Source organism: Nelumbo nucifera, chromosome 1 (genome assembly GCF_055504915.1).
Source record: "Nelumbo nucifera cultivar China Antique chromosome 1, China Antique-T2T, whole genome shotgun sequence".
Taxonomy (NCBI): Eukaryota; Viridiplantae; Streptophyta; class Magnoliopsida; order Proteales; family Nelumbonaceae; genus Nelumbo; species Nelumbo nucifera.
The window spans coordinates 156,181,117-156,469,474 of record NC_142649.1 but is presented as its reverse complement, the minus strand read 5'-3'; the positions used below and the strand labels follow the sequence as shown (position 1 = coordinate 156,469,474).

Genomic DNA, 288,358 nt, shown 5'->3' with positions numbered 1-288,358 from the left:
CACCTGACCGGTTCCCGATTTTTCTAGTACAACTGTCAGATCTAGTCCAGTTTTGAAAACCATGCTAATAAGTCACCCACCTTTTATCCTACACCCATAGTTTTGCTTTAAATATCTCCATACAACTCCATTTACTCATACTTACTAAAAGGTTGTGATGCATTCTATGATCCAACCTACTTGTTTCTCTATAAAACTAGTAAGTATGCATGTGGTCATTTTTTATGATGATGATATATTGTCCCAATTATTATTGGTTTGAAACCAGTTCTATCCGGTCCTGAACCAACTTAGACCGGATTTGAGGTATATATATATATAAATAATATACTATAATATATAATATTAAATAACATAGTATAATATTTTCAGCAAGTTTATTATAATTGAGTCCATTGGGTAAGACTTGATTATCCCGAGAACCAATCGGTTTGGTTCTGGGTCTAAAATTATAACCCTAAACCCTATTGGGTCTTGTTTGTTTCTAGGTCCTTAGCACTTCTTGTTAGGTCAGTTATGATTCTATCTAGACTAGACTTAGATTTGACTCGTTGATAGCCATAATAAAAGTTATTCTTATTTGTCATACTTATTTTTGTTTAATATGATGAATATATGATATTAGGTATGCACCCAAATGTTTTCTACATTTTATTTTTTATTTTTTTATACTTTTATGTGTTTTCATCTTTTTTATTTTTTATTATTATTTAACTATGACATCAAGGGCTTATCACATTTTGACCAAAAAAGGTTAAATTGTTGGCTTGATGCCAAACATGAAAACAATTCCATTTTTTTGTTGGTTTTAATTTGTATTCTATTTTTGCATCATTTACTTGAACACCCCTCATAATTTTACATATTTACTAAAACGTACCCTCTAGTTTGTGTTTTACTAAAACACTCCTATAGTTTGCAATTACTTTACTTATTCAACCCTTCATTAGGAACCTTTTGTATTTCTATTTGGGAATGGCCACTTGACCTCTTAAAGCGAGTGTAAATGTGGAAGGGAATGGATCCAATGTTTTTTTTCCAAAAATGCCCCTAAAATTTCTCATATCACATGTAGCTTATCCCTTTTCCAAACAAAGTTATAATGTGGGGAAAGGGTTTATTTGTTTTCTAAAAGGTTGATAAGAGAACTATTAGGACTATTCTTGGAATAAAAACCTTGGACCAATTACCCTTCTAAGTTCTTGATGAAGGGTCAATTAATTACAACATATACAAACTATAGGGGTGTTCTAGTAGTACACAAAATAGAGGGTAGGTTTTAGTAAATATGTGCAACTATAGAGGGCGTCTAAGTAAATAACCCTTATTTTTATCATCAATAAAAAACAATTATTCTTTACCATACTTATTTTTTCTTTAATATGATTAATTAATATAGAATTCAATGAAAGAATGAGAATTAATAGCTTAAATATAAGACTAATGAGAGATTTTGAATAAGGAGAAAAGTAGTAGTTCAAATTATATTTAGGGCGGGGCCAAATTAAAAAACAGAGGTATTCTAATTAAGAGTAAGTTCAATAAAGGTTAAAGAGAATTAATACATTAAATATAAGACTTAATTGGAGGGTTCTAAATTAGAAGAAAAGTGATTATTCAAATTACGTTTATGTTTTTACAATTAAAGAGAGAGTAAATAGAAAAAATTGGAGTATTTTTTTAACCAAAAAGTTGAATACTCTTAGGCTCTCATTCACATTTTTAATAATAATATAGATACAAACAAATTTCGTAAGGGATGTGATGAGAGAGGGTTTGGCCCTCCAATGACACAGTGACACGTGGCATCTCAGAACAAATAGGTGACACCTGTAACCACTTTGGCAACAACTCGCCTTAGCCAAGTTGATGGTGTCCCACCAAAGGCGTGGCTTGACATTGACGCGACCTAGTGGCCTGGCCCTGGTGTGTCCTGGCCCAGGCGCGACCTAGCAGCCTGGCATAGGCACCGACCTGGCGACCTGCGATACGTGCTCCCGACAAATTCGACATGCATATCCTAACACTCCCACGATCTTTGAAAGTTGCCCACGCGCCGAACGATCTGGAGGGTGGTCAACGTGCATGGCGGTTACCTCCAGGAATCTCGGACCAGTTAGACACGACTTCTCGGAGATCTCAGGGCGGTACGTGAGCAAGGCCTTATATAAAGAAACCAACCCCAATGACAGCAAGCGAGCAAGCAAGCAAGTAAGCAAGTTCTAGCTCTCAGACTTTGTGATTTTTAGCTCGCAGTCTACTATGAGAGTATTGACTTAAGCATCGGAGTGACCTCGCCGGGTTAGCCACCCCGAGTCCTCTGACATTTGGTTCTTTGCAAGTCTCTAAAGAGCAATGAAGCTCATCAATTTAGCTCGCCACCTGGTCAGTCCAACACCTCACAGGCAGCTTGGCAACTCACAGGCAACCCTACAACTGGTCAGCCCGGCACCTCACAGGCAGCTCGGCACCTCACGGGCAGCTTGGCACCTCACAGGCAACTCGACACCTAGGCAGCTCCACTTCGGCATCTGAGTCATCGGCCACTTGGAAGCAAACCAAATGATGAGGTACTTATCCAAAAAATCGATACTAAACCCAAAATTGATTCTTCAATTGGCGCCGTTTATGGGAAACGCTACAAAAAGCTAAGTTCTCATCCTCCGAAAGGATAAGTCTCTTCTTCCAGAAAGCTAAATTCTACTAATAGCTCTCACTTTCTAGTTTCCATTTTTTATGAACTCGAAGATTATGCAGGAAGTTGATGGCCAACAGACTAAGCAGCTCTACCAACTTTATTTCAACAGATAAAGCCTCATCAGTCCTCTTCGCGAGGTACCCTCTACAAAGATGAGCTCTTCGCGGCTTCCGCGAGAGTAGGCGGCCAACAGACTGCATGTACGCCTTTGCCGGTCGAGCCTTCCAAGGCTCCCGAGTGAGTTGGTGACCTAAAGTCTATAGTGCTGCCCCCGTAGGTCGAGCTCCTAGTAGCTTCTTGTAGGAGTGGGTAACCGATGTCACTAATGAGGCTGATGCAGCGTGGCCTGGCCCAGGCGCGAATTGAAGAACTGATAAAAGACCTTGGCACTACGATAAGTCCTAGTCGCCTCCTCGGCATGGGCATACAAGTCCGAGTCGCCTCTCCGGCATGGGCAAAATCAAAGATCAAGGAGAGTGGACTACGAGTCGCTCCCACAGCCTAAGGGCTAAAATACCACATAAGACTCAGTTGCCTCTTCGGCATGGGCAAGATCAAGGAGAGTGGACTACGAGTCGGTCCTAGAGCCTAAGGGCCAAAATAGCAAACTAGCGAAAACCTCCTCACATATAAGACCCAATCGCATCTTTGGCATGGGCAAAATCAAGGAGCGGACTACGAGTTGCTCTAGAGCCTAAGGAATTGAATTGACGCTTATGAGCTCATCGAATTATTCATTTCGGGCCAAAAGGAGAAATCTACTCCCTTCGCCGAGTTACTTTTGGCTCGGGAGTGGGGGGGGGGCAAATGATGAGGGTGGATTTGGCCTCCAATGACACCGTGACACATGGCATCTCGGAACAACTAGGTGACACCTAAAACCACTTTGGCAACAACTTGCCTTAGCCAAGTTGATGGTGTTCCACCACAGGTGTGGCCTGGCATTGGCGCGACCTGGCGGCCTGGCCCAGGTGCGACCTGCCAGCCTGGCACAGGCATTGACCTGGCGACCTGCGAGATGCGCTCGCCGACAAATTCAACATGCATATCCTAACACTCTCACGATCTTTGGAAGTTGGCCCACGCGTCGAACGATCTGGAGGGTGGTCAACATGCATGGCGGTTTCCTTCAGGAATCTCAGATCTGTTAGACACGACATCCCGGAGATCTCGGGGGCGGTACGTGAACAAGGCCTATATAAAGGCACCAACCCCAATGACAGCAAGTAAGCAAGCAAGCAAGTAAGCAAGTTCTAGCTCTCAGACATTTGTGATTTTTAGCTCGCAGTCTACTATGAGAGTACTGACTTAAGAATCGGAGCGACCTCGTCGGGTTAGCCACCTCGGGTCCTCTGACATTTGGTTCCTTGCAGGTCCTTAAAAAGCAATGAAACTCGTCAATTCAGCTTGCCACCTGATCAGCCCAGTACCTCACAGGTAGCTCGGCACCTCACAGGCAGCCCTACGTCTGGTCAGCTTGACGCTTCACAGGCAGGTCGACACCTCACGGGCAGCTCGAAACCTCATAGTCAGCTCAGCACCTAGGTAACTACACTTTGACCACTAAATCATTGGTCACTTGAAAGGATAGCAAATAACGATTTAGTTAGCCAAAAAAATCGATACTTAACCAAAAATTGATTCTTCACGATGGTTCAATAAAATATCACTCAAAATTCAATATTGTAAGAAGATTCTTTTCATTAGTATCAAGATATTAATTCCTATTTTCCCTTCTATTGAAACTTTTCATGTGCTATAAAATATGACATGCTGCAAACTCTGACAATTATTCTAGCTATGATCTCGTACCAGAGACACTCATTAGATCAGGTTTGTCTTCTAAATCCTACAAACGAAACCCTCCCATTTTCCAATCATGGCGCTCTGCAATTCAAGCAATTCCCACTTCCATTATTCAAACAGATTTCATTCACCACTTATTTCTCCATTTCCTTGTCTATCGCTTGTCCATTCGCAAGTCGTAACCGACTCCATTTGTTTATCGTAGGAGCCAATGTCAACTTTGTAACTAATTCCCACCCTTAACTCTCGCGTCTCGCCTATTCCTCCTTTAAATTCCCCAACACCATTGTGGATGCTTGTGTGGCCTTCCCTCGTCGTCCTCCCACCGGACGGCGAGTGGGCTTCACCGGCACCACCAACACCACTTCCACTTCCACCTCCACCTCCACCTCCACCTCCACCACTTCCATCGACACATCTAGCTCAGCAACCACCAGAAACAGAAACCATAACCCCCGTCCCGTCCCGATATGTCTGAGACCGATCTGGTCCCTTTCCAACTCCTCGAGATCAATGTCATCTCTGCCCAAGACCTGGCCCCTGTAACCCGTTCCATGCACACCTACGCGGTTGCTTGGGTCGACCCTGAACGAAAGCTCTCAACCTGCGTCGACACCCACGGCCACGTCGACCCCACATGGAACGACAAGTTCGTCTTCCGCGTTGATGACGAGTTCCTCCACTCCGACACCTCCGCCGTTATGATCAAGATCTTTGCTCTCCGTCCCTTCCGCGACGTCCATGTCGGAACTGTCCGTGTCCTCGTCGGCAATCTTTTCCCTCTGTCATCCCTCCGATCCCACCAGCGCTCCGGGATGCGCTTCGTCGCTCTCCAGGTCCGTCGTCCTTCGGGTCGTCCACAGGGCATCCTTAACATCGGCGCTGCCCTGCTCGACAAATCCATGAGAAGCATGCCGCTCTACTCGCAACCCAACTCCTCCGCCCTTGGATACCGTCATCTGATGGGTGAAGACATACGTTCTCCATATCGCCACTACCTCTCACGGCAGAAGTTCCAGCACAGCCTCTCCAGTATCAGTAGAGAGAAAATCATCAAACCCATCAACGACGACATGTCCGAAAAGGCCGTCTCTGTCGTCAAGGTCCCCGATCTCGTGATCGCAATCCCACCTAAGGTAAGAGTATCAGACGAGTCGGTCTATTCGGAATCCGATGTGTGTCCAACACCCTCGGTTAGGGAAGCTTCTATAGCAGCAGCTGATTATTTTCCGGCGCCGGAGACGGAAAACTATGCACCAGAACATTGGAACGACGATGATAGCAGCGTGGAAGGGTTGAGTTCGAAGCTTGAGAGGTGGCGTGCGGAGCTTCCGCCCACATTTCATCGGGGCGGGTACGGGTCATTGAAACCACGAAGCAGCAGACATGCGAGGAGGCATAGTGATGGTGATGTCGGAGAAGAAGAAGAAGAATTGAGTGGGTTCGGGTCCTTCGAACCGCCAAGCAGCAATAGCAAACATGCGAGGAGGCATACTGATGGTGGAGAAGTATTGGGTGGGTTCGGGTTCGGGTCGTTCGAATCGCCAAGCAAAAATAGCGAAGATTCGAGGAGGCATTCTGATGGTGGAGGAGGATTGCTCTCGTGCTTCGGCGGAACATATGGGTGTCAGTGCTCTATCTTTTGTGGGGCCAGCCGTCTCAAGAAGAAGATGAACAGGGAGAAGGTTCCTCTGAGCAGCCCGTCTCATTGTAACGTGAGCCGGTAGTGTGTTATAGCTTCAGCTGAATTAGTAGAGGAAATGGAGCCATGGTTTGCGGTTTGCGGAGGGTAGGAGACTAGAAGAGAAGCGAGAAGAATTTGCTACACCTGTTGGCTGTTGCCTGTTGGTGTAGCCTTGTGCTGAAACCGTGAAATGGATCCAATGACGAAGTTCCACGTATCGAATTCGTATGTATAGTTGAGGTGGTGCAAATGTTCAATACAATACGATACATCAAAAGCCGTGATTTCACGGTTTTAATCCATGGCTACGCCAAGGGGCGTAGGGGATTTCAATTCTGTAAGTGGATTTGGGACAGGTTTGGTTAATATGCGCGGTCGGGTGGTTGCTCTGAGTGTGGATTAGAAATCTCACCTTTTTTTTTTTATTTCTTTTATTCTTTTCTTTATCTGTTTTTCATTTTGGGTGTAAGAGAAAAGAAAAAAGAAATAAAAAGAGAAAGGAGTGATTAATATTGAATAAACAAAACAGCAGTGTAGATTAATACTATTTTTAACTAATTGACCCAAATAATGTGGTTGGGATGGTGATCATGGGCCCGGCCGGGTTCCAAGCCTATGTTTATAACTTGGGTCCAACCCCGGCCTTGAAATGATCACCCTTCGGCAGGGGTTAGGGGTGTATTCCGGTTGAAAATTTGAATAGATCCGGTTAGAAAAGCTGGGCTTGACAGAATATAAAATTAAATTTTCAACTCGGGTACACTGTTAGTAGGAGCAAATTGGGCTTGTTCGGGTTGAGAATTTGTTAAAATTTGAATGGACCTGACCTAAAAGCCCAAATCCGATGCAATGTAAAATTTTCAAATCCTGTATGTCTTTGTGGAGAATGTTCTTAAAATGCGTTTGACTGTAATACCAGAAAAAATTGTGACCAATCAATCAGAGAGGGCAAGGGAGGATTGTTCAAAGCCCTTCTTGTATTATGTCTTTCCGGCCGGCAGCAGCATATTGGTTTGCTCTTTTAAAACCACTTCTATTAAAAAAAGGTCCGACCATGATATGGGGAAAACTTATTACCAATCAAGTGGAACATAAAAATGGTAACCAATAAGATTCAAACCGGATTGGATGGTTGAACCAGTGGTTCATGACCTTTTAAGTGGTAAAATTAAAACTGGTGACTCTATGAGCATTCCTGCAAGCTCATTTGGTATTTGCTGCCCTCACTCTTTCTAGCTATATATCAATCACGACTCACGAGTGAATGTGCTAATATTCTGTGTATATATGAGGCCTATTTGTCAGTGTATGAACTCAGGCATCTTCACTTGATTGATTACAGGAAGTGATACGCAGCCATGTGAGCATGTTACTACAATTGACAACGTTTGATGTATACCTTTGATTACACTTTTCTAGGCAGAGATTCTAAATTTCAAGAATCTTTTCTCTCCCTCCTTTTGTTTTAGTTTTGTCTTTTATCTTTTTCCCTTCTTTTGCATGTTGTTGGAGACTTTTGTCCCATATTGTTTGGGAAAAGAATTGGCTTAGAGTATATTATTACGAGTTTAGGATTGTTCTTCTTATGGGTAACGACTCATAGGAGGAGAGTAATATATATCTCTACATGGATGTGAGAGAGGTTGGGGGTGCTTTTCATACACTTGTGCACCAGGGCAGGCTAGGTCGGGACAAGGTGCGTGTGTGCGTGTGTATGTGTGCTACATCGAAACATGTTTAAATTGTTTTGACTTTGTTTCTGTCTTCTTCTACTTATTCATTCTGTGTTTGTGTCTCTTTGAACAAGTGCCTTGTTGCACTGTTCTAGAGAGACACTTCTCTTTGAAAGGACACATTTGTGTCCACTAGGGTCACTGAGAACACTATAAATAGAGTGGTGGTTGACCCAATGTTACACACCAACTAATTTGAAGTTCTCTGTTTGTATTCTTTCCTGAATATTCTCTTTTGTGGTTCGCGGAGGTCTGGTAAGTGAGTGCACGTTTAATAGTGGCCTGTGGGTTGTTTTATCTTGACGATCGATTTGCAATCACCCGGCTACACCGTAGGGTAAATGCGGTTTTAAGGAGAGTGACCAAGTGGCACGACTCAACCCTCCATTTCTCTGCAATTCTCAGTCCCATCTTCACAGTTATGCAACACTACCAAAGTTGGTTTGGAAATTGTTCACTGATAAATTCCGTTTGCCCTATTTATTATTATTTTCCAACATAATTTTATGGGAAAATTCTCGATTAGTGCCTGTACTTTGTGCCTAGTGTCACTTTGGTCCCCAAACTTTAAAATACGACAACTCAGTACCTAAACATTCAAAACGTGACAATCCAGTACTTGCCATTAATTAACTGTTAACCTGCTGTTAATTGACATTTGAAGAAGACACAAATGCCCTTCAAGTGTCATTTAATTTCTTTGTCAACCATCTAAACATTGACAAAAAAAATAAAAGTTCCAAATCCTTGCTTCTTCCATTCAAGAAAGTTGGGGTTACGTTTGAGTGGGCATTTTGGTGACCCCAACTTTCTTGAATAGAACAAGTAAGGATTTGAGACTATTAATTTTTTTGGTCAATATTTGCATAATTGATAAAGAAAATTAGATGACACTCAAACGACATTTGTGTTTTTTTAAAATGTTACTTAACGACAAATACTGGATTGTCATACTTTGAAAATTTGGGTACTGAATTGTCGCATTTTAAAGTTTGGAGACCAAAATGGCACTAGACCCAAAGTACAAGTACTAATCGGGAATTTCCCCTAATTTTATTTGCATAGGAGTTAAAATGAGTTTAATGTAAATTCTGATTTATCTTTGATTTAAATTTTATTTATTTATTTGCAAAGTAAATGAATCAAAATAAAACACAAAGCAAAGTAATGTTTAAAATTAAAACAATAAAGAATCAATAACATTGCATTTCAAATATATTTGTTCCACATTAAATCAAAATTTCAACATAAAATGTATTTATTTTTCATTGATTCATATTTATGTGTACTTGCCATTAAAAATTTTAACAACGTTAAAGATTCATCTCTAACGTGTCACTTTATCACTGGTTGAAATCAATTCTGCAGTGAAGATTAGAGGCAAGGTCTAGCCTCTGAGCCAAGCCCAAGGACAATGGGCTTTATTAGGGCTACAAAATTGTGCCGGTACTGGGCCAAATAATCATGTAGACGTTCCTGTAACTGTAAGTTTAACCTGCTGGAGTTACATTGCATGATTGAACCATTGTCCGAGCCTGGTCTATTTGGATTAAGCCCGGTTTATGTATAAAGATGCACAAAATATGTCTACATGTTTACATATACAACACTTACAGAAGACTGGATTGGGGTCTAAACATTCAAACCGGGTGGTTAATTGGGAAACAATTTAGTTTTTTGTCTGGTCCGATCCGGCGACATTTGTTAAACTAATCAATTGAATTTTTTGGTATTAGGTCATTTTCTTTAGTAAATTCAGTTTTTGGATCATCCTGTTAGGCCTAGTTGTGTTTTGGGTCAGATATGCCCAACAAAGCTGAGCCTTAGAGAGAGAGAGAATTGGGCCCAGAACTGTTTCTCAATTATTTAGTCACACTTTTGTCCATAGTTGATGAAAAACGTCAGGGTGTGGGCGTGGGCCTCCGAAAAGTTAAAAGTTTATGGTCCGCTCCAAAACCATCCCTTACGACAAGGCCTTCTTTGTTTGCAAGGACACGAATGACATTGACATGGATAGGCAATTGTACAGTGAAGGGTCGTCCACGGCACCAAATTTAATTGGTTGGTGACAAATAGGTGAATCTGCCTTAAAAAAGGTAAATTATAAAGACCCCCCGTATTAAAATGAAAAATTTGCCGTTATAATATTTTTTATCCCTATACTACCCTTGTAAGACAACTTTAACCTCTTTTCGTCTTTTATACGTTTTCTCACCTTATTTTCTCCCTTGCAATCATCATCATGTCACAAGAACCCATCTTTCCTCCCGGCGGCCACCAACACCGGACTGAACACCCCGCCGAACACCAGCGCCTGCCTAACCATCGACAATGCCGAGTTCCTCATACTCGTCGGGAGCAACTCCAGTGTGTATATCAGCAACGCGCTGAACATCGTGCACACGCTAAATAAGCTCACCAGCTCCACCGCCACTTGCAATTCCTGCCGTGACTCACCCACCACCACGCACATTATACTGCAAATCCCACTTATAGTCGTGAACACCAGCAGCCAACTTCTCCTGTTCACTTTTCTGATAAGAAAGAACGTCAGCAATGACGATGGCAGCTCTGATAATGCGTTGAAGGTGAACGCTCAAGTAGAGACTGAAGGCCAGGTTTCTGACCCCCAAAGGCATCCCGTAGTACACCATCCGATGCCAAAACCGACGGTCATCGCTGCCATTAACCGTCGAAAGGCCCATTTTTTCTCGACCAATGCCTTGATAGCAGAGTAGAGATTACCGGCGAACGTCTCCGGTACAATGGATATGCCGGAGAAGCTCACGCTTAACCTGAAGCTACTTTGATTCCTCGTGGTTATGGTTCTTAATGTCTTGATTGCTTCGTCTTTGCGTTCTTTCACCAGGAGCCATCTCGGTGATTCGCGCACTGCGAAGTGGATGATTATACAGTAAAGATGGCTGGCACGGACATCCACAGATAGAGGGTCCGCCATGAAGACTCTCGGTTGATGTAAGCCATGGCCGGTAACGACAAGAAAATAAATATGAATAACAAGAATCCGATGATACCCACCTTGCCTCGCCACCTGATGAAGGGGAATTTGGCCCGACCTCGCAATTACCCGACACGTGGCAAAAACAAGCAGCTCGGGACAGTAGAGCGCCCGAAGCAAACACCGAAGGCAAAGTCCAAGCTCGCTACTGAGCCCGAACTCCAGACCGCCCTACTAGGAGCCCGAGCTCCCCGCCAAGGGCCCGAGCTCCCCACCAAAAGTCCGAGCTCCCTACTGGGAGTCCGAGCTCCCTATTAAGAGCCCGAGCTCCCCACCAAGAGCCCGAGCTCCCTACCAAGAGCCCGAGCTCCCTATTAGGAACTCGAGCTCCCTACTGAGAACCCGAGCTCCCTGCAAGGAGCACAAACTATATTGGGCCCCAAGCCTCGCAAAGCTGTGACCCGAGCTGGCCCATGGCAGCTCGGGACACTCCCCAAACCGAACTCAAGACATCTCGCTCACTCCAACACTTCGCTTCCGAAACACCAGGCTGATCAAACGTACCTGACGCCAAGGACGTCCGTATCCTTGGGCGACGCACTTGACTGATTTGGGATCCGACGCCTGACAGTCGCACTTCAAACGGCCTCCTGCTACCGCCACCTGCCACCGTCGTTACTAACCCCAGAGACGGCTCCGACAAAGGAACAGTGGCGGTTCTGACCGGCCAGAGGAAATGACATCCGAACTGGCAGGAGTTCAGAAGTAGTCATGCCCGATCTGACAGAAGCCTGGAAGTGAGTGCGCGAGGTGGTTATAAAAGGCTCCTACCCCCCAGAAACGAGGTATGCTAACTTTTGCGCTATCTGGTCTATCTTGCCTTTGAGAAACTCTAACTTGAGCTTCGGAGCCCTTACGCCGGGTTCTCCCCGGAGCTTCTCTTCTCCCTCCGTTTCAGGTCCCTAACCACCTGATTCAGAGGCAAGATCGTTGACCGCTAAGATCGGCCGGATCGTGCACCATCAATTGGCGCCGTCTGTGGGAATACGCTTCAAAAGGCCTCCCTCCAAAACTCTCATACCCCTTTCTTCTTCTTTGAAAAACTCAATACTCATGGCCTCATCCAGCAACGCCGGACGCGGCACAGAGACAAACACCACCGGGGAACAGCCCCAAGTTCCCGTGGTGTGTGTTGGGTAGTTCACCATCCCCCTCTCGGTGGATGGAATCCCCAATCTGAATACGCCACAAGCAGTGGCGCCTGTAAACCTACCTGCCACAAGCATCCCCTTCCCTCTCCCCATCGAGACTACCTTCACTGAACCAACCGCCGTCCCCCTGGCAGCTAGCCAAAATCGGCTGGACGACCTAATGCAGTGCATGCGGGCAATGCAAGCCCAGATGCAGCAATTCCAGCAACACCAGCTTCACCAGCACCAAGTGTTGCACAACCTCTCCCAGTACCACTATCAACAGCAGTTCCCCCAATTGACACCGAACCAACCACTACTTCCACCTCGCCACCCTGCTCCGAAGCCGGTCAAGGCCTCTCCGCAGGATGGGCACCTCCACCAAGGAAAGGCCTCTAGGCCCCAGAATCCCCCAAACAGCCAGGCCTCGTCCCCAGGCCAGAGAGAAAGAAAAGTCATCCCCGCCTCGCAGCTCGCAGGCGGATCGGGAACCTCGCCCGCGAGATCGGCACCTCGGGGCTCCAAACCGGAGTCCCCACTGGTGAACCGATTCGGCGTACTGGCAGCAACGGACGACCAGCACTCTGGGCCCATCGAGCTCGGCAACACGGAGGCCAGCAGCGCCAGTACAAGGCCCACTCAGCAGCGAAGGCGCCGTCGAGGTCGACGAACGGCCACCCGCGTCCTGTCAGAGCTCAGAGGCAAAGACGAGACGAGCTCGGACGAGGTAGGAGTTGCCCCGATTCTCTCAGTTCCTTCCCCCCTTGCATCAGAACTCCTGGCAGTCCCCTTGCCCAGAGATTTCAAGCTCCCGCCTCTAGACAAGTATGACGGGTCCTTCGACCCCAACGACTACGTGGACGCTTTCCAGTCCCAAATGCACCTCGCCAGAGCCAGCGAATCATGCATGTGCGTGGCTTTCACCACCACCCTTAAGGGGGTAGCCCGCACTTGGTACAGGAACCTGGCCCCCGGCTCGATAAAGTGTTGGGCTCAGTTCGTGCAGGTCTTCACTACACACTTTGTCACCAGCAAACGGTGCCCCAGAGCAGAAGAAAGCATCTTTGGGGTAGTCCAAAGGGAAGGAGAACCCATACGGGGCTACATCAAACGATTCAATGAGGCATGCTTACAGATACCGCGGTTAGACCCCGCGGTGCAGCTCGCCGCAGCAAAAAGAGGGGTGACGCACAAGGAATTCAAATGGCACATGGTAGCTAACCAGCCTGCGACTGTGGCCGAGTTCCTCAAGCTCGCGGACAAGTTCATGAGGACTGAGGAGGAAATCAACCAAAGAACCGATGGCGGAAACGAGAAAAGAAAGAGGGACGGCGAGCCCTCTAACTCAGCCGACCGAAAAAACCCGGCCCGGGACCCAAAACCAAACCAGTCGTTTCGAGCTCCCCTGCCAGTTCGGACGAATTACACGCCACTGAACACGAGGCGGACCGAGATCCTAATGATGATCAAGGACGCCCCATACGTGAAATGGCCACCTCGCCTAAAGGGAAATCCGAACGAAAGAAACAAGAATTTGTATTGTAGTTTCCATAGGGACCATGGTCACAGTACCGAGCAGTGCAATAACCTCCGAGACGAGATGAGGGGCTCATCCGTCGTGGATACTTAAGAAACTTTGTACAGCACAACAACAATAGCAATAAAGCGGATCGGCCAGGCGAGCACGAAAAGGACGCCCCCGAAACCAGCGGCAGGCCTGCCGAACCGATGCAGTGACAGCCTTCGGCAGAAAGGCCAATTCGGTGAACCATCCATGTAATTGTGAGAGGTTCGGTGGTAGCGGGGTTTACATCAGTGGCAGCCCGGACTTCAGTTCGCGAAGCGGTCCTCGAGGAGCGGAACCCTCCGAAAAGGCCAAAGACCGAGGAGCCAATCCTCTTCACAGAAGACGACGCGCGAGGAGTTCGCTACCCTCACGATGACGCACTTGTCATTAAACTAAGGATCAGCGACTTCGAGGTTAGGTGCGTACTTGTAGATTTAGGCAGCTCGGCAGACATCCTCTTCAAATCGGCGTTTGATCGGCTACAGCTGCCGAGGAGCGAACTAAAGCCCGCAAGCACTCCCCTGGTGGGCTTCAGCGGAGAGGAAGTCAGGCCCCTTGGAAAAATAACGGTGCCTGTGGAAGTCGGTACGTGGCCTTGTGCGGTCAGACTCAACCACGACTTCCTGGTGGTCGTGACACCCTCCCCATACAATGCCATAATAGGGCGGCCAATCACGCATATTCTGCGGGCGGTGGTCTCCACCTACCATTTGGCCATGAAGTTCCCTACAGACTTCGGTGTGGGGGTAGCGCGGGGTGACCAGCTCGAGTCCCGCAAGTGCTACGTTGCCGCCCTAAAGGGAAAGACCTAGGCGGCCGGCGACCTCGATCTGGAGCGGCCCGCGGAACAAGGCGAAGAACGAGCCTCTCCCACAGAAGAAACAGTCGCGATCCCAACCTCGCCTACGGACCCAGCTCGCGCACTCCAGATCGGTGCTTCCGTCAAAGAACCCCTACGGACCGAACTGACCCGTTAGACAGAAGAAACGGAACTTAGCCCCAGAGCGATGGAAGGCGGTCGACGAGGAAGTCGAGAAGCTCCTCGCGGCAGACTTCATAAGGGAAGTCCTTTACCTGAGCTGGGTGGCCAACCCTGTGCTGGTGAAAAAGGCAAACGGCAAGTGGCGCATGTGCGTCGACTACACCGACCTGAACCGAGCTTGCCCGAAAGACTGCTTCCCCCTCCCTAGGATCGACCGCCTAGTGGACGCGACCTCGGGACATGAATTGCTAAGCTTCCTGGATGCCTACTCAGGCTACAACCAAATCCGGATGGACCAATCCGACGAGGAAAAAACCAGCTTCATAACCGAGTTCGCTCTATACTGTTACAAGGTCATGCCCTTCGGGTTAAAAAATGCAGGGGCGACCTTCCAAAGACTTGTAAATAGGCTGTTTTGGCCCCTGATCGGCATAAAGATAGAGTGCTATGTAGACGACATGGTCGTCAAAACACGGTTTTCACGAGAAATAATAAAAGACCTGGACTCTGTCTTCCAAATCCTGTGTCAGTTTAGCATGAAGTTGAACCCCAACAAATGTGTCTTTGGCGTCACCTCGGGCAAATTCGTAGGCTACGTTGTCAATCGGCGCGGCATCGAGGCCAACCCGGACAAGATAAAAGCCATCCTAGATATGAGACCGCCTCGGAAAGTAAAAGAAGTTCAAAGGCTAAACGGTCGCATAGCCGCTCTAAGCCGCTTCATGTCCAAGTCGGCAGATCGCTGCCTACCCTTCTTCAAAGCAATCAAAGGCAAAGGGTTCGAATGGACCCAAGACTGCCAGCTCACGTTTGACGAGCTGAAAGGTTACCTCGCCAGTGTGTCAACCTTAGCTCGGCCCGAGGAAGGCGAAATCTTAGAACTGTACCTCTCGGCAAGCGACGAGGTGGTCAGTTCGGTACTAGTAAAGGAGACAGATCGGGTCCAGCGACCCATATATTATGTTAGTAAAATCTTGCAGGGAGCAGAGACAAGGTACCTGCAGATAGAAAAGCTAGCGTACGCACTAGTGATAGCAGCACGAAAACTCCGCCCGTACTTCCAGGCTCACACCGTCGTCATCCTGACCGACAAACCTCTGAGACAAGTACTACTCAAACCCGAGGTTTCCGGCCGACTGACGAAGTGGGCCATCGAACTCAGCGAGTACGATCTCCAGTACAAGCCAAGGACTGCCATTAAGGCCCAAGCCTTGGCAGATTTTATCGCCGAGTGCACATTTAGCCCCGAAGCCCGTGAACCGGTCGAGCCCGAGATCCCCAGTTCGGGCGAACTCGGAGCTCCCAAACCAAACGAGTCCGAACCCCGTGAAGTAGCAGCCAGTGTGGCATCCCTCCTGGTTAGACCAAGCACGAACTGGGAGGAGGAGCCCTGGATCCTTCACGTAGATGGCTCCTCGAACCAACAAGGTAGCGGGGTTGGAATAGTGCTACGTGGCCCGAGCGGAACAAAACTGGAATACGCACTACGCTTTGAGTTCGCGGCATCTAACAACGAGGCAGAGTTCGAGGCGCTGATAGCCGGGCTAAACCTGGCACACAAGGTTGGGGCAAAGCACATGGTTATCTGTAGTGATTCCCAGCTCGTAGTCAACCAAGTTACAGGCGAATACGAAGCGCGTGAACTCACAATGATTGCATATTTGGCAAAAGTAAAGGAAGCTCTGCTCAACTTCCAGTCACACTTCATCAAGCAAATCCCGAGGTCAGAGAACGCTGAGGCCGATGCCCTGTCCCGACTAGCAAGCACGAGCCACAACGCTAGGAGAACCATGTATGTAGAGGAATTACCTCGGCCCAGCATTCTCGGTGGGGCAGAAGAGGTCGCTCCCGTCATGAAGCAGAGCCGAGCTGGATTGACCCACTCTCGAGCTTCATGCTAGACGGAACCCTCCCCACGGACCGCAACACAGCCAAGAGGGTGCAGTGCCAGGCAGCCAAATACGTCATGATAGACGAACGGTTGTACCGACGATCCTACACGCTCCCCTACCTGCGATGCTTGCGCCCGGCCGAAGCCGAGTTGGTACTCCGCGACACCCATGAAGGCTTGTGCGGCGGACACCTGGGGGGCAGAGCCCTCGCCCAAAAAGCACTTCGACAAGGATACTACTGGCCAACGATGAAGACAGAGGCAATCGAGCTCGTCAGAAAATGCGACAAGTGCCAGAAGCACGCCAACATCCACCATCAGCCCGCTGCCGACCTCAAATACCTCACCAGCCCATGGCCCTTCGCCCAATGGTGTATCGACCTCCTGGGGCCATTCCCACCAGCGATAGGCGGGAGAAAATTCCTAGTGGTGGCAGTAGATTACTTCACAAAGTGGATAGAAGCTGAACCCCTGGCAATAGTTACAGCCCGAAACATACAAAACTTCTTTTGGAAGAACATTGTATGTCGCTTCGGGCTACCTTGGGTACTGATCTCCGACAACGGCAAACAGTTCGAAGATATCAAGTTCCAAGAATGGTGCCGAAGTATGGGAATTAGTCAGAACTTCACATCGGTCGCACACCCGCAGGAAAATGGCCAAACAGAAGTAATGAACAGAGCCATCATCCGCGGACTGAAAGCGCGATTGGACCGAGCCAAAGGTTTGTGGGCAGACGAACTACCAAGTGTTCTATGGGCACACCGAACCACGGAAAAAACCGCCACAGGTGAGACCCCCTTTAACCTCACATACGGCACCGAGGCAGTGATCCCGGCGGAAATCGAAGTGCCTACGTTGCGACTAGAAGCGTACGATGAACAGACAAACGAGGGCGAGTTACGCACCAACCTCGACCTACTGGACGAAGTGAGAGACCTCGCGCACATCCGAACTGCGGCCTACCAACAAAAGGTAGCTCGGTATTATAACGCACGAGTAAAGAAGAGGAACTTCCGCGTCGGCGACCTGGTTCTCCGTAAGGTCATGGTGCCCGAACCCGGCGTAGGGAAATTTGGACCAAACTGGGAGGGACCCTATAGAGTAAAGAAAGCACTCGGTGGGGGAGCATACGAGCTCGGAACCCTAGAAGGAAAACAAGTACCCCGAGCATGGAACGCTGTCAACTTAAGAAGGTACTGCCTATAGATCACCAAGGCAAGTACCCCGAAGCCTAGGTAGAAAACGAACTGGACCGAAATGGTCAGGTTGGCAAAAAACGCAGCTCGAAGACAACCAGACAAAAAGCCATTTCATGTCATAAAACGAACTGAAGGACTGAAATGGTCAGTTCGGCAAAAAACGTAGCTCGAAGACAGAACAACCAGCACTTGAACAAAAAGCCATTTCATTTCAGAATAGATGTGTACATTCAAAAAAAAAAAGCCATTTCTATTTCAGATAGAAGTGCACATTTCATTTTACAAGCCAGGGGCTACTTCATCGTTATCAGAAGCCACTTCGACAACACCCGAAGGACCTGCCTCCCCCTCGGAGTCCGGTTCGGCATCCGCGGCATTAGCCATTTCTTGAGTAATGCGCGAAGTGGATATGGCGCTAGTGTCGAGCTCGGGGTACGTATTCCGGATCATCCACCGGCTTAGCTTGAAACCCCTCCTGTAGGAGTCTACCATTAGATCATCGAAATCCGGCGATGCAATGTAATCACTGCCAGCTTTCTTCTTCGCGTCTTCGATGCCTTGAGAGAAGATCTGAGTCCTCTCCCTGATATCCTCCTGAAGATACTCGACCTGGTGCTGCAGGTCCAGCTTCAACTCCGCCATATTCTTCACCACCACTCCCATGGCCTCAGCATCTCTCTGAGACCTCGCCTGCCTAGACCGCGCAAGGCGAGCAGCAGCCTCGGCAGCACGAGCAGCCTCCTCGGCAGTTCGAGCAGCCTCCTCGGCAGCTCGCGCCTGCCTCGAGTATCTCTCCACCTGGTTCGCTAAGGCGTGAATAGAAGAGTTCACCTATCAAAGGAAAATGGGATCAAAGGAACGAATAGAAGAATGAAAGCCGAAGAACTCTAAAGGGGAGCACTTACCACCATAGCATGAGTAACGGCACGGCAGGCCACTTGGTCCAGAGGGAACTCGGTTCACGCCGCAACTTCCTCGGGAACATCGCCTCCTTACTCCGTTGAAGAGCATGAACAGGCGACAGCACGCTCCTGAAGCCCCCCGTGGCCTCCAAGCCCGACGGCCCAGCTCGCGTATGGGCAGACTCGGAGTAAGCAGGAGCCCCAGTGTGCGTGGTTTCGGCATAAGGAGCCCCCGCCGGCTCCTGCGTAGGCGGAACCATCTCGGGCTCCTCCGCCGGATAGTCCGGCACCTCGGGCTCCGCACCCTGGGACGGTTCGGTGCGAGCTCGCTTAGCCACCCGTTTTCTCCTCTTCATGCCTTGGAACAAGTGCCCACCACGGGTCCCTCGAGAGTCCATCGTACCTGTGAAAAGGAGTTCGGCATCAGTAAGACATGTAAAAGAAGAGCAAGACAGGATCGCTAGGGAAAGAACCTACCCGAACTCAGGCCCGCAGCAATAAGCTTGGCCTCCGTCAGATACCGTTGACACTCTAGCCCGAGCCACGCCCATTGCCTGAGGCCCTTCGCCGTCTCCTTATCAAGTGTGACGCCGGAGTCGGGAGCGGCCATCCCCCAGCCGGTCTGAAACGGCCACCCCAGCGCACTTCGCACCTCGAAATAGTCCCGCTTCCACGCCGGGACCTTATTAGGGAGTCCGTGTAAGAGCTTGAAGCCTGGGCGAGGGGACAGGTAGTATGCCCGCCTACGCCCAGGAATGGGACCCGCTTGCTTTTTCAGCATTAAAATGGAGGAGAAAATCTCTAGGTCCAAAGGGAAGTTCTCGTCACAAAATAAAGAGATTGTCCCCACTAAGTTCCTAATGGAGTTCGGGTGAAGCTGGCCGACCGTCACGCCGAAGTGGTTTAGAACCTCGACGAGAAGAGGGTGAAAGGGCAGCCGCAGCCCCGCGGCGAGCTGTTCCCGGAAAATCACGATCTCATCAGGACCGTGTTCCCAAGGGAAGCTACCCGTAGGGATGAAGTAAGCGTGCTCCCCGGGCAAGTCGTAATAGTCTATGAGGGATTGAAGTCCCTCAGGCGTCATAGTCGAAGGACCGAACTGATCTATAACCCGGCCACGACGGGAGGTGGACGCCGACCTACCCGAAGCACCTCGGCCCGTAGGTTCAACCCATTCCTCAGGACCTACATCGGGCTCACTTGAACTACCAGGGGACGCAAATCGATTGGTAGAACCTACATCAGACCCGCTTGAACAGCCTGAACCCTCCGAACTAGACATCAGAGAATGGAGCGGGATTTCGAAAGCACTCACCCGGGAAGAAGACCGTGAAAGCTCGAACAGGCAAGGAACCTGGGACGCGAGCTGAAGAGCTTGAACGTGAACTGGAACTTAGGCGCGAGCTCAAGAGGTACAACAGTAGCACGGACGCGCCCCCCCCCCCCCCCCCCCCCCCCCCCCCCCCCGCGTGCTATTTATATCCACTACGGTCGGAAAGCGACGGCCCAGATCGAAGCCAATCCAACAGCCCACAGCCACGCTAAACCGCACGTCTTCCAAAGCCAATCAGCGCACGTCTCTCCGAAACCGACGAGGCGTCGTGCACGTCTTGTTAGAGGACAGGTGTCAGCACGCGTCTTCCCGAAACTGACGGGGTGTCGGCGCACGTCTCCTCGCAATAAAAGCGTCTGCAGCGCAACTCTCGAACGACTGCCGTCACGTCTCCCAAACGCGCGCCCTTTTTGAAAATCAAATTAGAGCAAGCGCACTCAACACGGACCAAAACCCTCCTGCTACCTTACAAACTCCCCGCGCCAAGACAGGACCCTTGTCGCAGGGAGTAGGGGCAATTGATGAAGGGGAATTTGGCCCGACCTCGCAATTACCCGACACGTGGCAAAAACAAGCAGCTCGGTACAGTAGAGCGCCCGAAGCAAACACCGAAGGCAAAGTCCAAGCTCGCTACTGAGCCCGAACTCCAGACCGCCCTACTAGGAGCCTGAGCTCCCCACCAAGGGCCCGAGCTCCCCGCCAAGAGCCCGAGCTCCCCACCAAAAGTCCGAGCTCCCTACTGGGAGTCCGAGCTCCCTATTAAGAGCCCGAGCTCCCCACCAAGAGCCCGAGCTCCCTACCAAGAGCCCGAGCTCCCTATTAGGAACTCGAGCTCCCTACTGAGAACCCGAGCTCCCTACAAGGAGCACAAACTATATTGGGCCCCAAGCCTCGCAAAGCTGTGACCCGAGCTGGCCCGTGGCAGCTCGGGACACTCCCCAAACCGAACTCAAGACATCTCGCTTACTCCAACACTTCGCTTCCGAAACACCAGGTTGATCAAATGTACCTGACGCCAAGGACGTCCGTATCCTTGGGCGACGCACTTGACTGATTTGGGATCCGACGCCTGACAGTCGCACTTCAAACGGCCTCCTGCTACCGCCACCTGCCACCGTCGTTACTAACCCCAGAGACGGCTCCGACAAAGGAACAGTGGCGGTTCTGACCGGCCAGAGGAAATGACATCCGAACTGGCAGGAGTTCAGAAGTAGTCATGCCCGATCTGACAGAAGCCTGGAAGTGAGTGCGCGAGGTGGTTATAAAAATCTCCTACCCCCCAGAAACGAGGTATGCTAACTTTTGCGCTATCTGGTCTATCTTGCCTTTGAGAAACTCTAACTTGAGCTTCGGAGCCCTTACGCCGGGTTCTCCCCGGAGCTTCTCTTCTCCCTCCGTTTCAGGTCCCTGACCACCCGATTCAGAGGCAAGATCATTGACCGCTAAGATCGGCCGGATCGTGCACCATCACCACCGTTTTCCGATGATTTCCGTCGAGAGGACGAGCGCACAAGTTCCGATCGTAGCGCGACCGAACCCGCTAACGAATCTCAAGGCGACGTAGACCCCAAATATTGGGAGAAAAGGCCATTTAAGTAGAAGTTACAGACATCATTAGAAATGAGAGGACGAGCATTGTCTTGCGACCGAGAAACGAGTGCACCAGCGAGGCAGCCCACGAAGAATGACGACGCCGGTAACCCGGCGATGATGGGGCTGGCGCAGGTGAGGTTCCATTCCGACTGGACGGATGTCCGTGACGGCTTATCCCAGGCCCATGCATCCTTGGGAAGTAAACAGAGGTTGGCGGAAGAGTTGCAGGAGGGGTCGTCTTGGCGAGAGCACTGCCAGGTGAGCTCGGCGTCGGTGAAGACGCTGATGAAGGTCTGCTAGGTGATGGCTTGTAGGAACTGAGCCCACCCGAAACTTCCTGTACACCGTTCGATGGTGTCGTCTAGAGAGGGAACATGCTTTTCGAGTCGTGGGTGTTCGTTCATATGTAGGTGTTCGTCTGAGGTGGCCAGATTACTGGGTCCCACATCATATGTAGGTGTTCATTCATGGTGGGACCAAGACAAGGAGCAAGATGTGTCCAAGTCCAATCCATACTCCGATAATCCACGTCCGAGTTGGAGTTGTACACTGCATTCATTCAAAGATTCCCACTTTTGAACTCAAAAGTTCTTGGAGATAGAGATGAAAAAGATGGTCCCGCATGAAGCAAAGCCGTCTGATAATGGGTGGGTGTCTATTTCCGCTAAATTGAAAATGTTAATTCGACTTCTGAAGTGTATTTTCGTCAAATAACATTTTCTATTTATCGAGTTCACGGAGAAGGGGAGCTTTGTCATGGTTATAGTACAGGGGTCTTTGTCACAGACCATATAGTACAGGGGGTCTTTGTAAGTTACCCAAAACAAAAAAAAGTAAAACCCATTCAGACTCTGAAATGGGTGGAAATGTAATAGTCTCTGTACGTGAAGATGTTGTATGCAGTAGTACTGCAAATGGTATCTCTTTGTCCTAATCCAAATTCAAATACAATCTGATTAGGTCAATCTGAATTTGATTTATTTATAATTCCATCAAACATGGGTAAAGATTAACTTCAGATTTGGATCAGAACATATCCGATTTGATGTTGCTGTTTTTGAGTGAAAACATTAAATTTTCATGTGAAACATCCACAACACCCTAATCTGAAAGCTTGACAACAAAATCTTTAATCCTGAGCATGTTTTCAGTCTTTTTCGGTGCTTCCAATTTTTGAAAATAAAGGTATTTGGAAGATGCATCTTAATGAGATGTTAATTACTCAAAATGTACAAATGGGATAATTCTTGGTGGATGCAGCATCTGTACTAATAGTAGAATAATGGCTGTATTTTCAAAATTAGGGGCCTAGAAACCTCTTTTCTGTACACGTGTATCTTGTCTCTACTGGGTCATGGATCATCATTAAATGGGTCATCACATGGGCTTGCCGACCCGATTGTATTAGTTTTGTGCAGCACTACTGGGGCCCGCCCTTGCACCTTGAGTATTTGTACACAAAAAGGGAAAAGGGAAAAGGGAAGAAACAAGACAATATTTTGTTCTTTGGCACTTAAATAGTTTACTTTCGATAGTTTGTGTTTTAGCTTCATAATGTGGATACTTTTGGCGTCCACTAGTGTCAGTCTAGTGATTTGAAAATTGAATTGAACCCTTTGGACAAGATTCAAATTATGATAAAAGATGAATGCAAAAATACTTTAAACAAATTTATTGGGAAACCAAACCAATGCAAGATTGCCATAGGGCATTTGAAGTTACAATTCAAGTAGTTCAACCCAAGTTTTTCGAACCGCTGTTGATCCGGACAGTAGGACAGTTTGACTTGGGAATCGTTTCCATTTTATCCTAAATCCAGTCTTTGGCCAAAAATTGTTGAAAAAGTCAATAATTCGTTGATCTGGGTGGTCGAATTGTCGACCCGTTGACCCATTCAATAGTGTTGACTCATTTTTTATTTTTTTAATTTATTTGTCAGAATGGACCATCTATTTGAACCGGATGGTCGGATCATCAACTGAAAACCGGTGGCCAAAATAATTTCGTTTCCGGGTCATTTTTTAAAACATTGGTCCAATCTCCTGGTATGCTTGTTTCTTGAATCTTATACATCAGAGTTTGATGCTTAATAGATTTTTGCAATACACACCTAGGTTGTTTTTGGTATCATTGCCATTTCAGGCTGAAACGATAGTAGTGTGGGTGGTAAAAAGTTTCAATGGTTAGAGAAGAAACCTGTTTGGTTAACAGCAGTGCTGACTAAGAGTTTATAGTAGATGTGTGTTTGGTATGTCCTGTTTTAGGTTGAAGTGTTTAAAGTAAACATTTTAGTTCTATGTAACACTAATCACACATCCAATTACTGTTATGCCAATCTAATTGACAAGAATTTTCTAAATCAGATTTTATTTTTCTCCAATGTAACACTAATCACGTTGAAGTGTTGTATGATACGTGATGCACCGTATCAATTCATCACCACGCTACATCGGATGACAGGTAAGTGCCATATCAGGTAAAGCATTGTGAGACGCAATGGCTGTTGGATACCAAACATACCCCTAGTCATAGTCATTGTAATGCTTAATATATACCCCTAGATATTTGCAAATATACAGCTAGCCATTGTAGCATGTGTTTCGCCCGGGGCACATCACCCTCATCTTCCCTCGGCGGTTAGGGTTCCAAACTCAACAATAAAGAATTTCAAATCTAGTAACTCAACTTAATTACAGAAGTACCCCTATTGGCAGTGAATAACAATGCCACGTCCATCATGTTTGGAAGAATCTAAAACTTCACATGATAACATGGATGACGTGGCTACGTTTTCCCACCAGTCAAATGGTCCTACATTTGCCTAATTGAATTAAATATCTCTGCATTTCTAATAGTTTTTCCGTCTTCTTTCTTTTCTTTTTTTTTTTCCTTCTTACATTGTCCACTTTCTTCTTTTATAAAGCTAAACATCAATCTCTAAATCACAAAAGTACGAAATGTAAATAAAGCATTTTGATGCATGAGTGGGCGTCATGTCTTATCCTTTTGTGTTCTAAGGCCTCATCAACCCTTAAAGGTTACAACTAGTGGCCCAATATCCTAAAAGATGGATTGCATTGTTCTTATTTTCCTTTCAAATCTCTGCTCTACATGAAAACACACCTCTTATCTTATCTTTTTTTGATAAAAGTAAACTTAAATAATTAAAACTAAGAGAAGGAAATAACACACCTCTTATCTTTTCTGTCCACTATTAATATCATTGTTTGTACAACAAAAGAAAACCAATGTTGTTATTAGCAAGGGACTATGCATTTTTGTATTCCCATCAACAGGGAAAAAAAATAAAAGAAAAAGAGCATTTTTTTATTATAAGAAAAAATTGAACATGTTGTACTCTAAAAATGAATAAATAAATTAAATGCAACTCTTATAAAAATAGTATTTATATTTTGGCAAGACAAAAGTTAGGGCTAGGGGATGCATCACCCATAACTTGCCATCTGTTAGAATATAATAGAATAATCAGACCCAACTATTCAAATATTAAATTAAATTAGTATCTAATGGGGTTGAAAATTTTGAATAATATTAAGCATATATTCTATGTAAATTCTTTTACACATTTCAAATGATGCACAAATCAGATGGTTGAAAGACATAAACCCATTTTTTTGGTAGAACATAACTTATTTTATATATATAAAGCGAAAGGGGTGCTCTCACCTTTCGCCAAATGGCAGTATTTCCCTTTAATATATATATATATAAGATTCTTCATTGAAAATTTTCAAATTACAAAAAATGAATATATAGAATCTTATTTATCTTATCTGCTACATGGTTTTCGGATCAACGGTTTGATCATCCGGTTCGAATAGACGGCTCGTTTTTACAACAAAAATTACAAGTAAAAAATTGAGTGTGCAAGGCCCATTAAGCAGTATCATACGTGTTATGTCATTCAAGCGTGTGACTTATATGACCCGAAAACAGAACCGTTTTGGCCAATGGTTTTTGGGCCGACGGTTCGACCATCCGATTTGAACGGATGGCCTGTTCTAACAAAAAAATAAAAAAATGGCCAAAAACCATTGAACAAATCAATGATAGCTCTACTGTCTAGTTTGAGCGGACGGCCTGTTCTGACAACAAAAATTATGGAACCGCTCTAGCTACCGGTTTTCGGGTTCACAGTTCGACTGTCTAGTTCAAACGGACAGCCCATTCTGACAACAAAAATTATAGGCAAAAAAATTGAGTGTGTGAGGTCCATTAAGCAGTATCATACGTGTTATGTCATTTGAGCGTGTGACTCATATGACAAAAAAACGGAACCATTTTGGCCACCAATTTTTGGATCGACGGTTTGATCATCTGGTTCGAACGGACAGTCCATTCTGACAACAAAATAAAAAAAAAATTACCAAAAACCATTGAACGGGTCAACGGGTCGATGGCTCAATTGCTTGGGTCAATGGGTCGTTAACTGATTCAATGGTTTTTGGCCAGGGACCGGGATTGGGGTAAAACAGAACTGGTTGCCTGGACAGTTCACAATTAAAAAAATAAAAAAACGATGGTTTGACCGTCCGGTTTGAACGGACAACCCGTTCTGACAACAAAAATTACAAGCAAAAAATTGAGTGTGTGAAGTTCATTAAGCAGTATCATTCGTGTTATGTCATTCGAGCATGTGACTCATACGATCTGGAAACGAAACCGTTCTGGCCACCAGTTTTTGGGTCGACGGTTCGACCATTTGGTTCGAACAAATGAACCATTCTGGTAACAAAAATTATAAAATGGCCAAAAACCATTGGATGGATCAACAATTCGACCACCCGGGTCAATGGATCGTTGACCGATTCAATGGTTTTTGGCCAGGGATTGGGATTGGGGTAAAACGGAACCAGTTGCCTGGACGGTTCACGGACCGAAACGTTCGTCCATCCGAGTCAACGATGGTTCAAAAACCATGGTTTTTTATGCTTTTGGATTTTCACTATTTAAAGGCTTATTCTACTATGGACTTTATTCGAGCGTGTGCAGTATATTCCTTTTTTTTTTCATTTTCTGCTTATTTTTTGTTTTTTTTTTGTGTTTGGTTTTCTTCTTCAATATCCTCCAAAACGGTCTAAGGTTTACCACCATTTTATTTATTCCCTTTTGTTTTTTCTTTGGGTTTTCTTGTGCAATGTTTTTATTTTTTATTTTTTATTTTCTTACAAGATGATCTGTTTTGTCTCTTTCTTTGATTGCATGTATGTTTAGCTTCGTTCCAAAGTGGAACTTTGGACTCAATTTTTTGATTTTTTTTGTGGTTTTTACAGTTTGGTGAACTTACCACCATTTTTTTTGTGTTTAAGGTCACTTTGGATTTATCTTTCAAGGTTTTGGAATCCATTGCAATGTTCACCCTTTCCATGACTATGACTACAAAATTATTTTGTCTAATTATTGACATCTAGAAAAAATGACCTGGAAATGGAACCGTTTTGGCCACCGGTTTCCAAGTTGACGGTTTGACCATCCAGTTCGAACGGATTAAAAATAAAAAATGGCAAAAAACTATTGAACTGGTTGATGGGTCAATGATTCAACCGCCCAAGTCAACGAGTCATTGGGCGATTCAATGATTTTTGCTAGGGACCGAGTTTGGGGTAAAACGGAACCGGTTGCCTAGACGGTTCCCGGGCTGAATGGTCCTACTGTCTGGGTCAACTGGGAGTTTTCGATGTGAAGCAAAGGACAATTATGAAGTAGAACTCAGAACTATCACTGTATGATCGTATTCTTTTATATTAGATACTTTGCTGAAGCAATATTTAAAAAACGAGCACATGATGATCTCTTTTAAATTTTTATATAAGTTTCAAGACTTGAATACTTATAATTGCAAGTTTCTTATTAAAAAACCATTGTCTTTTTTAATATAACAAATAGCAATATTATAATTCCATTTCACCCCGTGCGAAGCAACGGCCCCTCCGTTAATTTTTTCTTGTTCTAAATGTCGTGTTTTTTCTTCTGTCATTGTTTAATGTCTCATTTTTTGTATTGGTTTGGAGTAATGTCCATCCAATGGGGTTGAAAAAAGAATCTAAACCCCAAATCTTTCTCTCTCTCTCTCGTCTAAATTCTGGAAAATATTTGGTTCTTACCCACTTTGGAGGACAAGCGCCCAACTAACTGCATTTTATTAATTTTTGGGTTAAGGGCTAGGGGATTAGATATGAAAATCAAAGAGATGGCCAGATGAAAGAATCTGTCCATGATAGTTGATGCGGCACGATCCGGGCACTCCTAGCTGGCTGCTGACTGGCTCCTTGTTGGCAACAGACGGCACTTGAGAAGATGAAAAGGAAGGATTCCCGGGGATTTTACCCGGTGGGAATACTCCGGTGTTTAAGTTAGAACGCTAGAAAGAAGGGAAAGAAGAGTCGGTAGCTAAGAGTGTAGGTCGCGCTTTATCACTATACTCGAGAGATTAGAGGTCTCAAGAAGAAGTTTCTCCTCTGCCCTGAGGGCTTTTATAGGGGCGTTCTTGTTAGATCGGGCATAACCGCCACTGGGCCCCTACCATAACTGTTACCTGCCAGGGCTGCGCAGGTGGCCGTTGTGACGTACTCCTTGCCCGGGTGAGTGACACGTCTCCAAAGTGACAGGCACGCCTCCGCCTGCTGAGAGACGTGGGTGCAGACTGTCGAAAGGACAGGGACTGCGCCGTCAGTAAGGGATGTGGCACAGTCTGATCGGTACGGTCTGTCAGATAGAAGCTTCCTGAGGAATGCTCGTGCGGCCCATTCGGGAGCTACTTTGCAGCGAGCTCGGAATACTTCAAGAGTACCCTTAGTAGAATTGGTCCTCGGGATGACTTGTCTGCTTGGGAGCTCGGGTGAGCTGGTTTTCTTAGCTCGCAAGTTAAAGTTGCCTCGGAATATCCCTTTAGAGGTAGCTCGGGGATCCCGGAGCTCGCATTGTGGCGAGCTCCTCCTTTTGTGTGCTACGATGTAGCGAGCTACCTTATGGGGCCGTTACTTGGTTGTACTGGGCCACAATGCTGAGCTGTCGCTTACGCTGAGTCAGTGTCCATGTGTCGCTGTTTCGTAGGTCAGGCCAAACGTCCTCCATCAATAGTATTTGGACTCTTATTGAACTCAACCTGTTGAAATTAATCCTTACACTCCACTCTCAGAATGTAGTATTTGGGCCCATACTGGACCGAAAGGTCTAAATTGAATGCTGATTCATAATACGTTTTTAGAATATTTAATGTAATTTGCATTTTGGCAAATGCTACCCTGAAGTTTAAGTTTACTTCTGGATCCAGAGGCTGAGGTTTGGCTTTATCTCTTTCCAATGGAGGTTAACAAATCCTTCACAGTTTTGAAAAATGGACCGGAGATTGAACCGATTTGACCACCGGTTTCTGAGTCAAATGGTTTGGCCATCTAAAGTCTGGTCGAACGAGTTTGGAGTATAAAACTGGACCCGAACTCATGATCGGTTCTTGCGTTAAATCAGTCAGACCATTCAATTTGGTCTGGTTTTCAAAACCATGCTTTCATCAGTGGCGGAGCCAAGTATATTGGTGGAGGGTCCTTGACTTACTTAATTGAGACTGGGTAAAAAATGTAATAAAGTGAGTCTTTGCCACTTTTCCCGTGGTAAGTCTTGAAGCATTTAGGGTTATTTTGGAAAAAAAGAAAAATTTAGGATGAAATTTTTATTATTTTTTAATTTAGAGAATACTGAATTACCACTTTTTATTTATGCTTGAATCATAATTAAACCCATTTATCTAATAGAATGGATCCATTTCGATGCAACGCCTTGAAAGGATATAAAATACTTTTTTAAAGGGAAAGGGAGGGAAAGTTATATAAAATTTGTAAAGGTTTTTCTATCTTTTTCTTCTTTTTCCTTGAAACCAAACACATACTTGAGGAATGTTTAATCATTAAAAAGAGTTTAAATACAAGGAAGAGATAATTTTGTTGAAGAAAAAAAAAGTCATAGCTCATAATTTGTAGAAAGAAAGAATTTTAAGAATTGAAAACAAGTCAAGGAGAGAGGTCAACCTCATGAGTGGATTCCTGAATTAATCAATTAATTTCTTATAAGAGATCTCCTACACTCAAAGTAAACATGATTGGCTGAATACAAGTGTATGCTTAGTAAAAAAAGTCGGAGAAAATATGGTTTTGTCCAATGCAGAATTTTGATTTACACTGCAAAGTTATAAACATTCAAAAGGACCATAACCCAGATTCTATACATCAACGTCGTAAATTGGCATCAATTCTAAGTTGGCATCTACTCCAATAGTATTTTGAGCTTATAAATTAATTCTGACAGAGATCAAACTAAAGCACCCAAATAATTAACAAATCGATTGCTTAATATCACCTTGTGATTAAAAACAATGCTTTATAAACCAATATGGAACCAGAATCCTTTGGACATTTGTTTCTAGAACAGCTGTTCGATTATCCGGTCTGAATGGATCAGTCTGTGACATTAAAAAAAAAAAATTGGCCCAAAAACCATTGTTTGAGTTGAACGGTTGATGATTTAACCATCTGGGTCAATAAATTGTTGAACAATTCAATTGTTTTTAAAAAAAATAATGATTTAGGGCTGAAATGGATTTGATACCCGGGCCAAACGGTCCGACTATCAGGATCAATGACGATTTATAAACCTTGATTAAAAATTTGGTCGCAACAGTTTTTTTTTTTTGTGAAATTCATCTTTAACATCATAGGATGCTTCTCATTATCTGAATTGATCAATTGATATCCAGCCACCAGTTCATATGGGCTTTTGCATTTTGAGTGCACGTTTGGGAGGGCTTTTGGATTTGTGAGGTGGGCTCCATCTGAAAGTATATAAGCAGTTTAGTGTTTGGTGAAAAATTCGGAAAGCCCAAATTTGCTTTCATTCAGCCAAACAAACAGCTGTCTACTAAAACCTTTTTGATTTTTCAGTAGCAGCAGCTTCGTCCCTCCAAAACGGACCCTAAGATGAGAAAAATTATCCAACCACCCAGCCATGTCAGACTTCACCTTCAATCCCCCTTTACATGATCACCCAGGTAGTTGGATGCTCATTGAACCCATTAAATTAAAAATGGGTCCACGTGGGTCCAAGAACTTTGAATGTGTTTTAGCTCTATTTGCTTTTCTTGTGGCAGGCAACTACTCTTTAAATGGGAAAGTTCACGGGTTCCCCATGTAAAAGACGCCATATTTCTTTATTTATTGCTTGTTCGGTCCTCCCAAACACTTCCTAAGATATGAATTAATTATCCACACACCCGCGTTTTGTCCTGTTATGTCACCATGACTTGACCTTCTAGCTCCAATCCCCCTCCCAGATTCTTCCACATTGTCACTCAGGTTATTGTTGGAAGCTCATTTAACCATTAAAAGCTATTCGTTAGCCATTTGAGTTTGATTTGTAAAAGTTCAATTTGACTCGATCTAAGTAAAGCTTTGAGCTGAATTTGATCCGGGTGATATTGGCTGCTTCATCAGCGAATGATACGTGGTGCGCCTCAAGGGCATTGTTGCTGTTGCTGCCAAATATGGAGCCGAGGACAATAAGGTGATTTTTCTAGTATTCGAGGCTGATAGGTCCGATTTATAAATAGGAGAAGAGTACATGTCAAAGGCCGCAGGTGTTATTTCAGAGGTGAAGACTCTGATAATCAAGTTAGCTGGATGGTTAAAGAGGGTCAGACTAGGCAAGAGATAAAAGCTCAGAATTTAATCCTTAATAGCCGAATATAATCATTAGGATTCTTACCATGAGATGAGTGCCCCTTTTATAGCCAACCTTGCCTTGGGAGTTATTGGAAGTAGTTGGTGATGTCTGGCTAAGATTTGATCTTAACTGACGTTATGTGGTGTAATCTGAGGCTCGCCAAATATCCCTACATCACTTTTCATCTTGGCCTAATATAAAGGTATCATCGTTATTTCCCGCTAACATTACTGCGACTAGACCTATTTATGGACTGGGTAGCCTGATGGCTCGGTTCGCACCCATTAAGGCTACGTTTGTTTAAAGTGTAAATGAGTACTAGGGTAACACCCGATTGATAATTGGTAGAGGTGTTAATATACCTCATCAATCGGTGTAAAAGTCCATTCTTATTGGAGAATACATCCAAAATTAGCGAAAATTTTAGATCAATAAAATCGATGTAAATCTACCTTCCTCTGTCCAATGGTTACCTTGCGCCTCTTCTGTCCAACACTGCATGTCTTCATTCAAACCAAGAAGAGAGAACCCGTGCGACGGCAGCATCCCCAACCGGCGAGTTCGGCTTCCAAAGCCCAACTCCACTAATACTACTAGTCTGCCATCCATCCACGCCGGTGCTTGCACCACCGAACGGGGACTGACAGAAATGGGTTCCCACCTCTACCAATTTCGATTCCAAAGCCCAGCTCCACTAATAGTACCAGTTTGCCATCCATCCACACCGGTGCTTGGCACCACTGATCGGGGACTGACAGAAATGGGTTCCCACCTCTACTAGTTCCAGTTCCAAAGCCCAACTCCACTAATACTACCAATCTGCCATCCATCCACACCAGTACTTGGCACCGCCGATCGGGAATTGACAGAAATGGGTTCCCACCTCTACTAGTTCCGCCTTTCTTTACTCGTTTTTCTCTCTCTTGCCCTTTTCGTTCACTCCGGGCTGAATCTCGACCCTTTAGATTTCGATGCTCTCTTTCTTGTCCACAAAGACTTGGGTGGTTTCAACAGTCAACGCTACTTACTAGAGAACCCGTGTTATTCACCTCTGGTATTGATGGAGGGTGATTTGATCCGACCTCCTAAGAAGGCGACACATGGATGTGACTCAGCATAAGCAACAACTTAGCATGACAGCCTGGCTACGACTGAGTAATGAGCTTGTTAAGGTCCTCACAGGACAGTTCGCTACATTACAGCTCACCGCGGAATGAGCTCGCTATAGCGCGAGCTCATGGACCCCGGTGTGTGGAAAGGGAATACTCCAAGACAAGTCTATCCCAGCTCGAGAGCTGAAGAGAACCAGCTCGCTCCAATACTTAGGCAAGAAGACTGCCCCAAAGGCAACCTCAGGCGGAATCACCTCAGGACACATCCAGGAGCTCGCTGCAAGGCAGCTCGCTATGGGATAACTTGCTACAAAGCAACTCGCCGTTAAGCGACGTGGCGTTCTCAGGAAGCTTCTTATCTGACGAGACCATACTCGTCAGACTGCATCACGTCTCCAGACTGACGGCGTAGTCCCTGCCAGCCCAACAGACTGCACCTAGGTCTCTCGACAGGTGGTGGCGTGTCTGTCCTTTCCGGGTCGTGTCTCTCATCCGATTGGGCAGTATTCTGCAATAGTTACCTGCGCAGCCTTGACAAATAACGGTTGCGATAGAGGGCCAGTGGCTGTTACGTCCGATTTGACAAGAACATCTGCATTTAAAGGCTCCAGGGTCGAAAGGGCGAAAGTACCTTGAATTAATCTCGAATCTTACTGATCTAGCGCTATCTGCACTCTTAGCTCTCTTTGCACCCCTTACAGCTCTCCTAAGTATTCTAACTTAAGCATCGAAGTATTCCCACCGGGCAAGCTCCTCGGGAATCCTCCACCTTCCTCTTCTCAGGTACCATCCGTCGCCAGCTAGGAGCCAAGCATCCGCCAGCTAGGAGTGCCCGGATTGTGCTGCATCATTTGGTGCCTTCTGTTGGAATGCTTCAAAAAGCCTTCCTCTAATCTCCAAAACTCCCTTTCAAAAACTTAGCATTCATGGCTTCCTCTATTAATACCGGATGTGGTGCCGACCATAACACTTTTGGGGAACAACCTCAGCTCCCCACTATCTGCATTGGACAGTTCACCGTCCCCCTCTCCGTGGACGGAGTTCCCAACTTGAATGTGCCTCACACAGTGGCACCTATGAACGCTCTACTCCCTTCCACGGTTGGAGCAACCTTTACTGAACCTTCTGTTGTTCCCCCAGTGAGCATCCAAAACCAGCTTGAAGACCTGGTGCAGTGCATGCGAACCATGCAAGCTCAAATGCAATAGTTCCAGCAGTTTCAACTCCACCAGTAGCAAATGCTACATCAAGTTTCTCAGTACTAGTACCAACAACAGTTCCCTTCACTGCCTCAGGCCCAACAGCCGCTTCCCTCTCAGCATCCGGCCTCGAAGCAAGCCAAGCCCTCCTGCCGGAGCGAACGTCCTCGCCGGGGAGAGGCTTCTCAAACCTAGAATCCTTCCAAAAGCCAAGCCTCGTCCCATGGTAGGAAGGAGAGACCAGTCACCCCTGCCTCACAGCCTGCAAGCAGGTCGGGGGCCTCTCAGCCGGTTAGGCCTGCATCGCCTCAGCACTCTCAGTTCGAGCTCCCGCTCGCAGAAAACCAGTTCGAGGTCCTAGCCGCAGATTACAGGCAGGGCCCTTCGGTTCATAGCTGTAATCAGCAGTCTGAGCCCATCGAGCTCGGTAATACTGAAGCCAACAGCACCAACGCCGAGCTAACGAAGCAACAACAGAGGCGCTGACGAGCTCGCCGAACTACTACCCGCGTCCTACACGAGCTCAAGGGTAAGGAGGAGGTAAGCTCAGATGAAGTAAAAGCTACTCCTCTCCTTTCAGTCCCTTCCCCTCTGTCATCAGAACTTCTTGCGGTCCCTATGCCAAAGGACTTCAAGCTTCCTCCCCTGGATAAGTACGACAGATCCTTTGATCCGAACAACCATGTGGACGCCTTCCAATCCCAGATGCACCTGACAAGGGCCAGCGAATCTTGTATGTGAGTGGCTTTCTCCACCACCTTCAAAGGGGTAGCCTGCACATGGTACCAAAACCTTGCGCCCAGATCGATAAGAAGCTGGGCGCAGTTCGTGCAAGTCTTCACCTCCCACTTTGTCACCAGCAAGAGGTGCCTAAGAACTCAAGAAAGCCTCCTTGGCGTAGTCCAGAAGGAAGGGGAGTCCATTCGGAGTTATATCAAGCGGTTCAATGACGCTTGTTTGCAAATACCCGATCTGGACCCCGCAGTTCGTCTCACCGCGGCCAAGCGAGGCATTACTCATAAAGAATTCAAGTGGCATGTGGTAGTTAATCAGCCCAAAATTGTGACTGATTTTCTCAAGCTCGCAGATCAATTTATAGGGACAGAGGAGGAAATCAACCAGAAGAATGCAAGAGCACCCGAGAAGAGAAAAAGGGAAGGCGAATCCTTGGTTCAAGGGGACATTAAGAAGAAAAAAGACCCAGCTCGAGGGGCAAGGCCGAATCAGCCTTTCCGAGCTCCAGTAGCCGAAAGAACGGACTAAACGCCCTTGAACGCGAAGCAGGCCGAGATCCTTATGGCAATCAAGGACGCCCCGTATGTGAAGTGGCCACCTCGACTGAAGGTCGATCCTAGTGTAAGGAATAAAAATTTGTATTGTAGTTTCCATAAAGACCACGATCATAGCACCGAAAATTGTAAAAACCTCCGCAACGAGATAGAGGAGCTCATCCGTTGCGGATACTTGAAAAATTTTGTACAAAATAATAATAATAGTAAAGCAGGTCGACAGGGGGAGCGGAATAGAGATGCTCCCGAATCCAGAAGGCAAGCAGAGCAACCGCAGAGGCAACCCCAGAAGAGAGACCGGTTCGGGGGACCATCCATGTAATCGTTGGAGGTTCGATTGTCGCAGGTTGTACCACAACTGCAGCTTGGACATCAGCTCGCGAGGCCACTAGGGAAGAACAGAACCCACCAAAGCGGCCAAGGACGGAAGATCTGATCTTCTTCACAGAGGACGACACGGTCATCATAAAGATAAAGATTAATGACTTTGAAGTCATGCGTATCCTCGTCGACTCCGGCAGTTTGGTAGATATCCTCTTCAAAGCAGCATTCAACCAACTCCAACTCCAAGAAAGCGACCTGAAGCCCACGAACACTCCCCTGGTAGGCTTCAGCGGAGAGGAAGTCAGGCCCCTGGGAAGGATTATAGTACTTGTGGAAGTCGGCATCGAGCCTAGCATTGTGAGGCTCAACCACGACTTCTTAGTGGTCGCAACCCCCTCCCATACAATGCCATAGTAGGTCGGCCGATTACCCATGCCCTACGTGCAGTGGTCTCCACTTACTACTTGGCAATGAAGTTCCCAACGGACTTTGGAATCGAGATAGCGTGAGGTGACCAGCTTGAGTCTCGCAAGTGCTACGTCGCTGCCCTCAAAGGGAAAGCCAAGGTGGCCGACGACCTCGAGCTGGAGCGACCTACGGAGCAGTGCAAGGAGTGAGCTGCACCCACAGAAGAGACTGTCTCCATCCCGGCATCGACATAGGACCTAGCTCAGACACTTCAGATCGACGCTTCTATTGAGGAGCCCCTGCGATCTCAACTGGTACGCTTCTTACTTGAATATTTAGATGTTTTTGCATGGTCCGCGGCAGAGATGCCCGACATAGATCCCAACATCATAACTCACAAGCTTAATACTGATCCTGTAGTTAGGCCCATTAGATAAAAGAAACGCAACTTAACCCCAGAGCGATGAAGGGAAGTTGACGAGGAGGTCTGGAAGCTCCTCGCAACCGACTTTATCTGGGAAGTCCACTACCCGAGCTAGGTGGCTAACCCCGTTCTGGTAAAAAAGGCTAACGGTAAATGGCGCATGTGCGTCGACTACATCGACCTGAATCGAGCTTGCCCAAAGGACTGCTTCCCACTCCCCAGGATCGACCATCTGGTGGACGCGACCTCAGGGCACGAGTTGTTGAGCTTCCTTGACGCCTATTCGGGCTACAACCAGATCAGGGTGGACCCAACTGATGAAGAAAAGACTGCCTTCATAACTGAGCTCGACCTGTACTGTTACAAGGTCATGCCCTTTGGGTTGAAAAATGCTGGGGCAACCTTTCAGAGACTTATGAATAAATTGTTTGAGCCATTGATTGGCAGAAAAATAGAATGCTATGTAGATGATATGGTCGTCAAGACCCAATTTTCGCATGATTTAATACAAGACTTGCATTCAGTTTTCAAAATTTTGCGTAAACTTAACTTGAATTTGTACCCCAATAAGTGTATCTTCGGTGTCACCTCGGGTAAATTCCTGGGGTACATTGTTAACTGGCGCGACATTGAGGCCAACCCGGATAAAATAAAGGCCATTATAGACATGAGACCACCCCAGAACTGAAGGAGGTTCAGAGGCTGAATGGCCGAATAACTGCTTTGAGCCGCTTCATGTCCAAGTCGGCACACCGCTGCTTGCCTTTCTTTAAGGCAATTAAGAGCAAAGGTTTTGAATGGATCGAAGAGTGCCAGCTCGCGTTCGATGAGCTCAAAAAGAACCTCGCTAGTATACCGGTCTTAACCTGGCCCAAGGAGGGCGATGTTTTAGAGCTGTACCTTTCGACAAGTAACGAGGTGGTCAGCTCGATACTGATAAAAGAGGTAGATCGGGTTCAACGACCTATCTACTATGTTAGTTAAGTATTGCAGGGAACAGAGACGAGATATCCAGAGATAGAAAAGTTGGCATATGCACTAGTTATCGCAGCCCGGAAGCTCCGTCCGTACTTCCAAGCTTATACTGTCATCATCCTCACCAACAAACCTCTGAGGCAAGTTTTGCTCAAGCCCGAGGTCTCCGATAGACTGACGAAGTGGGCCGTTGAGCTCAACGAGTACAACCTCCAATACAAGCCGCGAACTGCTATCAAGGCACAAGCCTTAGCAGATTTCATCACGGAATGCTCTTTTAGCTCCGAAGTTCCCAGGCCGGTCGAGCACGAGGCCCCCAGCTCGGGCGAGACCGAAGTTCCTAGGCCGGTTGAGCTCGAGCATCGTGAGGTAGCAACCAGTGCGGCATCCTTCCTAGTTAGGCCAAGCGCGAACTGGGATGAGGAGCCCTGGATCCTTCACGTAGATGGCTCGTCAAACCAGCAGGGCAGCGGAGCCGAAATCGGTTTGTACGGCCCAAACAACACAAAACTAGAATACGCACTACGCTTCGAGTTCGCGACATCCAACAACGAAGCGGAGTATGAGACGTTAATAGCCGGGCTAGCTGTAGCCAAGGAAGTGAAAGTCAAGCATATCGTCATCTGTAGTGATTCCCAGCTCATGGTCAATCAAGTCACAGGCGAATACGAAGCTCGCAAACCAGCCATGATCGCTTACTTAGCCAAAGTAAGAGAGGCCCTGCTGAACTTCTAGCCACACTTCATCAAGCAAATCTCGAGAATGGAGAACGCTGAGGCCGACGCCCGGTCCCGATTAGCTAGCACCTGTGATAATACCATGAGAACCATGTACATAGAGAACCTGCCTCGTCCTTGCATTCTCGGGGGTAGGGGGGGAGAGGAGGTCGCTCTTGTCGTTCAAGCAGAGTCGAGCTGGATTGATCCGCTTGCGAGCTTCCTGCTAAATGGAACCCTCCCTGTAGACCGCAATGCCGCCAGAAGGGTAGAGCATCAAACGGACAAATATGTCATAATAGACGAACGGATGTACCGAAGATCTTGCACGCTCCCCTACTTGTGCTACTTCCGACCTTACGAAGCCGAGCTCGTGCTTCGCGACACTCATGAGGGCCTGTGCGGTGGACACTTGGGGGGTAGGGCCCTCGCCCAAAAAGCGCTATGACAGGGGTATTATTGGCCAACAATGAAAGCAGATGCGATCGAGCTTGTCAGAAAGTGTGACAAGTGCCAGGAGCACACCAATATCCACCATCAACCTGCCGCCGATCTGAAGTATCTCACCAGTCCGTGGCCTTTTGCACAATGGGGGATCGATATACTCAGACCGTTTCCACCAGCAACAGGCCAGAGGAGGTTCTTAGTGGTAGCAGTTGATTATTTCACTAAGTAGGTAGAAGCCAAACCTCTCGTAACAATCACAGCTCGGAACGTACAAAACTTCTTTTGGAAAAGTATAGTGTGCCTTTTCGGGTTACCTCGGGTATTGATCTTTGGCAACGGTAAGCAGTTCGAGGACATTAAATTCCAAAACTGGTGCCAAGACATGGGAATCCGACAGAACTTTACCTCAGTCACACACCCTCAAGCAAACGGCCAAGCGGAAGTCACGAACAGAGCTATCCTCTGCGGACTGAAGGTACGCCTGGACCAAGCTAAAGGACTATGGGCAGACGAGCTACCCAATGTTCTATGGGCTTATCGGACCACAATGAAGACCGCTACAGGCGAGACTCCCTTCAACCTCACCTATGGTACTGAAGTAATCATCCCAGTCGAGATTGAGGTTCGCTCGCTATGACTAGAAGCGTATGATGACAAGGCAAATGAAGACGAGCTACGCACCAACCTTGACCTGCTTGACAAAGTACGGGACCTCACATATATTAGGACCGCGGCCTACCAGCAGAGAGTAGCTCGATACTATAATGCCAGTGTCAAGAAGCGGAACCTCCGTGTTGGCGACCTGGTCCTTCGTAAAGTTATGGTGCCTGAGCCCAATGTTGGTAAGCTCGGGCCAAATTGGGAGGGACCGAGTAAAGCGGGTGCTCGGGGAAGGAACATTCGAGCTTGAAACCCCAAAAGGGAAGCAAGTACCTCGGGCATGGAATATTGTCAACTTAAGGCAATATTACCTATAAACTACTGAGTAGGCCACGAGTGACTCCCAGAGCCTAAGGGCCAAAATTCCGAGCTAACGTAGACCTCGGCGCGATAAGACCCAATCGCCCCTATGGCATGGGCGAACTATTGAGTAGACCACGAGTCACTCCTAGAGCCTAAGGGCCAAAATGCTGAGCTAACGTAGCCCTCGGCACGATAAGACTCAGTCGCCTCCATGGCATGGAAAACTCCAAGAGTGGACTATAAGTCACTCCCTCAGCCTAAGGGCTAAAACGCTGAGCTAACTAAGACCTCAGCACTGTGAAAGACCTAATCGTTTTGTCGGCAAAGGCTAAGTATTAATACCGAAGGCGTAGGCAACTAGGGCATGAGCCCTATGCCAACTTAACCCAAGTACGTACAACTTGGGCTTACTATGATAACCACCTCGGGGTATACCATAAGACTACCCCAAGTATGGAGGAATAGCTTGGGGTAACAACTTCCGAAAGATCCTACTTCGTACATGTAGCTCTAACAACTCGAGTGATAAAATCGCTTCGGCAGGAAGTAAAGAGCATACAATACTTAGCAGAAAAAGACAAAATATTTCATTACTAACTTTTATAAACAAAAAAAAAAACCGGGCCTAACAGCCAGGGAGAAGTTCAGCAGAACACAAATAAAAAACAGGGCCTAACAGCTCGAGAAAGTTCATCAAGAGAAGAAATATTTAAAACTGGTTCCAAACATTCAAGAACAACCAAAATTCACTAAAAAGAAAGAAAAAGAAGAGCAACAACCGGCCTCAAGGATCCACCACCTCCATGTCCTCGTCATCCTCTGGAGAGTCAGGCTCCTCCTCCTCCGCCAAGTCCGCTGTCCTTAGATCCAGACCCTTCATCGTTATGCCCTCAATGTTGAGCCCGAAGAACTTCTTCCGGACCAGCCAGCGGCAGAGTTTAAATCTAGAACGGTAGGAGCTCGATCCGTACTCCACCTAGAGGTCGTGGTACTCCTGGGAGTCCTTGAAGTCCCACACCGCCTTAGCTCTCTCAGCCTCCACCATGGTGTTGAAGTTTCGAGTCCGATTCTGAAGTGTGGACTCCAAGTTCCAGACCTGCTGGCGAAGAAGCATCCTCTCCACTACCACCCTCGATGACTCCTCCCGGTAGCGAGTGCTCCCCTCAAATAGCAGGGTGATTTGTGCCTCTTGGTCCCGGACGAGCAGTTCCTGGGCCTTGCTCCCCTTTCGAGCCTGAAAGACTTCAACTTAGGCCCGGTCGAGCTTGCCCTGGAGCTTCTGCACGGTCGACCTCTAAGCAAGAGCGTCGCTGGAGTGAATGTTGGTCTGGAGGGCCATGGCGTGGATGGCGGAATTCACTTGCCAACAAAAGGTCGAGGTCAAAAAAGAAAAAAGAAGGAGAAGAAGGAAAAAAAAAGCAGCCACTTACCACCATGCATTGAGCGGAGGCTAGCATGACGAGTTGCTTGGGGTCCATCCCTCCCCAGCTGGCGACCTCGTCGTGGGAGACCGCCTTTCGGCTCCTTTGCGAAGCCATGGTGAAGTCGGTGACACTTTCCCACCCTCCGGTAGGGAACCGTGGGAAAGCGAAGGGGTGGAACTGCTCAGGTGGACGGAGCTGACCTTGCGCCGGGACCTCGTGCTCTTCTGCGCCACCTTCTGTGCCTACTCCCTCGAACGGGACCGGTGGGACCTTAGGCGGTGGTGGAATGAAGGCTGGATCAGCAGCCTCAAACTCAGCGCTCCTGGAAGTGGAAGTTCGGTCAGGGCACGACCTCTTTGCCCTGTGCTTCTGGTTGCTGGACAGAAGGCGTCGTGCGTCTACACTAGACATGTCGACTGCCAAAAATCACAAGGCATTAGTCCAAGCAAAAAAAAAAAAAAATTACAAGGCATTGCACGACCTAAAAGGCAACCTACCGGGGCTCAGGCCGACCTGCGCGAGCTTGTCCTTGGTCAAGTAGTCCGACCAATGGAAGCCAACCACTGCCCAGGATTGCAGCGTTTCCCAAACTTTGAGATCCAAGTCAACACCCGAATCCTGGATGGCGGCCCTCCAGTGGGTTGGGAAGGGCCACCCTTCGGGGTTGCGAACTACAAAATAGTCCCGCGTCTAGGCCGGGATCCTATTCGGCAGCTCGTGCAGGAGCTTGAAGCCAGGACGGGGAGAAAAATAATAGGAACGCCTTTCTAGAGGCGCTCCGGGAGAAGCATTCTTGATGGAAAGGATGGTGGAGAAGATGTCGAGGTCAAGAGGAAGACAATATTCATAAAAAAAATAAATTGTCCCAACTACATTTCTGATTGAGTTGGGGTGAAGCTGGTCTATAGTAACGTTAAGATGGTTTAATACCTCCACTATCAAAGGGTGCAGAGGAAGATGGAGGCCAGCGATGAGCTGCTCTTGGAAGATCACGATCTCATCGTGACCGTGTTCCCAAGGATAGTCATCAGATGAGAGACTATAGATGAGGTTTCTGGGGAGGTTAAATTGGAGGACCAAGGTCTTGAGTCTCTCCATCGACATGGAGGAAGGACCAAAGCTGTCCGGCTCCCTACCCCGGGAAGGAGAAGCCATTTGGTCGGAGGCCTCTCGAGCCTCCGGAGCTTGCCCCCAAGGTCTCCCTGAGCTCGCAGGGGCATCATCTCGTTTACCGCCCTGGGGAATGACGTTGCACGGATATCCAGACATGCTGACAAAGTGATAAGACTCACCAGGGAAAAAGTTGAACCGAAAAGACAGTGTGAACAGGAGAAGAGCTCGAGCAACTAGGTGAAGGCGCGACCTTAGAATCCGAAGGCAAGGCAAGTTGATGTGAAGGAAATGAGGCATGGGGCCCTCCTATTTATAACCATTGTGCCCACAAAACCGACGGCTCAGATTAAGGCAAATCTGACGGTTCGTAGTCAAGCTGATCGCACGTCTTCTGAAACCGAAATGTGACTGGCTAAACGTCTTCCATGATTAAGGTAATGCTGGCTACACGCCTTTCAGAGGTGAGAGCCATTTTGGCGTGCTTTTTGGCATTCGAAAAGTCTAGAAATCGTCTGACATCCATGTGTGTATTTAATGCGATTAGTCAATCAAGTTTGAATTTCAAGTCAATTCCACCCGTCACACTCCATGAACTCCTCGCGCCAAAGTAGAAACCTTAGCCCGAGGAGTGGGGGGCAATTGATGGAGGGTGATTTGACCCGACCTCTTAAGAAGGTGACATGTGGACGTGACTCAGCATAAGCAACAACTCAGTATGACAGCCTGGCTACGACTGAGTAGCGAGCTCGTTAAGGTCCTCGTAGGACAACTCGCTACATTACAGCTCGCCACAGTGCGAGCTCATGGACCCTAGTGTGTGGAAAGGGAATACTCCAAGACAAGTCTATTCCAGCTCGCGAGTTGAAGAGAACCAGCTCGCTCCAATACTTAGGCAAGAAGATTGCCCCAAAGGCAACCTCAAGCGGAATCACCTCAGGACACATCCAGGAGCTCGCTACAAGGCAGCTCGTTATGGGATAGCTCACTTCAAAGCAACTCGCCGTTAAGCGACGCGGCGTTCTCAAGAAGCTTCTTATCTGACGAGACTGTACCCGTCAGACTGCATCACGTCTCATGACTGACGGCGCAGTCCCTGCCAACCCAGCAGATTGCTCCCACGTCTCTCGACAGGTGGTGGCGTGTCTGTCTTTTTCGGGTCGTGTCTCTCATCTGATTGGACAGTACTCTGCAACAGTTACTTGTGCAGCCCTTGCAAATAACGGCTGCGACAGAGGGCTAGTGGTGGTTAGGCCCGATTTGACAAGAACATCTGCATTTAAAGGCCCCAAGGTCGAAGGGGCGAAGGTACCTTGAATTAATCTCGAATCTTACTGATCTAGTGCTATATGCACTCTTAGCTCTCTTTGCACCCCTTACAAATCTCCCAAGTATTTTAATTTAAGCATCGGAGTATTCCCACCGGGCGAGCTCCCCGGGAATCCTCCACCTTCCTCTTCTCAGGTACCGTTCGTTGCAGCTAGAAGCCAAGCATCCGCAAGCTAAGAGTTCCCGGATTGTGCTGCATCTCGCCGGTGCTCCGCATCACAAGAATTGTCTTGGAATCGCAGCAGCTCGATGGATTCTTTTCTCGTGCAATCAGTCGTCTCACGGAACTCAGAGAGCTCTCTCTCCTAACAATCACCTCGATGAGAAAATTCCTTGACAAATCATTGACTGCCGGAAATTGCAAATCCTAAAGCAGCGATCCCTTGATCGTTGACAAAATTCTTCTCCTCTTGCAAATCGTCTAACGGAACTCAGAGAGCTCTCTCTCCTAACAATCACCTCGATGAGAAAATTCCTTGACAAATCATTGACTGCCGGAAATTGCAAATCCTAAAGCAGCGATCCCTTGATCGTTGACAAAATTCTTCTCCTCTTGCAAATCGTCTAACGGAACTCAGAGAGCTCTCTCTCCTGCAATCGTTGACAAAATTCTTCTCCTCGCTTGTAAGCGATCCCTTGATCTATCTTCAAATAGCTTTTTGGGGTGATCTGTCCAACGGTGATACTCTGTTGAGACCTAGTTTTTATGCGGAAAGTAGCAGTGTAAATTTTCCACCGATCACTAATCGGTTTAATGTAAAATTTGAATTTACACCTGAAACAAAATGCAACGTAATTTAAATGGGCTCATGTGAGTCCAAAAAGTTTGAATATGTTTTAGCTTCAATTGCTTGTGGCAGGCAAATACTGTTTTCGGGGGGTTCATGGGTTCTCTGTTCAGAAGACAGAAGACGCCATGATTTCATTTGAAACTTGAAAAATGAAAACCTCAAGCTTCCACGCTAGGGTTTTAGGAATCAGGTAGTTTGACTTTTCAGGTCTACCGTCTACTGTTTGTTACATTCAAAAGAAGTTTATTGGAACAGAAATACTAGCAGGAGCGGTGGGTGCTGGAATTAAGTTGGTTATTTTCAAATTTCAATGGTCCGTCCCCTTCTTTCTCATTAGTTTCCATCTTTTTGTTATGAGATTGTTAAATTTTCATTTTCATTTCTTCATCAAGCCGGCCATCTCGACTTTATCCTTATTCCATTCTCCCCCCTCAGGCCCTCAGTATCTAGCTGATGATATTTTAAGGGCGTGTTTGGTCCATGGTTGCTTTTGTGTTTCAGGATAAAAAATCCTATTTTATGCTTTGGCTATATCATTTTCATTTAAACCTATATTATAAAGAAAGGGATCAAATCAGCCCCTCCACCCCCACCCACACCCACACATATCCCACAGCACATTTTCACCATGTATATGATATTATTGCAAGATGTTCCCAATAAACAACGAGGATGTACTATGGGACATTGTGAGGGACAATCTTGTGGAGAGAAGGGCTTAAGGATTCGTCCATGATGCCATAAAGACATGTTATTAAAAAAACTTATAACAAATCAAAGCTGGCATTAAAATTCATCTGGTTTTGATTGATTCCTACCATATATCATATATTTTATATTTTTCTTTTTGATAAATATCATCTCATTGATTATCATTTTTATGATATGGATTGATTGATTACAAAGCTATATTTTGATATATAGTTGAAAATATTTTGTACGAGTACCCAAAAAAAGGCTACATCATTTGTGATTGTGCGTTTTTCAATTTTCATATTTATTTGGAATGACCAAATGGACCCTACAAAAATTGCTAGGTGGCAATTCAGAACCGGACCCACCATGAATCAAATTCAACGGTGTCCAAATTGGGGCTTGACCCGGCTCCACCGAATAACCCAAGACATCGCCAACCCCACCAACCTTTATAATGGCGGGCCCCATATTTACCACTTCCCTACATTTCCACTTTAACAAAGCAATCTTGCTTCCGAAAAGTTATCAGGACAAGTCCTCTTGAGCAATCATCATCTCATCAACCACAAGATTGTCGAGAAAAAGAAAAAACTTTCTGTTTTAACGCAATACACAGAAATACGATGTACGATTTGGATTCCATACGATCAAGATGCACATACCCAATGATCAGAACCATTGATTGAAGGAAGACGCAATGAAAATGATCAGGACTTCGCGTGACGCGCTCTCCAGTCGTTTCCATCTGGCTCTCAGTTGTTGCAGTTCTTCCACCAACAAATGGGGAGAATTTAGAAGTGACAAATAATATAAGAGTTTGGAGGAAAATGAGGAAATTAGTAGGAAGGAAGGATAAAAGGCTTGACCTTCAAAAGTAACTAATTTAACCAACCAACCTTGGGATCATTTTCTCCTCTCTTCGCCCAAACACCAATTCAGAGGAAAGTAGAAAGCAATCTTCTCTCTCAATTCTCAGAGCTCTTCAAACCCTTTAAAGAGCTTTGTGGAAGAATCCGACTTATGCTCTTCTTTCTCTCTCATTTAATTGGTTTCAGTCACAGAGGCAGGGCGGGTTGTTTGGGGGGAGGGAGAGAGAGAGAGAGGAAGAGAGGGACCTGTAGTTTCTTCCTCTTTTCTCTTTCAGGGCCTCCAATGGTGACCGTACAATCCCATGGTATTTGGATATATGCTTAGAATAGGAAACGGCTTGCGGACAACGGAGAGAAGACCAAAACCTTGAAAAATCCGGCCAGCTTTGGAGGGTTTGGAATTTTAGATAAAAGATGTTTGTGTGCAAATGTTTTTATTGGACTAGAGTTTCCGATTGCTTTTTGCACGAGCCGGAGCCTTATTCGCTGCCGGCGCCGATCCCGGAATGGCCTGAAGGTATGAATTTGGAGAAAAGTCTCTCTCTCTCTCTTGTGAATTAAGTTGTTACATTTGTCTTTTTTTCTGGGTTGTTTTATTTTTTCTTTCTCCTTTGTTGATGGCTGTGGGGTTTGCTTGAATGTGTCTTGCCTGTGTAATTTGCATCAATTGAAGTTGAGGATTCTTTCTCCTTTCTTTTTTCCTGAAAAGAATTGTTTCTAGACTTTTAGTCCATATGGGTATCTGATTTCATTGTTGGTGTTTCTGTGTTGTTGCATGATAACATGCATTAGAGATGGATCGTGGGTTTTGACCTGACATTGTTGCCCTTAATTAGTTCTTTTTGTTCTTGTCCGTGAGAATGGGGATATCTTATGGGATTATTGGGTATATTTTCAAATCAAAACTGGGTTTAAATTTATTAGCTTATGTTTGTCTACAAAGAAACTCTGGTTCTGTTGCCGACAAACACCCCCCCCCCCCCAACCCAAAACAAGGAAATAATAAGATGATATAAAATAGAGGTTTGTGTGATCGACTTTGATATGGGATCTGAACTCTTCCATCTTTTGCAGTCTGGTATTTTGATTATTGTCAGTTTTTTTATATAGCATGCTGTTCTCTCTCTTTCCGCATTTCTTTAGATAGGTTCGACTGGACAGACTGGGATATGGCGCCATGAGTTAATTAGATAATTTATGTAGGAAATTTGCTTCTTTTCTTTCTTTACTTTTGGGATGTGATAGTGTGGTTCTAGGTAACCATACTGACACACTGAATTCCCTGAACTATATGCCAAATCATTCAGACATGAGTGTACTGGGATGATGGGTTATAACTCAAAATGTTATAGCAATCAGACTAGCTACCAAAGGACTAACAACCAACTTTATATAATCATCGCTGACTTATAGAATGAGAGTTCAATTGCTGACCAGGTTGTTCATCTTGTTTGGTTGTCTTTGATTACTCAAGTAGCATACTTTAAAGGTTATGGTCCACTGACAAAGTTGTCTACCAATGGTGGACTCAATTTTGATAGATAAATGCTGCATTTCCATCTTCCATCTTACATAGAAGAGAAAAATTGCATATATTAGCTCTCTTTTCTGATAATCTTTTAGTGGTTAATCTGTTGCTTATGTCACACCTGAATGGAGCATATTCAGGTTTCCTTTTTATCACTGATGAATTCTTAGAACATGCAATGTTGTATATGCTGTACTTTTAGGCTTATCTGTTAGTATGCTAAGTTTGTATATTTTCTCTATCCTATGCTTCTACTGTGGTCCTTCATAGGGGAGAAATGGTGGAATTGGATTCATTTATCTGAGCCCAAATAGTTAGATAAGGCTTTGTTAGGTGAAACATGCATGCCTCTATCTTTGTTAATACTTTTTTCTTTTTTAATGGTTGAGAACTTTAAACCAATTGGTGCTTTTGCGCATCTGTGCCATTGATGGATGTGAGTCAGATTTGTACCATATAGATTGTTCAAAACTCCTTTTGATGTTTTACTTGGTTCCCTGTGCTTCAATGATGAGTCAGATTTCCTCATGTTATGTTCCCTGTGCTTCAATGATGATTAATATAGGAGCTTTCATAAGTTGATTTTCAGTAGTGTATGTCTTCTTTGTTTCGTTTGGAATATTTAGGTGGATAAAGTACAATTTTTCTAAACAGTCTATCCACATATGTTTCTTCTTTAACTAAATTATGCAAATACATTAGCAATCTGTGCCCTGGTATTAAAACAGTGTTGTTCATTTTATTACGTTCACTTGTATAAGTCATATTCTGTTGTAGTTATTGGGATTCTATTTTAGGAGATCACTCATCTTACAAAATTTCAGGGATATTCATATGACAGTGGGTGTTGTAGAAAATAGCATTACATCTTCAGTTACATTAATTGCATTTATTTCAAATGAGAGTATATAAAAACTTGGTATTCTGTAGAATGGTTTGACAATGAAAATGTTAAGATATTAAATAATTATAGCAATCTTGGGTTACTGGCTTACAAAATTATCCATGCTATTTTGGTTTATTAGAAAAGTAGTGAGAAACAGAAAGTTGTGGGAAAGTCTTTTAGGAATTTTATGATTGTAAAACAAAGTTAGCTTGAAATTCTGAATCATTATTGGTTATCTTTCCAGGCAAAGGTTTTGGTACTGGAAGAATATGTCTAGGAGAAATAGAAGTTCTTAAGGTCACCAAGTTTGTGAGTGTCTGCAGCTGTAATGTTCTGAATAACAGGAAAAAAGGTGTTACATTCTATAAGCCCATAATACCAGATGGATTTTTCAGCCTTGGTGATTACTGCCAATCAAATGACCAACCTTTGCGGGGGTTTGTTCTTGTGGCTAGGGACATGGTTGCTCCTGATACAGAATCTCGTCAAATTAAGTCATTTAGGGAATTGCCAGCTCTTAGAAAACCTATTGACTATAAATTAGTTTGGAGTACAGATGAATGCAGCGAGGAAAATCATTGTGGTCGTGGTTTCTTTTGGTTTCCAGAACCACCAGTGGGTTACAAAGCTATGGGCCATGTGATTACCAGTAAGCCGGAAAAGCCTGCACTTGAAGAAGTGAGATGTGTTCGAGAAGATCTTACTGAGACTTGTGAGAACTCTTGTTTAATCTTTAATGCAGATTCAAATATTTGCAAGTTCCCACTTCAGGTCTGGAACACAAGAGCTTGCAACCGGGGGATGCTGGGAAGAGGTGTTTCTGTTGGGACATTTTTCTGCAGTAGCTGCTCAGGTTCTGACAATGAGCTAGGCATTGCATGCTTGAGGAATTGTGATCCAAATCTACATGCCATGCCAAATATGGAACAGATCCATGCACTCATCGAGCATTATGGGCCCACTGTTTTCTTTCATCCTGATGAGAGTTATTTGCCCTCCTCTGTGCCATGGTTTTTCAAAAATGGAGCTTTGTTGTATCGAAAAGGTGGGCCATTTGGTGAGCCTATTGACTCTAGAGGCTCCAATCTGCCGAGTGGTGGGAGTAATGATGGGGAGTATTGGATAGACTTGCCAAATAATGAACAGAATAGCATCAAGTATGGCAACATAGAGAGTGCAGAACTGTATGTTCATGTGAAACCGGCTCTTGGAGGAACCTTCACTGATATCGTTATGTGGATATTTTGCCCATTCAATGGACCAGCCACAATGAAGTTTGGGGCAGTGAATATTGCACTTGGTAGGATAGGGCAGCATGTGGGTGATTGGGAGCATTTCACACTACGTATAAGTAACTTCACTGGCGATCTCTGGAGCATGTACTTCTCTCAACACAGTGGAGGAGAGTGGGTGGATGCTTGGAACTTGGAATTCATTGAGGGGAACAAGGCGATTGTTTATTCATCAAAAAGCGGTCATGCAAGCTTTCCGCATCCTGGGACCTATCTTCAAGGATCTACAAAGCTGGGGATAGGAGTGAGGAATGATGCTGCGCGAAGCAACTTTTGTGTGGATTCTAGCAAAAAATATCAAATTGTTGCAGCAGAGTATCTTGGAGAAGGAATTGTTACTGAACCGTGTTGGTTGCAGTATATGAGAGAGTGGGGTCCGACTATTGTGTATAATTCAAGAACTGAACTGGAAAAAGTAATCAGTTATCTCCCAGTCTTGATCCGGTTTTCAGTGGAAAACATTTTTGATAAGTTCCCAGTAGAGCTTTATGGGGAGGAAGGACCAACTGGACCCAAGGAGAAGAACAATTGGGTGGGGGATGAAAGAGGATGACTAAAAACCCCATCGTCCAGCCTCACCGGAAGTTCCCTCGTATTGTTCTATACATGTTAGCCAGATTGGAAATTCAACAATAGTCTGTTGTAAGAGTGTACATCATTCATGTTAATGTATTTCAGATGATTGAGTTGAGGCAGAGAAAGAGAGAGAGAGAGAGAGAAATCTGCTTCTTTATGGCCCAAGTTTTCCAAACAAGGAGAAAATTTCTCAAGTCTTGCATGTTTACAAGTGTAGAGAACCCGATGAGTCTTGCATGTTTCAGAGACTACATGAGAAAACTGTCTTGCTGGTTCTGGAAAGAGATGCTTTTGATGGTTTATTGGGAAAACATTTGGCTGCAAATTCTGCTAATGTTTTCCTTGTCCATGCCCACCATATCTCTTGTTCTTAACTGAACTAAGTAGCAATATCAAAGCATCCACAGAGAACCATCGATTTCTTTGCACATCAATCAACAGGACTGGACTGGTAGCTGTTGCCTCTTAGTTTATATTTATTCTTCCACCCCTAACCCAAACGCTTAATTCAAGGTGACGGGATCTGTTCCTTATAAATGGGCGCTTCACAGGCACATCCACCGTGCATTCGAACATCTGCCTTGAATAATAATTTATAAGGATGTGCGTGTGAGGCGCCAGATGTGAGGAGCAGTTTTGACTATTGAAAATCAACTTACAGCCAGAGCCCTACCACATGGCTAGCTGCACCGATTGCCTGGCATTAATCGGTCTTTGGAAGTGATTATTGTTTATGAATAAGTACTTATTAAATAAGCAGTTTCTGAGATCAATTCAACATCCACCAATCCAGTGTTTATGAATAAGTACTTATTCCTAGTCAATATTTTGTTTTAACAATTTTTTTGGGGTGTTCTTTAGTGTGAATTCATTTTCTTATTGTGAGTTCTAAAAACAAATTAAAAATAATCTGATTTGGTAATAAATCATTTTTTAAATAAAAAAATTTAAATCATACAATAATATCTCATACATCTTCCTTGAATCATACAATCTGTATTGCAATATTTGTTTTTGTTTTAAAAACCATCAATTTGATGGTTTAAAAATTTGAATTGTTTTTTAAAGAAAACCAACTTATTTATTGCTTCTCTAAACAAAAATACTGTTCAGGAACATGTTTTTATATTTTTTTTGCTGATGTGGCAATTTAAAAACAAATACTTAATCCATATATATGCCAGGTCTAATCCCTCTCAAGCCATAAAAGAAGAAAAGTGAGAGGTGTAGGTCTATTGCAAATACAGGTGTATATAATAGGCCATGCAACCAATCATGAGTGAATACGATAATGTTCTGTACACGTGGGACCTGGTGTAGAACACTAGTGTTCACTTGTGATTAAGGCTGCATTTGGAAGTGATGCAAATGGAGTGTAAATCCCGGTTCATGGTAAATTTACACTCCAGTTCACTTTTGTATGCCTTTAGTAATATTACATTTATGCATTGACAAATGACAGATCAATGCAAAAGCATGTTTTATTAGAATTCATGTTTGCATCAATTACAGCTAAAAGTCTGTTTAATAAGAAGATAAATTTATTAGTGCAAAAGTAATCCAATTTTTACAATTTATATGAACCATTTTACACTCTACATATTTACTTTCACACTTACGCTACGTTTGGTTTGAAGGAAAAAATAAGGAAAGGAAGGAAAAGATAAGAAAGCCTATACAAGATTCTTACTTTTTCCTTCAAACCAAACATAACCTTAAAGTTCAAAGTATGGCTAAATTGCTGAAAGCTCCCCAGAAGTTTCTAACAGTTGTTGATCCATACCCTACATAATTTTGCCAATGGCAGTCAGCTGATCAGCTCCCCTAAAGTTTTATTATGGCAGCATTTGCAACTACACCTCTTTCTTTTTGTTAGCTTAAAAAGATAACAGAAACGATATCAGTGTTTTCTGTTGTCTTTTTTATGCAGATGTAACAGTTGATTGGCATTGGTAATTAAAAAGCAAGATATGGGTCAGCAATTGTCAGTCAGAAACTCAAGGGAGGCCTCAGCAATTATCCTCAAAGTATATATAGATATATTTTCAAGCCTTAAAATCATTGATACTCTCACCAAGGTTTAGAGTCGGTCACCAATTCAGGCGTGATTCAGTTGGTATGTTAGCTAGTTCACTCCAGTATAAGCGTGGATTCGATTGTCACAACCACTGACTTTGAGGGTATTAATGTAGTGTGTATCACCAAATACCAAATACCAAATACCAATGAGGTGGATTCAGAAATCACAAACCATGAACAAGCCGATTATATTCTAGAAAATGAACTATAATATTTTAGTCCCTCTTAACAAAATTCCACTTAACCCATTCCAAGGAGTAAGCTTCCTGCAATTCTGCAAAATGTCATAAAAAAGAATCATACTTTTGCATGCATGAACCAGTGGGAATGGAGGGTGAAATAGAACTTGAGATCCAGTCATTATTGACCTTAAGGATTCATTTGGTTTGTGGGATGAGAAAGGGAAATATGGAACATTTTGGGGTATTCTTCCCTTCCCGTGTTTGGTTTGTGGGATGTCATAAGACAAGATGGAAAAAAAGGTGGGATTATAAATTCCAATTATTGGGATGTAGAATCTCACCATTTTGGTGTGAAACAAGTGGGAATGGAGGGTGAAACTTATTTAACAATAAAAAACACTTACCTTGTAGTGTTTTTAACAGTAAATAAATATTAGAACCATGACCCATTAAAAATTATTAATAATTTAAAAATATATTTAAAAATAATTAATAAAATATTAATTCATTAAAAATAATTCAATAATTAACTAATGTGTCAGAATAAAATATTAAAATTATTAATTAAGTGATAACTATTAATAAAACAAAATATTAATAATAAGATATAAACTAATAAAATTTAAAATATTATAATAATAATCAATATAAAATTAAAAATTGATAATAAAATATTAAATCATAAAACTATTATTATTTAATTAATAATTAACATCAAAGTTGTCAATAATTAATCAATTAACTAATTGATGATGAATAAAATAATTATTTTATTATTAATAATCTAAATAAAAATAAAATAATTAAGCATTGAAAACATTATTAATAATTAATATTAAAATATTAATTAATTGATAATAATTAACTAATTAATTAATAGTTTGAAATAATTCATAGTAAAATATTAAATAACAAAAATGTATTATTAAATAATTAATAATTAATCAATAATTAACAATAAATAGTTAATAATTAACTAAATAAGTAGTTAATGAATAAATAATAGAAAATTTTAAATAATTAAAAACAATTAATAATGCAATTAAAAATATTATTTAAGTAATAATAAATGTTAATAAAATAATTTTCTAAATAAAAATTAAAATATTAGTTCCTAATGAATATTCAAATGACTAATTCTCAATATAATTAATTATAAAATTAACTAATAAAATATTAATAATTAGTAATTAATTAATTAATTGTAAAATATAAAATCATAAAACTATTACTAATTACCTAATTAATTAATAATTGCTATTAGGGTTGATTTTCCCACTAGTTTCCCTTTTAGAACCAAAGAATGGAACATGGAAAATTTCCACCAATTTCCCTTTTCTCATCCCATCCCATCTCATTGTTTTCCATCCCACCAAAATCTTCCCTCAAACAAAACTCCGCCTAGCAAAATGTAAATCAATTAATACCTTTGTAAGCCTTAAGTGAAGGATAGCAAAAACCTCTGAAAACAAAGTTGATTTGGGAGAGTCAGAAAATAACTGAGCTACCAGAAACCTTCCATTACTATCACTAATCCAAATATCATAACTTGGATATAGAGCTGCACATAAGTCAGATCAAATCCTATTTGAATCCGAATTCGATCAATCCAGTAAGATCGATCTGGATTTGGATACCTCTCTTGGTCCTAACAAATAGGAAAAGTCGATCTATTGATTGTTTAGTTAATGGATCAAATTCGAATATACCCCGATCTAATTTATTATGAAATTAATTTATATTTTATATTCATATATTATATAATTATATTCTATATACTATTTATATAATTATATTATCAAATTCTTTATTACAATTTAAATTGAATAGGAGAATTACTTCCATCCACCCAAATTTTTCAAAACAGATACATGTGAGGGGATGGTTAGTGATCTGCGCGGCTTCCTGAAAGCTGGTTGGTGACATCTATATCTAAGCATGCATTCATCTGATTTTGGATTAACCTGTGATGGAGAGTCAGGTCAAGATTAGAGTTGGTATTTTTAATTAAACAGCTTATTATATATTATTCCTCATGATCCAAATAAACAAGGCGCGACAATTAATTAATTGATCCTATCGGTTGGGTTGATGGATAGATTGTGAGCCTAAGATTTGAACCAATCTAATAAACTGGTCCAACCTAGGAGGGGGAATTAATTAATCACTTTAGGAGCTGTTTGACATCGTTGCCGTTTCCTGGAGAAACGACGCAACATCAGCATTAAATTGAAAAAAAATGGTGCTTCAGAAAACGGGTATTTGTTTGGAACCGCTTTTTATGAAAAAATGGTGCTCTAAGCCATGTCTTGGAAATCAGGAAGCCATAGCTTGGAGCAACGCTAAATTTGGCGTTTCCTGGAGCTATAGCTCATTGCTGTCAACAGGACAGTGATGTGGCACTGGATAATGGGTACCAGTGTTGAAAACGTTTCCCAGAGCAATGGTACCAAACAAAAAAGTTGCTGTTGCTCTAGGAAATATCCTACCTGACAGCAATGACTTCAAACAAAAATAAAAGCACCATTTTCCAAGCCACACATCAGCAGCACCGTTTTCTCAACTGTAGCTGCAACAGCTGCAACTCCAAGCCACACATCGATGCTGCAACTAATTTGAACCTTTCATTCTACAGAGTTCACAATAAATTGTTATCATTGTTTTCTGTGGCCGATGTTTGTAAACTAAAGCTTGGGGTGATCTAGGTTACGTTGTATTATACCATTGCTATTTCTACTTGAAACATTTTGGGGTTAATCAATATAAAAATTAATTGACATACAACTGTTATTTTATACAGTTTACAATTGAAATAGGCATACGAAGTCGCAAATTGTTTAGAGGTACAAGAGTTTTTAGTTTTTTTTTTTTTATGAGAAACCTAGTGTGAACTGAAGCAGTTGGGATGTTTAGGGTGTATTATAATGGCTTCTGATGACGACGTTACCTCGAGTGTTACATCTGGACAAAGGGGACTGAATAATAACATAGACCATACGAATTTCCCAATGACAATGACTGTGAAACATAGGGCAGATGGTACAGTGGAAATATACAAGGTTCAGTTAGTAGCAAAAGGGTTTACATAGGTATATAGAGTTATAGGGACCTTTGCACCCATGGCCAAAATGAAATCTATTAGAGTTCTACTTTCTTTGATTGCTAATTTAGATTGGGAGATTCATCAATTGGACATTAAGAGTGCTTTCTTGAATAGTGGTTTAGAGGAAGAAGTTCACATGATTCAACACCTTGGCTTTTGTGCACAAGGTATTGAAAAAAAAATGGGTAAGTTAGAGAAATCTTTATATGGTTTGAGGCTGTCACCAAGGGTTTAGTTCAAATAGGTTTCATTTTGCTATTAAAAAAATAGGATTTAAGTAGTGCCAGCCATATCACACACTTTTTGTGAAGAGAGGGCAAGAAAAGATCACAATGTTGATAATATATGTTGGTTACATAGTAATTACAGGTGACTAGATTTCAGAAGTCTAGACAATTGAAGGAATTCTTAGTTACTCGGTTTTAAGTAAAGGATTTAGGGCCTTTTGCTATTTCCCTAGAATTGAAGTTGCTCATTCTCAAGAAGGAATCTTCATTTCACAAAGAAAATACATACTAAATCTATTGGAAGACATAAGGAAGTTAGGGCCAAAGCCTATTAACACTCCCATTGACCCGAATCATAACCCAAGTGAGACTAGTAGTGATCATATTAAGGATGTCAACTTGTCAAGTAATACTAGAGACTAGTTGGAAGACTTTTATACTTATCTATGACTAGGCCATGTATTGCTTATGTTGTGGATGTACTTAGTTTATGCATGCTCGTAAAGTTGTTCACTTAGAAGTTAGAGAGAGAGAGAATGTTAGATATCTCAATAAGAAGGGCCACTTAAAGGTTGAAGTATACATTCATGTTGACTGTGTTGGATCAATTCATGATAGGAGGTCTATTAGTGGGTATTGTACCTTTGTAGGAGGTAACTTGGTTATTTGGAGGAATAAAAAACAAAGTGTGGTAGTCAAGTCTAGTGTAGAAGCTGAGTATAGAGCCATGTCTCTTGGTTTTGCAGAGATCTTGTGGATAGAGAATATGTTGGAAGAACTAGGCTTTGGTGTCAATAGGCTTATATCACTTAATTGTGACAGCAAATCCACCATTAAAATTATAGTCATAGGCTTTGTATTGGACCCCATCTAGTCAAAAATCAATTTGGACGGACCAACAAGACATTTGGATTGGACCAATCCGGTCCAAAATATTTATTAGATTGGATTGGACTTGGTCCATCCGTAACAAATTTATATTGGATTGGGTTGGATTAAGCCAATATCTGGTCCATTGATATAAGATAAGAATATGTGTCAATGGATCGGGTTTGAGTTGAAACCATTCTAAAGCAAAATGAATTTGAACAAATTGGACGGTCTAGACATTGATTGGACCTAGTTCATTTATAATGGATTCACATTGGATTGGATTGGACCTAGTTCATTTATAATGAACTCACATTGGATTGGATAAGATTGGACCAAATCCAATCCAATTGACACCCCTACTTGAAAGTGAGGCAATTAGCAAATGGTTTTACAAGGGGCTTCATCACTTGCGGCATAATGACCTTTATGACAAGTTAAGCTTAATAAATATCTAATGTCCGAACTTGAGGTGGAGTATTGAGTATTTATTTTTGTATATGTCGTAAGGCATTAAGTCATTTTACTCTATATTTTTTATGTTGTTTTATTGCATTATTATAAATAAAAATAGAGGTGTTGCTAGCCTAAGTTTTTTAAGGCCCTCATTCTCTTATCTTCTTTCCTCTCTTCTCTGTTTTTCTTTCTTTAGTTAATAATAAATATTCAAATAAAAACAAGCAAACAAACCATAATTACTTTACAAACAATACACTAGAAGGCAAATTAAACACATATTATACTAACAATACATTACATATATTCAAATTTTACAACGAGACTCATAGGGGTGAGCCCCTATTAAAAGTTGAGCCTGACCGCCTATGGGAGTCGGTTTACAAAACACATGATACATAAATGGACCATGTTGGCCCTCCCAAATACATAACTAAATTGGTGTTAAAGGTTGGTATAAGAGGTTGTTTTGGAGGTCATTGAGAGAAATTGATTGATAAGCCCAAGCTTATCAGCCCAGCCCCAACCTGAGCTTAGCGCAACACAACTTGAACTGGGCCGGGTTAGTCGAGCTTGGGCGGGTTGGTCGGGTTTGAAAGAATTTATATATATATATATATATATATATATATATATTGAAAATTTACAAAAATAGATTCATACATAAATATTAAAAATATATTTATTACAAAAATACAATAAATAATTACTAAATATACAATAAATATAAAATTTTAGCATATATAAATATATAATAGATATAGATTCAGATTTTAAAATTATTATTAATAGATATCAATTTTTTTTATTATTAGTACATTAATAACTGCAATTATTATTCTATTTTTTTAATATCTATTAAAAACATTTTTTTTGAAAGTTCTTACCTATTTTTGTTATTTGAAAGCTTCAATACCTCAATTAATTAATCCATATTTTAAATTTCAATAATATTTAAAAAATTAAATTTATTTATATATTTTATTCTTATTATCAAATATTATTAAACCTGTCATAATTATTTTTGTGTTTTTGATAAAATCTTGAAGGTTATTACAGAATTTCTTTATTTAATCTATTTTATTTGTTTTTAAATAATAATTAAAATATGATTTAGTTATTATTTTTTTAATATCTAAAATATTTAAAAATTAGTTATTTACAGTATTATATTCATCTATTTAAATAATATCACTATTTAGTTATTTCAATATTACTTATTTATTGAATTTCATAATCCATAAAATTATAAGTTATACTATTATTACATAATTTTTTTATTAATTTTGTAAAATATAAAATTATTATTAATCTTTTATAGAAATTTCTACTTTTAATAATATTTTTAAATTTATTACAAATTTTTTATTTTAACTATTTAAAATTTCGTTATTTAGGTAGTTCAACTATTTAAAATTTATTGCATAATTTTGCTATTTAATTTTTATTTATTTTAAAGTTATTACATAATATTAAATATTTTTAATAATTTATTATTTATAATATTTAGTTATTTAAAAAATTAAATAATATTTTTTAATTTTTAATTTTTATTTATTTTAATAATATTTAAAATGAATAATTCATAAAATTATAACTTATATTGTTAGTGCACAATTTTGTTATGAATTCCATAAAAGTATAAAATTATTAATAATATGAATATTATTTAATTTATGATAATTTTTTGTGTTTTTAATAAATATTTTAAAGTTATTATATAATTTTATTTTAATATTTAAATAATTCTTAACAATTTTAGTTCAAACTTTCTTTTGATAGATATAGATGAAAAGTGGAGGAGAGGATGAATAGGAATTAATGATAATTTATGAGAGAAACTCTACTAAATTAGAGATAATTTAGAAAATAAATAGGAATTATAGATAATTTAGGAGAAATTGGGGGATAGTGGTGCCACTTGACCAGATTATATTAGATTTTGGTAGAGAGAGATTTTAGGAATAGTTTTAGGAAAGGATATCCAAAGGGATAAACATAGAGGAAATAGGGGTGGGCCCGACAAGATGAGGTGTCATTATGAGAGAATGAGAAGTGAGTGATGAGGTGGCTTCATGAGGGAGCAAGGAAGGCTAAAATTAGAGAGGCTGAGAGTTCTCCAAGGTAATGGAGAAAGCTTAGGCCATGATGTGGCATCATTCTACTTTAGTATATATTACTAGTTGGAACCGTGTGATGCACAAGATTTTTTATCCAAATTGCAAATTAGAGTTAATAGGCTTTTAAAGAACCCTAGATACTTATAAGCACTTTATCACAAAATTTCAACACAGATGACCATTTAACCCTTCATCACACTAAGATTTTAATTTAGGCTATCTCATTGGCCAAGATATTCATTTCTTAAATGCCTTTGATCATACCACTTATGGACCAATCAAACCTCACCAAATGATCCAAGAAATCAATCCTTCTAGAAACCCCATTGTGAGCACTTGATTTTTGCTTAATTTACCATCAAAACCCCAATTTAACCTGAACACGTGATCAAACCATTCAAATCCTTCCAAATTACCTAAAAAACCCCAAACACCGTCATTAGAACTATGACGCCCTAAAATATCTACCCATGAAATTTCAAACCCAAGATTCCCCTCCATTTATTCTTTTATGAAACCAAGATTCCCTTTCAAATCCTTTCGTTTGCTTGAAGCACCCACAACCCAAATCTCCTTGATCTTAACACCTTTGAATCAATTAGACCATACAATTAAATCCTAAACACACCAAAAACATCTACCCATAAATTTTTATCATTAAATTCCCCTATTTCCCCCCATCATCGAACAAATATTCCATTTCAGATGCTCTTGTTGACCCAAATTTCTATGACTTTGGCCCTCCAATATCAATTAGATGCTTCCACAAGATCCTAGACACCCTAAAAACCCTACCTACAAAAATTCAGCCCAAAATACCTTTGTTTTTCCCTCAATTACACTAAGATTCCATTTCAATTATTATTCTATTTTTTAACATTTATTAAAAACATTTTTTTGAAAGTTATTACCTATTTTTGTTATCTGAAAGCTTCAATACCTCAAAACCAATTAATCTATTCTTCATTATTTCAATAATATTTAAAAACATTAAATTATTTATATTTTATTTTGTTATTATCAAATATTATTAAATCTATTATAATTATTTTTGTGTTTTTGATAAACTTTTTAAGGTTATTACATAATTTATTTATTTAATCTATTTTATTTGTTTTTAAATAATAATTAAAATATGATTTAGTTACTAATTTTTTAATATCTAAAATATTTAAAATTAGTTATTTACAATATTATTCATATATTTAAATAATATCACTATTTAGTAATTTCAATATTACTTATTTATTGAATTTCATAATCCAAAAAATTATAATTTATACTATTATTGCATAACTTTGTTATTAAATTTGTAAAATATAAAATTATTATTAACTCAGATATTATAACTCTATTATAACGATTTTCTAATTTTAATAAAATTTTTAATTTTATTACATAATTTCATTATTTTAACTATTTAAAATTTATTACATAATTTTGTTATTTAAAAATTTTCATTATTTAAATTTTATTTAAAGTTATTACATAATATTAAAAATTTTGTTATATAGTATTTTTAATATTTTTATTTATAATATTTAGTTATTAAAATTTTTAAATAACATTTTTTAGTTTTTAATTTTTATTATTTGAATAATATTTAAATATTATAATTCGTAAAATTATAATTTATATTGTTAGCACACAATTTTGTTATGAATTTCATAAAAGTTTAAAATTATTAATAATTTGAATATTATTAAATGTATGATATTTTTTGTTTTAATAAATATTTTAAATTTATTACATAATTTTTTAAATTCAAACTTTTTTGATAAATACAAATGAAAAGTGGGGGAGAGGATAAATAGGAATTAGAGATAATTTAGGAGAAAAACTCTACTAAATTAGAGATAATTTAGGAGATAAATAGGAATTATGGATAATTTAGGAGAATGTGGGGGATAGTGGTGCCACTTGGCTAGATTTGATTAGATTAGATTAGGCTTTGGTAGAGAGATTTTAGAAATAGTTTTAGGAAGGGATATCCAAAGGGATAAAACATAGAGGAAAGAGGGGTGGGCTAGGCATGTCGAGGTGTCAATATGAGAGAGGGAGAAGGGAGTGATGAGGTGGATTCATTTGGGAGCAAGGAAGGCTAAAACGAGAGGGGGAGTTCTCCATTAGGGTAATGGAGAAAGCTCAGGCCATGGTGTGGCGTCATTCTACTTTAGTATATACTAGTAGGGACTTGTGTGATGCATGGGCTTTGTTAAAAGAATTTTCAGGCAATAGTGCTAGGGGTGCAAGTTAGGTGTACCCAATTCAAGCCCAACCCGATTCAATTGAAGCTTTAGCACATGTTGGGTTTGAGTTTTTGAACTTTAAGATGGGCTTGAGCCAAAAAATAAAAAAAAAAACAAGGGCTTAAACTAATCCAATTACATTGGGCCTAAGAATAGGCTGGTTGGGTCCAGCCTATTCTTGAAATAAACAACTCACACACACTCCCTTTCCAAAAAAGATCAGTACACCAAGCACTATACTTAGATTTATTGGATTTGTTGCTAAAATATCGGTATTAAACCCGAAACTCCCAATGGACAGCTAGTGACCCAAGGAAACAAAAGAATTGGTTACATTTTTCATAGATAGGACTAAGAAACTAAACAGAGTTCTTTTTGTATCACTTCGCCCTTTTTCTTTTTCTTTTTCTTTTTGATTGACTTGATTATAATATATATATATATATTTTATGGCAACAAAGTGGGTTTGGGGAGGGTTTTGTAAATTCTAGATTCTACTCGCCTAGCGGGTTAGATTTTGAGAATCCAAACCCTCCCCGCACATAAAAATGCAAAACCTCCCTATATTCAAGGGTAGGGGTGGGTTAGGTTTAAAACTCGCATATAATTTCCAATTATATAAAAGCAATAAATAAGTAAAATAACATAAATAAACAACAAAATTTCCAATTATTTCATTAAGGTGTAAAAAGAACACATAAACTATCAATTATCCTTTACATCTATTTCAAAATATTATTAAATTTAATACTTAGTACATAAAGCTTATATGCTTTCCAATAATATGTAGGTTAAGGGTATCAGGTTTAGCATAATATTGTACCCTACCTATAATGTATGGGTTGTAGAATCCCAAAACATAACTTGCCCCAAAATCCATCCTTCAAGCAAAATAATAATAATAATAATAATAAAAAAAAATAAACTTTTGAGGTGGGTAGGGTAAAATTTGCCATCCCTAAGCCTGAGATGCTTAGTTAAGGTTGAATTGGGCCTAGGTTGGACCAAGCTTGAGCTTAAGGTTTGAGACTTAGGATTGGATTAACCCTTAACCTGACCCAACCCACTCAAGTTGCACCTTGCAGGAGCCCATACAATGCACGGGCATTGTTAAGCGAAAGCTAAACAATAAAAGCACAGAGTAAACAATTGTTTTATATTTTAACATTTTAAATGATTAATAATTAGTAATATTTTATATACACTTTAATAATTTTTTCCAATACAAAAATAAAAATAATTAATTTCAGCTAGGTTGTTCATCAAACCGGTGACACAAACCAACTCCACTCGAGTTGGTTGGTTTCCTAGTATTTCTAGTGGGTTCCAGTTAATTTCCCAACCTAACTAGGTCAGGTCAATTTCAATTTGGCCATATGTAAATCGACAAAAGCCAAATCAACTTGACCATATATTATATTATATATATAATATAATTTTTAATATGGAAAGTGAGAAAATTACCATATTCCTTAGTCTAAAATATTTTATATTTTAAATTTAAAAATTTTAATTTATTTTTAATAAATATTTTGAACCAACTAACCAAACCAAAAATTGACCCAAACCAATATAACCCAAGTTGGATAGTTTTCACCAATGGTTGATTGGTTTTGAGTGACCAACTCCCCCACCCAACTAGGTTAATTTGGTTGGCCAAATAACTTACGACTAAATCGAACCAACCCGTGAACACTCCTAATTTTAGCAAAACTAATAGTTTAATCTATAATAAGTAATAATAGTTTAATCTCCAATAATTATTGAAAATTTTCTATTAAATAACATAACAAAAATATATTTATACTTAATTATTGAAAATATACTTACCACAAAAATAAAATAAATAATTACTATACATACAATAAATATATATTTTAGTATATATAAATATATGATGAATATAGATTAAGATTTTAAAATTATTATTAATAAATATAAATTATCTGAAAGTTATTTTCTAGAATAATTAATTGATATACATTAAATAATGTTTTATTATTAGTACATTAATAATTGCAATTATTATTCTATTTTTTAAAATCTATTACAAACGTTTTTGAAAGTTATTATCTATTTTTGTTATTTGAAAGCTTCAATACCTCTAAATTATTTAATCTATTTTTCATTATTTCAATAATATTTAAAAAAAATTATTTATATTTTATATTCTTATAATCAAATATTGTTAAATCCATTATAATTATTTTTGTGTTTTTGATAAAATATTTAAGGTTAGTACATAATTTATTTATTTATTCTATTTTATTTTTTAAAATAATATTTAAAATATGATTTAGTTATTAATTTTTTAATATTTAAAATATTTAAAATTAATTAGTTATTTACAATATTATCTATTTAAATAAGATCATTATTTATTTATTTCAATATTACTTATTTATTGAATTTCATAATCCATAAAATTATAAGTTATACTATTATTACATAATTTCGTTGTTAATTTCATAAAATATAAAATTATTATTAGTTCAAATATTATAAAATCTATTATAATTATTTTCTACTTTTAATAAAATTTGTAAGTTTATACATAATTTTCTTATTTTAATTATTTAAAATTTAGTTATGTTAAATATTTCATTATTTAAAATAATTAGTTATTTAATTATTTAAATAAAATGTAAAATATTTAAAATTTTCATTATTTAAATTTTATTTATTTTAAAGTTATTACATAATAGTAAATATTTTGTTATATAATATTTAGCTTTTTTTAATATTTTGTTGTTTATAATAATTAGTCATTGAAGATTTTATATAATATTTTTTAATTTTAAACTTTTGTTATTTGAATAATATTTAAATTGAATAATTTGATAAAATTATTGTTAGTACATAATTTCGTTATGAATTTAATAAAAGTATAAAATTATTAATAATATGTATATTATTAAAACTATGATAATTTTTTATTTTTTAGTAAATATTTTAAAGTTATTATATAATTTCATTATAACAATTAATTAATTCTTAAATGTTTTAATTCAAACTTTTTTTTGATGGATATAGACGATAAGTGGGGGAGAAGATAAATAGGAATTAGAGATAATTTAGGAGAGAAATTCTACTAAATTAGAGATAATTTAAGAGATAAAGAGGAATTATATATAATTTAGGAGGAAATGGGGGATAGTGGCACCAGTTGGTTAGATTTGATTAGATTTTGGTAGAGAGATATTTTAGGACGGGATATCCAAAGGGATAAACATAGAGGAAAGATGAGTGGGCCAAGCATGATGAGGTGTCATTATGAGAGAAGGAGAAGGGAGTGATGAGGTGGCTTCATGAGGGAGCAAGGAAGGCTAAAATGAGAGGGGGTGAGAGTTCTCCGTTTGGGTAACGGAGAAAGCTCAGCCCATGATGTGACATCATTCTACTTTAGTATATATATAGATATGGGAAAATTCTCGATCAGTACACTGTATATTGGCTCGAGTGACAATTTGGTCCCCGAACTTTGAAATGCAACAATTCAGTACCCGAACTTACAAAATGTGACAATCTAGTACTTGTCGTTAATCAACCGTTGATAAAAAACTGAACAGTCCCAAATCCTAGCCTCTTCTATTCAAAAAAGTTGGTGATTGTTTAGAAGAATCTAGAATTTGGGACTGTTCATTTTATTGTCAATGTTTGGATGGTTGATAAAGAAAATTAGATGACATTCTTAGGGTACTTTTGACTTTTCAAATGTCACTTAATGGTTGATTAACGAACTGATTAACGACAGATACTGGACTGTCCCATTTTGAAAGTTCGGGTACTGGATTGTCACATTTTGAAAGTTCAAGTACTGAATTATCGCATTTTAATATTTGGGGACCAAATTGTCACTCAAGCCAAAATACAGGGCTGATCAGAAATTTTCCCTATAGATATAGATAGATAGATTCTTTTGGCTTGAAAGATTAGACATGGAATATAATCCAATCCGTAGTTAAATTTTTGAACTTGGGAATTAAGTGCAATCTTTTTTTAGAAAGCCCCTAAAGGAAAATTCATTCATCATGCAACAAAACGAGTTAATGATGGGTCCTGCATGGAACTATTTTATAAAATTGGCACATGTGAGAAAACGTTATAAAATGAATATTTGGTAAATTTCAAATAAGTATAAATTTTAATTTAATTTAATTATAGTGAAGCACAAATAACCTTTATAAATTGAATAATTGGATAACTTCTTCATGGACATGGGGACCTTACGTGTGTCTCAAGGTCCATCCTCCATAAGATAGACATCAATTGGAAAATTTTAATCTTTCTGCTTTTGTCATGCAGAAGTATATATATTAACATTATTTCTATATATCCGAATAATATTATTGGTTTTTCCATTTGATGTATTTGAGAAAGAAGTCATCAACCGACTTCTCCCTCTCTAACCCACACCTTTAATAGGGGTGAGCAAAAAAAACCGAAAAATTGAACTGACTGAAAAAACTGATTGAAATTGAATTGAAAAATTGGTTAATTGAATCGGTCGGTTCGATTTCGGTTAATCAATATAGAAAACCGACGGTTAATTAAACCGACCGATATACATATATTGCTATATATTTTATATATATATTTATGTATATTATATATATTATAAATTAATAAATATGCATTACATATAAATATATATTTATAATATATGGTATATTATTTATTATTTAAAATATAATATTTAATACGTATTTATAATTTTTATAATATACATTGTAAAAATTAAAAAATCCTAAAAAACGACGAACCAAATTGATAGTTAATCGAACTGGTCAACCGATTAACTAATTGATTTCGGTTCGGTTTCAATTATCGGTTATCCAAAAAACCAATAGTAGTAATTCGGTTACAAAAAACAATGCCCCCGTGAGCATTCCTAACCTGTAAGCACTGATTTTAGTTATAGATTTAGGGGGAGGGCCTCGTGGTCTATTTGATCATTTATGATCTAACCCCATCTGGCCCCTGACTATCCCATGATCATTCATAGTCTAACTACAATCCAAGTTCCACTCTAAGATGGTAGACAAAATAATTATAAATGGGCATCTAATTATTTTTTACTCTCTATTATTTTTAAATATATATCTAATTAGTTAAAGTTAATTTTATTATTTGTATTACTAAAAGTTTAAAACTATTTATAGAGTTGTCTTAAATCTAATTGTTATTACATAGAAATTAAATATATGGACTTCAAATTAACAAAAAATAATTTTAAAATTAATAAACTTTTGTTGTCTTCCATTAGTCAAATTATTTTTAATATTTTTTGTTAACCTTTATTATCTTTAACTGAAATTAAAATATATTTTAAATTTACAATTTATTTACTAATAAAACTAATAACTAGTATAAAATTGTATAGTTAATAATAATTATAATGTTTTACATATTAGTTATTATAATGTCAGTAATATTAATTATTCTTATGTTGCTATCTATAATTTTTCTATTATTAGTTTCTTAGATACCATTCTTTTAGTCATCTTATTTTAATAATCAAGTTTCAACTTGAACTTTAGTGTTTTAATACATTTAATTCATTTTTATTTCAATTTATTAATATTAAATTTAACTATAATTTTTTAACTTACATAGTGTAGAACTTTTCTATATTACCTAGGGGTGCAACTTGGGTGGACCTAACCCTAGCTCGACTCATGGTTTTGCATAGGTTGGGCCTAAGCTTTTGGATTGTGGGTTGTGCCTAGGTCAAAAAACTCAGGCTTGACTTGAGTTATGCTTGGGTTAAGGTCTCGGGTAGCCTGGGCCTGATCCAACCCTGTTTGAACATAACCTGGGCCCAACCCAACTCGAACCTGTCCATAGAAATACATACATATGTGTATTATATTTATATAAAACATCTATTTTTCTAATTTTACCTTGGGGTGCAACTTGGGTGGGCCTAACCCGAGCTTGACCCATGGTTTTACATAGGTTGGGCCTAAGTTTTTGGATTGTGGGTTGTGCTTGGGTCAGAAAACTCAGGCTTGACTCAGGTTAGGCTAGGATTGAGGTCTCGAGTAGCCCGGGCCTAACCCAAGCCTCTTTGAACACAACCTAGTCCCAGCCCAACCCAGAATGGCCCAAAAGAAACACATACATATATGCATTATATTTATAGAAAAACATCTATTTTTCCAATTTTATATTCATGCATAGATTTATAAAATATGTATATGTACATTTGTAAATGAAATTTGTACATGATTTCAATCAATTTTATTCTTAAATTAGGCCATAAAACCCAATAAAAACATGAATATATATATATAATAGATTTAATAATATTAATATTATTGATAATTCTATATTTTTTTTAAAAAAATCATCATTAAATTATGTAGTAAAAATATAAACTATAATTTTATGAATTATTCAATTTCAATGATATTGAAATAATAAAAATTTAACATTAAAAATAAAACATTATATAAATATTTCAATAACTAAATATCTTAAATAACAAAATATTAAAAATAGCTAAATAATTATATAAAAATATTTAATATTATGTAATAACATTAACATAAATAAAATTCAAATATTGAAAATTTTTAATTATTTTACATATTAAAATATTTAATAGGAATAAATTTTAATAAGTTTAAATAACGAAATTATGTAATAAATTTAAGAAAGTTCTTAAAAGTATAAAAATAATTATAATAGTTTTCATAATATTCATATTAATAATAATTTAATATTTTACAAAAATATTAACGAATTATGTAATAATAGTACTTATTATAAATTTATGGATTATTAAATTCAATAAATAACTAATATTTAAAAATAAATAAATAACAATGTTATTTAAATAACTAAATAATATTGTAAATAACTAATTCCAATTACATCAACTAATAATTATAGAAAATAACTTTGAAAATAATTAATACTTAATCATAATAATTTTACAATAATAGTGTATATTCATTATATATTTATATGTACTAAAATTAATATTTATTTTCTTTTCAGTAATTATTTATTATATTTTTTGATAAATGTATTTTCAATAATTATTTATAAATATATTTTAATTTTGTTATTTAATAGAAAATTTTCATTTATTATTGGAGATTAAACAACTATTATTTAACTTTTGAAATTTAATTTATTGTATTTTTGTTATAAATTTATTTTTAGTAATTAAATATTTTTTATAATTTATATATTAATATTTATTAGAGATTAAACTATTATTTGATATTACACTATTTATTGACTAATTTAATATATTTTCAGTATTTATTGTATTCTTATTAGATATATATTATATTTTATTATAAATTTATTGTAACTTATAATTTTTCGTGTACAACATAATATCTTATGTATATGCATTATTTATGGATATTTGATCTTAAATTTAGTATTATTAATGTATATATAAAATTTGTATGTATTTCTCTAGTGTATCAAAGCTTTTCTATATTTTTTTGTCCCTATCCACGTGTTTCCAAAACGTATCTATACTTGTATCCATATTCAAGTTGTTTGATATGATACTTGATACTTAATACTGATACTTTATTTCTAGGTTCAATATTAAGTATATAAAAAGATATTCTTCAATGTTCAGTATCAACTAACAACATTCAACAAGAGTCAATATTACATAAAATTCTTCCTTATAAAAAAAACAAAACAAAGATAGTACAAGTCAAAAAATAAATAAACTAAATGATATAAAAGAATGGATAAACAAATAAGTTTGTAATTTCAAAGAACCAAAAATCGAAAAAACCCCAAAAGTTACCCAACAATAGGTCTTTGACTTTTGTTCTTAACTATTAAACCTTAAGGGTAAATGGGTAAACAAATAAACATGAAAGTTGAATGATTGGAATTTGATAAATGGGTCTTATTAGGATCAAGACGGTCGGATACCCAAAAATTCCCATGAAATTTCCATCCCTATCTTTTACCCTTAATTTTTTCTTTTAAAATGCCCCAAAACAAATAGATTCAACTCAAATGTCAATTACATCAGAATCCAACATAGGAACCAAGAAATCACGAGGGAGGGATTGCCCATTATCCCAATTAAATCAACTATCCTTATTTTAATACCATTTTCAGATTACTTGATGTCATGATTGGATAATATCAAATATCAACTTATCCAAGACCAAATCAGCCCCCACAAGATTGCGGTATTCCCAATACATGACGGGAATGTGTTGTGAGACGTTATGGGGAGCAATCTTGTAGGGGCTGATTTGAACTCAACTTATCCCCTATCAGAACTCAGATTGGCACCCAACAGATCTCACTCCATGCCTCACATGTACATCTCCCATACTTTATCAAGGGGAAATGTTTCCAGTACATGCTGGGATGGGCGCCCATGCGAATTCCAACTATTAAATCCATCGAAAGAAATCCACCAATGGGATGAAAATAATGTTAATGTACTTTTCCATTACAAAGTAAAAAGATTAGAATTTATGGAGAAGTATGGATACATCCAATGCAGAAATCGGATTCCCACTACACAGCTATAAATATTTAAAACGTTCAAAAACCATATCCTATGCACCCTATACCCGCCCCTACATTGGCATTAATTTCGAACTAACCCTACCCCAAATTTACTTTGAACCTACAAATTCTGACACTGGAGATATCAATCATTCTCCCTAAAATTCATTATCTATTTTAATTGACGTCATCTTATTGAAGATGGAACCTTGAAACACTCAAGGTTCGGTGTCCATCTCCAACTTACGCGCAATTATTCAATATATAATGAAAATTTTATAAAGGTTGAATTGTGCTCTAGTATAATTAAATCAAATTTTATCGGACATTCATTTTTCAAAAAATTAACAATTATATAGAGTCTACCAATTATTCATTTTGTAATGTCTTTTCATTAATTTATAAAACTTTTTTACACATACAGTTTTCATAAATAATGCCATGTAGGACCCACCATTAATTATTGATTGATTTCTCTTGACTATCGACTACTCAAGTTCCAAGTTTTAAGTAATTACGGATGGAATTGTATTCAAGGTCTAATTTGAAAGAATGGTAGGATTCATCGTATGGACGCCAAAACTGTTGCGGAATGGGTGGGCGAATTTCAAAAATTTCCTACCTTCCTTTCAACTGGGAATCACATTCTCTGATTTTAGAATCAAAATTCAAGGATCCACTTGAACCAAACCAAACCAGATTTGAACCAAAAGGCGAGGGAGGGATTATACCTGATCCAGAGAAGCAATATCTCCCAAAGTTGGTGTTCACACCCAAAAAAGATCCCAAGATCAGCTCCCGTTGAAGATGACACAGTGATGATGGAGCCGGACCAGCAGTGTTCGTCCCACGAACCGGGCTCTTCTGAAGAACTCGATTGAAGACTGAGCACGACACAAACAATCAAGAACCTTTCTTGATCTTCTCTAATTGAGAACTCGAACTAGCAGAAGAGGGTGGCAGTGGCTGCTGAAGAGGAATGCGAGAGAAGAAGATGGTGAACTGCTATTTTCTTCTCTAGGGTTATCTAAGATCCTATCTCAAGAATGCAGAGTTGTCTACTAAAAATTCTAGGGTTCAAATTCAAGTCAAGTCGAATTAGGGTGTTCCTCCTCTTTCTTAATGATAAAGAAAACCTCCTAATCATATCAGGAGTTGCCCTTATTCAAATATGCATTTGGATTAGGACTCTTCTTAATCTTATCTGTAGATTAGATCAGCTTTTGGGCTTAACCTAATCTCAGATCCGCCCCCTTAAGTGACTGATCAAATCAGCCCAGATTGAAACGGGCTTTAGGCCCAATAAGTATTAAGTGCTCAATAGTCTTCCAAACTGCAGCCCAGTTGGGCTTCTTTGTATGGTGAGGGACCCAAGCATTGATCTACACACCAGCCACATGGGTTCGGCCCAGCCTCTGTTACAAGGCCTAGCCGAATTCATTGGAAAGCCCAGTGAACAACACACAATTCATTGGAAAGCCCACATGGGTTCGGCCCAGCCTCGGTTGTGGATTCTGTCGTGGACCCCTGTTTGCTGCTTTTCAGCAAACAACACACAATCCTATTGTGAAAATGTACCCAGATGTAGACTTTCTATCATCTGAATTTGACTGGAAATCGGCATCAGTATACCCCATAATTTGTTGTGAACTACCATCGAATACCAGACAAAAGTCTTTTGTCCTTCGAAGGTATTTGAGTATGTTCTTCACAACAGTCCAATGCTCATGCCCTGGGTTGGCCTGGAACCTACTTACGACACTCACCGCCTGAGCAATGGCAGGGCGAGTGCACAACATGGCATACATGATGCTCTCTACGGCTGAGGCATAGGGAACGTTTTTCATGCCCTCAATCTCCTCAGAAGTCTTGGGAGACATCTTTTTGGAGAGAGTGACTCCGTGCCTGAAAAGAACATTTCCTTTCTTGGAGTTCTCCATGCTGTACCTTTTGACAATTTTGTCAATGTAAGCAGCCTGGGATAATCCAATTATCCGTTTCGACCTATCTCTACCGAGTCGAAGACCTAGTATATAGGAAGCTTCTCCAAGATCTTTCATGGAGAATTGTTGCGAAAGCCATACCTTGATCGAAGTCAACATTCCTACATCATTCCCAATGAGTAGGATATCGTCCGCATACAACACCAAGAATGTGACCTTATCGTCACTAGACTTCCTGTAAACACAGGGCTCATCCGGATTCTGCTCAAAGTCAAACGATTTGACGATAGAATCAAAACGGAAGTTCCAACTCCTAGAAACTAGCTTAAGTCCATATATGGATCTATTAAGTTTACATACCATGTGTTCCTGACCAGTAGCAATGAAGCCTTGCAGCTGCTGCATGTAGATATCTTCACTAAGATCTCCATTCAGGAACACGGTTTTGACATCCATTTGCCAAATCTCGTAGTCATGGTATGCTGCTACAGCTAGCAGGATCCTAATGGATTTAAGCATGGCCACAGGCGAAAAGGTTTCCTCATAGTCGATACCTTCTTTCTGAGTATACCCTTTCGCCACCAAACGAGCTTTGTAGGTCTCAATCTTGCCATCGAGGCCCTCTTCCTCTTATACATCCATTTGCAACTAATTGCTTTTACCTCGGAGGGCGAATCTACTAGAGTCCAGACTCCATTGGCTTCCATCGAGTCCATCTTAGCTCTCATGGCCTCCACCCACTTCTGGGAATCTATGTCCAACATAGCTTACGTGTAAGTCACGGGATCCTCCTCACTAGTCAAGGCTTCCACCAGGTAACTATCCTGGTCATAACCATAATGGACTGGTGTCCTGGATACATGGGTGGATCTTCTAGGTTGGTTACTACCTGGAACTTGCCGGACATCTCCCACTACTCCTAAGCTCTCCTCATCAAGAACTATTTCCTGACGATGGGTGTCCAGAATGTAATCAGTTTCTAAGAACTGGGCATTTTGACTGCATAACACTTTCTGCTCACTTGGGTCATAGAAAAGATAACCCACTGAATCCTTTGGGTAGCCTACAAATAGGCAACGGTTGGTCTTGGATTCCAACTTGTCCGCACTCGTTCTCTTAACGTGCGCATGACAACCCCAAATCTTCAAGTGTCCGACACTTGGTTTCTTTCCAGTCCGTAGTTCGTATGGAGTTTTCGGAACCGATTTGGTTGGAACCCGATTCAGCACGTAAATTGTGGTCTCTAATGCATATCCCCAAAAGGATGTGTGCAATTCCGAGCATGTGAGAAGTGACCGGACCATGTCTAACAATGTCCTATTCCTCCTCTCTGAAACACCGTTAAGCTGGGGTGTTGCAGGAGGAGCTATCTGTGAGATAATCCCATTGGCCTTCAAGTAGTCCCTGAATTCGTTAGAGAGATACTCGTCACCTCGATTTGATCGAAAGGCCCTAATTTATCTTCGTAACTATTTCTCGACCTCTTGTCTGAACTCTTTGAACTTTTCAAAGGATTCAAATTTATGTCTCATTAGGTACACGTAACCATATCATGAGAAATCATCGGTAAAGGTGATGAAATACACGTGTTGGTTGCGGGTCCTAACACTCAGGGGACCACATAGATCACTATGTATAAGGTCAAGCGTGCATGGACATCTTTCAGGCTTACCATTAAATGGCCGCTTTGTCATCTTACCAGTCTTGTGATTCGGTTTTCTACAGTTAGAAAACCCAAAGGACCATCCTTTACCAGTCTTGTGATTCGGTCAATACCGATATGGCCAAGTCGGTAATGCCACAGGCACGTGAGACTAACTCTATCACGAGTCCTTTTCTTGGGAATTTCGATCGATGTAGTTTCGGTTAAGTTAGTTTCTAGAGAAGGATGTAGAACATAGAGACCGTTCTCTAGTTCCCCATATGCGATGAATTTGTTGTTCCTTTTGATAGTAATCACATTACTAAAAGAGACAGTATATCCATCCACACAGTTTAGAAACAGAAATCAAATTTCTTCTTAGATTTTGTACATAAAGATAGTCTTTTAGTACAAGAATCCCTTCTCTAAAACCTAATTCTACGGTTCCTATTGCCGTAGCTGCAACACTTGCAGAAGTCCCCAAGTAAAGTGTCACCTCTCCTTCACTCAACCTTCTGCTTACTTTGAACCCCTGTAGTGAGTTACACGCATGAGTTGAAGCCCTGGGGTCAACACACCAGGACACAGAAGTCACTAATAAATTGGTTTCTATGACACAAGTTTCGAAAGTACCTTTCTTAGATTCCAGGTAGGCAGGACAATTCCTCTTCTAGTGGTCGGCCTACTTACAGAAGTGACAAGCATCGGATGCCTTGTCTTTCTTTTGTTTCTTAGATTTGGTGGCATTCTTCTGGGGCTTTCTCTTTGCCTTTCTCTTCTTGCTAGATTTGCCAATTTCAACAAGCATGGCTATCGGCTCATCCTTCCTTATTAATTCCTCAGCTCTTTGCAACATATTGCTAAGCTCTTGGACGTTGACATTCAGCTTGTTCATATTATAATTCATAATGAACGGGTTGAAGGAAGGAGGCAGAGAGTTGAGAATAGCATCGATCTGTGTGACCAGATCTAGCCTGGAACCAAGGGCCTCCAGCTCGTTTATGTATCCTATCATCCGAAGACAATGGTCATGCACTTGTTGCCCCTTAGTCGTCTGTGCGGTCATGAACTATTTCAGGACCTTCTGTCGAGTAAAACGATTCTGCTCTTCGTACATAGTTTTCAGACTATCCAATATGTTTTTAGCGAGTTCGATCTAATCGAACTGTCTCTGTATCGGATTGTCCAAAGAGGCTATGATATAGTAGCGGGCTAGGGAGTTTTTATCCTCCCATTCTTGGTATTCTCTCCTTCGGGCCTCAGAAGCCCTGTCCCTCGGACGATCCAGAGCAGGATTTTTAGCCACCTTATCTAGTTTTTCTGAAGCCAGGACCAACATAAGGTTTCTGTACCAGTCGGAAAAATTGGGTCTCTTAAGCTTGTTGTCGTCAAGCAACATAGCAAATTGTCTGTTTGCCATTTTCTGGTAAAACAACAAAGTGTTAGTCCACAACCTTAGTTTGATTCATGTTACCTACATAGATATGGCTTTTAATCTATGTTCGATTTCCATTTGTTCATCTCTAAGATTTCCCTCCTATCTCAGTGACGGAGATGATGAAATGTCTCTGGAAATGTGGGAAATTACATTGGGTGCGTGGAGCCAACTGTTTTAGCTGCATAACCCCACCACCTTTCTGTGACGGATCACATCCACTCATCATATGAGTTTCCCTTTGGCTTCTGTCAGACAAGGTTCAGAGCCATTTTCAGGTAAACCTTTCTGTCCAGTGAGTGCTCACCCATCATATTCAGGTTACGCCAAGGTACCGTGAGAGAGTTCCCATTTTCTAGTGAAGCCCCTCCCAGATCGGTCTATGACGCCCCTATCATCTTATGAAACACTCTAACAGACCCAACAACAAATGGATTGCCCAATTTTATGGTGTGTTTCCTCATTACCGAAGGACCCATCATCGTGTAAATGACAGAAGGCCTTTAGAGAGTCCATCATATGGATCTCCCTATCACATGCACTCATATTGCCGGAGGGAACAAATTACGCCCTAGTTCTAATTTAGGTCAAACCAAAGTGGCTCCCATTGACTTTCATAAAGTCATATTTCTGGTGGGCCTAAATCGGCTAGGGTTTCCGCACGTTTCCCTTTTCAAGGTTGTGGGGCCCACCATGCAAGGAGGGGGTCATCCAATGACCTTAGGGGACACCGTGGCAATGATGTGCATTCAGCCATGGTGTGCGCAAGAGCCACTAACGAATCATCATGGGCCAAGTGCTTTTGGCCCATGGTCGCAGCACATCAAACATCCACACATCACATGATATGGAAGAATTGATTCAATCAATCACTAGCTATAAAGCCCATTAACCAGCCCAACAAAAACACAATATTAACAAAAACACAATCATCTAGGTATATGGGCTGAATAGCAGTTAGCAGTTCGACCCATATAGCTTTTCTCACAAAAGTGGGCTTCTGTAGTTTTAACTCTTTAAAACTGGGCTTTATAGGTTGGGCCGAATTAATCCCTGCAATTGAACATCAAATTTGGGCCTGAAAGTGTGAGAAATCTGGACTGAAAATAGTCCCCTTTCGAACCCTAGATTCGGTCCAAACGGATTTGGTCCAATCTGGTCCGAGATAGTCCGAAACTGATTTTCAATTCAAGAATTAATTCAGGAAAGATCTGAAATTAATATTTCTGATTTTAGACAATCATAAATCAGACATGGACTGTTCGCACCACCTACAAAACAGAGGTTAGTCACTAGGGTTGCAGTTTCATAAACTGCAAAACGCAGAATGTGATCCCTCCATGTGCAATTCTCCAGCGCCACCGTCTTCTTCAATCAAGAAAATAAAAAAAAACAGAAATCCTATTTCTATTAATTAATTACATCCTTGATTGAATCCTATACATTCAGTCTAGAAAAATAAAAAAAAAAATTATTTTACAGACCGAATTGAATAGAAACTGCAAAGAAAGAATGCGCAGACAATCTACGCCAAGGCTGCACTTCGATCTCCATGTACGAACAGTCCATTAAATCAAGAAATAAATAAAGACCAATTCTAAATAAATTTTAGATTTAACAAAAATTAATTTCAGATCAATCGTCCTCAACAAGAAACAGTTTCTTGAAGTAAGACAACAATTTGCGCGATACCTGGACAGAACAGCTTCTATCGAATTGCGTAGGTTCAGATATGGTCTTTTAGTTCAAGATTCGAACTTGTGGCTCTGATACCACTGAAAGAATGGTAGGATTCATCGTATGGATGCCAAAACTGTTGCGGAATGGGTGGGCGAATTTCAAAAATTTCCTACATTCCTTTCAATTGGGAATCACATTCCCTGATTTTAGAATCAAAATTCAAGGATCCTACTTGAACCAAACCAAACCAGATTTGAACCAAAAGACGAGGGAGGGATTATACCTAATCCAGAGAAGCAGTATCTCCCAAAGTTGGTGTTCACACCCAAAGAAGATCCTAAGATCAGCTCCCACTGAAGATGACATAGTGATGATGGAGCCGAACCAGCAGTGTTCGTCCCACGAACCAGGCTCTTCTAAAGAACTCGATGGAAGACTGTGAGCACCACACGAACAATCAAGAACCTTTCTTGATCTTCTGTAATTGAGAACTTGAACTGGCAGAAGAGGGTGGTGGTGGCTGCTGAAGAGGAATGCGAGAGAAGAAGATGGTGAACTGCTATTTTCTTCTCTAGGGTTATCTGAGATCCTATCTCAAGAATGCTGAGTTGTCTGCTAAAAATTCTAGGGTTCAAATTCAAGTCAAGATGAATTAGGGTTTTCCTCCTCTTTCTTAATGATTAAGAAAACCTCCTAATCATATCAGGAGTTGCCCTTATTCAAATCTGCATTTGGATTAGGACTCTTCTTAATCTTATCTGTAGATTAGATCAGCTTTTGGGCTTAACCTAATCTCAGATCCGCCCCCTTAAGTGACTGATCAAATCAGCCCAGATCGAAACAGGCTTTAGGCCCAATAAGTATTAAGTGCTCAATAGTCTTCCAAACTGCTGCCCAGTTGGGCTTCTTTGTATGGTGTGGGACCCAAGCATTGATCTACACACCAGCCACATGGGTTCGGCCCAGCCTCTGTTACAAGGCCTAGCCGAATTCATTGGAAAGCCCAGTGAACCCCTTGAGCCCATCACATGGACCCCATGGGCCCAACACTTACACTAAGTGGTCCCTGGGCCAAGCCATCTTATAAAACCCAGGGACTGTGGGCAGATGCAAGATTAACCCATCAAGTATTATCCCAAATGGCCTTACACTTAACCTCTCAGCCCATAATGATCAAGCACTGCCCGACAAGAGAGGACATCTCCCTCGGCTGCAAGGAACAATGCTGCACTCTCTACTCACATGGATCCCGGGAATTAAACCATTTGCAAACGTTTTGAAACCTTATATAAATATATCATATATATAAATTTTGAAAACAAAATTCCAACGATTGAAATCAACTGCCGGCAGTTAGGTTTCCATCAAAGAGAGTGCATCCCCGACATTACCTTTGTCCAACCAAGGGGTTGATCCCATCACTATGATCACCCACTTAGATGAATTCTCAGACTGTCCCAACATACCCAGGTTTTGACCCCCGCTAAGGATCTAACTGATTGGCATATCAAAGACAGTCCAATCCGACACCTAGTGCAGTACTATAATCGGGTCTAGGGGTGAGGTGTAACTTTCCAGTTTTGCCCATCAATCTCCAAGGTCTAGGGCAATACTGGAAATCTGGTCTGGTTCAAGGGTTCAAGTAATCCTACACTGCATGTGCCTTGGGTCTCACCTTGGCGGCTAAGACAAGCCACCCCAACAGTGTCAGCCTTGGCAGGATAAATCTCCCCAGACTTATCCAACCACTGTGAACATTTAAAACCAACACAAGTCTTGATTAAGTGTCCAGTTTTAGGGTCTTACACAGAAGCATACCACACAACATGAATCAAACATGTACATTATTTATTTACATTAAATATCAAAAGTACATCAAAATTGATTGAAGCTAAGGGCATACAAAAACTGTCCAACATAATCTTCAAGTGACAAGATTAAAAAAAATTATTAACGTGCCCCAAGAAGAGTCTATTTGATCCATTAATATATTCCTGAATAGTAAACACCAAGAGCAACTCTGATAAACTATTATATTTTGTTTACTTAGCAATACACATTGGCATGGTAGGACAAAAACCACAGTTAATTAAATGGACTGAAATTCCCATTAATATAGCTTTTTTTTTTTAAATTAAACCCATTAATATGGCTTAATGCTTGCTTAAAAGTCTACCTTCTAAAGTCAAAAACAAAGTGAAAATAATGTTGTTCACGTCACCGCCTTTCTTTCTTTGTTCAATTGTTCTTTTGTTCACGTGTCACCGCCTTTCTTTCTTTGTTCTATTGTTCATGTCACCACCTTTCTTTCTAATTCTAATTTTATTCACCATTCTCTATAAAAAGGACCCTAGGGGCCCTAGAGAAGTGGTTGGTCAATTCACCCTGTTAACAAGGCTAAGGTTTTTTGAGGAATTCAAGGGTTGAACATAAAAAACATAAAATAAAAAATTTTAAAGTTTAAATTGCAGAATTTAAATTTTAAAATCTAAATTTGAATTTAAAATTCAAAAATTTAAATTTCAAATTTCAAAAAAAAAAGAAGAAGAGGAAGGGGGATAAAACAAAATAAGAGAAAATGAATTCAATGGCCGGAGTTTGTGGAATGAGAAATTACTTCCAACCTGAGCCACAAATAGATTGGAACCACGTGTCTCCACAATTGGACAAGATTAATGGTATGGCCCAAAGACTTGACAAAGTCCTTGAACGTCGTCAACAAAGTGGCCCAATGCTGAGCCGGTGAAGATGCGGCAACGGTGACGCTGCAAGACACGTCGCTCCTCGACCAGAAACAATCTGCAAGCGAAGCCAAGCCAACAAGTAGAGCGAGCTAAAGAAAGGGAAGAAGTGAGCTCGGCGGCAACAAAGACTGCGCCTCCCTTACTTTGTTGGTCATCTCCTCTATCTCCCGAGCTCCTAGCAACCTTGATGCCGAAAGACTTCAAGGTACCCCCATTAGATAAGTATGACGGGTCGTTTGACCCCAATGATTACATGGATTCTTTCCAGTCTCAGATGCACCTAGCGGGGGCTGACGAATCCTGCATGTGTGTGGCCTTCTCCACCACGTTCAGGGGGGTAGTCTGAACATGGTATCAGAACCTCGCACTGGGTTCCATCAAAAGTTGGCCTTCTCCACCCGAATGTCTACTGCCACTTCCACCGAGATCATGGATACAATATGGAAAATTGTAGGAATCTCCGTGATGAGATCGAAGAACTTATCCGTTGAGGGTACGTGAAGAATTACATCGTGCGAGAAGAGAATGGGCAGGCATCGCACAGAAAGTGTTAAGGCAATGCTATTATTGGCCCACAGTGAAGGTGGATGCACTTGAGCTCGTCAAGAAGTGCGACAAATGTCAGAGGCATGCCAAGAACTGGTTAGGGGTCCGGTTTTCCTCCAAAACCGCTTTTTCCCTCAAAACTGTTGATTTTGGTCAGTAAACCACTGAACCGGCTGATTAATTGTTTGAACCGTTCAAACCGTTCGAACAGTGTTGACCGTTTTTCAAATTTTTAATTTTTTTTTAAATTTTTTATTTTTTTGTTAGAACGGGCCGGCTGTTCGGGTCGAACAGTCGGACCGTTCGAACTGGTAACCGGACCCCTGACCAGTTCGATCACCGGTTCATTTTTAAAAACCATGATTTTGATTATGTGCATGATAAAATATGGTATTATGCTACGTGTAAATGGTCACCTTCCACAAAATAGTATGGATAGAGACGGGCTACACCCCAAATTATTATCCACAAAAGTTTCTCGTGGATGGACAATTTGTTGGAATGTTTTAGTGTAATGCACCTGTGTTACATTTGTTCAATTACTCTTATTTTATTTAATTTTTTAATAAATTTTAATTTTTAATATTTTATCATTAAAATAATAATTTTTAATGTTAATTCTTATACAAGTCTGATGGTTCTCCTTCTCAACTCTTTTTTCATTTTTTAAATATTACTTTTTAATATTTTTATCAATAAAATAATATTTAAATAATATTTTTTTTATTTTTAATATTTAAAATAATATTTTTTAATTATTTAAAAAATGCAATTGTTACCTCTTTTTTCAATTTATTACCATATACAATGCAAAAATTAGACATTTATGATTGATTATGTAGATCTCCCGTAAAATATATATGAAATACATAGAATAAAAAAGTGTGGTGTGGTGTAGACCATTTCGTACCTACCAATTTCTCATCCACACTATAAAACAACCCCTTTATAATGATACTTAAAAATATTTTCCATTTTTACTTGTATTTATTATTTATGGGAAAATGTAAATAATACACGATTCGGATGTGATTGCCCGACTTGCTTTATGAGGAGCGAATCCCAATTTCTCACTTATGGGTTTGGGAATGAGCTAAGAGCTATCTGCTTGCTTCGCCCCATGATTGACACGTCATACACATGTTAGCAACCTGCTGATCAACTTGGTCATGTGTAATTATCAACAGCTATGATCTATGCGTGGTGTATGAGTCAAATGGATTGACAAAAATACCCTCCGAAGTAGTGCTAATCTTCCAAAATGCAATTGGATAGTGACACGTGACAGCTGTGAAACCCCTTGGAGTTCTCAACCAATGCACCGGCATATTTAGAGCATATATGCCATAAGTTTGAGCTTCAATGATTTCGATTTTGTCATAAATTCAGTAGTTTGGCCTTACATTGACGTCCCGTCAGATGGCATCTTTGAACCATTGCATAATATTCGCGAGTGTGCAAGTGCAACACGTCTTCTTTTGTTTCTTTGCAAGAGCTAGTTTAGAGTGCAATATTTATTGATTAGGACCATTTGCCAACCTCTGACCTTATCCTGACGCTTGGAGCACACCAGTACTCCAATGGCCGAGCAACAAGTAATTCTGTTGCCTCTTTTGTCACTCCCTCTTCTTCTCCTCTTCTCTCTTGTCTTTCTGTTCAGACTCCGGAGATGTTCGATCAAGTTGCCACCGTCTCCTCTGGGGATTCCAATCATCGGCAATTTTCACCAACTTGGTGCACTCCCCCACCGCTCTCTCAAGGCCCTGTCTCAGAAGTATGGGCCACTCATGCTATTGCATTTGGGCAGTGTCCCGGTGCTGGTCGTTTCCTCTGCAGACATATCTATGGAGATCACTAAGACCCAAGATATTAACTTTGCAAATAGGCCTGTTACAACTGCTGCACAGACGCTTCTCTATGGCTGCACCGACGTGGGGTTTTCACCCTATGGTGAGTACTGGAGACAGGTGAGGAAGATATCTGTCCTCCAACTCCTCAGCGCCAACAGAGTGCAGTCATTCAGATTTACAAGGGAAGAAGAGGTTGCTCTTTTGATCAAGAAGATATCCCACTCCTGCCAATTACGTAGCTCAGTTAATCTAAGCGAGCTACTTCCCAATCTATCCCATAACTTGATTTCTAGAGCTGCTTTCAGTAGCAAGTTTGAAGTAGAGGATGATGATAGCAGACGGATTGGGCATTTGACGATGGAGGTTTTTTCACTCCTGGGAGTGTTTAGTTTTCGGGATTTCTTCCCTTACTTAGGATGGATTGATACAGTCACTGGATTGGATGGGAGGCTAAAGAGGACGTCTCAAGAGTTGGATAAGCTCCTGGATCAAGTGATCCAACATCATCTAGTTAGTACTACGCAAAGAAGCAAGGGCGGCCAGAGGGATGGGGAAGACTTTCTGGATATTTTGCTCCAAGCTCAGAAGGATACGACTCTCGATATCCCCATCACTCGAGACAACATCAAAGCTATCATTTTGGTAATTTTCATTTCTGTTTCTGAACCACCAAACAGTAATTAAGCGCACTTCAACCTATAAATGCAGTTTTAAGTTCTAGCTATTTATTGCATTCAAACCAATATAATTTTATTTTTTCACTTCAAAGGATCGATATATAGATTTGTCAAACAATTTCCTCATATTTAATTAGACAAAACTTTTGCAGGACATGTTTATTGGTGGAAGTTATACGACGGCCATTACTGTAGAATGGACCATGGCGGAGCTTGTCAGGCATCCCATAGTAATGAGAAAAGTCCAAGAGGAAGTAAGATCTGTTGTGGGTAAAAAATCCAAGGTTGAAGAAGATGATATTCGGCAAATGGCTTATTTAAAAGCAGTTATCAAAGAAATTCTAAGATTACATCCTCCTGCTCCCTTGTTGGTTCCGAGAGAGTCCATTAGAGCTACCAATGTCAATGATTACCATATCCCAGCTAAAACAAGAGTCTTCATTAATGTTTGGGCAATCCAAAGAGACCCCAAACTGTGGGAGAACCCAGAAGAGTTCATTCCAGAGAGATTTATAAACAACCCAGTTGATTTTCAGGGCCGGGACTTTCACTTCCTTCCTTTCGGTGCGGGGAGACGTGGTTGTCCTGGAATACAGTTTGGTTTGGCATCGACTGAGCTAATTCTTGCCAACCTCTTATATTGGTTTGATTGGGAGTTACCTGGCAATTTAAAATTGGAGGAGCTAGACATTGATGAAGATTTTGGAATCACAGTTCACAAAAAGACTCCTCTTCATCTTGCTCCCCAGTTCCACTTCTCTGAGTAAAATTAATGACAATACCCACGTACGATATATGAATGAATTCCTTTCGATATCCAACTCTTTCCTTTCTATGTAAAAGTTGATGTTCCTCCATTTAATGGTGGAGCCAATACAATGGCACATCCTATGAGTCATAGGATCAATTTAGCTATAATTTGGTATTTCTATATATGTTTTGTGTTTTGTATTTGTTTGATATCTATGCATTCCGTTATATTAATTGTAATATAATTTTTCATGTATAGCATAATATCTTAAGTATTTATGCATTATGTATGGTAATTGATCTTAAATTTAGTATTATTAATGTATTTATAAAATTTATGCGTTTCCCTAGTGTATCCAAACTTTTCTATATCTTTTTGTCCCTATCCATGTGTTTCCAAAGTGTATCTATATCTGTATCCATATCCAAGTTGTTTGGTGGGTGGTAAATCAAGTGGTTGTTGAAGATTTTGGGAAGTTTTGAATGTCTCGAGAGAAGTGTCATGATTGAGATCTAAGATTTTGAGTGTAAAAACCAACGAGAGTGGTCAATTTGGAATCTTTATGTATGAAGGAAAAAAATGAGGATTTTTGAATATTAAATTTGAGCGGTGGATGTCTTGGAATATTTGGGGTCTAACGGGAGTGCATCAAGTTGGTGAAAATTGCCGATGATTGGAATCCCCGGAGGAGACGGTGGCAATTTGATCGAACATCTCCGGAGTCTGAACAGAAAAACAAGAGAAAAAAGGAGAAGAAGAGGGAGTGACAAAAGAGGCAACAGAATTACTTGTTGCTCGGCCATTGGAGTACTGGTGTGCTCCAAGCGTCAGGATAAGGTCAGAGGTTGGCAAATGGTCCTAATCAATAAATATTGCACTCTAAACTAGCTCTTGCAAAGAAACAAAAGAAGACGTGTTGCACTTGCACACTCTCACCGTGACAAAGAAACAAAAGAAGACGTGTTGCACTTGCACACTCACAAAAATTTGTCGTTACACTTCCGTCACAACATTTCAGCCACTAAATCTATATTTATATGTTTTTATTGACGGGGAGATGTGATGATGAGATTTTAGTGTTTTACAAATAGTTGGATTATTGCGCAAAACCGAGAACGAAAGACACTCAAAAATGGGGGTGTAAACGATATTGGAAAATCAGTTTGAATTCAAGATTTGATATATTTCGTTTTGGATTATTCAAATATTATTAACGTACGATCGAATTTGAATAACACTTCTTTACCTATTAACTTTAAATAAATACAAGCAGCCACATTGCCGGCCTTTAATCGGAATTGATAAACCTGGTAGTCAATCAGGTGTTATTTATCAAAATTCATGTATGGGTTTTGATTGGTCAAAACTTTTCTCATATCATACCTTTTCTGCATCATAGATTTTCCCTATGTTTTAATCTATCTATATCTATATCATATTATAAAGCTATTAGTCCCACATCAGCATCCTTTTCCTTCTCCTTTTCCCCCCTACTCTCATCTCTCCTTTCGCATCTATCCCTTCTTAGCTGTCTCATTCTTTCTTTTACCCTATCCAGTCATTTCATTAGGCCACATGGCAAGTCTCTCAACAATCTCTTTTCTTGTCTATTTGTTGATTTTCTTTCCTTTTTTTTAACACATCCCAATTGGATTTACTTCATTTTGTGGAGTGTTAATTTTTTCTGGAAAACATCATCCACTAAACACTTTCTTCTCCCAAAATAAGTTTCTCCTTTATATTATCAACAATTTTTTCCCAAACAAAATTTCTCACTTGCCGTGTTTCACTCTAGCTTAAAGCAGTTTGTTTGTAGTAAAGTTCGAGCCAAGCTCGAACTTCTAAGCTCAAGCTCAAGACTCTAATTTGAATTGCGCTCAACCTAAACAACACCTCGATCACTGAGGGAGACCTCGGCTCAGCACCTCGGTCACTCAGGGAAATCTTGGCTTTTCAGCTTGATAATTGAGGGAGGCCTCAGCTCGGCACCTTGTCAATTAAGGGAAAGCTTAGCTCGACACCTCTTCTACTAGGAAAACCTTAGCTTGACACTTCAGTAGCTGAGGGAGACCTCGGTTTGGCACCTTGGCAATTGAGGGAGACCTTGCCTCGGAACCTCGGTTTGACACCTCAACTGCTTGGGAGACCTACAATCAAAAGTAGCCAAGCTCAAACTTCCAAGCTTTTAAATAAAGTCGAGCTTGAGCTCAAGTCTCTAATTCAAATCGAGCCCGAGCCTCATAGTTTATGAGCGAGCCCCCTGAAATGTGTACATAAGAAGGCCTCAGAATGAGGAAAACGGAATCTAATAGTATTTTTTGCCTTTTTTTCTTAGAAATTACAAGAATGCCACTCTCTACCAACTATCTCTCTTTTGCTTTTTTTGTCTTTTAAATTACAAGAATGCCACTCTCTCCTACCAACTCTCTCTTTCTCTTATAAATTACAAGAATACCATTTGTCTCTCACTCCTTATAAATTACAAGGATGCCACTCTCTCTCTAACTGAGTTCGAACCGAGCCGAACTCAAACATCCGAGCTCAAGGGCAAAAGGCTATTTGTATTGCATTAATAGATGGTAAGCACAAGCACACAGTTCAGTGTCAAGAGGATCTTGTGCTTAACCTTTATACGCAATTGATTCACTCGACTACCTACCTCCCCTCAAAGAGTACGTTAAGCTTTTGGGGGAATGACATAAGAAAACATCAAAAGAGTGGAAAATCATACTAAGTAATTACAATAACGCCATTGGCGGTCCCCCCTTACAAGATACATACATAGCCCACCCATGACACACATGATGACACCATGAATACACGCTGTAGGCACTCTGATGGCATGACGGTAGGTGCTTGATGGCGCGGTGAAGGAGTCACTTGTGACACGTGTGGATTTCACATGTTTGAAGAAACCGTACTTTGAAGAGGTACCCACGATTTCACATGTTTGAGAGTTAAATCGTGGGTACCTCCTCTAGATGAAGGGGGTGACTTTATGTAAGCACAGGTAGTCATGAGTTTCATGTAGCACGTCCGAGATCTTTGGGAGGACGTGTTTCATAGGCCCACCACGCTTGGAGATGGTTTTCGCATAAAGGAATAAAGCTTATCCGGTTGTCTCCGAAGTGGGTAGGGCGGGAGCCAACTCTATTGGTCAAGCAACGTGATCCCAGAGGACTCAAGGACGACAAGTCACATGCAATGGAGGCCAATTGCCACCTGAACCTTAGCCTTAGGGGTGAGCATTTTAAAACCAAAAAACCGAACCAAAATTTTCAGTTTCGGTTTCGATTTTCAAGATTGGAAATTCGGTTAACCAAAAAAACCAAATTGACCGAAATTTATTATATACATAATATAGTATATATTATTAAGGGGGAAGATCTGAGATTAGGTTAAGCCCAAAATATGATCTAATCTGTAGATAAGATTAAGAAGAGTCCTAATCCAAATATAGATTTGGATAAGGGCAACTCCTGATATGATTAGGAGGTTTTCTTAATCATTAAGAAAGAGGAGGAAAACCCTAATTCGATTTGACTTGAATTCGAACTCTAGGAGTTTTAGCAAACAACTCAGCATTCTTGAGATAGGATCTTAGATAACCCTAGAGAAGAAAATAATAGTTCGCCATCTTCTTCTCTAGCATTCTCCTCCAGCAATCGCCACCACCCTCTTCTGCCAATTCGAGTTCTCAGTTAGAGAAGATCAAGAAAGGTTCTTGATTATTTGTGTGGTGCTCACAGTCTTCCATCGAGTTCTTCAGAAGAGCCTGGTTCGTGGGACAAACACTGCTGGTTCGGCTCCATCATCACTGTGTCATCTTCAGTGGAAGCTGATCTTGGGATCTTCTTTGGGTGTGAACACCAACTTTGGGAGATACTGCATCTTTGGATCAGGTATAATCCCTCCCTCGTCTTTTGGTTCAAATCCGGTTTGGTTTGATTCAAGTGGTTCCTTGAATTTTGACTCTAAAATCAGGGAATGCAATTCCCAGTTGAAAGGAAGGTAGGAAATTTTTGAAATTCGTCCACCGATTCCGCAACAGCTTTGACGTCCATACGATGGATCCTACCATTTCTTTCAAATTAGACCTTGAATACAATCCAATCCGCAATTACTTAAAACTTGGAACTTGAATAGTCGAGAGTCGAGAGAAATCAATCAATAATTAATGGTGGTTCCTACATGGCATTATTTTATGAAAACTGTATGTGCTAAAAAGTTTTATAAATTAATGAAAAGACATTATAAAATGAATAATTGGTAGACTCTATATAATTATTAATTTTTTGAAAAAGGAATGTACGATAAAATTTGATTTAATTATACTTGAGCACAATTCAACCTTTATAAAATTTTAATTATATATTGAATAATTGGGTGTAAGTTGGAGATGGACACCGAACCATGAGTGTTTCAAGGTTCCATCTTCAATAAGATGGCGTCAATTAAAATAGATAATAAATTTTAGGGAGAATGATTGATATCTCCAGTGTCAGAATTTGTAGGTTCAAAGTAAATTTGGGGTAGGGTTAGTTCGAAATTGATGCCAATGTAGGGTCGGGTATAGGGTGCATAGGATATGGTTTTTGAACGTTTTAAATATTTATAGCTGTGCAGTGAGAATCCGATTTCTGCATTGGATGTATCCGTACTTCTCCATAAATTCTAATCTTTCTACTTTGTAATGGAAAAGTACATTAACATTATTTTCATCCCATTGGTGGATTTCTTCCGATGGAGGGATTTAATAGTTAGAATTTGCATGGGCGCCCATCCCAGAATGTACTGGAAACATTTCCCCTTGATAAAGTATGGGAGATGTACATGTGAGGCCTGGAGTGAGATCTGTTGGGAGCCAATCTGAGTTCTGATTGGGGATAAGTTGAGTTCAAATCCGCCCCTACAAGATTGCTCCCCATAACGTCTCACAACACATCCCCGTCATGTATTGGGAATACCTCTCAATGATGACATTGTCATTGTGGGGAGCAATCTTGTGGGAGCTGATTTGGTCTTGGATAAGTTGATATTTGATATTATCCAATCATGACATCAAGTAATCTGAAAATGGTATTAAAATAAGGATAGTTGATTTAATTGGGATAATGGGCGATCCCTCCCTCGTGATTTCTTGGTTCCTATGTTGGATTCTGATGTAATTGACATTTGAGTTGAATGAATTTGTTTTTGGGCGTTTTAAAAGAAAAAATTATGGGTAAAAGATAGGGATGGAAATTTCATGGGAATTTTTGGGTATCCGACCGTCTTGATCCTAATAAGACCCATTTATCAAATTCCAATCATTCAACTTTCATGTTTATTTGTTTACCCATTTACCCTTAAGGTTAAATAGTTAAGAACAAAAGTCAAAAACCTATTGATGGGTAACTTTTGGGGTTTTTTCGATTTTTGGTTCTTTGAAATTACAAACTTATTTGTTTATCCATTCTTTTATATCACTTAGTTTATTTATTTTTTGACTTGTACTATCTTTGTTTTGTTTTTTTTATAAGGAAGAAGTTTATGTAATATTGGTTCTTGTTGAATGTTGTTAGTTGATACTGAACTTTGAAGAATATCTTTTTATATACGACCAGCACCGGGACACTGCCCAAATGCAATAGCATGAGTGGCCCAAACTTCTGAGACAGGGCCTTGAGAGAGCGGTGGGGGAGTGCACCAAGTTGGTGAAAATTGCCGATGATTGGAATCCTCGGAGGAGACGGTGGCAACTTGATCGAACATCTCCGGAGTCTGAATAGAAAGACAAGAGAGAAGAGGAGAAGAAGAGGGAGTGACAAAAGAGGCAACAGAATTACTTGTTGCTCGGCCATTGGAGTACTGGTGTGCTCCAAGCGTCAAGGATAAGGTCAGAGGTCGGCAAATGGTCCTAATCAATAAATATTGCTCTCTAAACTAGCTCTTGCAAAGAAACAAAAGAAGACGTGTTGCACTTGCACACTCTCACCGTGACAAATACGGAAGCCGCCCCTACTTAATTATTCAACCATCTCGGGGTGAATAATTATCACTCTTAAGAGAAATATGAATAACTAATTACTTCTCTTCAGTGTCAAATTTATTGCCCATGTGTCAGTGGGTTAATCGTTGAGGCCCCATGCGACACTTGAATGCGACGAATAAGCCTAAGCAATAAAGTTAATATATACAAAAAGGCAACAAAATAGCACACGAATTAGCAGAAGGCTATTTGTATTGCATTAATAGATGGCAAGCACAAGCATACAGTTCAGTGTCAAGAGGATCTTGTGCTTAACCTTTATACGCTACTGATTCACTCGACTACCTACCTCCCCTCAAAGAGTACGTTAAGTTTTGGGGGAATGACATAAGAAAACCTCAAAAGAGTGGAAAATCATACTAAGTAATTACAATAACACCATTGGCGGTCCCCCCTTACAAGATACATACATAGCCCACCCATGACACACATGATGACACCATGAAGACACGCTGTAGGCACTCTGATGGCATGATGGTAGGTGTTTGATGGCGTGGTGAAGGAGTCACTTGTGACACGTGTGGATTTCACATGTTTGAAGAATTCGTACTTTGAGGAGGTACCCACGATTTCACATGTTTGAGAGTTAAATCGTGGGTACCTCCTCTAGTTGAAGGGGGTGACTTTATGTAAACACAGGTTGTCATGAGTTTCATGTAGCACGTCCGAGATCTTTGGGAGGACGTGTTTCATAGGCCCACCACGCTTGGAGATGGTTTCCGCATAAAGGAATAAAGCTTATCCGGTTGTCTCCGAAGTGGGTAGGGCGGGAGCCAACTCTATTGGTCAAGCAACGTGATCCCAGAGGACTCAAGGGCGACAAGTCACATGCAATGGAGGGAGACCTCGAATCGGCATCTCAGTCACTAAGGGAGATCTTGGCTCAGCACCTCGACAATTGAGGAGACCTCAGCTTGGCACCTTGTCAACTAAGGGAGACCTTAGCTCGACACCTCGCCTGCTAGGGAAACCTCTGCTCGACCCTTCAGCAGTTGAGGGAGACAAATGGTATTCTTGTAATTTATAAGAAAAAGAGAGAGAGTTGGTAGGAGAGAGTGGCATTCTTGTAATTTAAAAGACAAAAAAAAGCAAAAGAGAGATAGTTGGTAGAGAGTGGCATTCTTGTAATTTCTAAGAAAAAAAGGCAAAAAATACTATTAGATTCCGTTTTCCTCATTCTGAGGCCTTCTTATGTACACATTTCAGGGGGCTCGCTCATAAACTATGAGGCTCGGGCTTGATTTGAATTAGAGACTTGAGCTCAAGCTCGACTTTATTTAAAAACTTGGAAGTTTGAGCTTGGCTACTTTTGATTGTAGGTCTCCCAAGCAGTTGAGGTGTCGAACCGAGGTTCCGAGCCAAGGTCTCCCTCAATTGCCAAGGTGCCAAACCGAGGTCTCCCTCAGCTACTGAAGTGTCGAGCTAAGGTTTTCCTAGTAGAAGAGGTGTCGAGCTAAGCTTTCCCTTAATTGACAAGGTGCCGAGCTGAGGCCTCCCTCAATTATCAAAATGAAAAGCCAAGATTTCCCTGAGTGACCGAGGTGCTGAGCCGAGGTCTCCCTCAGTGATCGAGGTGTTGTTTAGGTTGAGCGCAATTCAAATTAGAGTCTTGAGCTTGAGCTTAGAAGTTCGAGCTTGGCTCGAACTTTACTACAAACAAACTGCTTTAAGCTAGAGTGAAACACGGCAAGTGAGAAATTTTGTTTGGGAAAAAATTGTTGATAATATAAAGGAGAAACTTATTTTGGGAGAAGAAAGTGTTTAGTGGATGATGTTTTCCAGAAAAAATTAACACTCCACAAAATGAAGTAAATCCAATTGGGATGTGTTAAAAAAAAGGAAAGAAAATCAACAAATAGACAAGAAAAGAGATTGTTGAGAGACTTGCCATGTGGCCTAATGAAATGACTGGATAGGGTAAAAGAAAGAATGAGACAGCTAAGAAGGGATAGATGCGAAAGGAGAGATGAGAGTAGGGGGGAAAAGGAGAAGGAAAAGGATGCTGATGTGGGACTAATAGCTTTATAATATGATATAGATATAGATAGATTAAAACATAGGGAAAATCTATGATGCAGAAAAGGTATGATATGAGAAAAGTTTTGACCAATCAAAACCCATACATGAATTTTGATAAATAACACCTGATTGACTACCAGGTTTATCAATTCCGATTAAAGGCCGGCAATGTGGCTGCTTGTATTTATTTAAAGTTAATAGGTAAAGAAGTGTTATTCAAATTCGATCGTACGTTAATAATATTTGAATAATCCAAAACGAAATATATCAAATCTTGAATTCAAACTGATTTTCCAATATCGTTTACACCCCCATTTTTGAGTGTCTTTCGTTCTCGGTTTTGCGCAATAATCCAACTATTTGTAAAACACTAAAATCTCATCATCACATCTCCCCGTCAATAAAAACATATAAATATAGATTTAGTGGCTGAAATGTTGTGACGGAAGTGTAACGACAAATTTTTGTGAGGACAAAATCCCATCTCGTCTTTCTTATCTCGAGATTTAAGCAGTCCAACAACTTTTTGTACAAGCCTATAATTGGGCAATGGTTTTGATTTGTCATAATTTCATCAATTTGACACCATCTAAAAACAGAGGAGGTGAGTGGTGCATCTTACCAGTATACCGCTCCCCATCGAATTTATGCCCACAACTCTCTACCCGCCAAACAAATCAATGGCGGAGTAGCAAGGAATTCGGTTTCCTCTCTTGTCACTCCCTCTTCTTTTCCTCTTCTCTTTTGTCTGCCTGTTCAGACTCCGGAGGTGTTCGGTCAAGTTGCCACCGTCTCCTCCGGGGATTCCAATCATCGGCAATTTTCACCGACTTGAAGTACTCCCACACCACTCTCTCAAGGCCCTGTCTCAGAAGTATGGGCCACTCATGCTATTGCATTTGGGCAGTGTCCTGGTGCTGGTCGTTTCCTCTGCAGACATGTCTGTGGAGATCTCTAAGACCCAAGATATTAACTTTGCAAATAGGCCTGTTACAACTGCTGCACGGACGCTTCTCTATTGCTGCACCGACGTGGGTTTGCACCCTATGGTGAGTACTGGAGACAGGTGAGGAAGATATCTGTCCTCCAACTCCTCAGCGCCAAGAGAGTGCAGTCATTCACAAGGGAAGAAAAGGTTGCTCTTTTGATCAACAAGATATCTCACTCCTGCCAATTACGTAGCTCAGTTAATCTAAGCGAGTTACTTCCCATCTATCCCATAACTTGATTTCTAGAGCTGCTTTCAGTAGCAAGTTTGAAGCAGAGGATGATGATAGCAGACGGATTGGGCATTTGACGAGGGAGGTAATGTCACTTTTGGGAATGTTTAGTGTTCGGGATTTCTTCCCCTACTTTGGATGGATCGATACAGTCACCGGATTGGATGGGAAGCTAAGTAGGACGTCTCAAGAGTTGGATAAAACTCATGGATCAAGTGATCAGAGATCATGTTAGTACTACTGATGATCAAAGAAGTTAGGACCAGAGGGATGAAGAAGACTTTCTGGATATTTTGCTCCAAGCTCAGAAGATTTCAACGCTCGATATCCCCATCACTCGAGACAACATCAAAGCAATCATGTTGGTAATATTCATTTCTGTTTCTGAACCACCAAATATTAATTAAGCACACTGGTTTCATCTTCTCAGCTTAGGCCTCCTTTAATTTCTCGAATTGTTCTATATATCATTTAGAAATTGATCCATGCGTCGACCTACAAATGCAATTTTGTACTCATTTTTACTTTTAAACAAACCTTTTGGCTTTTGCCCTCCACATAATATATATTTCTTATCTAATTTGCTGATTATATATCATGTTCCCACTACTTATTCACTGGACATGTTTATTGGTGGAAGTGATACAACGGCCATTACTGTGGAATGGAGCATGGCCGAACTCGTCAGGAATCCTAAAGTGATGAGAAAATCCCAAGAAGAAGTTAGACGTGCTGTGGGTAAGAAATCCAAGTTTGAAGAAGATGACATTCCTCAAATGGCTTATTTAAAAGCTGTTATCAAAGAGACTCTAAGATTACATCCTCCTTCTCCCTTTTTGGTTCCAAGAGAGTCCATTAGAGCTACCAATGTCAATGGCTATCATATCTCACCTAAAACCAGAGTTTTCATCAATGTTTGTCCGGGCAATCCAAAGAGACCCCAAACTGTGGGAGAACCCAGAAGAGTTCACTCCAGAGAGATTAATTATGAACAACCCAGTCGATTTTCAGAGCCAGGACTTTCACTTCCTTCCTTTTGGTGCAGGGAGACGGGGTTGTCCTGGAATACCTTTTGGTTTGGCAGCAATTGAGCTAATTCTTGCCAACCTCTTATATTGGTTTGATTGGGAGTTGCCTGCAGGCAACACAAAAATGGAGGACCTGGACGTTGATGAAGATTTTGGAATCACAGTTCACAAAAAGAATCCTCTTCATCTTGTTCCAAAGTTTCATTTCTCTGAATGAAATTAATGACAAGAACCTCGATATGAGTGTTGGGATTTATCTTCCAACTATTCTTTGTTTTCCGTGCAAATGTTAAACTACTTCATCATTCAAACATAAGAAAGCTTTTAGTGCTTCTGCTTGATGGATGTTCGGATGTTCCTCAGTTTAATGGTGGAGCAAACACCATGAGACATCCTGTGCCATAGGATCAACTGAGCTATGATTTGGTATTTTATGTATTGGTAATGAATTACAAAATCCATGTGGGAATTCAACGATTGAAGTACTATATAATTCTGTACTATTTAAAAAGGTAATTCTTCTCTCCATAGTTTGAATAGTTCAAGATAATTAGTTTGTATTTATCTCTAATTCTCTATGCAATTGCATAAACTTCGGCAAATTAAGAAGATTGGCAGCTTTAGGGTTGTTCTACATCACCAGCCACCTCGTTTGCTATGGCAAAAACAGTTAGCTCAATGGCCTTACCCAGCAAATACACAAAGAGACTGTTTTCAAGATTTGAACCCTGATCATCCAGTTATCTTCTTCTAATCCTGTTAGAAATTAAAAGAAAATTGGAGAACTATAAACCGGTCCCTTGGGCCCTGTTTGACAACGTTCCACGGGAATGTTTCGCAGGTTTGGTACAAGAAAAACATAAAAAAAAAGGTATTCTCGCATGAGAACGACATCCAAAGAATGTGTTTTTTGGGAGTGAAAAATCAATGCACCCAAAGAATGTATTCCTAGGGAATGTGTGGTTCCCACAACGTTAACCCCTATTAACGAATACATGCTAACGACTCCCACGTGAGAGAAGGGGTATTTTGGGCATTTCGCACTAAATGATAGAAAAAAGCCCTACCAAACATTTTTGTTCGGCAATGAACTCCTCCAACTTGCTGCTACAAATCTCAGATGAAGGAGAGACTCCCTTGGCTCCAACCGGACAACGAGCGAATGGTAGAAAGAACCGGTGACATTTCCAGTTAGGAACGCGTCAGTAGGTATGTTGTTTCATCACCGTACCTGGTTTTGTATTGTGTGCTCTGTTTTAAACCCGCCTTTTCTCCTGCCAGATTCACCTAAAATCGTTTTTGCTCCCAATTCAAAGATGAATTATAAACCATCTCTAACCGATGCAATCTGAAATTGTTTTTCTTATATTATTTTGTTTGCATTTGTTAATTGTTATGCCGAATGGGTGTGGTTTCTTCTCTAATTCATCAATGGTTATATGTTATGCCCAATGGGTGGAGTTTCTTCTCTAATTCCATCAGTGTGTTTTGTTATATGTTGAATATCATGAAGATTGTCCTTTGTTATGTGTTATGAACCTTTGTTCATGTGTTGGATTGTTATGCCTTTTGTTATGTATTCTATTATCAATTTGATGCAGGATGAATATTTTAAATTTGAAAAAAAAATAAAAATAGATAAAATAATAAAGGAATAGCATATCTATATGAATGAAAACATAGGATTGGGAATTGACAGCTCATATTAAAGAAGCAAGTATGGTATTGGTAACAAATAAAGAAGCCAAAGGTTAAAATTTTTAGTTTGATGGATTAAGTTCTATACAAAAAACAAGTATGCTATTTGTTGATTTTAGAGCTCCCACACTCATCATGACTGAAAGTTGATTACAACTGATGGGGATTTCAGATTTCAATTTTTTTTATTATCAATTGAAAGTTGATTATAATGACTGAAACAAGATGATACAAATCAGATGGAACAAGCTCCCACACCCATCATGACCAAAAGTTGATTTTAGCTGATGGGGATTTCAGTTCTCTTCTTTTTTTTTTGCTGATTATCAACTGAAAGTTGATTATAATTACTAAAACAAGCTGATGGAAATCAAATGGAATAAGCTCTCACACCCATCATGACCGAAACTTGTTCTCAGCTGATGGGGATTTCAGTTCTCTCTCTTTTTTTCTTTTTTGATTATCTGATCATAATGACTGAAATAAGATGATGCCAAAGGTTAGAAGAATACCATTCTACCCCTTCCAAGACTCCAATAACTAGAACCAACATTGGGTGATGGGCAAGGATCAAGTAATGGGTATTTCTTCTTTGTTATGCAGAATATTTAGTGAGATAAGCTGGTATTGGTGGACAAAAGAGTCAAAACTTTATGTTATTAGTTAATTTATTGGATTTTTTGTAACATTTCTATGATAGTTTTTGGCATGTCGTGTTGTAACTTCTCTATTAGAATGTTTTTAGAATTGTGGAGTGATATGTGATGGGTTTACGAACAGATGGCATCAAGTCAAAAGGGGAAAGAGATTGCTACAAGTCAGGCTAATGATGAAAAGGACACGTTATGGTGTAGCAAGATGGAGTGTGAGAGACGAGAGGGTATTCATCGATCACCTTGATGCACGAAGAGTTCAAGAAGAGAAACCAACCAACCACAACCTTCAACAAAGCTGGTTGGAATGTGATTAGGAAGCAATTTCATGAGAAGATTGGTAATGATTATTCAGACATGCAGTTTAAAAACAAATTTAACAGGCTGAGATTGGTGTATAGGGAATTTGAAAAGTTACTTAAGCACATGGGTTTGGATATGTGGGTGGATTTGCAAAACTGATGTTAAGAAATAGTTTGATCATCCAAATGTTATTTCTGTTCCTGTAGAACAAAAATTTGTTTTCGAAAAACAATTTGCCAAACGTATCTGTTACTCCTGAAGAGCAATAAATAAAATACTTGTTCTGGAACAGGAACATGTGGGAACATTGCCAAACAGGGCCCTTTTCCCATTTTCTTCTCCATATCATATTTTACTTCTTTGTTGCTTGGGCAACTTGTTCACATATATGCTCTTTTATCCTTCCTAGTAGATAATCAAGAACAATGACCTTTAAGGATTGAGAGAAGTGGCTTTGGAACCTTTAGTATTGTAAGGTTCAAATATGGGAATGAAACAGATCCGTGATATATAGCAAATCAGTGATGAGGTTAATAATGTAGTCATATTAGTACCAAATATGATTTCACAAATAACATATAAGATCATATCACCTTAGTTATTCTTTATCATGGGAAATATTACTTTGACCCTGTTTTTATCTTCTATTAGAGTTATAGATCTAAACGATCAATCAAAATGCTCATAGAAGCAATGGCATCATGATCTTCACTGGTGGGTGAGAATATCAAAAATCAACTTCTATCTGTGAAAGAGAAATGGGATGGGCGAAGGAGGAGGAAGTATGAGAAGAGAGCAGAAGAAAATAATTATCTACCTATATCCGGGTTATAACTATATATATATATATAAGGAGATTGAAAGGTGGGGAAGCGTCTGAAGTGGCAACAGAGATGGAGCAATTTTGAATAAGAGAACAAATGGTTGTAGGGTTAAACTTACACGGTTCAATGCCTTATTTTGTCAAATTTATTTTATTTTAAGGTTCAACTATTGGGTATTTGGGTATACTGCAATAACTACAGCAAAGTGGCTATAGCAGATCCAAACTCCTAAATTTGGTAATTGCACAATCAAAATAACATTCTGTTACACAACATTTACAGAGTCAAAATAACAAAAAAGATCTTTTAAACTGGTCTAAGTAGTGATGCAATTTCCAATCAAAATGCTCCAGGGATCCTCTGATTCCTTCAACAACTGCTTTGGCATATGAGAAAACCGTGAGGCTTGTCCATCCATTCTGTTTTTCTAAAGAAGGCTTTGCAGAACTGTTTTGCATTCAGCTTCCATTGGACTACAGACAAAATCAATTTTGTTACCCAAAGCACACAGGAAGTTAAAATTTTCATCCAGAACAATTATTCCATAAGTTCCTTGATTATTTGCAAGAGTGCCCCCGTCACAAATAATATGAATTGAACTTTCTTTTATTTGGTGGTGGTTACTTGGATTCTTGACTGTCTAGGGGAAGGTGATCTAAAGGGGGTTCCTGCTCAAGTGCTCAGAGTTAAGAGAAGAATTTTGCCAATTCTTGAACAGCTTGATGGATTTGCCTCAAAAGTTTTGATGGGCTTATTTGTTCTCCCTTGAACAAAAAATTGTTTCTTGAAATCCAGATGAAATACCAAGCTATAGCAAGCCAAGAAATAATTTTCTCAAGAAGGATTTTATCCGGGTATTTTTTTTCTGCCAAAAAGTTCAAAAACAAAACTTCCTAAATTTTGAGGGAAATTAATTGACTAGGGACTAGCAAAGATGATGGCTTTGGCAAGGGGACAGGAGAAAAAAAAAGGTGATTGACCTCTTCAGGTTCACTCTCACAAACAATACAGATACTTTGGTTGGTTATCCCCCTGGCCACCAAGTCTGATCTGCATAGGACAAAGTTCCTGAGAAGCCTCCAGGAGAAGAGTTTGAATTTTGAGGGGATTTTTAGTTTCCAGATATATTTATCCCATTTGACTCCAGCTAAGAGATCAAGCTGCTGATTTTCCCACAAGGAGCCACAGAATTTCTTTGCTGAGAAGATTTCATTCATTGATTTCATCCAAAGAAAGGTATCTGTTTGTTCATTCGATATTGGGGTGATACTGTATCCTTACATTGGTGTAAAAGTCTACAAACACTCCGATCTAATTGTCTGCGACTACCCATGGATCCAAGAACAAGAAAATTTCTATGCTCTTACTGGCCTACCCGAAAAAAAGGAATAAGCATCTGTTGGTCAAAGACCTAATAGATCAGCAAAAGAATTGGGATTGTATTCAGAATATTCTTCCAAGCCATACTACTCTGTTGCAATCACATATATTCGTACTTTTCTAGATAGTAGAAAGTATGCACATGATTTGCACGTGACAATTCTAGATGATGATAATTATAGTAATAATATATCATTGTATTCAGAATACTCTTCCAAGCCATACTACTCTGTTGCAATCACATCTATTCGTACTTTTATAGATACTAGTAAGTATGCACATGGGAATTCTAGATGATAATAATTATAGTAATGATATATCCAAAATTTTCTATAAATGTTTTTTTTTGTTTTTATATTTTTCTTGTTTTTTATTATTAATTAGATGCAAATTGCAAAATTCAAATCTTATTACATAAACACCTCATCCAAATATGTGATAAATCAAATTGAGTTGTGAAGTTTCAAGTATCATTGACATGCCTACCTACTTGGCTAAATTCTTCTTTTTGTAGTGTTTTATCTTTTTTGTTGTATTTTTTTCTTTTTGTCCATTTACCAAAAAATATGTAAAACTTAAACAGAGGGAATGATGAAAAAAGTAGTAATTCAATTTATAATTTAAACCTCACAATTAAATTGAGACTAAACTCAAAAATAAGTATTTTAGTCACTGCTTTAAAAACTAGACCAGACTGAATGGTTGAACCATTTTGGCCCAGGAACCGGTTAAGTCACCGTTTCCATTTTGGCCCTAAACCTCTACTTTACAAAAAGCTATTAAAATGGTTAGAGAACCGTTAACCCAGACAGTTTAACCATTAAAATGTTTGACCCAATTAATGGTTCTCGTGTCGCTTTCAAACTAATTCCAGTTTTTATTTATTTTAAAATGGAATTTAGAAAATAAAATAATTGAAAAAAAAAATTTATATCTCATAATCTTGTTCAATTATTCCTGATGGCCAAAATTAGTTAGGGTTTTTAGTTTTTCTATTTTGATTTTGAGTTTTCTCATTTCTGTGATTCTTTTTAAGTTGTAACAGCAAAAGAAAAAAAATGCAACTCCAATGAAGAAATCAAAACATCCTTGCAGGAGATGAGAGATTAAACACCGATCTTATATTAAAATCTAAGATACACCAAATCACCAATGAAGCAAATGATCTAGGATATGAGAGAGATGTAAGAAGAGGGCAAACGGTGTTGTAGTGGCAGTGCGATGAACATGGAGATAGCCGTCGACGACTTCTTCTTCTCCTTCTCCTCCTTCTCAAAGCAAAATGGTTATGCAACAATGATCAGTGAACATGGTGACAATTAGAGATAGATTAAATAATTGAAGTTACATTTTCAACCTTTACAACTAGAGATGGATTAACTACACAAATATGACCATTATAAAATTCATTAAATCTCGCATTAAAACTATAATAAATGACTTTTACACCCTTTCTCAAACAAAAGAAAAGAGGGTAATTTTAGTTCAAAAAAAAAAAGTTTCATATAAAATTCACACTTTTATATATAGAGGGTAATTTTGGCATTTCCTTGTGCGAATCTTTCTTCAAAATCATGCCAAATATCTTTTGGTCGTATTAGCATACACAATGCTGCTGTGGAGTTGTCAAACTAGGGAGTTAAAGATTCATGAAATCACCATGGAATTGCATGTCCCAAGTTCGTCCAGCTATGGAAAATTTAAGTCATTGCAGCTTACTATTGATAAAGGCAAATTTATACTTCACCCGGAATGCATTCCGCATAGCTCAATACCAGGTGGGATAATTTTCACCTGTCAGGAGACAAGAAATCAACAGAGTCCCCGGATTTTTTGAGGGGTGAAGGTAGTATGGGAACTCAGGATTGAGATTTGAAGCCATGACAGAAAACAAAGATTGTCAAAGAAATGCAAGAAAAAAACAAGCTTGCCGGAGATCAAGAATTCAGGGGGATCAAGATCACCAGAGATGAAAGGACGATTGGAATCAACCAAAAATTTGCAGGAAAAAAATGAAATCGTAGCAGCAACAACCCCGCGGTGATCGGAGCTCTGATACCATGACAAACATAACAGAAATTAAAATGAGAAGAAAACCGTAGTGTATTCGTATGTAAATTGATACATACATATATATATATATACAGATTTAGATTAACCAACTTTGCCAACTTGTATTGCCACGTCAATTTAATTATAACCGACAAATAGTTCGAATATTCTAGAATATAGTGGAAAGGAATATAAGAAAAAAACTTAGGTTCCGTTTGGAAGGAATACAAATACTATATAGAAAATAATACAAAATATAAGGATTTACACTACATATTTGTATTTGTATCCCTTCCAAACAGAGCCAAAAGAAAAACAGAACATGAACAAAAGAGGAGAAACGTGGGAGGACTCTCCGTTTAACACGATTCCACAATTTGGAAAGAATCTCAATTCAAATGTCTTCGACAGTACAGTGAATCCAATAAGAGTTTCTTCGTTCGCTGAAATCAGCCACTACTGCCATTGATGATGAGTCGTGCAAATTAAAACGGACGACAAAAAAGAAGAAAAACATTAAGGTCTTAAAAAGAATAATACACACAATATAAAAATGGGGGCCAATTTTTAGACATTTAGGTGACGCTTGGTGACATTACAATAGAATGTTTCTAGCATTTCTTACTGCAAATCTGCAGAAATGTTGCCGCAGAGCATTACTTTTTTTTATTGGGCATCCTACAAGGCTATTATAATAACTAGAGCCTTCACATTCGTCCAAGGAACTCAAATTCTATTTTACTATTTCTCTGATTTCACAACATTCAAAAATTTATTCCATGGATAAGCTTAACACAACTCCTTGAAATCTTAAGGCATGCTTTGCCCAAAAATGGTGCCTCTGTTTATGGTAATGCTCTCACAGTTTGTTGTCTGTAGTGAAGGAAAAGGGGAAAATGCCCAACCAGAAACAATATTTCACCTTTGCTCTGATTCTTGGGCCTTGCAACTAGTGCATTCCTTGAAAGGAGGAGGTGGAATGTTGTCCAAAACACTAACTCGAAATGTCTGCTGCTTTTCTTCATTTCCAGGAACATGGAGGAGAGCTTCCATAATTAGAATGTCCCAATCTCGGGAACGTAAAATTGAGAACCATGAATCATCTGTAAATGGGAACTTAAGTAGGATTAAACTTCAGCAATAAAATATATTTAAAGTCTTATATTTTTTCCTGTTTATAAGTACCATAAAAGGATCCATGTTTGAAAGGAAAATGCTAGTATGTGGGAACACTGCTCATTCTATATGATAAGAGAATGAACAGTGACCACTGACCACACAACCCTCCTTGTTGGCATGCGTGCCAGGCTCCCGCTTTATTACCGCAGGTTCCCATTAAATGCGAGGCTGAGGTGTTGCTACACCCTATAGAATGAACAGTGCTTCAACACGCTAGTGTAACCCTATTTAAAAAGTCCAGTATTTTTCTCACAAAAGGTACCATAAAATGTTCCCAAACATCACAACTACTGTGTGGTTTTGGAGAGTTCCTGCTTCAATTAATTTAATAAAATGCCACATCAGAACATTCATCAAGAGATGATAGGTCTATACTCTAAGCGCTTCAAAGGAGGTTTATTTGAAAATCTGAATTACAAAAATTTGCCAAATTCAGGTAATTTCTAGATACATATTAATGAGCAATAGATCAGAAGTATTCTCAAACTGAAATAAAATTGGGATTGTATTCAGATTATTTTCAAGATAACCAAAGGGAGTGCTAATTAGAAGTAATGTAAAGGGGTTTACAGATAATTGGAACTCAATGGAATACATGCAGGATGTAAATGATACAAAATGATTAATTCAGGAAAATATTAATTATTTAGTATTTGGTTGTCAGTAAAATATGAAGGGAAGCAAATATTATCCAAATCTAGAGTGAGACCTGGATAAAATGACTTGCATCCTTCCTAAAGTAATTTTACCTAGTGTTGAATGAGATAATGAAATTTACTTTTTATTTGATGGTTGTCTCCAAAAACCAGTATGAAATAGTTAGATATGAGTGGGACTCAATGGAGGTTTTTCTTTCTTAGGACGTTTTTACCTAGAAAAGGAATTATATTTTTTCAACAAGTGTTTGCAAGATTTAAGGCAGGAGATGGATCCTGGATGTTCTATGGGAGGATGAATGGTATTGTGTTTATACTTTATTATCTAAGTTCAAAGACATTACCATAAACCAATGTTTTGAAATAAAAAATAATCGGACTCCAACTTTCTGAATGCCTTTTTGGGTAGAGAATTGGAGGAATGTGTTACTCTTCTCAGCAGGTTAGAATCTGAAGATGTTTCTCCTCCAGATTCAAGGTGGAAGGAATGTAATAATGGCTTTTACCCTGTAAAATCTAATTACAATGCCATAATAATAAATCAAGAGGAATTCTCTAATACTAATGGCACCAGGGGCAATCCTATCATGCAAAGGGTAGAGTTATTTGCATCACTGCTTGCTCCTGATTATTCTTATGGTTGATCATTCAAAAAGTAGAGGTTTCCTGCCTCCAGTATGACTAGTCTTTGTTAAATGTGTGGCTTTGAGAATATGTGGCTCACACACCATTCTTTCCACAGTTTTGAAGAGCCAATGGGAGGAGGAAAGAGTAGAAGAATGAAGGAAAGGCCACTTATAAAGGCTGAACGAGAGATTAAAGAATGGAATATAGAAGACTTTGGTAAATTGGAGAAGATAAAATCCGAGATTTCAATACAAATAGAGGATTTACCAAAAAGAATGCAAATAGAGGAAATAGATAAAGGAGGCCCTAGGAAAATTATCAACTGAAGAGCAGGTATTGAGATGAAAGTTGAAGGACAAGTATGATCAGATAGAAAGAGGAAATTAGCTGGATTTAGAAAAGATAGGCCATTACCCAAAGTTTGTCCCAACTATCTGCGGTCTTGGGAGAGGTGGACTGAATACGGTCCCCTAACCTTTGGCTTCTTTTTTTTATTTTGCACAAAGTGGTTGCTCAGACTTGAACAGTTGGACCTGAATTCCCATGCTTGACAGCCTAAGATTTTACTATTACACCAAGTACTAGTGGCCCCTAGCTGGAGATTAGAAATCCAGATACAAGTAGATCAAAGAAGGGGATGGAAATTCAAAATACTTTCACTCTTAGAAAAATATAAACAAAAAGAAGAATTTTGTATCCAGATTGGTGAAAGATGATTGGGTAATAGAAATTGTGGATGAGATTGAAAGAACTTTTGTGAACCACTTCAGGTTGATTGCTCTACAGAGAGATCCAGGGCACCAAAGCAAGATGGTTTTTCTATGGAATTCTACCAATGGCACATGGAATTCAAAAAGATGAGTTAATGGAGTTCTTCAAAGATTTTTATCATAGAGACAGAATCAATCCTGGGATGAATGACAAATTCATGGCTTAATACCAAAGAAAGCTGATGCATGTCACTACAGAGACTTTAGGTCAATAAGTCTTATAAGGAATCTATATAAAATCATAGCAAAAAATTCTAGCTATCAGATTGAAGTATTCCCTCAATTAGTCTCTCTGAAGCAAGGGGCCTTCATTTAGGGTAGGCAAATTATAGCATAATCCTAAAAGCTAATGAATGTCTTCAAGAACTTTGACATTCAGGCTAAAAAGGATGGTGCAAAAACTAGAGTTGATTATGTAGATTGGTCCTTCTTGGAAATCCCTCATCTCCCTTCCTATTCACCCAGTCACCCTAATAAGAAAAAAGTGTTGAGAAAATCGATCTCTAGAGCAGATAGATTTGGATTAGTTAGGGGCTGGAGGGTGGGTAGGGAGCACAAGATTGGGACTTATTTGCAATTTGTGGATGATTGTATTCTTTTGTGTTAGGATGTGGGGGAACAAGGAGAAGGAATCTTTAATTATTGAATAAGTTCCTTGAAAGGCTTTCAAATCAAAGGTGTATTTTGACAAGAGCTTTATAGTAAGTTTAAACATAGATGGAGTTTTAGAAAGGTTTGCCAATGTGTTAGGATGCACTATTTCTCAGTGTTTACCTTTTCTTCAGGGATGAAATTAAGAGGTTTAAATGGTTAACTGGCAGCATGACTTCGTGGATTCAATGAGTTAGAAGATCAGTTAATGGGATGACTGGTTCCTTAGTCAAGCAGGGGGTTAATAGGGATCATTTGTAATGGGATCAGTTGTAATTTGAGTTTTTCTATTTTTTGGGAGAGATTGCATCTCAGATCTCACTTCTCTCCTTAGGTTGCTTGTAATGCTTGTATATATTGATGTTTTTCTAGTAAAAATGTATAGTTATTTTCAAAGAATAGCGGTCAACTGTACAAACCTCCATTCCGAACAGCTTTCAACTGAAGAACACCAGTTCCTTGTGGTCCAGAAACAGGAAATGTGCAAGATACAGAGTGCCTCCTGTGAGCTACTGCAAGTGATGCATTATACCATGGGCCCTTCACAATAGGCTCGCCAAGAGCATCTATAATTGTCTTGTTCTTACTTGCTTTCTCCATGGCCTTGCTGAAAGAATCCAGGCAATGGGAAATAAATAAGGTTCTTCCAAGAATTGCAATCAATAAAATGTATGTTTCATTACTTTATTACACAACTTAATAGGTTAAAAAATGAATGCTATGAGTTAAGTCTATCTATGTAAATATCTAAATGAAAAAAGAACCACACATTGTGAGTGAACAAAAAAATAAATAGGGAAGGAAGTTCACAGATGGGGTCCATATCCTGAAGAAGAGGTCCTAATCATTCCTGAAGACAATTGGGCAACCCACCTAAAATCTTTTAAGGTGCCAGACTGAAATATAAAAACTAGTATCTGCCCATAATAGCTATATATGGGTTCCATATTGTATTGGATAATTAGATTTGTGTAAATTTCATGTTTAACACCTTGTCCAGCCATGTCCAAATCTGTATCTGAGTAACATACATATCCAAACAATCCTCTTCATAGGATGCCATATCTCATCAAAAGACCCTTCTCTTACTTCCTTCCATAAACCCTAATATAACAAGAGGAAACATGCTTGAAAATATTCAACCTAAAATCACCTTAAAAAGCTCCAGACAGCACATCATTAACCCCAAAAGAAAGCATGACCTCCAAATATCACAACGAACCCAGAGATGGAACCAACGGTTCTTGTCTCTGTTTAATTGTTTATACATGACACACATATATGCCAGTCAAACAATTTTGACTCTTAAGGTGATCCAGTGTGAATAGAGGAAAATAGAGGAAGTGAGCCAAAAATTCTTAGGTGCACTGCAGGCCTTATTAGAGGTTAGTCTTTGGAGAAAAATAGAGGAAAAAGTTATGAGTCTTATTAAATTGTCCCAAAAGGAACACTACACTAGCCTTGTTCAAGTTTCAATTCTCAAAAGGATTATGGAATGTGTGATTTCAGCAATAAGAAAAGGAAAAAAAAAGAAGAGAAAGAGAAGAGGAAGTCAACAGAGCAGAAAAGAAAAATATTGGGGCAATCTACCGTCTCATTGATATGTCATATCACAGATGAAAAATTGGGGAAAGAACTGATAAAAAACATGTTATCTTTATTTAACATCCCCCTATCAGGTATGTTAATCATGACCAACTTGACTAAAAGGCTACCAAACTTTGGATTTCTTTCTTTCTTTTGTTTGTTTGTTTGTTTTGTCGTTGTTGTTGTTGTTTTCTTTTTTTTTTTCTTTTTTTTTTTTTTCTTGTGTGTGTGAATAGATCATCAAACTTAGAATTATAAACTTCTTTTGTGAGAATATCAGTAAATTGAGATTCTAGCTTCACAAGGAATACAACCATCGCTTGATGTCACTTTTTCCTTATAAAGTGTCAGTCTACATCTATTGCTTGGTCATATCATGTTGAACTAGATTATGTTCAATGTCAACTGTTGTCTGGTTATCACAACACAACCATGTAAGTAATTCAACCTGATTCTCAAGTCACCTAGAAGAATTTTTAAACAAGTACCTCAGAAACTCCATGAGACATTACTCTGTATTTAGCCTCACTACTTGATCTAGCCACAATTGTTATTTTCTCCATGGGGATATTAGAATACGACATACAAAGATAAAATACCTTGACATAGAACGATTATCGTCAAGTGAACAAGTCCAGTCTGCATCTATAAAAACGTTATTCTAAAATACCCATTATAGCGCAACATACCTGCTACACCCATGATATATTGCAAGATCATCGAGAGCACTCAAAGCAACACCGCCAGTTATACTAATCAACGCAATCGACACTACTTTTCGACCCACACTCTTGCTCTTTCCTTTCTCCACGGAATTTGAAAAACTGCAAGAAGTGATTATTACAGTTGAAAATCAGTGAGTTCTTCTCTGATCAACTAAGCAAAATGGGTATTAAACATTGTTAGTTACTAAATCCGTTTCTCTTCTTTTTCCTATTAGCAGAATAGGAGTTCAATTATTTTCTCTTTTACAGGACAAAGTTTAAGCTATCTCATATAAAAACACCAATGGAGATTATTCTGGTCAAAAACTAAAAAAATTCACTTCCCTCGTCAACTAAACATATTGGCGCTTTCGGCAACACCAATTAATTGACTTTTGTTCTTTATTCTTCATTACTAAACCTCTTGAGGAAGAAAATCTCGCCTTCAGCAGCCACACAAAAACCAGAATAAATCCCAACAGATATTGTCTATGTGAACATTTCAAAGTTCCCGAAACTGAAATGTTAGCCAGGTTTCGATCGATTTCTTACCTCGAATATTGGGCTGTTGGAGAAGATTTCATAAGCGCAGAAATTAACCTTCTCCTCAACATTTTCCCTCTCTCTCTCTCCCCTGAGTTTCTGAATTCTGACTGACTTGGAAAATTGGCATAAAAGAATCGGAAAATAAACAACTTTTTTCCGTAGTGTTAAATGTTAATGCTAAGGAAACGCATAATTAGTGCGCGTTAACTCGAACCATACATGTTGACGGTTTATCTGGAATATCACGTGGGTATAACTATATTCCAAATCAACTGTGTGAGTGTGAGATGCGTGGGCGAAGAACAACTACCTCATGACCCGAACCGTAGTCCAGACGGCGAGGGTTATTGCAGTTTTTGGAATACGGTTCGGATCGGATGATGTCCAACTCCAATGCATCTCCTTCGATTGGCCATGAACATGATTTGAGTTTTCAGGGTCACTGTTACACACTAACATTTCAAAGAATTGGATTATTTTATTCCTATGTTTTAAACTTTTAATACTTGCCAAGTAAAACTAGGGGTGTCAAGAGTATTTGAAAATTCAATTTTAAATTTGATATTCCACATAATCAAATCAAATTTTGATAATTCAAATATCTAATTATTCTATTTTGGATATCTTATTTATACTAAATAGTTAATCGGATTCGAATTCGGATATGACCTAATTCAATTTAATAAATATCCGAATTCGACCAATTATTTATTCTTATATATAATATATAAAATATTTTATATAATTTATATATAGTAATTAAGTTATATAAATAATTTATATGTTTATATACTTTATATCAATAAAATATTTATTTTATATATTTATTAATCATCGAAAATAATTAATTAATCGAATTTGAATCGAATCAAATCAAATCAAATATTCAAATATTTAATCGGATATCGGATTTTCTAATCATATTCAAATTCAGATATTGTCTGCTCCAATTCAAATTCGATCCGTTTACACCCCTAGCTAAAACGTCATCTATCAACCTTGCGCCAGGGCAACCTCTCTTTCGCCTCCTACTTCATCAAACTGAAAGGATTATGGGATGATTTGGCCATTCTTGCCCTCTTTCAGATTGTAGTGTAGTGTTGCAAAAGGAATAGCCGCAAAATGTGAGAGGGACAAATTTAACCAATTCTTTACGAGACTGAATGAGATGTTCAGCAATATTTGTTCCAACATCTTAGCTATTGAATCACTCCCGACTATCAATCGAGTATTTGAATTTATGCTCTAGCAGTCCAAGAAGAATGATATCAGTCTATATCCTAGAGGTTGTTGCTTTCTCTATTTCACAAATTGGTGATCGATTTACTCGTCCCTGTCCAAAGTGCAAGCACAGGCCATATCGAAGAACATTGTTATGAGTTACATGGCTATATCGAAGGATGAGAGAAAAAGAGGCTAGGACATGGTCCAAAACATAGCTCCTCAACGACTGTCTGTACCACAATGACTAGGTCTTCATTAGAAAATGGATCTTGATCTATTCCTATGACTTTCTTGACTCTTGAACATTACAATAATCTCATGAGATTATTGAATGTTGATACTTCAACTATTTTTGCCTCTAATACAATTGGTAAGACTTCATCCCCCTCTAATAACAACATCTCATCTTCTACTTCAAATCATTGAATACTTGATAATGGGGCATCTGACCACATTGCCTTTACTTTGTCTTTATTCCTACATATTTTCCCCATTATTTTCTACCAGTATAGTTCGTTTGTCAAATGGTTCTACCTTCCCAGCCACTCATAAAGATTCCATCATACTGGATTCAAATCACATTGTACATGGCATACTATACGTCCCTAAATTTAAATTTAACCTCTTGTCCATCAATGAATTCACGCTCCAATTACAATGCACTATATTTTCTTTTGCTTCATGTACACTTTAGGACCTAGCTTCGATGAATCTGATTGGCATAGGAGTGCTGCATAATGGTATCTACTGCCTTCCAGCCATCAAACCTTCAATTGCTCTATCTCTCTGTACTATCGAAGGTTACTCTACTTGGCACAATAGACTAGGGCACGCTTCGTCTCTCCAATTGCCAATCCTTTCTAATGGTAGGTTAGCTTCACCAATATATGTGAAAAGGCCAAACACACATGAATTCCATTTCCTTTGAGCTCCTCTCGAGCTTCAACTCCATTTGACATTTGGGGTGCCTATCATACACCTACACACTTAGGTGCTAGTTTTTTTTTACCATAATTGATGACTACAGTCGTTGTACATGGGTGTTCCTTATGAAAAATAAATTTGATACATACAATTTCCTGATTTTCCTTTTGTAACATGGTGAAAATGCAATTTCACACTGTTATTATAGTTGTGCGTTCTAATAATGGTAATGAACTTCTCTCAAGCCCAATGCAATAATACTTCATGAACAATGGCATTTTCCATCAAACATCATGTATAGACTCCCCTTAGAAAAATGGTGTTGTTGGAAGAAAACACTGCCACTTACTAGAAGTTGCATGTGCCTTGCATTTTCAGGCTCCATCCCTTTTAATATTTTGGGGTGAATGTGTTTCACTACAACCTACATTATCAATTACTTGCCTACAATACCATTACAAGGCAAATCCTCTTATGAGCTGTTATTTGATAAAACCCCATCTTACACCCATTTACGGATCTTTGGATGTTTGTGTTATGCTTAAAAGCGTCCTCTTTCAAAGGACAACACCGAATGTTTACTTCTCCAGATGTTTCCTTTTATGAAACAACATTCCCATTTTCTAACACCATATAACAGTCTTCACTCGTCCCATCTCACAAAATTATGGTCATCCCTTTACCCTAATTTGAGGACCCATTTGTTGAAATTTCACCCTCTACAGTGTCCATTGACATAAACACTACAAGATTCATGGACACCGAAATCCAACCCATTGTTAACAGTCTTCACGATAATCAACCCGCTATTAGTGATGCACCAATAGTGCGTGATTTTGATTTGGGCAGTTCACTCACTGTCCCAATGCAACATCCTCAATGTACTAGACATATTCCATCACACCTTCGTGATCACCATTACACCTTATCCATCTCCCTCTCTAACAACATTGCTACAACCCCCTTACCACTTGAACCCACCAATAACTCCCAAGTTGCACATGACCCCAATTGGTGTAAGGCTAGAGTTGTAAAACGGGTCATGCTGGGTTGGCTAAGCATGGCCCGCTTGTGGCCAGTGTAAAGTGTGAGCCGTTCCATGCCGCTTGCGGGTCGTGCCTCCCTCCCCTAGGATATTTTGGGGGGTCAACGCCACGGCCCGTGGCATAGCACAGGTCGGGCTAGCCCATGGGTCGAGCCTTGGGCCAAGGCAGGACGTGGATTAGGAAAGGTTTATTTAAAAAAATTTAAGAAAAAAGCTTAAAATTCTTATTTTTTATGAATTTTGATATATACAATTGTTTATATATACAATAATTAAATAAAATTGAAAACTATTGTATATTTTATTAATATATTATAATTATATATTATTATATATAATATATAATATGTTATTTATATAAATATATATGGATCGTACCAGGACGCAGAAGCTACCAATAGATTGGTTTCTATAACACAAGATTTGAAATTACCTTTCTTGGATTCCAGGTAGGTAGGACAGTTCCTTTTCCAGTGGCTGGTGTTTTTGCAGAAGTGACAGGCATCCGATGCCTTGTCCTTCCTCTGCTTCTTGGGTTTGGCAGTGAGTGTTTACCCATCATATTCGTGAATGCCAAGGTACTGTGAGAAAGTTCACATTTTCTGGTGAAGCCTCTCCCACATCGATCTATGACGCCCCTATCATCTTATGAAACACTCAGACAAACCCAACAGCAAATGGATACCCCATTTTCTGGTGTGTTTCCTCATTACTGAATGACCCATCCTCATGCTAATGATGGAAGGCCTTTAGAGAGTTCATCATATGAATCTACCTATCACATTCACTCATTTTAGCTGGAGGGAACAGTCAATTACACCCTATCAAAGTGGCTCCCACTGACTTTCATAAAGCCAGATTTCGGTGGGCCTAAATCGGCTAGGGTTCCGCACATAACCTCTCCATGAGGTGTGAGGCCCACCACTGAGGGAGGTCATCCAATGACCAAAAGGGACACCTTGGCAACGATGTTTATTCAGCCATAGTGAGCGCAAGAGCCACTGTCGATTGAGCATGGGCCAAACACTTATGGCCCATGTACGTAGCACATCACATATCCATACATCACATGCAAGGATAAATTGATCCAATCAATTAATTATCTATAAAGCCCATTTAAAGCCCATTTTGAATCCATAATATTAACCAATAATATTATCTAGGTATATAGGTTGAATTAGGGTTGATGGGTTCGGCCCATATAGCTTTATGTGTTAAGTGGGCTTTTAGCAGTGTAAAAGCCCAATTTTAAATAGCTTTATGTGTTAAGTGGGCTTTTAGCAGTTTTAACTATTTAAAATTGGGCTTTTACAAGTTGGGCCGAATTAACTATTTAATTAATTATCAATCCTCAGGCCCATTAGTGGAAAAATTAGGGCTGACTTTCAGCCTTGATTGAACCCTAGATTCGGTCCAAACAATTTGAACCAATCTTGGTTCGAATGGGTCTAGGGTTTGATCTTTAATTAAATCTTTAATTCAAGAAAATAATCTGAAATTAAATACTGATAAAAGAAAAGCAATAATCAGTCTCATAGGGCTGTTCACACACTCCATCCTGCAAAACAGAGGTTAGATCATAGGTTGCAGTTTCATAAACTGCAAATCACAAATTGCAATTCTCTCATCTGCGAAATCTTCTTTTCTGCGAAATCTCCTTCTTTGCGCCGCCATCTTCGATCCAAAAAAAAATAGAAATCCTAATTTCTATTAATAATTACATCAGATCGAATACCTATACATTCAGTCTAAAAATTAAAAAAAATATATTTTACAGACCAAATGTAATAAAATAATCCATGAACTGCAAAATCGCAGGTTCCCTGCACAAATCAAGAATTAGAACTCCTCTTGTACGAACAACCCATAAATCAAGAAAATCATAAAGAACAATTCTAAACAATAATCAGATTTATATAAAATTTAATTTCAGATTATTCGCCCATAATTTTGGGAACAAATTTCCCAAAACCCTTATCTGCGCAAATCGGGTAGAATGCCTTCTGCCCATTTGCGCAGGTTCAGATCTAAAATAAATTGTTTCAAGATTTGAACATGGCTCTAATACCAGTGAAGGGATGAGAGATCCATCATATGGATACCCAAATCTTGTAGAAAAAGGGGGCGAATTTCAAAAATTTTTCTCTCCCTTCAACAGAGAATCACATTCCCTATTTATAAAAACATATTTTCAAGGATCAATCTTGAACCATAAACTAAACCAGATCTGAACCAAAAGGAGTAGGAGAGAAGTATACCTGATACAGAGAAATACTATCTCTCAATGAAGGTGTTCATGCCCAAGGAATGATCCAAAGACTGCTCCCACTGAACATAGCGCAGTGTAGGATGGAGCAGAATCAATAGTGTTCTTCTCCAAGAACTCTGTCCTTCGCAAGAAACAGCAGGATGGCACGTGAGCACAGCTTCCTGTCAATCCTTTCACAAAGAACTGATGTCAAGATCGAATCTTGACTTCTCCCATAACTGGAGATCGAACTTGCAAACTTGGGTGGCAAGAACAGGGAGGCGACAAGAAAGAATTCTGCAGGGTTGCTTAATTTTTCCTTCTGTGATTTCAGCTCTGAAGAGGATGTGAGTATGTTTCTACTAAAGGCTGCTGCCCCCTCCTTCTTTTGTAACCTTAAAGGATCAGCTCCTAATCCAATTAGGAGTTGCTGATCCAAATCATATTTGGATCAGACATCCTTTTAGGTGATAAGGATAAACCCTTATCTTATCTGCAGATTAGATCAACCCTCTCCTAATCTCATTAGGAGGTTTCTAGATCTGAATCATATTCAGATCTGGACTCTCTGAGTGGATGGGGTTAAGACCCTATCCTATCTACTGATCCATCTTAGAATTCACCCATATTTAACTAATTAAATTAGTCCAATTTGAAATGGGCTTTAGGCCCATTAAGCTTATGTGCTCACTTAGCCTTCCTAACTACTGCCCAGTTGGGCTTCCTTGTATGGCATGAGACCCAAACATTGATCTACACATCAGCCACATGGGTTCGGCCTAGCCTTTGTTACAAGGCCTAGCCGAATACACTGCTATGGACAGTGCACCCCCTAAAACCCATCAAATGGGCTCTATGGGCCCAACACTTACCCTAAGTGGTCCTTGGGCCAAACCACCTTGTAACACCCAGGGACTGTGGGCAGATGCAAGATTATCCCATCAGGTATTATCCTCAATGGTCTTACACTTAACCTCTCAGTCCATAATGATCAAACACTGCCCGACAAGAGAGGACCTCTCCCTCGACTGCAAGGAACAGTGTTGCACTCTCTACTTATATGGATCCCGGGAATTAAAACCTTTTGCAAATATTTTAGAAACCATAATATATATATATACTTTTATATCTCATATAAAATATATTTTGCAAAATAAATCTCAACGATTGAAATCGGTTGCCGACAGTCTTGGTTTCCATCAGTGAGAGTGCATCCCCGATCATTACCTTTGTTCGACAAAGGGGCTGATCCTGTTACTATGATCACCCACTCAGATGAATTCTCAGACTGTCCCAACATACCCAAGTTTTGACCCCCGCTAAGGATCTCACTGATTAGTACATCAAAGACAACCCAATCCGACACCTAGTGCAGTATCATAATCGAGTCTAGGGGTCAGGTGTAATTTTCCAGTTTTGCCCATTAATCTCCAAGGTCCAGGGCAATACTGGAAATCTGGTCCAGTTCAAAGATTCAATTAATCCTACACTATATGTGCCTAAGGTCTCACCGTGGCAGCTGAGACTGGCCACCCCAACCGACTTGGTGGCACAACAGTGTCAGCCTTATCAGGATAGGTCTCCTCAGACCGACCCACTGGCTGCGAACATTCTAAACTAACACGAGTCTCATTAAGTGTCCAGTTTAAGGGTATTACATAGAAACATACCAAGGGAACATGAATCAAATATGCACTTTTATTCATTTACAATAAACTCATAAAGTACATCATTCTGATTGAAGCTAAAGGCATACAAAACTGTCCAACAAAATCGTGCCAGGCTACGAACGGCACGCCCTAATTTACACGTCTATGCAAGGCTATGGAAACTGAGATTGTTGCATTGGAGCTCCACCAAACATGGCCCATTGTGGATCTACCTCTTCGAAAGAAACCAATGGGATCAAAATGGGTATATAAATTGAAGCTTCATGCCGATGGAACCATTGAACGCTATAAGGCATGAATAGTGGCTAAAGGTTATACACATATTAAGGGCCATGATTATTACAATACATATGCTTCTGTGGCTTGTAATTCTACAGTGCCTTCTCACCCTTGATGCTATAAAGGGATGGGAACTACATTAGCTGGATGACACTAATGCCTTCTTACATGGTGATTTGTCTGGAGAAGTATATATGATCATTCCTCTAGGCTTTCCTAAACAAGCTAAGAACAAAATTTGTAACCTGTAGAAATCTCTATATGGGCTCAACCAAGTCTGTTGTTGTTGGTTTGAAAAATTTGCTATTGTTCTAAAGAACTATGGTTTTACCCAACCAGTTGTGGATTATTCATTATTTACCTCCAACCTTTCGGATTCATTTGTGGTTGTCCTTGTGTATGTTGATGATCTAGTTATCACTAAGAATGATGTTGTCCGCATTATTGATCTTAAGACCAACCTTCATGGCTAATTTCATCTGAAAGATCTTGGGCTCCTCCTAGAGATGTCAACGATATTTGAAAATCCGATTTCGAATTTGAGATTCAGCATAATCGAATCAAATTCGGATAATTTGAATATCTAATCAGTTGAATTCGGGTATCCTATTTATATCGAATAGCTATTCAGATTCAAATTCGGATATGACCTTATTCGATTTGATAAATATTCGAATTCGACCAATTATTTAATTCTTATATATAATATATAAAATATTTAACTGTCATATATAACTTATATATATAATAATTAAATTATATGAATAATTTATATATTTATATACTTTATATAAATAAAATATTTATTTTATATACTTATTAACTACCTAAAATAATTAATTAATCGAATTCAAATTGAATCAAATATTCGAATATTTAATTAGATTAGAATTTGCATATTAATTTTCAAAATTCATCGGATATCGAATCGAATTTTCTAATTGGGTTCGAATTTGGATATTGCCTAATCCAATTCGAATTCGATCCATTTACACCCCTAGCTCCTTCACTATCTTTTTGGGCTTGAAGTCACATTGTTCCATTATGGAATTTTTGTGTGTCAACATAAGTGTGCCATGGACATCATCACTGAAATAGGTACGACTGATTGCAAGTCTGTCTCTCATCCTACCGAGTAGCAAAAAATAGTTCGTTGAAATGGATTGGCCGCTATTGAATGATCCAGCCCAACATCGACAACTCACTGACTACCTTGTCTACCTCACCACTATCATGCCCGAATTCACTTTTCTAGTTCACATGTTGTCACAATTTATGCATGATCCCCGAAAACACATGCAAGCTGCTCTTCATGTTTTACGTTACATCAAAGCAGCTCCAGCTTAAGGGATTTTCTTTGCTTCATCTAATGATTGCACCCTACAGGTTACTGCGATTCTTTGGACCAATATCTTTTTACATAGAGATCAATTATAAGATATGTCAACATGGTTGGAACCTCTCTCCTATCATGAAAAACAAAGAAACAAGCCACTGTTTTTCGATCTTCCACATAAGACAAGTACCGTGCCATGGCCATGGCTACTACAAGTGAGTTAGTATGGCTCAAGTGCATTCTTCATGACCTTAGTCTTTCCTTGCAGCAACCTATTCAACTCCACTGTGATAGTCAGGCAGCTATCCACATTGCAAGAAATCATGTCTTTCATAAACAGGTGAAGCACATTGACATTGATTGCCATTTTGTTCAGGAACACGTCTTGAAAAAGGACATCCATCTATGCCACCTTTTGCACCAAGTCTCAACCGGCTGATATATTTACTAAAGCCCTAGGGGCTGACCAATTTCATTTTCTTGTACAAAAGTTGGGTGTCACACTATCCCCACCTTGAAGGGGGTATTCTAGAATATTCAACTATTAATCAGTTATAACTAAGTTGACATGGCAATACAAATTGGCCAAGTGGGTTAACCTAAATCTGTTTATATATGTATCAGTTCACATACGAATACACTACCGTTTTCTTCTCATTTTCTTTCAAGCTCTGTTACGTTTGCCGCACTATATGTTTTCTGCTGTCTCTATAAATGTGGCAATTTAGTATTGAATCCAGATTTTGATAGTGGGGGTGAAGGTAAGACTAGGAGACCACCAAGATTTTTTAAGGGGTTCCGGGCCGTAAGTCGGCTGTAACAGACTTACGGCCCTGATTGTATACATCAAAAATTCATATGGAATAAAAATTTAAGATTTTTTTTTCAATTTTTTTGTTCGTAGTTTATTTTAATTTCATCATTATCGTTCTTTTCAAATTTTCTAAAAAATATGCCACTCATGGCCCAATCCAACCTGACACGCCATGGGCCATGCCAGGCTTCCCTTTTAAGGGGTTCCGGGCCAGGCAGACATGGCCCATCCAGGTCCACATAATGGAATGGCACGGCCCATTACAGTGCGACTGGCCCGCACAAGAGCCGATACAGCCCACATTATAACTCTAAAGATGAAGGGTATAGAAAGGGGTAGATGAAAAATGATTTGAGGATCCATATTACAATAGAACTGAAACTCAAACTAGGAGGCCACCAAGATCGGTTTCTGGCTAATATCTTTTTACCTTTAGCGGGTAAGGCAGTTATTCGCCACTGAAAGATGAGGAGTGACCTGTCAAGGTGAAGGGTATAGAAAGGTGTAGATGAGAAATAATTTGAGGACTTTACGATACACAGAGAACTGAAACTCATACTAGTGAGCCTTTTAGTTTGAGATGAAAATGCTTTTCTGAACCAGGAGCTCAAAAACCACCAGAACTCAAAACTGGTAACAACAAACCACCTCTCAACACTGGTAACTCTATTTTGCTTTAATTACCAATCTCCATCTCCTAAGGTCATCATGTTTGCTTCTTTGACCTAGTGTTTATAAAACGGATGCATGCTCATTGCTTGTGCACATCCATACACAAGTGCCCTAATAAATTTTTCAAATTTCAAGACTCCATGCAGTGATGCCAATGATTGGTGTTTCAATGCACTCACTGATTCCGACCATGAGAAAGGCAAGCGCGTCCAGAAAAATGAGGTAGACCAACTCTTTACTCTTCAGGACGATATCGATGACGAAATATGAAAGGGCTTGATTGAAAACAATTTTCTGGTGCAACACATGATGAACATATGAGAAAACCTTATATAATTAATAAAATTGAGAATTCTTTATACAAAATCATATATATTATGTACATCCATATAACACTACTACCCAGCCTGAATTTGTCCGGTGCCAATTGGCCTTTTTTTTTTTTTTTCTTTCTTTCTTTCTGGTTGCCAACATCAAGAAATTTGTACGGAAGAACAGATTTGGATTGTGATTAAAGATATTGGCAGGTGGAAGAACCTACCTTTAACTGCTTTTACCATTTGTAAAATGAGACTATTCAAATCAAATAGCAAAGTTGGAATTTACAATGACAGTACATTACATACAACACATGAACGGGCCGGAGCCGGGGAATACTTCCTCATCTTGCTGATTTACCATCCCTGCTGAGGTTCTCCCAGCTGATCTCCTGTGCGCATTCCCCACACACAGTTGTGCAACCGGCTTTAGTTCCCTGGCTCCTAAGGGTTAGCAAATGTGAAAGGTTGGTGCATTTTCGCTGTAACAAGCGGTTCCTTGAAATACCCCTGGTTTGAAAGTCCGTGCTCTCTGGTGCATGTGAGCAGACGCTGCTAACAGTTGGCTTCTGATCAAATGATGACTCATCCATGGGAACTCTCTGTGAAATGCCCTCTGCTGCAGGCGGGCAGGTACTAGCAACAGTTAGCTTCCGTTCAAATGACGACTCATCCACAGAATGTCTTTGGATTTCCTCCCACTCTAGAGTTCTCCGGAATACTTCCCATGCCATGTCCTGCTCCTCCTTGGATAGCTTTTCATCCTCATTTTCTTGCAGAAGTGTTTCATGTTCATGATAATTTGCAATCCACCTGAATGAAGTATTATGCACTCAACTTAGAGGGAGAGGGTTTGATCTCCATGAGTACAAAAAGAATATGCAATTCCACATAACAATTCGTAAGTGATTTAGGCAGTATTGCATGTAGACAGACGCAGGATTTGGAATCCAATGTGCGCCCAAATGTTAAGACTGGCAGGAACTAAACAAATAGTAGTAAGAACTAGAGAAACTTGAAAGTTCAATATGCACCCTGCACATATTAGCTCCCATGTTGGTACAACACAAGAAAAAAGCATGCAGCCAAGAAAGCGATACTTCAGTAATAATTAGATGACAACAACTCGGAAGTACACCAAAGGAAGATAAATTGATAGTTTGATACATATGCACTACATTGTTCTGATTGAAACATTTTAAATTAAACATCGACTACAATAATAAACATGGAGTTGCTGACAGAATTAACTCGATTTCAAAACAATGACCAATTTATAGCAATAAGCTTAATGAACTAGAACTTTGATCTACAAAGGCCCAAACAAACGAGAACACCCCACCCCACATTGTCACTCATTGAAATCCTAACCTATCCTGTGGTGGCAGGGAATATCTTTACGTGACATACTACAGATTTAAGATATCTTGACACTAAGGGTGCAACTCGGGTTGGCCTGGATTAACATTTTACACTGCTTAGGGTTTGGGGTTTGGACCGGGCTGGCCCAAGTTGCACCCCTACATGACACAGCACAAGAGACTTTAAAACCCCAGAAAGGGGCAGAGTAATAATAGGTTCTTTTTTTCTTTGAAATTCTACTTCATCAATAGATAATCAGGACTACCCCCAGGAATTGGCAAGGGCTGATAATCCCAGAGGATAGCAAGGATTGAATTCAAGGGAGTTTGAAAGAAAAATTAGCTGGAAAGAAGTTTGAAAGCAGATGAAAGGATGACGTTGTTTTTTCCCTGACTAAGATCAGGATCCAGGCCCAACATTTAATTGAACATTGAGGGAAACTTCAGGTTTTAATTGACTTCTAAGATTCTGTAATCAACAACTAAGGAAACAATGCTGCATTTATGGCATCAATCCCAAGAAATATGGGGCTGCTGAATCTTCCATCTCAGTCATGGAGTGTTTAAGATAACTTTCAAGGTTCTCAGATGCGTGTTTTAGTGGGAGGGGGTGGTAAATACAAGCAGAGCATGCTTACCAAAGGCAGGTAAATTGTAGATAACATTGTGGCAGTTGATGTGTGGAAGAATGAAAAACAATTGTCTTGGCAATGGTATTTTGGTAAACTGTCTTGAAAAGATTGATATAATTGTTTTTTAATAGCAGTCAAGTCCATTTCAAGGGCTTCTGTCGATTATCAGAGAGAGGACAGAAAGTGTGAAGTTCCTCCTTAGGTATCATGTGAGAATGATTCCCAGAGAAATAGAAGGTTTGCTAAACCGAAAAACCTAGAAGTTTCAATGTCTTAGGTATCAATGCAAGAATATTATAGTCTTCGCCTGATGTTGACCAATTTACTACCTGTCATGTTTATCTTTGGGTTGTGGGAGTAGCTTGGCCTAGATCACTACAAATAGTCTCTTTAATAAGATAAATTCATGAAGAATAATGTACTTCAAAACTCCTAAATCTGGAGTTCGCATGGAACCAGAGAAGGCAGAATGAATACACAAGTAGGAGAGAAAGAAATCTGAATATTGAGATGGAGTTCAAACAGCAATACACATGGAGATGATTCTTGAAGGCTGAAGCAAAAAAATTTGCTGTTCAAGAAAACCAGAATGCAAGGTAAAATATCGTTGAAGATGAGGGAGGATGAAGAAGCCATGGTAATACTGGTAGAGGCTGATGTAGTTGAATGGCTTCGAGGTTGTCTGGATGGGGCACTAACTGCCAACAGAAATGCAGAGTGGAGAAGCTCGAAGGAAGGGAATAATAGGAGATACACAGCAGAGAGAAGTAATGCCAAAGGCAGGTTTTTGGCTGTATTGGAAGTGTTCGGTGAAAGCAAGAAACAGTTAGTCTGCTTGCCTGAAGAAAAAAAGGTGTAATATGAAAGGAGATTAGAAGCATCATGCAGGAGTTTCTGAAAGTGCAGAAGGAAGAGAAGTCTCCAGAGTCTACAGAAGTAGAAAGCTATACTTCTGAGAAAGAAATGGGGGTCAACTTGGTAGTGAACGGCCTAGGTATTGGGAAGCTAACCTGTGGAATAGACTTGCTGGAGGATGAAGTGGAAGTAAGTGCATTGAACTTCCAGTTAACAGAGGAAACAATCACAGTTACAAAATGGTCCCCTAGCTCAAACTTGAAGGACTTAAAATTGATGGATGGAGTTACAGTCAGAATTGTTGGACTGCCTTTCCACCTAAGAAAGAGGTGTTTGAGTCCATTGCTTCGTTATGTAAGGCCCGACTTGATGATGTTTGCATCTTAGATCTTCGATCAGCAGCCATTAGACTGAGCGGAGTTAAACCTCATGAAATCCCAAGGAAAATTGAAGTCTGCCAACAACTGCTTCTACACAGTTTGGCTTCTATCCTCCATTGAAGCTAGCTTGTGGAGAGAGTCCAGAAGGGAGGAAGAAGAGAAGGTAGAGGAAGATTATCTAGGTGACCATCATCGACTAGCCAATTTCAAATTGGCAGTCTTACACGTTTTTGGAAGGTCCGAAAAAGAAGAATATAAAAACCTCGCAAGCAGGGGAAAATGTTGAACATGCAAGGCAAGAAAAAGGAGGGAGCAAGACCTATGCCCAAGCCCTGACAGATGGAGTAAATGCACAGCCATCTGTTCAAACTTATTTGACCAATGTTGGGCCATCAATTGAACCTTCCAAGCTTTTGAGGTTTGAATTAGGATCACCACATGGAAAGGCCCCTGCGAACCAGCTCTTAGATGGGCCTGCGTTATAAACTGGGCCTAAGAGGGGAAATGCTTTAAACCAAGTTGGGTTGGCCTCTAATGAATCAAATAACTTAAAGGGCCCTCTGAGTGAGCCTAATTCTAAGAAAAATTCAAAGGTGGGGAGATCGGTTTTACAAGATGGGCTGGTTATAAGAGAGGGACCATGTGCGCCTTTAAGTGGCCAGCTACAAAACAGACGGTGGAAAGCTTTGATTGGAGACTGAGATTGGTCTCATACTCCACAACTCCTAAGCGCACCAACGCAAAGTTTGACTGCCAAGAGGGTAGATGAAGAACTCTTCGATTTGGACTGGGTGCAATGCAAAGTAGGAAAATCTGAAGATGGGGTTTCATTTGAAGAGTCCAGTCTAGGCAGCGTAAAGAGCATTTCAAAGCTATCATTGGCAGATGCAGATTTTGGAACACAGCTTCTCTTTGGAGATGTATCACTGACAAAAGCATCACTTTCTTTGGATCATGATAGGAACAAGTTGTCAGTGGGTCGCCCTACGGGTGAGGTCAATCCTTTGACTCAAGGTGAAGGAGAACCGGTTCTGGGTCCAGAGCTAGGCCAGGAAATTTGTAGTCCGAGTTTATCTTCTCCCAATTCCAAAGGCAAAGAAACAGTCTCTCCCTGCTCCCCTTTGAGTGCGTCACAAGACAACTTGGAGGAGAGACCCCATAGCGAAAGCCCTTTCCTTCACAAGTCCTTTGGGTCTAGAAAGATATCGGGTGTTGGAACCTCCGATATGTTGAGTCAACCCACTGTTTTTCATAAAGTTTATTGTACTAATCCCTCCCCTTCCCCTGTTGTTGATTTTGTCCAGCTTACAGGTGACGCCCCATCCATCCCAGATGCTGCCTGCCCCAGTGAGTTTGAAATAACAGAGGTCTTAGGGGAGGTGGGAGGGGTAGAAATTTCAAGGGAGGAAGGAGAAAGGATTTGGACCTTAGTAATGAAAACCTTTCACATTCTAGTAGAGGAGGAATTAGGCAAAGACCTGGAAAAGGAAGAGGAACACTCCAAATCCTGCAACTAGAGGGAAAGGCAAGGAGTGCTCTGAAAAAGATACAACGACTAAAAAAAACAAAAAGGAAGGGCAGAAGAAGAGTCAGAAAAGAGAGAAAGCCACAGGTCAAGAGGAGAGTAAAAAGGTCTTAGGAGAGATACCAAAGAGGAGAAAGAAGCTGAGTGAGGTGGAGAAGCTCAGGTGTGGAGTGGACTATGATAAAGGTGGCACCAGAAGGAAGGGAAGGAAATTGGATTAGGTAGGGGTTGTTTTTAAGGTTTGATTTCATGATGAAGATAATCAGTTGGAATGTAAGAGGTTTGGGGAGTTCAAGGAAAAGAAGAGTGATTAGGGTAGTATATAGAAAAGAGAGACCAGACATTGTGCTAATCCAAGAATCAAAGCTATTCGAAGTAGATAGGAGATGGGTTAGGAGTGCCTGGGCTTCTAGAGGACTAAGCTAGACTTTTGCACAATCTTGGGGGGTCTCAAGGGGAATTCTCTGACAATCTGGAAAAATGAAGAGTTGGATTGCTCCGAGGAATTAATTGGTAGCTTCACGGTTACAACACAAATTAGGAGACAGGATGGGTTGGAATGGGCACTAACAAATGTTTATGGTCCAAATTTGTACAGAGAAAGGGAGGAGCTTTGGCAGGAGCTTGCAGCTATAAGGGGACTATGGGAGGGTTGGTGGATTTTTGGTGGTGATTTTAAGCATGAGGAAGTTCAACCACTTTGTGGACTCCTTTGAGTTAAAGGAGTTGTCAATGCTACAAGCTAATTTCACTTGGTCTAACTTTCAAGAAGAGCCCCTCTGCTGCAAGTTAGATAGATTCCTTCTCTTGTCAGGTCGGGAGGAATTTTGGAGAGGGATGGCTGTAAGAGCTCTACCTAGAACTACGTCAGATCATTGCCCAATTAGACTGTCACAAGAAAGATTGGGAGGTCCATGTCTGTTTAGATTTGAAAATATGTGGCTGCTCCACCCAGAATTTAAAAGGAAAGTAAAAGATTGGTGGGATGAGGACCACATAGCTTTTAGATGGAAAGGTTATAGATTCTATAAGAAGCTACAAAAGCAGAAAGCTAGGATTAAAGATTGGAATAAAGAGGAATTTGGTAAAGAAAAAAATGAGACCATCAATAAAAGGATTCAAGATTTAGACCTAGTGGAAGCTTGTGGAAGTACGAGGGCAGTAGAGAGGGAGGAGAGATGGAGGTTAAAAGTTGAACTAGAGGAATTCCTTAGAAGAGATGAAACAAGCTGGAGACAGAAATCAAGATGCAAATGGCTGGAAGAAGGGGATGGTAATACAAGATTTTTTTTATAACTTGGCAAGTGGAAGGAAAAGGAAGAATGTGATAGAAAGTCTGGATTGGAATGGAGAGGTGCTTACTGGTGAAGAGGATATTGCAAGAGCCCTAGTTGAGCATTTTAAATCCATCTTTCACAGCCCTAGTAGTGTGAGAGAGCCTCTAGTTGATTTTGAATGGCAGATGGGTGACAAAGAATTGATGGAGTCCTTGGAAAGACCTTTTGAGAGTCAAGAGATAAAAGTGGCCCTTTTTCTCTATGGATAGGTCAAAAGTGAAAATCCCCGGGTCCAAATGGCTTTACAACGTCCTTTTATCAAGATTGTTGGGACATTTTAAGGGAGGACTTGATGGAGGTATTCTCAGAATTCTTTGAAAGAGGGAAAAGTAATTCAGGTGCAAATGCGACTTTTTTAGCTTTGATCCCTAAGAAGGTGGGTGCATGCCATGCTAAGGATTTTAGGCCCATAAGCTTGATTGGGAGCATGTATAAGTTAATTTCCAAAGTTCTTGCCTTGAGGATTAAAAAAGTACTCCCATCTTTAAAATCATCGAATCAAGGGGGTTTCGTAGCAGGGAGACAAATCATTGACCAAATCCTTATTGCTAATGAGTGTGTGGATTATAGGAAAAGAAAAGTTGGAAAGGGCTTGATTTGTAAACTTGACCTAGAAAAAGCCTATGACTTGGTAGATTGGGACTTCTTGTTGGATGTTTTGAAAAACAAAGGCTTTGGAGAGAGGTGGTGTAACTGGATTAAAGGTTGTATAACTACTTGCCACTATTCCATACTTGTTAACGGTGTTGCTAGAGATTTCTTTCATGCTAAGAGAGGTCTCAAACAAGGAGACCCTTTGCCCCCCTTCCTTTTGAGTGTGTTGATAACTAGGGCTGACTCAAGAAATTTAATCAAGGGTTGGAGAATTGAGACACACCAAGTGATAGTCACAAACTTACAATTTGCGGATGATATCATCCTTTTTTGTGAAGGGGAACCAGAGGAAATGGAGAATTTGAAGCTCTTAGTGACACACTTCGAGAGGGTTTCTAACTTGAAAGTTGATTGGAATAAGAGCTGTGTAGCGGGATTAAACTAGCAAGAAGGAGAGGAGATACTTGTGGCAACATCTCAAGGTTGTGGGGTAAGTGATTGGCCTATGGTTTATTTGGGTTTACCCTTTAGGGGGAAACCCTATATTAGAGAGTTTTTGGCACCTAGTTTTGGAGGATTCACAAAGAAACTAGTAGGATGGAAGAGAAATTACATCACTCTAATCAAGTTTACTTTGGCCAACCTACCAGTTTATTTCTTGTCCACTTTCAAGCTTCCTGTGAAGATAGCAAGTCAAATTGAAAAGTTGATGAGGGATTTTCTTTGGGAACCGAGTGACTCAAAAAAGGATCACCTAGTGAAGTGGGAAGTTGTCACTAGGAGGCGAGAGGACAGAGGCTAAGGTATTGGTAATATTAGATTAAGGAACCTAGCCTTGTTAGGAAAGTGGTTATGGAGATTTCCCTTAGAGCAGGAGAGTTTGTGGCATAAAGTGGTGGTAAGCATTCATGGTTTGGCAGCAAATGGATGGGATGCTGGCGTCAACCCCAGGGCCTCTCACCACTCCCCTTGGAAAGTAATCGTTGGAGTCCTACCTTCTTTTCAACCTTTCACAAGTTATGATGCTTGCTCAGGTAACAAAGTTCTATTTTGGGAGGACAATTGAGTTGGGAATGCTCCTCTTAAGGATAGGTCCCCAGTTATGTGTTCTCTTTCGTTAAACAAATTGAAGGTCATTTACTTTGTTCGTGTGAATGAGGGTTCTTGGGATCTAGGACTAAGGAGAGGATTGAGAGACTCAAAAGTGGCCTCCACAGATGAGTTGTTCTCTCTTTTGGGTGCAGTTTTCCTAGATCAGTCTTGCCCAGATACTAGAATTTGGTTAGAGTCCTCCTCAGGGTTTTTCTCTTGTTCTTCTTTTCTCAATGCCTTACTTAGTTCTGATGTTGTGTCTACCCCTTTCCCTACAAAACAAGTGTGGGCTACTCCTGTTCCACCAAGGTTAGGGCTTTCTGCTGGGAAGTGGTTTCCAAAAGGTCAATATTTTGGATGTACTTCAAAGAAAAAGGAAAGGCTGGTGACTTTCCCCTCATGTCTATTGCCTTTGCCTGCAGAATGGAGAAAAAGTGGCTCATCTATTTATTTCCTGTCCTTTTACTTCTTGTATTTGGGATTGATTCTCCTCTCTCTTTGGTTGTAGGTGGACTCCGTCGTCTCTGCAAAACCTTTTCGACTCTAGCTTCTTCCAGTTGCCAAAGAAGAGAAGCAGGGTGATGTGGAAAGTAGCAAGAGCAGTTGTATTATGGTCAGTGTGGGAGGAGAGAAATAATAGGACTTTCCAAGGATAGGAAAGAACCAAGGAAAAAGTTATAGAGGGCACCACTACCAGGATAATACATTGGTTGAAAGCTTTGGAGCTTTTTAAAGACTTTTCTTTCACTGACTTCACTAGAGGATGGAACGTCATAACTAGTTTCTCATCTTTCTCCCCATCAGTTCAGGAAAGTTGGACCCCGCCATCTTGTTCTAAAGTGAAACTAAACTTTGATGGAAGCTCTGTTGACAACCCGGGCCCCTCAGGAATAGGGGGTGTTTTCAGAGATGAGGGAGGTAGAGTGCTGGCCCTGTATTCAGGCCCTATAGGGGTGGGAGACTCCCTAAGAGCAGAAGCTTTTGCTTTACTCCAAGGTCTTAGATTGGCAATGCATTGCGGATTGCAACAAATAGAAGCAGAGGGACTCCAAACTGGTAATAGGTTGGCTGCAATCTAGAAGCTTGGGCACGTGGCTTTTCAGTCATCAGATAAGGGAAATCTCAAGCTTAGCTAGGGAGATTGGGGTGAGATTTATTTGGGCAAGAAGATCAGCAAATGGCATGGCTGATGCTTTAGCAAAGCATCAGCCAATAGGCAAGAGTTGTTTTAGGCCTGTTTTTGAGACAGTTTGTATCAAAGGGTTCTCCATCCAGCCCTTGGATGGTGGCAGATGTAATTTTTATCCATTATTAATGAAAGTTACCATTTCCCATCAGAAAAAAAAAACTATGCCTTGAAAAGACATAAAACATGGTGAACCAGAAGTTTACTTTTGCTGTTATTTGAAAACATCTTAGAGATGGTTGATAAATGAATTAGAGGATGGACAAGTTTTTCTTGGTTCTCAGAATGGATAAGCATTCCCGTAGTAGTCTTTTCAGGTGTAAGGTATCCTCTCTCTCCTCTTCTCTAACATTGGTGGTTGACATTTTGAACTCATTCATCCTCAAAGCTGAAGCTGAAGGATTCCTTCATAATTTCGAGGAAGGCAAGGATCCAAATTTCTTAATTTCAGTTCACCAATTACACCCTATTGTTTTCTAGAGACCAGACAAGTGAGGCCATAAAAATAAAATTTGAAAAGAGAAATCAATGAGACAAAGACGTTAATGTGGCACACAACCTATTGGTGGATTTGCAATATCTTGGGGCTTAAATAGGAAGAATGGCCCATCAAATATTTGGGAATGCCTTTGGGAGGGACCCCTAGCATCACTTCCTAGGATCCAATGATTGAAAATGAGATGGACTCACTTTCAGAAAAACCTATTTGTTTTAACCTCCTCTTGTACGTTCTATCAGTGTTGAGCATTCTTTAAGTAATTTCCTTTGGGATGGGGTGGGAAGAGAGGGAGGGGTAGGAACGAGCCGCTTCTCTACTCTTGAAAAATGAGCATGGTTGTTACCATTTGAAAACATTTCTTATTTGCAAAAATCATGGGTTAAAATCTATGGATGGGAGAGCAATCTATAACTGTATCAAATTTTAACCGATGTCTGACAAGTTATTCTCTCTCGCTACTCCACAGTCATTCCACTTTGACATGGGTAAAACAGTGGCAATCATATCAGCTTCCAACTCCAGTGGAAATCATATCGGCTCAAGCCTAAACCTAACCTGAACTTCCCAACCCAACTCAACACAACACTTTGGGTTGGGTTTGGGCTAACCTGGCTCAAGTTGCATCCTACCCTTGAATCACACCATGATGTCTGACCCTACCAAAGGATGGAATACCATTCTTAGGAGATAGCAGTAGATAGTGGATAGATTCTCATCATTATCATCCAGCCTTGTCCCAACTATATGGGGTGGTCTCTCCCACCACCAAACAAAATACAGTTCAATGGCTGTATCATGAGCAATCCAGGTAGCTCAGGTGTTAATGGAGTTCTCAGAAATCACTGAGATGCTATCATGACTATTTTCTAATCCTATTGGTTATGGAAAGTCATGCAGGGCTGGAATGAATGCAGCACTTATTGACTAACGTTAGGGAAAGACAATATAGTGGTAGAAAGGGACTCAAACAAGTGATCAGAAATCAACAGTTTTGGGGGTACATGAATGCATTATTGAAAAGTTTTTTAGGTTATTTACAAAAAAAAAAGGGAAAGAAGGAAAAGTTTCTGAGTTAGGTAGTATCTGCTAGCATGAAACTCTAGGGGTGCTTGGCTCATCTTTCATTTTTCTACAAGTAATAAAATCTGTCATGTTACCAAACAGAAAGAAAAAGGTAACCAAGGTACTAGGCACTTGTGGCAATCAATTCAGCAAGCTAAAAACTTGATCAATCAGATAAACATCCTCTTCAGATGTGTAGCAAGATCAGATAATTACTTAGCTAATTCACTAGCAAGGGGAGGGCCAGCTTGATTGATTTGTATAAGGGACTTAATCCCAGAAAGCAAATTTTTTGTATTTTGGTTTCTTGATTGTATTTTAGACTTGGAGAAGTCTGGCATTTTGAATCTATCTCTTGCTCCTTGAACTAGTCTGATCGCATTCTCATTATTATAAATGAAGTTATCGATCAAAAGAAAATGGATTAACAGTAATAGCAATAAAACATGTAAGAAAAAAGGATAACCAAGTTAGAGGAGCAGGACAAGTGATTGAGTGGGAAAAATAATGTCAGCCTCATAAATCATCCAGAAGTTAATGAATATACCGTGGATAGTGCCTGCTAAGTAAGCTTTCCATCAACTTGTCAGAGGAGCAACTCTCATTGGGCAATTTCTGCTTCAGTATGCTCCCAATTCCAACTTCTTGGTTAGAATGTATACTCTTTTGTTCCTGATCTGGAACTGAATCTGGATTTTCATCATCACCAAAATCAAAGAGGTGCAACACCTCCTCTTTAGACATGGTTCTATGTATTTGTTGTCTATCAACAACCCTTGCAGCAAGACCTTCCTTAGTCACCTGTTTAAAGTAAACTCTACATAAAAATCAACTCAGGCAGAATATCTAATATTAACTTTTACATTTTATGAATGATTAAAGGCTTTAGAGGGGCATTTGCTCCAAAAAATTAAAACCTGGTAGAATAATGAAACACCATGAATGAACCATTTAATTAAATTCTTGGCTTATTACCTGGCGCTTATATATCTTTTCTTCCATTGTTCCATGTGCCATCAACCGGTAAGCATAAACTGGTTTCTTCTGGCCATACCTACAAGCATGGAATAGAAACTAAGGGTAAAATAACATGCAAAAGAAGGAAACTTGTCTCCTATAGAAACCAAATTTTATCTCTTACCTCCAAACTCGGTAAATAGCCTGAAGATCATAAGTTGGATTCCATGAGCCATCAACTATGACCACACGATTAGCGGCATGAAGATTAATGCCCAGGGATCCAGCTCGGGTTGATATCAAAGTGCATTTCACCCTCTTATTCGAGGGCTCATTGAACCTCTCTACCAGCTTTTGCCTTTCAGAGCCTTCGGTACTCCCATCTAGCCTATTTAGCACATTAAGTTAAATAGTGTTACAATAACAAGGAGATTAAGAAATGCTTATTGTTAACTGTCAACAAAATTCCATTCGCATCTATCATTTTCTTTTTCAAAATTTATTTAGTAAAGATTTCATTCAACAAAATGACAGTGAAATAGAAAATTTTAAGATAGGAAAACTGCAAAGGATTTTGCGGAACCTAGGTTGCTGCATAACATATTACATCATCTTATATAATGGTTGACATCAAAGTTGTCAAGGCAACATCCAGACAACAAGGTGCTGTTGGAAGGTCACCTCATCCAAACAACTACATGTTTTTGTATGAGGTGCCACATAATATTTTTATATTTTTCATTTGATGGTATTTATAATATTACAATAGATATTATTATACTACACTACTCTTTTTTTTACAATTCTTATAGTAGTTTCTTTTCTTTCTTATTTATCTTCTCATAAATATGTTGATTTTCTATGTTTTGAAATAAGGTTTGTACTTTCACGAGGATTACAGTCTCTATTAGTTAAAGGTTACTGTTGAATACTATGAAAGCTAGGGACCAACCTAAGATTTATATTTATTTAAAAAAAAGAAAAGCGAACTCCCACCTAGGAAACAAGACACCCCCCCTCTCACCTAGCTTTGCCTCGGTTGCATGAAAACCATTCTTGATACATGTACAATTAGAAACATAATCTAATCAATTACAAACAAAAGCCCAATTATGTGTACCATATAGAAAAATGTGAGCCTAAAATATACTCATAATAGATAAACATAAAATTACACCAGTATAAATTATATAATCAATTATCATGGATAACCAATAAAAAGTCATAATCTAATCAATTACAAACATAAGCCCAATTATGTGTACCATAGAGAAAAATGTGTGAGCCTAAAATATACTCATAATAGATAAACATAAAATTATACCAGTATAAATTATATAACCAATTATCATGGATAACCAATAAAAAGTCATCACAATAAGAGTGACTAAAAGCTCAGTAGAACATAGGAGTAATCTCTTGCAGCTGATCAGGATTTAACACACCCCTAAAAATAAGAAAACGAAAGAAATAAAAAAGCAGCCGGACAGGAAGCATTCTTCATACATGTTTATATGCAAATCACATACAAACAGAACAAAAGAAGAAATAGAGAACAAAGTGAAGAAAATAAGTTGGGGTCATGGTTTAAAATGTCAACATATTTCCATTTCCATGGGTACCAACACAAAATATAACTGGAATTGGCACAATCCCTAGCAAAAACTAATGGTGCTATGTGGAGAAGTGCACAAGGTAGAATTATAACATGATGAGTTGGCAACAGCATTGTGGATATGTGAAATAGCAGTATTATCATGCACCTAATGGAGATGACAACCACTTTGAGCCAAGTTGAAGTTCTTTTTTGGATTTGATGGTAAATCTTAATTTCTTTTTTGTTTATTAAACTATTTGCTTGATCTTTATAATTATTCACATACTGTAACTTTAAACCTTGCTTTAATTCAAGTCCACGGTACAACTTTCACTGTATCATTTTGTCTATTAACCTTAGTTTCTTGGCTCTGTTTGATGATTTGGAACAAGATAATAATCAAAAGGAGTGTCCATATGTTTTCCTATCATTTCATAAAACATCATTATATATTTTTGCATATTTCACAATGTTTCCACAATGTCTACAATTTTTACAATATCCCCATACAACATTTCTGACATATTACCTATATTTGGATGACCAAAATTTCGACTAACATTCATTTCCACAATGTCTACAATTTCTACAATATCCCCATACAACATTTCTGACATATTACCTATATTTGGATGACCAAAATTTCTGACATATTACCAAAATTTCCACATATTACCTATATGTGGGGCTAAACTCCACATTCATTGCTTTAGTTCCCAAGAAAAGTGAGGCAAGCCACCCAAAGGACTATAGGCTGATCAGTCTAGTTAACAGCCTTTATAAGATCATCACGAAGGTGATGTCAATTAGAATCAGAAAGGTGCTACCATCTATCATCTTGAACAATCAAAGAGCTTTTGTGAGGGGGAGACGAATAACAGATCAGATGCTGGTAGCAAATGACAGTTTAGAGGATTACAAGAGATCCAAGAGAAGAGGAGTGGTCTGCAAACTAGATCTGGAAAAGGCTTATGATATGGTTGATTGGTCCTCTCTATTGGAGGTGATGATGAATTTTGGGTTTGGAGATATCTGGTGCAATTGGGTGATGGGATGCATTAAGGATTGTCATTATTCTATCTTGGTGAACGGGGCAGTGGTGAACTATTTCCCAGCTTTGAGGGGGATCAGACAAGGAGACCCTCTATCCCCCTTTTTGTTCACATTGGTAGCTGAAGTGCTGGGGGGTTTGATATCTAAAGCAGACTCCAGGGAGCTTATAAGAGGGTGGAGAGTTGGAAGGGATAATGTACCACTTACACATCTACAATTTGCAGATGATACGATTCTGTTTTGCAAAGGTGGGGATGTCAATTGGATTAAAAATTTGAAACTCTCTATACAGCTCTTTGAACAGATGTCAAATCTTAGGGTGAACTTTGAAAAAAGTTGTATAGTTGGAGTCAATATGGGGGAAGGGGAGATGGGGGAGTTTGCAGATATTTTGTGATGTGCAATGTCTAATTAGTCGTTAAACTACCTGGGCTTACCTTTGGGAGACAATCCTCAGAGAGATGATTTCTGGGCCCTTGTTGTGGAGAGATTTGAAAAGAGGCTGGCCAACTGGAAAAGAAATTATTTGTCCCTTGGAGGGAGAATCACCCTAATTAGGTCTACGTTGGCTAACCTTCCTATATATTTTATGTCAGTTTTTAGGATACCGGTGAAGGTGGCCAATAGATTGGAAAAGCTAATGAGGGATTTCCTGTGGGAGCTGGAGGAGAAGAGGGACCATAGGGTCAAATGGGAGGTGGTTTGTAGAGATAGAAAGGAGGGAGGGTTGGGTATTGGTAATATTAGGACTAGGAACCTGGCACTACTAGGAAAATGGTTATGGAGATTCTCACTGGAGAAAGATAGGTTGTGGGTTAAGGTGGTGGGAAGTATACATGGACTGGCAGATAATGGTTGGGATTCAGGAATTCTAGCAAGGGCTACAAGAGCTTCCCCTTGGAGAGTCATTCAAGCCATCTTGCCTTTATTCTCTCCATGGATCAGGTATGACTTGCAGTCTGGTAACCTTATCAAATTTTGGGAACAAGTTTGGGTTGGGGACTCTCCTCTGAAAGATCAATTTCTAGGCCTTTTTGCTTTGTCCTCCCTCAAGAATGAACTAATTTCTTCCTTTATTGTTCCTTCTAATTCACCCTCTAGGTTTGGTTGGAATCTAAGCTTGAGAAGAGGTGTTAGGGACACAGAGTTTGCCTGTACCATAGCCTTACTTTCTATCCTTGAAGGGGTCTTTATTGAGCCATCTAAAGAAGATAGCAAAATCTAGACACTCACTCCCTCGGGCTCCTATACTTGTGCCTCCTTTTTCAAAGCACTGTTACCCTCTCATCCTACTAGCTATTCTTTCCCTATTAAAGAAGTGTGGTGTCGACCTATACCTCCTAAGGTTGGGAGTTTTTGTTGGGAAGCCTTCCTGGGAAGAGTTAATACAAGGGATCTACTCCAAAGGAAAAGACCCAACAGTTGCTTGTCTCCTCATTGGTGTGTTCTCTATAAGTCTGACGGTGAGTCCGAATATCACTTGCTAATTTCTTGTCGGTTTGTTAAAGCTATTTGGGTATGGTTTACTTCTTTGTTTGGATGCAGGTGGACCCCCCCCTCCCCCCCCCTTTGAATGTTCCAAGCTTGTTTTCTTCCATGCCTAATTGGCCAACTAAAAGGGCTAAAATCATGTGGAGGTGTGGTAGAGCTGCAGTCTGTTGGACAGTGTGGGAGGAGAGGAACTCAACGATCTTCTCAAGTAAAGAGAGTGGTGTGGAAGAAATTATAGAGAGCATTCACATTGGAATGACACAATGGTTGAGAACACTGGAGCTGTTCAAAGTGTTCTCAGTTGATGAGCTGTTAAGGAATTGGAAGGAGATTGCAGATTCAGGCTTATATAGAAAGTTATCAAAAGCTTGCTGGAGCCCTCCACCTATTGAATTCACCAAACTGAATTTTGATGGTAGCAGCATAGGCAACCCAGGGCCTTCTGGAATTGGAAGTGTGATAAGGGATGGAACAGGAAACTTGTTAGCCATGTACTCTCGGCCAATTGGGGTGGGAGACTCATTGAGGGCTGAGATTCTTGGAGCTATTAAAGGGATTCAAAGGGACAAGGAAATGAAGATCAAAACGGTGGTTATAGAAGGTGATTCTGCCATGGTGGTGAAATGGCTAACAGAGGACAGTGCTATGATGTGGAAATACAGCAATGAAAAGAGGAAATATAAATGGTTAACCAGGGACATGGAAATTCAATGTAATTGGATTAATAGAAGTGCAAATGCATTGGTTGACGGTCTAGCTAGGCAAGGGGTAAATAGAGACACATTATTCTGGGCTGTTTTGTAATCACTACAAGATCAGAAAGTTCTTGGGTAACTGGAGTTAAGACTTTTTAGCTCCATCCCATTGTAATCTTGTTTTTATCATTAATAAAATTTCACTGTTACTGATAAAAAAAATTCCACTAACATTGATATTTTAAACCTTGATTGGGATGACTTCGGTAAGGCCCTTACAACCAGATCATCAAACCAGTGTAGTTAAGGTGGGTGGGTAACACCCAAGTAGTTTTGAATAGGATTTGTAGAGAGACTGGGACGAATGGGCCCTAGTACTTGTCTTTTATTAAGCAATGTTTGTTTATGTTTTATTATGTTAATGGGCCTTTTTCTCTATGGGCCTGTTAACTTCTTTTTTGTTTCTTTTAAGTGATTGATGAGCAGACCACCCACTTAAGGACAGAGTTGTAATTAATCTCAGTTAAGATGAAATAAAAGGATTAGAGAAAGAGGAGAGAAGATCATTGAACTCCCTTCTCCAGTTCTCCTTTCTCCTCTTCTTCTGCATCTTCTTCTTCCTTTCTGCTGTAATCATCTTTTTTCTTCCTTTTCTTATTGCTGTAATCAGAATTTAACCATCAGATTTACATCTGGATTAAGAGTCCAAATTTCTAGTTCTGCATACTCTCCTATAAACCGAAAATGAGTTAAGCACAGTCATATCAAGGGGGCATAATCAGTTATATCCCCTACTAAGATGTTAACATCTATACCACTCACCTAGTTGGTCACCTTGGCAATGAGCCTCCTGCAAAGTATCGATAAAGGTAATATGCAAAATTGTGTCTCAGTGAGCCAGCACATCTTTAGGATGGGTACTAACCTTCAAAAGTGGCCACATGTCCTAACTCCTAATATTTAGTGTCTCAGTGAGTTCAAAAACCAATACGTATCGTACAAAACACACTGATACATGAAAGCTAAATTACTGTAGCCGAAGTAGCAGAAAAGAGAAGAAGAAGAAGAGATGCTGGAATGTCGAACTGCTCTGCTCAGTCGACAGTACTATTATTTATATTATGGTGTAGTACAATGATACAGGAAGTTACTAGAATGCCCCTGATTAGTGATGGGACACCCAGACAACTTAAAACATTAAACAGGATTAGGCCCATTAACAAAGGCCCAGTACAGGACAACTTAAACTTAAGTATAGGCTAATAAGAACTCTTATCAGCCGAATACTCATACATACAAAGACTTCAATCCAACACTCCCCCTCAAGCTAAGCATGGATATCAATCATGTTTAGCTTGCCAAGCATGTCCCTAAACTTTGTTGCTGCCAGCCCTTTAGTCAGTACATCCGCAATTTGCATCTTAGATGGAGTATAAGGCACACAGAGTTCACCCGAGACAATTCTTTCTCTAACAAAGTGCCGATCAATCTCAATATGTTTTGTCCTATCATGCTGCACGGGATTGTTGGCAATGTTGATGGCAGCTTTATTGTCACAATACAGCCTGAGAGGACCTCCAGCCTTAATGCCAAGTTCATTAAGAAGAGTTCTGAGCCATAAGAGTTCAGCAACCCCGTGGGCCATAGCTCGATACTCTGCTTCTGCACTTGATCTAGCCACTACATTCTGCTTCTTACTGCGCCATGTGACCAGGTTTCCTCCCACAAATGTATAGTAACCCGAGGTTGACTTCCTGTCTCCAACAGACCCAGCCCAATCTGCATCAGTGTAGGCTTCAATTTCAATTATATTGTTTTTCCTGAAGAGAATTCCCTTCCCTGGGCAAGTCTTCAAGTACTTGAGAATCCTTTGAACTGCTTTCATATGAGGAATCTTTGGAGAGTGCATAAATTGACTGACAACATGCACAGCATAAGCAATATCTGGCCGAGTGAGGGATAAGTATATCAGCTTCCCTACCAATTTTTGGTATCTCTCTTTATCACAGTAGTCCTCCCCTACTGATTCCTGCAGGCCATGGTTCTGTTCCATTGGAGTATCTGCTAGCCTGCACCCCATCATGCTTGTTTCCTCTAGGAGGTCAAGAACATACTTCCGCTGACATATGTAGATTCCCTATCTTGACCTGGCAACTTCAATCCCAAGAAAATATCTCAAATGACCCAAGTCTTTGATCTCAACTTCAATCCCTATCTTGACCTGGCAACTTCATTCCCGGTAATTACCATATCATCCACATAAACAATGAGTGCAGTAAGTTTGCTATCCTGTCTCCTTATGAACAAGGTATGGTCTACACCACTCTGAGTATACCCCACTTTCTTCATGGCCCCACAGAGCCTCTCAAACCATGCACGTGGAGATTGCTTCAACCCATATAATGCTTTCCTCAGTTTGCACACCTTTCTACTAAAGTCATAGCCTGGTGGAGGTTCCATAAATACCTCTTCATGAAGGTCACCATTTAAGAAGGCATTCTTCACATCCAACTGATGAAGTTCCCATGAAAAATTTGCTGCTAGTGACAATAGAACCCGAATTGTGTTGAGCTTTGCTACCGGGGCAAAGGTTTCTTTGTAGTCAATCCCTTCTTTCTGAGTAAACCCCTTTGCCACAAGTCTGGCCTTGTACCTTTCAATGGACCCGTCCTCCCTGTGCTTTACAGTGAACACCCACTTGCACCCAACAGTGGTCTTCCCCTCTGGAAGATCCACTAATTCCCAAGTTCTTGCTTTCATTAGGGCTTTCATCTCTTCATTCATAGCTTCTTTCCACCTTGGATCAGACACAGCCTCTGAGTACCTAGAAGGAACACGCACAGAGGAAAGAGCAGACACAAAGAAGTGATAGGCAGGAGATAAATGTGAGTAAGAAACAAAATCAGCAATGGGGTGCCGGGTGGTGCAAGAGCGGATAGGCTTACAGAGAGCAATAGGAAGATCCAAATCAGAAGTATGAGAGTTGAAATTACCTTGGATTGTAGAGACAGATTGATCCGAGTCCAACTGGTTGCTGTCATGAGGTTGAGGACCCCTTTTTCTTCTGTTGTATGTAAATATCTCTTTTTGTTGCCTACTGGAGCCTTCAAGAACATCTGCAGCATCAGGAGAGGTAACCGGCACAATGGGAGCCTCACTGGGTTGACCCGAAATGTCACAACAAGGAGTAGGAGGAGAGGATGGAAGACCCAAGGCAGATAGGGGAACAAAAAAGGAGGGAGAATGAAAATCCTCTTCCATCCCACTAGTCTCCCCCTGAAGAGGATTCTGAGAAGACTGAAAATAGGGTTGAGACTCAAAGATCACCACATCTCTGGTGACATACTTTCTCTTGGAGACAGGGTCATAATACTTGTAACCCTTTTGTGTAGGAGAGTACCCCAAGAATATTCCCTTTGTAGCCTTAGGATCCAGCTTAGTCTTCTTTGGATCCTTCACATGTATGAAACATATACAGCCAAAGACCCGAGGAGGAAGGGGAAAGTCTGGAAGAGTGGGGCACAAAACAGAGAAAGGGGTTTTCATACCCAACACCTTAGATGGCATCCGGTTTATCAGATATGATGCAGAAAGTACAGCTTGAGACCAATATTGCTTGGGGACTTTGTGTTGGAATAGTAAGGCTCAAGCTGTCTCCAATAGATGTCTATTCTTGCGCTCAGCAACCCCATTCTACCGAGGAGTATAAGCACAGGATGACTGATGTAGTATGCCAGCATCTTCCATGAATAAGCTCAAGGATTTTTCAAAGTATTCAGCAGCATTGTCTGACCTGAATTGCTTAATCTTCTTATTAAACTGTGTTTCAATCATCTTGCAAAATGCCATGGTTATCCGTGGTACTTCATCCCGTCCTTTTAACAGGTAGATCCATGTACAACGAGAGTAGTGGTCAATAAAATTGATAAAGTACCGGAAACCATCAAAGGAAACAATGGGTGAAGGGCCCCAGACATCAAAATGAACCAAATCAAAATGAGCACAAATTTCATTGCTGGAAATTGGATACACAGTTCTACATTGTTTTGACATTTGACATACTTCACAGGTTAGACTCTGACTTGGAATGCCCTTAAACAATTCGGGAAACAACATTTCTAATGAGGAGAAAGACACATGACCTAGCCTAGCATGCCAAAGATGCAGCTTAGCTATTGACTCCACACTTTCCGGATTACTAGTAGCAGATGCTTGTAAGGCTGAGCCGATGTCTGCATCAAGGTAGTAGAGGCCTCCATACTCATGACCGCACCCAATCGTTCTCCTTGTCAATCTGTCCTGGAAGACACAATGAGTAGGAAAAAAGGTTATACTACAGTTCAAATTTTTGGTAAGTTTTGAAACAGACAAGAGATTTGAGGTAAGACTGAGAACATGTAAAACTGATTTAAGAGAGAGGTCCTTGCTTAGGTCAACAATTCCCTTTCCAGAGATAGTGGAGAAAGACCCGTCAACAACTCTCATCTTATCCTGACTAAACAACAAATGATATGAAGAAAATAGGGAAGACATATGTGTCATATGGTCAGTAGCACCGGAATCAATAACCCAAGAAGTAGAGTCAATAGAGCCAGTGGCACTGAAGGTAGAGGCTGTACCTGATCTAGCAAGAGATGTAGAAGCAAAAGAATTATTTCTTAGACGGGCTAATGCCCTGCTAAGCACCTCAACCTCACTAGCAGTGAAGCCCAATGTACCAGTTCTAGAGGAATTAGCAACCTGTCCCATAGGAGAAGAAGACACTGTTGGTGTATTTTGTGAGTTGTCATCATTGTTGCTGGCGACAAAATTCCCACTTGCCGCAGGCCTGTTATCTCTAGAAGAAACATCTCTGGGTATTGAAGACATCTTGACTGCAGCCACTGTGTAGGTGACACTGATTAAGACTAGCCGAAGCAGTTCTGAAGGTTCTGAACCAGTTCTGGAGCAGATCTGATTAGCTGAAATGATCACAGCAGGTTCTGACAATACTCGACACAGTTTCAGACTTGCCGAGACTGTCACAGTTCTGAAACAGTTCAGTTACAACAGCAAGCAAGGAGTTCTGGGCTGGTAACCGACCTGAAGCTAAGGGTTCTCAACTATTGTGCTATGCAGACTCCACTTGAACTTTGAGTACTGCAATTGTAAAGAGAGTGCCCTTCCTTGCGGCCAATACTAGGACTGCTGACATCAGTCCTCAACTAGGGTTCACAGTGCTGAACAATCTGGAGCTGGCAGCTCCCTAGGTAATCTCACAGCAGTGGTGAGGGGTTTCGGACTGATAACCACCCTGAACTTGGAGCTGTTTGCCACATTGCTATGCTGGTAGAAGTGTTCACAGTGCTGGTAGAACACTAGATAGACTTCACTTGGGCTGAACCAAAAACTGCAACAGTTCGGGTACAGTAGCGAGTGAACAGTTCGAGGCTGCAACAGTAGCAAGTGAACAGTGGGCTCTGTAGAAGAAGCTAAGTCTGTGCGAGTCTTGCTGGAGCACCGAAGCTGCAACTGTACAAGTAGCTAAGCCCCTTTCGGCTAGTGCTAGGACTGCTGAAATCAGTCATCAACTAGGTCTGTCCTACACAGACCTCTCTTAGTAGCCAAATAGCTACTATTTGCTGGAAATAACCTAGTAGGACATCTACTTCTGGGTCTTACTTCCCTTGAGTCCTACAACCAACAGAAACCCTAGGTTCGAACTTGCTTTACTCTCTTACACCCCTAGGTCTTCACTACAGCAACTCAGAAAAGGAAGAGAGAAGATGAAAAGACAGCAAGAGAAGAGAGTGTGTGCCGGCTGAAACCAGGAAGAAGCTAATGCTCTGATACCATGAAAGCTAAATTACTGTAGCCGAAGTAGCAGAAAAGAGAAGAAGAAGAAGAAGAGATGCTGGAATGTCGAACTGCTCTGCTCAGTCGACAGTACTATTATTTATATTATGGTGTAGTACAATGATACAGGAAGTTACTAGAATGCCCCTAATTAGTGATGGGACACCCAGACAACTTAAAACATTAAACAGGATTAGGCCCATTAACAAAGGCCCAGTACAGGACAACTTAAACTTAAGTATAGGCTAATAAGAATTCTTATCAGCCGAATACTCATACATACAAAGACTTCAATCCAACAATACATATCAATAAATTGAACCTTGCACCCAACTACATGTCTCAAGAACAGGACTGGATAGTGAGCTGCTGAGATTGGTAGTTCCAAGCTCTACTTATTTTGTCTAGGGCCGAGAAGTTCAGAAATAATCTTAGCACAGTTTCATAAATAACTCTAGCAAAATATATGAAGAGAACAATGTATTCCTTTATTGATCAACTCTAAAATTATTTATCCTACTAACTTTAACACAAATAAAATAATGTTAAAAATAATAAATACAAAGAATAATCATTTGATTATAAGAACTAACCAAATCAATGAATTTTAAAGGGGGAGCATTTGGTTCATATCAGGGAACCAGAAAGGCAAGCAATTCCCATTGTACAAGTTCCTCCAATCATCTCCAGATATTGAAACATTCAATTATACTGTAGAACCATCTTTTGCTTTTAACATATTAAAAGTTGAAAGAAATTCGCATGAAGTCAAGTATATACTCAAGTTATAAGAGAAATTCAGATAGTTAAAAATTCCATCCGATTGCCTTGACTTTTGGTGTAGGAGTCCTAGGTTTTCAAGTTCATTGCTGAACTCTGATCTTCTGAACATGCATCTTATAGCAACTTACTGAGAAACCAGACCAGACAGACACAAAACCAACCATCCACATGTTACTCTTAACAATTGACTAGACAATAAAATACACACCTATACCAGTCTTTTCCTTGTTTCCAGTATTTTCCTTCTCTGCCATTCCGTGGTAATTTTGACAGGTAGCGCTCAATGAGGTCTAGAGTTGTCAAGCTCTGGCTAAAAACCAATGCCTTATCACCTTCTGCAGAACTCATTGATAAAATATCAAGTAGAAGAACCATTTTTCCGCTGTAATCAACCTCTCTGTAGTTCTTCTCATGAAGAAGGTTCTTCCACCAATCCTGGGAAGATAACACAATAGTAAGTATGTTCAGTATAATTAACAAATTACCGACCTATATATTAAAACAAACAATGTAAAAGAGCAGGGTAGTTAACAGCACAATCAACATTTACTTTAAGACCTATTTTAAAATGTCAAATTAATAAATAAACAAGATACATTAAATAGTACTTCACATAAATCACATTATCAATGGAGTAGCAATGAACTAGGAATAGTTAACAGGACTAACTCATCAATATATGCATGGAACCATGCATGATTAATCAAGTAATCACTGCAGATTCAACCATATATGAAGAGTTAATAGCAATAGCACATAAATATCAGCATGGACCTATGCATAACAAGTTATATACCAAAAAAAAACAAGACATAATAAGTTGCTCAAACCTCATGAATAAAACCATTATCACTTTTTCGAGGTGCACAGTCAGTCTTGATCCTCTGCTTCTCTGTTCAAAACATGAAAAAAAAAAAAAAAAAGATTATTACCTCACTGATTATCCAACCACAAAAAAAGAAAAAAAAAGTATATCCTATACGAGCATCATGAATGCATGAAAAGGATGAACACTTCATTCCCAGTAGTTTCATCTGAAAGGGAGTCTTTTCACATTCTTGAACTTTTTGCATAAAGTGCTATTTCTAGTTACAAATTGTAACTTACAATTTTATTATTGACAAAAGGAAAATCCTAATCAAGCCAAAACCATAGAGATTGGAAAATATACAGCAAACATAAAGAAAGCATAGAGATTGAGACAATAAAGGCACAAAGAACAACCCAAGAAAAAAGGACCAATAGAGAAAACCTTTTTCTTTTCAGTTTCTTTTTTGTGGAAAACTATATTTATGAGTTACCATTCATGTCACTATTCACTACCTTTATAAAAAGGACCAAAACTTACCACCCCTATACCTATTGGGGCCTTCAATGCTAAGATGAAATTAATAATCAAAATAGAAAAAATAAATAAAAGAAAGGCACACTTTCTACTTATAAAGAAATCACCTCCCTTCTAAAGTTTCCCCAAATTCATTACAAAGACAGGTCTTCACATCATTTAAATTCTAGGAAAAAAATCAGAATTACATTGGAGAAGGGGGGATACACACCTTTTAAGTTCTTAGGTCGAAAAGCTCAAGACCTTCGATTCAAGTTTGAGATGCTTGTTGGATTTTCAAAAACAGAAGGCCAATCTTTTATTGACACTTCAGTTGCTCCAGAACCTACTGAATTACCTTTGCTCTCATAATATTAATTATAACAACTGACTTTGAATTTATGGTAATGCTACAATAACCTCCTCCTTATGGCTGCAATCAGATCGAATCAAGTCGAATATAGACAGATCCAAATTTGATTCATTTATGTTTGAATTCGAATTGGAACTTATCCATCAGATTCAAATCAAATTCAGGTTGCAATTGGATATTTAATAGTATTAATAAATTAAACTAGAAATGCTAAAAATATTATATATTATTAATAAAAAGAACTAAAAATGACTTGTATAAACTTAACTTATCTAGTAAAAATGAAGCACTTAAACCAACTTTACTGATAGATACAATATCAATTTTAAGTTTATATGAGCAAATATATTTAAATCGAATTGAAACGGGTATTACAGATTGAATAGGGGTAGATGCATATTCAATTCAATTAGAAATGGAAGGTTTTAGCACCATCTTTTTTAATCAAGCACAATTACTTGCATTTGACTAAGCTGAATTTCCATTTCACCTCTTCTCGACCTGCATAGACACCCGTGCAAAAATTGAAGAACTTCTACAAGGACAAGAACTAGATGTGAACTAAATGTGAAATCAAGTCAAGGATAAGAGTCATAAGACTCAATAACATAATTTTAGCACCATCTTTTTGGAAATTCTCCAAATCCATGCTACTACACCTTAAATTTAAATGCATATGTACATCCCAGAACAGCAAGTCCTGGCAAAGATTACGGAAGCTACCCTTCTACACTTCCCTCTCTAAAAGCACATTTCTTCCAACAATTCACTTGCCTAAGTTGACAGCAAATAATATTTCCTTTTTTTTTATTTTTTAAGTGGTAAGTGGTAACTACATTCACTTGTCAAAACAATGACGATTAATTACTATTTCACTCATCATGTTTAAGCATCATAAGTAAAAGTAGTTAGGTATTAAATGATTTAATAGAAGAGTTTATTATGCAACCTGTCGCTGTCCGTACATTAAATTTTCACAGCGGTTCACTTGTCTATACATTCTTTTTTTTTTTTTTTCAAAAGCACTCTAAATGAGCAAATGTATCAGTTTGAAGCTTTTTCTTTGCCCCCAACAAGCCACAATTTACCAAAAGCATATTAATCTTGCCAAGCATCGGCAAAACACGATGTATACCTTTATCAACTAAAGTCTACCATCTAATATATGGGGGCTTAGTATCAGTATAATAATACAGCAGATCATTGCATCTGTATACTGCTTGTTTACATTTCCCATTTTGTGTTTGAAGAAACTACACAAACATATATTTGTGATGTCATTTCTGATGTAAATGGAAATTACCATAAAATGCATGAAGGATAAAGAATAGCATCATTCATACATGTTAACGTTAGTTTGGTTAAATACTAGAACATACATTGAGGACAAAGGTGCATATGAATTAATCAAGGAGTGACAAGAGATGTGGCAAAAATTTTTCTAGCTTCCCCAACAGGGTCAACATCACTTTTCACAATGCAATCAAATGATTGCTGAAGCCTCCCCTAAAGTTTGGTAATTGCAATAACCTCCCCTGAACTTTCTGACATAGCTGAAGTAGACCCCCTTTGTTATATTCCCCTAAAAAGAGGCATGAAAATGTCCAAAATACCCATGCAATTACTTTTGACCAAAATGTTCGTTTTCCAAATTTTCTCTTCATATGAGTCCTACCCCAAACACTTCCAATCTCTTTTTCTGAAATTGATTTATTTTTCAAATTTGCTCTTCATGTCAATCACTCAAAGGTAAAGCTGCAACTGTAAATTCTCTTTTTTTGTTGTTTCTAAAGTTTGTATTGTTTTTTCTTTTTCTGTACAAACCAGCATCAATATTAATTGCATGGGTCTTTTGGACATTTTCATGCCTCTTTTTAGAGGATTCTAAGAGAGGGGGTCTACTAGCAGCTATGTTAGAAAGTTCAGGAGAGGTGATTGCAATTACCAAACTTCAGGGGATGTTTCAGCAACAGTCCAAAACTTGAGGGGAGGTTCCAGAAATTTACCCTTTTTATATTTCAATATATTATACTTCACATAGAGTGTGCATCATAAATGATTGAAGTGGCCAATAATGGAATGACCAACAATCTCACATTAGGTCATAAAAAATAAAAAACTCTACATGAAAGCACTATTATAAACTACAATAGACATCCCCCCCCCAAAAAAAAAGGATCCAGTAACAGTTGAACCTAACCTATCTCATGAAACAGTGCAATAAACTGCACTGGCATAGATTTTCATGCATTCAATAAACAAAAACAAGCTACAAGTAGATACCTCCAACTTGCATTTCACGGTCAATGTTATCATCACTGGAGCTGTCATCAACAAGAAAATTCTCAACAGCATCTTCACGCCTTAAGTAGTCTTTCTGTTCTTTTGTCATCTGTAAAAGCCCAGGATGGTTCCATATCTAACAGTAAAAGTGCATATTTTCATTAGTTATCAAATAGTAAAGAAAGAAGATTAGCCAGGCTGTTAAAACTATTACAGTAAAAACAACTTCAAAATTTTAAAAGGATCTTACCTGAGCCAGTGCCTGATACCCAGTAAAAAAACATCTTGTCCTTATTTTTTCACTAGAAACCTTGTCATTTGTGAACCCATGCACATCTAGAAATCTTTTATATAACTTCCTCTGTAACGGTGACAGCTTCACAGCAATTACAAACACAGTTTTAGGGGGTAAGTCCTTCTTTACCACATTCATGTCCATCCGTTGGACAAATCCTTTTAACTGTTCATAAAGAATATGTGACCTCTGGTTCATAATCTTAACATCATCAGTGGTAGAATTAGTATGTTGACCATTCTCTATTGGATTCTGGAACCTGCACATCGAATTACATGATCAAAAGGAAACAAACCATTCAAGAATCTGTAAAATGTCATCCAACATGAAAAGCAGGGAACTGAAGATAGGAGAATAGGAAAAGGGTCACCAAAGCGCCAACCAAAGTCTTACCGGTTCCTAAACTCAGGGCTGCTACCAAGAAATCCTTCTCTTACAAAATCAACCATCTGCCACATACAAAATAGAGGTGAAAACAATATAAGAAACTTGTATATCAATTCAAAATTTTGGTACAAGTATAGAATGTCCTTACACAATAATATTCCATTAAATTATTTTGTAGAGGTGATCCTGTTAATGCAATCCTCCTCTGGCACTTCACTTGCTTCAACGCTTGGGTAATATCAGCTCTAGTATTCTTGATCATATGGGCCTCATCACAAACAAGTATATCAGGTCCATCCTGTTAAAGTAAATCAAACTTTCAACAAAGTATACTAAACATTATACATGAGAAAAAATGCTTTCAAGGATGAAAATTAAAAAAAAAAAAAAAAAAAGAGAAAGAGAAAGCAAACACATATATGGTAATATCCAAGGAAAAGAGGAAAATTTAATTATCAGCACTTTTTTTATCAGCAAAAGAAATTAATTTTATTAATGGGTGGTAAAAGTAACAACAGATTGGGTATCCATTCACCCGAAAATATATAAAGAAACAATGTCCATATAACTAATTTACAGTAGAGCCCAAAAGAGATTAATTTTATTAATGGGCGGTAAAAGTAACAACAGATTGGGTATCCATTGTAACTAGAAGTGATCCGAGAAATAGCCACTTTTGAATCTCCTTCAACTTCCAGATTTCTAAAATTCGATTGCTTAGCAAGTTTATGCCTTGTAACAGTGCCATTAGTTCAGCCTTTAATGAGTCTCTTTCTCCAATAGGTCCTGAGTACATAGCCAGCATCTTACTAGAAGAGTCTCTAAACAAACCACCAATGCCTGCCATCCCTAGGTTTCCTATAGAGCTCCCATCAAAATTTAACTTTATCTTATCCCTTGCTGGTGGCTTCTATTCATCATCTCTCTTTCCTTTTGTTTCGAAGAGTGTGCCACCTCATTCCAAGCCCTTATTATATCAGTCACTGTAAAACATTGGAAGATGTCAAAGAGTTTTTATCCGATGGACCACATTCCACCAACTCCTCCTTTGACCTGAGCTTCTCATTAAATATTCTTTCATTCCTCTCCTCCTAAATGGTCCACATTACAGCAGCTCTAACTGCCTTCTGCATTGTTCCCTCACTACACCCTAGGGAGTTATCCACCTGCAACCAAAAAGAGAACAAAAAGATTCCCAAATAAACAAGGCAAAGGGACAAGAGAATAGTAATGGCATAAGGATTCACCATATACAAAACAAAGAAAGCACACATGTAGGGAAAGACATCTATTCAGCCTCCTTTTTTGAAGCATGTCACAGGTGTTGACCTTTCCAAAGAAACCTCCCAGAATTGTGCTTGAACTCTGGGTGGCATGGACTTACTCCAAATTTCTTTCATTGGGAACTTTTCTCCCACCTCTAATGGTTGTAAAAGTGAATTAAAAAAAAAAGGCACAAGTAAGAAAACAAGAAAGCACACTAGAGTTTATCCAACATCTGAGTAAGGGTCTCACAATCACTATCTCTCAGCCCCCTTCTGAAACCAAAATTCCAACTCACACCCAGAGAAGGTGACAAATCTCGAAATAGGTTATACTTGTGGTCAAACATTAAATAAAGGCTGCGGAAAAGGGAACTAAGAGGAACATCAACCAACAAAATGTCTTCCCAAAAAAGAATCCTTGACCCACAATCCACATAATATCTGACAAAATTAATAAAGGTTGGGTATACTGTTCGGATTTCTTTCCAATGGAAACCTCTAGAGCCACTTCCCTAGTAAAGACGTATTCCTAAGAATCAGATTCCCTATACCTAGTCCTCCCTTCCACTTTGCTTTAATAGTCTGTTCCCACTTCACTAGATGGCGCCTCTTCTCATCCCCAGGCTCCCACAGAAAATCCCTCATAAGCTTTTCCAGCTGACCTGCTATCCTAGATGGAATTCTAAAGATGGACAAGAAGTAAATTGGGAGATTGGCTAAACTTGTTCAAATCAGAGTTAGCCTCCGACCCATCGAAATGCAGTTCCTCTTCCAAAGGGCCAGCTTTCTAGTGAATCTCTTGACCACCGGTTTCCAAAACACTTACTGATCTCAAATTCCCTCCTAGGGGTAGTCCTAGATACTCCATAGGCCATTGCCTACTCAAACCTTCATCCTCCACATAGATGTCTGCTATACAACTCTTTGCCTGGTTCACTTTCAATTTAGAGATGGATCCAAAGGAGTTAATAAGCTCTTTCAAATTTCCAGGATTTTCATGATTGCCTCCCTCACAGATGAGTAACTAGCACCTCACGACTTCCAATCCTCCACTCTCTAAACAAGTTGTTTTGATCAGCCTTGATAAGCATTCTACTCAACAGAATTAGTCATAACAATGACTAAACAATATGTAAACAACACAAAAGAAAAAGAAAACAGAACCTTCCAAATGGCTGTAAAAGGAACAAACGAGAAGTAATATGGAGTGCTTCTAGATTTAGCTTTATAATCAGTCGTCTTACTTGATTTACTTGATTGTCAATCTACTGAGGCCTAAATCTGATTGTGCTAAAATTTCATGCCTTGGTCAAATTTTGATGCCAGTAGAAAGATTCAAATTTTTAATGCTAAAATTTCATTAAAAAAAAAAGCATTACAATCTAAATGGGTGTCAGGATGGCATGCCAATAGAACTAATCCACTTGAAAAAGATTCAAATTGCTTGAAGTTCAAGGACATCCCAAAAACTATCCATCAGATCTATTCTGTTAACTTGTGCAAATTCTGGAAGACCCAAAACCAGTCAGTTACAAACATTCCAACCAAATCTACTATCACCTCAAGGGTCTTCGACTTATTCTCAAACAGCCTTTTATTCCTTTCATTCCATATTGTCCAGCACACTGCCAAGGGAATGCAGCTCCAGATGATTCTAGCCTTCTTGCTTCCTCTGAATCTTGGCCAAGAAGAGAAGAATCTTCTGAACCTTGGCCAAGAAGAGAAGATTTCTGCCAATGAAGATGGCTGAAAGACCCTAATATCAAATAAGAAAGTGTAGAACTTCCAGATGAAGATGGCCACCTTGCAGGAGATGAACAAGTGACAAACTGTCTCCTCATTTGAATTGCATAAAAAACAATAACTTCAGACAATTAGTAGTTAATATGCTATCTAACGCTACCAGCCAAGCAAATGCTTCTACACAAATCCTGTTCCAACTATAATAGGACCCATTACACAAATCCTGTTCCATCAATCCTATTTGTTCAGTACAGTATCCATTATTCATTTATGAGCACTTCTGGCCCATTCAGCTTGTAACAGAGCACTTCTTCTTACAAGTTCTATAGAAGGTCTTCTCTGCACATGACCAAACCATCTTAGTGCACTTCCCATCATTTTTATCAACTATTGGAGCTACTATTAGGTTCCATCAAATAAGTTCATTTCTGTCTGTTGAAATAGCTTAGTTTATTCTGGTTCTTCTGTTTAGTTTATTTCCCATTTGTTCTGCTTAAATAACTTAGTTTTTTATTTGTTTTATGTGCAGGGGCATAAGAGTTATTTTCTCATCTTTCACCCTATATATAATATATTCTGGCGCCACCAGAACTGATTCACTCTCCAAACACTTTCTCCTCTCTTCTCCCTTATCTCTTCTCTCTCTCCTCTCTTCTTCATCTTACTGTTTCTCCAAACTGAGATCAGAAAAGACAACCTACAACTGTACCATGAAAAAAACCATATGAATCAAGACTGCCGAATGCTGTCAGAATGGTTTTGAGGTTCAAACCTCTTTTCTGTGGATCATGTGATCCTGTACCTGAGAATGAAAAACCTGTAGGTCACGGATGATGACCTGTTTTTACCCTTTTTTTGGTGTGACAACACTGTTTTATTATCTCTCCTGGTAGCTGGTGTGTTTTTAGATGATCTGGAAGAATGATGGACCGTGACTGTTAAACCTGTACAGCACTGAAATCAACCTAAAAAAATTCTTTTTTTTTTGAAGAATTAGTGCTGGTCTGTGTTCAGACTATGTCCAGGCTGGAGTGTGAATGTCGGCTGCATCTCTAGCGTGCTTCTAGGACTGTTTTTTGGTGTCAGGAGGGATCTTAGGGTGTGTGTTGAGGCTGAATAGTGAACTGAACTATGTCCTCTAAGAATTCTGCAACTTCTGGAGTTTCTGGAGGTCAAAACGTAATGAGTGGGGAGCTGGATATGAGTTTCCCCATGGCTGTAATTCCCTTTGATGGACTAAATTGCCTCAAATGGTCTAGGGGAATTGAACTCTACATTACTACTAGGGGAAAAATAGGGTATATTAATGGCAAAGTGAAGGAACCAAAGACTGGAAGTGCTGAACATGACAGGTGGAACCAAAAAAATAGTATAGTGATGTCATGGCTCTTGGTTTCCGTGCTGCCACTAGTAAGGAAGACATTCATGTGGGATGAAACAGCTTGTGAAATATGAGAACAAGCAAAATCTACCTATTTGAAGCAGAGGCACTATGCAAAGATATACCAACTTCAAGCTAAATCCTCCCCTTGCAAGTAGGGGTAGAGAAGTCTCTCAGTGTATTACTCAGATTTGACATCAATCTGGAAAGAACTAAACCATTATCAAAGTGTGAATTGGAAATGTGATGAAGATGCAAAGGCCTACAAGCTACTTGTCTCCCAACAGCAAATATTTGCTTTTCTTTTGGGGCAAAACCCTATGTATGAGTCTATTAGGGTACAAATCTTGGGAAGTAAGGACTTACCTTCAGTCTAGGAGGTTTATGCCTTAGTTTAGTTTGAAGAGAGTAGAAAAAGTGTGATGAATTGTATAGAGGGGGAGCTAGTTGCATTGACAGTCCAGGGAGGTACTAGTGCAAATGGAAAAAGCTATTTTAAGAAGGGTGATGTACAAAAGAGGATGGATGACAAAGACAAACTTTGGTGCACTCATTGTCAGAAATCCAAGCACACTAGAGACGCATGTTGGGACCTCCATGGGAAGCCTAAGTGGGCTCAAGAATTAAGTAAGAAATCAGCATTTGATCAAAGTAAGAAGCCAACTCAGTAGAATCAAAAGAAATTCAGCAAATGTGACATCTAAAGAGACTAGTCATATGGTACCTCAAGAACGATACCCTGGTTCTAATCCCAAGGAAGAGATTATCAACTCTTTTCATGATCATTTGGAATTAGGTGGTAGGGCACTTCGCCAAATGGATTATGGCCCTACTCCTTCTATCTCCTTTGCATCTACATCAAGTAACTCTGCCACTACCTTCCATGTGTAATCTCATACATTTGATTCCCTTGGATAATTGACTCTGGAGCTTCAAATCCCATGACTAGTAAGTCAAAGTTATTTCAGGCATATAACCTCCTCTCTAGGAGAAATAAAGTGAGACTGGTCGATGGGTCAATCAACACCATAGCCAGTCAAGAAACCATCTCCCTTCCTTTCGGTCTTACCCTCTCTAATGTGTTGCATGTTCCAAAATCACCTATCAATTTACTTTCCATTAGCAATATTGCTCACTCTTTGAATTATTCAGTAACCTTCTTTCCTTCTTCTTGTGTATTTCAAGATTTGATCTCGGGGAGGACACTTGGTAGAGGAAGCATGGTGGATAGTCTCTACATGATGGAGAGCAAAGCCAGTCTTGTGGCTACAAAGTCTTTGAGTTCGTCTAGTGAGAGTCACACTTATTTATGGCATAGTTGCCTTGGTCATCTTTCTTTTGAGTCATTAAAGCTTATGTTTCCAAAGTTACTCAAGTCTTTGTCGGTTAATGAGTTACAGTGTCTAACATGTCAATTGAGTAAACATTGTAGAAGTTATTTTCCTTTAAGAAATAAAAGATCTGAATTTCCTTTTCACATTGTCTATTCTGATGCTTGGGGCCCTATTACTCTACCTTCTGAGACTAGGTATATGTATTTCATTACTTTAATTGATGACTACTCTAGATATACTTGGATTTACCCTATGCAATCTAGAGATGAAGTGCCAATGATTGTGAAAGATTTTAAACGCATGATTTTTACTCAATTCCAAACTGATATTCATATTTCCAATCGAACAACGCAAAGGAGTATTTTCATAGTGATCTCACAGAGTTATATGTTTTGTTTGGATCTCTTCATTGGAGCTCTTGTGCTAAGACACCTCAACAAAAGTGTTGATGAGAGAAAAAATCGCCATCTTCTTGAAGTTGCTCGTGATTATTACGACATATGCATGTTCTGAAACACTTCAAGATGGATGTCGTTATATGTACTGCATATAGCATCAACGTATACCATCTCAATTGCTAGAATATTAGGCCCCACATCCCTTGTGCTTTTCTCGGTTACCCTTTATCTCAAATGGGCTACCGATACTATGATCCTGCTTCACACAAGTACTATGTCTCCATGGATGTATCCTTCTTTGAGAGTAAACCTTTTTTTTTCTCGGTTTCTCCTTAGAGGAGAGTAAGGTTGAAGAGAAACACACCCAAGTTCAATTACCTCCTCTTCTTGATCTTCCTCCATTCAATGTCTTCCTTCGTCGCCACAAGAGCCAATAAAGTTCAAGAGCCATGGAACCTGACACTATGTAGCCAACATCATCAGACTCTCCAGAGGTAGATCCTCATCATCTAGGTACACTTGTTCCCATTGATATGCCTAATCATCTTGATATTGATCCTCTGTCATCGATTATCTTGATGTTCCTATTGCTAATAGAAAGGGTGTTAGATCTTGTACTACTAATCATCCTATCTCTCACTTTGTATCGTGTGTTTCTTTCCTCCATTGACTGCATTTCTACTCCTAAGAATGTGGCAGAAGATTTATCCATACTCGAATCGGCATATGCAATGAAAGAAATTAATGCCTTGCACAAAAATGGCACTTGGGAATTAGTGGATCTTCCTGAAGGAAAAAAAAAAAAAACAATGGGATGCATAGTTGTCAAGGCGACGCCTATGCGCTTTTTGGGTCTTGCCTCGCCCAACGCCATATGATGTTTCTATAACAATTGTAATTTTTTCATATTTAATATTTTTTTATACTTTATAATATAAATATAGACATGATGCACCGAATCATTATTTCTATTTCTTTCATATTATAAAAATTTTTTTATTAATTTCTCATCTTTTTAAGGTTTATAATAGATAAAATATTCAAAGATGAGTTCTATCAGACGAGTTCTTTTTATAATAGATTTTCTTGTTTTGGAACAAAAACAGGGGCTCTGCCCCTTCTTTTTTTCTCCTCCTCCTCCTCTCCTCTCCTCCTCTTCTGCTCCCGTTGTTGTAGGAGTAGGGGTTCCACCCCTTCTTTTTCTTTTTTTTGGAACAAAAACAGGGGCTTTGCCCCTTCTACTCCTGTTGTTGCAATGCTGCTAGAACAAAAAATAGGGGTTCCACCCTTCTTTTTCTTTTTTTTTTTTTGGAACAAAAACAGGGGCTCCGCCCCTTCTTCTTTCCTCATCCCCCTCCTCTCTTCTTCTTCTTCTAGAACAAAAAATACGGGTTTGTTTCTTTTTCGGGAAGAAAGATAGGGACTTTACCCTTTTGTATTTCTATTTCAACAACAAAAATTGGGGTTCATCCCATTTTTATTTTATTTATGTTTTAGATATTAAGTGACACCTAGGTGCCCACCTAGGCAACCAGGTGACTAAGCACTCCCCTATCACCTAGGTTCACCTTGGTGCCTTGAAAACTATGGTGGGATGCAAGTGGGCGTTCACAGTGAAGCATAGGGATGATGGTATGGTAAAAAGGTACAAAGTCAAATTGGTGGCAAAAGGATTTACACAAGTGTTAAAGTGTATGGAGTAGACTATGCAGAAACCTTTGCTCTAGTAGCCAAGATGAACACTATTAGAATCCTCCTTTCACTTGCAACTAATCTTGACTGGGAACGTCACCAATTGGACACTAAAAATGCATTATTAAAAGGTAAGCTAGAGGAAGAGGTGTACATGACTCAGCCTCCAGATTTTTGTGCCAAAGATAGTGAGCAAAAAGGTGTACAAGTTGAAAAAAATCATTATATGGGTTGAAACAGTTACCTCAGGCCTTAGTTGTACAATAAATGGGGTTCAAACAATGTTAGTCAAATCATACTCTATATGTGAAGAAAGGCGAAGGGAAAATTGCAACTCTAGTCGTGTATGTTGATGACATAGTGGTCACAGGAGATTGGAACACTGAAATACAAATGTTGAAGAAATTCTTATCCACTCAGTTCAAAGTGAAAGATCTAGGCCCCTTACGTTATTTCTTTGGGATTGAAGTTGCTTGCTCTCAAAAGGGCATCTTTATTTCTCAAAGGAAATAAGTACTAGATCTATTAGAGGACACAGGCAAGTTAGGAGCGAAGCCAATTGATTAACCCGCAGAACCTAATCATCAACTTGGTGATAATCAGCGGGAGGCTATGAAAGGTGTGAAGAAGTTCTAGAGACATGTAAGGAGACAATTATATTGTCTATGACCAAACCTGACATTGCATATGCAGTGGGTGTCCTGAGTCAATTCATGTATAATCCTAAGACTTCCCACTTTGAAGCTACAAAAAGGATCCTTAGAAACCTCAAGAAGTTCCCAAGTGCTGGTTTGTTATTCCAAAAGCATGGGCATTTGAATGTTGAAGTATATACAGATGCTGATTGGGTAGAAACAGCCAATGATAGTCTACTAGTGAGTCTTTGTGGGAGGAAACTTAATTCCCTAGAGAAGTAATAAACAAAGTGTGACGGCTAGGTCCAATGTTGAAGCTGAATACAGAGCTGTCTCATGGAGTTGCTAAACTCATGTGGATAAAGAACCTATTAGAGGTGAGTTGGGCTTTGTAGTTAACAGTCCTATGTCACCCTATTGTGACAATAAAGCTGCTATCAACATTGCCGCCAACCTAGTCCTCCATTATAGGACAAAACATATTGAAGTGGACAAGCATTTTATTAGGGAAAAACTTGCGAGTGGAGAAGTATGCAATGACTATGTTAGTTCAGAAGGGCTTGCAGACATTTTCACCAAGGGTCTTCATCACATGCGGCTCATTGGTTTGTGTGACAAGTTGGGCATGATTGACATCTATATTTCAACTTGAGGGGGAGTGCTGAAATAGCTTAGTTTTTTATTTGTTTAGTTTATTTCATATTTTTTCTGCTTAAATAACTTAGCTTTTTATTTGTTTTATGTACTGTAAGTGTCGAAAGGGCACAAGAGCCATTTTTCATCTTTTAAGTGTTGCCCTATATATAATAATGTATTCTGGCACTGCCAGAACTGATTCACTCTCCAAACACTTTCTCTACTCTTCTCCCTTCTCTCTTCTCTCCTCTCTTCTTATTTCTTCTATTTTTCTCTATTAGTACTGACCATGTCCTTTTTAGTTTTCCCACCCATCCATCTCAACATTCACATTTTTACCAAACTCATTTTTTTAACATGTTGCTACTAGAATATCTTTCTCCCATATAACATAATCCTTCTCACAGTCTCATACAAGGTCAATTTCCATTTCATTAGTAAACAGAAACTCCTGGAACATAATTTTGACAAACCTCCATTGAATGTAAAGCATCTCCTCCAACAATTAGTTTTGGATGTTCCTCATGTTCTTTAAATCCCTCCAGTTTTTTATATTCCACTGACTGAATGTGTGCAATAAAGTTGGTTGTCTTATTATAAGACTTTTACATACCTGATCAGTTCCAATCATTTGGCAGGTTCAGGCCTGGAATGGTTTGGAGCCACCTATGTCAAACACAAACCTGAAACCGATAACACCTACAAACAATACATTTGGTAGTCTGGGTGTGGATATGTATGGATTCAACCCAAACACAACAAGTTGAGGACACTAAGAGGAGAAGCTAGGGTACCAATCATGAGTTCAAGACCAACTCTATTTTTTTCCACTTCTTGTTCATGGTTGTCTTCTTCCATACATACAAAATTTGTAATGCAAAAAATACATTGTTAATTACGAGCCACTTAAAAATAATAATATAGAATATCAGTCTTCTAAGGAAAACTTTGATAATGCAAAACATGCACCTGTAGGGCATAACAAATTTCTCTAGCCACATGCCTGTCCTTCACATGCTTTCCAAGGGACAAGTTTCTAAAAGCAGTGTAGCCAATCAAGAAAACACCACCCTTGGTTCTCCACTTTGTGAGCAAATCCAACCTTCTATCCCTGTAAACCAGAGGACCATGTGATGTGAGCAGCTCTATTTCATACAAAGTAGATAGATATGAAAATAAATTAGAATTACTTGTATATAACACAGAATGCAGTGATAAAATGGTTTAACTCCAATCCTTCCACCAATAATAAATAAAAGAACAAGAGCACAATCCATCCACATTGCGCAGACCCATGAGAGTCTCTTGGATAAAACTATGATGCATCATAAAATGATTCTCTTTATCTATTAGTTCCCACGTCAAAAAGGACCACATCCCACAAAAATCAACACCTTGCTCCAAATGGGAAGGGATCATGAGGAAAGAATACCATAAGCTATAATGCATTGAAAAGTATTCCAACCTTGAAACGTCTTCCAGCATAAAGACACGAAGTGGCTTTAACTCCACAGGTCTCCACTTTACAAATTCTTGTCGCCAATTGTGCAACACATTTACAGGTGTAACAATAAGTGCAGTTTTAAACCCTAAATCAACAGCTCTCATAGCAGTGTACAGAAAAGCTATGACCTGCACATGCAATTTGAGAATCATAATAAACTTAATAAATCAAAACCAAAAAAAATGCAAACCATGAAAAGAAAATGACCATTTGAACTCCAAAATAGAGTAAAAAATACTACTGTAATTTCTTATCCTGAGAGCATTGAATATATACAAAACATTATACAATCACCATGTGTCCACCAATAACAAATGAGTAGAAAGTTTTGTACAGACTATACTAGATAAGTATATAACATGCAGATAAGGTAAAAAAGATAAAATATTTACAGTATCCACTAAAAAAATTAGACATAGGACATAAGATCAGAGAAAAAATATCACTTGATGTTCGTTAAGTGACTTTTCTTATAATAAAATGAAAATATTATAAAAATAAAAAGAGAAAACAAAGGAAGGTGGCCAGCAGTCAGACGAGTGGAAAAGGGATAACTTCACCTCCAAGATTAAACCCACCCCCCTTCAACAATACACCAAAAACAACCAAAGGCCAAAAGAAAAAAAAATACCAAGAAAAACATCTTAACACTGCTAAACTAAACAAGACGAGTCATTTGAAAATATTTTGAGTGTTCAAGTAATTAGTCACCAAATCTTCCTTTCCTTTCATCCCACGGCAAAGTTTTTTAAGCTCTCTAATTGATCTAGGGTTTAAAATGCTACCTTCCTCCCCTAAAAAACAACCAGTATGCACTTCTCTCCCCTGCCAGCTTTGGTTCCTGAGCCTCTCAGCTCCTTCTGTCCAGGGTTGACAGGGAAGGAGCAACAGATTGATGATCAGCACCTGCAACTAAACAACTAAACTAGGACTAGCATATGGGTGGGGATGTTACTTGGATGGAGAGATTGGAGGGTTAAGGGTAGGCTCAGCTGCTGGGCAGTCATACCTGCTAGCTCCTTAGACTGAAAGGCTATTGCCTCCGTTTCAGCTACCTGTGATGAGAACCTCAAGCTGGCATAAAGAGGCTTTCACCACCTGTGAAAAACAGTCAGCTGGGGCCAAACATAAAATTTTGAGGAAAAAGGTGCCTCACTTGAGAAGAAAACCCTAGTTTTGGGTGGTTGAAGAGCAGTTCTTTGCTTGGAATAGCAAATCTAGTTTAGTAAAAGCCCTAATTTGATATTCGTTTGCATCGATTCACTCAGTGGAGCAGACTAAAGGAGAAGCCAAATATCCCACAGATTCCAGGCTTGGACATGGGGGGCCAATGGAGACTCTGTTAGGGGCAACGACCACTATAAAGTTGTATGAACCAATTATTTAGCTTGGTCTAAAATACATGTGTGTAGTAGAGGAAAATGGGGTTACATTACCGTGAGCAAGAAGAAACCGGCAGAGGATGACCCTAGCTATGAAAGGTGGATGTAGAAAAATACATAGTAGTGGGTTGGTTAGTGAACTCTATGCAGCCACATATTAGTCACCACTACCTATGGATGGAAACAAGGAAGTGTGGGATAGTCACGGAGACTTATTCCCAAAAGTTGGATGTTGCTTGGACCTACAAATTGAAGAATGATGCGAATAATTTAAGATAGGGGGAGAAGCCCTTAGCCATCTACTTCTCCATGCTGAAATCTCTTTGGCAAGAAATTGGTTTGATGGAAATTGTTGTTTGGGGGTGTAATAAGAATGCAGAAACACATAGGAAGTTGGTGGAGAGAAATCGGGTCTTTGAGTTCCTCATTGGACTCAACCCGAAATATGATATTGTGAGGCAGAATGTTTTGGCAAAGATTGAGGTTGCATTGTATCAGGCTTATACTATGGTGAGTAGTGAGGAGAGCACAAGACAAGTTCAGTTTGTAGAGCCGCAAGTTGATCATTATGCTAATGTTGGGATGAAACCAAAGGTTAACACTAGGAAGAAAGATGTTGTCTGTGAGTACAACAAGAAAGAAGCCTAAACATATTAAAGACACCTATTGGAAGCTGCACCCAGAGCTCATTCCTGCCAGGCCCAAGAATGGAAACAGTGGAAAAATAATTGAGAATGAAAAAGGTGGAAATGCAAATGTAGACACCAACTCACAAAATGAACAGAGGCAAAGTGATGAGAAGTCAGCGGGAGAGCAACTTGCAGCCGCTAGGGTTGAGTATGAGAAGTATGATCGAATAATCAATCATCTAGAGTCTACTGCTATAGCATTTACTTCATTAAAAGACAGTTCCTCTACCTATTCACACTCAGGTATTCATGCCACTACAAATTATGTTACTATTTCAGGTACTCACAAAATACCTTTGCATAAATGATTCTAATGCCTCTGACCATATGACCAGCGTTAACCTTATAAACTCTTTTCTAGCTAGAACAAGATATCCCTTTTCGATGGCTCTCTTGCTTCTATCATAGGAAATGGAGACATCAAGACCTCACATGCTCTAACCTAATAATTTGTTCTTTCATGTAACTAAACTTAATACTAATTTACTTTCAATTAGCAATTTGACTAAATCCCTAAATTGCAGTATGACCTTTTAGCCTTCATATTGTGTTTTTCAAAACATGAAATCTCAGAAGGTAATTAGGAGTGGCCATGAGGTGAATGGGATATATCTGTTAGACATGGCCGAGTAAAGTCAAGTACAACCTCAGAGAACTATTTTTATTTCACAATACACTAGTCGTATTATGTTATGTCATAGTTGTTTGGATCATTTGTCTTTCTCTTCATTGAGTCAATTGACTCCAACTATTTAAAGGTATAAGCCTATCGAGTCTACATTCTGAGTCTTGTGAGTTCTCAAAGCATTGTAAGAACACTTATCCTTCAAGTAATAAAAGATCGACTATTCCTTTTAATATTGTTTACTCGGATGTGTAGGTGGCCTTACCATTTACCTTGTATGGGTGGTATTGTTTACTCAGTTTGATACCCACGTCAAAATATTTCAATCAGACAATGCTAAGGAATGTTTTGAGAAGGATCTTACCTCCTACCTTGAAAATTTTGGGGTTGTTCATCAGAGTTCTTGTGCTCGTACTCCACAACAAAATAGAGTAGAAAAGAGGAAAAATAGACATATTGCAGAAGTTGCAAGGAGTATTCTTTTTGCTACCCATGTTCCTATCAAATTTTGGGGTGATGCAATTTTAAAAGCCACTTATCTTATTAACCATATGCCTTCCCATGTCTTGGGGTTAAAGTCTCCTTTTGGTGTCCTCTTTCTTGGTGCTGAGGTTTTCTCCATTCTTGTGCATCTCTTTGGTTACACTTGCTATGTCCAAATTCTCAATTCCAAGAGACATAAGCTTGAAACCAAGTGTATCTTCACATTAGTCGCACCCAGTTTGTTTTCATGGATGTCACCTTTGTAAAATTAGTTCCTTTTTATAGTCATCCTTCTAAGGGGGAGAGTCTCTTGAATAGTTTTCTTCAACCCTTCCTTTGTCAGCTCCAGTTGAGTCTTGTGTTGAGCCCTCCATAGTTACTTCCAATCTCGAGGAGGGATCCTCTCCATCAAGGTCTTCCATTCCTGCTCCTCCCCCTCATTCTAATAGACTCTAGTTTTTACCACCCATCCTATCCTTTAGAGGTGGTACCAACAGCAAAGACTAAGGCAGACACATGTTCATCCCACATCTCCATTTGAGTCTCAGGTGTTTCCAATCATCAAAGAGAGGACAGGTTTGACATCACCACCAGCACCTTCGTTTCTAGACCTTAACCTACCCATTGCTCTGAGAAAGGATAAGAGGAAATGTATAACCCCAAAGTCAGCGACTGAAGCCTTAGCCAAACCAGAGTGGAGCCTGTGGAGGGATGTCGTAAGAACTAAAATAGAAGCACTTCATAAGAATAATGCTTGGGATATTGTTGACTTTCTAGCTGGGAAGGAACGTGTTGGGTGCAAGTGGGTTTACACTATCAAGTATCATGTAGATGAGTCAATTGAAAGATATAAGACATGTCTTGTTGCCAAGGGATATATCCAGGTGTATGGGATAGATACATTGAACCCTCTCTAGTTGCTAAAATGACTTTTGTGAGAGTTCTTTTTATCTTTAGCACATAGTTTTCAAGGTGCAAAGGCGAGGCTAGGCAACAAGGGGGCGCTTGGTCGCCTAATCGCCTAGGCAATGGATTTTTTATGTAGAAAATATAGATCCTAGGGTAGTTTCCTAGGTACTATAACCATATTTCCTTACTAATTTTCATACTTTTCATAAAAAAAGTATAGAGTTCATGTTAAAGTATAGAAAATCAGCATATTCATGAGAAGAAAGAGAAGGAAACTAAAATTCAAAAAATATAGGGGCTGAAAAGTAATAGTAGTAGTAGTACTAGTAGTTCTTCCTTATTGGTTCAGGTTTTAAAGTCTTTGAGGGTTCAATACAGCATTTAGCAATGCTTGTATTGATTAAGCCCTAACAAATAAGAAAATAATAAAAATAAATTAGTATATAAACACAAAAAATGAATATTTTAGTTTAATAGTGCTTGTTTTATAATTATGATGTCAAAAAATAAAGAATAAAAAAGTATAATATAATACATAGTACAAAACTGCTTAGCAATTAAGCGAGGCGAGCTTCAAAGGGCGTCGCCTTGACAACTATGCTTTAGCAATGAGTTGTGATTAACCACTTTATCAGTTTGATATTAAGAATGTATTCCTGAATGGTAATCTCATTGAAATAGTATATATGTCCCTTCCCCTTGATATACATGGTGAGAAGATCCAAGGTAAGATCCACATGGTTGGTATGACAGGTTTAGGGTTGCTCTTGTTCAATTCGGCTACACTCAGACTCAATCAGATCATACCCTCTTTGTTAAGAGGAGAAGTAATCTGGTCACATTTCTTATCGTTTATGTGGATGATATTTTTGTTACTGGTAGTGATAGACAAGAAATTAATGATCTCAAAAAGTTCCTCAGTTTTGAATTTGAGATCAAAGGCTTGGGGGAGTTGTGGTGTTTTCTGAGCATTAAGGTTGCTAGGTCCAAAGAAGGTATCTTTATTTCTCAGTTGAAGAATGTGTTGGATTTTCTTACCGAGAATGGGAAACGTGGTGCTAAACCTGCCTCCACCCCTATTGATGTGAATCATAAACCCTTGGTTGATGATGGAGAATTTTTAGCTGACAAGTGAGTGTTTCAGGGACTACCGGGAAACTTCTTTACCTATGTATGACTCGTCCAGACATTTCATATGTTGTGAGTGTAATCAGCCAACTTATACATGCTCCCCAGAGACACAGATATGGTTGTTGCAGAAATGGTACTATGCTATCTTAAGGGAACTCCCAGGAATGGTATATTATTTGCTAAACATGGTCATATGAAAGTAGAAGCATATGTTAATATGTAAACACAGATATGGTTGTTGCAGAAAGGGTACTATGCTATCTTAACGGAACTCCCAGGAATGGTATATTATTTGCTAAACATGGTCATATGAAGGTAGAAGCATATGTTAATATGTAAATACTAATTGAGCAGGTAATCTTGATGAAAGGAGATCCACATCAGGCTATTATGCTATGGTAGCTGGGAATATTGTTTCTTGGAAAAGTAAAAAGCAGTTAGTGGTTGCTAGTTCTTCAGTTAGTATAGGGCTATGGCCCATGGGGTTTCTAAGTTGATGTGGCTTAGATCTCTCCTTGATGAAATGGGTGTCTCATGTGACAAGCCACTGATGTTATATTGTGATAACTAGGCTACTTTTAAGATTGCTCACAACCCAGTTCAACATGATAAAACTAAACACATTGAAGTAAACAGACACTTTATACAGGAAAGAGTGGCTTTAGGAGAGGTGTGCCTTCTTTTCATTGCATCAGAAGAGCAACTAGCAAATTTTTCTACTAAGGGAGTTCCAAAAGCAAAGCTTCAACCTTATGTAAGCAAGCTGGGCATAATTGACATCTATGCTCAGCTTGAGGGAGAGTGTAGTGAGAATGGGCCGAATGGGCCTTAGTTTCTTTATTCCTTTTAAGTTGTGTTTTATGTTTATGTTCCTCGGTTTATGGGCCTTAATTATGGGCCTCATTTGTTTTGTTTTATTAATTCTTTAGTGTTGGCCACCCCATTAAGGGCATCCAAGGAATTGTGCTCGGTTTAGAATTCATAAATATAAAAGATATCATGGTGGGCTAGAGATCGAACTCTTCTCTTCTCACTTCCCTTCTCTTCTCCTTTTACAAACTTCTACTAAAATTTTTTCTTTTGTCTTTTTTTATATTTCTGAATTATTGCAAGTGTGTTTCACAACTAAATGACCAAACAATTGTAAATGAAACTCTTAGCACAAAATTAGAACAATAACCAAGGTACCATGACACCATCACACATTGATGCCCAACCACCAAGTAAATTAAACATATCGATGCCTAGTACCAAATGCTAGTGCATTATACACCACATATCTAAAAAATAGGTTTAATTAAGATGAGTCCACCAAATGTCCATCCACTTGGCTCTTACTATCTTACAGATATGTGGTGTAACCTGCATTTGCAAGTGATGCAAGGAAAAAATAAAAATGGTATCCTCTCTATACATGTAGAGAGAGAGAGAGAGAGAGAGACCTGAAATGTTTTACCAAGGCCCATCATATGAGCTAAGATACAGCCAAGACCTTTATCCCCGGACTTCACCTTTCTAACAGACTGTATGATATTTTCCCACATAAACCGAATCCCTGCAGTCTGCAGTAATTACAAGTGAATTATTAAAAAGGGAACACAAATGAGGGACATTTGACCGGTCAACCCATGTCAAAAATTAAAAAAAAAAAACAACAAAAAATCAGACACTGAAGGAGCAACTCCAAACATTCATTCCTTCATGAAATTGTCAATTTAAAATAATATGCTAATGCAAAGCACAGCCAGTTCTAACAAATTATAAAAAAAGGAATACACTTTGCCAATAGAAAGTAGAAAAATAATATAATATTAAATAAAATAAAAACTTAAGCAAACACCTAAAACTATAAACACCAAAACAATAAAGAATATCTAAAGCAAAATTCTACCATTATTTTGAAACTACTCATTGGTAAGTATATTTGGATCAATTTCATATCTAACCACTTGCAATCACCATTACACTACCAACAGCCAAGGAGGAACAAAGGAGTGATATGTGCTCTTTTCTTCTTCTTCTTCTTCTTTTTTTTTTTTTTGACAAAAAAGATACCTAAGAAAAAATTATAAAGATATACATGAAAAGAAGCATGAAGACATTCAATTGTAAAAAGCATAACGCTATGCATAAATATAGAGAAGCTTTATATATAGAACCAAAACAGAAGTACCAAGTACTAACAGGCTCCAAAATCTAATATCCAAAATACCTTTTAATATAACACAGAGAGAGAGAGCTGCAGATTCAACAAAATCTATTCCTAAAACATTAACGTGATTTTTTTCAGGTCAACAAATCCAATAAAATCTATGGAAAAGTACACTGCACCCCACCGCAGAATTCTGAATTCCACTGCAGACCTCCAACAATTCAAAATGTCAAACACCCACACCCTAAACAATACCCGCCCGTGTATTGGCATCAATTCCGAGCTGGCACCTACCCCAACTGTACGGTGGGGCTAAGAATTGTGGGCTGAATAGTCATTCTCCCTAAAACCTACAAGTAAAGGTAAGCCCATTTCTGAGTTTGCTCTTCCTTCTGCATCTTTTTCTGGGTTTAATTTGAATTTTGGTCTCTTAGAACAAAACTTGGATATTCTAAATTCTAAAATCCAGTCTTATTGCAAATACTGGATTTCTTGATCCTTGTAAGGTTGCTGGTCTTATCTAGATTCCCCACCCTCCGGTTGGCTTCTCAAATGTTTAAACCTTGTCTAACCCCCTTCTCTCTCTCGGATTTCTGTAAAAGGAGGCAATGATTGGAACGTGAGATGTGATTCTTAGATCTTCAGAAGATTCACAAGAAGGTCCAACGCCACTACCATGATGATGTTACTGTTATTGTTTTGTTCTTAAATCATGACCTTATTTCTAGAGGATCAGTACAACGCCCTCCAGTCTCTGTCCAAATTGCTCTGGAACACTGATAACTTGTAAAAAACCTATGTTACTTCTATCCAATATTTTGGTCATTACCCAGCATAGCATGTTTATAATTCATCAAAAACTTATCTCATGAAAATGATTCCTGAGAGTGGCAAGTGACAAAGCAATTGCTGCAAACATTTTTCCCAATTTTTCTCTGGTTTGAAGGCTTATACAGTTCCAAGAGACTGGTAAAATGTGTTCAGTTTATTTGTTAGGAGACAGTTACCGCATCCCTGTAGTTCCCTTAAAATACTTTTTGCCATGGCACGTGAAAGAGCAAGGAGCCATTAATATTCGGTACATTAAAGAGCATCAAAGTGGTGAAAATCGTCTTTTCTGATGGATGAATGAAGCAATTTCAGATGTCCTGGTGGAAGATGCTGAACCTAGAGAGGCTTTTGCTTTGCCATTGGCAGTTAAGGGTGCAACCTGGTTCAATGAGAGATGTATCATTATTTTGGGCAACTGTCTTTGGGTAATTTTGTTTTTCCAGAATCACATAATTTTCTTTAGAGGTATACTTTGAAAGTTTGAAGAACAATGAAGGGTAAATCATGCATTTCAATCTTTCTGTCCATATTTAATGGTGATGTCCTATTGTTAGAAAACTTGAGGGTACTTTTAAGTAATTTTGCAAACAGTGAGGGTACAGTTGGTTCATTTGACAAAACCCAAGGGTACTTTTAAGAATTTAGCCCTTGAAAACATTACAATGAGGGTGGCAAGTTGATGAAGACTATGGATATTTTTTTATAGCAAATAAAAAATTTAAAAAAAAAAAAAAAAAAAACAAGATACAAAGGAAGGTCATAAGCCATCACCCGAGAAAATGAAACAGCCCCCCAGAAAAGCAACTCCCACCTTCCCCACAAATTACAACAAAAATTCGAGGGACATCCACCTCAAACTCAAGGGAACAAAAGCCGCCTAAACCAACAGGAGCACAAATCACACCCAAGAGACCAATCCCAACTGAAAAAAATATACTCCCCGGGCTTCAAACAACGCAATTCGGCAACACCAATCATTTTTTAGATTCTGACTCGTACCACCATCTATCTTCTTTTCAGCAACACCACCACCATAGAGGAATGAAAATGGAGAGAGCTTAAAGCACAACTCGATTTCTGACCCTGTTCCACCTTATCAGGCATGCTAGACCTATCTCCAAAGGGGCACCTCAGCTTCAATATCAGGCTCCAACTCCTTCTCTGAAACCTTCTGCTTTAACTTCTTATTCACCACCCCCTAGTATCTTGTAACTACCCACACCCAGTTATCCTCTTCTCCACCTCCCTTAGCAGCTCCACACCTTACATTGAGCAATCCCCCTTTCCTTGAGACACTAATCCTCTTACCAATACTACCTTTACCTTTATTAACTCGTAGACAACTCCCATTCCTCCTTTCGAACCAATTGTGCTTTTATTTAAAAAGTGGAATCCACTTATAGAACTCTCAACCCTGGGTTCCAAAAACATCAATGATATTATTAAAAATCGAGGTGCAATGGTAGGACCCTAAAAAAAGCCAGAGGTGATGAGGAGATGGACACTACCAAGAAGAGGATTTTTGAAGTTGAACTTTGATGGAAGCAGTCTTGAACTCTTGATAATGCAGGACCATTGGGAACAGGAGGAACATTAAAGAATAAAAATGGACTCATATGTGCAATGTTTTCTGAACCAAGAGATGGAGGAAACTCAATTAGGGTAGAACTCATGACAGAAATTTTTGGGGTGTAAAAGGTAATATAAATAGAGATTTAGAGACTTGTAATTGAAGGAGATTCAAGAATAGTGATAAGCTAGTTGATGGCGGATGGTAGCACATTATGGATTTACAGGAATGAGAATAAATGATTTATGTGGTTTTAAGGAATATGCAGTTAACAATACAATGGGTACAAAGATCAGCTAATAGTTTGGATGATGCTCTTGATGAACAAAGGGTAAGTCAGAAACTAGGAAACAGATATCTTGGGCACAATTGCAAAATGATATGATGAGAGGAGAGACAACATGGGCTATGCTCTCTTGGACTATAAAGATATATATAGAAAAAATCTCATGATGTACATTATTGTTTATTCTTAATAAAACTTTCTGCTATTTATCAAAAAACATCTAAGGAATATAAAGGAAAGTGAAAGTTATGAGGCATAAGAAGTTATGGTTGGATGGTTCAACCATCAATTGGGGCATTATGGGGAATCATGTTATGAGATAAGCTTGTGGTTGAAATTTTACACCAGGATGTATCAGCCTCTCTTGTTCCAATTCTCTATAAAACGTTGCTATCCATTCTCAAGGATACGCACAGGAGTTTGTGAACCAAATGATTGAAACATGAAGAAAACTTTTGGGCAAAATTAATGGCTACGCACAACTTGTGGAACAGGCTTTGCTGCTCAGGAGGGAATATTAACACCACCCTGTTATCTCGAGTGTGAAAAAAAGTGGCTTGTTCAATTAGATATTTTGGAATTTAACATTCCTAGCAACCAGGAGGTTTCTTATATGTCAAAGTTTGCAATATCCTCTATTTATGTCGGTTCAGAGTAAACTCACCCAAACGAATCATTGGAAACCATGTGCACAATATCTTACCATGTCCCAGATTTTGAAGACAGGATGAGTAGACAGGAACCCTGTCCCATTTGAGTTAGAAAAGATGTGATTCGAAGTTACCAGGTTGCGCATGGAGTATTGAATAGTTTTTAAAATTTAAGATCTTGATGACAAGGAAGAAACAGGACTTCTATTTGAGGAATGTTAGTGTAGGGGTATTTCTGTCTTTATACTTATGTTGAGGTTGCTGATCTGTAATATTATATTAGAACTAATGTCCCTCACTTAAATAAGGGCACATGTGTCTTTTCCATTCTGTTAATAATATAAAAAAATGTCTGGCCGAATGGGGGAGTAACTTTTACCCTAATTCGAACCAGACTTTTCTTCTCTCTTTTTCTCCTCTTTTCTCTCTCTCTTTCTTCCCTCTTTCTTCCTCTCTCTTCTTGACTGTTATCAGATTAACAGAACTCAAAGGCAGGCCGAATTCTAACATGGTATCAGAGCTAACTAAGCAACTCGGATCTGCCTAGATTTCTGTTCTTTGCGCACTCAATCTAGGATTTTCCCTTGATTTCTCTAGCATCGATTGGAGATAAGGGGAAGGGCTGAAAAGGAGTGGTAGCCCTCTTCCCTTGGAGGTTTCTATGCCTCCAGTTGTGTCTTGTGTGGTCGGTTGTTGTGGTTTCTAAGAAGCCCTCCCCTAATCGATGAAGAGAAGAGGGCTGATTTGTGTGGTGCAGTAGGTGTCTTGTGTGGACTGATTTTCTTCTCGTGTGGTTTGTCTTTCAAGTGATAAGGTAAGAGATTTTTGTGCATATTTTCTGTTATGAATCAAATAGGAATTATGTTTCAGATTGTATGATGGAATTTCAGACTTTAGTGTGCTAGGGTTTATGCTATTTTTTGTGTGATTCAAAGGAGGAGTGGTGCTCATATAGTGGTGAGATTTCAGGTAGTCGTAGGGTAGGGTTTGTGGTGTAAAGAGTACAGTCTTCAGCAATAACAAGTGCTGAAACCAGTGTGATCAGTGTGCAGTGTGCTGAATTCAGTGATAACAGAATTCAGCAATGGGAGATAACAATGATAACAAATCTAATGTGATGATACCTACTGACTACCTGAACGTTCAAATGACCTCCATTAAACTGAATGGAGAGAATTATGTACCTTGGGCTAAATCTGTAGAAGTTTTTCTGAAGGCAAAGAAGAAGGTGAAATACATAAGGGAGGAGAAACCCTCCACTGATTCTCACGAGTATGAAGACTAGGAACAAGAGGATGCACAGATTATCACATGGCTAGGAATAGTATGGAACCCAAGATTAGTGTAAATTTCATGTTTCTTGACACTACCAAAGATGTGTGGGATCATGCTAAGAAGTTGTATTCTGGTCAAGACAATACCACCAGAGTATATTAGTTGTATCAGGAATACTTTAATCTGCAACAGGGCAATCAGAGTCTTGAGGAGTACTATGCTAGTACCAGAAACATCTGTAATGAGTTGAATGTTTATCACCCCCTCACTTCTGATGTCAAAATTCAGCAACAACAGAGAGAACAGCTTGACGTGACTCGATTTTTTGTGGGGCTGAAGTCTGAGTATGAACCAGTACGGGCTCAGATACTAGGAGGATCAGCTCTCCCTTCTTTAGAAGAGGTGTTTGCTCGACTTCGAGGACTTCTATTGGATCTACTAAGAACTCTAATATCTCAGATAGATCAGCCTTTGAAGTGTCAAGGAGCCGTGGTGTTAGAGGTGGAGCTCGGGGAGCTCAACCTGGCCGTGGTAGTAGCAGTGGTCCGGTATATGGCCAGAGTGGTGGTGGTGGATCCACATATAACCGTGGTAGTGGTCGTACTAGAGGTAGAGATTCAGGAGGAGCCCGTGGTAGAGGACGTGGCTCAAGTTCGAGGAGGTGTACTCATTGTGGTATGGATGGACATACCATTAATTATTGCTATGACTTGCATGGTCCACCCTCAACCTGGGCCAATCATGACATGACTAGTGACACCAGTTCCAGTTCTAGACAGGAGAATCGTTCAGCTGATCAGATGCCTCTTACATCCATAGATGGTTCCGAGAAGGAGATGGTGAGTGTTCCACGTGATGAGTATGAGAGGTTTGTCCAATCCACATCTCAGCAGAACGCGGCTACCTTTGCACACTCAAGTATGGCTTGTTTGGCATCCACACCCAATCCCTGGATTATTGACTCTGGAGCCTCCGATCACATGACTGGAACTCCAGGTGTGTTTTCTTCCATCTCTCATTACTCAACATCACAATCTGTTACCCTTGCTAACGGTTCCACATCTTCCATTTGTGGTGTTGGTAATGTTGACTTGGACCCTATATCCCTATCCTAGTTTTGTATGTCCCTAAATTTCCGTTTAACCTTATGTCTGTTAGTAAGCTGACCAAGTCACTTAATTGTTCCATTACCTTTTACCCTAATATGTGTGTTTTTCAGGATCTCAAGACGGGGATGAAGATTGGTGGAGGGCATGAAGCTGGTGGATTGTATTATCTTGACGGTGGTGGAAGAACATCAACAGCTCTCCAGTTATCTCTCTCTCCTCTCTGGTGGCACTGTCGATTTGGTCATCCTTTGCTGAAAGTTTTGAAATCTTTGGTTCCTTCGTTGAGTCAACTTTCTGTTTTAGATTGTGAATCATGTCAGTTTGGGAAACACCATCATGTTCCCTTTAGTTCTAGAGTTGATAACCATGTGTTGAGTCCTTTTTCTTTGATTCACTCGGATGTTTGGGGCCCTTATAAAGTGATATCATACAATGGATATAGATATTTTGTCATTTTTGTTGATGATTTTTCAAGGATGACATGGCTCTATTTAATGAAAGAAAGAAGTGAATTGTTTACCATCTTCCAGAAATTTTATGCTGAGATTCGCAATCAATTTGGTGTTCACATTAAAATTTTTCGTTCTGATAATGGTCGTGGATATTTATCTTCATCATTTCAAGAATACTGGGACCAACATAGCATTATACATCAGACCTCATGTACTTACACCCCCCACAACAAAACGGAGTGGCTAAGAGAAAGAATCGTCATCTCTTGGAAACAGCCCGATCCATCATGCATCACATGAATGTTCCCAAACCCTTTTGGAGTGATGCGGTGCTTACTTCTTGCTTCTTGATTAATCGGATGCCCACGTCTATCCTTGATGGTCATTCCCCATTTACTACCTTGTCTTCGTTTCCTCTTTCTCCCCGGTTATTTGGGTGTGTCTGCTGCGTCCATAATTTGGGCCCCGGGAACGACAAGTTAGATGCACGATCCCTTAAATGCATCTTCCTTGGCTATTCTCGAACCCAAAAAGGTTATAAGTGTTACCATCCTAGTTCTCAACGTTCCTTTGTGTGTGCTGATGTTACCTTCTTTGAGTCTACGTTTTTCTTGGGGTCTGGTGATGCTTCTTCCTCTTCATCACCTCCCCCTCTTCCACTTCCAGTTGCTGATTTTGTTCCCCTTGTTCCAGCCGTGACCAAGTCCTTGCCTCCGGTGCCACCACCTATTGAACGCCCACCTATCCGTCAAGTGTATACACATCGCCCACGTGTACCGGCTGCTACTCCTCCGGCTCCATCACCGTCGACAGATCCGGCAGTTGTCTCCACACCAACTCCAAACCCAGTATCTGATCTTGATCTTCCCATTGCCTTGCGGAAAGGTAAACGCACTTGCACCCTTCATCCTATTTCTAATCATGTTTCACTCACTCACCTTTCCGCTTCCCATCGCCAGTTTATTTCTTTGTTATCCTCAGTTGTTGTTCCTAAGGATGTCCAAGAAGCCCTTGCCTCTCCAGGGTGGTGTCGTGCAATGGAAGAAGAGCTCCATGCTCTACTTCATAATCATACTTGGGAACTCACCGCTCTTCCTCCTGGAAAGCAGGCTGTCGGTTGTAAGTGGGTTTATACTGTTAAGTATTTGCCTGATGGTAGTGTTGAGCGCCTGAAAGCTCGATTGGTTGCAAAAGGGTACTCCCAAACCTATGGTATTGACTACACAGAGACCTTCTCCCCAGTTGCTAAGATAGGGTCGGTTCGTGTTGTGATCTCACTTGCATCTATGTATGATTGGCCCCTATATCAGCTTGATATCAAGAATGCCTTTTTGCATGGTGATTTGCTCGAGGAGGTTTACATGGAGCAACCACCAGGGTTTGCTGCTCAGGGGGAGGATGGTAAGGTATGTAGACTCAAGAAGGCTATATATGGGCTTAAACAGTCTCCTCGAGCATGGATTGGTAGGTTTAGTGAGGTGGTAAAGAGGTTTGGTATGAAATAGTGCCAAGTTGATCATTTCATCTTCAGTCATGACTCTCCGGTAGGAAAAATACTATTGGTGGTGTATGTAGATTGTTATTACCGGGAATGATAAAATGGGCATTGACAAGTTGAAGACTTTTCTACAGGAACATTTTCAAACAAAGGACCTTGGTAAATTGAAATATTTATTGGGGATAGAAGTAGCAAGGTCTAAGCACGGTATTAATTTGTGTCAGAGGAAATATGTGCTTGATTTGCTGGAGGAAAAAGGTTTGTTAGGTGCTAAACTAGCTGAAACACCTATGGAAACAAATACTAAGTTGAGCAGTGATATGGGTGAAGTGCTTGAAGACCCTGGCAGATACCGAAGACTTGTAGGTAAACTAAACTACCTAACCATTACTCGGCCAGATATTTCATTTGTGGTTAATGTGGTAAGTCAATTCATGCAGAAACCTTTGGTTCCTCATTGGAATGCGGTTCTAAAAATTGTGAGGTATTTAAAAGGGGCTCCTGGTCGTGGTTTGATATACAAAAGTGGTGGAACACTTGAAATAGAAGGGTATACTGATGCTGACTGGGCTGGTTCTATGTCTGATAGACGGTCTACCACAGGTTATTGCACTTTTCTGGGGGGTAATCTGGTGACATGGAAAAGTAAGAAGCAGACAGTCATGGCAAGAAGCAGTGCCGAGGCAAAATATAGAGCTATGGCACATACTGCTTGTGAATTAGTGTGGCTAAGGAACCTTCTACAGGAGATAGGATACAACATTAATACTCCAATGAAGCTTTGTTGTGACAATCAGGCTGCAATTCATATTTCTTCTAATCCGGTCTTTCATGAAAGAACCAAGCACATAGAGGTTGACTGTCACTTTGTGAGAGAGAAGGTGCTGAATGGAGTGATAGACACTGCATACGTTAATACAGGGAACCAGTGGGCAGACTTATTTACAAAAGGGTTGAGTCGGGGAAGAATGGACTACATATGTAACAAGCTGAGATTATAATGATATATACTCACCAGCTTGAGGGGCAGTGTTAGTGTAGGGGTATTTCTGTCTTTATACTTATGTTGAGGTTGTTGATCTGTAATATTATATTAGAACTAGTGTCCCTCACTTAAATAAGGGCACATGTGTCTTTTCCATCCTGTTAATAATATAAAAACATGTCTGGCCGAATGGGGGAGTAACTTTTACCCTAATTCAAATCAGACTTTTCTTCTCCCTTTTTCTCCTCTTTTCTCTCTCTTTCTTCCCTCTTTCTTCCTCTCTCTTCTTGACTGTTATCAGACTAATAGAACTCAAACGCAGGCCGAATTCTAACAAGGAAGCAACCAAGAATCTCGCCAAAGACAAGAATTGTACACTATCCAGAGGATGTCTGTGGACTAATTGTTGAGACAGTGGGTTTTGAGTACAAATGGAGAGAAAGGATTCAAGTTTTGTATAACAATGTGGGCCAGTACTAATTGAAGGAGCTCTAAAGGATTATTTTAAGAATGGCAAGAGTCTTCAGCAGGATGATCCACTATCCCTGCTTTCTCTTCATACTAGTCAACAAGGCCCTAAGTAGACTGACACAAAGAGCCGATGCAGGTGATTAGATAAAAGTCCTCAAAACTCACAATAATTGATCATATGTCCTTTGTCTATTTCACAGATGACACAATCATCATCACAAGCCAATCATCCATACTAATAGTGTATTTCCCTATATTTCAGGCTATATCTCAGAATCTTATTTATCTCTAAGATTGGCATCAATGGCAGCCAAAAGATGGAATGAAATTTCCGGTAGTATGTGCTCACATCAGTAGTCTTATTTTAGTTTGCCTAATAACTCACCAAGAGTTTGAAGACAATTTAAAAGATACTTATTTTGAATATTGTTGATATTAAAATAAATGGATGATTTTGAGATATAATCTTCTTGTTTCATTTTTTGTTGTTCCATTTAATGTTGGGGTGCTACTATTCAAGACACCATTTTGATTTCAACTTATCTAATTAAACAATTAGTTTTTTTGTACTTTATTATCAAAAAAATTGTAGCTAAAGCAAACAGGAGGTGGGGCCAAAGTGGTGATCTGTTAACAAGTTGCATTGCACACTTGCCATGTCAAACTTCCTAATCACGAAACATAGAATGATCTTTCTGAATGTTTCTTGTTAATTGAAACTTGAAAAGTATTAAAAAATCAAGCAAACAGCAGGAGACACTAGATATTTAAAAATACAAATGTGTGTGTGTGTGTATATATATATATATATTAAAAAACCTGATGGGGTTTCAATTTCGATGAGATACTGGGAGGAATCCTCACTGCTTCCTCATCTTTCTCCCTTACAACGTTCACTATATAACCACTTGTTGCATCACCCAGAACTTCAACACTACCACCTTCTGATGCATAGCCATTAACGGTTCCGGTATTCATCATCCATGATTTAGTAGTAAACTGTACTTTTAGTGACTTGAGATGTTCTTGGCGTTCCTACAAAAAGAACCACATAAAACAATAAGAGACCCAAGATAAGTTTGCAATAAAAACTTCATCAGACAAATGTTACCTTTTCAATTGCAATTTTTCTTTTGGTTTCCTCTCCAAGTTCAGTATCTTCAAGAATCCTCCTTATCTTCTTTTTCCTGCGTCTTTTAGTACTGAACCAGAAAGAAAAAAATGAGAGCTCAGTCTGAAATGATGCTTTCAACAATTTTATAACACAAAAATAGAAATTTTGAGGATCAGATATCAAAAACAATTAATTGCTTAAAAAAAGCTTCAGAAAAATGTGCCTATTCACCAAGCTAATACATAATTTTGAAACATATGCTTACATATCCAACATATAAAACTAAATAAAACTAAGAAAGGAAACACTAGCTCTGTAACATCAATAAATAAATCACACATAAAGGCCAGTGCATAGATCCTACCACATGTAAATGCAGACTATGAACCCAGATCTAATCAATAATGCAAAACTACCTTACTGAAACAGTAAAACCAGTATCTGAAATCTCTGAATCACTGTCTGTGCCAGAGCTTGAAACTGTGCGACTTCCATCACCAATGGCTTTTTCATATTCTACAGTCAACCGTTCCAAGGGATCCGGACAACAGCAACAACATTTCCAGCCAGAGACTTGAAGCTCCGGCAAAGATTCTTCACCAAAATTCCTCTTTATGCATGCAGCACAGAACAACATTTTACAAGACTTGCAACTGATTAGATCTTTGCTCTTTCCACACCATCCACAGTAGCACTCAGAGCAATCAGGATCCTGCTGCAGCCAATTATGTTAAAAGGGTATGATATGAATAACAGAATAAGCAAACCAAAAACCAACTTCAATGGGCAAAAAGGCCAATATTTGGTAGAGATGATAAATGACCTAACTTGAATCAAGGATAAAACAAGGGTTTCTAGCAGATAAGGGCAACTTTTTGCCCTTAATATCAATAAAAAGTAATATTTTTTACATAATAATCAAAATGGGATAACTTTTATTAGAAAAATATCAAAAAAGGGCAGTCTCTCGTCTTCCTCCTCTGCCTCTGTATTCACCCACTTCGACGGTGCAGGAGGGAGCAGAGGAGGCATTCCACCTCTGTATCCAGCTCTAAAGAACTGCACATCTCAGCTTCCATTAACGTTGAAATGGAAATATCCATCCATCGAGGCTATACCCCACTCTATCTGCCGCACTTGAAGAAGAAACCCACTCTATCTTGCACACCAGAAGTAGAAACCCAGAATACATCGATGGACGAGAATGTGCTATACGTGATTGATGAGACCAAAGGAATGCTCAGGAGATACAATTCTTAAGGGGATTGCTGGGAGGAGCTCATTCAGTCAGCCCATCTCAAAGGAGTAGTGCAAATTGCAGTCAGCGGGGGTAAGGTTTGTGCTATTCGTTCACATGATGGCGGAATTGCAGTGGTGGATGTCATTGCCAGACCACCGCAATTGTGGGTTGTGGATCCACCATCGGCATTGCAAGCTGTTGCTGTTCATATCTTTCCAAGGATGACAAGGCCGGTACCATGACAGCTGTAACCAGCATCATCGCCGGCGGTGTGGGACGATCCTTTTTCCGGGGAAAGGCCTCTTTTTTCTTTCTTTTTTTACAGTATTTTTTTGGTTGGAAATTGAACCCAGCAGAACTACCGACGTTGGTAGTATCAACATTGGAGGAAGTACCGGCAAACACCGTCTTCCCGATTGGATTCGCTGCAATTCCCGCAGCAACAAGTACCGGCATACCACGTTGTCTGCATCTGAAGCACAGATCTGTAAACTGTAGGCCATCGCCGTGAGGAGGTCCATGAACCTGAAGTTAACGATCGTCTTTTTCTGCATCTGGTACACAATTCCGTGAACCTGAAGTTTACGATTCTGTAAACTGTAGGCCATCATCTTTCTCTTCACAGATACTACCGACGTTGGTAGAATCTTACTTCAGGTCTGTGAACCTGAAGAAGAAACCCACTCTGTTTTTATTTTTTTTGTTGATAGGGTGGTAGGCCATTGCCGGAGGATTTACACAACGGCAGAGGAAGATGATGAACAGTGATACTGCCTTTATTTGATATTTTCCCAAAAAAAATACTCCTTTTTGGTCATTATATAAAAATAGTATTTTTTATTGATATTAAGGGCAAAAAGTTGCCCTTATATGATATTATCTCATAAAACAAACACTAATTACATTATATCGAACTGCACTAATCAAAGTTACTTTAATATGTATGTTACAGAACATCTTTGAAAAATAGGAATTTAATATGTACCAATACAATAAACAAGCATTCAAAAACCATGCTAAGGGCATATTTGTAATAACAATATAATATACAGAACATGGCAATGTACTTATTTCCAGTATGATGACTGTAAAGAAATGACAGGCATAGTTAACACCAAGGTTGATTTCACAAAGACAATTTGATGTTTCTTCATTTTTCAAATAAGGATAACGAAGTTGATAAGTTATGGGGTTTATACATTAAACACCAAAACCATCTACAAGTAAATACAGAGACCAAGACTACAAATCAACAATGATGCTGATTGATCTTAAGAAGCTTATTGTAGTCAATCCTCTATTTCATGAAAAACTGCAGTTTCCTAGTCTCAAAAGCTCAAGACCAAGGATCCTTACTAACCAAAGGAAGTTTAAAGGCCATTTGTCTTGCTTTAACCTTCATATATTGAGGCTGGTTTAATTTTTGAATTGATTTAATTGTATATTTCATGTTGAAAATGACTTCCCTGTATATTTACATTATTGTGAATGTGTACCATAATGCACGATAGCTTTATTATGCTTTTGCATAACCTCTTCAGCTTTGTTACTCATGGAACCATATTGTTTAGTAGTCTACTACTCTATTCAAATTTTCCTAGAATCCCTGATTGTTCATTTTCCGAATTTTCAACCTACATCAGCACCAGTTCAACCCCTTGCCACTTGGATGTCTAGTCCATCTACTGTCACTCATCCTACAAATCCAGGCTGTAGTCTCTCTGGCTCAATCAGGATATTCAAGAACTGCAAATAATTAGGCTGGGAGTGATGCTCCCTTTCAACCAACTCATGAAGATCTATCTGAACTTGTGGGTTGCAGTGAAATAGGGCACAAGGTGTGGTTTAAAGAACACCAACTGGCCAAAGACCCCACCTGTGGCAGGAAGCTTCACATCGACAGCTATGACGCATTTGTCAATGCAAAGTGTTCTGCCACCAAAAGCAAGAGATGATGGAAAGAGAGGTTGTTCCAAGATCTTGATGGGTTTATGTACAGGAGGCTGGAGTGCATATGACATATATAACATCTAAAACTACCATACCAATAGGGTAAGGTACTCTTCAATGTTGTCTGGATACAAGAGGGACAGAGCTGTTAAAATAAACTGAAGGTTAGTGTTTCTTGTATAATTATGTTTTCATCATCACCTTTATAAATTATCAAATAAGGTTTAATGGGGTAATATGGAATAGGAACATATTGAATGCATGATTGAAAGGAGAAGCTGATTTATCCATCTTACTGTATCTTGTAGTGAGTAAAAGTTGTATTATTTTCGGTATTACATAGTAAACATTACAGGGGAATCAGGGGTAGGGCAGAGAAGGGCGTACATGAGACATACTGATCGTACTATGGAGAGCCTGCAGTTCAGTGGGTTTGATCCCACACCCCCTATTCGAAAGGGTGCAAGTGACCCTAGACAACTGGGTCATCAGTGGGTAAAAGTTGTATTTAAGGGTTTTAAGTTTGTGTATATAAAGTTTGTGATCCCTCCAAGAATTTTCTTGAAAACATTACCACCAAGCAGCTGCCCTGCTAATGTGGAAAAGACCTATTCTTAATCATAAATGGTAAGTAGGGAAAATCAAACCATCTTTTTACTGATGTAAGCAACATAGGTGAGTGATTGGCATTGTCCTCCTTTACTAATTCAAAGAAAGCTACCGTTTCCAATCAAAAAAAAACAATGTATAACTTACATTTTTTATGAGCAACTTACCTTCAACATCTGACAAATTAAAAATCAACTTAATGGCAGAAACTGAATATGGATTGATTAATATTAGGTGAAATATTAATTATTGATTAATATAAGATCAAATGACTTGCAACAATTGGAAAAATGATTGATAAAATAACTGGAAACAAGACCAGCTTATCAAACTTTCTTTTGCTAAGTAGGGAAAATCAAACCATCTTTTTACTGATGTAAGCTTCATATGTTATACATTACATTTTTCATAAGCAACTTATCTCCAACCTATTGACAAATTAAAAATCAACTTAACAGCAGAAGCTGAAATTGGATTGATTTATATAAGGTAAAACATTTTACCATTTAACTATTAATTATTTAATCTACAAAAAAGGCAAACAAATAAGTCATTCAATTCAGCCACTTTGCAGTAATCTATAGCCCCTCAAAAAGGAAAAATAGTCAAACTTTTTTTATCATTGATTAATAAGATTCATTAAATCAAAACCAAAAAAATGCAACACAAGAAGAGGCACAAGATGCTACCTCCCCTTTAAGAAAGGGAGATGGAGGATCCCGTCAACCCTTTTGCTGATTACACAAAACAAAGAAAAATAGTCAAGCTTTAATGTTGTTTCCTTTCACTGTGGTAGAGTAGAGAGCTTTGAAGCATCATACAGTTTTTTATCTTGATTTACATCATTTTTCTATCCATAATATTTATGATAAATCACATATCGCAAATATATATATAATATAATATATTATATTATATATAATATATATAATACATATATGTGGATAAATCCTCTTTGAACTTAACAACTATACTTATTTGCTTTAACTATGAAAAAATCACCCATACCTTTCAACCCCTAACAATCTGTTCATGTGAAAGATTCTTGGTTTGTTTACAATTCTTCACTAAAAAAACGGATTAGCAAAGAGGCCTCTCTTCCACTTATATTTTATACTTGCCATTCTTATTCAACTTATTATAAAATTTCTGCTACAAACTACCCATAAATTCATCAGCACAAAGATACCATACTTTTCAGTACATGTTAATCCATCCAAACACGTACATACATAAATATGGTTTTGACTAACACTCTATGTCTGTATATCAATATCATAACATGACAAATCCTGACACCCATAACCATAAATTAAATGAAAAATTAACATTTATTCATTAAAATAACAGTTAAATCCTTCAAATAATTCCCAAAGAAATATAACCTGACCTTTTCATCCATCTTCTCTTCCAATGAACACTTGCAATTTTCACATACAATGACTTTCAAGAGCGGATGGCGGCGCACTTCATCAGGTTTGACAACTTTAGTGCATACAGTGCAATGAAAATTGTCAGATTCTTCCATCACATTTTGACTCTGAAGAGGAAGAGACTTGGAATCAACAATATCAACTTCTTCTGTAGACAGCAACTTGGATTCTGTATCCAAGTTTTGTCCATTACAAACATGAGAAGCAGATATATCATCCACCACACCACCCTCATCATCACTGTCAATAATAACAGTACGAGTCTTTTTGTTCTCATTGTCTGGATCCTCTCCATCACGTGCACGCTTGGATCCTCTGGGTTCAGCTAAATCAGCTGAAGAAGATTCAACAAGCACTGAAGAAGTACCACTCTCCATTGGCCTTTCTTTCTCAAGCTCCATAGAAATTTCAAGTTTGTCGAGTACTTCGAACCCCGAAGGATGAAAAGCTTCACTATTGTTAGCCCGTGAAACTCCTTCACCAACCCCACATGCAACATCACCTGAATCTAAGTGAGAATATCCATTTGAAGGTTTTGAGCTGATAGCATTGCTTTCATGCATCTGATCAACCGAGCAAACCTCTTTCTGAATTACCTCCTGGTTCACATGGGCAGAAAACATCAGGATATCATGCTGAACACTACAAAATGATAAACAAACACATATCTTTCAAACTCTGACATTCTTATTCATACACTCACAAAAACTTTCTTGCAGCAACGCCATATTAAGACCTCTACTAAACTCCATGTTTCAATTGTACAATGGAATATAAATGACCGAAAATACCATAAGCATAGCTATAGATTTACATCATAACAAAAAGAAATTTTAGATGAAAAAAGAAAAAAAATGAACAAAAGTATTAAAAATAACACCTGACCTGTTTACACCTTTTCCTGTGTCTCCTCCTTTTCAAATGAAGTTGAAGTTTTTGTGTAATTATTGCATCATCTTCCTCCTTGACCTGCAAAGAAGAAATAGTATGAAATACAGGATTGATGTTCAGTCCAGGCAGTATCTTATTAACAATGATAGGGAAACTATTAGAAGTTATTAACAGATATAAGTGTCTTCTCTTTATATTATTAATAAAATGGGTGGCAGTCGAGACTAAAACTGATCGATCTCCTCTGTTTTTTCAGCCCACATTTCTTACACCCCTTTCTACCTTCTTACTGTCCACAATAGTTTCAGACCTATTTCTCTCTTATTTTCTATTATCATTGATATGTTTAAGGCTGTTCACAGAAACTAATCATAGAACATAAAGAACTTGATTCCACATTGCAATTTCGTACGGGATCTAGGATGCATCATAAATTTAACCAAATTTCAGTGAAAAGAAAAAAAAAACAAGACAAAATAAATAAAAGTTGTCATGTGTTTGTTCCACCAGCTGTGGAGTGTTGAAATAATTTAGTTATTTGTGTTAGGGTCTGTTTGGCTAGTTAAAGTGTTTTTTTATTTTCTGTTATTTCTGTTATTGTACTCACTTACAGCAAGGGCAAAAGAGTATTTTCCCTTCTTATTTCTGCTGCCCTATATAATATAATAGAAGCTGGCGCCGCCAGCACTGTTCCATTGCTCCAAACCTTTTCTTCTTCCTTTCTTCTTCTTTTCTCTCTTCTTCCCCTCTCTTCTCTACTTCCTCATATTTCAATCGGATTTATTGCCAAGAAGATATCAGAGCAAGGTTGTTGAATCTGGGCGACCAAGTTTTTCTCTTCAAGTTGCTGAATCAAGGCAGAACAGAGGACTGAATCTGGGCTGATCAAATCAGATCTGCAACTGGTACAACCCTAAAGTTTTTTTTCTTCTTTAATTTCTTTCCTTGGTCGTGTACCAAGTGGAGAACAAATGAATCCAAACCACTGAATGTCCGCGGACTTTTGTGAGGGTTATACCTTTTTTTATTTGTTGGACCGTGTGATCCTGTACCTGTGAAAAGGAGATTGTAGGTCATAGATGACCTGTTTTCTTTGCTCGCTAGTCTGATTTCATGCGTATAAGGATCTCTCTTATTGATTAATGCTATGGTGGAACTTACTGGAAAACCAGTAGGCTGGGACTGTTCTTCATGCAGATCTGAAAATCAGTCTCGTCATAGTTCTTCTTTGGAAATTGGTGCTGTTTTTTGTTTGTGGAGCTTTTGTCGATATAAGGAGGGACCCTAAGTTGAGAGTTTAGATCCAAAAACTTTGTGTTTACCATGTCGTCTGAGAATTCTGCTACTTCTGAGATTTCAGGGAGCCACAATGGAGTGAGTGGGAGAATGGATATGAATTTCCCCATGGTTGTTATTCCCTTTGATGGTCTGAACTACCTTGAGTGGTCTGGGGGAATAAAACTCTACATCACTGCTAGGGGGAAAATAGGATACATCAATGGGAGAGTGAAGGGACCAAATAACGGAAGTGCTCAATATGATAGGTGGAACCAAGAGAATAGTATGGTGATGTCATGGCTCTTGGTTTCCATGCTGCCACAGGTAAGGAAGACTTTTATGTGGGCTAAAACTGCTTCTGAGATATGGGAACAAGCAAAGTCCACCTATTCAGAGCAGAGACACTATGCCAAGATATACCAACTGCAAGCTGAATCCTCTACTTGCAAACAGGGGGAGAGGAGTCTCTCGATGTACTATTCTAATTTGACATGGATATGGAAAGAACTTCATCACTACCAGAATGTGAATTGGAAGTCTGATGAAGATGCAAAGGCGTATAAGTCACTTGTATCTCAGCAACGGGTCTTTGCCTTCCTTCTAGGGCTGAATCCTTCATATGAGTCCATCAGAGTGCAGATCTTGGGAAGTAAAGACTTGTCATCAGTTCAGAAGGTGTATGCCTTAGTGCAGTCAGTAGAAATCACTGATTGTAGATTTAGTTGAATTTCTTGTGAAAGGAAAAGGGGAGGAAGATAAAGATTTCAGTAGTAGAGAAGAAAGAGAGGGAGAAAAGAGTAGGAAGTCAACCAGGATTCTTGAATTAACCCTAGCCACCAACCCCTCATTATATTTATACTTAACTTAAAGGATGACATATTACAAGGATGCCCTTAGTAGGGCGGCTACTAATGTAGCTGAACAGTCACAACTTAAAAACATAAACTAATGGGCCTAAAGCCCAACAACTTCCTAACTAAATAGCTTAAAATAAGAATAAAAAACAACTAGACCCAACTCAACACTCCCCCTCAAGTTGGGAGTAAATGTCACACATTCCCAACTTGCGCAGATCATGCTCCAGCTTGTTCTTTGCAACACCTTTTGTGAGAACATCCACGAGATGCAGATCAGAAGCAATGTATGGAAGACAAACTTCTCCAAAAATTACTTTCTCTGATAAAATGTCTATCCACTTCAATGTGCTTAGTTCGGTCATGCTAGACCGGGTTATGGGCAATGTTAATTGTTGCCTGGTTATCACAGTATAACATCATAGGTTCTTCTGCCTGTACACCAATTTCTTCTCATAGGAAACGGATCCAGAGAAGTTCTGAAACTCCATGTGCCATGGCCCTGTATTCAACTTCAGCACTTGATCTTGCCAACACTGTTTGTTTCTTACTCTTCCACGAGACAAGATTACCCCCAACAAGGGTGCACACTCCTGAAGTTGATCTCCTTTCATCAAGGCATCCTACCCAATCTGCATCTGTATAAGCCTCTAGTTTCAACTGTCCATGATCAGTAAACAATATGCCTCTACCAGGGTGTCCCTTCAGATAAGCAAGAATCCTATCAACTGCCTCCCAATGTTGGACTCGTGGAGCATGCATGTATTGACTTACCACACTTACTGCATAGGAAATGCTTGGTCTTGTCATACACAAGTATAGCATCCGACCCACAAGTCTCTGATATCTCCCAATGTCCTTTACTAGTTCACCTTCTGATGCATTGATTCTATGATTCTGATCAATAGGGGTACTGATTGCCTTCGTTACAAACTTCCCTATCTCTTGAAGAAGATCCAAGACATACTTCCTTTGAGAGATAAAAATTCCATGTTTTGATCTTGCAACTCCAATGCCTAGAAAGTATCTCAGTTCTCCAAGATCCTTAATTTCAAATTCTTTATGTAGATTCCTTTTCAAACAATCAATCTCACTTAGGTCATTCCCCGTAACAACAATATCATCCACATAAACAATTAGGACTGACACCAAAGATCCCCTTCGCTTCACAAACAAGGTATGATCGGATTGAGTCTAAGTGTATCCAAAAGCAATCAAGGCCTTTCTGAATCTGTCAAACCATGCTCTAGGAGATTGTTTCAAGCCATAAAGTGACTTCTTAAGCATGCATACCTTTCCCTTTTCAATATCACTGTAAAAGCCAACAAGAAGATTCATATGCACTTCCTCTTGCAGATCCCCATTTAGGAAAGCATTCTTCACATCAAGTTGAAACAAGGGCCAAGAGTATGAGGCAGCAAGAGAAAGAAGTATCCGAACAGAGGTCATCTTTGCAACCGGTGCAAAGGTCTCTAAGTAATCAGCACCATAGGTCTGTGTATACCCTTTTGCAACAAGTCTTGCCTTGTACCTTTCTATACTTCCATATCTGCCTTATATTTTACCGTGTAAACCCATCTACATCCAACTGTCTCCTTGCCTTCTGGTAGATCCACAATGTCCCATGTCTGATTCTTAATCAAAACTGCCATCTCTTCCTGCATAGTTGTCTCCCACTCAGATTTGGAGAGAACCTCACTAACACCCTTGGGTATAGACACTGAGTCATGGAAAGAAAGAAAAATACGGTAGGAAGGAGAAAGTCCACTGTAGGATAAATACTGTGAAATACAATGAGCAGTACACTTTCTCTTCCCTTTTCTAAGAGCAATAGGAAGATCAAGGTTATCTGTAACAGGGTTAGTAGAATCAATGGGAACTGAAACAGTAACGGGACCAAGAGGAATACCTGAATCCATGTTAGTCGAATCTAGAGTCTCCAAGGAATCGACAGGAAGTGATGTGAGTTCTGTTGTAGTGGAATCAACCTCCTTGTGAAGTCTCTGTCGTAAGTAATGCTGCGAAGCAGGATGCAAAGGAGGTGGTAAGGTAGGTGACACAGGATGGTCAAGCACAGGAGTAGACACAGGATGGTCAAGCACAGGAGTAGACACAAGGACTGTAACTGGGAGAGGAATAGACTGTTGACTCACTTCCCCAAAACACTCCCCCTGAGAAGGATTCTTTGAAAAGAAGTATGTGGATTCAAAAAAAGTGATATCCATGGTAACATATCGGGTCCCAGAGATTAGATCATAGCAGCAGTACTCTTTCTAATTTTCTGCATATCCAAGGAAGACACACTTCTTTGCCTTGGGATCAAGCTTTGAGCAGTAAGGACCAAGGACATGTGCAAAGCAGACACACCCAAACACCTTGAGAAGAAATCATCTCCCCCTCGGGAAAAAGGAGACTGAATGGGGTGTTGAATCAAGTATACGAGAGGGGACCCTGTTAATCAAATATACTGCTGTGAGAATTGCATCACCCCAAAACCGAACCGGAACTGTAGATGTGCTCATCATGCTTCTTGCAATCTCAACAATGTGTCTGTTCTTCCTTTCTGTGCCATTCCCTAGCATTGTCTGATCTGAACACCTTTATTCTTGTTCCAAACTATGTTAGAACCATTTAATGAAATTGCATCACCAATGATGGTACTTCATCACGGGATCTCATCAGGTAAATCCAAGAGTATCGTGAGAAATCATCCACAAATAAGAGAAAATATTGATAGCCTCCCATAGAAGGAACATGATAAGGTCCCCACACATCCGAATGTATAACATCAAAAGAAGAAAAACACCTTTTATTACTAGGTTTAAATGAATATCTACAATGCTTTCCAAGTTGACAACCTTCACACTCCAGACTTGACAAACTAACAAACTCAAAAAGTTTTGGAAACAAAAGACTCAAAGAAGAAAAAGGTAAATAGTCCAAACGATTATGCCAAAGCATAATTTGACCCACAGACCCTGATTCACTATTCCTACTGACATGATGACTCTGATGAGGAGGAAGAACATCCAGGAGGTAGATCCCATTCACTTCACGACCACTCCCAATCGTCCTCTTTGAATCCAGATCCTGCAAAATACAATGACCAGGAAAAAAAATTACTGAGCAGTTCAGGTTCTTAATCAAACTACTAACAGATAACAAACTAGTGCTCAATCTAGGAACAAGAAGGACTGAGGGTAGAGAAATAGAATCACTAATCTTGACAGATCCCTTCCCAACAATAGGAACATGGGATCCATCAGCTATGGAGACCCTATCTCAGCCAGAACAGAGCTGGTAAGAAGAAAAAAAAGTAGAGCTATGGGTCATGTGCTCTGAGGCTCCAGAATCTATAACCAAGGAGGTCCCTCCTTACCTGAAGTAGAAACATAATTTGCAGTGACGTGTGAACTACCTGTGTGAGCAAAGGTAGTAGAGTGGACCCACCAGTGCCACTTGTACCTTGTTGTCCGCTTGCTGCTGAAAAGAGAGGGAGAAAAGAGTAGGAAGTCAACCAGGATTCTTGAATTATCCCTAGCTGCCAACCCCTCATTACATTTATACTTAACTTAAAGGATGAGATATTACAAGGATGCCCTTAGTAGGGCAGCTACTAATGTAGTTGAACAGTCACAACTTAAAAACATAAACTAATGGGCTTAAAGCCCAACAACTTCCTAACTAAATAGCTTAAAATAAGAATAAAAAACAACTAGGCCCAACTCAACACAGTCAGAAGAGAGTAGAAGAAGTGTGATGAATTGTGTAAAGGGGGAGTCAGTTGCCCTAACTATCCGCGGAAATTCAGATACAAATGTCGGAGGTGCTTTTAAAAAAGGTGACTCTCAGAAGAGAACAGATGATAAGAGTAAACCTTGGTGCACTCACTGCCAGAAGACAAGACACACTAGAGATACATGTTGGGATCTCCATGGAAAACCTAAATGGGCACAAGATTTGGGTAAGAAGTCAACACCTGATCAGGGCAAGAAACCAAGTCAACAGAATCAGAAAAAGTATAACTCAGCTAATATGGCGTCTCCGGAGACTAGTCAATTGGTAACTCAGGAGAGGCATCCCAGTTCTAACCCTACGGAAGAAATTATCAACTCCTTTCGTGACCATTTGGAATTGTATGGTAGGACTCTCCGCCAAATGGATTTTAGTCCTACTCCCTCTACCTCTTTCGCGTCTACATCAGGTAACGCTGCCACTGCCTTCCATGTGTCATCTCATACCACTGATTCTCCTTGGGTTATTGACTCCGGAGCCTCAAACCACATGACCGGTAAGTCAAATATATTTCAGACATATAACCTTCTCTCTAGGAGAGATAAGGTGAGACTAGCTGATGGTTCTTTCTCTACCATAGCTGGCCAAGGTACCACACCTCTCCCACTCGGCCTTACCCTTTCCAATGTACTACAGTTCCGAAATTACCTATAAATTTGTTGTCCATTAGTAGTATAAATCACTCTTTGAACTGTTCAGTCACTTTTTTTCCGTCTTCATGTGTGTTTCAGGATTTACCCTCGGGAAAGACGATTGGTAGAGGAAGCATGGTGAATGGTCTCTACGTGTTGGAAAATAAAGCTGGTCTTGTGGCTACAAAGTCCATGAGTTTGTCCGGTGAGAGTCAAGCCTATTAATGGCATAGTCGTCTTAGTCATCTTTCTTTTGAGTCATTAAAAGTTATGTTCCCAAAGTTGTTTGAGTCCTTGTCAGTGAGGCAGTTACAGTGTCACACATGTCAATTGAGTAAACATTGTAGAAGTTCTTTACCTTTGAGAAATAAAAGATCTGAATTTCCATTTCATATTGTTTATTCTGATGTTTGGGGCCATGTTACTCTACCCACTGAGGATGGTTATAAGTACTTCATTACCTTGCTTGATGATTACTCTAGATACACTTGGGTTTACCCTATGCGAACTAGAGATGAAGTGCCAAAAATTGTGAAAGACTTTCAACGCATGGTGTTCACTCAGTTCCAAACTGAAATCCATATCTTCTAGTCGGACAATGCGAAGGAATACTTCCATAATGATCTCACGGAGTTTTTTGCTTCAAGTGGGTCACTTCAACGAAGCTCTTGTGCCAGGACACCCCGACAAAACGGTGTTGCTGAACAAAAGAACCGTCACCTTCTCGAAGTAGCTCGGGGCTATTAATTCATATGAATGTGCCAAAACGTTTTTGGATGGATGCAGTTTTGTGTGCTACATACATCATCAACCATATGCCATCTTAGTTACTAGAGTATAAGGCCCCACATCAGCTTTTGTTTCCTACAGCTCCATTGTCCACCATTCTGATGCATGTTTTTAGGTGTCGTTACTTTGTCCATAACTTGTCCCCTACTCGAGGTAGGCTTGATCCTTGGGCTATTCCTTGTGTTTTCTTTGGTTACCCTTTATCTCAAAAGGGGTATCGTTGCTATGATCCTACCTCTTGCAAGTACTATGTCTCCATTGATGTATCCTTCTTTGAGAATCAACCTTTCTTCTCGGTTTCTCCTCAGAGGGAGAGTAGGGTTGAGGAGAAACAGGCGGCTCAAACTCAACTACCTCCTTTACCCGATCCTCCTCCATTTTGTGTCTTTCATCATCGCAATAAAAGCCAGCAGAGTTCAAGAGCCGTGGAACCTAACACTATGCAACCAACATCATCGGAATCGCCAAAGGCAAATCCATCTCATCAGCCAGATAGACTTGCTCCTATTGATATGCCTATTCCTCTCAATGTTGATTCCCTCGTCATCAATGATCTTGATGTTCCTATTGCTAAGAGAAAGGGTATTAGATCTTGTACCACTAATCGTCCTATCTCTAATTTTGTGTCATATGATTACATCTCACCTTCATTTCGTGCATTCCTCTCTTTTGTGGACAATGTCCCTGTTCCTAAGAATGTGGTAGAAGCTTTATCTAAACCTGAATGGACAGATGCAATGCAAGAAGAAATTGATGCATTACACAAAAATGGCACTTGGGAGTTGGTGGATCTTCCTGAAGGGAAGGAACCAGTAGGTTGCAAGTGGGTGTTCACAGTGAAACACAAGGCTGATAGAACTGTTGAAAAGTACAAGGCTAGACTAGTAGCAAGAGGTTTTACACAGATATATGGAGTGGACTATGCAGAGATTTTTGCTCCAGTAGCCAAGATGAATTCTATCAAGATTCTTTTTTCATTAGCAGCAAATCTTGACTGGGAACTTCACCGATTGGACATCAAAAATGCTTTCTTGAATGGTGACTTGGAAGAGGAAGTGTACATGACCCAACCTCTAGGTTTTTGTGCCAAAGGCAGTGAACAAAAGGTGTGCAGGTTAAAAAAATCTTTATATGGATTGAAACAATCACCACGGGCTTGGTTTAGTAAGTTCCACTTAGCAATTCAACAGATGGGGTTCAAACAATGCCAGTCAGATCACACTCTGTGTGAAAAAAGGTGAAGGGAAAATTGCAACTCTAATTGTGTATGTGGAGGACATAATGATCACAGGAGATTGGGAGGCTGAAATACGGAGACTAAAAAAATTCTTAGCCACTCAATTTGAGGTGAAAGATTTAGGCCCCTTACGTTATTTCCTTGGAATTGAAGTTGCCCGCTCTCACAAGGGCATCTTTATTTCCCAACGGAAATATGTACTAGATCTACTAGAAGATACAGGCAAGTTGGGGGTAAAACCAATTGAATCTAATCATCAGCTGGGAAACAATCGAGGAGAGTTTTTGAAAGATGTGAAGAAGTTCCAGAGACTCGTAAGAAGACTCTTGTATTTGTCTATGCCAGGCCTAATGTTGCTTATGCAGTGGGTGTCCTTAATCAGTTCATGCACAATCCTAGGATAACTCACTTTGAAACTGTAGAGAGGATCCTTAGATACCTCAAGAAGTTTCCCGGAGCTAGTTTGTTGTTCCAGAAACATGGACACTTAAAGGTGGAAGTATATACTGATGTTGATTGGGCAGGAGCAGTTGATGACCGAAAGTCTACTGTCGACAAGATATGATTTGCGGCAAATTAAGGAAGATATGATTTGCTGCAAATTTAGAAAGATTTGATTGATTACAGATTTGAATAAATTTAGGAAAGATTATATTTGAATAAAATTAGGAAAGTCATATCCTAGGATTAAGGGAAAGATTTAATCAATCCCTAATTGAGAGAGATTCTAGGAGTTTGTCTCTCCTATCTTTTCTTATTTAAGTTGTATGCTCAACATGTTTTATCAACACATTATCAATACAGAAGTATTTCTTTTCCTCTCCCTCTTCATTTCTTCTTCTCTTCCTCTTTATTTTTCCACATGGTATCAGAACTTTAGGGTGTGACATCTTTGGATGCTACCAGTGGTGTGACATCTTTGGATGCTACCAGTGGTGTGACATCTTTGGAGGGAGGTATTCAGTCAGCGGCCATCTCTCTCTAAGAATTCTCTTCAGATTACCATTCACAAATTGAATGGAAGAATTATCTTGAGTGGTCTCAGTCCGTGCGGTTGGTGATCGACGGCAAAGGGAAACTCGGCTATTTGAATGGCGAAGTAAAACAGCCAGCCACTAGTGATCCAAAGTATAGGCAGTGGCATTCTGAAAATTCTATGGTTACCGTCTGGCTGATCAACTCTATGGAGCCTGTGGTTGGAAAACCATTCATGTTCCGGTCGACTGCTCGTGATGTGTGGGAAGCTATTAGGGAAACCTATTCAGATTTGGACAATCATTCACAATTGTTCGAACTGAATACCCGAATGTGGAAGATGCAGCAAAGTAAGCGTGACATAACTGCTTATTAGAATGAGATGATGGCTGTTTGGCAGGAGCTGGATTTATTTGAAGAAGAATGGGAAAGTCCAAGTGACAGTGCTCGGTACAAAAAGAAGATAGAAAGAGGTCGGGTTTTTGTCTTCTTGACTGGTTTGAATAAAGAACTCGATGAGGTTCGGGGACGTATGTTAGGGCAAAAGCCCTTGCCTACTATAAGAGAAGTTTTTTCAGAAGTGCGTAGAGAAGAAGCACGGCGGCAAGTGATGTTGAAGAATGTTAGTGAAACAAAAACTGAGAATGAAGAGTCTGCTCTTGTGGCCCAAGGGGCAGACGTAGACAGAGATAAACAAGGAGGAAAGCAAAGACCTTGGTGTGATCATTGTAAAAAGCCATGGCATACTGGGGAAACCTGCTGGAAGTTGCACAGGAAACCAGCAGGTTGGAAGAAAAAATCAGACAGTGACAACAAGTCAGGGGGGGATGTCCGTGCACTTCAAGTAAGCAATTCAATTCCAGGGCAGCAATCATCCTCGGAGTCTCTTCCTTTCACAAAAGAACAAATAGAGCACTTATATAAAATGTTTCAATCTCAATCATTAAGAAACTCTAACCCATCCTACTCTCTAGCCCAATCAGGTAATTTTTTCACTGTAGCCATTGCTTGTACCAAATCTAATGGCTCCTGAATATTAGATTCAAGTGCCACTGATCATATGACTGGCACTTCACAATTCTTCTCCTCATATACACCCTGTGCACAGAATCAAAAGGTTAAAATTGCAGATGGTTCCTTTGCTACTGTTGTTGGGAAAGGAACTGTGTCTATTTCTCCTCTAAATCTTAAAGATGTTCTACATGTTCCTAACCTATAATACAATCTCTTATCTGTCAGCAAAGTAACCCTTGATCATAATTGTCGGGTTAATTTTTGGTCTTCTTGTTGTGAATTTCAGGATTTAACCTCGGGGAAGATGATTGGGGGTGCTAAACTGGATGGTGGCCTCTACCTCTTTAATAAAGGATCAACCTTTGGAAAGCAAGACCGACAGACTTGTTTCAACTCTATCTCGGTTTATAGTGGCAGTGAAGTTTTGTTATGGCATGATCAGTTAGGACATCCTAGCTTTCAATATTTAAAGCATCTATTTCCTAAGTTATTCATGAATAAAAATCATTCGTGTTTTAAGTGTGAATCTTGTGAATTAGCAAAACATCATCGTGCTGTCTTTCTGTACCAACCATATAAAAAATCAAAACCATTTACCATGATTCACAGTGATGTTTGGGGTCCTTCTAGAGTAACAACTCTTTCTGGAAAGCATTGGTTCATTACTTTTATTGATGATCATACTAGGGTCACTTGGGTTTTCCTTTTAAAAGAGAAATCAGATGTTGAAACTGTGTTTAAAACTTTCTATAACATGGTTCAAACACAATTTCAGACTCGAATTAAAATTTTTCGAAGTGATAATGGAAAGGAATTTTTTAACAGTGTTAGGGAATTTTTTTGCTGAGAAAGGAATTGTACACCAAAGTTCGTGTAATAATACACCTCAACAAAATGGGGTAGCTGAAAGGAAAAACAAACATCTCCTTGAAGTTGCTAGAGCCCTAAGTTTTCAAACTAAGGTTCCTAAGTATCTTTGGGGAGAAGCCGTTTTAACAGCCACTTATTTGATTAACAGACTGCCTACACGAATTTTGGATTTTAAAACACCCATACAGGTTTTCACTGAATGTTTTCCAAACTCTCGACTAATGACAAACATTCCCTTCAAAATTTTTGGAAGTATGGCCTTTGTTCATAACCATGATCCTAAACGTTCAAAACTTGATCCAAAAGCACATAAATGTATTTTTGTAGGCTATCCCACTAATCAGAGAGGTTACAAATGCTTTGATCCAGTTTTGAAAAGGATGTTTGTGACTATGGATGTCACATTCTTTGAAGGAACCTCCTACTATAGACACTCCCATCTTCAGGGGGAGAGCAACACTAGTGAAGAAGGTCTTTTAGTTGGTTCTAATTTAATGTTTGAATTTGTCCATAATGATGTTCCTCACAACCAATCACCAAAAGAAAGCAAGGCAGAAAATACAAAATCAGTGGAAACAAATGAACTAAATATTGAAAATGAGCAACCTTCGGTGACGCCGTCTCAAAATAAAAAAGCTGAAACAATAGAGATATGTGCGAAACAGTATGAAGGCCTTGTATATTCAAGGGAGCATCTAGCACTGAAAAGGAGAGGCACTATTCTGCAGCATCAACAAGAATCCGATCTGAGGGTGGATCATGAAATTCATGATAATTCTCCAAAAATACCTGAAAATATTCCTCCAGGTAATTCTAATTCTTCCAGTCAGCTTGATCTTCTCATTGCTCTTAGGAAAGGTGTTAGGTCTTGTACAAAACATCCTCTATCAAATTTTGTATCTTACAAAAATATTTCACCTTCATATTGTGCCTTTATTTCACAAGTGTCTAGTGTTTCCATTCCTAACAGTATCCAGGAGGCTCTAAATTTTCCTGAGTAGAAAGAAGCTGTTTTTGAGGAGATGAGCGCTTTGGAAAAGAATGCTACTTGGGAGAAAGTGGATCTGCATGATTGAAAGACAGTTGTTGGTTGTAAATGGGTGTTCACTCTGAGGTACAACTCAGATGGATCCTTGGAGAGAGATATAAGGCTCGCCTAGTAGCTAAAGGCTTTACTCAGACGTATGGAGTGGACTACTCTGAAACCTTTTCTCCAATGGCGACACTAAATTCAATTCGAGTACTCTTATCTGTTCCAGCTAACATTGACTGGCCACTGAATCAGCTGGATGTGAAGAACGCCTATTTGAATGGAGACTTGGAAGAAGAAGTATATATGGAGCCTCCACCTGGTTTCACTGAATTTGGAACTAAGGTATGCAAGCTAAAAAAGTCTCTATATGGACTTAAACAGTCTCCCAGAGTGGTTTGAAAGATTCACAAGGTTCGTTAAAAGTCAAGGACAATCTGATCATATTCTTTTCACAAAAAGATCCACCGAAGACAAGGCATCGGTTCTGATTGTCTATGTTGATGACATAATCTTGACTGGAGATGATATTGAAGAGATGAACAGACTAAAGCAGAGCTTAGCCAAGGAATTCGAGATTAAAGACTTAGGCCAGCTAAGGTACTTTCTTGGAACGGAAGTGGCTAGATCAAAGAAGGGCATTGTGGTTTCGAAACGAAAATATATTCTAGACCTCTTAAAAGAAACTAGAATGAGTGGATGCAAACCTTCAGGCACTCCGATAAAAGTTAAGGCTAAACTCAGAGAAGTTAAAGATGGGGTTCCAGTAGATGCAGGTAGATACCAAAGGCTGGTAGGAATATTGATTTACTTGTCACATACACGTCCTGACATTGCCTTCGTTGTGAGCATGGTGAGTCAATTTATGCACTCCCCGTACGAAGAACATCTTGAAGTTGTGTATCGAATTCTTAAGTATCTAAAAGGCACTCTAGGAAAAGGACTCTTCTTCAAGAAAAATGAGAAGAGAGGGGTTGAAGTGTATACAGATGCGGATTGGGCAGGCTCAATCACTGATAGAAGGTCAACTTTGGGGTACTGCACATTTCTTTGGGGCAATTTAGTTACTTGGAGAAGCAAGAAGCAAAGTGTAGTTGCTAGAAGCAGTGCTGAGGCTGAATTCAGATCAATGACTCAAGGAGTGTGTGAGGTTCTTTGGCTAAAGAGGGTGCTAGCGGATCTTAAGAGACCAGTGAGTTTTCCTATGGAACTGTATTGTGATAACAAGGCAGCTATCAGCATTGCTCATAATCCGGTTCTACATGACAGGACTAAACATGTTGAGATTGACAAACACTTTATAAAGGAGAAACTTGAAGAAGGAATAATTTGCACTCCGTTTATACCAACAACTCAGCAAGTTGCAGATGTTTTAACTAAGGGCTTGTTGAGACTGCCATTTGAACTTCAAGTTAGCAAGTTGGGCATGATAGATATATTTGCACCAACTTGAGGGGGAGTGTTGACAAGATATGATTTGCGTCAAATTAAGAAAGATATGATTTGCTGCAAATTTAGAAAGATTTGATTGATTACAGATTTGAATAAATTTAGGAAAGATTATATTTGAATAAAATTAGGAAAGTCATATCCTAGGATTAAGGGAAAGATTTAATCAATCCCTAATTGAGAGAGATTCTAGGAGTTTGTCTCTCCTATCTTTTCTTATTTAAGTTGTATGCTCAACATGTTTTATCAACACATTATCAATACAGAAGTATTTCTTTTCCTCTCCCTCTTCATTTCTTCTTCTCTTCCTCTTTATTTTTCCACATCTACCAGTGGGTATTGTGCCTTTGTACGAGGAAACCTAGTCACATGGAGAAGTAAAAAACAAAGTGTGGTGGCTAGATCTAGTGCTTAAGCAGAATATAGAGTGATGTCTCATGGGGTTGCTGAAATCATGTGGATAAGAAATCTGTTAGGTGAACTGGGTTTTGCAGTGAGCAATCCTATGTCACTCTACTGTGACAATAAAGCTGCCATCAATATTGCTGCTAATCTAGTCCTGCATGATAGGACGAAACACATTGAAGTGGACAAGCATTTTATTAGAGAGATACTTGTAAATGAAGAAGTGTGTACTCCATATGTCAGCTCAGAAGAACAACTTGCAGATATCTTCACAAAGGTCTTCATCATGTGCGGCACAATGATTTGTATGACAAGTTGGGCATGATTGACATCTATGCTCCAACTTGAGGGGGAGTGTTGAAATAATTTAGTTATTTGTGTTAGGGTCTATTTGGCTAGTTAAAGCGTTTTTTATTTTCTGTTATTTCTGTTATTGTACACTTACAGCAGAGGCACAAGAGTCTTTTCCCTTCTTATTTCTAACGCCCTATATAATATAATAGAATCTGGCGCCGCCAGCACTGTTCCATTGCTCCAAACCTTTTCTTCTTTCTTTCTTCTTCTTTTCTCTCTTCTTCCCTTCTCTTCTCTACTTCCTCATATTTCAATCGGATTTATTGCCAAGATGGAGTAAAGCATATAGAATTTAAAAATACACATGCACATTGGACTCCTACCAAGTCTCACCAAAGCATCAACTATTTGACCAACTAGTCAGATGACAGCCATACCAACTGCACGATACACTATGATACCCATGATGTGGTCAACAAGAAAATTCAATTGACGACTAGATGGTTTCAAGCACCAAGTTGAGACTAGGAAACAGGGTGGACTTTTTATTAAAAAGAAAACTAAATCCTACAGTAATTCCTCCCTAGGTTCAATTGCAACCAACAATCATCTTTCACTAGTAATTATCAATAATCTTCATCAATCAAGTATAAATTTCATATCAAAACATAGAAAATCAACATATTCTTGAGAACAAAATCAAGAAAGCAAACAGAGTAACATGTGTGTTGATTTAACTCTAACAAATAAGAAAATAATAAAAAAGAAACTAGTATATACAGTCACAAAATTAATAATGTAGTGTAATAATATCCGTTGTATTTATTATAACCTCGAAAATAAAAATGATAAAAAAAAATTATAATGCCTTGAACAAAAAACTAGGTGTTAAAGTAACTATGGGCACCTCGTCACCTAAGCACCTGCCTGGACGTCGCTTTGGCAATTATGTCATCTAAGACCAATATATCTCAAGTTTTGTGTTTATATCCAGATAGTTGAACTAGTATTTATATGCATCTATTTTGTTCCACGGAAATGGATGTGGTAAATGTTTGTTGTGGCACACAATCCAATGCCACACTCCACTATTAGAAGAGCCCCTCCCTCTCCCCCCCCCCTCCCACCTATTAAACCAGACTTTTTTTTATCAACACCTATTAACCAAGACTTTCATTCTCACTTCTTGTTTTTCACATCTCACTACTCCATTCAAAGGAAGTCTAGAGAAAAAGGGTAACAACAGCCATTAACGAAAGACCACAGCAACAAAGACATTATAGAGAAGGCGAATGAGATCTTCAAGTTATCATGGGGGTAGAATCTTTTTTTTTCATTTTATATCTGTCAAAAAAAGTGTAAGAACAGATGTATAAAGAAGGCCTACATTCAAAACACATTACAGCAGAATACACACTAAACAAGAAAAAAAGAAAGAGAAAAGAAAGAAGAACAAGCAAAATCCCTACACCTGAGGCCTTGGAATTCGTTGAAAACTAGAAACCAATCCATCAAAAAACAGAAAACATCAAAACATAGGCAGACCAAAGGATTTAAGATACTGTCAAAGATACATCCATTAGGCTCCTTCCCAATAGCACGGTAATGGTAAAAGGAACCAAAGCCAAAACAAAACCAACCCTACTCCAAACGAAAACAAAAGCAACAACCATCCATTTCACTTATCAAAAATCCAAAACCAATAAGTCTTGAATAAAATAAGATAATTGCCAAAGTATGATATGACAAGCAGAGTGCCAACCAGATGGTTGATAAGGTCTCCTGCTGGTTGTAGCGGAGACTTGGGATCGAATCCCGCCTGCAACTGGGTTGGGGGGTTATGGGTTGGGGGATGGGCTACCCCCCATTGTGTAGCCCTTCAAAAGATATAAAAAAAAAATGGTATGATACGACAAAAAAGAAATAAATGACTCACTAAATATTTAGCAGAAACACAGGTTGAATATACATTTTGGATCTACACAGCGCAGTACGTATAGGGTAGACCAACCGCAAGCATCTTATCAAGAAATACCAAATACAAGAAAAACTCGACATGTGGGAGACACATTTTATCAGAATCCGCAGTCTCCACATTTTATCAGAATGTGATTGTAAGCTTCCTACAGACTGCATCAGAAAAATCCCATGTTCTGTTGGACTTGATAGAGAACATCATATAGTTTCTGGAGTCACTCTTTGAACTCCTGACTTAAGAGGGGTCTACAGAACAGGGTTCAAAGTGACCCAATCACCCAGCACTGACAAGAAAATGAATGTGGAATCCTTTAAAGCTATTTCTGCTAAACGCACTCCTACTAAACGCTAATATATAAAGTTGGTATTTGGCAATATACTTTTTCCATATCCACTATTATAAATTAAAGTTCTATTTTATCATCTTTTATAAATTTGGAATCCTTTAAAAAAGATTTCTGCGATAGATACTTTTATATACAATATTCAATATATAGCATTAGCTATTTTATTAATTTCTAACAAAACATACCAAAGTTTCAGTGAAATGTCAAAATGTGTCACAAGGCAAAATCAAATTTCCAGAAAATTAAAAGTGTTTCAGTCAAGAACAATCTCCTAACTTCTCATTCATAAATTTTTTGGTGAAACAACAATATATAGAAAATAAGAATATCATGAAATAAACATATATACGATCTATGGATATCTCATTGACAAACCTTCTTGAAGTTTTTCTTTTGTTCTTCGGAAAGATCAAGTTCACGCTCGTTAGCTATAGCATCTGCATAAAAAGGATCACTACAGTTGCCATCAATGTCATCGATCTCCTCCACCTGAAAAAAAAAAAAAAAAAAAAAGATTTTTCTCAAAAGTGCACTCTAAGTGTCAATAGAACTGTCACCAAACATCAAACAAATTCGGTGACAGAAATTTAGCATAAATATATACATACAAAAGGTGTAATCAGCCGATAAAAAAACAAATGATTACAGAATATTTGAGCACCATTCTTGCATATATAGAAAACTGAAAACCTATTGAGAATTTTTAAAAAAAATGCTTAGAATGTCAAGAAGAACTAAAAGATGATCAAACTAAGTGAACGATCAAAATACAGCAAGAAGAGGTAAAATGAACCCAGAAAACATAAGCAGAATTCATTGAGTAAGGACTTTTGTGTGGCTAGAAGGACATGAATCAAACAGTCTAGACCCTTTGGAGTGAATAATGACTGTTTGAGAATTATGAAGGGAATATTTTTATCTTCGCCAGAAGTTCATAACAAAGGAAAAAGAGGAAAATAACCTAATTGGAGTTTTCTCTTTCTCTTCCTCTTTCCATTCCTTCCTTCTACCCCTTTTAATACTTAAGATACACAATTGCATTATCAACAAAACTCTGAATAAGACAAGAGACTAGAATTGTTATGTACAACAAGTTATCAAAACCCTGAACTTGGGGTAAGTTAGCAAGCAGGCCATCCAGGATTGACTCAAGATAAAGCACATATAAGAATGAAATATCTTTAAACCAGTGTTGCATGGACTTTACTAAATGGACATGGATTCTTGAGGAGCACTTCCATATAACACTTTCCTTCTCTCCTTGATTATTTGACATGAATGAACTGCTAAATGCTAATGTACAAAATGAATGTTTTTTCTCATACATGAATCCTGCTCCAACATTCCTTTCTATTCAGTGCCATATCTTCTCCCTCCAGCTATCATATGCTGCCAAATAAAGTAAATAGTTTTCCACTAGTATAAGAAAGCATCAGTTTTGATGTAAGTTGATTCAAAAATATTCTCAAAGATTTGGTGATACTTGTCAAACTCACTCAGTCCCTGGTGGAAAAGGGAAAAGGAAATGGAAAAGAAAGAGAGAAATTTTCAGATGATCAGCAGATGGTCTCTCTTGTGAAACTCAACGTTATACTAGAAAACTTTCAGTTAGCTAACAACAGGCTTATGGAAACCCCACTGTTACGAAGTATATTCATCTCCTTACAATGGGCAGGCCCCCATACCAGATCCCTGATACAATTTCTCTTGCTAATGAACCAGCTCCTGAATTGGCTGCCTGGTCACCCATCAGAACAACCTGTAAGTCTCTCTCCATGTCAGTAAATCCAAGCATTTATATCCAGTTCTCCAATCCACCTAATAAAACCTGCAAGTCAGCCTCCATAGTCAGCCTTTTTATATCCCAAAGCCTTTGCTAGTCTAAATCACTGAATAAATTGGCCACATAAATGGTCAGAAATTGTCACCAGCGATTTCTCAAAATTTCCCCAACCTTTAATTACATCATCAGCACAAATGGATTTTTTTTTTTTGCTAAATGAGAGAATTTTATTAATTCAAATAACGGAAATACAATCAACCTAGGAAGAGGCACAAGATGTTACCTCCCCCCGAGGACTGAATCATATACACTAAACATGCACAAGCCTGAAACACAAATTACAAAGTAGCCCAAAACAAATCTCCCCTTGACACCCCTTGCTTGGCCAGAGAATCAGCCATTGCATTTGCTGATCTTCTGACCCACTGAAACCTGACAGTCATATTTCTTGTCATCCATTTAACTTTCTTTAACAGATCCCTGTAGCCCCAACAAGCTGTATCTGGGCTATTCAGCCAGCCCACTACTACCTTGGAATCCCCTTCTACTAACAAATTGTTCACTCCAATTTGACTAGCCATCTGTATACCTTGTACCGCTGCTAGTAACTCTGCCCTTACAGAATCACCTTCACCCACTGGTCTTGAAAAAAGAGACAACATATTGCTGCCTTTGTCTCTCAGAATCCCACCAATCCTGGATGGCCCTAGGTTACCTTGGGAGCTGCCATCAAAATTCAATTTTACCACTCCAAGGGTTTCCATTCAACTTGTGATTTGTTCTTGGTGGAGACTCTAGAAGCCACTACTTCCCAGTTTCTCCTTAAGTCATCAAAGGAGAAATCTGTCAACAATTGTGAAGATTTCAACCATGAGATTGTCCTTGTCAATATGCATTCCTTGATTTCAGCAAGACTTCTTTCCTTTTCTTGAAATATTCTAGCATTTCTCTCCTCCCATAAAATCCACAAGGTAGCAGCTCTAATACATTTCCACATTAGCTTCCCTCTTTTTGTCAATCTCCCAAGAGCAGCCAGAGTGAATAGCAGCTTTACTTCAGAGGGCAAGTTCCACCTGCACCCAAATAAGGAAACAACCCAATTCCAAATATTGGCAGCAAAGGAGCATGATATCAGCAAATGGTTACAGTCCTCACCCCTCACTTTACACATAAAGCACCAATTTGAGGACAGACACATAAAAGGTTTCTTCTTTTGCAAGTTTCCACAGTATTGATCTTACCATAATAGGCTTTTAAGGGTTGAGTGCTCACCCAAGTATCTTCTCAGAAAAGAATGGAGTTTCCAAAACAAGCATTGTACCTTACAAAACTGAGGAATTTAGGGAGAATGCCAGAGATAGCCTTCCAAGGTGTTGTGAGCAAAGCCCTTCGAGATACCCCCGCATCCCAACCTTATTCAAAATAGCCATGGATACTTTTCACTACTTCATGCCACAACCTCTCCCTCTCCAGGGGCCACCTCCAAAGCCACTTACCTAAAAGAGTCTCATTCTTACTCACCACATTCCCTAAGCCTAGGCCGCCTTCTTTTTTGCTCCGACTCACCACCACCTACCTAATCAAAAAATCTTTTTTCTCTTCTCCAAGTTCCCATAAGAAGTCCCTCATCAGTTTTTCCAACCTCTGCCTCCCTTTCAGGATTTCTAACGACTGACAATAAGTATAAAGGCAAGTTGGCTAAAGTTGCTTCAATCAAAGTAACTCTACCACCCACGGAAATATAGTTTCTCTTCCAAGCTGCAAATCTTTTTTCGAATTTTTCCACCACCGGGTTCCATAACCTACTTTCCTTTGGATTTGCACCTAATGTTAGTCCTAGATAGGATAGAGGCAAGTGCATTCTAACAAGGCTGCTATAGACACCATCTCCTCTATATTCAAATGAACTCCCACAACACAGCTCTTCTCAAAATTTACCTTCAAATTTGAGGCTCTCAAAGTGAATTATTAAATCCTTTAGATTCCTTACCTCCATCAAATCACAACCTTCACAAAAGTTTATTATGTCGTCTGCAAATTGGAGATGGGTTACTGAAACTCTATCTCTACCTATTCTCCACCCTCTTAGAGATCCGGCTCTAGCCGCTTCTGAGAGGAGTCTACTAAAAGCATCAATGACTAAAGTGAAAAGGAAATGTGACATGGGATCACCTTGCCTCAAACCCCTACTAGCTGGGAAAAAAATCAGTAACTACCCTGTTGACTAGGATGGAATAATGGCAATTGGAAAGGCAACCGTTTATCCATTTGCACCATTTATCCCCAAATTCACACTTCCTTAGCACTAGTGATAAGAATCCCCAATCCACCAAGTCATAGACCTTTTCAAGATCTAGTTTACAAACAAAACCTTGACGCCCCGATCTCCTCATCCCCTCCACATATTCATTTGCTATTAGAATCTGATGTACAATTGGTCTCCCCAGAACAAAAGATCCTTGCGCTTGGCTAATAAAGACAAGGAAGCACCTTTTTTTTCCTCAAAGATAAGACCTTTGCCACAATCTTATAAACACTAGTCACCAAACTGATAGGTCTAAAGTCCTTTGGATGCTTGGCCTCTTTCTTCTTGGGAATTAAGGCTAAAAAGTAGCATTAATTCCCCGATTCATCACTAGATTATTCTCAAATTTCTTGAAGACCTCCATTAAATCTTCTTTGACTACATCCTAACAATATTGAAAGAAAGCCATTGTAAACCCATCTAGCCCGAGTGCTTAGATCTATCCATGGAAAAAACAGCTTTTCTAATTTCTACCTCCTCAAAATTCCTTTCCAGCCAGCTTCTACTCTCTTCTGGAAGACTCTGTGAGGTCACACCTTCCAACTCCACACTAGGGCTTAGGGGTCTCCTCAAAATGGATTTGAAATGGTCAACAAAACAATTGGCTATCCTCTCTTGGGTATCATAGACTATTCCATCCACTTCCAGTTTGGACACTAGGTTTTTCCTTCTCCTTCCATTGACTAGGTCATGAAGAACTTTAGTGTTCCCATATCCTTCATTCATCCACTTACAACTAGACTTCTGCCTCTAAGAAATTTCTTCTCTCAAAATGACTTCGTCTAACTCTCTTTTCCAATTCCATCGCCAACCTCTATCCTAAGGGCTTATGGCCATTCGAATTATGTTCCTCTATTAGGGTCAACATAGAGGATTTCATTTCTTCTATTCTCCCAAAATGCTCCCTATTCCAATCCTTCACATGCGCTCTCAATCTTTTTAGTTTTTTGTGAAATCTTACCCCTTTCCACTTCACCCCCCTTAGGTCTTCTCTCCACCATTCCTCAACCTTCTTCACTAAGTCCGAATGAGTCAACCAAATGTTCTCAAACCTAAAGGGTCGAGGTCCTTGCCTAAAAGGCTCTTGTCCTAGGCCAATGGGGCAATGGTCAGATGCGACTCTAGGTAGAGCCCTTGTTATCAAGTCCGCCCACTTATTTTCCCAGCTTTCATTGAAAATGAACCTATCTAATTTAGAGTAGGTTGGTGTCTCCTGAAAGTTGGACCAAGTATAGAGAGTTTGCAGCAATGGGAATTCCTTTAACTTGCAGTTATTAATAAAATCGTTGAATTTCCGTATGCTAGTTGTAATGACCTATTGGGGGTTATTTGATTCATTCGTAAATCGAATTACATTGAAATCTCCCCCCAAGCACCACAGACCATCCCAATGCCCTTGAATCCCATAAAGTTCTTCCCAAAATTCATTCCTTTCTCTGTAATTGCTTGGTCCATACATATTAGTTAGAGCCCAAGTAAATCAATCCTCTACCATCTTGAATTTTAATGACACTAAAAAAATACCTACTAGCTCCTCCAAAACTTCCAGCATATCCTCTCTCCAAAAGGTAGCTATTCCCCCTGAAGCCCCCCAAGAAGGTGCTGAAACCCAACTTATTCCTCTAGATTTCCAGATGCTTCATGCCCATCTTCTATCAATATCAGCTAATTTGGTCTCTTGTAGCATCACTATATCTGGCCTTTCCCTTCTAAGCAGGTCCTTAATCAGCCTTCTTTTCCTAGCACTCCCCAACCCCCTCACATTCTAACTGATGATTTTCATGGAGATAAGAGATTTGGCATCCCCTTCTGAGACCATGCCTCTACTTAGAGGCTTTCCTTCTCTCCCATCTTCCACTAAATTCCAAATTTTCTTCTATATCTGATATCAACCTTTCCACCTCTGATCTTTTCTTCTTCCTTCGGTTATTAATTGTTCCAAATCTGCTTAAGGCTGCTTTTGTTTTATTTTGCCTTTCCGAAATTCCTTGATTTTCCTCCAAAGATTCCTCTATTTGCCTATACTCCTCAAGGAGAGCACAAATACGTCCCCAAATCCTCTCTAATTCCTCCTACATCTTTCCCATAATTGATTCATCCCCTACCTTTTTTCCCACTTTGAACCCCTATTTTTACTGAACCTTCTTGAAACTCATACTTCCCTACCTCTTCATCTTTTCTCTTATACTCCTCCAAAGACATACAGATCTGATCCCAGATCTTCTCTAACTCCTCTTCCTGTGATTCTCTTCCCCTTACCACTTCCTCTTGTTCTTTGCCCTCCTTATCCCCAATTAAATACTTTCCATCCATGGTTGTTGCATCAAGTTGAGTGGCAAAAGTACTTGTTCCAGGCAGGAAACCCACATTAGTAACATAAAACGAATTGACAATATTACCTGAATGGTTGTGGGAAGAGGTCAATGACTCTTGAAGAGCAACACAAAGGGGCAAGGTCGTGGCTAATCCTTCCAAAAGAGATGATTGTGGGTTCCCATTGTGTTCAACCAATGTTGTTTTAGTCCTTGCATCAGAATTTGCCTTTAAATGTTGTCCCATGGTTGATGACCCTGTGATCGGTGACCAAGGTAAAGTCATGTTCCTCTATTCCTCTATCAATGTTGTGCTGCTCTAGCGAACTGGGAACAAATTTAAGAACCAATGCCCCCTACATCTCCTCCATAATAGTTGCGGTAAACCCCAATTCCTTAGGTAATGGGAGAAATTGAGAGTGCTTCTTCTGGGTTGAGTCTATTAAATCCAAATCATCATTTTCCAAAAAGCTCGGTGTGAAGGCTCTCATCAGCACTGAGAAATTTGGCATTTTACAGTTCCACGCTTCCAATACTTGAAGAGCCTTTAGACTCTGATTCTGAGCTACCTTCTTCCTCTGTCGCACAGACATCAAATGTGTCTGTACTATTCTAATTTACTATCGCCAGAATGAGGGAACACCTTGTCTCCACTGTCAAGGGTGCTTCTTGAACCTCAAATTGGACCACTCCACATCGACTAACTTTGATAGGAACACAGCTCGGCCCACTACCACTGCGCAGCCCAGAAGCATGACACCCATACAACCTTATCCGAATACCTATGTGAGAGGGCCACATCAGCTAGTTAGTTACAACTGAATTAGTCCCCCATGTGATGTAAAGGGCTATAAATAATTGAAATCAGTAAAGTGGATTACCTTTTTGAGCATCAAACCATTCCTCTCTTCTCTTTCTTTCTGTAGGAGGATTGAGCTCCCTCGAAGAAGCTCATGTGGTAGGCAGAAACCTACCACATGATATTAGAGCCTACACTATGCCTCCTCCCAGTTGCAATCGTGTGGCGCAGGTGGTGATGTCGGTATTGCAGTGTTCGGTCGGGACTAGGGGGACTAGTGCAAAGCCAGCCTACGTGAGCGCCAGGACTGCGAAGCGTGGAGTGTTACGATTCATTAGTCCCACATCGGTAGTATGGGATGTCGTTGTGGGGTGTATATGTGTCTAGGTTCCCTCCCTCTAACAGCTAGCTTTAAGGGGTGAGTTCTCCTAAGGCACATAACAGACGGGCTCTACTACTGCAGCTGCAGTGGATGAATATCTCACCAGTCGGGACTTAATCTTGCAAGAGCTCAAGGGCAATTTACAACGAGCTCAGCAGATAATGAAAGCTGCTTACGACCACAAGCATCGTCCTTTGGAATTTCAACCTGAAGACATGGTCTACTTGAAGCTCCAGCCCTATCAACAGACCTCAATAGCCAAGCGAGCATGGGAGAAACTAGCTCCCAAATTTTATGGACCCTTCAAAGTCTTGGACAAAATTGGGTCAGTCGCCTACAAGTTGGAGCTCCCGCCATCATCCAAACTCCACCCCTTTCATGCATCACTACTCAAGAAACAAGTGGGTCCAGGGGACAAGTCTCAGGCAACCCTTCTAGCCTTCACTGATGAGGGAGTCATGGTCATGGAGCCTCGCAAGCTGATAGACTTCCGCTGGGTTCGCAAAGGGAGATACTACACCAAAGAGGCCTTGGTCGTATGGAGCAGCCTACCTGAAGAGGAAGCCACTTGGGAAGAATACTCCCGATTGAAGCAGGAATTTCCCCATGTCAATCTTGAAGACAAGATTGATCTCAAGGAGGGGGGAGTTGATAGGAACACAGCTCGGTCCACTACCACCGCGCAGCCCAGAAGCATGATACCCATACAGCCTTATCCAAATACCTATGTGAGAGGGCCACGTCAGCTAGTTAGTTGCAACTGAATTAGTCCCCCATGTGATGTAAAGGGCTATAAATAATTGAAATGCAGTAAAGTGGATTACCTTTTTTGAGCATCAAGCCATTCCTCCCTTTTCTTTCTTTGTAGGAGGACTAAGCTCCCTCGAAGAAGCTCCTGTGGTAGACAGAAACCTACCAAACTTTCTCTCCTGCAGCCAGTAGATGAGATTTGCTCGAGGAGGACGATGATAGACCATCTTTTTGGTCCATCATCTCCCCATTTCCTTTGGTCGCGTGCCTACTTAAAAGAGACCCATTAATTTTTTATGGGCCAAGGACAGCCCCCCAACCTCATTACCAGTCACGTGTTCACTTAAAACAACATGTGACTGGCCTCGGTTCAATGGACCAGAACAAACCGACTCACAAGACCGGCTTGACACTTGAACCCTTGCCGACTAAACATAGGACCTGCCATCCCTCAGCCCACCCTGTCATGCAGACTTTCCCCAAGTGGTTAAATTATTCTCTTTTTTCATGGTTACCTCAGATGACTTAGCCTCTTTTGTAGTGACTATTCTGCCTTGCAAACCAAGCAACCAGGCCTGTTCTGCCCCTTCTTCCCTCCTTCCATAGCTGGGCTTCAATGGAGGTAGCAAGAAAACGGGGTATACTAAACCCTCTGAAACATCCTCTATCTTCCTTGGAATGTCACTGGGTTTAACACCACCTAACATCACTGCAACTGAATGGAGATCGCAATCAAAAACACCTTCTAATTTTGCATCACAGATTACAGCTATTGACTGTAATACTTCCTCCTTCCAGAGATTGAATAGTAACCCAAGCAATCTAACTATTACATTGCCTTCAATCTCAAAACATTTGGTATTAGAGAGAGGACACCATTTCAAGACTGTAGCACCACCAACCTCTAAGTGAATGTTTAAAGCTTAAACCTCTACTTTGTCTTCACCCAGATCTATCAAAGCTTTACAAAATTCATAAGGAGTAATCACCATCGGCTTTTGCAGGTTTAATTCTCTGAATATCGCCTGAGCGATACCTCTCCGATCCTTTGGTGGACTTGAAGTTTCCACCACAAATTTCTTCCCCCAATCCTCTTTTTCTACTGTTGCTACCAGTTTACAACTTCTTTTTCCTTTTTCTGCAATTATCCATTTCCTATCAATGGGTTCTTCCTCTCTTTTGTTTACCCCCTTTCTTTTCCTTGCTACAGCCTCTACTTGTATTGTTTTCAGCTGCTGAGTAAAGTCACTCAGTACCTCTGCTACTACCTTCCATCCATTACCCCTTCTACTTTCTGGGAAGCAAACCAACTGCTTCTTTCTTCCTCCAAAGAATTCCTGCAGAGTTATGTAGCATCCTTTTGCATTCTTTTTGCATTCCAACTCATAACTCTTTCTTCCATCAAGGTTGAACTTCATAAAGTTCATTTGTTTACCTTTAGAACTTGCTTCTGAAACAAACTTCTACATCCATTTGATCACTTTCCAACAGTATTGTATTTTTCTTTGCCTCCCTAATCTTCAAGCTCTGCTGGCCTCTGATTCATATCTATTCAAATATGAGATCTTTTGTTTCAATCTTCATCACTTTCCTTCATCTTGCAACTTCTACAAACCTATTCTCCATCTCCCATCAGAACAAATGTCTTTGAACTACTCTCTTTCTTAAACCCAAAGCACCACTCCAATTGTTATTTGCTCTATCAATGCTCCCACCATATTCAGCTTCATTTTATAAAGAGATGGGTGCTTCAACTCCATCACCTTCCTTTCTTTCTTCTTAGAGGAGTGTGCCACTTCATTTCGCATCCATATTAAATCAGTCATCAAGAAGCTTTGGAAAAGTTCAAGGAGTATCACCCAACCTTAGATCTTCCCAAAAGAGTACCCTAGAACCACACACCACATCAAATCTGATGAGATTAAGATTGGATATACCTCTTGTATTGCTTTCCAAGGAGAGCACAATTTCAATATAGGAGCTATCTTTGCTTCCCAACCATTGTTCATCAGCCTATAATGCTTTCTATAACCTTCTGCCACAGCCTCTCTCTTTCCGATAGAAGCCTCCAAAGTCACTTTACTAACGAAGAAGTATTTATTTGAACTACATTCCCAAGTCCTAGAACTCCCTTTTCTTTGTTTTGCTGACTTGTTCCCACTTCACTAGGTGGTGCCTTTTTTCCTTCCCAAGCTCCTGGAGAAAATCCCTCATAAATTTCATTAATTTCCCTACTATCCTAGCTGGAATTCTAAAGGTGCACAGGAAGTAGACTGGTAGGTTTGCTAAGGTTACCCTAATTAGGACTATTCCACCTATAGATAAGTAGACAGGTAGCCTTAAATATTCCAATGGCTACTATTTAACCTCACACCCCAAAACCTCAACTAGCACTCTCATATTTTCATCTCTTTTTATTACTCTCATATTTTCATCTTGCAAGTTGACCCCTGCTATACAACTCTTTCCCCAATTGATCTTCAATTTGGAGACCGATTCAAAGGAACTAAAGAAATCTGAGATCTTATATTCTCCTAATTACCTCCCTCACATGATAAAACAATGTCATCTGCAAACTGTAATTGTGTGACTATCAACTCTAGGCTTCCTACCCTCCATCCTCTAAATAGGTTACTTTGGTTAGCCTCCAAGACCATCCTAATTAAAACATCAGAAATTATGGTGAAAAGGGAGATAGGGGATCACCTTGCCTCAACCCTCTTTTCGCTAGAAAGTAATCTCTATCCACACCATTAATCGGTATTGAGTACTGCAATAAGCTTAAGCAACCCTTCATTCACATCCTCCACGCTCCCCCAAACAAATTTTCTCCATGATTTCTAAAAGAAAAGACCAATTCACAAAGGCATAGGCCTTCTCTAAGTCCAATTTGCACACCAAGCCCTTCCCTCTCCTCCTCCCCTTCTCTGCTACACAACCATTTGCCACCAATATATGATCTACAATCAATGTTTTAAAGCACAGAGGTGTGATGTGAGGTGGTCCACTACCTAGAGGCGTGAGGTGTAGTTCAAAATGTAAGAGGCATAAGCATCCCAAACACAAGGAGCCACAAGCCTCCTCAAGGGGGGTGACAAGGAGAGGAGGAAGAAGAGGAAGGAGGATCTCATTTTCCTTTATTTTTAATAAAACCTTTTATAATAATGAGAATGAAGAATCCATAGCACTAGTTGAGAAGGGGGGACCTTGTCGAAGCGGATGCGAGCGAGCATGCCAGAGGCATACTTTTCTTCCCCCTAGCACACCTCATGAAAAAACACATGAGAAATACACCTCAGAGGTGTCAATGCCATTGGCATACACCTCAGGGCATTCTGAGGCTGCCTCGCCTAGAGGCGCGCCTCCAAGCATATGCCTCCCACGCCTTTTAAAACATTGTCTACAATCTGTCTCCCTTCAACAAAGGCACCTTGAAGTTGGCAGCTAAACTTCCCTAAGACTTATTGTGCAAGAATTGTGGTCCCCACACTCTTCATTTAATTTGCTCACCAAATCCCTATTGATTAAGTTATCTTTATGGGAGTATGCCTGATTCTCGAAGCAAGTTTTTCATAATTTTCTCTACTTTGTGGCACTGATACTCTAAAAAGTCAAACAACAAAGAAGGTTGGAGAAAGACCTAATGGTAATGGTTCTCCCCCCAAGGTTTACTTCAGCTCAAGGTTGAAGTACTGATAAATTGAGCAACCTAGAATGCTAGCATATTTTATTACACAGATATGACCCAAATCGACTCCAAAACAGCTTTAACCCCAATTGACCTTCACAAAGAGAGTCTTCTACACAAACCAATAAACCAACCACAAGCCAGCCATATATATGTATGTACTTTTTCAAAAACAAATAAGGTCAAATTTCAATTGTACTTCCAAGGAATCTGGATTAGTCTCAAGAGTGAGTCACTAATATGTTTTAACCTTGCATTCAATTTCTAGAACAAGGAAAACATGCTAAAAAATATAGTACAATTACATAAATAACCTATTAGATACAGTAAGTAAATCCCATGAAGGAGATTAAGAAGGATAACAAATAAAATTTTCCATTTAAGATGTGAAAGATCAACTATGAAACCAGTAAGAAGTAATTTAACAATAAAGACATGATGAGATGACGTAAGATGATATATTTAAGGCCTGTAATTCAACAATGGACATAAAGAACAAGAAAATCATCAAGAAGAGTCAATGGAAGGCTACGAGGGACATGCATTGAAGTAGAGAGAAAGATTCAAGGGCCTGTAATTCAATAATAAACATGGTACCCAATACAAACGAATAATGGAACAGGATTCATGGAGCCAAACACATTTAGTTGGGAAAAAACTATGTTGAGTTGTGTTGAGCAGTGCAAACTGCAAACTTAAAGAAAAGTATAAATAAATCCTGAAGAGAAATTTTCTTCCCAAGAAAAACGCTCCCCAAACTCATATATAGGGATGGCAACGGGGCACCCACTCCCCGTCCCCGCCCCGTAGCTTAAATCCCCGCACCCATCCCCGGCCCCGTTGGGGATGGGGAATCCCTGACATGTACCCGCCCCGCAATCAATGATCTGGGGACGGGTAATCCCCGATATTTCTCCGCCTCGATGACTGTTTCAATGGGTAAGTTGGAGGACGAGCTTGCAGAGATGCTGGCCTAAAAGCCAAAAGAGATCGATGAAATGGAATGGAGCAGAGATGTAAATCAGAGGAAGGGTTTCCATGAAAGGCCGCATGACATTTCAGTTTACAAGAACCTAAAATGCCATTCGTTTGTTCTGTTTTGATTCAATTAGCAGGACAGTCTTTCAGAAACCCTCAACTGTTGGACAATGAGGAGCTTGGACCTGATCTTGATGCAACGGTCAGCAGACGAATGGAGAGCAAGAAAGATCGAAGAAGATTGCAGACCGAGAAAGGTTGAAGACGAATTGGCGATTGCAGACTGAGCTGCACCTTTGTGCTACAGCGGTCGGCAGCCGGAGGCCGGCCATTCTACAGTGGCGACAGTGCCCGGCGGTTGGTGGACAAACGGAGAGCAAGAACGGAAGAAGATTGCAGACTAAGAAATTGAGAAGTCTCTAAGACGAAGACTGAACTGAATATGGTTGCAGATTGAGCCGCAGCTCTGTGCTACGGCGGTCAGCAGCCAGTGGTCAGCGGTTCTATGGTGGCGGTGATGCCCGGTGGTCGGCGGTTGTGCGAAGGATGAAGGTCTCTGCGCTAAGTGAAGGTTGAACAGTGAAACTGAAGAAGACGAAACAGGAATTCAAGAAACACGAATTTAGTCAAATTACTCTTACCCTAATACGTTTAATACATTATATATATGTGTGTGTGTGTGTGTGTGTAGTTGTAAATTAAAACCGGGGTCAGGGCAGGTTCGGGGATTTATAGGCAGAACTCATCCCCGTCCCATTCCCGGTTTGGGGCAAAAAAAATTCCCCGAACCCGACCCGTATGCATTTGTGACCGGGGAAAACTGGCCCCATTCGGGGCGGGGCGGATCGGGGACCCGGTTTTGTGGGTAAAATTGCCATCCCTACTCATATCCTTCCCAAGAAAAATCCTTACACTTCCGTAATCTAACAAATGAATACCTACACTAAAAAACCAAAAACCTAGAATGCAACATATAAGCCCATTTAGAACCCAAAATGCACAACTAGGGAACACCGAATATCTAGCAAAAAACCTACTGTTAGGGACTAAATTCTCTCTCTAAAAAAATACCCCAAAATAAATCATAGTTGATGTAGAAGGGATTTACCCTGTATGACAAAGAAAAAGTTAAAACAAATAGTGAAACTACCAAGAAGATATTTGCATGACTTCCTTGAGTTCAAGACACTATTCCCAACAAAACACAACCAAGCACAAGCTGGTGCTGAATAAGCATACAAAGTATTTCCAGATAACCCAACAAGCAAGAGCCATAAAGGTAGACTGAACAGATCCTATCCAATTATATAGGGTCTGGTTCCACTTCACTTGTCCTGATTATAATTGGGTCAGTTCTGAGTTTTAACATTATGTCATTATAATTGGGTCAGGATCAGTTTTGCTTGTTCCAAACCAAATAAAGACCCAAATTAGCATATTAAAAAGATAACACCAGTCTAATACATTGTTTCTCGTGATATGATTGTAATATTAGCATATTATCATTTCCAAATGTATCAATTTGACAAATTTGCAGGTTATTGTCAAATTACAAGTTAAAAATAAACAGTCAATTATAATCTGGTCTTATCAGGTCAGTCCCAAATAATAATTGGATAGGTTACGATTCTGTAACAAAGGTTGTCTAGGGTTGGATTCAGGACTGGTTCTGCACATTTATTTATCAGGTCAGGAGCCATTCTACCTAGACCCAGACCATAGCAGACCCATTGAGAGCACAAACAAAAAAGGGCATCTTCTTTTTTTAAAGCGAAAATTGATTGAAGGGATACAAAACCTACTTCTCAGAAAAAAAAAAAAAGATGGTAATAAACTGAACAACCAAAATAAAAGATAAAAACCAGTTTCTTATTCCTGCATTCAGCTATATGCACCAAACCATCAACTGCCAAATGGTAGAAGAAAATATGGCAGCTTCCCCTTCTCAAACATTTTTGTCCCAAAAAAGACATGAGAAATAGGAGCTGACTCGGCTCCTATGAAGGAGGTTGTCAGACCTATGTGGTCCCGTCCTGAGGTAGGATCTGTAAAACTGAACTTTGGCGACAGCAGCTAGGTAATCCAGGTCCTTCAGGCATTGAAGGAGTTTTCAGGAATGAAGATGTAATATCATTGCATTTTATTCTGGTCGAATTGAGGTAGATGATTCTTTAAGGGCTGAAACTTTTGCTGCTATGGAAGGAATTCAGAAAGCTAAGGGCATGCAGATATGTAAGTTGGTAATTGGAAGGGGAATCAAAATTAGTTATCAATTGGTTGCATAAGGAAGAGGATGCTGGGTGGTGGAACTACATCCATGAGAAAAGGAGAATCAGGTGGCTGTTACAATATATGGAGGTCTCTTTTCAGTGGGTTAAAAGAGAGACCAATTACTTGCTGACACATTGGCCAAACAAGCGGTGGGAAGGAACCAACTGCTTTCGGCTTTGTTGTAATTTGTATTGATTCTGGGAGAGTTAAGACAGTCTATCCCTCCCTTGCTTGTACACCCTTATACTTTTTCTTATTTTAATGAATTTCAGTTATTGATCAAAAACAAGAATAAACTACTAACTAAACATCTAAAACCCAGATTACCAACCTCATCAACTCCTGGCAACTTGAGCCCCAAATTTGCTGCTTGTTGTGGTGTACTAGCTAAGTAAACAGATGCCCAATGCTTGCTACCAAATGAAGTACCATCAACACGCTGAGATTGAATGATTTTGTTGAACACAGACCAATCAGCTTCTGAATTTTCTCTTACAATTTCTTTATTGTCTTCACTTGCAAGCTTTCTTCCCAGAAATCCACTTGCACCTTCTTCCAAAAGCCTACCATGTTGTCTGGACACAAAAGTACACCAACATAAAGTTATGTTTTAACCAGTGCCGAACCCCAAAAAGACAATGATAAAGGGTGGAATCAAACCTCCTGACAGGCCGATGGGATTGAAGAAATTTTTCTGCATCTAAAATTGAGTTAGTAATGTCAGTTGTTACTTGAGATCCCACCCAGTGAGTCCTTTTCATCCATGCCTCAGTGCTGCAACCATTGGGAGCCTGACTCTCAATCCATTTATAAAGGCTTGGGAGTTCAATACCAGCCCCATCAAGTTGTTCCTGTGAGAAAAGCATGTAAACAAATACAGGAAGTGCACAAAAGATATAACACAAAAGAAGTTGAGACTCACATGGTTGTGAAAACAAGTAGCTAGCTCAGCAACTTAGCATTGCAACTTAGCATTGCAACTAGAAATAGATTTCATTACCAGACAACAGTTTGCCTTAGGATGCATATCTAAGAAATATCACTACTTTTTTCTTTCTATTTCCTCCCCCAGGGGTGGGGAATGAAATCTTAAAAATTAGAATGCTCCTAATATGAATAATTAACTACATATATACCCATTAGTATGCAAACATATCAGTGAAAACAGAACAAGAGTAGACTAGGCAAAAGCATTTCAATGAAAACAAACGTTCATAAGATGGTGATGCAGACAAAGCAAGGAAATAATCCATGGAGAATTAAACCAGTTTTCTGATTCCTATGCAAATTTCAGAAATTTGAGATGATAGTATACCAGCATTCTTTGAGTTTTTTTAAATTTATTTTTTAGTCATAGGTGTCTGAAAAATAGGATTTTATGTTTTCTAGAAATTGACAATTATTCAAAATTAGGAAAATAGATTTGAGATAGGAATTTTTATGTAGGACTAGAATGGATAGTTGTGAAGGGAGACCAAGTTTGGTCATGTTTCAAATATATTTTCACTAAAGGATAAAATACTAGCATTGTGGATAAAATTCAAGATTAATAGAATCTAGAGATCCAAGTCAAATTTTGGGATGATATTTGGAGGGATGACATGTGAAATATGGATGTAATTGGACACGGTTTGACAAAAGAAAAAGAAGAAATGATTGGGTTACCATTTATGAAAATTTTGATTTCAATGAAAATAAAGAGAACCCAACCTAGATCAATTTACAATCCTTTAAAAATGCTAAATGAATACATATTGAAGGAGAGACTATGGCAGTTGAAGGATGCATTGGCTTCTTGAATGAAGAAAAAGGCAATAGAGAGAGAAAGATGAGAGAAAACTCAAAATCACTGTAGGGCATGGGAATCACTCACCACACATAGCATAAGCTGTAAGATCTCAAATAAACTTCATTCAACATCTTTTATGTTTTTTTCACTATACACATATATTAGACACAATAGAGGTGGCCAATCCTACTAGAACTAGGAAAAACAATTACAATTGCCACTAACATAATAAAATTCTATAATTTCTAAACTACTTAACAAATGATTTGGAAATTTTAAATGCAAATAAACTATGAACAGACAATCAAACTAATATCACACCCCCCCCCCAAGGAGATGCAAATTCACCAAAATACCCCTACTCACATAAAATAAAGTACATAATTTTTTTCAAAAAAGAAAAAACCAGTTTTTCTTCCTTCCTCCTGCATCACAAACATACCAACACCAAACTCGACATCTATATTTCTTTCAGTAAGAATTTAGCACAATGGATAGGATGCTGTATAGCTAATTGGAAATCTAGATTGTGGACCTCCCACTACCTTCTTTATATCATTAATAAAAGTTCAATTTCTATTAACAACAACTAAAAAGGAAGTTAAGGTGCATATATTTACTAATTTTACAAATGATAAAAGATACACCAACAACTCTATACATTGTGATACTAGCTCAGTAGCTCTTCCTTCTTGAAACATCGTTCTGACTAGCTCAGATTTAAATCCATCACGACATTATCCAAAGTTATGTCAGGATTTACAAATCTGTAATTCAGTTTTGGACAGGTTGATTGTTTTATATTATCCCCAGGCTGGGTGAGGGCATGGTCTGGGTGATCAGCTCGTAAAGCAGAGATTAGTTAGCCATGCAACTAAAACTACCCATCCAAGTTGCATCCCTTCCACTAATGCAAATTCATCCAGTTATTCAGACTGAATTGATACGCTTAAGGGTTGGTCACTGGCTGAAACCTTTGGAGCTTTTTTCAGATTATTCCATGGCTGACCTTTTGAGAAAGTGGAAAGAAATAGCTACCTCGGCCCAGTGCAAAAGGACCTCTAGACCTTCTTGGTCCCCCCCTCCTTCAGGATTCATAAAACTGAATTTTGATGGTTGTAGCATAAGGAATCCTGGGCCTTCGGGGATTGGGGGAGTTTTCAGGAATGAGGCTGGGATTACTAATGCCATGTTCTCTCCCTATTGGAGAGGGTGACTCTCTTACGGCTGAGAGTTTAGCAGTTCTGGAAGGAATCAAAAGAACAAGAGAATTTAACATTCGGTGCTTGGTCATTGAAGGGGACTCGAAGGTGGTGATTAGGTGGTTGAAGGAAGACAGCAATGGCTTGTGGAGCTACAGAAATGAAAAGAAAAAATTTAAATGGCTAAGGAGGGATATTGAGGTGAAGTACAGTTGGGTGGAGAGAAGTGCTAATTCCATGGATGATGGGTTAGCCAAGCAAGGGATGCTTAAGGACTCTTTGTTTTGGGCTAATTTTTAGCTTTCTTTATTGTTCTCTGTTGTGGGGGAGTTAAGATATTTTACCTCCCCTTTCTTGTACTTAAAGTTTCACAATTTTTATAATCTAATAAAGCATTTTGTTATTGATAAAAAAAAAAAAAAGAAAATACCAATTTACAAGAATACACACACAGATTTTGTATAACTTTTCTTGATTGGTAATTTGTAAAACATTTATCAACAATCAAATACTTTACTCAAAATTGAGGGAAGAAAGAGGCAGACCAACAAGTTGGCACTCTCTGTCTCCAATCCATCCAGAACATTTTCCCACTCTTCCACGAAAATTCTCATTTCAGTCTTAACTGCCATGTCCAACTAAAAAATGAAAAATAAAAAACAAAACTAAGTCAGTGACAATGGATAAGCTCCAAAGGGTTAAAGAAATGGAACTACAAAAATGGGATTAAGCTTACATCATCCCCACTAATGGTCTGTGCCAATTCTGCTCGGACCTCACTCTCCACACGATCAAGTGACTCCTTCTCAAGTGATTCTTGCGCCTCGGCTGCCTAAAAATTAGAATGAGACAAGGAAAAAGACACGGAAAAAATAAAAGGGAAGATTAATCAAATGAAAGAGAATAATACCTTACTCTCAACTTCCAAGAACTCAGCAAGGAGTTCTTCTACTTCTTCATCAGTCAAAGGTGTCTGCACAAAGAAAATTGACACTTACAAATTCAATCCATATGACATATTAATTATAATAAGAGGCTTCACGTTTGAAACTGTTTAACCAAATGGTCCAAGCAAGCTGACAAACTAAACCCAACTAACAAAAGGACCAAACAATTAACAACAAAAGCAGTCGCTGACACATTCCAACCTTGATAAATAATTGCTGCAACTTGCAAGTCCTCATGCAAGTTCAAGCACCCTTTTTTTGTTTGAAAATATGTGGTAGGAACCATAGTTGTCAAGGCAACACCTAGGGCTGTAGTCAGCTTGAACTAGCTACATCCACATCCGATCCGATTATCAAATCTTTAGATCCAAGATTTGATATGTCGGGCTCATATTGGACTCAGATTTAATCTGTATTCACCTTATTATGAATACAAAAAACTAAAAACTAAAAAAGGTTTTAAAAACTAACAACTTTTAACTTGTACATGTATAATAAATGTATATAAACGAAAGACCAGACTGGTGCTCATCCCCAAATTGGTGCATTCTTTGTAAGGCTAATGGTGAGACTTGTTATCATTTACAAATCTCTTCTCCTTTCGTTGCATGTAGTCAGGAAGGGTTTTTCTCTCTCTTTGGTGGCTGGTGAATGGTACCTCCAAATATGGCAAGGTTATTCTATGAAGTGACTTTCACATGGCCAAGAAAAATAGGGAGGGTTGTGTGGAGATGCACAATGGCAGCAATTGTGTGGACAATAAGAGCAAGAGAGAAATTTTCGGGGAGGAAAGAAGTCAGGAGGCAATGTGTGAGTGCATAATGGCTAGGGTGGTGCATTGGGTCAAATCCATGGAGTTTTTTTCTTACTATTCATATGATGACTTGTGGAGAAAGTGGGGAGAGGTGGCTCCATCTTCCACGAGGAAATTAAGAGTCCATAAACAATGGACACCAACTGAGGAGGGATATATTAAATTAATGTTTGATGGAACATTTAATAAAAAGTATTAGGTAAAACAATAAACAACAAATTGAAAAAATCAATTTCGGGTTTTATTTGCAACATTTAATAAGACAATGTGACATGATAAGAGATAAAGTAAACGGAATATCAAATGTAAGTGAAATACTTGCCTCGAGATGAGCTCCATCATCATGTTCAGATGTGGATGGTTCACCATCACCTGAATCATCAACAAATGAATCACTAGAAGTGGTTTCCACATCTTCTACTTCCCCCTGTTGTTCCTCCATTCCAATCACAACTTAAGTCTTATTTATGTAAGTCCCCTACGTTAACATATGCCCAAGAAACAAACGTTTTAGCAAGATGAAAATCCATAAATTATGATGATTGATATCCTCCACCAACAAGACACAAATTGTCAAAAACCAAAGAAATATGAAAGGCAAGCACATTTAAGTTTGGATAAATGCAAAGTTTTTTAACTAAATCTATTTGTACAGTTGCACAAGTATATAACTACTTATTTTCCCTTAATCAAGATACTTTCTACTTAATTTTTTTTTTATCAATCAAGATACTTTCTACTTAATTATTGTTCAAAAGTGTTCCAATAGATTCAAATTTAAGAACTTCGATATCCTCAGCACCAGCTAGCTTTTTTCCTTATATACACAATGGGGGGCAGTCCATCCCCCACACCCATAACCAACCCCCCCCCCCCCCAAAACCCTGGTGGTAACAGGATTAAATCCCAAATCTCCACTACAACCAACCAGATACCATTTTTTTATCAGAAATGATAACTTTCATTAAAGGTAAATTAAAACTGAGATACAGGAGTCACCCTTATTAGAAGAGGTTGATCTAATAAACACCAACCATTACAGAACTGCCCAGTAAAGTCTCTCCCTTACAGTCCCTTGTTTAACTAAAGCATCAGCAAAACCATTTGCTGACCTCCTTACCCACTTGAAACAAACACCCACCTCCCTTGTTATGCTAAGTATTTCCCTCATAAGCTGTCTATATTGCCAAATTCCCAGCTGTCCTGATTGCATCCACCCAATTACCAACTTGGAGTCCCCCTCTATCTCAATCTACTTTAGCCCCAATTGTTTGGCCAGTTTTGCACCTTGATATAGTGCCAAGATTTCTGATCTTAAGGAATCTCCAACTCCAACTGGTCCTGAATATAAACCAATATCTTACCTTCATATCTCTGAAAACACCCCCTATACCAGATGGGCCCGGATCACCCATGGAGCTTCCATCGAAGTTCAGTTTTGCCCTCTGTGGTGTCGGTGGGGACCAAACCTCCTGTGCCACAGCTTTGGAAGAAGTTGTATTTGCCACAGTACTCCAGTTTCTAGAAATGTTTTCAGCTGAGAAATCCTTAAAAAGATCACAAGATTTCAACCAATGGATAACCTTGGATTAGGGTGGATACAGAATGGAGAATAAATTAGTAGCCCAATTCTGAACAGTTCCTATATCCTACTACTGGGTTCAAAAAATGTTGTTCCGAGTCCAGATACTTGTGGAATTGTAAGCACTATTCTGCAATCTCTGGATCATAATATCTGCAAATTTTGGTGCTGAATGCATTTTGATTGTCTTCACCTGCAAATCTCAGCCTAATCCAATTACAATCTTATGGTTTTTAGTAAGGTGGTACTGTTAGATTTTGTTTTATAGACTACAACATTTTTGTCTACTTTGCATATTTAACACCTGTCATGCCCCATTGTCCATAATACCTTAAGATCTGCCTTTTTCTTACTTATCCTCAAAAATATCTGGCTTTGTTTTCACAAAACTCCCTTTCAGTTTATCAATAAAATTTAGAAATATCTTTTTTTTGATAAGTGAATAAAATTTAGAAATATCCACCTTTAAACAATCAGATAAACACTAAGGGATCCTTATAAATAAATAATTGCTTGGGGGATTCAAAAAGAATGCAAATGATGTAGCATGATGTATGAAAATTATGATAGCATGGAGAAAATAATGCCATACATTGTCCTCAGGCCCCTGTTGCTGACTGTAGATAAATAATTACAGGCATTCATATGTATATGGTTACAAAGTCAAGTAAGTTTTTTTATTTCATTGGATGGGCGAAGAAATTCTTTTTAGAAGATAAAAAAATCAAGGAGAAAGAGTACATAAAGGAGATGAGACCATAAAAACTTAAGTGGTCAAGAACCAACCAGATACCATACCAACTGAACAAAAGCTTAGTTAAACATTAAAGCAAAGGAATCTATCAAAAAAATATATTAAAGCAAAGGAAAATAGTATGAATTCCTGGAAATTTTCAAGATTGCTTGTTTACTAGAACCACTCCTACGAAAAAGCTTGCAGGTTAGCTTTCCTATAGTCAGGAATTGCAATTGGGTCGGTGAAGAATGAGCTAAAACCCACCCATTTAACAAATCGACTCATGTGCAACCCATCCTTATAAAGCCTAAATGGAAGACACCTAGACACCTACCCACATCCACTCTTAACCCAACCCAACCTACACCCACCCACTCTAACCAAACCACTAAAGAGAGTGAGAAAATGAAGGACCAGGAGGGTCAAAGACAGTAGAACAGAGTTTGTAGACAAGACCAGGATTTGGGAGTTTGGACCTTGTTATTGCAACCAATGGGCATGATGCAGGATGATAATGGAGAAAGATCCACTATTTGATGCTTAAGAATTGATCCTAGAATAAGTGAACCCAAACCAGCCAAAATAATAGTTGCTTACAGTATTTGCAACCAAAAATATGGCAATAACACTTAAAAACATAACAATCAAAACCAACATCTATAATTTTATTCTTGATATAAGTTCTTACATTTGAAGTTTTTTTTATAAGTAACTTCGATTTTATCAATCAACTACCAAAAGCATTGCAAGCATCCCTTAGAGAGGCACGAGATGATAACTCTCTAACAGAAAATATAAAAATAAAAAACAAAACAAATTACATTTGAGCCCAATACAATATGTTTCCAACTACCCCTTGCTTAGCTAGCGCATTAGCCATCCCATTTGCCATTCTCCTATACAATTATACCCTTAAATTCATGTTTTGTAGTAAGCCATTTAATTTTTTCTTCTTAGAAGAGATTCACACAACCACTTCCCAACTCCTCTAAACATCAACAAAAGAAAATTATGAGAACAATTTCAAAGTCCAAATCTAGACAATCACACTGGCTATCACAATTGAAAAGTTCTCACCTTGGTGCAGCCGGTACTCCGTAACGGAGGAAGACTCACGGAGAAAGCCAATGGCAACAACACTGAACCTCTGATTTTGCAACCCGACAAGGCCTAGTGACCTTAACCTCTACGCACGTAGATGGTGATAAAGAGTTTAGGGCTCTATGGCTCTAAACAAGACCCACCAGAGAAGGAACAAGGCAAGAAAGAAGATGACGATGATGATGATGACGAGTCCTCGGAGACCAAGGAATACCTTAGTATTCAAAAATTCAAACTGCATGTTACAAAGATCGGCCTAGATTATATAGAGTCGAGAAAGGAGATGCTACAATTTTGACACCTAAAGAACATTCTACCAAATTAGCTAAACAAAAAGGGTAATCGACTCTAGAAGATAGGTGTAAGATTGAAATAGAAATTGTTGTTGATGGTGTTTGACATGTAATTTCCCTGTCAGGCAATTGCTCAATGTGATATTCGATGATGGGTAGGCTCTGTTACTGTCACATACCGGTAGTTGTCTACAGATCTATAATAGATGTTAGATAAGAAGTGTAACCGACCTTCGGGAATTGTCTAGGCATCACAAAAGTCTTGGCGAATAAGGTGAGTGTGCTAGATGGGATGTTGTTCATCGCACCAAGGAAACAGACCATGTGCTCGAATGCCATTCTAGTTTCGCAATTTCATAGGATGAGTCCTAACACTGCACTTGGTTTTCGTCGCATCACAACCTTGCTTCCTCGTCACACTGCACCCAAGGTTCAAAATTTCGATACGATACATCCCGTATCGGGCATATCGTATCGTATCAGTGGCTTCACGACACACCTATTTAAAGGGATTTTGGGAACCACTCCTTTTGAATAAAAAATATGGTTAAAATTAAAAATATGTCCAAAAAACAAATTTTGAAAAAAAAAACTAGAAAATATAAACACACATTATTTTAAGAATCGATACGCCCTTGCCAATACACGAGGGTGTATCGATATTTTGAACCTTGACTACACCCGCTCTCATCATTACTTCTCTCCTTTGTCTAAGAATTTTCTTGCATTCCTTTCTTCCCAAGTAAACCAAACCACAACTGCTCTCATGCATCTCTACATAATTCTTCCCCTTTCTTAGGCCAAACAAAGGTAGAAGGATCAAATAGTAGCATGTTAACCTCTGTTGGTACGTTCCCTATACATCCAAACAAAGAGAAAAACCAATTCCAGATATCTACAACAAAAGGACAGGATATTACAAGGTGATAACAACCCGATAGATTTACACAAGACACACCAATTTGGAGACAAACACAAAGAGGATCTTCTTTTCTATAACAAGCCCAAAGTGTTGATCTTCCCATGAGCTACTTCCCAACAAAAGGCTCCCGTCTTGGGTGGGATGGATCTACACCAAATTTTTTAAAAGGAAAAGCAAGAGGAGCCAAAGAGAGACACAAAGACTTGAACAAAGAAGCACACGAGAACAAGCCTTTAGCGTGGGGGCCCAAATACACCTATATGATTTAGAGGGGTCTAGATACACACTATCAAGAATTTGTGAGAGAACATTCATCAAAAAAATGGAATTTGTGAGAGAACCAAACTAAAATTCACATCATCATCCCTAGTGTTTTAAAAGCACAAGGCGCAAAAAAAAAAGCGCAAGGGCCAATTTGAGCCTGAGGCGCAAGTCGAGGCGCACGCCTTTTTAAGAAAGGCACAAATTTAAAAAAAAAAAGGCTAAAAATAAAAAAAAAAGTTGAAATTTTCAAAATAAATGCCAATTTTTTTTAAAAATGCAAACAATATCAAAAAATATTAAACATAATGTTAATAAAAATATAAACTTAAATTTTAAAATAAATGATTTAAAAAACTTATTATCTAAAATTAAAATACATAAACATAACATGTAAATTGTATTCAAATGAAATTTTAAAAATAAAAGCAGACATATAAAGCATTTTCAAGCATGTAAAGCCCACAATCTCTTTTTTTCCTTAATTGCATTACTTCAAGTAGCTAATGTGATGTAAAACATATTGCATTCTTGATTCTATGAGTCGCCTTTGTACCACACCCCTCGAGGCAAGCCAGAACAAGTCTATGGTAGGGCCTTTGTACCCCCTATTTGCTCATGTTGTTCATTCATTCATTGCAATAAAATATCTTCTTATAAGGTAATGAAAGTGGTAAAATCATTATTTTTTATGTGAGAAATAAGAATTTCAGACCCTAACATAGACATGTCTAGGCTTGCCTCGAGGGGCGCGGTCGGGGGTCGGGGGTGGAGCCCCCGGCCCAACCGTTAAACTCAAAAAAAAGCAAAAAGCGCAAAATTCTAAAAAGGCGCACACCTGGGCTGAGGTGCAAGGCGCATCAAGCGTGTGCCTTTTGAAAGGGGTGCACCTAGGACCTGGGCGAGGCGCATACCCCAACGCGCCTCGCCTTTTAAATCACTAATCATCCCTTGGACCTCTTCAGAAGCCAATGTCCCAATTACGACCCATAGAAAGTAAAGGAGCAATGAATTTCAAAACCTCATTCTTGTATAGAGAAACGGAATACAAAGAAAGTAATAGGTCCTTCATAAGAGAGGAACCGACCAAGATATCTTCCCAAAATCTGGCTAAATCCCCAAAGCAAACGTCATACCTAATAAAACTGAGAAACTGGAGAAGAATCATGAATAGATTTCCGCAATGATGTTGAAATAGCCCAATGTGATACACTTGCATCTGAACCAAATTCCACCCTTTCATGTATACTAGACACTACCTCATGCCACGACCTCTCCCTCTCCAATGGCCACCTCCATAACCATTTTCCTAGTAAAGCCACATTCTTCCTATCAACATTAACAACCCCCAACCCGCCTTCTTGAATACTTAGGCAAACTATCTACCACCTTACTAAATGGTCTTTGTTTTCTTCACCTAGCTCTATAAAAAAGGAAAAAAAAAAACATTAGTTTCACAACCTTTTTTACCTTCTTTTGAGGGGATCTTAAAGACTGAAAGATAATAGATTGGCAAAATTTTACAACAGAGATTTTATTAGCATGATCTTGCCTCCTAAAGAGATGTAATTCCTCTTCCAAAATAGGGTTCCATATCCTATTTTCCATGGGGTTTGCTCCTAGGAAGAGACCCAAATAAATCGAAGGCCAACTAGAGATGAAATACTCTAGAATGGTTCTACTACATTTACCTCTCCTTCCTCCATATCAAACCTTTCTCAAAATTAATCTTTAGATTAGAGACAGCTTCAAATTTCCTAACCAACTCCTTCAAACTCCCTACCAAATTCTGCTCTCTTCCTATATATATCAGCAAACTAAAGGTGAGTAACTGATATCCTATTCCTGCCTACTTTCCAACCATTAATCTCCTCCTCCCTATCAGCCTTTGAGATTAACCTACTAAAGACATTTGCTACAAGAGTGAAGTGGAAAGCTGATAAGGTTCCCCTTGCCTCAAACCTCTACAAGCCGAACAAAGCCTTTAACCATCCCATTTACAACAACAAAATAGTGACTTGATTCTAAACTCCCAAAAACCTAATTACACCACCTCTCCCCAAAGCCACAATTTTTCATCACCTTAATCAAAAATGTCCAATCCACCAAATCATAGGCCTTCTCTAAGTCTATCTTGCACACTGTAGTGAGAATGGGTCAAAATGGGCCTTAGTGTTTTTTACTTCTTTTAAGTAGTGTTTATGTTTAAGTTTGTTGGTTATGGGCTTTTTTTTGTTCTCTTTAATTATCTATTTAGTGTTAGCCACCTCATTAAGGGCATCCAAGTAATTGTACTTAATTTTAGAATTAAGTTAGTAAAAGAGATCAAGGGGGCTAGAGAAAAAGGTTCGAACTCTCCTTTCTCTCTTCCCTTCTCTTCTTCCACAACCTACTGTTGAAAACCTCTTTATTCTTTTTTCTCTTCCTTCCTTTCTTTCTTTTCCTATATTTTCTAAATTACTGCAGGTGTATTTCTCAACTTGGTATCAGAGCAGGTTTTCATTTTTCGACTTCTTTCTCTTTTCTTTGCCCATAAATAGTGTGTATGGAGAACTGATCAGTTGATCAATCAACAACTTATGCAGCCCAGTTAGAAGGGTTTTTGGGGAGTTTTTGTGGAGGTTTTAATCCTTAGTTGAAGCCCAAGGAAGGTTCTTGGAGATTTTTCCTGAAAACCGTAGATAACTGAAAAAATCTTGTTACATGTCGTAGAGACATTTTGCACCAGACACTTGGGGATCAGAGGTAAGATTTTTTATTTCCATTAAGGGTGGTTTTGGTTGGACTGAGTTCTAGAACCTCTTGTAGGAGCGGTTGAAGTTCCTCTCTTTCTCCTCATCCTGTCAGGTCCTGTAAAACCCTATTTTTTGGGTGTTAAAGGGTTGTTCTTTGCTAAGAACGGTAATTCTAGCCTACAAAAACCCTAATTTGATTTCGTTTGCATCTGTTTACTCAATGGAGCAAACTAGAGGAGAGAACAAATATTCCACAAATTCCAGGTTTGGACATGGGGGGTCAATGGAGAATCTTTTTGAAGTTGTGGTTACTGTGAACTTAGATGGGACCAATTATTTAGCTTGGTCTCAATCTATTAAGAGACATGTGTAGTAGAGGGAAATGGGGTTACGTTACCAAGAGCAAGAAGAAACTGGAGGAGGATCCTACCTATGAAAGGTGGATGCAAGAAAACTACACAGTAGTAGATTGGTTAGTGAATTCTATGCAACCACACATTAGTCAACATTACCTGTGGGTGGAAACGACAAAGTGTGGGATAGTGTCACGGAGACCTATTCCCAAAAGTTTAATGTTGCACGGGCCTACAAATTAAAGAATGATGTGAATAATCTAAGACAAGGGAGAAGTCCTTTAGTCATCTACTTCTCTATGTTGAAATCTCTTTGGCAACAGATTGATCTGATGGAAACTGTTGTTTGAGGTTATACATAGGATGTAGAAACGTATAAGAAGTTGGTGGAGTGAAATCAAGTCTTTGAGTTCCTTACCGGACTCAACCCTAAGTATGATATTGTGAGGCAAAATGTTTTAGCAAAGGATGAGGTAAATTTGTTTCAGGTGTATGCTATGGTGAGCAATGAGGAGAGTAGAAGACAGGTTTAGTCTGTCAAGTCGCAGGTTGATCACTATGCCAATGTCAAGATGAAACCAAACGTTAACACTAGGATAAAAGATGTTATCTATGAATACTACAAGAAGCCTAAACACACTAAAAACACCTCCTCATAAGGTGAACAAGAACAGGGTAGAGAGAAGTTTGTGGGAGAACAGCTTGCAACCGCCAGGGCTGAGTATGAGGAGTATGTCTGAATAATGAGTCATTTGGAGTCCACTGCTAAAGCTTCAAAGATTGTTCCTTCCTCTACATATGCTCAGGTATTTGTGCCACTACACATCATACTTCTATCTCAGGTACTCATAAAACCCCGTGCATAATTGATTTTGGTGCTTCTTACCATATGACCAATGTTTCACAGTTATTCACCTCTTACCAACTCCTTTCTAGCTGGGATAAGATATCCCTTGTTGATGGTTCTCTTGCCCCTATCATGGGAAAAGGAAACATTAAGACCTCCCATGCCACGACCTCATCTGTTTCTTCATGTACCTAAACTTAATACCAATTTGCTTTTAGTTAGTAATTTAACTAAATCCATGAATTATAATGTGACCTTTTTCCCTTCATATTGTGTTTTTCAAGACATGAAATCTTAGAAGATGATTGGGAGTGGCTATGAGGCGAATGGGATCTATCTATTAGACATGCCAAAGTAAAGCCAAGTAAAACTTAAGAGAACTGCATATGTTTTAGAGTCCACTAGTCGTATTGTGTTATGTCATAGTCGCCTCGGTCATTTGTCCTTGTCTTCATTGAGACATTTGTTTCTAGAATTATTTAAAGGAATCAATCTATCAAGTCTACATTGTGAGTCTTGTGAGTTTTCAAAGCATTGTAAGAACACTTATCCTTCAAAAAAATAAAAGATCGACTATTCCTTTTAATATTGTTCACTCTGATGTGCATGGGCTTTACCATTTACCATGTATGGGTGGCTATAGATATTTCATCCTATTTATTGATGATTTATCACGATATACCTGGATTTACCTTATGTGCTCTCGTGCTGAAGTGCCTAAACTTGTGCAACAGTTACTCAGCCAATACCAGCTTTCAAAAACCCCAAACCAAACAATCTAACCTAAGCCACCACTTTCAAAGGTTCTAGACCACCTTACCCCTCCAAACACCCTTAAACAATATTAAACAGCACTAAATAAGTCTCAATGTCCACTGCACCAAGGTGCAAGAACAGAAGATGTTTTTTGTCTAGAGTTGGGTTGCCTCCACGACAAGAAGTTTGATTGGTAACTTCTGAGTCAATAGCATCATTATAGGATGAAAATTTGGTTTACCCCAACAACAATAAGGATGCCTAGATTATGCAAGCAAACTCCTACACATATATTCCAGACAAAACTCAAATTTGGTGGTTTCAGCTTTGGAAATCCAGGCAGATCAGGTATAGGAGTCTATGGAATCATTATGGCACTCAAATTACAGCACTTTTGTAGTGGAAGGCAATTCAGTGGTGGTTATAGGCTGGTATCATAATGATGCATTAGGAACTTGGCAGCAAGGAACCCTATGAAAGAGGTAAGGAGTCTAATTAGAGAGCTGGGAGCATCTACTTTGTAGAGTCACCGATCAGCAAATGCATTAGCAGACCCTTGGCTAGGCAAGGGGCAAACCACAATCAACTGTTTTTTGGGGGTTACAAATCAGGCAATGTAATTAGAATATGCTGAAAAGAATCAAGGGGTGGGATGAAAAATACCCAATCTTTGTATCATATTATTCTTTTATAATTTTAATAATATTGGAAGTTACCAATCAAGGAAAAAAATGTCATGTCTTAGTGTCTTTACCAAGAAAATTAGCTATTCTTTTAAACTCATCTCACTAACAATACTGTCTATCTACTAAAACTCTTGAGTGTAAGGAAATGAAAGGCCAAGTCCAACTAATTTGTCAGCCTCAACTAATTTTTTTCCAATAGAGAAAAAATGTGGCAACATATACCATATTTCCATGCCTCAATTTCCATTTTAGACATAAGCAAACTATTGATACAATCATACCATGGGATATGTATCATTTTTTGTAGTGTCAATGTCAGGAAATAGTTCCTTCTTTTTTCCTTCTTTAGGGACATAATAAGCCAACTTTAAAATAAGTTAATGAATGTCATTGGTGGTACAACTAACAATACCATTAAACACTACCCAAATTAAGTACAACCCAGATGACCTTCACCTTGACTTCCCAGCATCCACTATTCATTTCTCCTCCGCCTCCCGTTTCTGAACATCATCAAATGTTCAAAACACACACACAACTTATCTCAACCACTTCAACAGGCGAAACCAAAGCAACCAACAATGAAACGACTCAAGACAATTCAATTAGCAGAGCAATAATCATATAAAATAAAGGCTCTACTACGCTCCAAAAAATCAAAACCACAAATCACCAGCATACTCGACCCTGCAATTACAACTTCCGGCCCTACCTAAAGCATGAAGGGAAACATAAACAAAAAAGTCATGTATATAAACTACATCGGATACAGAGATTATTCAACATGAATTGTAATGAAACAAAATTGAAAATAGTTGGAACAGCTCTACAAGTGTTTTAACTCTTAAGTTCGAGCACGGGACTTACCTGTAGATTTCTAGGGTTCGAAATGAAAGCCAATCGACGCGGCAGTCAGATAGAGAGAGAAGTAGGGGGGGAGGGTTTATTGCATTTTCAATATTTTCTGAAAAGGGGACAAAACCATAGAGAGGGAGAAACGTATAACGTGAAGCGGCAGGTACTTATGGAACGTGGGGTCGGATTGATTTTTCTCTAGTATTCGTACAGGGGTACTTCCGGTAATACATCTGGAATAGGGGTATTTCGGATAAAATATTACGTAATTAGGTCTGGCGCAAGGACCTGCCGGCTCGCGAGATGGTAGTTTTGGTTCTGACAACTGACGCCCGACGGGTTCGGGACTCAGGATTTGCGGCGTTTTACTTTTATATTAATTCTTGTACGTATTATATCTTCGATGATTCCCAACACGTGGAAAGAGCTGAGTCGTGAGCGTGGATGGTGATGTAACTCATCCTGTCCGTTCATCTAATTAGATTTTTTTGGGTATATCCAACTTTGTCGATGGCTCCACGTCATCGTTATCCCCCTATATTAATATATTATTCCAGTTTTACGGTGTAGCTTGTCAACGCCTGTTTTACGTATCGCTTACGGGTTTTGCTTTTGTTAATTGTTTGGTGACATACTGACATCTACTATTTCTGCTGGTAAACGGATAGTGTTTTGTGCCACCTGTGCTTTAGGCAATTATTCTTACCATGCCGGAAGGGTATGATACCCGAAGAACTTTGACCAATCAGGCCACCGATGAATTTCAGTCGATTGCCTGATTGGTTGCCACTTCTACGACACCAATGGATCGGTTGGTTATCGGATATTAGATATCATGCCTTTTCCTTATCGTAATAAGTAGCGAGTAGCCCTGCTTCGCAGGGGCGGAAAAATGGTTAAATAAAATAGTAATATAATAAAGAGATGCAAATGGAGCCACCGCGGGAAGTAAAAAAAAAAAAAAAATGTAAATGCTAATGCTTAGTTGGGAAGGAGTACAAAGAGTACAAAATCTTATATTTTATATTATTTATTATGTATTTTATTGTATATATTTGCATTTTTATTCTTTCTAAATTGAGCCTAATGAATAAAATACAACAATAAAATTGAAGTACCTATACATTTGGCATGGCTTCCATTTATTAAATAAGCATTCGTATTTGATTTGTCTTCAAAACTAAGAAAAAATTATTGATAAAAGTTTTTCTAGGATTTGTTAATAACTAAATGTCATTAGGCACCATTAGGCACCACATCAACGGAACAATAAATAAATGATGTTGCATTGGGGGAAGCATTAAAATGAAGCTTTCCCCAATGTTTAGCATGCGCGTAAATGAAGATAGAAATATGTCAATAAATATGTGTACGAAATAAAATGATGGGACAAATGATGATTTGACAATAACATGGCACCATTTAATAAATAAACGGAAGCCATACCAAACATCTTGATAGTTTATAAAAAAGAATGCTACCAATAATAGGCTCAGAAGCATCCCTTAACCTCGCTATCTACTGCTTCGACTCAAAGTTATCAGCTCTCAACCTCCGAACCAACTGCTTCAATTTCTCACATCTCAAATAATAATGCTTGTACTCATCATAGTCTAAATCATCTACATGCACTTGAAAAATAGATCTAATTGTATTAATAACTCCTTTAGAAGGAGCTCGCATTTTGTGCACTCGTGGGTGCACTAACCCATGAATGACTAAACGACACGTCGACTAGGCCAACGTTAATGCACATTTGAGCGTTAACGTGGTCTGGTTCGATTCACACAAACACAGACTAGTTCGTGTGAACACAAACCGGTTTGGAACCCAAGCAAAAAGCCCCATTTTGGATTTCTTCTTATTCTTTCTTCCATTTCTTTCCACTGAACCCTACCCATACAACAAACCCGCATCCAATGGTGATGTATCATTCTTCTCTTCTTCTTCGACTCTCCATTCTTCTTCTTCTCATCTTCTTCTTCGACTCTCCATACTTCTTCTTCAACAAATAGCTCGGGTGGTATGGTCGACTACCATTATTCTTCTTCTCTTCTTCTCCGATGGTAGATCCGATTTGAAGGATGAACAAGTATGATTGTTGCCTTCTCTTCCATGTATCTTTTTCTTATTGGTTGCTCAAATATGCATTAGGTAAAACTGAACCTTAAGTAAACGAAGCAATAGATGACTATACCCAGTGATATTTAGAACTTGGTGATCTATTTGACATGTGATGCATAATTCTGAAGACTTCAGAACTGTTGATTGGAATTAGCTGTATAATTTTGTTGGAATTCATCAGCATTACATCAATATGATGTTTTCAAGTGCTTTATGACCCAATCAACTTTAATTCATGAGGGTTAGCCTTGGGGTTTACATGCCAAAATTACAAGTTTTTATTTTGAATATTGGTTTCAGGAGGAGATAGAAGAAAATAGGAGAAAAGGAAAGAGAAGTGATAAGATGTGTCTCGAACAGAGCAAAAATCAGCCCCTCGACTTAATTGATTCACTTGAACAAAAGAACAAGAGAGGGTATAAAGAACTACCTTCATAGAGTAGTTGACCCATGTACTTAATATCAAATGACACAACTACCTTTTTGTATGTTTGAGAATTTGTAGGACTAGGACTTTTCTATATGTTTATATGTGTATGATTTTCTTTAAATAAAAAAACATATATAGATAAGAAATTTTGTAGTCATATGATTTATTTTTATGTCTCTATTTGGTAAGGAAAATTCTACCAATTTTTGTTTATATCCAAGGATGTTCCTACAACTTTATGCAAATTCCCCATTTTTTTTTCTTCCAGCAAGAATATGCCACACTCAATAGTCCTTTAGATATTCAACAATCCTTAAGCTTATGACATTTTAGAACTGAAGAATCCCCAAGTATTATCGTACATTTAGATTATAATTCTTTTTACACTATTGTGCAAAGGTATGAGTTATCAGTCTATGTGTGATAATCCATCGTACAAGGACTTTAAATATAATCCAATGATTTGTGATTTTGGAAGGAGTTGTATAATTCGAGTATCAAAAACACCTCAAAATCGGCACAAGTTGTTTTACACTTGTCCCGGAAAAGGTTGTAAGTGATATAACACATTTTCATGTTCTATGTATGTTAATAATGACAATTGAAATATTTGATGACTAGTATGTTGTATCTATGTAGGCAAACAAATCAGATAATAAGTGGTGTGATTATTTTGCGTGGGCAATTCCCGAAGGACTTGATGGTGATGATGGCATTTCAAACATATATAATCAAGATCTAGAAAACTGAATTGATGAGCTTGACTAATGGCTAATATGGATGATCTAGAAAACATTGACCTACCATGATGACACAACTTCGTATTGGCAGTTCCTAATAAAACGCATACAACTAAATGAAAGTGTAAAACTAAATCAAATGGCCATGTACGGAAAGCAAGTAAAATGAAACCTATTATACACTATTGCTTATCATGCAAAATAAAAGACGGTGAGAGAGAATGATGCTAAGACAAAGAAAACTAGAAAGAAAAATAAAATCTACGAGAGCAGAAATGCAAAAGAACGACTAATTGATGAATTGCTTATGAAATTAAAAGTTTAATGCAAAATGCAATTAATCAAAAAAGTTATTGCAAAACATGAGGTGATCAAATCCAACAATCCTAACTATTCTACCAATTGTGAGGCTGAAATAAGAAAATCTAAATGCAAGAAGCGGTGCCAACTAAGCAAGTGAGATGAAAAATGACATGATGCTAATAAGAGTAGAAAAAAAATGATGGCATACTTATTTAAGACAACAAAGAAATGCTAACTGCTTGGACAGAAACTAAGAAACATGAAAATAGAAAGCCTACAACATAAAAAGGAAGAAAAAAAGGGAACGTCAAACCTTATGGGTCATGAAGCAGGAGTCACCTTTTGTCAGTCTTTCTATTAGCAACATGACCTTCATAGTTGCCCTTGATATGCTTCTTCACAAGGCATTTGAAATCCTTGTGAAACTCCTTAGATTGGAGATGAATTCTCGGTCATTTGGGAGGTCAAAGACATTGGTTATATAGACCAAGACGTGTGGAAACACTACTGGATGGAATATCATTTATGTTGCATAATTGTTACTTCAAGGATGCTTTCAGCTTCTTCTCTTGGATGTATGCATGACTTGGGGAGCTCTTAGATTGAAGCACTGATATGGAGAGACTCTAGGGATGCTGGAGAGTTAATGGGGAGGCTTTGGGACGTGGATAATGGCTGTGGGAGTTGAGCTCTCTCCCTAAGCTAGCTTGTGTCTAGGTTAGATTGTGTGTCGAGGATGTAAGAAATGTGTGGTATTTATAGATTTTTTTAGAGGGGAATGGAAGGCTAGGGCTGTTCACAGGTTGGGTTGGGTCGGTTTACTGAGATTTTTCCAACCAACCCGACCTAGTTGGGTTACCTGAGATGGAAACCGAAACCGACCTAGTGTTAAGCAAAACCGACTTGGTCGGTTTGAGTCGGGTTGGGTCGGTTTTGGCTCTAAGTTCATCCATGCCCCCCATGGCCACCTAGTTTTCTGGAAATATATTTAAAACTGAAATATGTATTTTAGAAATATATTGGAATATATATTTTCTCGAAATATATATCTGACATATTTCATAATATATATTTTTTAGAGATAGATATTGGAATATATATTTTCAGATATTTCAGTTTTTAGTTAAGTAGGAACTAAGTCGGTTCAGGTCGGGTCGGTTTTGGTTTTTACACAAGAAAATTGAAGTCGACCCGAACCATCGGTTTATGAATTTGTACAACCTGAAACCGACCGGTGCTGATGAAAACCTGGCTGACTCGGATTGGGTCGGTCCGGGTTGGTCGGTTTGGTTGGGTTGGGCCTTCTTATGAACAGCCCTATGGAAGGCTGAGATGGGAGACAAGGGAGATCAATGGTTGATGTTTAAATTCTTTATGGAGGGAGATTGATTAAGAGAATGGGCTATCAAGACAGTTTTGTGAGAGATTCTCTCAATCAATCAAGACAAAGAGTGAAAGATTTCACTAATTTACCTAAATTTGACGTTCCAAGTTTAGAAGATTGGCTTGATTGATTGGAAGCTATAGTTGGAAAAATCTTAGACTTTTAAGATCTTTAGAGGCTGAGGGGAAGTTTTGTCCGTGTAATGCCCAAGGTTCGAAATTATTGTGAAGAGGATTTTAAATGGAGGGCCCAGATCGAGTCTAACTTCGGGTCTCAAGATGGAGGGGCTAACGGTGTCGGAATTGGATGATCTTGGTACCGTTGGACTTGGAATTTTGAGCTATATCCATGTATAGGGTTGGATTTCAAATTTTTTGGAGGATAGTGATGTTGCGTGATCCGAGCACTCCTAGCTGGCGGAAACCTGGTTCCTAGCTGGTGACGGACGGTACCTGAGGTGAAGAGGAAGGTGAAGAATTCCCGGGGAGCTCGCCCGACGGGACACTCTAATGCTTAAGTTAGAACTCTGAGAGAACTGAAGAATACAAACAAAGAGCTAAGAATGCAGATGGCACAAGTTCAGTACCTTGGTTCCTTGAGGGTTGGGGTCTTTTTATATTGGGGATCTCTCAAATCAGACGTAACCGCCTCTGCCACAGCCGTTACTGCCAGAGCCGAGGTGGCGGATGTGGGCAACCATTGCAGGGTACAGTCCTATCAGGCGTGCCACATCTAGCAGAAGTGGGAGGCATGATGCCGCCTGACAAGAGACGTGGGTGCAGCCTCCAGATTCGGCAGTTACTATTGTCAGGCAGATCTTTCCTGCAAGTTGCCGAGCTGCCTTGGTCTGAGCTACCTTACGCCAGGGTGCTGGGGGTACGCCGAGGTGCTTATGCTTGAGGTGAGCCTTAGGTAAGTATGGGCAGGAGTGTTAATGGAGCTGTCCCAAAGTGCTTCCACTTCGGGATACTTACCCGTAGATCGGGGTGTTCCCTTCTTAGGAAGGAAGAGTTCGGGGCCCGCTGGGAGGAGCTCGGGAGTCCTCGCTTGGAGGGAGCTTGGGGCGCTCCTCCCTTAGGGAGAATTCGGGGTAAGCTGGATGCTTCTTCTCGGCGAGTTGCCATGCCCACCGAGTTGTATCGTCAGGCTCCGGCGAGTTCATTACGCTGAGTTATGGCAAGGCTGCCACGCTGAGTTGTCACTTATGCTAGGTTGTACCCATGTGTCCCCGTGCTACGAGGTCGGGCCAAATCACCCTCCATCAGATAGGATTTAGGATCAGAGATGATCTTGATTAGACGATCGAAATCGGTTCTGGCTTCGGGTCTTGAGATGAAAGGGTAAGCGGTGTCGGATTTTGGTGATCTTGGTGTTTCTGGATTTGGATTTTTGGACTCTACGTGCCTATGGTCTCAGATTTTGGATTTGATGTTAAATAAGGATTATGATCAAAATGACTCTGATCGGACGATTGGAATTGGTTTTGGCTTTGAGTCTTAGGATGATGGGGTAAACAGTGTTGGACTCGGGCGATTTTGGTGTCGTCCGATTTGGATTTTTGGGACCTACATACCTATGGTCTTGGATTTTTGTTTTGATGTGAAATGAGTGTTATGATCAAAATGATTCTGATCAGACGATTGGAATTGGTTCCAACTTTGGGTCTTAGGATGATGGGTAAATGGTATCGGACTTGGGTGATCTTAGTGTTGTTGGATTTGGATTTTCAGGCTCTACGTACCTATAGTTTTGGATGTCTGATTTGGAGTGAAAAACGTGCAGGCAGTCTACGCGTTGACGTCACGCGATCTATAGACTCCGCCGACGTCAAAAAACACACTAAACCGATTTCTTCTCGGAGGTCGTGTAGCTGGTTTCCTTGAGAGCCGTCAGATCGTCTTGATCTTGACCGTTGATGCCCGAGTACAGTGCCTATAAATAGCGGGGGTCCTGGTCATTTTTCCCTCGCCATAAGTTCTCAGCATTCGTCTTGAGCTCGCATCTAAGGTCTCCAGCTGGGGTCAATTCTCCCCAGTTCGGTTGTTTTTCCTTGGTGAGTTCCCTTAGCTTTTCTTTCAGTTTCCTTTCCTTCCAGTTTGTTTTCATTTTCTCCACTATGCCTAGTTTCGATAGCCAACTGGATGAGCCTAAGGTGGGTACCTTGGCTCAGGATGACCCCACTGAAGTCCAGTCTCACGAGGAGCGAGAGGCCTCGGGTAATCTGGCATCCACCTCTCACCGAGGTCGGATGCTGGATAGGTTCGGTCCCTCCACTATGACCCTGGAGAGGCTCCAATACCTCATCCAGCAATACAATCTACCTAGGGAGTATACCTACAGTCTTCTTGCGGGTAACTTCCCATGGGAGCACGGTCCTGACGAGATCGTGATCTTCTGGGAGCAGCTTATAGCCGGGCTCCGTCTTCCTTTCCACCCTCTTATCATAGAAGTCCTGAACCACTTCAACATCACAATAGACCAACTTCACCCAAACTCCGTTCGTAACGTGGTCGGGACCATATCCCTTTGCTTTGAGTACGTCCTTCCTTTGAACTAAGATATTTTTTGTTCGATCCTTTTAATAAAGAAGAGTTCTTCAAGCGTTCTCCCCAAGCACAGGCGGGCCTACTACCTGTCCCCTTGCCTGGTTTCAAGTTATTGCACCAGCTTCCTAGCAAAGTCTTGGCCTGGAAGTAGGACTACTTTGTAGTTTGGAACACCGCGGGGTGGCCATTCCCCACTCATTGGAGGGCAGCTATTCAAGACCCCGGCATTATCCTGGACAAGAAGACAAGAGAGACGCTCAAATCATGGGCAGAGCTCGGGTTTAACTACAAGGATTATATTGCCGAGAGCAAACTCAAACAGGCCGGCTTGAGCTTGGGTAGGTCGTCTTACCTAGAGTTAAAATATTTTCCCTTTGTGGTTTGTACCTTTGAGTTACTGACGCCGAGCTTTATTACAGGACCCATGGAAGAAGAGAAGCTCAAGGGGGAGAAGCTCTTCAGCCATATGAAGGGGAGGAAGAAGCGAACTATCAAGATAGCTCGCGTCGAGTCCCCGCAGGCCCCCACTCCCGAGCTCGGGTAGGTCGTCTTACCTAAGCTCCCTGATGTTCCTCCGATCATCAACTTGGAGGAGATCTTACCACCTCGGGAGCCCGAGGCATTGCCAGAGCCTACTCCAAAGGTAGTGCGGAGCCCGAGGTTGCCACCGAGGCTGCTGATGCAGTGGTTGAAGCTTCCGCTGAGCCCATTCGCACAGCCGAGATAGACATTTCCAGCTCGGGGAGTCAAGAGGGAGCCCAAAGCATCTTGATTCCTCAGTGCAGCCTTCGATAGAGCGAGGGGGCTATCTACGCCGAAGATGTCTCCATTTGGGCTGACCTCACTCCTGCTCAGCTCGGAGCCCGGGCTGCCGCCCACACAATGGTGGTAAGTTATAAAGACTTTCTCCCCCTATCTCCCTTCTCTCTCTCTTTCTTTTTTTCACATCTCTTCGGTGCTAACCAGTCCTCTCTGGTCAGGTGAACTCCACCGTGCATGCCTTGACCCTTCAGTCCGAGAGGCACCTGAAGCAGGCTCTAGTAGCTGAAGACTCGGCTCGCGTAGCCCACACCAATCTGAGGGCAGCTCGCGACCAAATCTATTGGCTAGAGAGCGATGCTTCAGCTCAGAAGAATGTCATCGAGGCGCTGATGGCAGAGAAGGAGGAGCTGGCACGCGAGAGGGATGAGCTAAAGAGCATGGTGAACGTCCTCAAGGCAGGCAAGGGGGCTTTAGAGCTGGAGGTGCAAGGCCTCAAGGAAGATAAGGGAGTCCTGGAGCACGAGGTTGAGTTCCTCAAGGCCGACATCGAGGAGAAGACTGAGATCTTCACCCATGCCATAGAGGAGACCAAGGTCAAGGCTGTCATGGACTATGTCAAGTCGGACAGGTTTGACACCGTGTTGGGGGAGGCCTATCGTAAGGTGAGATTGGAAAATAGCAATTCAGACCTTGTAAGTTCATGATCTGAAATTTAAGATATGAGATTTCAGACTAGCAGTTCGACCAACAAACCACAATTAAAATCCCAAACAAGAAACTTCAAGATTGAACCTACTTTACTCGAATGAACTTAAAAAACAGACTATAGAATTGAATTTACATAAAACAAGCTTTGATTATAGCAAGAAAGGAAAATTTGATGGAGAAATTACATAAATCTTAATTGAATTCGATTACCAAATGGTGCAGAAATCAAGTGAGGTTGAAACCCTTGATCTCCAATTGCTTTCTCCCCCTTTGAATTCAGCTTATTCTTCTCTTGAAGTTGCTTGTTCCTCCTCTCTTCTCCTCTCTTGCGCCTATCTCTCTCTCTTTTTCTCTCTTAGAACAAGAGCTCAATGAGAGTTTGAAATCAGATGGTGGACCCTTTTTCCCCCTCTAGAGGCCTCCTTATATAGGCTTTCAAGGAAGCTCTTGCCTCTTCTTCAAGTCTCTAGAATTGAGTGTATTACACCCCTCATGAACCTTCTAGAGTGCTCCCTCCTTCTCTTCAAGAAACTTTAGGAGTTGCCGCCCCTAGCTCCCTTTGGGCTGCTATTTGGGCTGCAACTTAGCTTGCTTTTGAGCACATGTAGGCTGCACTCTAGGCTATTCTTTGGGCTGAAATTGGGCTGGGCCGAAATTTCCTTTTTGGTAGGCTTCTTCCCTTGAGTTTTCCAAAGAGTTAGCTTGCACTACTTGGGCCGAATGAAAACTCCCTTGCTCTCAAGGCTGGGCTGGGCTGAACTTAATAAATTTTGGGCATTCTTTTCTTGCTTTTGCCTTCTTTTTCTCGAGTTGGCTGCCCTTGAAATCTTTATTGCAATTAAGCTGAAAATCGGGCAAAATTTAATTAAACCGGCATAAAATTTCATGCAGAGACCTCATAAAAATATAGATAAATTGTAGGTTCATCAAATACCCCCACACTTAAGCTTTTGCTTGTCCTCAAGCAAAGATATCAGCCATAAACTGAACATCCCCCCCTTCTGTTCTTACTATTTACCTGGTGAACTTTTTAAGATAAAAATGCATTGAGTAGTCGGGGCACTGTTGTAAGTGCTCAACTCTTATTCTTGTAAATTACTATTTAACATATATAAGATCCAAGGAAAGGAGAATATTCATTTCATCAAAGTCCAACCTTCACTCCCAATCAATATATAATTCAGCTCCTTAATTGTCAAAGTTAATAATCAAATTACACTAAGTTTCACATCTGTAACTTTATCTTAATGAGAGTTCAACTTAGTATGCCCACTTGGACCTCAATTGTCACCATCATTACTTATTTCTAGGGGTGAGTGCATTTTATGCTCCATCTCACCTTTTTCTTTTCTTTTTTTTTTTCTGTGTGAGTGCATTTTATGCTCCATCTCACACACTTTTTTTTTTCAGTGTGAGTGCATTTTATGCTCCATCTCACACTGGTCACATGCTTGAGGTAGATAAAAAAAAGACTCGTGTTCTGCGTTGCTAGTTTTACTATTCAACTCAAAATAGCGGAGTCATTTTGGATTGAATCTCATGTATCAGTAGTTCAGATGTGCACTAGCTTCCTTGACCATTAACAATGAAATCAAGTGCTTTAATACACATGAAGGTAGTTAGGACTGGTCATGCTGAAAAACATATTCACCTCCCATTTTCTCATGCATATATCAAACTGGGTTATTCACAAGAATAAAATCTTAACAGGTACATCAGTCTCCCTCAACTCATTGTATTCCTTTTTAAAAATCACCTAATAGCAATGAACTTAGGGGGTTCCAGTTTACTTGGATATGTCATTGCCTACAAATGTGTGTTGGGGTGAATGAGGTGCATGGCTTTAGCCCCCAAATTTTAGTTCTCAGGCTCACTCCCCCACACTTAAGATGAACATTGTCCTCAATGTTCGTAGTGTTAGGGAATCACTCTTTCTAGAGCAAACTGAAGAAAAGAAAAAAAGATGAACAATGCCCGTAAAGAATTGGAAGTTTGAGAAAAAGAACTTTATTTTGCTAACTAAAATTCTATAAGGATAAATGACAAAGAGATGCCTTAACCTATTCATGATCAAGCAAAGAAGATTATTGGTTATCAAGATAAACAGTGGATGGAGGGGGTACAGTACCACCGATTAAATATGGTTTCAAGCGCTGACCAATTACTTTAAATGTGCCCTGAACCGGGTGGGTGATTTCTATAGCCCCATGGGGAAAACCTGTGAAATGGTAAAGGGTCTAGACCACTTGGATCTCAGCTTACCTGGAAACAAGCAGAGATGGGAATTATATAACAATACCTGTTGGCCTACATAAAAGTCCCGTCTCAGCAAGTTCTTATCATGTCAGTTTTTGGTTCTTTCTTTATAAACTTTGGCATTCTCATAGGCAGCAAGTCTGAATTCATCCAATTCATTCAATTGCAACCGCCTTTTAGCCCCTGTGGCCTGAATGTCAAAATTTAAGAATTTAAGAGCCCAATAGGCCTTGTGTTCTAATTCAACTGGTAAATGGCATGCTTTGCCAAAGACCAATTTGTAGGGGGACATGCCAATGGGTGTCTTAAATGTAGTTATGTATGCCCACAATGCATCATCTAATTTGATGGACCAATCTTTTCTGGCAGATGCTACGGTCTTTTCCAGAATTCTTTTGAGTTCTCTGTTAGCCAACTCCACTTGGCCACTAGTTTGAGGGTGATAAGGGGTAGTTAATTTATGTGTAATTCCATATTTCTGCATTAACCTCTCAAATTGGCTATTGCAGAAGTGAGTTCTCCTATCACTAATTATAGCTCGCGGAGTGCCAAATCGGGAGAATAGCTTCTTTAGGAAGTGTACCACCCTCCTTGAGTCATTTGTGGGTAAAGCCATGGCTTTTACCCATTTGGATACATAGTCAACTGCAACGAGGATGTACTTATTACCAAAAGAATTTGGGAAAGGTCCCATGAAATCTATACCCCAAACATCAAAGATTTCATAGATCAAAATATTGGAAAGGGGCATTTCATTCCATCAGGAAAGATTTGGATACATAGTCAACTGCAACGAGGATGTACTTATTACCAAAAGAATTTGGGAAAGGTCCCATGAAATCTATACCCCAAACATCAAAGATTTCATAGATCAAAATATTGGAAAGGGGCATTTCATTCCATCAGGAAATGTTTCCCGATCTTTGGCATTTGTCACATGTGGACACGTACCTATGGGCATCTTTGAAAAGTGTGGGCCAATAAAAACCTGATTGCAAAACCTTGGCTGTAGTGCGACTAGCTCCAAAATGACCTCCTGCTTCTTTATCATGGCAAAAGTGGAGTATCGACTCCATCTCCTCCTCAGGGACACATCTCCTTATGATTTAATTTGCACACAAATTATACAAAAATGGTTCCTCCCACAGATAGTATTTTACATCAGAATGGAATTTCTTTTTCTGTTGATATGAAAGGTTAGGAGGAAGGACTTGTGCAGTAAGTGCTAACTTGGCAGTAAGGTTAGGAGGAAGGACTTGTTAAGTAGATGGCCTGAACTGATTGCCAACTTGGCAGTAAGTGCTAATGTGGCCTCCCCCACACAATTCACAAGTAAGAGGCTGCACATGCATGGCAACTATCTACATTTCATCAATTTTCATACTGAGTGCTCCTATTTGTGCAGATAGTGTTGTATAAGTGTCAACATTATGCAGGCCTTGCTGCTTCCTAGTTTGAGTCCTTTCATAATGCCATTGATAGTTGTTGGCTGCCATTTCCTCAATAAGTGCATGGGCAACCTCAGGAGTTTTATAATTTATGGACCCTCCGGTTGCAGCATCTAATATGGTCTTATTTGAGTCGGTAAGACCATTATAGAAAGTCTGCACTTGCAGCCATATGGGAAGGCCATGATGAGGAACCCTCCTTAGTAGCTCCTTGTAACATTCCCAGGACTCATAGAGAGATTCCCCCTCTTGCTGGAAAAAGGTAGTAATATCATTCATCATTTTTGCAGTTTTAGAGAGGAGGAAATACTTAGAGAGGAATCGGCTAGCCATTTCATCCCACGTGGCTATAGATCCTGTCGGTAATGAGTTCAACCATGCTTTGGCTTTATCCTTCAAAGAAAATGGGAATAACGTTAGCCTAATGGCATCATCACTTACCCCATTGTGTTTGAAGGTGTCACATATTTCTAAAAAGTTAGAAATGTGTGCATTGGGATCTTCGTGGGCCAAACCACATAATTGCACCGTATTTTGAATCATTTGTATGATGGCCGGTTTGATCTCAGTAGAAGATCAAGATTGTAATCAGTCTTGAATCCTAATAGGTTTTAGGTTTACAAAATAGAAGAAAAGTGAGAGAAAGAAGAGAGAATAGAAGAGGAACAGGAGAACACAAGTGGTTGAAGGGAGGAACAGATTCTCACAGATCTGCCGCCGCCACTTTCTTATTATTTATAGGTTATGTTTAGTACACAAGTGGTTGAAGGGAGGAACAGATTCTCACAGATCTGCCGTCGCCACTTTCTCACAGATCTGCCGCCGCCACCCATCGAAGAGATATGATACGACCCCCAAACATCAGTATGCACAATATCAAAAGAGGAATTACTCCTTTTAATACTTAAAGAATAAGAGGTTCTACAATGTTTGGCAAACTCACAACTCTCACACCTCAACTTTGATAACTCAACAGACTCAAATAAACCAGGAAACAGACTTTTCAAAGACTTAAAAGACAAATGACCTAATCGGTTATGCCAAAGCATAGCCGAACTCACAGACTGGGAAACAAAAGACTTCTTATCCACTGACTCTTCCCGGCGAGAACTCTCTCCAAGCAGATAGATCCCGTTCATCTCACGGCCAGTCCCAATCACCTTCCTCGTCTCCAAATCCTGAAAAACACATCGGTCAGGGAAAAAGGTTACTGAACAGTTCATGTGTTTGGTAATACTACTAACTAAAAGCAGGTTAGTATCAAGTTTAGGAACATGCAAGACAGAAGAAGCAGGTCGTGGGTGACCTTGAGTGATTGATGTCTAGGGTTCATGATCTGGAGCACAGACTCATGGAAAACAGCAAGGAGGTGTGCGAGATCAAGGACGACGTCCGAGAATTAAGGCGCTTGATGGAGTTGTACTTTTCCAGCAAGGAAAGGAACCCGGAAGGGGCTGCAACCACAACCGGCCGCCGACCAGACATGGCAGAATCGTCCAGCGAGAAGCAAGTCGTTGCCCTAGTGCAAGTTAGCAACACCCAGAATGTTCAGATTAAGCAGGAATTCGGTGTCATCGAGGATTCCATCGATGAGAGTTTAAAGAAGAATAAGAGCAACTACTCCAAGGTCGTCATCACTGGTGAAGGAGCTTGTATGCGTCATGTTGCGGCTGCAAATGTTGCAAAAGAGTGTTTGTTAGCTGCAAGCAGATCAGATCGTAGGGCTGCACATATCTGGGTGAATCTTGCTAATGCATACTATTTGGCTGGTGATCATAGAAGTGCTGGAAAGTGCCTAGAGAAGGCAGCAAAACTGAAGCCTAATTGCATGTCAACTCGATATGCTGTTGCGCTTCATCGTATCAAGGATGCAGAAAGGTCTCAGGATCCCACTGAACAACTTTCATGGGCTGCGAATGAAATGGCTTCAATACTCAGAGGAGGGTACTCTACAACAATTGAGCTTTGGATAGCATGGGCAGGACATCCGATAGCTTGATGTCCCCCTTGTCCAACAGCCATTGATGTTATTGTGAGGTTTTACAGCAGCTGAAATTATAGCATCTACTTATTCAATCATATACAACAGCTACTTGATGCTAGGACAGGGCTGATATAGAAATTCGGCAATGGGTGCAAGTGTATTCAGATCTGAAATCAGTGGATCTAAAAACATGCACAACTTGAGATCAAATCAGTGTATCAGGTCTAAATCCATACATATCCACTGATTCCAAATCAGGTATGTTCTAGCTTGCTTCCCATATAACTTGCTTCGCAAATACTGCAACCAAATCTGAATTAGGGCTGGAATCAAGAGCTTTAAGCTTCTTATTTGAAGTTCCTATTTGTATATCTTGTATGCATCAATTAATTGCAGAGATCTGAAATCAGGTCTGCAACCTTTGCTACTGATAGCAGCTGAATTCGGATCTGACTTGGATGAACTCTGATCTGACTTCAGATGGTTTCAGATTTGTAATCTGAGTTCACACCACCATCCTAATAGGGTATAGATGTTGTACATGATTTCTACACCTTGGGATCTGAAGTTTATGAGGGTATATGCAAGAATCCTTTACACTTTCAGATCTGTAATTTTGCAATTCAGTAGCTACTAATGCTAAGTTCAGTAGCTAGAACCACAGTTATCAGGGCTGATATGAGAATTCAGCAAGGTGTATTGGTGTATACAGATATGAGATCAGTATATCAGGTCTGAAATCAAGCAATACCACTGATCTTAGGTCTGTACAATGGTTGTTCTAGCTTGCTTATTATCAGTCCTGATGAATCTTCGAATGGGGGTGAGTTACAGATTTGAAATCAGACCTGTACACACACCATTTTCAGATCTGAAGCTCAGATTTGAAAGCAGACATATCATTTTTTCTTTTTTTTTTTTCTTTTAAGAGGGAAGAAAACTAACAGAAAAGAAAGTAAACTAACCAAAATCTTTTTATGTGAGTGCAGATCTGATTGTTGAATTCAAGAAACAACAAATAATGTAATCAGATCTGTACTCTTTTGAGACAATGAAGCTAAAAAAAAGAGAAAGTGATCAGATCTACATAAACTCAACTAAAACTAAAATTAAAGATGGAGCAATCAAGTACTAAGAGAGGAAATCGGCTCCATCAATGAAGCCATTGCATTCAAAACTGAAATTTAAGATGTAGAATTGCAAATCAGCAATGAATGCAAAGCAACAAATCAGATTAACAATGGCCAATGGTTCCTAATATTGCTACAATAAATCCCCGGCAACGGCGCCAAAAACTTGATGTGTGGCTCATTGTGACATTAGCAAGTGCACTAGCTGCTCAAGTAATAGATTAGTGAGTAGAGTATCGTCCCACGAGGACTTATGTAGCAACTACTAGTAATAAATCAGTCTACTATTATCTGATCAGCTGAAATGTAACACTAATGAAAATCTGAAATTCTAACTACAAAGTTATCTCTAACACATTGGACCAAACACCTTGTATGCAAGTGAGGAGACAAGCTAAAGATGCATAGAAAAATAAATTCAGCAACTAGTTTTCTAGGCAATTCGAGTAAAATAGGATTCAGCCTTGGTTTGGTGAAATCCTAAAGCAATGAACAGTCTCTCTCGAGTGCATGTTCAATCTATGCACGAGTGATGGTCCTTATATCTCTATCAAGGATCTAATCACCATGCATGCATTCAAATCTAGCAATTCTAGGGCTTCATTTCAGCTGAATGGATGATCATCAACTCAGCTAAATGAACACCAACCGAATTGTGCAAGTTATCTCTAACCTTGCACTCAATTCGGCTATTGATTGGCAGATCTGAATTCTTAGAGTCTTTCTCAAGCACTCTAGGAATTCCAAGAAAGAGGAACAAATCGGCCATACTGAATTAAAGCTACCTGAATTCTTTCTCAAGTAATTCAGGTATTACAAGTTCATGATCTGAAATCACAGATCTAATTTTAATGAAAAGCGGTTCGAATCTCACTATTTCATGATCTGAATTTACAGATCTGAGATTGGAAAATAGCAATTCAGACTTTGTAAATTCATGATCTGAAATTTCAGATCTGAGATTTCAGACTAGCAGTTCGGCCAACAAACCACAATTAAAATTCCAAACAAGAAACATCAAGATTGAACCTACTTTACTTGAATGAACTTAAAAAACAAATTACAGAATTGAATTTACATAAAACAAGCTTTGATTACAACAAGAAAGGAAAATTTGATGGATAAATTACATAAATCTTAACTGAATTCGATTACCAAATGGTGCAAAAATCAAGTGAGGTGCAAAAACCACGAGCTGAAAATCACTGCAGATGACAATGTGCTTGGCTTTCACTTCGTTTGCTAGATCCAGCCCGGCTAGTAACGCCTCGTACTCTGCCTCGTTGTTGGATGCCGTGAACTTGAAGCGTAGCGCATACTCCAGTTTCACACCGCTTGGCCCGTACAAAATGATCCCAGCTCCGCTGCCCTGTTGGTTTAACGAGCCATCTACGTGAAGGATCTAGGGCTCCTCATCCCAGTTCACGTTCGGTCTAACTAGAAGAGATGCCGCGCTGGTTGCTACTTCACAGTGCTCGAGCTCAATCGGCCTGGGAACCTCGGGCTCGCCTGAGCTGGGGGCCTCGTGTTCGATCGACCTGGGGACTTCGGAGCTAAAGGTGCATTCTGCGACAAAATCTACTAAGGCTTGGGCCTTGATAGCAGTTCGCGGCTTGTACTGAAGCTCGTACTCGTTGAGCTCGATGGCCCACTTCGTTAACCTTCCAGAGACCTTGGGCTTGAGTAGGACTTGCCTTAGAGGTTTATAGGTAAGGACGATGATGGTGTGAGTTTGGAAGTACGGACGGAGCTTCCGAGCTGCAATGACTAGTGCATAGGCTAGCTTTTCTATCTCTGGGTACCTCGTCTCTGCTCTCTGCAACACTTTACTAACATAGTAGACAGGTCATTGGACCCAATCTACTTCTCTTATTAGTACCAATCTGACCACCTCGTCACTTAATGAGAGGTACAACTCTAAAACATCACCCTCTTCGGGTCGGGTTAAGACTGGGATGCTGGCGAGGTACTTTTTGAGCTCGTCGAACGCGAAATGGCAACCTTTAGTCCATTCAAAGCCTTTGCTTTTTATTGCCTTAAATAAAGGCAGGCAACGGTCTGCCAACTTGAACATGTAACGGCTCAGAGCAGCTAAACGGCTGTTCAACTTCTGAACCTCCTTCAATTTCTAGGGTGGTCTCATTTCTATAGCCTTAATTTTGTCTGGGTTAGCCTCAATGCAGCGCCGGTTAACGATGTACCCCAGGAATTTACCCGATGTGACACCGAAGACACACTTATTCGGGTTCAAATTCATGTTAAACTTACGCAGAATTTCAAAAACCGAATGCAAATCTTGTATTAAATCATGTGAAATTTGGGTTTTGACGACCATGTCGTCTACATAAGTTCTATTTTCCTGCCAATCAATGACTCAAATAATTTATTTACAAGTCTCTGAAAGGTTGCCCAACATTTTTCAACCCAAAGGGCATGACCTTGTAAAAGTACAGGCCGAGCTTGGTTATGAAGGTAGTCTTTTCTTCGTCAGTTGGATCCATCCTGATCTAGTTGTAGCCCGAATAGGCGTCTAAGAAGCTCAACAACTGATGCCTTGAGGTCGCGTCCACCAGACGGTCGATCCTGGGGAGTGGGAAGCAGTCCTTTGGGCAAGCTTGGTTCAGGTTGATGTAGTCGACGCACATGCGTCATTTACCGTTAGCCTTTTTTACCAAAATGGGGTTGGCCACCCAGCTCGGGTAATGGAGTTCCCTGATAAAGTCGGCTGTTAGGAGCTTCCCGACCTCCTTGTCGACTGCCCTCCATCGCTCTGGGGCTAAGTTGTGTTTCTTCTGTCTAATGGGCCTAACTACAAGATCAGTATTCAGCTTGTGAGTTATAATGCTAGGGGCTATGCCGTGCATCAAAAACATCTAAATAGAAGCGCCGATCTGAAGTGTCCGAGCTGGGTCCTCTATTGATACCGGGATGGAGACTGTTTCTTCTGTGGGTGGAGCTCGTTCCTCGCATTGCTCCGTAGGTCGCTCCAGCTCGAGGTTGTCAGCCACCTTGGCTTTCCCTTTGAGGGCGGCGACGGAGCACTTGTGGGACTTAAGCTGGTCACCTCGCGCTATCCCGATTCCAAAGTCCGTGGGGAACTTCTTTGCCAAATAGTAAGTGGAGATCACAACACGTAGGGCATGGGTGATCGACCGACCTACTATGGCATTGTACGGGGAGGAGGTTGCGACCACTAAGAAGTCGTGGTTGAGCCTCACTATGCTAGGCCAGGTGCTGACTTCCATAGGTAATGTAATCCTTCCTAGGGGCCTGACTTCCTCTCCGCTGATGCCTACTAGGGGAGTATTTGCGGGCTTCAGGTCGCTTTCTTGGAGCTGGAGCTGGTCGAATGCTGCTTTGAAAAGGATGTCCGCCGAGCTGCCCGAGTCGACGAGGACACGCCTGACTTTAAAGTCATTAATCTTTATCTTTATGACAAGCACACCATCATGGGGGTAGTGGACCCCGCGCGCATCATCCTCTGTGAAGAAGATCGAGTTTTTCATCCTTGGCCGCTTCAGGGGATTCTGTTCATCCCTAGCGGCTTCGCGAGCTGATGCCTGAGCTACTGCCGAAGTGCAGCCCACGACAATTGAAACTCCGACGATCACGTGGATAGTCCCCCGAACGATCTCTCTTTCGGGGGCTGCCTCTGCGGTTGCTCTGCCCGCCTACTGGGTTCAGGAGAATCTCTACTCTGCTCCCCCTGCTGACCTGTTTTATTATTATTATTATTTTATACAAAATTTCTCAAGTATCCGCGACGGATAAGTTTTTACAGTTTTCGGTACTATGATCGTTGTCTTTATGGAAATTACAATACAAATTTTTATTCCTTACATTAGGATCTGTCTTCAACCGAGGTGGCCACTTCACATATGGGGCATCCTTGATGGCCATAAGGATCTCGGCCCACTTCGTGTTCAGTGGCGTATAGTCCGTCCTTTCTGCTGCTGGAGCTCGGAAAGGCTGTCCTAGCCTTGCCCCCCGAGCTTGGTCCTTCTTTTTCTTATTATCGCCCTGAGTTGAGGGCTTTGTCTCCCTTTTTCTTTTCTCAAGGGCATGTTCACCTTTCTGGTTGATCTCCTCCTCAATCCCTATAAACTGATCCATGAGCTTGAGGAACTTGGTCACAGTCTTGGGCTGATTAGCTACCACATGCCACTTGAGTTCTTTATGGGCGATGCCTCGCTTGGCAGTAGTGAGTTGAACTGTGGGGTCCAGATCGGGTATTACAAGCAAGCGTCATTGAATCGCTTGATATAGCTTCGGATGGACTCCCCTTCCTTCTGAACTATGCCAAGGAGACTCTCTTGAGTTATTTGGCATCTCTTGTTGGTGATAAAGTGGGAAACAAAGACTTTCACGAATTGCGCCCAGCTTCTTATCAATCCGGGCGCAAGGTTTCGGTATCATGTGCGGACTACCCCTTTGAAGGTGGTGGAGAAAGCCACACACATATAGGATTCACTGGTCCTTGCCAGGTGCATCTGGGACTGGAAGGCATCCACATGGTCGTTCGGGTCGAGGATCCGTCATACTTATCCAGTGGAGGAAGCTTAAAGTCCTTCGGCATAGGAACAACAAGAAGTTCTGGCAACAGAGGAGAAGGAACTGAAAGAAGTGGAGTAACTTTTACTTCACCCGAGCTTACCTCTTCCTTAGCCCGGAGCTCGGGGCGAGCTCGGCGGTGCCTCCGCTGCTTCCTTGTTGGCTTGGCGTTGGTGATGCTGGCTTCGGTATTACCGAGCTCGATGGGCCTAGGGAGGGGCTCTGACTGTTGTTGGTAGCTGCGAACTGAGGGGCCTTGCCTCAAGTCTGTGGCCAGCACCTCGAACTGGTTTTCAGCGAGTGCGCGCCCGAATTGCGAATGCTGAGACAACGCGGGCCTAACTGGTTGGGAGGCCCCCGACCTGACTGCAGGCTGCGAGGCAGGGATAGCTGGTATCTCTTTCCCGCCGTGAGACGATGCCGAGGTCTCTCCCCGGCGAGAAGGAAGTTCGTTCCGGCAGCGGGGATTAGCTTGTTGCGTGGCCGGATGCCGAAGAGGGAGCGACTGCTGGGCCTGAGGTAGTGGAGGAAACTGCTGTTGATACTGATACTGGGAGACTTGATGCAGCACTTGTTGTTGATAAAGTTGAAATTGCTGGAACTATTGCATTTGAGCTTGCATAGCTCGCATGCATTGCATCGGGTCCTCAAGCTGGCTTTGGCAAGCCACCGAAGGGATGATGGAGGGTTCTATGAAGGTTGTTCCGATCATGGAAGGAAGTGGAATATTCACGAGTGCTAGTGTCTGAGGTACATTCAGACTGGGAATTTCGTCCGCAGAGAGGGGGACGGTGAACTATCCAATGCAGATTGTGGGAAGCTGGGGTTGTTCCTCAGAGGCATTTCGGTTTGCACCTCGTCCGGCATTGCTGGAAGACACCATGGATGGTGAGTTAAGAGAGTTGCAGAGATTAGAGGAAGGCTTTTTGAAGTGTCTCCCACAGACGACGCCAAATGATGCTGCACAATTCGGGTACTCCTAGCTGGCGGAAACCTAGCTCCTAGCTGGTGACGGACGGTACCGGCGGCGAAGAGGAAGGTGAAGAATTCTTGGAGAGCTCGACCGGCGGGAACACTCCGATGCTTAAGTTAGAACTCTGAGAGAACTGAAGAATACAAACAAAGAGCTAAGAATGCAGATGGCACAAGTTCAGTACCTTGGTTCCTCGAGGGTCATGGTCTTTTTACATTGGGGATCTCTCAAATCAGACGTAACCGCCTCTGTAACAGCCATTACGTGTCCTATCTCAAAGTTATGAAATAAACTTATTGGTTACGTGTCCTAACATTCAAGGGACCACATACATTAGTATATATTAGGTCAAACGTGCTTGTAGATCTTTCAGGCTTACCTGTAAATGGATGTTTCGTCATCTTACCTTGGAGGAAAAGTTCATAGGTTGGAAGATCTTATACAGTTCAAAAATCCAAAGGACCATCTTTCACCAACTTTTGATACAATTTATATTAATGTGGCCGTCGGGTAATGCGATAGGCACATGGAATTAACTATTTCACGTGTTCTTTTATTGGGGATTATTTTTAATGCAATTTCGATTAAGTTTATTTCCAAAGAAGGATGGAAAACAAAGAGACCATTATCAAGTTCTCCATATGCGAGGAATATGTTATTCCGTTTAATAGTAATCACATTACTGAACAAAATAGAATAAGTATCCATGTACAATTTTGAAACTGAAATTAAACTTCTTCCAAGTGTAGGTATATAAAGACAGTCTTTAAGTACAATGTTTCATTGTCTAAAAACTAATTCTACAGTTCCTATGGCTGTAGCTGCAATTGTTGTAGAAGTCCCCAAGTAGAGTGTAACTTCTCCGTCACTTAGTCCTTTGCTTGTTTTGAACCCCTGCAATGTGTTACATGCATGAGTAGAAGCCCTGGAGTCAATACACCAGAAAGCTGAAGTGACCAACAAATTGGTCTTTATGACAAAAGATTCGAAATTACATTGTTTCTTGGTTTCCAGGTACTACGGACAATTCCTCTTCTAGTGGCCGGTCTGTTTGCAAAAGTGACAGACATCCGATGTCTTATTTTTCTTTTACCTTTTAGGCTTGCTAACATTTTTCTGAGGCTTTTTCTTTGCCCTCCTCTTTTTCTTACCCGGATTGCCACCTTCAACAACCATGGCTATCGGCTTGTCATTCTTCATCAGTTCTCCAGCCCTCTACAATATATTGCTGAGTTTCTAAAGGCTAACATTTATTTTATTCATGTTATAATTCATGAAAAACCGATTGAAGGAGGGAATGAAGGAGTTTAGGATGACATTAGCTTTGGTGACATAATCAAGCCCTGACCCGAGAGCCTCTAGTTCATTGATGTGGCCCATCATCTTTAGACAATGGTCATAAACCATTTGGCTCTCAATCATTTTAGCGGTCATAAACAACTTTAGGACCTTATGTCGAGTAGAACAATTATGCTCTTTATACATTGTCCTCAGACTTTCTAGGATATCCTTGGACACTTCGATCTGATCGAATTGTCGAGGGAGGCTATGATGTAGCACTGGGAAAGAGAGTTATTCTCTTTCCATTCTTGATATTCCTTGTTATGGGCCTCAGAAGCCCTATCACCCGGATGATCCGGCGCAGGGTTTTTAGGAACCTTGTCCAATTTCTCAAACATTAATACCAGCATAAGGTTATAGAATCAGTCAGCATAGTTTGGACCCTTAAGCTTATTGTCGTCCAACAATTTGGTGAACTGTCTGTTTTTCATTTTTGATAAAGGCAAGGCAGATTATTAGTCCACAATCTAAATTGATTCATGTTAAGTACAAAGAAATATCTTTTAATTTATTTTCCATTTCCATTTATTCATCTTTGGGATTTCCCTCCCATCTCACTGATGGAGACTACGATGTTTGTCTCTATAAATGTGGGAAACCACATACAGTGCATGGAGCCAACTGTTTCAGTTGCATAACCCCACCACCTTAGTTAAACAAGGTTCATTGCTATTTTAGGTTAAACCTTTCTGTCTAGTATGTGCTTACCCAACATATTCATGAACGCGAAATTACCGTGAGAGAGTCTTCCATTTTAGGATAGGCTCCTCCAACATCGGTCTATGACGCCCCTATCATTTTATGAAACAATCCAGTAGACTCATCAACAAATGGATAGCCCAATTTTATGGTGCATCTCCTTGTTATTGATAAGCCCATCTTCACGCTAATGATGAAAGGCCTTTAGAGAGTTTATCATATGAATCTCCCGATGACATGCACTTATATTTTGCTGGAGAGAGTGAATAATTACACCCTAGTTCTTATTTAGGTAAAACCAAAGTGGCTACCACCGACTTTCTTAAAGTCAGATTCAGATGGGCCCTAAACGAGCTATGATTCTATATGGTTCCTTTTGGGGAGGAAGCTAATGTGGGGCCCATCAAGAAGAGAGATTATCCAATGATCTTAAGGACATCATGGCAATGATGTGCATTCAGCCATGATGTGTGAAAGAGCCACTATCAAATTAATATGGGCCAAGTGCTTATGGCCCATGTACGTAGCACATCACACATCATACATCACATGCATGAAACAATCACATAATTGATCCAATCAATTAAATCATCTATAAAACCCTAAATTAATTAGGTTAAATCAGTATTAGCCCATTAAAGCCTATAGCATTATCATATAACATTATCTAGGTATATGGGTTGAACTGCAAAAAGAATTTCGACCCATATAGCATTTATGCTAAATTAAGGTTGATGACGTTTTAACTTAATAAAATTGGGTTTTACAGTGTGGGCCAAATTGCATCTTGCAATGGGCCATCAAACCCCTGACCCATAATCAAATTTTTGGGCAGAAAACAATCCCTATTGAACCACTGATTTGGTCAAATCTGGGTCAAATCGGCCTAGGGTTTGGTGTCTATTGCAAGATGCAATTCAAGGTTACGATATGAAAATTAATTAAAGCTGATAAAAGACAATCAAGAATCAGCAAAACAATAATCAGAGGGTTGTTCATGGGGCTCTAATCTTGCAAGAAAAAGGTTAGTTGCAGTTTGCGGGTTCATTTTCTACAAATCACAGATTGCAGATCTTGTATCTATGAATGGGTCTTCTTTTCCTCCATGCGTACCAACATCACTTCCAATGAAAAAGAATAGAAAAACCTATTTTCTCTATTAATTTACATCAGAATAAATCCTATACATTTTGTCTAAAAAAAAAATATTTACCGACCGAATTGAATAGAATAATATAGCAGTGTGCGCAAATTCTTGGAGCCAATAAAGATTTCGATCTCAACCATACGGACAACCCAAAATTCAAGAAATAAAAGTAGAACAATTCTATAATTATTGTAGATAAATAAAGAATTAATTTTTAGACCATACACCCAAAAATTGTGAACCATTTCCCAGAATTTGTCCCATTTTAATTAACTCACTGAAGCCCAGTTCGAAATGGGCTTTAGGCCCATTTTGTCACATAGCTCACTTTCCCTTTAAATGCTGGTTAGCTTGGCTCTTTTTATATGGCATAGAACCCTAGCATTGATCTACATATCAACCACATGGGTTCATTCCAGCCTTTGTTACAAGGCTTGACTGAATTCACTACAAAACACTGTGAGCCCCTGAGTCCATCAGCATGGGCTCTTAATGGGCCCAACATTTACACTAAATGGTCATTGGGTCTAGCCACCTTATGAAGGCCCAAGGACTGTGGGTAGATGCAAGATTAACCCATCAGGTATAACCCTCAATGGTCTTACACTTAACCTCTCAGCCCTTAATGATCAAACACTGCTTGACAAGAGATGACCTCTCCCTTAGCTGCAAGGTACATTGTTGCACTCTCTACTCACATGGATATCGAGAATTAAAACCTTTTGCAAACATTTTGTGAAACTATAATATATTTTTATATGTATATCTCTATATAAATATATTTTGCAAAATAAATCTCAACACTTTGAAATCAATTACCGGTTGTTTAGGTTTCCATCAGAGAGAGTGCATTCCCTAGTCATTCACTTTGTCCGACAAAGGGGTTGGAACTCTCTCAAGTGTGCATTTGGAGTCACCTCGGTCAAGTTCCTTGGGTTCATTGTTCACTATCGAGGGATTGAAATTGATCAGTCAAAGATTGATGTCATCCAAAATATGCCAGAGCCACATAACCTAAGAGTTGAAGAGTCTTCAAGGATAATTGGCTTACATTCAACGGTTCATTTCCAACCTTGCAGGATGTTGTCAACCATTCAATAGGCTGATGAAAAAGAATGTTCCATTTGAGTGAGATGAAACTTACATAAATGCCTTGAAGAGCATAAAGCAATACCTCCTCAAGCCCCCAATACTTGTCACACCAATTCCTGGGAAACCACTCATCCTATACATTACAACACAAGAGCAATCATTGTGAGTTTTATTGTCACAAGTCAATGAGGAAAGGAAAGAGAATGCACTTTACTATCTCAATTGAACACTAATAGGAGATGAGTTGAACTACTCACTCATAGAGAGGACATGTCTTGCTCTGATCTTTGCAATAAAGAAGTTACGACATTATATGTTGGCACATACTGTCCACCTTATGTCAAGGGCAAACCACCTCAAGTGCATCATGATATGACCTGTACTTTCAAGGAAACTAGCTAAATGGGCTCTCTTCTTGTTAGAATTTGGCATGACCTATGTCCCATAGAAGGCCGTGAAAGGAGAAGCACCAGAAAACTTTCTTGCATATCACCATATTCCAGCAGATTGGGAACTCTCTGAAGACTTTGATGAAGAAGTTTTCTACATAGACATCTTACCAGCATTGGTGATGTTTTTCGATGGAGCAATACACAAAAATGGTGCAAGTTCCGGTATTGTATTTGTCTTGCCACAGAAAGAAGTCCTCACCTACTAATTTGTCTTAACTGAGCTTTGCTCCAACAACATGGCAGAGTACCAAGCTTTAATCATTAGCTTGGAAATGGCCATTGACTTGGAAATCCACCACCTCATAGTATATGGGGATTCGAAATTGGTAATCAACCAATTGAAGACAGAGTATTAGGTGTGCACGGGCAACCTAGTTCCTTACCATTATGCAATTCAGTTACTAAACGAGTTCGAACATGCTACCACTGAACATGTACCCATAAGTGAAAATAAGCAAGTAGATGCCCTTGCTAATCTAGCGGCAGTCTTAGCACTCACGAGTGATAAAGCAACAACAATATCCATTTGTGCAAAATGGGTTCTACCCCCTGAGTCACTTCAAGAATAGATAGAACAAGAAAGTAATGTAGTTTCTATATTTACTATGGAGGTTGAGGATTGGAAATGACCCTTCATTGACTACTTGCAGCCTGGGAAGTTGCCTTAAGATCCCAAGCGTAGAGCTAAGATACGACATTGAGCCCCTTGTTTCCTATACTACAATGACAACCTTTACAGACACTCCTTCAATGATGTGTACATGAGGTGTACCCATGGAGACGAAATGACCCTTCATTGACCCTTCATGAGGTGTACCCATGGTTTCTTTATTTACTATGGAGGTGGAGGATTGGAAATGACCCTTCATTGACTACTTGCAGCCTGGGAAGTTTCCCTAAGATCCCAAGTGTAGAGCTGAAATACGACATTGAGCCCCTTGTTTCCTATACTACAATGACAACCTCTATAGGGACTCCTTCAATGATGTCTAGATGAGGTGTACACATGGAGACGAAATCCAAAGCGCACTCGACCAAGCACACTCTGGAGTTTGTGGTTCTCAGAAATCAGGATGAGCTTCTATTGGCCAACAATAGTACAAGACTCAATTGAATATGTCAAAAGATGTTGGACATGTCAATTTCATGGGGATTTTATTCGCCAACCACCAGAACCTCTACATCCTACAATTGCATCATGGCCATTTGATGCATGGGGACTTGACGTGGTTGATCCTTTACCTAAGTCTTCTCGCCAACATCTCTTCATCCTAGTAGTAACATATTACTTTTCCAAATGGTTGTAACATAATCACGGATAATGGGAAGCCATTCCCAGTTACATTTGTAATACACTTTTGTGACAAGTTTGGCATTAAGCATTGGTTGTCAACCATGTACAGTGCAACAGCCAATGGGCATGCAGAGGCCTTTAGCAAAACCCTTTAAAAATTACTTTAGAAGATTGTTCCCAAGTCCAAGATTGGCATGAACGCTTGGATGAGGCCTTATGGGCTTATCAGACATCTTACCACACTGCTACAAATGCAACACCTTTTGCTTTAGTATATGGTGTAAAAGTTGTATTCCCCCTCTAGAGACAAATGAACTCCCTAAGGATGGCTATACAAGAGGGGAATACAGAAGATGAGAATGCAAAGCTATGACTAGCTGAGCTCGATGTGCAAGATGAGAAGAGGTTATAAGCTCAATAAAGAATAGAGTGCTACCCAGCTCGTTTGGCTTGTGCATTCAACAAGTAGGTTTGCATTCAATCCTTTTAGAAAGGGGATCTTGTCTTTGTTGTTCGATGACCTATCATTCTTTCACACCATTCAGGGAGGAAATTTGACCCTAAACGGGATGGGCCTATTGTAGTGGAAGAAGTCTACACTAATGGTGCTTATCTCCTTGTCACACTAGAGAACCTACATCTACCTTAAGAGGTACTACCCTTAATCTTTTGCATTTTCACGCTCTTGGCCCGCATGAGCCTAAACTATGAACAACAAAACAAAAAAAGAAAGTCTTTTGCATTGTAGTGCTCCTGTTCCAAATGAGCTTAAATTGTGAATGACAAAACAAAAAAAAAAAAGTTTTGCATTGTAACACTCCTGGCGCACATGAGCCTAAACTATGAATGGCAAAACAAGTGTCAAATATGAGAATTTATCTCTTAGAAGAAAAAGAATGAAATATCAAGTCCATTTCTAACATCTTTGACTACAATGTAGAAGTTTCATTTACAAGAAAAATGCCACTTCTTGGAGTTTTACATAATTAAATATACTTTTACAAAGAGTAATGGATACTTTTACAGGTTCTGTTGTCCATTAACATTGACTTGCATCTCTTGCTTGTTGGTTGCCTTCATTTGTTTCAACTCGCCTTGCTGAGCTTTTCCACTACAAGTGCTTCACTATCTTTCTACTGCTTCTTTATAGAGCATTGTCTTTGGAGGTTAAGGAAAAGCATTGCTCCACCTGCTTTTATTATTATTGCTCTATTCCTTGTCATTCCTCTTCAAAGGTACAAGACATTACATCAATGTGGGGTTTCTTGTTGTCAGCAGAAGTCATGTTAATTGTGATTTGAATCCTTTGGTTACTGGAAAAGGATTTGTTCAGTTCATATGCATCATTTTAACAACTAGGGACCTTGGACCATTGAATGTGAGGGCCTGCTAGTGATGAAGCTCCACATGTTATGACTCTTTGGTGAAGAAAGGTGCAGACTAATCCCCAAATCAAAGAGACCTCAGACTCAAATGTCTATGAAGCTCTGAACCTAAGAACCTCAGGCCATAAAAGGTCTGTGAGGGCCTGCAATTGATGAAGTCATACAAGTGTGCCAACTAGTAAAGTTCTGACGCTGTGCAGTGTTGACGTACCAAATATGTACTCCTGCATGAACAAGATTACAACCATGAAATTCCATATCGATACAAAGAGACAAAATGTGGCATTGAACTAATTCGAACATCAATGCCTAAAGTGACGGCAAGTAAATAAAATAAGAAAGGAATTTGACATATGATAAAGGAAGGTAATCGCGCTCAATCGTATGTCAATCAAGATGGTCCAGTCAATGTTTTGCAATTTTATGAACACACAATGAGTTAAATCATGCCAAAGCAAGAAGAGAAAAAGTAAATTACTCCACAAGAAAAAAAGGGGAAAGGAAATTTAGGGCTATTATCTCTAGCTACATTCAGAAGTCTTTATGCAAAAGGGGATATCTTATTGCAATGCCAACTCGGCGGCCACAAGCTTGTGACTCTTAATTGGAGCCTTAAACCATGATTTGCCAATGGAGGAGATTTGAAGAAAAATACAATGTGAGAAAGGTTGGAATGAAGCAACCGGAACTACAAGGCAGTTAACTAGTTGACTAAGAACGAATTGGAACTCGTATATCAAATTCTGGCGAGTTTTTATATGAGGAGATCATAAATTAAAATCTACCAACAGTGGCCAGTGGGGGAAATCCTTCTTATGTCCAAGCCAAGCTACCTCATTTTGTGCACCATGACCAATAAGGCATTGAAACTAGAACAAACTTAACTCATAGCCAACAATTGGTTGATTCCAAGTTCAATTCAAAGGGCAGTGTGGCCAAGTCTTCTTCACAAGCATTGCTAGAAGCCAAATTTTTGAAAAAAAGACCAAGTTCAGCACGTAAGGGATCAAAGGAGATGATTACTATGGTGTAGTTGGTTAAGGAAGATACACAAAAAGAAAATGTGACCATTTCTACTTAAGCCCATCTCTTGGACTTGGAACCATCCTAGGGGTGGCCATGGCAGTCCGCTCAAGTTTTCATACAATTAATTGATTAATAAACTTGGCTTCCAATAAATGGATCAAACTTGAATCCAATGAAGTCAAGGCACCCATAAAAGACAAACATATTAGATTAATTCTCACATATAAATGGGCTTAATTTACATGGTAGCCTCTAAATTAATATGGGTCTCCATGGGACCAAGGCCCTAGTCTACATAAATATGACTTAGTGTCCCAAGGATCCAAGTGTACTAAATTTAATATGGCCCATGTCCTATTTTAATATGGTAGTCCCATAATGGTGCATGTATGGGAGTTAATCCTAACTCAACACTCCACTCACATGGAATTGGTTAGCAAAGTGGGCTGAGGTGGCAAACTTAGTTCTTGGCTATAAATAGCCTTGCCTGGAAAGAAAGAGGGTCATCTTTTTTTTTTTTTCACAAACACACCATAAGAAGCTCTCAAACACCAACACTAAAGATTGCAAGTAAAAAGCTCCTATAAACTCTAGCAATTGCAAGATCAAGAGAGAAGAAAGAAGGGAAAACTTCTTCGTTCTCTACAACACACTTGGATTCAAGATCTCCCCAGAAGATCAAGCCACCACAAAAGGGCCATTCTTAGAGAAACATCCTTCATAGCCAATCAAGCGCGAAGCCTGAAGTGAAGAAATCTACATCAAATATTTAAAATCACCAAAATTAAGGAAATATACATAAACACTTCAAAAAGTACGAGAAACACACCGATGGCCCTCATTTTTACTGAATTCGACCGTTAATCAGAGGTTGCTCACATCATCAAACAAAAATCAAAGAGAGTTCAAATCCTTTGTATTTTTCTTTATTACAAATTTATTTTTGTAATTTGTCTCCATATTTTGTGTTAATCAAAATACACGAAATTTGTGTCAACAAATGAAATGCATGTTCTTTTAGCATGAGCTTCATAGTTTTATTTTTGTTATGTAAAGCATGATGGTTTGTGGAAGTTTCAGCCATATTGGATAGGTATACTTAGGTCTAGAATATTCTAGGCTACTCCCACTAGACCTTGAATGAGAGACCCTAGACCCCAGGCACAACGACGCAATTATCAGAGGCACGCTCTACCACTGAGCTATTAGCTCATCGTGCGGGCCTCCCACCGAGGGCCCACTATGCCAAAAGCGAGAGAAACCCCATCCCTCTCTTTCCTTTTTGCGCCCCCATGTTGCCACACGAGAGGGACATGGGGACGTAAAAAAGGGGAGATGCCTCGGGCTACTGGAGTCTCTATGAAACCAAAATGATCTTTATACCATTTCCGAAGGTTCCATCACCTTCACTTCCTAATCTGATTGGTGGCGACTCCATTTCTATCCCAAATGAGTTGTTTTCCCGATGCTCACACCTGACACTGAGGATGAGACAGGGAAATTCAAGGATTCCCTATCCCTAACGGGGAGTAGGGTGCTTTGTCCGGAACCCGCCTGACACTAGGGACATGGTGGGGATGGGGTGGAGTGTCTTGACTACGGGGTAGGGAAAATTCGAGGATTGCCCATCCTTGATTAGGAGTGGGTACCTTACCCTGAACTTGTCCAACACTGAAGATGAGGTAGGGAAATTTGAGGATTCCCTATCCCTAATGGGGAGTGGGTGCCTTGCCCTGAACCCGCCTAACATTGGGGACGGGGTGGGGATAGGGCAGAGTGTCTTGACAAAAGTTAATCAACGAAAATGTTAAATTTTGTAATTATTATTTTTTATTTAAATTCAAATAAAATTTCATTTAAAACAATGAAAATAATAACAATTATTAAAATTAATACAAATGATTAGTAAAATTAAATTTAATAAAAACATATTCATATTAAATTAACAATAATTTTTTTTTTTGTAAATTAGCATTAAATGAAAAATACAATTATTAAAATTTTAAATATTAACAATAACTTTAAATATTTTTAGTTGATTAACAAAAAATTTGATTATTAATTTATCAATTAATTAATATTAAATAAAATTATTCAATCAAACTTTTAGAATATTCTAATTTAGTCTCTATTGTTAGTAGTTCGTCTATTATCTATATCACATGATGACATGTGCAACTTAAAACTTGTGAAAATGTCAAAGTTATTCTTCAAAATAAGACAATGTTCATCATATTCTTCCTCAAGAATCAAAATTGAACCAAAGCAATGGTGAACAACCCAAATGACATTTGGATTTGGGCATTTGCATAGTTGATAAAGAAATTAGATGACACTCAAACGACATTTATGTCTTTTCAATACCACTTAATGAGGTTTAATGATTTTGGACTAAATTGGAATACTTTGCTAGTTCAAATATTAGATTGGCATGTTTTTGAAATTCAGGCACCAAAGTGAGACTAAACCCAAAGCATAGAGTATTAATTTGTAATTTACCTTTTTTACCTGGTTAAAAAATCAAAATGAAGATTGTATTTGGTCACGGTGCAAAATGGGAATACAAACAAGATGTAAATTCTGATTTACTTTTGCTTTAGATTTGACATTTTTTTTTGTTTGTAAAAAGCAAAATAGGATTAAAAAAAGCATGGTCCCACCTTATATGCAAGATAGTGGAGGTAGGAGGAGGGCTATTTGTTTGGGATTGAGGTAATAAACATGATGACAGAATCCTTCACCTTATATGGGAGAAAATTGAGGTAGGAGGAAGTCAACAATATTTTTTTGAGATGCAAAATTTACACTATTAGTAAGTATAGATGAAACAAAAAGTATAAAATTTTCACCAGGTAGGAGTGCAAATTATAGTTATAAACAAATATATGCAAAACTGAATTAAGAGTTGCATACCAAACGCAGAAGCTTTAAGGGGTGACACAAAAGTATTGAAGCATTCCGTATCACAAAACAATATATTTTTTGGGTTTAAGTAAATAGCAGTTGGATATAGATTATAAGAGTTCCACAGTGAGAGGACACTTGTTAAATGTATACTACTTTCATTGTCCATAAAACCCCATTAAAGCATCTTAAATTTGGCAAATTTTCTCATTCTTGTAACATAAAACCATCATATTTTGGCATATATTGTTTCTCACTTGATTCAGCCCCATTATAATACAATGAACTCTATAAATCTATAGGCTACTCTGTGTTTGCTGTGCAAATTTGAATTGATGGAGAATATAAATTTGGTACCCGGTACAGTTTTACATCCATTTATTTATAATTATGCATTGGACTCCTATCTGCAAATTTTGTACCACCTTCCTCATGCCCTAATTCTCTCTCATTCAGTTGCTTCCTACCTTGCTCTCATGCAAATAATTTCTTTGCTCCTCCTACCTTGTTCTTTTTTATACAAGGCAGGGAGTACATCATTTTATTCACTATTTACATATCGTAAACAAATAAGAGAATGTCAAAAGTTAAGCCATAGGTAGTAATTTTGAATCAAATAATTATTGGCTTAAATTCCTCCAATTTCACTGCTATAAAGCATACTAACTTCCTGCCTCTGTCACTCACTATCCATTTTCTAACTGATATCATGTTTACATTTTCCTACATTTGTATATGTTCAGTACATTTCAGGCATTGATGTAGTGTTCTAAAACAAAAATGAACAAACTTCTCAGTTCAAAGCCAATTAGTGCTTCAGTTACACTTTTTGGTCTTTGAAATTTTACTTTCTAGGGCTTGTTCGTTTAGTCTAAAATCTTAATGCCTCTAAAATTGTAATAATTACTTTTAAAAGTGTATTGGAACTGACAAACTTTTCTTGGTTATGAAGTTTGTGTAGAGGATGCTGTTTTGAAATCTAAATACTGAATTCTGAAAAATGGCAATTAACTATTTTAACCCTAAATACGAAAAATCTTATTTGACTTTTAACAAATTAATTACCAATTCATTAAATGAATTTAAAATAGGGAAATTGTCTAAAACTCACCATGAGTTTTCAGTAGTTCTCTTAAACTCACCACAACTTTTCAAAATGTCTAAAACTCACCATGTCACTAACTTGACGTTAAACAGACTAACGAGTGTTCATATAATACCATTTTAACCTTCACAGAAAAATATAAAATATGTACAAAATAAATTAACATGTGTTAATATATTACCATTTTAATATTTAGACATGAAAAAAAAGGAAAAGTTCAAAAAATATTTTCAAATATAAAATACATAAAAACATAGAAATTGCAAAAAATATAAAAAATTATAGAAATTGAAAACAAAATAAAAAAAATATTTTCAAATTATAGAAATTGAAAAACAAAATAAAAAATAAAAATTGTAGAAAAAACACCAAAAATATAGAAAAATACAGAAATTATAAATAATTAACAAAAAATACAGGAAAATCTATAGATGTAGAAAATAGAAAATGTAAAAAAAAAACATTGGAAATTATAGCAAAACACTAAAAATGCAAAAAACAAGAAAATTGAAAACTGAAAAGACCATTTTTCCTCTAACTCGCCATTCAAGGGTAATTTGGTCATGAGAACTGTTATTTATGCTAACATGGACACCTTTGTTAAGAAGCATTAACGGTGCACTAACAGAAGGTGAGTTTTAGACATTTTGAAAAGTTATGGTAAATTTAAGGGAAATGTTGAAAACTCATGGTGAGTTTTAGACAATTTCCCTTTAAAATAATAATACTAATTAATATTATTAATTAAAATACAAATTATTGATTATTTAATAATTAATATTAAATATCTGTATAATTAATCAAAATAATTAATTATTAATTAATCACATCATCATATTTTTAATTAATGAATTAACTAGTATTAATTAATTAATTATGCAATTAAATAATACATAGATAGTTAATAAAATAATAATAACTTCTAAATACTACTTCATTAATAATATATAATTAAATAATTAATTAGTGTCAACTATCTAGATAATAATTTTTTTAAAGCTACTTCATTATTATTATAGCATACATAAAAAGGAGTAACCTTTTGTGGGTAATTTTGGAAAATAAATTAAAGTGTGCTTTATTGTTAATGTACATGATGTATAATACATTGAGACTAAAGATAAAATGGGAACCGAACGCTCTTAATGCATCTTAAAGGTCTTAAGAGATAAGAGATGAGAGGCATTAAGAAAAAATGAGCATGCCCTTTGTCTAATAGAAGAGGTTTATTTTGGAACACTCATTACTCCACATTTTAATGACTTTTTTATTAACCTTGTATTTTTTCCAATAAGTATTGCCACGGTTAATCCTAGATTATTGTATAATACAATTCATGGTTTTTAAAATTGACCTGGAGACCGAATTGCTCAGGGGTTTGGATACCGGGTTGAACGATTTGACTGTTTGATTGAATGGTCGGCCCATTCTGACAAAAAATAAAAAAATGGTCAAAACTATTCGAATGATTAACCGCCCGGGTCAACGGTTTGCTGATCAAAATCAACGATTTTTGGAGAAAATCTAATTTTAAAGAAAAACGGTCCAATTTTGAAAACCATGATACAATTAACAAAACATGATAGGTTCCCTATTAGTCAGCTGAGCATTTCTAAAACTTGCCTCTATGTGCGTTTATGCATGTTATGATTCTTTCAATGTATTTATATCAATTACTCCATTGTGAGTTCACTAGGGTCTAAATCAGTGTTTCCGGACCATCATTGACCCGGATAGTTGGATATCGTTCAGCCCAAAAACCATTTAAGCAATTAGTTCCATTTTACTTTCAATCTAATCCTTAATAAAAAACTTTTGGTTTGATCAACAACCTATTGACCCGAGCTATCAAACTGTCGATGCATTCAACAATTTTGGCTATTTTTTATTTTAAAATTTTTTCATTTTCAATTGAAAAGGGCTATCCATTTGAACCGGACAATTGTATCATTGGCCAAGAAATTGATGATCAGAATGGTTCTGATTCCAAATCAGTTTTTAAAACCTTGGTCTAAATTACCACAAATAATTGGACCCCACATTTGATGCAAAAGTTTAAATTATTAGGTTGAAGGCCAATCTTGTATATAATTCCTCTACCTCTTTTATTCCTTTTCAATGTGAGACACCATTCATTCACACACATGTGAATCCAAACATAGTCAAGGGTTTGGAGTTTGAACCCAATACAAATACCAGTATTCTGAACAATTTTATAGAGCAGAATAATGGATAGTAAATAGCATTTCAGTGGATTCAAAAATGGATAGTATTATACAGTGCATACATTACAATCTTTTGAACATTGTACATTTTAAATTAGTGTTTTTGAATCGTCATTAACCCAGATAGTCGGATCGTTCGGCCCAGGAATCAGGCAACGGGTTCTGTTTCATCCTGAATCCAGTCCTTGATCAAAAACTGTTGACCAAGGGCAACGACCTGGACAGTTGAACAGTCAGCCCGTTCAATGGTTTTGGCATTTTTATTTTAATTATTTATTTATTTTTACTTAGAACGAATCATCCATTCAAACGGTTGACCCATAAACCGATGGCTAGAATGATTCTAATTCTAAATCGATTTTTAAAACCTTGGTATTAACATTTTCAAAAGCTCATTGGATTGAAAATCTTAAATCCCCTTTTCATAGCATTTATGGTTTTGAAGGAATTTCAAACTGGTATTTTTCGTATTAGGTTTATGATTTCGAGCCTTTTAGTCTATCATGAATAGTCCATTTTTCTATAGACATTTTGATCTTAGTATAGAGTAGTATTTAGGTTTCACTTGTTAAAGCATCATCCACAAATAAGTAAGCCGAAGTTTAAGAACTTGTTGATCTAAGCCTGAAGTCACATAAATCAAGAATACTCCTAATAGCCAATGCTTTAGAGCTTAAGTTAGGTTGCTTGGTTGTTGGGTCACCAAAGTTGGTGATTTGATCAGGGGAAAATCTATGATATGGAAGGCTCAAAGAGAATTAGGATTTGTTCCTCACAAAATGTGCCTCACACCAATCTCACAGTGACATCTCACACTGTATTGGAATATGTCTCCATAAATAATAAAGACAAGTATGAGAGATTTTCCCAAAGTACAGCCAAGACATATTGTAAGGTTGGTGTGAGACTCGTTCAAAGACATGACAGCAAAAGGGCTTTGACCAATCACAATCGGCCGGTAAATTTTGATAAACACCACTGGTTAGTTAATACATGTATGATACCAGTTGAGTAGTCTAAGTTTTTTTGAATATCATGTATTTCTGGTACATAATCAAACCCTTCAGTCAGACATGCTGAAGCCTGAATCAAGAGGTTAATACTTAATATCCAGGGAGGTGGACAGTTTTTGCTGATTAGGTTGCGTGGTAGAGGTGGGCCTAGGCCCGCAAATCTATGGGCCGGTATGTGTGTTATTTTATGTTATATTTTATATTCAATAGTCTCTAAAATTTCTAATTTTTTTTTGACTAAAATACTCTTTTTTTTTGAAATATGATTCTTTTATTGTAAGGGTAGAAAATGCAATTTGAAAATTATTATTCAATGCATCTAATTCCTTTTCATTAAATCCCACATTTAAGGTATTAACTTCCATTCATCCTCATTGAATTATATATTTAAAGTATTTTTATTTATTCTTGTCATTAAATTCCACTAATTAAATTTATACATAATAAATTAATAATTATAATACCATAAAAACTTATACTTTTAAAATCTAAACGGAAAGAATAGTGTTTTCATCTAGATGGTAGTAAGAAATTAAACCATTTTAGGTCAAATGGGCTAACTCATGTTGTCAGAATTGAACAATAAAAATTCAAAAATAAATAAAATGCAAAAATAAAAAATAAAAATTGAAGAAAATTTTGAGAACTTTTTTAACATCATATATTCGACATATTAAACAATAACAAGGGTGTGAAACTTTCTTTTTAACTAAACTACCCCTATTTTTTAATTTAGTCTCTCTTTAATTCTGAGAGCTAATAATGTAATATCATTTACAAATTTTCACCTTATTTAATTCCCCCTCATTAAGTCTTATATTTAAGATATTAAGTCATTCTCTCACTTTAAATCTTATATTTAAGGTATTTTTATTTAATAAATTATAATAATTAGATCTTTAGCAAATACTTTTTGACAATATGGAATCCATGTTTTTTAAAGGGTAAAATGCTAAAACCTCCTCTGAAATTTCTTACCATTGCTGAAACCTCCCCCAAGTTTGTTAGTTTTAAAGGGTAAAATTTTCCCTTTATATGAATCCCCCAGAGGTAAAGCTGGAATTTTAAACTTTCTATTTTTTTTTGTTATTCATGAAATTTGTATTGTTTGTTATGCAAAATCAACCTCAATAGTAATTATATGGGTATTTTGGACATTTGTGTGCCTCTTGTTAGAGGATTCTAAGAAAGGGGGTATACTTGCAACTATATTAGAAAGTTCAAGGGAGGTGATTGCAATTACCAAATTTCAAGAGAGATTTTAGCAACAACCAGAAACTATTGGGGAGGTTTTAGCAATTTATCCATTTTAAAATTAACAAAAACAAAATGAAACCATTCTTCCATCCAAGTTGTGTGTAAGCAAATTCAACCATCTGTGTCAATTGGGTGAACCCATGATGTCAAAGTTAAATAATAAAATTTTTAAAATAGAAACAAATTCACAAAATAAAAAATGTAGAAAATGGGTCATTTCTTTAATATTTTATATTAATCATATTAAAGAAAATTAAATGTCATAAGCAATAATTGTTTTTATTGAAATGGAAACAAAATAAAAAATTTTAAAACCAACCAAAAAATGAAATTGATTTCTTATTTGGTCCGACTAAACAGTTCAACTTTTAGGTCAAATGTGTCAATATTTGTTGTCATAATTAAGTAATAAAAATTAACAAAGATAAAAATTTTAAAAATACATAAGTTTTGCAAAAAAAAAAATATTTGAGTGCATCTCTAATATTGTATATTCATCATATTAAATAAAAATAAGTGCCATAAATAAGGATTTTTTATACACATGGAAATATAAAAAATGTAATTTAAATTTAGTCCCTTCTTAATTGTGATGGAAAAAATGTAATTTGAACTATTATTTTTCACCTCATTCAAAATCCCTAAAGTCATATATGAGGTGATAACACCCATTCTCTCTCATTAAATGATATATTTAAGATATTTTCTCACCAATAAATTCTGTTATTAGATCTATTTTCAATACTTTTAACAATATAAATATCTTTTTCTTTTTCAAAATTGAACCGAAAAATGAAACCATCATATATGAGGTGATAACAACCATTTCTTTTTCTTTGTAAAGATTTCCCTACCTTTCCCTGCATTTTCCTTCAAACTAAACATAGCCTTGGGGTTTTGGAATAAGTGGGAAGTTACATGGCCAGTTTAACAAGACATGTAATTATGCATCACTCTCTATTAATTAATGAACTGGGAATCGGTTTTATTCCACTTCGTCCCATGCTCCAAAATGTTTTAAATTCGGTTTTAAATTTCTCCTTATTTTTTCCTCTCCTATTTTTATAATGCACAATACCGGAAACCGCTTTTTGTGATTTTTTTTCCTATCCTTTGAGAACTAACAGCCCCACTGTGGTATGACATGACTTTCTTTGTTCTTTTTATTTCATGCTTTGAAAACTAATTGAAATTGGTTTAGAAACAATGGTAACTTCATTTTTGTATTCAAACAGGTAAATCCGATTTTTGTTTGGAGCTTCTTCTCATGTTTATGTTTGACTCAGAAAGTTTTAGATTTGAAAATGAAAGGATTTAATTGGTTTTTTTCTCATATTGCCAATTACATGCCAGAAATCGGATTCTAGGAGGTTACCAATGACTACAAAGCCCTTACCGGTCGGTGTCCACATTGCTAGAGGTTAAGGTCTTATTGTCTATCACCAATATTGTCTAGCACTACAAAGCCCTTACTAACTTTGGACATTTAAATCAAAATTAACATTTTCAAATTAACCATGGTGTTATAAGGTATTTTCATGAGTTTCATAGATTGACTATAAAATCAATTAAATGAAATGTTCTATCAAGAAAGGCTCCTTATTTTAATTTCAACATAAATAATTTGTGGCAGTATAGGGCATTTTCATCAATTTCATAGATTGACTGTAAAAACAATTAAATGGAGATATTCTATCAAGCAAAGCTCCTTATTTTAATTTCAGCAGATAATAACTCGTGGCATTATAGAGTTTTTTCTTAAGTTTCATGGATTGACTATAAAAATGATTAAATGGAAATGTTCAATCAAGCAAGGGTCATTATTTTAATTTCAATACACATGCATTTGAAGTTTTCGATTGCAGGGTTTTGGAGGGATTGAGTAAACTTTGTGTTTAGAGAGATCTCTGCATGCATGCTTTATTTTCCATTTATCGTGGTTCCTTTTTTTCAAAGAGATTGATTTCTACGACTTGGGTTGGTTCATTCTTACATGCTTCTCTGTTCAATAATTCAACTAGCCAATACATTCAAAACTGGGATGTGTTTTCTTGCATGATTAAATCCATTCTCTATAACTTGGTTTTGTTAACTACAAACTCCACATAAATTGTCAAAGTAGAACACAAATGCTTAACTTTCACCAGGTTACAAAGTTACTTCGTGAGATTGAAAAATGACCCAGATGTTTATAAAGCTTTTAAAAGCTCATAACAAGTGGATTAAGTGACCAGGTTGAACATGTCAATGATTGAATCGTCCAGGTCAGATGGTTTTTGACTGAAGGTAGGTCTTAATAAAGCTTAACCCGGAATTAAGGCCAGGTGACGATTCGAGCGGTTCAAGTGGTCGGGTCAACAACGAGTTTAAAACACCGGTATCAGTTTGGGTCGGTTTTCAGTTTGGTCAATCAATTTAAAAGATTTAAACTTAAAAAGTTAAATTTAAATTTTAAAAAATCACAATGGTATTATTAAAAAATAAATTAAAATTTTAATTTTATAATATATAATGTTTTAGTCTAAGAAATATGGGAATTTTCCCACTTTTCCAAAGGGTAGGTTTCGATAGAACCTGACCCGGAATCAAGGCCAGGTGGCGATTCGAATAGTTCAACGGGTTAGGTCAACAACGGGTTGAAAACAGTGGTATAGGTTTGGGTCGGTCGGTTCAAAAGATTTAAACTTAAAAATTAGATTTAAATATTATTAAAAATAATATTATAATGATATTATTAAAAAAATAATTTACAAATTTAAACTTACATAAAATGTTTTAGACTAACAAATATGAGAATTTCTCACTTTTTAGTATTACAAATAGATTTTAAATATAAAATGTTAATATATATCTCTAGTTGGGTCGGGTTGATTTTGGTTGGTTTACAAATAACAAAACCAAAACTAACCCAACCTACTTGGGTTGGGAAATTGCTAAACTAAAGCCGATCGAAAGTTGGTTAGTTTGTTCAGTTCATCGATTTGATGAATAACCCAAGCTGAAATTAATTATTGTTATTTTTGTATTTCATAAAAAAATATTAAAAATAGTATATAAAATACAAATAATTATTGAAATTGTTATTAAATAGAAACAATATATAGCAAGACGGTCTATGTTACCTTGCTTCTCCTTGCTCCATTACCCCAATTTGACATCTTAGCATCCTCTGTCTTCATTCATCTCCTTTCCCATTCGGTTTTCTCTCTCTCTCTCTCTCTCCCCCCCCCCCCCCCCCCAATTCACGTCTCTCACTTTCTGTAACAAACTAACTTCTCTCCTTAATTAGCTCAATATATGTTTTATCCTCTCCTTCACTTCTATCTATAATCCCACTCTATTCTCTCCGCTTTCCCATAAAAATAGGATCATAATTTATTCAGATTTTGTTTTCCAAATCAAGAAATGAGAGGGGAATAAGGAGAATTCAATGTTTCCTATATATTCATGGCATCTTCCATTATTGTTAAATAATCCATTAGTTATGAAAATTATTAAAATTTTCTAGAAAACATTCTACCAAAAATTATGAAATAATTGTTTCAAAAATAATCCATCATTTAACAAATATTAAATAATTTAATATTCGACCAAAAATTAATGAACAATCCATTATTTAATAATTTATTATTATTAATAAATGTTCAAAATTTCAACGTTTAGCATAATTTACATTGATCATTATAATTTAATAAATTTTCATTAAATTTTTACAATAATAATTTATTGATAAAAGATATTACTAATTAGCGTAATTAACTAACTTCTATAAAATCAATAATTATAGTTAACAATTATCAAATAATTTAGGGAAACTCTTTAACTAATAATCCAGAATTAATTTTTAAATAATTAATTAAAAAATTAAGAAATTAATCCATGAAAACAATATTCTCCAAAACTATTTAAATAATAATCCATTATTATTATTCAACTAAAAATTTATTAAAAAAAATAGGAAAATTAAATTAAGAAATGAATCTATAAAAATTGTTTCATAATTATTTAAATAGCAATTCATTATTATTATTTCAATACATAATTATTATATAATTTAGGAAAATTATTAAGTGTATCCACACCGATCTAGATCACTTGGTTGACTTCGACCATACTTGGTTTTACATTAATTAACAACAAATGGTTTACTTTTAATTAAAAATAATGTAATTCACCATAATTACATTAGTTTACTATAATTAATTTTAATTTGATTAATAGTAAATAATTTAGGCTTAAAAAAAGTAAATAATTTATGTTAATTTATTGTTATTGTAGATAATTAATTTATACATTGTTACTAATTAATAACAATTTCAATAATTTTTTGGAAACTATCATAAAATATTGTACTTTATTGTTATTTAATTTACTACTAGTTAATTAGTTATAGAAAATTATTAGGATTGTAGGGATGGAAATTTTCCCTATGGGGCCCTACCTTGCCCCGCTCTGAACGGGGCAATTTTTCTCAAATAAACGGGGACGGGGCAGAGATGGGGTGGGGACGAGGAAACTATTTTTTCTCAAAATTAGGGATGGGGTTTGCATATAATTCCCCGAATTCGATGATAAATTAAGCAAAATATCCTATGATCCCATAATTCATTTATAAAATACCCCCAAATTGTCATAATCCAATTCCTAAAATACCCTAAGTTCCCATAATCCTATTTGTAAAATATCCACAAATTAGATTTTTTTAGGTGGTTGCCTCAGGGTGGAAAAAATTTGGGGATTCCCCATCCCTGACAGGAAATGGGTGCCTTGCCTCAAACCCGCCCCACCATTGGGGTCAGGGTGGAATGGAGTAGAATGTCTTGACTTATGGGGGCGAAGGACAAGAAGGGGTGCCCCATCCCGTACATAACACAAGCCCAGCTAGTTTTATACGTAAAAGTCATAGGCCCGGAACCCATGCTAGATTGAGCTTTGGCTTGGGCTATAGCCTTTTATTACACAGGTTCTAACTGCTAAGCCCAGCCTAGCCTGGCCCATGGTCACCCCTATGGTGTGGTTCATTAGATTGGGCAATCATCAAGAATGTATGGCCCAAATTGCTTGGGATATTCTATGGCTACTATTGCAACAATAATAACGCAGAGTTTTTTTTTTTGAAAAAAAAAAGTGAAAATAAGACAATTGAAGGAAAATTATTAGGAATATCACAAAATTCCTGAAGAAATCTTCCTCAGCAAAAAAGAAAAAAAAATCAATTTTTCTATTTCTCTCTTATTTTCTATGAAGCACGTTAGCTCGGAATCAGTAAAGGAAGAGGTAATGCATTGAAGGTAGATTGGTAATTGGGTTGGGTGGGTCGGGTTTGGGTTGGGTCAATACTCTTAGGGTTAATCTTGGGTCGGGTTTCTTTCGGGTTGTGTTGGCAAATGCTAGACCCTAATCTTAACTGTTCGGTTTTAGGATTGACCCACGGGTCAATTCAGGTCATCCCTAAAAATAAAGAAAAATACAGAAAAAATGCCAAAATTATAGAAATTAGCCTTAAAATTCTAAAAATAAAATTAAAAACTTGGAAGTTGGAACATTCAACAATTCAAAAAGTAAACGATAAAGTGTAAATACTAAATAGTAAAGATTAAAGAATGAAAACTTATAATAATACATAAATAGTCTCAATTAGACCTAACAATCGGATTGACAGGTTAACCCATGACTCAACCCAGTTTTTTCCTGATTGGGTCGGGTTAGTCATCCTCACACTCAAGTATCTAAATATGAGACCCTAACTCTGTTTTTTTTTTCGAGTTAAGTTGGGTCGCAATTACAGATTGGGTCAACTTTTTGCCAGGTCTAATTGAAGGAAATTCCTTGCAATTAAAAAAAAAACTAAAGCTAAAAATCTTTTAACATTGAATTAGACGACAATGCCATCACCCATGTGGCCATGCTACAATAAACACGATGCACAAAACACCAAGTGGGTTGTTGGATATATGCATAGCCTTAGAATGTACTAATATTGTATGGACTGAAATTGATGGAGTGTGATTTGGCCCGACCTCATAATAAGGGGACATGTGGACGTGACTCAACATAAGTGACTACTCAGCATAACAAGCTCGCTACAACTTAGCGTAATGAGCTCGCTACAACCTAGCCTGACAGCTCACCGCAAATCGCAGCTTGCTACAAGATAATACACCGTTACCTCGAGCTAAGACTCTCCCAAGTAGAGAGCACCCCGAGCTAAGACTCTCCCAAGTAGGGAACACCCCGAGCTAAGATTCTCCCAAGTATGGAGCACCCCGAACTGAAGACACTTTGGGTTAAGCTCGTCAGCTCCCTAACTAGAATAAGCTCGCTCCTGTCCAAACCTAAGTAGGCTACCTCGGAGACTTGCCTCGGGTCGAAGCACCTCGGCGCATCACCAGCAGCTCGGTGTAAGGTAGCTCGCTGCAGAGCACCTCGGTGTACCGCAGGGGGTTTTCTGCCTGACAACCGTACTTGCCAAACCTGGAGACTGCACCCACGTCTCTCGCTTGGCAGCGTTGTGCCTGCCAACCCTGGAGGTTGTTCCTCGTCTGACAGGACCGTACTCTGTAGCGATCGCCTTTGCCCGCCAGCTCAGCTATGACAAATAACGGCTAGCCACTCCAAGCCGTTATTTGATAGCAGATTGCCGCAACAGAGATTTGGAGGCGGTTGCACCTGACATGTCAAGGAACCAGTATATAAAGACCCTGACCCCCAGAAGAAAGATCCAGTAGAAAGGGAGGAGGACTACCGAGCTCCTCTTGAGACCCAAACTTCCCCTGGTGGGCCCCAAACTAATCCTTCCTGAAAAGGGAACACCCCGGTCTACGGGAAGTACCCCGAATTGGGGACACTTCGAGATAGTCCCATTAACGCTCCTGCCCATATTTGCCTAAGGCTCGACACAAGCAATTGCACCTCGGCTACCCCGGCACCCCGGTGTAGGGTAGCTCAGACCATGGCAGCTCGGTGCAAAGTAGCTCGACAACCTACAGAAAAGATTTGGCTGACAATAGTACCTGCCAAATCCGGAGGCTGTGCCCACGTCTCTTGTCAGGCGGCGTCGTGCCTGCCACTTCTGCCAGATGTGGCACGCTTGATAGGCTGCACCCACGTCTCTTGTCAGGCGGCGTCGTACCCTGCAATGGCTGCCCACATCCGCCATCTTGGCTCTGGCAGTAACGGCTATGACAGAGTCGGTTGCACCTGATTTGAGAGATCTTCAATATAAAAAGACCTCGGACCCTCGAGGAGAAAGGTATTGAAGCTAGCGCAATCAACACTCTTAGTTTTCTCTCTGCATTTCCTCAAGTTTTCTTAGAATTCTAACTTAAGCATCGGAGTGCTCCCGCCGGAGAGCTACCCGGGAATTCTTCGCATTCCTCTTCGAGCCGCCAATCATAGCTAGGAGCCAAGTTCCAGCCAGCTAGGAGTGCTCGGATTGTGTAGCATCATTTGGCGTCGTTTGTGGGAAGCGCTTCAAAAGGCCTTCTTCTAACTTCTGTGTAACTTTCTCCAAAGAACTCATCAGCACCATCAGCACTCATGGCTTCCTCCAGCAATGCCCGATGCCGAAACGCCTCTGAGGAACAACCCCAGCTTTCCACTGTTTGCGTCGAAAAGTTCACCATCCCCCTCTCTGCGGATGGAGTTTCCAGTCTGAATGTGCCTCAGACAGTGGTACCCGTGACTGTTCCACTTCCCCTTACGGTCGGAACAACCTTCACTAAACCCACCATCCCCCCTCCGGTGGCCAACCAAGGTCAGCTTGAGGATCTGATGCAGTGCATGCGAGCCATGCAGGCTCAGATGCAACAGTTCCAATAGCTTCAGCTTTATCAGCAGCAAGTGTTGCACCAGGTTTCCCAATACCAGTATCAGCAACAGTTTCCTTTACTCCCACCTTGTCATCCAGTCGCACAGCAAACCAGGCCCCGTCGCCGGAATGAACTTTCTTCCCGTCGGGGAGAGACCTCGGTATCGTCTCATGGGAGAAAGGAGAGACCACCTACCCCCGCCTTACAGCCTGCAGTCAGGTCGGGGGCATCCTAGCTAGTTAGGCCCGTGTCGCCTTAGCGTTTGCAGTTCGAGCTCCCACTTGCCGAAAATCGATTCAAGGTGCTAGCCGCCGACCTGAGACAAGGTCCCTCCGTTTGTAGCTACCAACAGTAGTCCGAGCCTTTCCCTGGGCCCATTGAGCTCGGTAATACCGAAGCCAGCAGCACCAACACTGAGCCGGCTAAGAGGCAGTGGAGACGTCGCAGAGCCGGCTAGGAGGCAATGGAAACGTCACCGAGCTGCCACCCACGATCTGCCCGAACTCAAAGGCAAGGAAGAGGTAAGCACGGGCGAGGAAAAAGCTACTCCGCTTCTTTCAGTTCCTTCCCCTCTGTCACCAGAACTCCTTGTTGTCCCCATGCCAAGGGACTTCAAGCTCCCCCCACTGGCTGGATCCTTCGATCCGAACGATCACGTGGACGCCTTTCAATCCCAAATGCTCTTGGCAAGAGCCAGTGAATCCTGCACGTGCATGGCCTTCTCCACCACCTTCAAAGGGGTAGCCCGCACCTAGTACCGAAACCTCGCGCCCGATTCGATAAGAAGTTGGGCGCAGTTCGTGCAAGTCTTTACCTCCCACTTTGTCACCATCAAGAGGTGCCCAAGAACTCAAGAGAGCCTCCTTGGCATAGTCCAGAAGGAAGGGGAGTCCATCCGAAGCTACTTCAAGCGATTCAATGACGCTTGCTTACAAATACCCGACCTGGACCCCACAATTCGGCTCACTGTGGCCAAGCGAGGCATCACCCACAAAGAGTTCAAGTGGCACGTGATTATCAATCACTGAAAACTGTGACCGAGTTCCTCAAGCTCATAGATCGGTTCAAAAGGATGGAGGAAGAGATCCACCAGAAGGGCGAGTAGGTCCTTGAGAAAAGAAAGAGGGAACCAGAGCACCCAGCTCAGGGCGACAGCAAGAAGAAGAAGGACCAAGCTCGGGTGGCAAAGCCAAATCAGCCTTTCCGAGCTCCAGCAACAGAAAGGGACTACACACCCCTCAACGCAAAGCGAGCCGAGATCCTCATGGCGATCAAGGACGCCCCGTATGTGAAGTGGCCACCTCGGCTGAAGGCCGACCCTAATGTTAGAAATAAAAATTTGTACTGCAGTTTTCATAAAGATCATGGTCACAGTACCGAGAATTGTAAAAACCTCCGCGACGAGATAGAGGAACCCATCCGTCGCGGATATCTGAGAAATTTTGTACAAAACAATAATAGTAGTAAAGCAGGTCGGCAGGGGGAGCAGAATAGAGATGCTCTCGAGTCCAGCAGGCAGGCAGAACATCTGCAGAGGCAGCCCCCCAAAGAGAGACTAGTCTGGGGGACCATCCATGTAATTGTCGGAGCATCAATTGTCGCGGGCTGCACTTCAGCCGCAGCTCGGTCATCAGCTCGCGAGGCCGCCAGGGAAGAACAGAATCCCCCGAAGCAGCCAAGGGTGGAGGAACCAATCTTCTACACAGAAGACGACACGTGAGGGGTCCACTATCCCCATGATGACGCACTCGTCATAAAGATAAAAATCAACGACTTTGAAGTCAGGCATGTCCTCGTCGACTCGGGTAGCTCGGTGGATATTCTCTTCAAAGCAGCCTTCGACCAACTTCAGCTCCAAGAAAGCGACCTGAAGCCCGCAAGCACTCCACTGGTGGGATTTAGCGGAGAGGAGGTGAGACCTTTGGGAAGAGTTACTGTACCTGTGGAGGTCGGCACCTGGCCTAGCATGGTGAGGCTCAACCATGATTTCCTGGTGGTCGCGACTCCCTCCCCGTATAATGCAATAGTAGGTCAGCCCATCACCCACACCTTACAAGTAGAAGTCTCTACTTACTATCTGGCAATGAAGTTCCCTACAGACTTCAGGGTCGGAGTGACGCGAGGCGATCAACTTGAGCCCCACAAGTGCTATGTAGCCGCCCGCAAAGGAAAAGCCAAGGTAGTAGACGACCTCGAGCTGGAGCAACCCATGGATCAGTGTGTGGAGCGTGCCACACCCACCGAAGAGACCGTCTCCATCCCGGCTTCGATTCAGGACCCGGCTCGGGCACTTCAGGTCGGCGCTTCTATTGAAGAGTCTCTACGATCTCAACTAGGAAGTTTCTTACTTGAGAATTTGGATATTTTTGCATGGTCCGTGGCAGAAATGCCCGGCATAGACCCTAGCAATATAACTCATAAGCTTAATACTGATCCTGTAGTTAGGCCCGTTAGACAAAAGAAACACAACCTAGCCCCAGAGCGATGGAGGGCAGTCGATGAGAAGGTCAGGAAGCTCCTTGCAACCGATTTTATCAGGGAACTCCATTAACCGAGCTGGGTGGCCAACCCCGTTTTGGTGAAAAAGGCTAACAGTAAATGGCGCATGTGCGTTGACTACACCGACCTGAACCGAGCTTGCCTAAAGGACTGCTTCCTGCTTCCCAAGATCGACCATCTGGTGGACGCGACCTCGGGGCATGAGTTGTTGAGCTTTCTGGATGCCTATTCTGGCTACAACCAGATCAGGATGGACCCAGCTGATGAAGAGAAGATTGCCTTCATAACCAAGCTCGGAATGTACTTTTACAAGGTCATGCCCTTTGGGTTGAAGAATGCTGTGGAAACTTTCCAAAGACTTGTAAATAAACTGTTTGAGCCATTAATTAGGAGGAAAATAGAGTGTTATATACACGACATGATCGTCAAAACCCAATTTTCACATGATTTAATACAAGATTTGCATTCGGTTTTTGAAATTCTGCGTAAGTTTAATATGAACTTGAACCCGAATAAGTGTGTCTTCGGTGTCACCTCGGGTAAATTCCTAGGGTACATTGTCAACCAGTGCGGCATTGAGGCTAACCTGAACAAAATTAAGGCTATCCTAGAAATGAAACCACCCCAGAAATTGAAAGAGGTTCAGAAGTTGAACGGCCGTTTAGCCGCTCTGAGCCGTTTCATGTCCAAGTCGGTAGACCGTTGCCTACCTTTCTTTAAGGCAATAAAAAGCAAAGGCTTCGAAAGAACTGAAGAATGTCAGCTCGCGTTCGACGAGCTCAAAAAGTACCTCGCCACCGTTCCTGTCTTAACCCGACCCGAAGAGGGTAATGTTTTAGAGTTGTACCTCTCGACAAGTGACGAGGTGGTCAACTCAGTACTAATAAGAGAAGTAGATCGGGTCCAACGGCCTGTCTACTTTGTTAGTAAAGTATTGCAGGGAGCAGAGACGAGGTACCCGGAGATAGAAAAGCTAGCCTATGTACTAGTCATTGCAGCTCAAAAGCTCCGTTCGTACTTCCAAGCTCACACCATCGTCGTCCTTACCAACAAACCTCTAAGGCAAGTCTTGCTCAAGCTCGAGGTCTCCGAAAGGTTAACGAAGTGGGCCATTGAGCTCAGTGAGTACGAGCTCCAGTACAAACCGCAAATTGCTATCAAGGCCCAAGCCTTGGCAGATTTTGTCGCAGAATGCACCTTCAGCTCTGAAGTCCCCAGGTTGGTCGAACACGAGGCCCCCAGCTCGTGCGAGCCCGAGGTTCCCAGGCCGGTTGAGCTCGGGCACCGTGAAGTAGCAACCGGCACGGCATCTCTTCTGGTCAGACCAAGCACGAACTGGGATGAGGAGCCCTGGATCCTTCACGTAGATGGCTCGTCAAACCAGCAGGGCAGTGGAGCTGGGATCGTTCTGTACGGGCCAAGCAGTGTAAAACTGGAGTATGCACTGCGCTTCAAGTTCGCGGCATCCAACAACGAAGCAGAGTACGAGGCGTTACTAGCCAGGCTGAATCTAGCAAACGAGGTGAAAGCCAAGAACATTGTCGTCTGAAGTGACTCTCAGCTCGTGGTCAACCAGGTTACGAGTGAGTACGAAGCCCGCAAGCCAACCATGATAGCTTAGCTAAAGTAAGAGGGGCTTTGCTCAACTTCCAGTCACACTTCATCCAGCGGATCCCAAGATCAGAGAACGCTGAGGCCGATGCCCTATCCCGGTTAGCCAGCACTAGCGATAACACCATGAAAACCGTGTATATAGAGAACTTACCTCGGCCTAGCATTCTTAGGGAGGGAGGTGGAGGAGGTCGCTCCTGTCGTTCAAGCAGAGCCGAACTGGAATGGTCCGCTCGCGAGCTTCCTACTACACGGAACCCTCTTTGCAGATCGTAATGCCGCTAAAAGGGTAGAGCGTCAGGCAACCAAATACGTCATGATAGACAAGTGGCTATACCGAAGATCCTATACGCTCCCCTATCTGTGCTGCTTGCAACCCTCTGAGGCCGAGCTGGTCCTCCGCGATACTCATGAGGGTCTGTGCAGCGGACACTTGGGGGGCAGGGCCCTCGCCCAGAAAGCACTGCGACAGGGATATTACTAGCCAACAATGAAGGCAGACGCGATCGAGCTCGTCAAAAAATGCGACAAGTGTCAGAAGCACGCCAACGTCCACCACCGGCCTGCCGTATATCTTAAATACCTCACTAGCCCGTGGCCATTCGCACAGTGGGGGATGGACATACTCGGGCCATTCCCACCAGCAACAAGGCAAAGAAGGCTCCTAGTGGTGGTAGTTGACTATTTCCCCAAGTGGGTCGAGGCTGAACCTCTCACAACAATCACAGCCCGAAATGTGTAGAACTTCATTTGGAAGAGCATAGTGTGTCGTTTCGGACTACCTTGGGTACTGATCTCCGACAATGGTAAGCAGTTTGCGGATATCAAATTCCAGAACTGGTGCCAGGACATGGGAATTCAACAGAACTTCACCTCAGTGGCGCACCCTCAAGCAAACGGACAGGCGGAAGTCACGAACAGAGTTATCCTCCGTGGGCTAAGGGCACGCCTGGACCGAGCTATGGGATTATGGGCAGACGAGCTACCCAGCGTATTATGGGCTTATCGTACCACGGTAAAGACCGCTACAGGAGAGACCCCCTTCAACCTCACCTACCGCACCGAAGCAGTCATTCCAGTCGAGATCGAAGTTCCCTCGCTGAGACTAGAAGTATATGATGACAAGGTAAATGAAGATGAGCCACGTACGAACCTCGACTTACTTTGATGAGGTACGGGACCTTGCATACATCAGGACCGCGGTCTACCAGCAGAGAGTAGCTCGGTACTATAACGCCAGGGTAAAGAAGCAGACTCTCCACGTCGGCGACCTGGTTCTCCGTAAGGTTATGGTGCCTGAGCTCGGTGTAGGTAAGCTTGGTCTGAATACGGAAGGACCTTACCGAGTAAAGCGAGTGTTCGGGGAAGGGACATACAAACTCGAAACCCTAGAAGGGAAACAAGTGCCTCGGGCATGGAATATTGTCAACTTAAGGCAATATGATCTATAAACTATTGAGTAGACCACGAGTCACTCTCAGAGCCTAAGGGCCAAAATGCCGAGCTAACGTAGACCTCGGCGTGATAAGACCCAGTTGCCTCTATGGCATGGGCAAACTACTGAGTAGACCACGAGTCACTCCCAGAGCCTAAGGGCCAAAACGCCGAGTTAATGACGACCTCGACACTATAAGACCCAATCGCCTCTTCGGCATGGGCAGACTCTAGGAGAGGTGTGACTAAGTCACTCCCCCAGCCAAAGGGATAAAATGCCGAACTGACTAAGGCCTCGGCACTACATATGACCTAACCGCCCCATCAGCGTAGGCTTAGTATGCCAAGGATGCAAGTAGCTCGGGTGTGGACCCTATGGTACATAGCCCACCTCGGCATATGACATGTTGGACCCGCTAGGGACAACCATCAATCCAAGTAACCTAGGAGTAGACAAGTGGGGCATATGCCTTACTATGTCGCTCCCCTCGGTGTACGTTATAAAAACCACCCCTAAAAAGTACTGGGAGACAGTTCGGGGTGGCGAAGGAAGAAAAATCCAACTTCGGACACTTAATAGTTTGGATAAAGTAGTCACTGGCAAAAATATAAAGTGCGGAATACTTGGAAAAAAAGCGAAATTCATTGAGAGTTTCGTACAACGAGCTCGGTAAAAAAAATAATAAAAAAAGAAGAAGGAAACTAAAACTGAGCTCGCAAGCTCAAGATACAAGGGCTACACTATTTGGGGGACTCATCTTTACTCGGGACCTCCTTAGGAGCTTCTACCAGGTCAGTGGCATCTGCCTCTTCGTTACCACTTTCCTCCTCAGTATCCGGGTCCTCTGTGGCCTAGCAAGCTATCTCGTCCGTGATCCACGAGGTGGTGATGGCGCTCGTATCGAGCTCGGGGTATGTGTGCCTTATCAACCACCTACTCTGTTTGAAGCCCTTACGATAGGCCTCCGTCAGCACGACATCAAACTTGTCCGATCTGACATAGTTTAAAACGGCCTTAACCTTGGTCTCCTCTATGGCTTGGTTGAAGATCTCGGTTTTCTCCTCAATATCGGCCTTGAGGAACTCCACCTCGTGCTTCAGGACCCCTTGATCCTCCTTAAGGCCTTTCACCTCGAGCTCTAGAGCTCCCTTGCCTGCCTGGAGGGTGTTCACCTCGCTCTTCAGCTCATCCCTTTCGCGTGCCAGCTCCACCTTCTCTGCCATCAGCGCCTCGATGACATTCTTCCAAGCTGAAGCATCGCTCTCCAGCTGATAAAGTTGGTCGAGCTGCCCTTAGATCGGCGTGGACTGTGCAAGCCGAGTCCTCGGCAACTAGAGCTTACTTCAGATACCTCTCGAACTGAAGATTCAAGGCGTGCACAGCGGAGTTCACTTGACCAGAGAGGATTGGTTAGCACCGAAGAGATGTACAAAAGAGAAGAGAGAAAAGGGTCTTTATAACTTAGCACCATTGTGTGAGTGGCAGCCCGAGCTCCGAGCTGAGCAGGAGTGAGGTCGGCCCAAAGGGAGACCTCTTCGGTGTAGATAGCCCCCTTGCTCTTTCGAAGGCTGCATTGAGGAATCAGGATGCTCTGTTCCCTCTCTTGACTCCCCGAGCTGGAAATGGCCGTCTCGGCTGTTCGGATGGGCTCGACGGAAGCTTCAGCCGCTGCATCAACGGCCTCAGTGGCGACCTCAGGTTCCGTCGCTACCTGTGGGGCAGGCTCTGCCGATGTCTCAGGCTCCCGAGGTGGTAGGGTCTCCTCCAAGTCGATGATTGGAGGTACGTCAGGGAGCTCGGGCTCAGAGGTAGGAGCCTACGGAAGCTCGGGTTCGGAAGTGGGGGCCTGCGGAGGCTCGATGCGAGCTCTCTTGGCAGCTCGCTTCTTCTTCTTCCCTTTCATCTAGCGGAAAAGTCTCTCCCCCTTAAGCTTCTCTTCTTCCATGGGCCCTGCAACATAACTCCAAAGTTCCAATCATTTAAACAAGGTACAAGTAAGACAACCTACCCGGGCTCAAGCCGGCCTGTATGAGCTTGCTCTCGGTGATATAATCCTTGTGGTTAAACCCGAGCTTAGCCCATGATTGGAGCATCTGCCTTGTCTTCTTGTCCAGGATAACGCCGGGGTCTTGGATGGCTGCCCTCCAATGAGTGGGAAAAGGCCACCTCGCAGTGTTCCGAACTATGAAGTAGTCCTGCTTCCAAGCCGAGACTTTGCTAGGAAGCTTGTGCAGCAACTTGAAACCCGGGCGAGGGGACAGGTAGTAAGCCTGCCTGTGCTCTAGGAGAACGCTTGAAGCGCTCTTCTTTGTTGAGAGGATTGAGCAGAAAATATCAAGGTTCAAAAGAAGGACATACTCGAAGCACAAGGATATGGTCCCGACCATGTTACGAACGGAGTTTGGGTGAAGTTGGTCTATTGTGACGTTGAAGTGGTTCAGGACCTCTACAATAACAGGGTGGAAAGGAAGACGGAGCCCAGCTATAAGCTGCTCCCGGAAGATCACGATCTCGTCAGGACCGTGCTCCCATGGGAAGTTACCCGCAGGAAGACTGTAGGTATACTCCCTAGGCAAATTGTATTGCCGGATGAGGTATCGGAGCCTCTCCAGGGTCATAATGGAGGGACCGAACCTATCCGGCATCCGACCTTGGTGAGAGGTGGATGCCAGATTACCCGAGGCCTTCCACGCCTCATGAGACTAGACTTCGGTGGGGTCACCCTGAGCCGAGGTACCTACCTCGGGCTCATCCAGTTGACTATCAAAACTAGACAAAGTAAAGGAAAGAAACGAACTGGGAGGAAAGGAAACTGAAAGAAAAGCAAAGGAGACTCACCAAGGAAAGCAACCAAACTAGAAATAATTGACCCGAGCTGAAGACCTTAGACGCGAGCTCAAGACAAGTGTTGAGGACTTATGGCGAGGGAAAATGACCAGGACCCCTGCTATTTATGGCCACTGTACTCGGGCATCAACGGTCAAGATCAAGACGATCTGACGGCTCCCAAGAAAATCAGCTACGTGATTCTCGAGGTGAAATCGGTTTAGTGCATTTTTTGACGTTCGCGGAGTTCATAGATCATGTGACATCCGCATGTAGACTGTACGCGACTCGGATTGCCCTTGAGCGAGCCAAGCAGTGAACTGGTCTGACCCATAAGCCGCCTGACCAGGAGGCCAGAGCTCCGAGCCAAATCCACCCAGCACACCGCAGACTCCCCACACTGGGTCAGAACCCCCAGCACGGGGAGTGGGGGGCAATTGATGGAGGGTGATTTGGCCCGACCTCGTAGCATGGGGACACGTGGGTACAACCTGGCATAAGTGACTGGTCAGCATGGCAGCCTGACCATAACTCGGTGTACTGAACTCGCCAGAGCCCAACAATGTAGCTCGGTGGACGTAACAGCTCACCGAGCAGAAAGATCCAGCAGAAAGGGAGGAGGACTACGAGCTCCTCACGAGACCCGAACTCCCCCTGGTAGGCCCCGAACTCTTCCTTCCTGAAAAGGGAACACCCCGGTCTACGGGAAGTACCCTGAAGTGGGGACACTTCGGGATACTCCCATTTACGCTCCTGCCCATATTTGCCTAAGGCTCGACTCGAGCACTTGCACCTCGACTACCCCGGCACCCCGGTGTAGGGTAGCTCAAACCATGGAAGCTCGGTGCAAAGTAGTTCGGCAACCTACAGAAAAGATCTGCCTGACAATATTTCCTGTTGAATCTGGAGGTTGTGCTCACGTCTCTTGTCAGGCGGCGTTGTGCCTGCCACTTCTCTAGATGTAGCACGCCTGACAGGTCCGTACCCTGCAACGGCTGCCCATATCCGCCACCTCGGCCGTGGCAGTAACGGCTGTGGCAAAGTTGGTTGCACCTGATTTGAGTGATCTTCAATATAAAAAGACCCCAGACCCTCGAGGAGAAAGGTATTGAAGCTAGCGCAATCAACACTCTTAGTTTTCTCTCTGCATTTTCTCAAGTTTTCTCAGAATTCTAACTTAAGCATTGGAGTGTTCCCGCCAGAGAGCCACCCAGGAATTCTTTGCTTTCCTCTTCGTCTCAGGTGCCGTCAATCACAGCTAGGAGCCAGGTTCTAGCCAGCTAGGAGTGCCCAGATCGCGCAGCATCAGATGTGTTCCCGCCGGGTGAGCCCCCCGGGTTCCTTCATCTTCTTCCTCACAGGTATCTCGCGTTTGTCATCAGATAGGAGCGCATCCACTTCCAGCTAGGAGTGACCAGATCGTGCACCATCAGAAATCAATGGTTCGGATCAACCCAATAAACCATAACCTACCTGGTTGTATTATACAGGGTTTAGGTATGCATTTTGAGAAATGATTATATAGTCTGAGTTATGTAAATACATATTCTTATTACTACATTGGCATTGATATCCACTACATTTTATACATATTTCTCATAGTTTACCTGTAATAACTAACTTGATATAAAATACCTAATTTTTTTTATTCTCTTAGGCTGTATTCGGTTTGAATGAAAACCTATATAAGGGAATTTGCACATGTTTCTCTTTTTTCCTACTTTTTCCTTCAAATCAAATACAGACTCAGGAAATTTGCACAATATTATAAGCAGAATAAGAGCAAAAGGGATTTCCTACTCACTTTTCCTGGGGGGCGTTCTTTTTTTGGATTTTGAGAGGGGATCAGGGAAAGTTTAATTTCCTGGGTATCACGTAAGTGATACCCATCTCCTATGTGGGTAAATAACTTTCCCACCTAGGGGAAAGTTGTCAATACTTGAATGGGACAAAATGCCCTTTTTAATAATAGATTTTTATGACTAAAATGATCATTACCTTATTTACATGACAAATAAAAAAACATGGGTAAATGCAGTTACCTGGATACCCAGATAAATCCAGGTAAATAATTTACCGAAAAACAAACAGGGCCTGGAGATGTATGACTGCAATTCATGGCGGGTAGAATGTGGGTAAAAAAAGTGAATAAGAAATCTGGGTTTGAACAAAAGAATTAACAAGTTTATTGTCAAAATACTTATCAAATATAATGGGATTCGGGTTATAATCAAGTCAGACATATGGTCGGTTCTAGGTCTAATACTTAGACTGTTAGACCCAGTTGGATCAAAACTGGGATTAAATGTACCTTAACATTGCCTAGATCCGACACATTGACAACCCTAAATTAAATAAAGTTGGTCCACGCATTAGAAACATATGCTTCCACGATTAAAGCAAACTAGTGCGCCACTAGGTTGGAGAGTAACGGTTTAGTTGCTTCAAGTAACTTACAGCAGGGATGATTATTTCTGCCTGGTCCAGTCCATCCTGATAATTTTTGGGGCCAGACAAGTTTTTCTTCCAAGCCCAGCCCGGTCCTGTTCATTGACAGCCAAATTGATTTTTGTGTAGGCAGAACAGGGCCGGGCTGGGCTTGGACGGGGTCCAACCCAGAACAGCCCGGCCTTATCTGTCTGTCTAATTTGTCTGAATTGATTTTTGTTTGGATGGGATTCAACCCAAAACCGGTTCATTGACAGCCCTATGTGAGATGATCTATATTGTAAATTTAGTATAAAACTTATAATGTTTTATAAATAAGATAATTAGTGAACAAATAATACAGATTAACCAATATTAAAATGAAAAATTATAAAACTATTTGTTATAAAGTTAGCTAATAAAAACAGCGAAAGATGAAACAAACTCATCTATCAATAATTAATAAAAATTAAAGCATTCAAATATCTAACATTGATAAAATTTAATAAAAGTCATTAAGAAATCAGTACAATAATTTTTTTAATAACCTCAAGAATTAATAAAAAAACGTTACAATTGAAATTAAATTTTAAATTTAATAAAATAAATATCATTAAAATTTAAATAAAGGGTTAAGGAAAATAATAAAACCTATTAAAATATGTAAATACTAAATACAAAATTCATATAAAATTAATAACCAAGATGTATTACTCTTTTATGGTAGGCTCGTTTTACATCAAGAACTATTTTAAATTAGTCGATATGTGGTGCAAAACAAACAACGAGAAATAAGCATGGAATATTTACCATGATATATTCAGCCTTTGTCCACAATATGGTGTGGTTGGAAACGTACCACACATCAGTCAAACGAACAATTTTAACAGTGTGGCACATTTCCAACCATGTCCATCCAAACCTCTTTCAAATAAATTACATCAGCGCCCCACAGGCGCCTCACATGCACATCTCTGTGTGCATATCTTTTGTATTTATTATTGGGAGATATTCCTAATACATGATCAAGATGAGCTATGAGGCATTAGTGGATCAATTTGAATTCTCTTTCAAATTGGTTTTTCTACCCACTATTCTCTATCCACGCTTTAACTGCCTTGAATTACAGTGGCACATCCCCATCTTGTATTGTAAGGTGTGCTAATGCAGTGTACTATGGCCTTGAATTACATGCACGTGTTCCCCATCATGAAACACGTGCATGTAACAGATATTGAGATGAAAATCTTCTACAAACTTGCAGTAGCCTTCAATGAAAAAGTTATGTTCCAAGAATGTTGGATTCTCCCTCTCAGATAATTAACCACAAGTTTGGAATCTCGTTTGATGATATTATGTCTTGGAAACACCCTTTCCGTAAAATGGGCCTACAGTGAAGCCATGGTAATGTGCCCAATATCTGTATTCATCTTCCTAAGAACTATCCCCAAATGATTTCTACTTACAATACCATATGGTAATTGATCATCACTCCTAGAGGCAACAGAATTAATCTTAATTTCACCTCTTGGAGCGGCGGGGGGAGGCCTCTAGTTAATCCAAGAACCAAGATACTATTCGATAATTAGTTTCATTATTCTCAATTCATATGGTATTATATGAACCTCTCCGTACTCCCTTATGCAATACTTAGCTTTTTCATTCTTTTTTATTTCTAAGACTTGATTTCACAATTCTAGCATGAAGATATTTTCATTTGTTACTACTTACTAGTAAATCACTACAATTCATATACATCCAAGTCTTTTTAGTGGTGTTGTCTAAGCCGAGATGAACGAGTAGCAGATGAAGATGATGATGAGCTAGATGAGCAAATGCATTTTGATGACTTGCATGCATATTATATTAGAGGTTCTTAGGTGGTTCATTGGAGAGAAGCACTTTGACGCTCAAATCAGTAAACAAGTGTGATGGTCAACTAGGTCGAGCAAGTGAGAATAGGCTCGTGGATGGAATATGTGTTAGTCTTCGAAGTGGCCAACGATTGAGTCGTTAGGGGAGTGATTGGCAGATGTGCAGTGTTCAAGGGCCATTGGCGCCAATCTTCATAAAGGCCAAGTTGCATTGGTGTTCACCACGTGTCCTTATATCGTCCCACATGTGCAGTGTTCGCCAGCGTTGGGTTGTGGGTCAAATAGAAGCGTGCCACATTGACATTGTCTTGTTCGTCTGAGGCTTATCATTCCTTACCACATATTAATCCACATGGCAGTCAACCTAGACCCAATTTTCAGCCTCATCACTAAACAATTTTGCATTTTAAGAAACTACTAATACTAAGCAAGATCTGTATTCATTTATTTTGTTGTGGGTACAAATTTAGAGAGGAGCTGATTGTTAAGAATAAGATCTATATCTATATCTATACCATATATAAAAGTATGAATGTAGTGTGAAACTTTTTTTGGATTAAAGTTACCTTTTATTTCTTTGTTTTAGAAAAGTGTATAGAAGTCATTTTAATGCTATCTTTTATGGCTATTAAAATGCTCGTATTTAAGTATTTAGTCCATCTCTAATTGTAAGGGTTGAAAATGTAACTTTAATTATTACTTTTCACCTTATTTAATCCTCTCTTATTAAGTCTTATACTTAAGGTATTGAATCCCATTTTCTCTTATTAAATCATACATTTGAGTTATCTTTATTAATAAATGCTACTAATTAGATCTATGTCAATATTTTTAACAATATAAACCCATATATTTTAAAATTGACTAAAAAAGAAAAAGATTCTTTATCCAAATGGTAACTAAGCAATTCAACCATCCAAATCAAATTGATTAACCTATGAAGTCATAGTTAGGTAATAAAATGTTTAAAATAGAAACTAATACAAAAAAAATTACAAAAATATAGAAAAAATTAGACACATTTATGATATTTTTATTAATTAAATTAAAAAAAATAAACGTAATAAACAATAATTGTTTTTATTGATAATGAAAATGAAATACATAATTTAGAACTGACCAAAAATGAAATATAAAAATTAATAATAAATAATTCAACTTTTGGGTTAAATGTGTTAACCTTTAATGTTATAAATAAAAAATAAAAAATAATAAAATATAAAAATATAAAATACATAAATTTTATAAAAAACATTTAGGTACATGTATAATATTATATATTTATCATATTAAACAAAAAGCAAGTGTGACATATCAACATTTTTGCACACAAAAAATACAAAAAAAATGTAGAAAAAATTGAACATGTCTATAATTTTATATTTACACTATTGTTAAAAATACAAATATGATTGGAACTTTCTTTTGACTAAAATACTCATTTTTTAATTTAGTCTCTATTTAATTGTAAGGTTTAATTTGTAAATTGAACTACTAGTTTTTACCATATTCAATTTTCTCTATTTAAATATTATAAGTTTTTTATATATAAACAAAAAAAAAGATACACTAAAAAGATAAGGGAGAATGACAGTTCAGCCCAGGGTCAGAATTTTTAGGCCCAAAGTACAGTGGGGGTGGGTGTCAGCTCGGAGTTGATGCCAATTCACGGGCGGGCATTGGTGTGTAGAATGGGGTTTTTTGACAATTTGAATGTTTATAACTCTACAGTGAAAATCAGAAATCTGCAATGGGTTTGTCCGTACTCCAAAAAGATAAAACATTACAAAAAGAAAAGTAAAGATATATTTATCAATAATACTTGAAACTTTACAATTCGATCTAATTATCACATATTTAGATGAATATTTATATAATCAAATTTGGATTTTACAATCTTCATACAATTAATAATAAAAAACTAAAAACTAAAAATAGATAAAATTTAAAAAAAATTAAAAACATTATTAATATCATTATCATCATCTAAACTTCTGCATGCAAATCACACACACTTATTAAAAAAAAACTTAACATCCCTAAATTTAATTATACAATATAACTATTCTCTCCATCATTAATAAACGGAAATGGAGAGCATAGAAGAACAAACAAAACATCAATGAATATACGTGGAAAGCATTCTTACAGCATTAGGACAGATGGAGGAACAAGCATTAATCACCAAATTTATGGCAGGAGACCCGAACTATTGTGGATAATGAAATTCCACCACCTTACTCAACGTGGATTTGGGCCATTTGGCATCTACCGTCCCAGGGAGCAAACGTTCTTTCAACTTCTTGTTTGACAAATACCACCGAGGGCCCACCAAACGTGCAAAATCAATCCAACCAGTGATTGATTGATTGAACTTCATTCGTTGTAAGTTGTAACTGTCCAACGTACGTGTACACCTATGCTATCACCTA

The 288,358-nt window shown here is 39.6% G+C and overlaps 6 protein-coding genes, 1 non-coding gene and 2 pseudogenes across 17 annotated transcripts; 5 read left to right on the top strand and 4 right to left on the bottom strand.

Moving 5' to 3' along the window:
• The first annotated feature begins 4,799 nt into the window (after positions 1-4,799).
• Positions 4,800-6,714, top strand: LOC104602763 (uncharacterized). The gene has a single exon (XM_010266563.3). It carries the CDS (start codon positions 4,975-4,977, stop codon positions 6,229-6,231), a length of 1,257 nt encoding a protein of 418 aa, XP_010264865.1. The 5' UTR covers positions 4,800-4,974; the 3' UTR covers positions 6,232-6,714.
• Positions 6,715-10,048: 3,334 nt separating this feature from the next.
• Positions 10,049-22,495, bottom strand: LOC104602876 (organic cation/carnitine transporter 3-like; annotated as a pseudogene). Its single transcript, XR_016080466.1, has 2 exons — positions 21,422-22,495; positions 10,049-10,973 (listed from the first exon to the last, which is right to left on the bottom strand). The product of XR_016080466.1 is annotated as an organic cation/carnitine transporter 3-like (transcript).
• A 22,680-nt stretch (positions 22,496-45,175) lies between these two features.
• LOC104602762 (hypothetical protein At1g04090-like) lies at positions 45,176-49,891 on the top strand. Its single transcript, XM_010266562.3, has 2 exons — positions 45,176-45,865; positions 48,007-49,891. Exons 1-2 carry the CDS (start codon positions 45,763-45,765, stop codon positions 49,605-49,607), a joined length of 1,704 nt encoding a protein of 567 aa, XP_010264864.1. The 5' UTR covers positions 45,176-45,762; the 3' UTR covers positions 49,608-49,891.
• A 30,937-nt stretch (positions 49,892-80,828) lies between these two features.
• On the top strand, positions 80,829-83,028 carry LOC104602761 (cytochrome P450 71A1-like). Its single transcript, XM_010266561.3, has 2 exons — positions 80,829-81,909; positions 82,097-83,028. The coding sequence occupies exons 1-2, from the start codon at positions 80,998-81,000 to the stop codon at positions 82,709-82,711; spliced, it is 1,527 nt and encodes a 508-aa protein (XP_010264863.1). The 5' UTR covers positions 80,829-80,997; the 3' UTR covers positions 82,712-83,028.
• Positions 83,029-89,167: 6,139 nt separating this feature from the next.
• Positions 89,168-95,990, top strand: LOC104602760 (cytochrome P450 71A1 pseudogene; annotated as a pseudogene). Its single transcript, XR_016082940.1, has 5 exons — positions 89,168-89,203; positions 91,438-92,326; positions 92,582-93,505; positions 93,835-94,202; positions 95,472-95,990. The product of XR_016082940.1 is annotated as a cytochrome P450 71A1 pseudogene (transcript).
• A 4,503-nt stretch (positions 95,991-100,493) lies between these two features.
• LOC104602759 (cytochrome oxidase complex assembly protein) lies at positions 100,494-106,784 on the bottom strand. Its single transcript, XM_010266559.3, has 4 exons — positions 106,630-106,784; positions 106,063-106,197; positions 104,206-104,393; positions 100,494-101,006 (listed from the first exon to the last, which is right to left on the bottom strand). The coding sequence occupies exons 1-4, from the start codon at positions 106,689-106,691 to the stop codon at positions 100,822-100,824; spliced, it is 570 nt and encodes a 189-aa protein (XP_010264861.1). The 5' UTR covers positions 106,692-106,784; the 3' UTR covers positions 100,494-100,821.
• Positions 106,785-117,151: 10,367 nt separating this feature from the next.
• On the bottom strand, positions 117,152-227,315 carry ATRX (P-loop containing nucleoside triphosphate hydrolases superfamily protein). Of its 9 annotated transcripts, none has more exons than XM_088894850.1 (26): positions 227,177-227,315; positions 216,360-216,515; positions 215,187-215,249; positions 215,013-215,108; positions 214,822-214,914; positions 211,946-212,136; positions 211,617-211,860; positions 196,393-196,506; positions 179,066-179,149; positions 178,138-178,779; positions 173,365-173,663; positions 172,946-173,036; positions 172,654-172,869; positions 161,998-162,117; positions 155,298-155,464; positions 154,802-154,943; positions 144,897-145,046; positions 144,755-144,810; positions 144,317-144,620; positions 144,067-144,202; positions 140,917-140,978; positions 140,295-140,521; positions 128,817-129,020; positions 128,651-128,729; positions 128,223-128,476; positions 117,152-117,965 (listed from the first exon to the last, which is right to left on the bottom strand). In XM_088894850.1, the coding sequence occupies exons 2-26, from the start codon at positions 216,477-216,479 to the stop codon at positions 117,497-117,499; spliced, it is 4,623 nt and encodes a 1,540-aa protein (XP_088750976.1). In that variant the 5' UTR covers positions 216,480-216,515; positions 227,177-227,315; the 3' UTR covers positions 117,152-117,496. The 9 variants fall into 9 exon arrangements, with proteins under 9 accessions (XP_088750976.1, XP_010264859.1, XP_088750978.1 ...); XM_010266557.3 differs by having other exon boundaries at positions 173,365-173,660; XM_088894852.1 differs by having other exon boundaries at positions 216,360-216,409; positions 227,177-227,289.
• LOC148804030 (uncharacterized) lies at positions 179,206-184,688 on the bottom strand. The gene is made up of 2 exons (XM_088894849.1): positions 184,583-184,688; positions 179,206-184,293 (listed from the first exon to the last, which is right to left on the bottom strand). Exon 2 carries the CDS (start codon positions 183,426-183,428, stop codon positions 182,739-182,741), a length of 690 nt encoding a protein of 229 aa, XP_088750975.1. The 5' UTR covers positions 183,429-184,293; positions 184,583-184,688; the 3' UTR covers positions 179,206-182,738.
• Positions 227,316-240,043: 12,728 nt separating the features above from the next.
• On the top strand, positions 240,044-240,150 carry LOC148804029 (small nucleolar RNA R71). Its single transcript, XR_016081721.1, has one exon. It is a non-coding gene; the product is annotated as a small nucleolar RNA R71 (small nucleolar RNA).
• Positions 240,151-288,358: the final 48,208 nt, after the last annotated feature.

Bases quoted from the DNA above. Each gene is read 5' to 3' on its own strand.
- LOC104602759 (XM_010266559.3), bottom strand. From the start codon at position 106,691: ATGTTGAGGAGAAGGTTAATTTCTGCGCTTATGAAATCTTCTCCAACA. The intron at 104,394-106,062 runs GTATGTTGCGCT...GGATTCTTTCAG, and splicing joins ATATATCATGGGTGTAGCAG to CAAGGCCATGGAGAAAGCAA. The intron at 101,007-104,205 runs GTTTGTACAGTT...TCCCATTTACAG, and splicing joins GAAAGCTGTTCGGAATGGAG to ATGATTCATGGTTCTCAATT.
- LOC148804030 (XM_088894849.1), bottom strand. From the start codon at position 183,428: ATGGATATCACTTTTTTTGAATCCACATACTTCTTTTCAAAGAATCCT.
- LOC104602763 (XM_010266563.3), top strand. From the start codon at position 4,975: ATGTCTGAGACCGATCTGGTCCCTTTCCAACTCCTCGAGATCAATGTC.
- LOC104602761 (XM_010266561.3), top strand. From the start codon at position 80,998: ATGGCCGAGCAACAAGTAATTCTGTTGCCTCTTTTGTCACTCCCTCTT. The intron at 81,910-82,096 runs GTAATTTTCATT...AAACTTTTGCAG, and splicing joins ACATCAAAGCTATCATTTTG to GACATGTTTATTGGTGGAAG.
- ATRX (XM_088894850.1), bottom strand. From the start codon at position 216,479: ATGGAGGAACAACAGGGGGAAGTAGAAGATGTGGAAACCACTTCTAGT. The intron at 178,780-179,065 runs GTCAGGTGTTAT...CATGTGAACCAG, and splicing joins ACAGGAAAAGGTGTAAACAG to GAGGTAATTCAGAAAGAGGT. The intron at 117,966-128,222 runs GTATATTCATTA...TACTTCATTCAG, and splicing joins CTTAGCAGGCACTATCCACG to GTGGATTGCAAATTATCATG.
- LOC104602762 (XM_010266562.3), top strand. From the start codon at position 45,763: ATGTTTGTGTGCAAATGTTTTTATTGGACTAGAGTTTCCGATTGCTTT. The intron at 45,866-48,006 runs GTATGAATTTGG...TTATCTTTCCAG, and splicing joins GATCCCGGAATGGCCTGAAG to GCAAAGGTTTTGGTACTGGA.